This window comes from Barbus barbus (genome assembly GCF_936440315.1).
Source record: "Barbus barbus genome assembly, chromosome: 4".
Classification (NCBI taxonomy): domain Eukaryota; kingdom Metazoa; phylum Chordata; class Actinopteri; order Cypriniformes; family Cyprinidae; genus Barbus; species Barbus barbus.
In genome coordinates, this window is record NC_136732.1 from 2,501 (window position 1) to 265,000 (window position 262,500).

Below are 262,500 nucleotides of genomic sequence, written 5' to 3' on the forward strand. Positions count from 1 at the left end.
TGCTCTGAATGAGGATGACGTCAGAAGCCGCCGCCCTCTGTGACAGCGTAACAGAGAGGCGGACACAGACAGTCATTTGCTCACTTGCACTCGAGATAGCAGTTACTCTAGCTTACATCTGATACATTCTAGCCTGACGACGTTACAGCAATAGCCTGAAGAAGAAGTTGTATACTTCGAAACGTCGCGATTTGCAATTAACGTCGTTATTTCGAAGAATCCATTCACTTTGTAACAAAGAAACACTGTAATGGCGAGAGTAGGAGAGAGATACAGACAAACACCGAGGCTGCGCGTGAGATTCGCGTCTTTTCCATCTGACGAAGAACCGCGTTACACCTCAAGAAACCCAACAGCACGTCTACGTGCTACTAGCCCACGTCGGGAGGGATGGAGGGAGAGAGGGGAATCCTTTTTCCGCGACGAGAATAACCGTCCACGTCTCTCGTACGACGCTAATCATAAACAAACAGCCCGTGTACGGGCTCACCGACATGACCGCTGGAATAATGACGATTATCAAATTGATTATCGTTATTATGATCCAAATAATTACACCACTCAGAAAAACAAATGGTCTTATGAAAATGACACAATTCCACGAGGCAGAGAAACTCGTAGGACAAACTCAAGGGGGGAAATAAGGGAAAACAGATATTTTCCAAACAAACAGATCGATTATTTTCCTGACAACCGAGAGTTTGTAAATTCTAAATACAAAAGACAACAAACATACAGAGAGGCTTTAGACGATAGAAAAATCAGATCTTTGCCCAGACAAAATTCACACGCACCACTCTCTTATGACCATTTTGAAGATGATTTTCCAAAAAGAAAACCCAAGAGAAAAAACAAGAAGAGGGTGCGCAGTCGATTCATGATGGAAGAGAGAGGAGGAGAATTCTATGGGGAGGATGAAATCGAATGTGACTCGTATGTTCAAGAAGAAGAAGATGAGAGACGCAATTTACAATCTGCCCGTCCCCATACATATAGTCAAAGAGACACACATATCGAATCCTCCCACTCCTCTTCCAACAGGGGACATAACACAATCTCGGATGCTTACCAAGCTGGCAGAGACATCAGAACCGAACAACCACCCGAGAGAGTGGAAAGACAAAGGGATAGAGTTTACCGTCCGTTCCCCAAGAAAAGACAGAAAGATAGGGGGGGACCTCAGAGATATTTTCAAGAACAAACTAACGTTAAATCAAATTACACTCCAGCTTCACCCAGGTTGAGGACGGCCATGAAACTTATGTATGATTTGATAAGGCTGGTCCATCACCTAGAGAAGGTCACAACCAAAGTAACTAACAACAGTCCAGTGACCTTCAAAAGACTGACTAAATTGTTGACCAATTCCATTAAACCAGCAATGCCTAACGACACGGTGAAAAAGTTGTTAGAGGACAATGCACAAAAATGGTCAACAAATGCTCAGGTCATTTTGGAGGAACACTACGAGAAACTGATTGATAGTACGCTGGTGGAACTAAAAGAGCGTACAGACCAAGCCCATTGGTTCCAAGCCTTTCAGACGGCCACCAATTGGGCCACAAAGAACTTTGGGAGGAGAATTAACTCTGAAGTTTTTGAGAGAGCCGAGGCTCTATTCACGGCAGAGACTTGTAACGAGTACGATAGAAAACAACAGGAGAAAGATCAGAGACAAGCTACCAAAATAGAACCTCCCAAAGCTCTCTTGGTCGAACCAGACATGCACACACACGCACCTTTGGTTGTCAGACCCAAAAAAGATACTTCTCACATACATGTAGAGGTACAGACATCACCTAGAAGGTGGGAGGATGTAAGAACTCCATCCAGTCCCCCACCTAATAGGTCTGACTGGTCGTTTGATCAGGAGTTTCCCCCTCTGGTGCCCAAACCGGGCATACAGCCCACCCCAGCCTTACCTCAAAGATCTCCACTGCAACGTGCAAGACGCAGAATTCTTGCAGAGGAGATTGATGTGGATCAGGAACCTCAAGATCTGGCCACAGACATGGCCACAGAGGTTACTGATACACAAGAGGTTACGAAAAGGACATTTACGGAGGATTTTAACGAGGAACAGCTGAAACGTTATAAGGAGATTACTGACATTTTGGTTCAGGAAGGAATTTTGAAAAGAGACGAAAAAATTGTCGTTTCAGAAGAACCAAAACGTACACATACTGAGGCTGGTCCGAGCACGTCTAACGTTGTTCCCAGCACATCTAAGGTTGAAGAGACTAAAAAGTCACTCCCTTCTTCTTCTTCTTCTTCTTCTTCTTCTTCTAGAATTCAGAGCCTTCCTCTTTTTTCTTCTGATGATTCTCTGGACTATCAAATTTCTGAGTATTCTGTTAGCTCTTTAGCACGTATCACACCCACAAAGGTGGTGGAAAAGGAAGAGGGACAGAAGATTGTTATGCGACCCATAGAAGAGGAACGCACAACCCAATCACTGCAGATAGAACAAACACCTCAGAAGCAAATCACAATAATAGCTCCACCGACACCAAAATCGGTCGGCAGACCATACCGTCACATAAACACAGACCGTAAACAAATTGACTGGAGCTTGAACCTAAAGAAAAGGTATGTGATAATCGGGGATTCTAACGTTTCCAGGATCCCGGCCTTCAACATCTCTGATCTTCAAATAGACAGCTTCCCGGGCGCGAAGTTCCAACACGCGGGCAATCTCATAGAAAAAGCCACAATCGCGATGGAACCGGAAGTGTTGTTGTTGTCGTTTGGATTAAATAACCGATCTCAGAGATGTTTTACTTCAACGAACAAAGAGATACAGAGGGCTTACAGAGTAGCCAGAACCCGATTACCGCATACCGAGATCGTAGTTCCGATGATCAATTATTGTGACTTGCTTCCGATTGATGAACAAAGATACCTTGAGGACATAAACAAGTACATCAAGGACAGTCTCAACTTTCTCCAATTGTTGCCCGTTGCCCAGTTTCAGGTCGAAAGCGATAACTTGCACTGGACAGCTGCAACGGGCAGATACATGTTAGAACATTGGGTTCGGTCGCTAAACTTGCCGACGCCGTCAACCCAATAGGTAGTCAAGAAAAACTTATCGTTAATTTGTCCCCGCTCGTCTTGACAACTGGACAGCGGGCGATCTTGAAGAAAGGCCTTTCCTTTGTTATGGTCCCCGATAACGTCAAAACACAAAAATTAGAATTATTGCAGAGCCTACAGGCCTATCATAGGCGTATTAAATTAGACGCCTTTTTTGAAGGCAAAAAAAGTGAGAAAAAAAGAACTCCTTTTACTCATAATTCTGATTGGACACCTGCCTTGTCTAGTTTGCCACCCCAGGTGGTTTCTCTAATTAGAGCAGATCGGTATGCGTATCAACACCTGAATTGGGGCCTTCTAGAAAGACAGAATTTGAGTAAAAGTGAGAGAAAAGCAATTCATGAACTTAAAAACAATTGTGACATCGTTATCAAACCAGCTGACAAGGGTAATGCAGTCGTCATCATGAGTAAAACAGATTATCTTTGGGAAGGAAAAAGGCAACTTTCTGTGACAGAGCACTATTGCTCTCTCACAGAACCAATTTATCCAAAAACCATACTGGAAGTACGAGAAATTTTAAATGAGATGTATGAGAAAAAGATAATTAGTGGGAAACAGAGAGATTACTTGTCTGGTTCTGGTACACCGAGACCAAGAAGATTTTATTTGTTACCAAAAATACACAAAGAACCAGAAAAGTGGAGTACACCACATAAAATACCTCCTGGGAGGCCTATCGTGTCGGATTGCGACAGTGAGACTTATTTTACAGCAGAATATATTGAGTATTTCCTTAGTCCCATTTCGCAACGTCATGGTAGTTACCTAAAAGACACCTATGATTTTATCTCTAAAACAAAAAATCTTATTCTCCCATCTAATTCATTTCTCTTCACCATGGACATCGACAGTTTGTACACCAATATAGAGACCGGAGTCGGTATGGCTGCCGTGAGAGATTGCATGAACAAATATCCTGACGTGAAAAGACCAGATGATTTTATTTTAAAACTACTAGAAATTAATTTGACTAAAAACGATTTTGAATTTGGCTCTAAATTTTATTTACAAACTAAGGGGACGGCCATGGGCAAGAAGTTCGCCCCTTCTTACGCCAATATCTATATGGCCCATTGGGAACAAACTGCGGTGTCCTCTTTTCATCTCCAGCCCTTCTCGTATTTTAGATTTTTGGATGACATCTGGGGCATCTGGACATACGGTAAGGAGGAGTTTATTGAATTTGCTGATCATCTGAACCGTCATCAAAAATCCATCAGGATAAAATACGAAATTGATGAAAATTCAGTTAATTTTCTTGATGTCATCACCTACAAAGGACCCAAATTTGAAATGACCAATCAGTTGGACTACAAAGTGTATTTTAAGCCCACAGACACTCACTCATTATTACACAGAGCCAGTTACCACCCTAAGCATACTTTTAAAGGAATTCTTAAATCACAGCTTCTTCGCTTTCATAGAATATGCTCACAAACATCTGAGTTTAAGATTGCTGTAGGAATCCTCTTTAAAGCTTTGAAGAAGCGAGGGTACTCGAGAAGCTATTTGAGGAGTGTGCTTAGGGCCTTCACTAACTTTGTGACTAATCCAACCAAGGAAACACAGATTAGAAACAAAATCATACCATTAGTTTCCTTCTATTCACAACCAAGTACTCAATTAAATAGAGCAACCAAGGAAAATTTCACCAAATTCATGGAACCAACTAAATTTCTGACCAAACATAGACCGATAGCGGCTTACAAACGAAACAAGAACTTATTGGATACCTTGGTTTCTAGTAAAATCACAACATCCTGTAAAGTGAGTAAATCTGGGGTTTATAAGCACTTTGTGGGCAAAAGAATGGTCCAGAATAAAACCAACAAACAACTCTTCCAAGTGCAGAGAAACATGTCAGCACATGTCTCAAACTGTGTCTATCTCATATCTTGTTCCAAATGCCACAAACAATATGTGGGGCAGACAAAGAACCAATTGTTACTTAGAATCTATCAGCATTCGTATAACATTCGTAATAAAATTGAAAAGAGACGATATGTAGTTAGACATTTTTTAATACATGGCCTAGATGCCCTCAGAGTTTCAGGATTGGAGTCGAACCCCTTTTGGACGCTCTCGGAGAGGCTCAGGGCGGAGAGGGTCTGGATTAAAAAATTGGACTCTCTCTACCCCAGAGGCCTCAACGAAGCGTAACCTTACTGTCCATCTTTCTATTTTAATCATTTTTATGGTTATTTTTCTTCCAAGTCTGCTTTTTCCTTTTTTTTCTTTTGGTCAGTGTGTTGGAGACCTTAGGGTCTGTGTCTCTTATCTTTAAAATCACACAATAATGATAAGAATTCTTATGGAGTTCAGGTGTGTCTGCTGGCATGACCCAGCAGGCCCCAAGTAACACCCTGATTATTAATCGTGTACCCATTCTCCTCCTAAACCTTAAGTCCATACATTTTATGCATGTAACCCATCACACCTGACACCTAAAGACACCCTATTTTATGGTGTACACCCCCATACACCTAACACCTAAAGCCACTGGAATTGACGAAACTTATCATCCCAAATCTTACACCTAGATTTAGTGGACCTAATGGATTCACCCACCCCAAACCTGACACCTAGAGTTGGTAGACCTAATGAATTCACCCACCTCAAACCTTACACCTAGAGATGGTAGACCTAATGAATTCACCCACCTCAAACCTTACACCTAGAGATGGTAGACCTTGGGCGAATACCCCTGGCAGGAGAACACCTGATTGGGGTGCACCTGGTTGGCGTGCACCTTGATTTTGCAGCCCTTGGGTGGTGGGCCCTCGGCGTCCCAGCCCTGACACGGTGAACCCTTGGTGTTGTGGCCCTGTTTTGCTAATTACATTGATTTTGTACATTTAATTAACTCAAGAAAAAGTATTCTGTTTAGTAACAACAATTTCAGTCTTTAAAATATAATACAGGGGTCAAAAGGTCATGGGGTAGATAGAGATGCACAATATAACGTTTTACCACTTGATGGACATGTGGGGACTTGTGAGAGTTAATAGAATATATTACTTAATCATGATTGCTTAAATTGCACTAATAAATATATTACTGATTTTTTATCATGATGGTTTTAAAATACATAAATATACATATACACAATATTAAAACAACATCAGACCAATAAATATACACCTGTTTGGAGGAGATACAGGACACAGACTCTATGAGACAACATTTAGAACAATGGGAACAAATAAAACATGTGGAGGTGCTGTTGGAGGGGGTTCTTTTTTGGAGTTGGGACTGAAGCGGGCCTTTGAAATGTGTGCCAGTGCCTAACCGAGATCAGACCTGTTCTGATTTCTGGATTCTTAGATACCTAACTCAAGCCAGAGCCACGTCTTGGCACTTCAGGACCACTTTGAGAAGGATTTCTTAACATCAGCAATCTTCTACAGTATTTAACTCCACATTCATACTGACTATTATAATTTAATACACAGAAGACATTGAATAACACCACATTGAAACATCAGTGAATTGAAATACTCTTAAATATGCCTTAAACTTAAATATTCATTCACTTTTTGTCTGTTTTAAGGCATATTTGTTATAAGATCATGATTTCACGATGGATTTTCAACTATTTATATTTATTTATAATGGACAGACAAGGATTGATTGATTTGCATATGCTGTGACGCAGCAAGAAATTCTAGGACACTTTTTAGTGTTTTCCAAAAGGGAAACTTTGTTGGTTCGACGCCAAATGCACTTCAAAAAATTCTTATATTTGTTATCTTACAATATTTGGAAGTCTGGAGTGTTTTGATGAAGGAGCTCGCGAGTTATTTACAAACAAACATTACTTTGGCGTCAAAAACACGATAAACAAAATCCTACAGGGTTAGGAAAGGATGGGGGGACAGATAAAAGTCTTTGAGAAACAATGGGAGGATTGTTTGACCCAAAGCTGATCATTTTCATGTTTTATTTGCGAGTTTTCTTCATTAAATTGACTGTATATGTGCTCTGAATGAGGATGACGTCAGAAGCCGCCGCCCTCTGTGACAGCGTAACAGAGAGGCGGACACAGACAGTCATTTGCTCACTTGCACTCGAGATAGCAGTTACTCTAGCTTACATCTGATACATTCTAGCCTGACGACGTTACAGCAATAGCCTGAAGAAGAAGTTGTATACTTCGAAACGTCGCGATTTGCAATTAACGTCGTTATTTCGAAGAATCCATTCACTTTGTAACAAAGAAACACTGTAATGGCGAGAGTAGGAGAGAGATACAGACAAACACCGAGGCTGCGCGTGAGATTCGCGTCTTTTCCATCTGACGAAGAACCGCGTTACACCTCAAGAAACCCAACAGCACGTCTACGTGCTACTAGCCCACGTCGGGAGGGATGGAGGGAGAGAGGGGAATCCTTTTTCCGCGACGAGAATAACCGTCCACGTCTCTCGTACGACGCTAATCATAAACAAACAGCCCGTGTACGGGCTCACCGACATGACCGCTGGAATAATGACGATTATCAAATTGATTATCGTTATTATGATCCAAATAATTACACCACTCAGAAAAACAAATGGTCTTATGAAAATGACACAATTCCACGAGGCAGAGAAACTCGTAGGACAAACTCAAGGGGGGAAATAAGGGAAAACAGATATTTTCCAAACAAACAGATCGATTATTTTCCTGACAACCGAGAGTTTGTAAATTCTAAATACAAAAGACAACAAACATACAGAGAGGCTTTAGACGATAGAAAAATCAGATCTTTGCCCAGACAAAATTCACACGCACCACTCTCTTATGACCATTTTGAAGATGATTTTCCAAAAAGAAAACCCAAGAGAAAAAACAAGAAGAGGGTGCGCAGTCGATTCATGATGGAAGAGAGAGGAGGAGAATTCTATGGGGAGGATGAAATCGAATGTGACTCGTATGTTCAAGAAGAAGAAGATGAGAGACGCAATTTACAATCTGCCCGTCCCCATACATATAGTCAAAGAGACACACATATCGAATCCTCCCACTCCTCTTCCAACAGGGGACATAACACAATCTCGGATGCTTACCAAGCTGGCAGAGACATCAGAACCGAACAACCACCCGAGAGAGTGGAAAGACAAAGGGATAGAGTTTACCGTCCGTTCCCCAAGAAAAGACAGAAAGATAGGGGGGGACCTCAGAGATATTTTCAAGAACAAACTAACGTTAAATCAAATTACACTCCAGCTTCACCCAGGTTGAGGACGGCCATGAAACTTATGTATGATTTGATAAGGCTGGTCCATCACCTAGAGAAGGTCACAACCAAAGTAACTAACAACAGTCCAGTGACCTTCAAAAGACTGACTAAATTGTTGACCAATTCCATTAAACCAGCAATGCCTAACGACACGGTGAAAAAGTTGTTAGAGGACAATGCACAAAAATGGTCAACAAATGCTCAGGTCATTTTGGAGGAACACTACGAGAAACTGATTGATAGTACGCTGGTGGAACTAAAAGAGCGTACAGACCAAGCCCATTGGTTCCAAGCCTTTCAGACGGCCACCAATTGGGCCACAAAGAACTTTGGGAGGAGAATTAACTCTGAAGTTTTTGAGAGAGCCGAGGCTCTATTCACGGCAGAGACTTGTAACGAGTACGATAGAAAACAACAGGAGAAAGATCAGAGACAAGCTACCAAAATAGAACCTCCCAAAGCTCTCTTGGTCGAACCAGACATGCACACACACGCACCTTTGGTTGTCAGACCCAAAAAAGATACTTCTCACATACATGTAGAGGTACAGACATCACCTAGAAGGTGGGAGGATGTAAGAACTCCATCCAGTCCCCCACCTAATAGGTCTGACTGGTCGTTTGATCAGGAGTTTCCCCCTCTGGTGCCCAAACCGGGCATACAGCCCACCCCAGCCTTACCTCAAAGATCTCCACTGCAACGTGCAAGACGCAGAATTCTTGCAGAGGAGATTGATGTGGATCAGGAACCTCAAGATCTGGCCACAGACATGGCCACAGAGGTTACTGATACACAAGAGGTTACGAAAAGGACATTTACGGAGGATTTTAACGAGGAACAGCTGAAACGTTATAAGGAGATTACTGACATTTTGGTTCAGGAAGGAATTTTGAAAAGAGACGAAAAAATTGTCGTTTCAGAAGAACCAAAACGTACACATACTGAGGCTGGTCCGAGCACGTCTAACGTTGTTCCCAGCACATCTAAGGTTGAAGAGACTAAAAAGTCACTCCCTTCTTCTTCTTCTTCTTCTTCTTCTTCTTCTAGAATTCAGAGCCTTCCTCTTTTTTCTTCTGATGATTCTCTGGACTATCAAATTTCTGAGTATTCTGTTAGCTCTTTAGCACGTATCACACCCACAAAGGTGGTGGAAAAGGAAGAGGGACAGAAGATTGTTATGCGACCCATAGAAGAGGAACGCACAACCCAATCACTGCAGATAGAACAAACACCTCAGAAGCAAATCACAATAATAGCTCCACCGACACCAAAATCGGTCGGCAGACCATACCGTCACATAAACACAGACCGTAAACAAATTGACTGGAGCTTGAACCTAAAGAAAAGGTATGTGATAATCGGGGATTCTAACGTTTCCAGGATCCCGGCCTTCAACATCTCTGATCTTCAAATAGACAGCTTCCCGGGCGCGAAGTTCCAACACGCGGGCAATCTCATAGAAAAAGCCACAATCGCGATGGAACCGGAAGTGTTGTTGTTGTCGTTTGGATTAAATAACCGATCTCAGAGATGTTTTACTTCAACGAACAAAGAGATACAGAGGGCTTACAGAGTAGCCAGAACCCGATTACCGCATACCGAGATCGTAGTTCCGATGATCAATTATTGTGACTTGCTTCCGATTGATGAACAAAGATACCTTGAGGACATAAACAAGTACATCAAGGACAGTCTCAACTTTCTCCAATTGTTGCCCGTTGCCCAGTTTCAGGTCGAAAGCGATAACTTGCACTGGACAGCTGCAACGGGCAGATACATGTTAGAACATTGGGTTCGGTCGCTAAACTTGCCGACGCCGTCAACCCAATAGGTAGTCAAGAAAAACTTATCGTTAATTTGTCCCCGCTCGTCTTGACAACTGGACAGCGGGCGATCTTGAAGAAAGGCCTTTCCTTTGTTATGGTCCCCGATAACGTCAAAACACAAAAATTAGAATTATTGCAGAGCCTACAGGCCTATCATAGGCGTATTAAATTAGACGCCTTTTTTGAAGGCAAAAAAAGTGAGAAAAAAAGAACTCCTTTTACTCATAATTCTGATTGGACACCTGCCTTGTCTAGTTTGCCACCCCAGGTGGTTTCTCTAATTAGAGCAGATCGGTATGCGTATCAACACCTGAATTGGGGCCTTCTAGAAAGACAGAATTTGAGTAAAAGTGAGAGAAAAGCAATTCATGAACTTAAAAACAATTGTGACATCGTTATCAAACCAGCTGACAAGGGTAATGCAGTCGTCATCATGAGTAAAACAGATTATCTTTGGGAAGGAAAAAGGCAACTTTCTGTGACAGAGCACTATTGCTCTCTCACAGAACCAATTTATCCAAAAACCATACTGGAAGTACGAGAAATTTTAAATGAGATGTATGAGAAAAAGATAATTAGTGGGAAACAGAGAGATTACTTGTCTGGTTCTGGTACACCGAGACCAAGAAGATTTTATTTGTTACCAAAAATACACAAAGAACCAGAAAAGTGGAGTACACCACATAAAATACCTCCTGGGAGGCCTATCGTGTCGGATTGCGACAGTGAGACTTATTTTACAGCAGAATATATTGAGTATTTCCTTAGTCCCATTTCGCAACGTCATGGTAGTTACCTAAAAGACACCTATGATTTTATCTCTAAAACAAAAAATCTTATTCTCCCATCTAATTCATTTCTCTTCACCATGGACATCGACAGTTTGTACACCAATATAGAGACCGGAGTCGGTATGGCTGCCGTGAGAGATTGCATGAACAAATATCCTGACGTGAAAAGACCAGATGATTTTATTTTAAAACTACTAGAAATTAATTTGACTAAAAACGATTTTGAATTTGGCTCTAAATTTTATTTACAAACTAAGGGGACGGCCATGGGCAAGAAGTTCGCCCCTTCTTACGCCAATATCTATATGGCCCATTGGGAACAAACTGCGGTGTCCTCTTTTCATCTCCAGCCCTTCTCGTATTTTAGATTTTTGGATGACATCTGGGGCATCTGGACATACGGTAAGGAGGAGTTTATTGAATTTGCTGATCATCTGAACCGTCATCAAAAATCCATCAGGATAAAATACGAAATTGATGAAAATTCAGTTAATTTTCTTGATGTCATCACCTACAAAGGACCCAAATTTGAAATGACCAATCAGTTGGACTACAAAGTGTATTTTAAGCCCACAGACACTCACTCATTATTACACAGAGCCAGTTACCACCCTAAGCATACTTTTAAAGGAATTCTTAAATCACAGCTTCTTCGCTTTCATAGAATATGCTCACAAACATCTGAGTTTAAGATTGCTGTAGGAATCCTCTTTAAAGCTTTGAAGAAGCGAGGGTACTCGAGAAGCTATTTGAGGAGTGTGCTTAGGGCCTTCACTAACTTTGTGACTAATCCAACCAAGGAAACACAGATTAGAAACAAAATCATACCATTAGTTTCCTTCTATTCACAACCAAGTACTCAATTAAATAGAGCAACCAAGGAAAATTTCACCAAATTCATGGAACCAACTAAATTTCTGACCAAACATAGACCGATAGCGGCTTACAAACGAAACAAGAACTTATTGGATACCTTGGTTTCTAGTAAAATCACAACATCCTGTAAAGTGAGTAAATCTGGGGTTTATAAGCACTTTGTGGGCAAAAGAATGGTCCAGAATAAAACCAACAAACAACTCTTCCAAGTGCAGAGAAACATGTCAGCACATGTCTCAAACTGTGTCTATCTCATATCTTGTTCCAAATGCCACAAACAATATGTGGGGCAGACAAAGAACCAATTGTTACTTAGAATCTATCAGCATTCGTATAACATTCGTAATAAAATTGAAAAGAGACGATATGTAGTTAGACATTTTTTAATACATGGCCTAGATGCCCTCAGAGTTTCAGGATTGGAGTCGAACCCCTTTTGGACGCTCTCGGAGAGGCTCAGGGCGGAGAGGGTCTGGATTAAAAAATTGGACTCTCTCTACCCCAGAGGCCTCAACGAAGCGTAACCTTACTGTCCATCTTTCTATTTTAATCATTTTTATGGTTATTTTTCTTCCAAGTCTGCTTTTTCCTTTTTTTTCTTTTGGTCAGTGTGTTGGAGACCTTAGGGTCTGTGTCTCTTATCTTTAAAATCACACAATAATGATAAGAATTCTTATGGAGTTCAGGTGTGTCTGCTGGCATGACCCAGCAGGCCCCAAGTAACACCCTGATTATTAATCGTGTACCCATTCTCCTCCTAAACCTTAAGTCCATACATTTTATGCATGTAACCCATCACACCTGACACCTAAAGACACCCTATTTTATGGTGTACACCCCCATACACCTAACACCTAAAGCCACTGGAATTGACGAAACTTATCATCCCAAATCTTACACCTAGATTTAGTGGACCTAATGGATTCACCCACCCCAAACCTGACACCTAGAGTTGGTAGACCTAATGAATTCACCCACCTCAAACCTTACACCTAGAGATGGTAGACCTAATGAATTCACCCACCTCAAACCTTACACCTAGAGATGGTAGACCTTGGGCGAATACCCCTGGCAGGAGAACACCTGATTGGGGTGCACCTGGTTGGCGTGCACCTTGATTTTGCAGCCCTTGGGTGGTGGGCCCTCGGCGTCCCAGCCCTGACACGGTGAACCCTTGGTGTTGTGGCCCTGTTTTGCTAATTACATTGATTTTGTACATTTAATTAACTCAAGAAAAAGTATTCTGTTTAGTAACAACAATTTCAGTCTTTAAAATATAATACAGGGGTCAAAAGGTCATGGGGTAGATAGAGATGCACAATATAACGTTTTACCACTTGATGGACATGTGGGGACTTGTGAGAGTTAATAGAATATATTACTTAATCATGATTGCTTAAATTGCACTAATAAATATATTACTGATTTTTTATCATGATGGTTTTAAAATACATAAATATACATATACACAATATTAAAACAACATCAGACCAATAAATATACACCTGTTTGGAGGAGATACAGGACACAGACTCTATGAGACAACATTTAGAACAATGGGAACAAATAAAACATGTGGAGGTGCTGTTGGAGGGGGTTCTTTTTTGGAGTTGGGACTGAAGCGGGCCTTTGAAATGTGTGCCAGTGCCTAACCGAGATCAGACCTGTTCTGATTTCTGGATTCTTAGATACCTAACCCTAACCCTAACCCTAACCCTAACCCTAACCCTAACCTAACCTAACCCTAACCTTTTATGGTGTACACCCCCATACACCTAACACCTAAAGCCACTGGAATTGACGAAACTTATCATCCCAAATCTTACACCTAGATTTAGTGGACCTAATGGATTCACCCACCCCAAACCTGACACCTAGAGTTGGTAGACCTAATGAATTCACCCACCTCAAACCTGACACCTAGAGTTGGTAGACCTAATGAATTCACCCACCTCAAACCTTACACCTAGAGATGGTAGACCTAATGAATTCACCCACCTCAAACCTTACACCTAGAGATGGTAGACCTTGGGCGAATACCCCTGGCAGGAGAACACCTGATTGGGGTGCACCTGGTTGGCGTGCACCTTGATTTTGCAGCCCTTGGGTGGTGGGCCCTCGGCGTCCCAGCCCTGACACGGTGAACCCTTGGTGTTGTGGCCCTGTTTTGCTAATTACATTGATTTTGTACATTTAATTAACTCAAGAAAAAGTATTCTGTTTAGTAACAACAATTTCAGTCTTTAAAATATAATACAGGGGTCAAAAGGTCATGGGGTAGATAGAGATGCACAATATAACGTTTTACCACTTGATGGACATGTGGGGACTTGTGAGAGTTAATAGAATATATTACTTAATCATGATTGCTTAAATTGCACTAATAAATATATTACTGATTTTTTATCATGATGGTTTTAAATACATAAATATACATATACACAATATTAAAACAACATCAGACCAATAAATATACACCTGTTTGGAGGAGATACAGGACACAGACTCTATGAGACAACATTTAGAACAATGGGAACAAATAAAACATGTGGAGGTGCTGTTGGAGGGGGTTCTTTTTTGGAGTTGGGACTGAAGCGGGCCTTTGAAATGTGTGCCAGTGCCTAACCGAGATCAGACCTGTTCTGATTTCTGGATTCTTAGATACCTAACCCTAACCCTAACCCTAACCCTAACCCAACCATGATCGGACTCTGGTCTGATCATTGGATTTTTTACTTCCTAACCAAAGCCAGTGCCTGCAGCTATGGACCTCTCCTTGGTGACCGGGGACTCTGAGGACATTTTCTGGGGATGCAAAAATATTAAATACACTTAAAAGAGTAAGAACAACAGCTTAAAACAGCTTATTTATTTTTGAAACACAATATACGTGATATTGAGTGATTTGGTGTGTGTGTGTGTGTGGGGACACGCCCACTTAGAAACAGCACATGGCTGCTGTGAAGTATTCCAGCCATTTTGTGTCCAGAGCTCGCCTGAAGAAGGACTAGCAGAGTCCGAAACGTTGCGCAAAGGCCTGGACGTCCACATTTAGGCCTCCGTCATGAGAATGGGTGACGTAGAGAGCCAAACAAAAATTATTTCCTTCGTCTATACCGATGAAGTGGTACGCTCACTGCTTTTTCTTTGCGGAAACGTGCACAACAGCACACACACTGAACCTAACCGACACAAATCGCTGTGCAAACCTAGGTAACATAACCACTAGTTCTCTGAGCCCTATTTGGGATTTTTTGCATCAACGGAAATATGTTTTTGGATCACTGGAAGCCGAGGAGTGGCGGCCGGTGATGTACAGAGCCCGTGCACAACCATGATCGGACTCTGGTCTGATCATTGGATTTTTTACTTCCTAACCAAAGCCAGTGCCTGCAGCTATGGACCTCTCCTTGGTGACCGGGGACTCTGAGGACATTTTCTGGGGATGCAAAAATATTAAATACACTTAAAAGAGTAAGAACAACAGCTTAAAACAGCTTATTTATTTTTGAAACACAATATACGTGATATTGAGTGATTTGGTGTGTGTGTGTGTGTGGGGACACGCCCACTTAGAAACAGCACATGGCTGCTGTGAAGTATTCCAGCCATTTTGTGTCCAGAGCTCGCCTGAAGAAGGACTAGCAGAGTCCGAAACGTTGCGCAAAGGCCTGGACGTCCACATTTAGGCCTCCGTCATGAGAATGGGTGACGTAGAGAGCCAAACAAAAATTATTTCCTTCGTCTATACCGATGAAGTGGTACGCTCACTGCTTTTTCTTTGCGGAAACGTGCACAACAGCACACACACTGAACCTAACCGACACAAATCGCTGTGCAAACCTAGGTAACATAACCACTAGTTCTCTGAGCCCTATTTGGGATTTTTTGCATCAACGGAAATATGTTTTTGGATCACTGGAAGCCGAGGAGTGGCGGCCGGTGATGTACAGAGCCCGTGCACAACCATGATCGGACTCTGGTCTGATCATTGGATTTTTTACTTCCTAACCAAAGCCAGTGCCTGCAGCTATGGACCTCTCCTTGGTGACCGGGGACTCTGAGGACATTTTCTGGGGATGCAAAAATATTAAATACACTTAAAAGAGTAAGAACAACAGCTTAAAACAGCTTATTTATTTTTGAAACACAATATACGTGATATTGAGTGATTTGGTGTGTGTGTGTGTGTGGGGACACGCCCACTTAGAAACAGCACATGGCTGCTGTGAAGTATTCCAGCCATTTTGTGTCCAGAGCTCGCCTGAAGAAGGACTAGCAGAGTCCGAAACGTTGCGCAAAGGCCTGGACGTCCACATTTAGGCCTCCGTCATGAGAATGGGTGACGTAGAGAGCCAAACAAAAATTATTTCCTTCGTCTATACCGATGAAGTGGTACGCTCACTGCTTTTTCTTTGCGGAAACGTGCACAACAGCACACACACTGAACCTAACCGACACAAATCGCTGTGCAAACCTAGGTAACATAACCACTAGTTCTCTGAGCCCTATTTGGGATTTTTTGCATCAACGGAAATATGTTTTTGGATCACTGGAAGCCGAGGAGTGGCGGCCGGTGATGTACAGAGCCCGTGCACAACCATGATCGGACTCTGGTCTGATCATTGGATTTTTTACTTCCTAACCAAAGCCAGTGCCTGCAGCTATGGACCTCTCCTTGGTGACCGGGGACTCTGAGGACATTTTCTGGGGATGCAAAAATATTAAATACACTTAAAAGAGTAAGAACAACAGCTTAAAACAGCTTATTTATTTTTGAAACACAATATACGTGATATTGAGTGATTTGGTGTGTGTGTGTGTGTGTGGGGACACGCCCACTTAGAAACAGCACATGGCTGCTGTGAAGTATTCCAGCCATTTTGTGTCCAGAGCTCGCCTGAAGAAGGACTAGCAGAGTCCGAAACGTTGCGCAAAGGCCTGGACGTCCACATTTAGGCCTCCGTCATGAGAATGGGTGACGTAGAGAGCCAAACAAAAATTATTTCCTTCGTCTATACCGATGAAGTGGTACGCTCACTGCTTTTTCTTTGCGGAAACGTGCACAACAGCACACAAACTGAACCTAACCGACACAAATCGCTGTGCAAACCTAGGTAACATAACCACTAGTTCTCTGAGCCCTATTTGGGATTTTTTGCATCAACGGAAATATGTTTTTGGATCACTGGAAGCCGAGGAGTGGCGGCCGGTGATGTACAGAGCCCGTGCACAACCATGATCGGACTCTGGTCTGATCATTGGATTTTTTACTTCCTAACCTAACCCTTTGGAGATTTTTAATTCCTAACCCTAACCCTAACCCTAACCATGATTGGACTCTGGTCTGATCATTGGATTTTTTACTTCCTAACCTGGTTGGCGTGCACCTTCATTTTGCAGCCCTTGGGTGGTGGGCCCTCGGCGTCCCAGCCCTGGCACGGTGAACCCTTGGTGTTGTGGCCCTGTTTTGCTAATTACATTGATTTTGTACATTTAATTAACTCAAGAAAAAGTATTCTGTTTAGTAACAACAATTTCAGTCTTTAAAATATAATATAGCGGTCAAAAGGTCATGGGGTAGATAGAGATGTACAATATAACGTTTTACCACTTGATGGACGTGGGGACTTGTGAGAGTTAATAGAATATATTACTTAATTATGATTGCTTAAATTGCATTAATAAATATATTACTGATTTTTTATCATGATAGTTTTAAATACATAAATATATACATACACACAATATTAAAACAACATCAGACCAATAAATATACACCTGTTTGGAGGAGATACAGGACACAGACTCTATGAGACAACATTTAGAACAATGGGAACAAATAAAACATGTGGAGGTGCTGTTGGAGGGGGTTCTTTTTTGGAGTTGGGACTGAAGCGGGCCTTTGAAATGTGTGCCAGTGCCTAACCGAGATCAGACCCGTTCTGATTTCTGGATTCTTAGATACCTAACCCTAACCCTAACCCATTGGAGCAAAACCAGGACTGGAATCCGAGGACGACCGGATTCTGCGGTATCCTGGATTGGAGCAAAACCCGGACCGGATTCCGAGGAAAACCGGATTCTGCGGTCTCCTGGATTGGAGCAAAACCCGGACCGGATTCCGAGAACGAACGGATTCAGCGGTATCCTGGATTGGAGCAAAACCCGGACCGGATTCTCAGGTCGACCGGATTCTGCGGTATCCTGGACTGGAGCAAAACCAGGACCGGAATCCGAGGACGACCGGATTCTGCAGTATCCTGGATTGGAGCAAAACCCGGACCGGATTCCGAGGAAAACCGGATTCTGCGGTCTCCTGGATTGGAGCAAAACCCGGACCGGATTCCGAGGACAAACGGATTCTGCGGTATCCTGGATTGGAGCAAAACCCGGACCGGATTCTCAGGACGACCGGCTTCTGCGGTATCCTCGATTGGAGCAAAACCCGGACCGGATTCTGAGGACGACCGGAATTGGACTTTGTTTTTTTTTTTTTTTTTTAAGCCTTAACCCTGTTTCAAATGTACATTTTCATAAATCGTTGTCATAAACCATATATTTCAGATGGAAATTGTTTTAAAAAATCATGTGTTTCAGATGAACATTTTCATGTATCATGTATTTCAGATGGAATTTTTTTTTAAAATCATATATTTTAGATGGACATTTTCAAAAATCATGTATTTCAGATGGATTTTTTTTTTAAATCATGTGTTTCAGATGGACATTTTCATAAATCATGTGTTTCAGATGGACATTTTCAAAAATCATGTACTGGACCAAAACCCAGACCGGATTCTGAGGACTACTGGATTCTGCGGTCTCCTGGATTGGAGCAAGACCCGGACCGGATTCCGAGGACGACCGGATTCTTCGGTCTCCTGGATTGGAGCAAAACCAGGACCGGAATCCGAGGACGACCGGATTCTGCGGTATCCTGGATTGGAGCAAAACCCGGACCGGATTCCGAGGAAAACCGGATTCTGCGGTCTCCTGGATTGGAGCAAAACCCGGACCGGATTCCGAGAACGAACGGATTCAGCGGTATCCTGGATTGGAGCAAAACCCGGACCGGATTCTCAGGTCGACCGGATTCTGCGGTATCCTGGATTGGAGCAAAACCAGGACCGGAATCCGAGGACGACCGGATTCTGCGGTATCCTGGATTGGAGCAAAACCCGGACCGGATTCCGAGGAAAAGAGGATTCTGCGGTATCCTGGATTGGAGCAAAACCCGGACCGGATTCTGAGGATGACCGGAATTGGACTTTTTTTTTTTTTTTTTTTAAGACCTAACCCTGTTTCAGATGAACATTTTCATAAATCGTTGTCATAAACCATATATTTTAGATGGAAATTGTTTTCAAAAATCATGTGTTTCAGATGGATATTTTCATGAATCGTATTTCAGATGGAATTTTTTTTTTAAATCAAGTGTTTTAGATGGACACTTTCATAAATCATGTATTTCAGATTGAATTTTTTTTAAATCATGTGTTTTAGATGGACACTTTCATAAATCATGTATTTCACATTGGAAATTGTTTTAAAAAATCATGTGTTTCAGATGGACATTTTCATAAATCATGTACTGGAGCAAAACCCAGACCGGATTCTGAGGACTACCGGATTCTGCGGTCTCCTGGATTGGAGCAAGACCCGGACCGGATTCCGAGGACGACCGGATTCTTCGGTCTCCTGGATTGGAGCAAAACCAGGACCGGAATCCGAGGACGACCGGATTCTGCGGTATCCTGGATTGGAGCAAAACCCGGACCGGATTCTCAGGTCGACCGGATTCTGCGGTCTCCTGGATTGGAGCAAAACCAGGACCGGAATCCGAGGACGACCGGATTCTGCGGTATCCTGGATTGGAGCAAAACCCAGACCGGATTCCGAGGAAAACCGGATTCTGCGGTCTCCTGGATTGGAGCAAAACCCGGACCGGATTCCGAGAACGAACGGATTCAGCGGTATCCTGGATTGGAGCAAAACCCGGACCGGATTCTCAGGTCGACCGGATTCTGCGGTATCCTGGATTGGAGCAAAACCAGGACCGGAATCCGAGGACGACCGGATTCTGCGGTATCCTGGATTGGAGCAAAACCCGGACCGGATTCCGAGGAAAACCGGATTCTGCGGTCTCCTGGATTGGAGCAAAACCCGGACCGGATTCCGAGAACGAACGGATTCAGCGGTATCCTGGATTGGAGCAAAACCCGGACCGGATTCTCAGGTCGACCGGATTCTGCGGTATCCTGGATTGGAGCAAAACCAGGACCGGAATCCGAGGACGACCGGATTCTGCGGTATCCTGGATTGGAGCAAAACCCGGACCGGATTCCGAGGAAAAGAGGATTCTGCGGTATCCTGGATTGGAGCAAAACCCGGACCGGATTCTGAGGACGACCGGAATTGGACTTTTTTTTTTTTTTTTTTTTAAGACCTAACCCTGTTTCAGATGAACATTTTCATAAATCGTTGTCATAAACCATATATTTTAGATGGAAATTGTTTTCAAAAATCATGTGTTTCAGATGGACATTTTCATGAATCGTATTTCAGATGGAATTTTTTTTTTAAATCAAGTGTTTTAGATGGACATTTTCATAAATCATGTATTTCAGATGGAATTTTTTTTTAAATCATGTGTTTTAGATGGACACTTTCATAAATCATGTATTTCACATTGGAAATTGTTTTAAAAAATCATGTGTTTCAGATGGACATTTTCATAAATCATGTACTGGAGCAAAACCCAGACCGGATTCTGAGGACTACCGGATTCTGCGGTCTCCTGGATTGGAGCAAGACCCGGACCGGATTCCGAGGACGACCGGATTCTTCGGTCTCCTGGATTGGAGCAAAACCAGGACCGGAATCCGAGGACGACCGGATTCTGCGGTATCCTGGATTGGAGCAAATCCGGACCGGATTCTCAGGTCGACCGGATTCTGCGGTATCCTGGATTGGAGCAAAACCCAGACCGGATTCCGAGGAAAACCGGATTTTGCGGTATCCTGGATTGGAGCAAAACCCGGACCGGATTATCAGGACGACCGGATTCTGCGGTATCCTGGATTGGAGCAAAACCCGGACCGGATTCTGAGGACGACCGGAATTGGACTTTTTTTTTTTTTTTTTTAAGACCTAACCCTGTTTCAGATGAACTTTTTCATAAATCGTTGTCATAAACCATATATTTCAGATGGAAATTGTTTTCAAAAACCATGTGTTTCAGATGGACATTTTCATGAATCCTATTTCAGATGGAATTTTTTTTTTAAATCAAGTGTTTTAGATGGACATTTTCATAAATCATGTATTTCAGATGGACTTTTTTTTTTAAATCATGTGTTTCAGATGGACACTTTCATAAATCATGTATTTCACATTGGAAATTGTTTTAAAAAATCATGTGTTTCAGATGGACATTTTCATAAATCGTTTATTGGAGCAAAACCTGGACCGGATTCTCAGGACGACCAAATTCTTCAGTCTCCTGGATTGGAGCAAAACCCGGACCGAATTCTGAGCACGACCGGATTCTGCAGTCTCCTGGATTGGAGCAAAACCCGGACCGGATTCCGAGGACGACCGGATTCTGTGGTCTCCTGGATTGGAGCAAAACCCGGACCGGATTCCGAGGACGACCGGATTCTGCGGTCTCCTGGATTGGAGCAAAACCCGGACCGGAATCTGATGACGACCGGATTCTGCGGTATCCTGGATTGGAGCAAAACCCGGACCGGAATCCGAGGACGACTGGATTCTGCGGTATCCTGGATTGGAGCAAAACCCGGACCGGAATCTGAGGACTAAAATGAAGTGTAACTCAGCAAATACTTAACACAGAGACATGAGAGTTATCTCTATAGAAAGCTTGAAGTGTCTTCTTTCACATGAAGTAAGTCATATCGAAAACAAATATTCTGTGATGAAGTAATCCGTATGAAACCAACACGATGTTCAGTCTGTCCCGTCTAACTCATTATTTCTAATGAGATCCCGCCCCCTCGTGTTCACATGTAAATAACCACGTGACGCACTTGGAGACGTCAAACACAAACACGGAGACTGTTCATCGCTGATATACTGTTAGTTTCTGGAAGAAGACGCGCTGAGTAAAGGCTGCTGATCGATCTAATGAGTAAGTAATGTTTATGTTTTGCATTAGTTAACTGTTATTGTGACATAACCTTGAACACATTACTAGTTGGGTTGTTCCCAAATTACAACACGATGAATGCTACGCATCTAAGAATGTTTAGACCATGTTTATTATTAATAATCTGTTCACAAATATATTTTAATAGTGTGCTAAACGATAACAATTAGTTATCTGATATAAAATATCCTTTTTTATATTTTTTATATTACGAAGTACATCCTTTTATAGTACAAATCATGCTTGAGTTTATGACTGCAGAATCATATCTTCTATACTATAAAATCATACATGATGTTCAGGATGGCTATATGACTACAAAATCATAGTTGGGTTTTCCCCAAACTATAATTCCTGACTAAAATGTTTGAAATCCAGTAAAACATTTTGAATATGATGGGCAATTCATTATATTTAAATTTCATGCTTTTTATAAAACAATAAAAGTAATATGAGAGTACATTGTAACATGATGAATGCTACGAGTCTAAGTATGTTTACAATATGTTTATTATTAATAGCCTACTCTGTTCAACAATAGATTTTAATAGCGTGCTAAACAATAATAATTTGTTTCTCAAAAATAAAATGTCTCTTTTTTTACGATAATACAAAGCATGAATGAGTCTATGACTACAAAACCTATATAAATATATATATATATATATATATATATATATATATAGATGCTCCTGATATAAACATGCTCACAAATGTTTTTTCTCTTTTTTTGGTTGTTAGTATGTTATTGAATCAGACGCCTGCACCACAGATGATGAATCCTGCTGACTTTCAGTCTCTTCCAACTGTTTTCCTCTGAGAGCGCTGCAGCAACATCAGAAGTTATCATGAATATCAGGTATGATTTATCTGTTTCACTTGTTGAACAGAATCTGTTGCAGGAACGAGTCAAAGTCTGTTCACATCTCTGTGGTTAGATCAGTGTGCACAATAATGTGTCTTTGACCTTCATTATGTATGTTTTGATTATACTGTATTGTAAATAAAATACAAATCATTTTAAAAACCCATTTTTTCAGTCTCCTCACTCTGTCTTACCTGCCTCAGTCACAGTCACACTGATGGCCCATTAGCAGCTTTAGGGGAGGGCCCTTTGTCTCTCAGGTGAGAATCACTTAATATTCAAGCCCATTACCACTCCCTCACATATTGTCTTTAAATCACAAAACATGTCTTTAAAATTTTAAATCAATATATTGTTTTCTGTGAATGAGTAAGCAGAATGATTTTCACATAATTGTGAAGTAAATATTCTAGCCTACAAGATTCGGTTCTCAAAAGTCTTGTGAACAATTGTTCTGTATGTTTTTTATGGTCTTATTTCAGTGACTTCAAAATTTTAGTTTTTCACTAACCACGCATAAACGTTGTTTTCTCAAAAACACAATCATGTACATAAATGCTGCTAACATATTATTGTAGCCCTGCTTGTGCTGTTTACAGTGTTATTAGACTTTAGCCATTTATATTTTTATAAGCAACTGAAAAAAGCACAAATGTCAGGGCATGTCGAAAGTTCTCCAGGCCCCCAAAACACCCTCAGGGCCCAGAGGGTTAACTAATAACAGGAAACAAGAACAGGAAGAACCAAATAAGGGCAAAAGGGAACTAGACAGAAACAGACACTGGCGCTGCTCCTTTTCTGTGACTAAGTAGAAACATCTGGGAAAAAACAAAATCTCATTCATATGCCTGTTATAAACTTCTGTCAAATAGTTTTTATTTCATAGTTTTTTTGTCTCTGAGTGTCTTTAAAGGGAAACTTTCAAAAAAATAATTTAAATTATGAAATGCTTTCGAATTGTTTAATTACGGACGCTAAATATATTAAGATTTATTATGCATTTATAGATGAAACAGTAATGGATGGTTGAAGATGATGAGTGAAATTCAAACAGGGTTTATTAAAGAACACAATTATACTCATAGTAGCGCAATAGTGTGGTAGAACACAATCAAGACCAGACAACTGAAGTGAGCTTGCAGAGAAACTGAAATACAGACCAAACAAATGATATGGGTAACACATGAGCTGATTAAATTAATTACCATAAAACTAAAGAGTAGCTGGAAAACTGATCAAAGGAAAACATGTGACTGAAGATTACCAATAGAAGTCCATGAAGACCAAAGTAATAGTCCATGATGAAAATAAACTGTGACATAGATATTGTTTTTTGGATTAGATGTGGGTTTACCAATGGTGATTTGAATGTGAAAAACAAAGAAACACTCTATAATACACACATATTAATTTCAACAGTTATTCATTCACACAGAACATTTGATACAGAATAAAACTGTTATGTAGGTTTACTAATTACTCAAACAAGCAAAGTACAGTAGTACAGGCAACTATATCAATGTCCACCTTTCACTATTGAAGAACATACCAAAAACACAAACATCACTTGAATGCTGACTTATATATAGTTTAAGTATGAAGCTTATGAAAGAAGAACAAACTACTACATTTTGAAACCACACTTAAAGATCAATAAATGCTGACAGAACATTCAAACATGTTGAAAGATTTAACAGTATGAGTCTTTTTAAAGATGTTAATATCAGATTGAAGTTTCTTCCTCTGTTACGGTGTACTGACCTTCAGCAGATGAAACTGTGAAATACACAAATTATTGCTTCCATGAATGACCATTATCTGTTGAAAATACTGATCTATATAATATAAAGAGACAAACAGTAATGGCATGTCTATTAGTGAGGGAATATGTGAAGCGAGTGAGAGAGAGAGAGAGAGAGAGAGAGAGAGAGAAAGAGAGAGATCAGACATAAGTTTTACCTCTCACTCTGTAACATTTGAAAAGCAGCACGGCTGTCGCTAGCAGACACAGAGAAGCTAGCAGAAAAAGGAGGATGTTGAATACAGAAATCAGACCTTTATGTGACACTGAAAAACAGAAACACAACACATTATTAAGCAAAATTACGGAGCTCTGAAGGGCTTTCTCAAAGTTTCTCAAGCAACCCCAAATTTTGTGAGTGATTATAAAAGCTCTGAAATATTTTCCCTCTCATCTTCATTCCCTTTCAGAGCTCCATATTAAAGGGATAGTTTTTTTTTCTCATTTATTTTCTGCCAAAATATACCCTCATGTTGTTCAGACCTGTATAAATTTCTTTCTCATGTGTAACACAAAAGATATTTTGAAGATTTTTTTTCACAAAAACATTTTATATATATATATATATATTTATTTATTTTTCAAATAGCTTTTTTTTAATGTTCCACAGGAGGAAAGAAAGGGGAAAAAACGTTTTGACCATATATGAGCACAATCATATTCATTCCTTTCAGCTTAATAAAAAAAAAAATAATAATAATAAATCAATCATGAAATGTCAGATTTTGACAGGAAAGTGGCTAACGTTTCATCTGACTTCATTCTTATGCTATAGCTAAAGCACTCATTTCATTGAATTATGTTGTTTAAGGTGTTGATTTCACTGTATTTCAGTATATTTTGCATGTGATTTGATAGTTATTTTTTCCTTCATGCGAGTTACATGAAAAAATGAACAACAACGTCAATAACTGGTTGTGCTCTAGCAGAATAAGAGCCAGAGACTCATATATAATAATGGTGTGGCATGTCTCATCAGATGCTCATGAATAAAATCAAATCATCTCACAGTTATAGACGCCAGTGACTGTGATCCAGCTGTGGGGTGACTGTTCTCTCTCTCTTTTACAGTAGTAGAAACCCTCATTTGACTTTGAGACAGCACTGATGCTGAACTCTCCTGTCGTCTTATTCTGGACCAGTGATCCGTCTTTATAGAAATCAGTGCTGAGGTTCGAGGAATTTGTGGATCGATGTAAACAGTGTAGAGTCAAAGCCTCTCCTTCAATCACAGGATCAACAGAACTCACCAGAATCACAGCACCATCTACAAACACAGTAAATAAATCAACAGATGTTAGTGATGATACAGGCTGGTTAAATTATTATTAAGATCTGGATGACAAAATGTTCACTACCCTTAATCTGAGAAATTGATAATTTTACACAGCAAGAATGCTTTATGAAATATGATGCACTGATCAAAAATTATATTTATGTTACAAAAGGTTTACATTTCAAATAAATGTTCTTTAAACTTTCTATTCACCAAAGAAGAAAAAAAACTATCAGGTTTTCCACAGAAATCTGAAGCAGCACAACTGTTTTCAAGACTGACAATAATCATAAATGTTTCTTGAGCAGCAAATCAGCACATTAGAATAATTTCTGAAGGATCACTGAAGACTGGAGTAATAATGCTGAAAATTCAGCTTTGATCACATGAATAAATGACACTTTATTAAATATTCACACAGAAAAGACTTATTTCAAAGTGCTATAATATTTGACTGTTTTACCATATCTTTTATCAAATAAATGCAGCCTTGGTAAACAAACATCTTTCCAAAACATTCAGATATTTTTAGTTCCCTTTCGAGAGAACTCACACTGCGTCGTCATGGAGGCGCTTTGGGAATGCCTCTGCGTTATTGCGTCTGAAGCATGCGTGTCAAATCCATCAATGGCGAAGCAGAATGTCACGGGTGGGCTGACATAGGGAAGCAGGAAGCATAAAAGTGCAAACGGAATAGCCAGCTTTAACTTATGTGCCTCAGCAAGTGCTCTGTGTTCATCTGTCTGTCTTATTTAGTGTTGTCTGTCTATATAAGCACACTTATAAATACATTATAACGGCAAGCAAGCAGTCACTTAGACCATGTGTTCCACCCTGTCCATGCTTCCTTACGGGCAGGGATACACATGATCTATGCGTTGTTTGTTTGGAAGCGTGGCATATTCGCGCAGCTCTCAAGGGAGCTGACTGCGAGCATTTCAAAAGACTACCGCTATGCATGCTCTGCTCCCGCCTGTTGCTTTTTGAGGAGGGTGATCAGGCTCATGTTCCTTGCAGCTCTGGTCCTGCATTTGCATTTGGAAAGAAGTCCTGACACCATTTGTGTCAGATTCTGAGAGTAGACCATTCCGCGAGGAAACGGACCACACCTCTTATTACGATGCCCGTTTCTCTTTGGTTGCCCTCAGGAAGCCATTCTGCCAACCCCGCCACCTTTGGTGTTTCGGGGCACAGCAGATTCCAACGAGTTTATGTCTCAGACACAAAACGCAAAAGTTATGTGTCTGAGACGGTCCCTTAAAATTCCCTGAAAGGGGTTTCCAAAGCAGCCGGTTCTTTCGCTTCCTGCCAAACCACTTCAGGGCGCCAACTTGACTTCTCGTACAACAACAGAGGCCAGTCTCGAGAGACTTGTTCCCTTAGTAAACTTTCTGGCAGTGTGGAAACTTCTGCCAAATGTTTTTCAATAGGTCCTACAGACAGTAGAATGGGGCTACAGAATACAGATTGGTTCTCCTCTGCCTTGGTTCAATGGGGTTCTTCCCAAAGTGGTGGACCCCAAGCAGGCTCTGGTGATGGAACAAGAAATAAAAACTCTTTTGGGCAAGGAGGCCATAGAACGAGTTCCTCTATTATTCACAGAGTCTGGTTTCTACATCCAGCACTTCATTGTTCCCAAAAGGGATGGGGTTGCGTCTTATTTTAGATCTGCATGAGTTAAATCGCTTGGTCAAGACGTGCAAGTTCAAAATGCTGACTTTAAAGCAAATTGTGACTCAAATCAGATGTGAGGACTGGTTTGTCACGATACATCTAAAAGACATATACTTCCATGTCTCATTCTTCCACAACACAGGAAGTTCCTGAGGTTCTCTTTTAGGGGCGAAGCGTATCATTATCGAGTTCTTCCTTTCAGTCTAGCTTTATCACCCCGCACATTTACGAAATGTGTGGATACAGCCCTAGCACCTCTGCAACTTCAGGGCATTCATATCCTCAATTATATAGACTATTGGCTAATATTAACTCGTTCGCAACAGTTGGTGGTTCGGTATCGAGATGTCATCCTCACACATATGAAAGAACTGGGGTTAAGATTAAATTCAGAATCAGAATGGGCTTTTATTACCAGGTATGGAATACAATTCCTTGCACATACAAGGAATTTGTTTTAGTGTCATAAGCTACCAGTTCACAGAGACAACAACGACACACAGACAATAAAAATAAGAAGAGAATAAAAAAATACACATGTAAATATAAATAAACAAAAAAATAATAATAATTGAAACATACATGATTGTATGTACAGTTGTGTAATATATGATAGAATGGGATAGAACAGAAGGCGATACAAGAATGGAGGTGGTAGCAAATAAATATTAGGTTATTGCACATTGTTATTGAATAATGGGGGAGGGGGGACATTTAACTGTTCATAAGTTGGATTGCCTGGGGGAACAAACTGTTCTTGTGCCTGCCTGTCCTAGTAATTGGGGCTCTGTAGCACCGGCCAGATGGCAAAAGTTCAAAAAGGGGATGACTTGGATGTAAGGGATCCAGAGTGATTTTCTGAGCCCTTTTCCTCACTCTGGAAGTATACAGTTCATGGGTGGGCAGGGGGGCACTTAAAAGTGGACTTATTATTCCAAGAAGAGTGTTCTTTCTCCAGCACAGAGAACCACTTTTCTAGGTGTTGTTTGGGATTCGATGGCGATGCACTTGATTCTCACCAGTGTAAACAAGATAAAGCTAAGCCAGTCACTCACTGTGAAACAGTTTCAGAGACTGTTGGGTTTGATGGCAGCTGTGTCCAACGTGATTTTGTTTAGCCTGCTGTACATGAGACCATTGCAGTGGTGGCTCAAAATCAAAGGGATTTCCCCGAGGGGAACCAAGTACCGCATGATCAAGGTCACATGCAGATGTATCTGCGCCTTGTCAATGTGGAAAAAAACCTTGCTTCTTTTCCTATGTTATCCTATGTTGGGAGCCACCTGTCGTTGCAAGACATTAATGACAGACCCTTCTCCATGGGCTGGAGAGCGGTCCTGGAGGGACCTTGAGAGACTCAAGGTCTGTGGAGGGGCCATCATCTTCCTTGGCACATAAATTGCCTCGAGATGATGGTTGTCTTTCTAGCATTTCCTTCCAGATCTAAGGGGCCATCATGTGCTTATCTGGACAAACAACACATCGGTGGTCTCTTATATAAACCACCAGGGGTGTCTGCGGTCGCAGATACACCCCTGCTTGTAGCCCCATTCTGGCTGGCCTGAGTATGGTTTTCAGAAGGTTTATCTGTGGCTCCTTCCCTCAGAGAAATTTCTGACCCTCAAAACTGTTTTTCTTCTAGCCATTATGTCTCTTAAGACAGTTTGAGACCTTCAGGCCCTCTTGGTATCCCCTATGTGCCTTTAGTTTGTTCCAGGAATGGTCAAATCATTTTTATACCCCAGACCGTGTTATGTGTCTTAGGTGCGCACTAATGTGCCACAGCCTATAATCTTCCAGGCTTTCTGTCCTCCTCTATTTCAGGATCAAGACTAGGAGAAGCCGTTGAGGAAATCTGATCAGTTATTTGTTTTGGATCTCCTAATAGAGGTTCTCCAGTGTCCAAGCAAACTCTCAGCAAGTGTATAGTTGAGGCTATTTCAGAATCAGAAATAGCTTTATTGCCAAGTGTGTTCACACACACAAGGAATTTGTCTTGGTGTTAGGAGCTTCCGGTACAGAAAGTACAAACAGTGCAAACATACATAAAGTTAAGGTAATAAAACACTAATATTAAAGAGAATATACAATAAATTATAAATACAGTAGTAATAAAAATATACAGAAAAAGGAAAAATGTCCAGACAAAATTGTGAATGTGCATATGTGCTAAATACCGAAGAAGGTTTGTTGAGTTGTATACAAATGTCCAGTACTGAGGTGTGTTATGTGTTGTTCAGGTGGGATATGGCCTGGGGGTAAAAAAACTGTTCTTGTGTCTGGCTGTTTTGGTACACAGTGCTCTGTTGCGTCGGCCAGAGGGCAACAGTTCAAAGAGAGAGTGGGCTGGGTGTGAGGGGTCCAGAGTGACTTTCTTAGCCCTTTTGCTCACTCTGGAGGTGTAAAGTTCTTGGAGGCTAGGCAGAGGGGCACCGATAATCCTCTAAGCAGTCTTGACTGTCCGTTGTAGTGTCTTAATGTCTGATTTGGTAGCTGAACCAAACCATCTATAATCATCTATAAACAGTTATAGATGAACACAGGACAGACTCAATGATGGTAGAGTAAAACTCTTTCAGCAGCTCCTGTGGTAGGTTGAACTTCCTCAGCTGGCAGAGGAAATACAGCCTCTGCTGGGCATTTTCCACAATAGAGTCAATAAAATTGTCCCACTTTAGGTCCTGAGAGATGTTGGTACCCAGGAATCTGAATGACTCTACTGCAGTCAGAGTGCTGTTCATGATGGTGAGTGGGGGGAGTGCAGGGGGTTTCTCCTGAAGTCTACGACAATCTCCACTGTTTTGAGCATGTTGAGCTCCAGGTTGTTAAGACTGCACCAGACAGCCAGCTGCTCAACCTCCTGTCTGTAAGCAGACTCGTCTCTGTCCTGGATGAGCCCAATGACTGTTGTGTCATCTGCAAACTTCAGGAGCTTGACAGAGGGGTTCTTTGAAGTGCAGTCGTTCGTGTAGAGGAAGAAGAGCAGTGGGCAGAGAACACATCCCTGAGGGGCACCAGTGCTGATTGTGATAGTCCTGGATGTGAGTTTGCCAAGCCTCACTAGCTGCTGCCAGTCGGTCAGGAAACTGGTGATCCACTGACAAATGGAGGTGGGCACAGAGAGCTGTGTCAGTTTGTCTGAGAGAAGGTCAGGCATGATGGTACTGATGCCGAACTGAAGTCCACAAAAAAGATCCTTGCATAATTCCTAGTTTTGTCGAGGTGTTGCAGGATGTAATGCAGTCCCATGTTGACTGCATCATCCACAGACTTTGTTTTTTAGACAAACTGAAGAGGATCCAGCAAGGGACCAGTGATGTCCTTCAGGTAAGCCAGGACCAGTCACTCAAATGACTTCATGACCACAGACGTGAGAGCGACAGGACTGTAGTCGTTAAGTCCAGTGATTTTGGGCTTTTTGGGGACGGGAAATATGGTGACGGATTTGAAGCAGCAGGGAACTTCACACAGCTCTAGTGATCTGTTGAAGATCTGTGTAAAGACGGGGGACAGTTGGTCAGCACAGTCTTTTAAACAAGCAGGTGAAACAGAATCTGGGCCTGAAGCTTTCATAAATTTCTGCTTCCTGAAGACCTGGTTGTCATCCTCTACACAGACCTTAAGCGCAGGTTGAGTGGTGGGGGAGGGAGGGAAGTTGCCGGGGGGGTAGGTGAGTGTGTGAAGTGCAGATCAGAGCTGGTGTTGGGTGTCAGTCTGGCCTTTTCAAATCGACACTAAAACACATTGAGATCGTCAGCCAGTTGTTGATTCTCCACAGACTGTGGGGGTGGTGTCTTGTACATGGTGATGTTCCACAGACCAGTCCATACTGACGCCAGGTTGTTTGTTGAAAGTTCTTTTCTCAACTTCTCAGAGTAGTTATTTTTAGCCACTCTGATCTCCTTTGTTAGTCTGTCCCTGGCCTGGTTTTACAAGATTTTATCCCCACTTATGTAAGCGTCATTTTTGGTGTGACAAAGCTGTTTGAGTTTCCCTGTGAACTACGGTTTATCATTATTGAATGATAAGAATGTCCTGGTGGGGATGCTTATGAGATGCTGATTTCACTTGATTATGAGGACTCTGGTCAGCCCTCTACTTTGGCTGTCAGAGCACATTCTACTAGGAGGATGGTGGCCTCTAAGGTTTTACTCTCTGGGGTTTCCCTTTAAGATGTATGTGAGGCAGCAGGATGGTCCTCACCCCTCACTTTTGTGAGACAGGTACTTGTAAGTATGGTGGTTTGGGCATATCATTCTCAAAGCATCTCTATGACAATGTAGCTCGAAAGGGAACATCTCAGGTTATGTCTGCAACCTCAGTTCCCTGAGAATAGAAAAAGAATCTGCTTCTCCCTGCCTTACTTCCCGACTCCATGTGAGTGACTTGCTTCATCCTATCAGAAGCTAAAGCTGGCTATTCCAGATGTGCTTTTATGCTTCCTAGTCCCTATGTCCCCCTGCCTGTGATGTTCTGATTCGCCATTGATGGATTTGACATATGTGCTTCATACGCAATCATGCAGAGGCATTCCCAAAGCATCTTATTGAGGATGCAGCATCTCATTCCCTTTTCAGGGAACCAGGCTTACAGACATAACCCAAGTCGTTAGTCTAATACATCATCACATTACTGAGTTCTGAAATATACTACTTTTAAAATCTCGAACAGATGGTTATTTATTATGTTTTATAGTTTTAAGCGTGATTGGACTCACCATGTACAGTGATGTTTCGAGGATGACGTTTCTCTCCAGATTCAGACTGACACCAGTACACTCCAGTGTCAGATGTGCTGAGAGAGTCAATTACACACACAGATCCTGTTCGTTTTAAACAAGTTTCTGTATAGTTGTCTGTGTATTTTCTCACTGTCCATCCAGCAGAGTCACTCTGATCCTCACAGTTTAGAGAGAGAGATTCTGATGAGAAGTGTTGACTTCTGCTGGGATTGAGGACCAGAGACACTGAAGCAGAAACTCCTGAAAAGAAGAGAATATTATTCAAAATTGACAGCAGAGAGACGTGGAAAATATGAAAATATGGATGAGCACAAACATAAATCCTCACCAGTGACCCACAGTGGTTGTGTGCTGCTGTTGCCTGTGTAATAGGCCACTCGTCCTCTCTCTGCTCTGCACATATAAACTCCTGTGTGCTGTAGAGCAGCAGGGCCGAGAGTGTAAGATCCTCCAGCTCCTCTGCTGCTGTCTGACAGATAGTTATGATCTCTGAACCAGCTGAATGTCCAGCCAGTAGAGGAGCCTGAAACCTCACAGATCAGAGTCGCTGATTCTCCTTCAGTCAGCCATGGCCGTGGAGACACTCGCACTGCGGCCTGAGCTTCAGCTGAACAAAACATCATGCGTTACAGAGCCGTAGAGAAACTGACGGAGAAGCGGATCAAAAACAAACTCACCTGAAACAGTCAGTGTAACAGCATCACTTCGCTGAGTGCTTTGAGTGTTTATCTGTCCTGAACAGGTGTAATTACCACTGTGAAAGTCATCAACACTGCTGATATTCAACACTTGTGTTGAGATTTTGTTGCTGGTTCCATTTATTTCCCATCTGTATGTCCACTCAGTGTCTCCTCCCCACATTATATCACACCTGAGAGTAACTTTTTCTCCTTTAAAAACATTTTTATCTGGTCGTACCGTCACAACAGGTTTAGGACTCTCTGTACAAAGACAGATTATTGCATTTAGAGATTTAGAAATTCTGTAGATATCGTCTCTGATCTGTATGTTGAATCACATATTACATTCACTCTCACCTGTAACATTTACCCACAGTGCATCACTGTAGTTTCTGTAATAGACTGGGTCTCCACGTCCAGCTCTACACCAATACTGGCCTCCATCAGACACTGAATCAATCTTCAGTCTGTAGGAGTTTGTATCTGTCTTCTCTGGCTCATGGTTCAATGTGTGTTTGTACCAGTAAAAATCCCAGTATCCAGTGGACGGATCCATGTGACAAGTCAAAGTCATTGTGTTTCCTGTTAGTGCAGCTCCTGCAGGATCTGCTCTAAGGTCTGGCTTCAGCTTTAGACCTGCAGGAGAACAAGAACAGAGTCAGATCCTTAAGAGTCAGATCTCACCTGTGTTAGACAAATCTAGGGTTGCAACTAGCAATTATTTTGCTAATTGATTCGTTGGCAGATTATTTTTTCCAACTTTATATTGTGTCGCTAATACCCGTGTACTTACATAGTAACTAGATGTGTACGTAGAATGTAACCACAGTGTAAGTACATATTGGTACATAGTATCTACAGCTGTAATATTTCTGTAACTACACATGTAGTAACCTCCAGAATGGTATGTGTAAGTACAAATGTGTAACAGGACATTGGTAACAACAGTTTTTTCACTTCACTAAGTACTTGTGTAACAGTAATTATATAACTACATTTTGTAACAACAATATGTATAAGAGTAATTGGAACAATTTGATCCAGGGGTGGAGATGGGTAGGTTTAGGGGTGGAAATGGGATCCAGTGGGTGGAAACAGGTAGGTTTAGGGATATGTAAATTGGGAGGAGTTGGATCTTGAGTTGGATCACTGTAATAACAGTGTACTTACATGGTAACTCCTCAGGAACTGTCCACTTAATATAAAGTGCAACATTCTGGACACCAACCACAATTTATATGTAAAGCCTAACTTACTGGCCACTGCTGTGTAACATCAGAGTAATTACATGGTAAATCCATAGGAATTGTTTACTTAATATAAACTGTAACACTTTCTTTACCAAAAAGTGCTGTTAGTCCTGTTACATATTTGTACTTGCACATACCATTCAGTTGGTTATTACATATATGTAATTACACAAACATTAGAGCTGTAGATTATATGTACTAATGTGTACTTACACTATGGTTACATACTATGTACACATCTAGTTACTATGTAAGTACACATGTTTAGGGACACAAAGTGGGAGCGATTATTTTTTATTAATTGGATTTTTTTTTTTAAATCACAATTTTCTCTTCTTTTTTCTTCTTTTTCTTTTCTTTCAAGCCTTTCATAACAGCTTGCATTCTTGCTGTTATTGTTTACTTTTTGACTGTAATTGGGTACCTGAAAAAAAAAAATTCTATTTTTTTCTGCCTTTCTTTCATAGATATCAACAATTATATTATAACATTAGAAATGGCCTACTACTTTTACCAAAGAGCTTACACATATTGGAGGACTAACCAATAAAGAAACCTAAAAAATTATTTTGGTAATCTCCAGACTCTTGGAGATTGATGGAATGTTTAGCCTTTCATTGTCTTGCTTTCTGTGTTTCCTGGTTTCCATGTTTTGATCCTGGACTTTTTTCTTGTTTTTGATAGTTTGCTGCCTGCCCAGACCATCGCCTGTTTATCTGTTTATCTAGATTACTCATTTGTCTTGTCTCTACTGTTGTTGTTTGCTGATATGTTTACCCTGCCTGCTTTGACTACGCTCTCTGAAATAAAGCTTGCACGTGGATCTCCACTTTGTCGTCACGACTCCTCCCTTGTTAAACACACACGTTCACTTTGATCACAGTCATGTCTTACTGTCGTTTCTTTATCCTGTAAAAGGGAGCAATGAAGCTTCTGAGATTTATGTTCAGACAATTACACACTGCTGTCCCTTTACAGTCCTTATTTTCATAAAATACTTGCATTACATGTTGACTTTTAAGCTTGAATTTAGCATTCAACATCAGGCCCATATTCACAAAACATTTCATCTTACCACTAAGAGTTTTTCTAAATAGCTGTAAAAGTTTTTAGCTAAGAGTTTTCTCTTAAGACCTATTCACAAAGCTGCTGAGACAAATTTGTATTTAAGAATAGAGAGAAGTCTTAAACTAAGAGTAAGGGCGGGGTTGACATCGTTGCTATGGATGATGTCAGCATGCTCACTAACTATGCACACCATGATGGGCTAATAGTGTCTGTCAGAGATTTTTTCATAGAAATATTGTAGAGCACAATATTATGTTGCCATATTCAAACAAAGATTTAAAAAGAAAATTTTTTAATTGCCATATGCAAATAAAGATTTTAAAATGCAGGCTAAGTGCAAGCTAAGTGTCACTAATAAAAGAAGTATATGTTCATCTTATTGTCAGGCTCTTACTGTCACAGTGCACACAGCAGGGAGGATCAAGGAACACGGAGACGAGGACATAACTCAAATAATAGACTTTACTGGAGACAGGACAAGACATGGCAAGGCAAGGCAAGGCAGACATCAAACACCCGGGAGTAACGAGTAGACCTGACAAAAGCTAACTTAACAGACAGGACTATAAATACACTGGATAATCAGACAATTAAACAAACACGGCTAGAACAGAATAAACTACTAATCACAAGACAAGGACAGGAAACAAACCAAATATGGGCATGAAACACTGGGAGCACGTGGAAACACAACACACACGCAACAGAGGTCTGACACTTACATGTAAACTTCTCATAAACAGTTAGTGAATATGCATATGAAGAGCCTTTTAATTAATAGAGTAGAATAATCATGGCTTATATTAAGACATGCAAACATAAAAGAAAACCAAAGTGGACTCAAGAACAGCTGTTACTTTTTGTCTAACTTGTTAATGAAAACAAGGATATAATCAAAGGAAAATATGGAGTTGGAATAACCTCCAAAACCAAAGGCGATATGTTTTTAAAAGCTCATTATGTATTACGTCAAATGTTTCTAAAATGTTTCTGTCCCGAGGCAGATTGCTGGCAACATTCATTTTAGGATAGTTTGTGGTGTAGTCTTATAGTGACTTAGGAGTCCTCTTCACTGCTCCTAAAGTTTCACAGATTTAGTAGCTAGCTTTAGTGCTAAAACACTTTGTGAAATACTCTTAGAGCAAAAATTTAGGAGTCCTAAATTCAGGACTGACATGCCCATTATTTGTAAGATTTTCTCCTAAATTGGTGAGTTATGAGCTACTTTTAGCCTTAAGATATTTTGAGAATACAGGCCCAGATATTTAAGCAAAATTAAAGCTTTTATGCTTATATTAATAGTCTCCCTCTCCTCTGTGTTCTGACTAATTCTGTAAAGATTTTAACTTAAAGCAGACTGTCAAGATATGTCTTTATGCAAAAATGAAAATGCTCATTTAAGATCTAAGATGGCGCCGCAGATGGCAAGTACAGTGCTTTGCTCTTCAGTGTTTGTACTGTTTTTGTTTGTTTTTTCGTATATTTGTTCCTCAAACACAATCAGTTTTACCAGGGATGACCTGCCGAACGTTTGGCAGAACACACCACAAAATCTTTTATTGGATTTTGATTATTTGGATGTTTTGCTGGAAATTGTTGTTGGCGGAGCTGTAGCTCTGGTCAAACGCTTCAGGATGCGTAGAGGGGAGGAAGCGAGCTGGATCGCTTGCAAAGCTTCGTCTGCACGGATTTAGAATGGCGTTGCCTAGCATCCATCTAGTGAATCTCCACTCTCTACCCAACTAAACGGACAAACTCCTTCTACTCTCCCCGGACAAACAAGGATTTTTCTAACTCTGCTGCTCTGTGTTTCACGGAAACCTGGCTGAATGGCGAAATACCGGACAACATGCTACATCTGGCTAACTTCCAGCTGATCAGAGCAGATCGCGACGCAGAATCAACGGGGAAATCACACGGCGGGACATGCTTTTACATCAATGAGAGGTGGTGTACAAATATAACTGTGTTAACCTGTTAACCTTCACCCCCATTTGGGGCCTCGCAGGTGAAAATAACCTACCTAAATTAAAATGGTAACAGTTTGTGACAAAGTGTGCTTACACAAACAAATTAGGTATCTTTGGAAAGAAGACACTCTGGGCTTTACTATCCATCATCCAGAGTTGATAATGCTCAAAAAGAAAAATGTTATAGGCACTGACGTGCCTTGAAAAATATTTTTCCACACTGAATGTTTTTTTATTTCATATACAAATACATGAAATAAGTCCTGGAGCAATCCAGAAAAGTAATGGATCGAAAGCCACATGTCTCATGAGTTCATATTTCAAATTTGAAGAAGATACCATGAAAAATGAGATTCCTGCAAAATTCTTTCTGAAACTATTTATAGTCCCCCCACCCCCCTGTTTGAGGAAAAATAACCACCAAATGGATTGCAGAATTATACAAGCTATTTTAGTCATTATACATGTTCCTGCATAGTTTTTCAATTATAAAATAATAGACAGATTTATTTGAGCACTAAAAAATACAAAAATAATAATTTGAGTAATAAAAAGGAAAAAAAATAGAAAAAGAATGCTTTGTATATAGTATGTATACTGAAGTATTCTGATTGCCAGACATGAAGTGATATTGCCAGACATGGTCATAGAGTCAGTAATCGCACGCTGATGTGCTTCCATTCAGATGATAATCATACAGATGGGCCATATAATCAATAATAGCTGATCAATGAATCACAATGATAGCCGTCATAGAGTCGGTAATAAACACGCTGATGTCCGTCCATACAGATTATAATCATGCAGACACGGCCACATTCCCCACACAATACACACACACACATAAAAAATGTAGAAGAAAAAAAAAAAAAAACTGTTGAAAAACTGTTTTTTTATGGATAAAGCAGATCGCTAAGTTACGCCCGTACAAGTTACAGCGCCATAGCCCGCGTCAGAGCTGGCAGGAGGGAGCGCCAAATTCAAATAATCTATATTCTGCTTTTCTGAGACTTTTTTTTCCGTGGACGGTCTCATTCTGTTTGTAAAACTGTATGCTACAACACAGTGTTGTTTTTTTACTACCAAGACGTTGTTTTTGAGCGTAATTTATTCCATAACGGATGCGAACAATAACTCTCCCGAAGAAATGAAACGTAAACAAAGGAATATTAATCCTTATTACAACGTTATTGTTTCGCTGGACTAAAAGTGCTCGCTGGATGTTGTTCTGTGGACCCTTACCTCTCTAACTAAACTGGGATTTCAGCAGTGGACGCGTTTGTGGCTCGTTATTACAATGATAAAGGTACGTACTGCTTTTACTCTGCGTGTTTGGATGTGTACTGCTTACACAAATGTAGCAAATACATTCCTTATAAGCTTTCCATCGAAAAACAGCGATCTGTCGTCGATGCTTGAGGCTTAGACCCTCAGAATGATATATAGTTTGTCAAGATTAACTTTGTCCCGTTTAATTTATTCTATTAGAAAACAATGACACATGCAAACAAAGAGCGTTCAGTGCGACGTCGCTCTGGTGAACGTTAACAGGTTAAAGAAGATGTGCTGTTCATATCTAGAAATGCTCTTCATTAACTGCAAGCCGTTCTATTCGCAGTGGGAGTTCTGCTCGTTCATTCTCATGAGAGTCTACATTCCTCCGCAAGCGCACGTGAGCTCAGCTTTACAGAAACTCGCTGATCTGATCACAGACACAGAACAAAAACACCCAGACTCTGTTTTAATCATTCTCGGGGGCTTTAATAAAGCAAATCTCTCCCGCAAACTGCCAAAATACAGACAGCACATCACATGTCCCACCAGAGACACTAATATACTGGATCACTGTTACACAGCAATAAAGGATGCATATCACTCTATCCCACGAGCAGTATATACATATACCGACCTACAGGCAGAAACTTAAATCTGCAAAACCTGTATTAAGAACTATTAAAAGATGGACTAATGAAACAGAGTGGGATTTACAAGCCCGTTTCACTCTCACTGATTGGTCTGTTTTTGAAGCTCGTGCCACCGATCTGGATGAGCTCACAGAGACTGTAACATTTTATATCAGTTTCTATGAGGATATGTGCATTCCTACCAAGACTTAACTTACTACAATGACAAGCCATGGTTCACTGCAAAACTTAGATAGCTCCATCGGGCCAAAGAAGATGCTTACAGAAAGGGGGATATAGTATTGTGTAAATAGGCCAAATACACACTGGAAAAGGAGATCAGAGTGGCAAAGAGGAATTATTCTGGCAAGCTAAGGAACAAATTATCTTCCAGTGATTCTGCTTCAATGTGGAAAAGTATGAAAAATATCACCAGTTACAAGACACCATCCCCCAGCACTTTGGAGAATCAACAACTGGCAGATGACCTGAACAAGTTCTACTGTAGGTTTGAAAAGACACCCACACCCGCCCTGAACACCTCTCCACACAACCATTCACACCTCCAGCAAGCCCCTCTCCCCCACACCTACAATTCAGATCAGTGAAGATGACGTGTGCAAGGTCTTCAGAAAGAACAAATGAAGGAAAGCACCAGGCCCAGACTGTGTGTCACCATCCTGCCTAAAAATCTGTGCTGACTAGCTGGCCCCCATCTTCACACAGATCTTCAACAGATCACTGGAGCTGTGCGAAGTGCCCTCATGCTTCAAACGCTCCACCATCATCCCTGTCCCAAAGAAACCCCAAATTACTGGACTTAATGACTACAGATCTGTGGCTCTAACGTCTGTGGCCATGAAATCATTTGAAAGACTGGTTTTGGGTTATCAGAAGGACATCACTGGTCCCTTACTGGATCCCCTGCAGTTTGCCTACAGAGCAAGCAGGTCTGTGGATGATGCAGTCAACATGGGACTGCAATTCGTCCTGAAGCATCTGGACAGACCAGGGACTTATGTGAGAATCCTGTTTGTGGACTTCAGCTCCGCTTTTAAGACCATCATCACGGAAACCCTTCAGAATAAATGGTCCCAGCTCTCCGTCCCGACCTCTGTCTGTCAGTGGATCAACAGCTTCCTGACAGACAGACAGCAGTTAGTAAAGCTTGGTAAATTCACATCCAGCACTCGTACCATCAGCACTGGAACTCCTCAGGGCTGCGTACTCTCCCCATTGCTCTTCTCCCTCTACACCAACGACTGCACCCCTAAAGACCCCTCTGTTGAGCTCCTGAAGTTTGCGGACGACACCACACTGATCGGCCTCATCCAGGACAGTGACGAGTCTGCTTACAGACAGGAGGACTGCTGTCTGGTGCAGTCTTAACAACCTGGAGTGTAACACGCTCAAAACTGTGGAGATGATCATGGACTTCAGGAGAAACCCCCCTGCTCTCCCCCCACTCACCATCATGAACAGCACTGTGACTGCAGTGGAGTCATTCAGATTCCTGGGCACCACCATCTCCCAGGACCTGAAGTGGGATATTCACATAGACTCCATTGTCAGAAAGGCCCAACAGAGGTTGTACTTTCTTCGCCAGCTGAGGTAGTTCAACCTGCCACAGGAGCTACTGAAACAGTTCTACTCCGCCATCACTGAATCCATCCTCTGCACTTCAATAACTGTCTGGTTCAGCTCAGCTATTAAATCTGACCTCAGAAGACTATGGAGGGTAGTCCGTACCTCTGAGTGAATCATTGGTACAACCCTCCCTACTCTCCAAGAGCTGTACTTATCCGGAGTGAGCAAGGGCTGGTAAAATCACTCTGGACCCCTCACATCCAGCACACTCCCTCTTTGAACTGTTACCGTCTGGTCGACGCTACAGAGCTCTGAGCACCAGAACGACCAGACACAGGAACAGTTTCTTCCCTCAGGCAATCAATCTCATGAACACTCTACAATAAACGTGGAACACACAACTATAATACATTATCAATTCACCACACTCACTTATTTTATTTTTATTTTCTCATTTCTAATTTGCACATACTTGACCTGTACATAAATAGCTGTCTATATTATATATTGCGTTTTTGCTGCTTTGTACATTGCCTATTTGGATATTTGGATATTATTCTTCTATTATCTGTGTCCTGTCCTGTTGTTGTTTTTCTGTTGCACTGTGGAGCTTCTGTCACTACAACAAATTCCCTGTATGTGTAAACATACTTGGTCAATAAAGCTCATTCTGATTCTGATTTATTCATAGGGTGGGGGAGGTGAAAGGTGGTTTGGCCAGTTTACCATGCGACACAAACGACCCCCTCTCATTAACAATTGTGAGGTTAGTTCTTGCAATTTCAAGGGTTGTGAAAGTCGTAGGGGGTTGGGGGACCCCAAACTATGAATGCACCTAAATGAAAATTCTTGGCCGAAGCCGAACAAAATAAAAAAAAGGCAGAACACTGTTTTTCACACTTTTTTCCCCATGTATTTTGCCATTTTTCACCATTGCATCAATTAAACACCCATTGCTTTTTATTGATTTGTCTTGCTTTTCAAATAAAAAAATCAATTACACAATAATTGAAAAATATTTACTTAACACTGAACATTTTTTAACATTATACCAACAAAGGACAATTAAACCTAAAATTAAGAAGTTATATATACACGCTACTGTCACAAACTCGTTGCGAACGACACCCGAGCCCGAGCCCATGCAGGTGGGCGTGACCCATCTCACGTCCCAGATCACTTCTGTATTTTCTTTAATATATTGATCTCTGTTACCACTAAATCTAGATATGTCTCTGTCAGAGAGAGATGCATTAATGAGAACACTAGTGAACTATTTATATAGGCAATATCTCTATCACCAAGTATTTCAGTCACCACAGGTTTGGGTCTCTCTGTCTTAATACACACATGAGTAAATATTGAAACAGCATCACAGCAGAGTCCTGCACGTGGGCGGGTACTCTACGGGTGACCTGCTATATTTGATGTAAAGGATAGAATAATATTTACGGGTGCGGTGCTGGTGCGGGTCAGATGTGCGGTAGGCACGGGTTGACTGTGGGTCCAATAGCTATTTAGACTCAAGACAGCTGCATTTAAATGGCCCTGTCCTTATTTGTGTTCACACTCTGTCTGAAGTACTTCATCCGATTGACAGCTATAGTGATTATATTAAAGGGAGCACACTTTGCCCACTTTATGTATTTAATATATTCACAATTTGAGTTTGAATCACTTTTTTCATTCTACTAAAAAATAGGACCAGCGGCCAGGTAAACACTGCTGAGTTTTAGAAGAGACAACTGGTCTACATACTGTAATGCAATTTGGCAGAGGATGCAGATTTTGTTTTTTTACCGTACTGTAATGGTAGCAATTTGCAATATTGGTGCAACAATATGCATTAACTCATGCCTAATGGACAGATAATCACAATTTAATGTATGACTCATCGAGAACTGAACCATTTACAGTATTACTGATTAATGCCTCAGCTATGAGTGAACATTGCATATGATTAATATTTTAAGTAAACAATAAATTGTTAATTAAATGTGTCATATTGTATGATTTACCTAATAACATTATATTAACTAATAACGTAAGTTTGTATGTTAATAACTGCAGTGGTCAAAGCAATGCACTTCAACTTCCAGTTGTCTGCTTTTAATTTATCATTAGCTAATGATTTGCAAAGGTATCATTATGTTATGACTTTACCTGTTGAGGCACATGACTGTTAATTAATTGTTTAGTAAATATGCCACTGTGGCTATGGTTTTTGAATTATTTTTAAATCAGCTAGCGGTCCTGTGCCTCATCAAATAAAGTCATAACATAATGGTACCTTTGCAAATTATTAGCTGATGATTAATTAAAGCAACCAACTGGATGTTGAAGTGCACAGCTTTGACCATTGTGGTAATTAACACATTAATTTAAACTGTTAGTTAATTCTTTATGTTATTAAGGAATTAATACATGAAGAATCATTTAATAAATTGACAGTATACTGCATTGTATTGCATACTAACTTCATATTGAAATTCTCTGATATTTGAATGTCTCATTTACTTATGTAATTAATGAACATTGCATATGATTAATATATTTAAGTAAACAATAAATTGTTAATTTACTAATTTAATTACATACCTAACCGACACCTTAACTTTCAGTTGGTCATTACCAGTGTTAATTTCGTCGACGAAGACTAAAAATATTCGTCAACGAACCTTATTTCTGTGACTAAGACGAGACGTTGACGAGCTAAAACTAATATCTGATGATAAAAACTATGATGAAATGTATGCTGCGTCTTCGTTAACAAGACGAGACGGGACTAAAATATTATTTGAAGACTACTGGACATTCAAAATATATCCTATAAGCTAAGTTAACTGTCTTGTCTTTCAAAATGTGCGTCTCTGTCATTAGATAAGGGGCGTAGGCATATCTAGTCTCAGCATGACAGCCGCAGTGGATTGATAGGTAACCAAAACGCGAACTAGCAATCTGAAACAATGGCATCAGCACCCGAAGGTTTAGGGACTGGGTGACCAGATGTCCTGTTTTTTCCCGGGAGTCACAATTCATTGTTGATTAACTTGAAGTTAGTGAAGGTGGGATAGGCGGAATCACGCTGATAAAAGTGCTCTCTCTCGCACATTGCTCCACTTCTTCAGTACTCATACAGCGTGCGATCAGTTCTCCATTCTCAGCGCTCAAATACACACACAGCAGTCCAAATGTCTATCGTGTAGGTGTCAGAGTATCTCACGTAAATATAGTCGATTATGGCTTAAGTGAGCATAAACAGGTGGGTAAAAACTGAATGTGTTAGTATTACATGCATACCTTCCATCTTAAATAGACAGCATTCCTAATTATCTGTGTCATCAATGTTAACCAACAAAAGATGTTAAATAAATGTACACTTGTTAAGTAAACCTACTGTTGTCACGGTATATTAATCTACTGCCTCCTTCATGTCTCGTGTATCATTGTCTGTGTCTGTGTATTGTGTGCGAGTGGGCGTGTCCCTCGCTCCGTGATCAGCGCGCCAGCTGATCTCAATTCCCGCACCAGCTGCTGCCAATTCACTCAGCTATAAAGCCTCACTAATACTTCTCTCCCTTGTCAGATCGTTGAATGTTCCTGGATGTGTTGGATGTGCCCCAGTCAGTGTTTCTTCGTGTACCTTTGTCTTCCTGTTCGTGTTCGAGTGTGTCAGAAGTCTTCGTCCCACCCGGATCATCACCTGCACTGGATTCATCCCCGACACTCTTCACCAGCACGCTGTTCATCTGGTCCCTGTGCCACCATCCCATCCGAGAGACTGTTGTCTGTATTGTGCTGTGTTATCTGACTATTAAATATATACTCACCTGCATCTTTGCTTCCGCCTCAGTTCCGTGACAGAACGATCTGACCAGAGAATGCAGCCTAGGACCTTCGCCAACGAACAGAGCAGGGTGGCGTTCGTGCTCACCCTTCTGACTGGGAGAGCAGCACTATGGGGAACGGCGGTGTGGGAGAACCAGGATCCATGCTGTACCTCGTTTCAGACACTCTCCGCCGAGATGAAAAGAGTTTTTGACCGCGCGGCCGCGGGAAAGGAGGCGGCCCGGATCCTCGTGGATCTTAGACAAGGGGAGAGATCGGTAGCGGATTACTCCATCGAGTTCCGGACCTTGGCGGCAGAGTGTCAGTGGAACGAGGAGGCGCAGTGGGATATGTTCCTGCATGGGCTGGCTGACCGCGTCCAGAGGGAGATTTATATTCTGGATTTACCCACCACCCTGAATGGACTGATCGAACTGGCTCTTCGGGTGGACTCCCGACTCTCGCGAGTTGAACGGCGGAGCTTACCTACTCGATTTACGGAGGAAACGCCGACACTCAGAGCCAGTGACAGGGACGCGGTCAGCCCCGTCTACGATCCCGAGCCCATGCAGGTCGGGCGAGCTCGGCTGTCTTGGGAGGAGAAGGAGAGGCGGAGGTCCCAGGGCCTTTGCCTTTACTGTGTGCTTGTCCGTCTGTTTCTGTTTCCACCTTGCAGGAGGAGGCAGGGGATTTGTCTAACGTGCCCACGGAGTATCTAGACCTGAAGGAGGTGTTCAGTAAGTCTCGTGCTGCTTCTCTCCCTCCACATCGTCCCTATGACTGTGCCATAGAGTTATTGCCAGGTACGTCTCCGCCTAAGGGCAAATTATATTCACTTTCTGTTCCAGAGAGAGAGGTTATGGAGAAATATATTTCTGATTCTCTAGCAGCGGGGTTCATCCGGCCCTCCTCTTCTCCCGCGGGGGCGGGGTTCTTTTTTGTGGGGAAGAAGGACGGATCACTGCGACCTTGCATTGACTACCGAGGGTTGAACAGCATCACGGTAAAGAATACCTATCCTTTGCCGCTGATGTCTTCAGCTTTCGAGAGGTTGCAGGGAGCGTCGATCTTCACTAAATTGGACTTACGGAACGCTTATCATTTGGTCCGCATCAGGAGGGGGGACGAATGGAAGACTGCTTTTAACACCCCCAGGGGGCACTTTGAATACTTGGTCATGCCCTTCGGGCTGTCCAACTCCCCGGCAGTCTTCCAGGCACTCGTCAACGACGTGCTGCGAGATATGGTCGATCAATTCATATATGTTTACCTGGATGACATATTGATTTTTTCTTCTTCTCTCCAGGAGCACGTGCAGCACGTTCGACGAGTGCTTCAGAGGCTGTTAGAGAATGGGCTTTTTGTCAAGGCGGAGAAATGCGCTTTTCATGCACAGTCGGTTCCTTTCCTAGGGTACATTGTGTCGTCTGAGGGAGTGCGCATGGATCCTGACAAGGTTAAGGCTGTGGTGGATTGGCCAAGCCCAGACTCCCGCAAGGCCCTGCAGAGGTTTCTGGGGTTCGCCAATTTTTACCGGCGGTTTATTCGCAATTTCAGCCAACTAGCCTCTCCTCTGACCGCCTTGACCTCCCCCAGAACTACGTTCAGGTGGTCAAACGCAGCTGAGGCTGCGTTTGCCAAACTGAAGGACTGCTTTGTTTCAGCCCCCATCTTAATTACCCCTGATCCATCACGTCAGTTCGTGGTGGAGGTCGATGCGTCAGAGGTGGGGGTAGGTGCAGTGCTATCCCAGCGCTCTCCGGCAGACGACAGAATGCATCCATGCGCGTTTTTGTCCCACCGTTTGTCCCCTGCCGAGAGTAATTATGACATTGGTAACAGAGAGTTGTTGGCAGTCAAGCTAGCATTGGAAGAATGGCGCCACTGGTTGGAAGGGTCGGGGGTACCTTTCATCGTATGGACCGATCACAAGAATTTAGAATACATGAAAACTGCCAAAAGATTGAACTCTAGGCAGGCTCGGTGGGCACTTTTTTTCAGACGTTTTGACTTCACTCTCTCGTACCGCCCGGGCTCCAAGAACATCAAGCCCGATTCTTTATCACGCATTTTTGACCGTTCCGATCGCCCGTCTACTCCCGAGTGTATTTTTCCGGAGACCCTTATCATCTCCGCACTCACATGGGAGGTCGAATCGAAGGTCAAGACGGCCTTGCAAGGGGTAACACCTCCGGTCGGTTGCCCACCGAACCGGTTATTTGTGCCAGAGGGATTACGGTCCGACGTTATTCAGTGGGGTCATTGTTCCAGTGTGGCTTGTCATCCAGGAGTCAGTCGCACTACATCTTTAGTCAAGCAACGATTTTGGTGGCCAATTATGGCTCGCGATGTTCACAGTTTTGTTTTGGCTTGCTCAGTTTGTGCCACTGGTAAGACTTCCAATAGACCCCCAGATGGGCTCCTTCAACCGCTGCCGGTCCCTTCGAGACCCTGGTCCCATATCGCTCTAGATTTTGTCACCGCCCTCCCACCCTCTCAGGGTAACATGGTAGTTTTGACCGTGGTGGACCGATTCTCGAAGGCGGCCCACTTTATTCCCTTGCCCAAATTACCCTCAGCCAAGGAGACAGCGGTAACAGTCGTTGACCACGTCTTTCGGTTACATGGCCTCCCGACGGACGTGGTTTCCGACAGAGGTCCCCAATTTGTGTCCAAATTTTGGCGAGAGTTTTGTAAATTGCTGGGTGCTACTGTTAGTCTGTCCTCAGGGTTTCATCCCCAGAGCAATGGTCAAACTGAGAGAGCCAACCAGGATTTGGAGAGAACGTTGCGGTGTCTGGTCTCCAAAAATCCTTCCTCATGGAGCCAGCAACTGTCCATGGTGGAGTACGCCCACAATTCGTTGCCAGTGTCATCTACGGGCCTATCTCCGTTTGAAGGTAGTATAGGTTACCAGCCACCAATTTTTCCTAGTCTGGAATCCGAGGTCGCGGTCCCCTCCGCTCACGCCTTTGTCCAGAGGTGTCATCGCACTTGGACTAGAGCCCGCGAGACTCTACTCCAAGTGGGAGCGCGCACCAAGGCCAAGGCCGATCGCCACCGGTCTAGACCTCCCGTATACGTCGTCGGTTCCAAAGTGTGGCTTTCTACCAAGAACATTCCTCTCCGCTCCGTTTCTAATAAACTTGCTCCCAAATTCATTGGCCCGTTTGCTGTCACTAAAATCATTAGTCCGGTGGCAGTTCGCCTCAATCTTCCTCCAGTGTACAGGAGAATTCATCCCGTCTTCCATGTGTCCAAAATTAAACCCGTTTTTTATTCCCGCATTAATCCGCCAGCCCCGGTTCCCCCACCGCCACGACTCGTAGAAGGGGAACCTGCTTATTCGGTCGATCGTATTCTGGACTCTAGGCGGAGGGGACGCGGATTCCAGTACTTGGTGGACTGGGAAGGTTACGGTCCGGAGGAGAGAAGTTGGGTGCCTGCTAGAGACATTCTGGATCACTCCCTTATCGATGATTACAATCGACAGGTAAGGGAGTCTGGGCACGCCAGGAGGCGTTCCTAGGAGGGAGGGTACTGTCACGGTATATTAATCTACTGCCTCCTTCATGTCTTGTGTATCATTGTCTGTGTCTGTGTATTGTGTGCGAGTGGGCGTGTCCCTCGCTCCGTGATCAGCGCGCCAGCTGATCTCAATTCCCGCACCAGCTGCTGCCAATTCACTCAGCTATAAAGCCTCACTAATACTTCTCTCCCTTGTCAGATCGTTGAATGTTCCTGGATGTGTTGGAGGTGCCCCAGTCAGTGTTTCTTCGTGTACCTTTGTCTTCCTGTTCGTGTTCGAGTGTGTCAGAAGTCTTCGTCCCACCCGGATCATCACCTGCACTGGATTCATCCCCGACACTCTTCACCAGCACGCTGTTCATCTGGTCCCTGCGCCACCATACCATCCGAGAGACTGTTGTCTGTATTGTGCTGTGTTATCTGACTATTAAATATATACTCACCTGCATCTTTGCTTCCGCCTCAGTTCCATGACAACTGTATCTGAAAAATGAGTTTAATTTGTATCTCTACCAAAAAAAAAAAAATTTATTCCCGTTTTTCCAAATTGAGTCCTTAATTCAAATTTCTCCTAAGCTTAATTGATTTGGTCTAAAGAGAGAAGAATAGATGACTATTTTTGTTTGAATACTACAGTGGTGTGAAAAAGTGTTGGTCCCCGTCCTGATTTTTTTTTTTGCATGTTTGTCACACTTTAATATTTCAGATCATCAAACAAATTTAAATATTAATCAAAGATAACACAAGTAAACACAACATGCAGTTTTTGAATGAAGTTTTTTATTATGAAGGGAAAACAAAATCCAAACCCACATGGCCCTGTGTGAAAAAGTGCTTGCCCCCTAAACCTAATAACTGGCTGGGCCACTCTTAGCAGCAACAACTGCAGTAAAGTGTTTGCGATAAATTGCAATGAGTCTGTTACAGCGCTGTGGAGGAATTTTGGCCCACTCATCTTGGCAGAATTGTTGTAATTCAGCCACATTGGAGGGTTTTCGAGCATGAACCACCTTTTTAAGGTCATGTCACAGCATCTCAATAGGATTCAGGTCAGGACTTTGACTAGGCCACTCCAAAGTCTTCATTTTGTTTTTCTTCAGCCATTCAGAGGTGGATTTGCTGGTGTGTTTTGGATCATTGTGCTGCTACAGAACCCAAGTTCGTTTCAGCTTGAGGTCAAGAACAGATGGCCGGACATTGTCCTTCAGGATTTTTTGGTAGACAGCTAAATTCATGGTTCCATTTATCACAGCAAGTCTTCCAGGTCCTGAAGCAGCAAAACAGCCCCAGACCATCACACTACCACCACCATAGTTTACTGTTGGTATGATGTTCTTTTTCTGAAATGCTGTGTTACTTTTACGTCAAATGTAATGGGACACACATCTTCCAAAAAGTCTTGGGGATCATCAAGATGTTTTCTGGCAAAACTTTCGTCTTTAAACTCTGCCATGCAGGCCATTTTTGCCCAGTCTCTTTCTTATGGTGGAGTCATGAACACTGACCTTAACTGAGGCAAGTGAGGCCTGCAGTTATTTAGATGTTGTTGTGGGGTCTTTTGTGACCTCTTGGATGAGTCGTCGCTGCGCTCTTGGGGTAATTTTGGTCAGCCGGCCACTACTGGGAAGGTTCACCACTGTTCCATGTTTTCGCCATTTGTGGATAATGGCTCTCACTGTGGTTCCCTGGAGTCCCAAAGCTTTATAAATGGCTTTTTAACTTTTTCCAGACTGATAGATCTCAATTACTTTCTTTCTCATTTGTTCCTGAATTTCTTTGGATCTCAACATGATGTGTAGCTTTTGAGGATCTTTTGATCTACTTCACTTTGTCAGGCAGGACCTATTTAAGTGATTTCTTGATTGCGAACAGGTGTGGCAGTAATCAGGCCTGGGTGTGGCTAGAGAAACTGAACTCAGGTGTGATAAACCACAGTTATGTTTTAAAGGTGGGGGGGCAAACACTTTTTCACACGGGGCCATGTGGGTTTGAATTTTGTTTTCCCTTCATAAAAAAAACCCTTAATTTAAAACTGCATGTTGTGTTTACTTGTGTTATCTTTGATTAATATTTAAATTTGTTTGATGATCTGAAACGTTAAAGTGTGACAAACATGCAAAAAAAAAAAAATCAGGAAGGGGACAACACTTTTTAACACCACTGCTACATATAATATAGCTACGAAAATAAATGTTGGTAACTGCAGTTTGACTAAAAGTAATGACTAAAAGTTGACAAAAATGCAATGACTTTTCGTCGAGTAAAACTAGACTAGAACTATGAAAGACTCAAATTACTTAAAATGTGACTAAGACTATTAAGGATTTTCATCTCAAGATAAAGACTAAGACTAAATCAAAAATGCCTGCCAAAATTAACACTGGTCACTACTACATCAACTCAGGTGAACCGACTGATTGGGATCCCTACCAAAGCTCCACTGATGCTGCCCCTTCCAGCACCCTTCGTAAGTCTCCAGATCCCTCCTTGCCTAAGGCAAGATGATGGGACAGGGCTTAAGCAGAGCAAGTATAATGCTGCTGTTCCACATGACCCAATCAGTGAGCCATCACCCCCCATTTGGGGCCTCACAGGTGAAAATAACATACCTAAATTAAAATGGTAACAGTTCCTGACAAAGTGTGCTACACAAACAAATTAGGTATCTTTGGAAAGAAGACACTCTAGGCTTTACTATCCATCATCTAGAGTTGATAATGCTCAAAAAGATAAAAAGTTATAGACACTGACGTGCCTTGAAAACTGTTTTTCCACACTGAATGTTTTTTTATTTCATATGCAAATACATGAAATAATTCCTGGAGCAATCCAGAAAATTAATGGATTGAAAGCAACATGTCTCATGAGTTTATATTGCAAATTTAGACGATACCATGAAAAATTAGAATCCTGCAATATTTTATCTGAAAATATTTATAGTCCCCCCAGCCCCCTGTTTGAGGAAAAATAACCACCAAATGTATTGCAGAATTATACAAACTATTTTAGTCATTATACATATTCTTGCATAGTTTTTCAATTATAGAATAATAGACAGAATTTTAGACATCATATAAGTGATTTATTTGAGCACTAAAAATACAAAAATAATTGAGTAATAAAAAATAAATAAAAAAAATGCTTTGTATATAGTATGTATACTGAAGTATATATTCTGATTGCCAGACATAAACTGATATTGGCAGACATGGTCATACAGTCAGTAATCACACGCTGATGTGTGTCCATACAGATGATAATCAAACAGATGGGCCATATAATAAATAATAGCTGATCATTGAATCACAATGATAGCCGTCATAGAGTCTGTAATAAACACATTGATGTGCGTCCATACAGATGATAATCATGCAGATACGGCCACATTCCCCACACACACATATAAAAAATGTTGAAGAAAAAAAAGAAAGTTTTTTATGGAAAAAGCAGATCGCTAAGTTACGCCCCTCAGATGACAGCTGCGTCACAGTGTGCATCACGCGCTGTCTGGAGAGAGCACCAAATTCAAATAAACTATATTCTGCTTAACTATATCGGGGACGGATGCATTCGAAAATGCATTTCTGTGTAAAAATTTTGGATGGCAGCTTGTGAATCGCTTGTTTCAAAACTCGCAGATCCAAGATTGGCCATAACCCACCACCTTTCTTGGGTACAATGAGGTATGGGCTGTAAAACCCTGTTTCGTCTTGACTGGAGGGACCGGCTCTATTGCGTCCTGTGCCAGTAGGACTGCAATCACCGCCCTCAGCACATGAGCATCGCCAATCTTCACAGAAGTAAACTGGATGCCTGTGTGACACCTCTGAATTGCAGTGGGTTCCATTCGAGCTCTACCCCAGGGATTTTCAACCTTTTAGGACATGCGCCCCCCCAAGTTTGTCTAATTTCACTCGCGCCCCCCCAACACCAACCCCCCCCGCGCGAGCCCAAAGTGCGCGAACATCATTCACATATTGTTTGCTGCATTTCCAGTGCGTAGCATTAAGAAACATACACATATAACCAGCTTACCTGATTCAGTGTGATGGCTGAGCCCGTTTCTGAGATAACAACATGCCAATGGTTGGATTTCTGACATGACTAACCGTAAATTATTTTACACCATTCTCACTGTCGCCTAACAGCGGGAGTCTGATTGCCCCCTAGCGGATGGCTAAAGATTTGAAAGCTCGTATTCGTAAATCTTCAAGGCAATGTCTCTGAATTAATTGATGCTCGCTCCCCCCTTGGACAGGTGCTGGCGCCCCCCACAGGTTGAAAACCCCTGCTCTACCCTGTCGGTGGCCCGGCCGAGCATAACCATCATCTCTGTGGCAAACTCGGAAAACACTACCGTTCCCAACGCAGCCGAATCCTCATCCCTAGATAGAGAGGTTTCACTCTCCAATGCAGCGATGTTCATCTGTACATCCGATGGTGCCCAAAAGGATATGACTGGTATACATCCCGTGGATGGTCCAACACGTTCCTTCAGCTGCTATGTTTGCTTCTATGCACCGGAGGGATGAGGGTACCTAGGGGGTTGGTTCCCCAAAAGAGAAGAACTCACCATAATCCTCAAGTCCACCAGGCATTTGCCCACAGCCTTTGTCTGAGTTTGGAGAGGATGATACATACAGGGAAGCGACACTGGGGCTCCACGCCTTTGGAGGAATTGGAGTCGTGAATACAGCATCAAGATGGTCATCTTCCCACAATGGCTACATGACTCATCCATGAACGCAATATCAGCGGGCTTGATGCCCAGGCACATGAGACAATAATTGCCCAGGAGCAGGAAACCAACAGATCCAGAAACACACAGCTGGAAAGACATCTTTAAAAAGATGCAGTGTCACAATCGTGTTGTTCTTTTAAGGGATGTGCTAACGCACACAAGCTGTCGCACTGTCACACCAACACAAACAGGAAAAGCTCTTTCTGTCACTCTCCAAAGCAGGCAGGAACAACACACTGCTCAGCTCTGAAGCGAAAAGCAAAATGCGATGTACCTGCTGCTCATTATATACTGGAGCTGTGGGGCGGGGCAGCAGATGCAAAAATCACATCCCAATGTGAATTGGCTCTTTCTAGTTTCATTTAAAGTAGATTTGCTCTCTGCCGAAATCCCTATCAGTCGGTTCACCTGACTTGACATATTAGTGACCGACTGAAAGAGAACTTTTCTTTTCTAGTGAAGTAGCGTGCATTTGTTGGGGTTTGTGTGTAATATGAGGCCAAATACAATAAGTTTTTGACTAAAATATTTTTATTTGAAATTTGAGGTTTGTGTAAGTTGGCGTGTAGTTTTAAGAAAGTTTTTATGAGAAAAGAGTGAATTATTTCATGAATTGGATGTTAGCAAGATTTAACACACATTTGATTGACAGTTAAACCATGCTGCTATTTTTTGTGTTGTTGTTAATATTGCAGATATTTCAGCAGTTTGCTTCATGCATTCAGTTTAACAGCATTAAGAAAAGATGACACACTTATGATACTGAGCTGAGGACATGCATTTTAGACTCTTACATTATATTCATGCTCTGTCCATACATGAAATGCATGTCTCCAAAGGAATTCAGTTTTCTGGCGTATTTAACTGATCAGGTAATTTCACTGTTATGTCGAATTTCACAGATAATAAAACGCATAATTTAAAAACAACCAGAGTCATATATCTTGAAATTTACAAATAAAAATTTATATAATGAGTAGGATACTTTCTACGACACCCCCACCCCAGCACCTGTCATGTATGCTGAGTTTTAAGATATGATCTCAAGTTCAAGTATAATTTGAACTGTTTTGAACAAAAACACACCTGTGTGAATGGCCCCTTAGCAAGTTAGAGAGAGTTAAACAGGATTAAAGTGGAATGACTACTGCAAAATGTCTTTGTATATATATGATCATATTTGTAGAGTGAGTTTAGGAGGACAAAGATGTTCAACTCACCTCTCACAATGAGAGAAACAGCAGAGCTTGATTTTGATGAGTTTGGTCTTCCATCTCTCTTTCCTCCACAAAAGTACAGATCCCCATCCTCTTTAATTAGTTCTCTAATAGTGAGGGTGTCTCTGTTTACAGTGTGACGCTCAGATGTCTGTAATATTGTATGGTTCAAAGAGCCTTTATACCACTCATATCGCCAGTCACTGTATGTCTCCATCTTACACGTCAGATTGACTGTTTCGCCAGAGAATACAGGATTTCCTGGTGTCATAGTCAATGTAGGTCTGGGTAAATCTAAAAAAAAGACAAAAATATGAAGTTTCAATGAAAAAACTAAATTATATTAAATAAGAATTACATTCTTTCAGTCTAAAGAATTATACTTTGTAAATATTTTACAACACATTAATTTATGCCATATTTATTCTATTATTCTGTTGTACTGTCATTAGTTTTGTCATGTCAGTTGTTGTAGAGTGGCTCTGGCTCCATATATCCTCAGACAAACACCTCTGACTTGCCATAGAAAGCAGAATGAAGCCCCTGGTGAAGGAGAGCTGAAGATCTCCAACTACAAGTTCACATGAGGTGCAAATTAATCAACTTCAGCAGACTATCTGAAGACTTCATTGACTCATTTAACATCATTATCTGTAAGTCACGTAATTTTCGCTGACATCAGTACAAAACTCATCAGTATTGAACCCTCTTGCTCAAGTTATTTTCTATTCTCACTAACGTCAGTCAGTGGATATCATCTGTAACCACAGTGACAGTGACTACAGTAAATACCAAAGAAGAGTGAATTGCAAAAAAAAGACTCACCTGATACAGTCAGTGTAACTTCATCACTGATGTCTGATTTCTGTGAGTCTAAAGACTCAAAAAAATTAAAAAAATCCATCATTATCCCTGTGCCAAAGAACAATAAACCCTCTTGCCTGAATGACTATCGCCCAGTTGCCCTCACATCTATAGTCATGAAGGTTTTTGAGAGACTTGTAAAGAGCCACATCTGCTCCTCCATCCCTGATACTCTGGACCCTCTTCAGTTTGCCTATCGCCCAAACAGATCCACGGACGATGCCATTTCTCACGTTCTCCACTCTTCCCTCACACACTTGGACAGCAACAATGGGAATTATGTAAGGCTGCTATTCATTGACTATAGCTCAGCTTTCAACACTATAGTCCCCATCAAGCTGGCATCTAAACTCACTGACCTCGGCCTAAACTCCTCACTCTGTGACTGGATTCAAGACTTCCTCACCGGCAGACCTCAAGTGGTGAAAGTTGGCCAGTTCACCTCAAACTCCATCACTCTGAACATAGGAGCCCCACAGGGCTGTGTCCTGAGTCCCCTGCTCTACTCTCTCTACACGCATGACTGCGTGTCCTCTCACAGCTCCACATCCATTGTTAAATTCGCTGATGATACTGTGGTTCTGGGCCTCATCTCCAACAACGATGAGACCGCATACTTGGATGAGGTAGAGAGACTCACATCATGGTGCCAGGACAACTGTCTCTCACTGAATGTGGGGAAAACTAAAGAACTGATCATGGACTTTAGGAAGAGACAGCAGCAGCCCTACTCTCCTCTCAGGATCAGTGGGACCCCTGTGGAGAGGGTGAGTAGCTTCAAGTACCTCGGCGTAAACATCTCCGAGAACCTGACTTGGACTACACACATCCAATCACAGGTTAAGAAAGCCAGGCAAAGACTGTACCATCTGCGACAGCTGAGGAAATTCAGGGTCTCACCAGCAATCCTGAAAACTTTCTATTCAGGGACCATAGAAAGTGTATTGACTCAGTGCATCTCAGTGTGGTATGGAAACAGCTCCAATCAGGACTGCAAAGCACTACAGAGAGTTGTGCGCTTAGCTGAGCGCATCTCAGGGTCTGCTCTCCCCTCTCTGCAGGACATCTACCTCAAACGCTGCAAAAGTAGAGCTGTTAAAATCTTCAAGGACTCTAATCACCCTGGTAACTGTCTATTCACTTTGCTTCCATCTGGTAAGCGCTTCCGTAGCCTGATGGCAAAAACTGAGAGACTTAGGAGGAGTTTCTTCCCCCAGGCCATCAGGCTCCTAAACTCTAACTCTGTGTCATAATATCACTTGACTCCATGTAATATCACCATATCAACAAGTTATTCAGTCATAATTTTTTCTCCATGTAAATATCATATATCAATAAGCTATTCATAATTTTTCTCTACCTCATATTGCTGCTATTCAAATACCCTGTACAACTTTTTGCACATTATTTTTTGCACATTCCTCTCATTACTATTTGTCAACAACATACTGACCTGCACATTTATATTTATATTTTTTATCCTATCTTATCTTATTTTATCTTATCTTTTATTTTATGTTTGTACTTCTTCTTAATATTTGTATACTTTATAATTGCACTGTCCTTGGAGCGGACCTGACCTACATTTCACTGCTGGTTATACTCTGTATAATTGTGTATGTGACAAATAAAACTCTTGAATCTTGAATCTTGAATCTTGATCTCTCTCCTCTACAGCTGTATTTACCACTGTAAGACACGTCGTCAGTTGTGAAACTCAACTCTGCTGCTGCTGTAGTTCTGTATGGATTGTGAGTGTTTCCATCTTTAAACCAGCTGTATGTCCACTGAATGCTTCTTCCTCCTTGTATGTCACACATAAGAGTAACTTTCTCTTCTCTGAACACAGCCTGATCTGGCTTCACCTTCACCAAAGGTTTGGGTCTCTCTGTATTAATACACACAAGTAAATATTGAAACAGCATCACAGCAGAGTCCTGTGAGGGCGGGTACTCTACGGGTGACCTGCTATATTTGATATAAAGGATGGAATAATATTTACGGGTGCGGTGCTGGTGCGGGTCAGATGTGCGGTAGGCACGGGTTGACTGTGGGTCCACTGTGGGTCCAATTTCGACTCAAGACAGCTGCATTTAAATGGCCCTGTCCTTATTTGTGTTCACGCTCTGTCTGAAGGACTTCAACTGATTGACAGCTATAGTGATTATATTATTAACTCGTCGTTATCTTTAGGTCACGTCCCAAAACCATTCAAGCTGGCGGTTATTAAGCCTCTTATTAACCTGTTAACCTTCACCCCCATTTGGGGCCTCGCAGGTGAAAATAACCTACCTAAATTAAAATGGTAACAGTTTGTGACAAAGTGTGCTTACACAAACAAATTAGGTATCTTTGGAAAGAAGAGACTCTGGGCTTTACTATCTATCATCCAGAGTTGATAATGCTCAAAAAGATAAAAAGTTATAGGCACTGACGTGCCTTGAAAAATATTTTTTATAATTTTTTATATTTTATATATATTTTTTATTTCATATACAAATACATGAAATAAGTCCTGGAGCAATCCAGAAAAGTAATGGATCGAAAGCCATGTGTCTCATGAGTTCATATTTCAAATTTGAAGAAGATACCATGAAAAATGAGATTCCTGCAATATTTTTTCTGAAACTATTTATAGTTCCCCCACCCCCCTGTTTGAGGAAAAATAACCACCAAATGGATTGCAGAATTATACAAGCTATTTTAGTCATTATACATGTTCCTGCATAGTTTTTCAATTATAAAATAATAGACAGATTTATTTGAGCACTAAAAAATACAAAAATAATTATTTGAGTAATAAAAAAAGAAAAAAAAATAGAAAAAAAATGCTTTGTATATAGTATGTATACTGAAGTATTCTGATTGCCAGACATGAAGTGATATTGCCAGACATGGTCATAGAGTCAGTAATCACACGCTGATGTGCTTCCATTCAGATGATAATCAAACAGATGGGCCATATAATCAATAATAGCTGATCAATGAATCACAATGATAGCTGTCATAGAGTCGGTAATAAACACGCTGATGTCCGTCCATACATATTATAATCATGCAGACACGGCCACATTCCCCACACAATACACACACACACATATAAAAAATGTAGAAGAAAAAAAAAAAAAGTTTTTTATGGATAAAGCAGATCGCTAAGTTACGCCCCGCTCAGATGACAGTTGCGTCACAGAAGCGTCACTGCCGGCAGGAGGGAGCGCCAAATTCAAATAATCTATATTCCGCTTTTCTGAGACTTTTTTTTCCGTGGACGGTCTCATTATGTTTGTAAAACCGTATGCTGCAACACCGTGTTGTTTTTTTTACCACCAAGACGCTGTTTTTGAGCGTAATTTATTCCATAACGGACGCGAACAATAACTCTCTGAAGAAATGAAATGTAAACAAAGGAATATTCATCCTTATTACAACGTTATTGTTTCGCTGGACTAAAAGTGCTCGCTGGGATGTTGTTCTGTGGACCCTTACCTCTCTAACTAAACTGGGATTTCAGCAGTGGACGCGTTTGTGGCTCGTTATTACAATGATAAAGGTACGTACGGCTTTTTTACTCTGCGTGTTTGGATGTGTACTGCTTACACAAATGTAGCAAATTTGTGCAACTCATTCCTTATAAGCTTTCCATCGAAAAACAGCGATCTGTCGTCGATGCTTGAGGCTTAGACCCTCAGAATGATATATAGTTTGTCAAGATTAACTTTGTCCCGTTTCATTTATTCTATTAGAAAACAATGACACATGCAAACAAAGAGCGTTCAGTGCGACATCGCTCTGGTGAACGGTAACAGGTTAAGAAACCACAACTATTCTAATGAACTGGCAAATTACAGACCCATTTCAAATCTTCCATTTATGTCTAAAATGTTTGAAAAAGTTGTGTCTGCTCAATTGTGCTCCTTCTTGCAAAAAAATTATCTCTATGAAGAATTTCAGTCAGGTTTCAGGCCTCACCGTAGTACAGAAACTGCACTTGTTAAAATTACAAATTACTTACTTCTTGCTTCAGATCAAGGCTGCATCTCATTGCTAGTATTACTTGATCTTAGTGCTGCGTTCGACACTATAGACCATGATATACTCATAGATCGATTACAAAACTATACTGGTATTCAAGGGCAGGGTTTAAGATGGTTTAGATCCTACCTGTCCAATCGCTACCACTTTGTTCATTTGAATGGAGAGTCATCACAATTATCACTAGTAAAGTATGGAGTACCACAAGGATCTGTCCTAGGTCCTCTGCTATTTTCAATATACTGTACATGTTGCCTCTTGGTAATATTATTAGAAAATACGGGATTAGTTTTCATTGTTATGCTGATGATACTCAACTATATATCTCAACAAGACCAGATGAAACTTCTAAACTATCTAAGCTAATAGATTGTGTAGAAAATGTAAAAGATTGGATGACCAATAATTTCCTCCTATTAAATTCAGATAAGACAGAGATATTACTTATTGGACCAAAAAACAGTACACAGAATCTCTTGGATTACAATTTGCAACTAGACGGATGCACCGTCACATCCTCAAAAGTCAAAAATCTGGGGGTTATATTAGACATCAACTTGTCCTTTGAAAATCATATTTCCCATATTACAAAGACAGCATTCTTCCATCTTAGAAACACTGCCAAGCTTTGTTTCTGATGCAGAAAAGCTAGTTCATGCATTCATGACCTCTAGACTGGACTATTGTAATGCACTGCTAGGTGGTTGTCCTGCATCTTCAATAAACAAGCTACAGATAGTCCAAAATGCAGCGGCTAGAGTTTACCAGGTCAAGAAAATATGATCATATTACCCCAATTTTACAGTCTCTGGACTGGCTACCTATTCAGTTCCGTATCATTTACAAAATATTATTACTTGCCTATAAGGCCTTAAATGGTTTAGCTCCTGCGTACCTAACTTGTCTTCTACCACGCTACAATCCAACCCGCTCCCTAAGGTCGCAAAACTCTGGACTTTTGGTAGTACCTAGGATAGCAAAGTCCACTAAAGGAGGTAGAGCTTTTTCACATTTGGCTCCCAAACTCTGGAATAGCTTTCCTGATAACGTTCGAGGTTCAGACACACTCTCTCTGTTTAAATCTAGATTAAGACACATCTCTTTAGCCACGCATTCACATAATGCATTTTATAATCTTGTTGTCACGGTGCACACAGCAGGGAGGATCAAGGACACGCAGAGACGAGGACGTAAACTCAAATAACATCTTTACTGGAGACAGGGCAGGACAAGGCAAGGCAGACATCAAACATCGGGGAGTAACGAGTAGACCAGGCGACATTACACTGAACAGACAGAACTATAAATACACAGGTAAATAAACGAACACGGCTAGACAAGGATAAACTACTAATGACATGAGACAAGGACAGGAAACAAACCAAATATGGGCATGAAACACAGGGAGCACGTGGAAACACAAGACACACACAACAGAGGTCTGACATAACTCCCCCCTCCCTAAACAGTTCCATCAGGGAGGGGGGGTGGGCGCTATGGAGGGGAAGTTATGTCAGACACAGAAACATACACTTGAGGGGGCCTCCAGCGCAAAACAGACAGCCGAAGGCCATGGTGGAGCAGGGAGCTCAGGAGGCCATGGCAGGTGGTCTTCATGGCCGTGGCCGGCCACTCCAGCCTGGAACCCTTCCCCCAAAATTTCCCTGGGGCAGCTCGGGGGTATCAGGGTGTCCGGGACCAAACATACTGGCAAAAGTTAAAAAGACCTTGGTCACTGGTCAATACGGCGGCAGCCGGCTCACACTACAACAATGGTGTCAGCCGGCTGGTTGACCATCTCAGTGGCGGGGACCGGTGGGCTGGAGGAAGCCCCTACCGGGGATGGGCCGAGTGACCGTGGACGGCGGGTTGACCTTCCCCGTGAAACCGCGAACTAGAGGGGCCTCGGCCGGTGGCGTGATACCCCGCGAACAGCGGGGTCCGTGAGCCGCGGACGGAGGCGTGATACCCCGCGAACGGTGGCGTGATCTCCCGCGAACGGCGGGGACGGTGAGCCGCGAACGGCGGGGTCGGCGAGCCGCAAGCGGCGGCGTGATCTCAAGCGAATGGCAGGGTCGGAGAGCCACGGATGGCGGCGTGATCTCCCACGAACGGCAGGGTCGTGAGCCGCGGACGACGGCGTCATACCCCGCAAACAGCGGGCATGAGTCAGCAGCGATCCGGCGGGCATGACTCAGCGGCGATCCGGCGGGCTTGAGTCAGCGGCGCTCCGGCGGGCTTGAGTCAGCGGCGCTCCGGCGGGCATTGAGTCAGCGGCGCTCTGGCGGGCATTGAGTCAGCGGCGATCCAGCGGGCTTGACTCCCGCGAACGGCGGCATGACTTGGGGGAGCCGCGGACGGTGGGTGGGCTTTCCCCACGGACCGCGGCGTAATCTCCCGCGAACAGCGGGCAAAACACGGGAACAAAATAAACACACTAGAAAACTGGACAAAACAAAACGAAGTGAAAGGACGACGCTTACTGTACTGGTCAGGTCTTTTGTCACGATGCACACAGCAGGGAGGATCAAGGACACGCAGAGACGAGGACGTAAGCTCAAATAACATCTTTACTGGAGACGGGGCAGGACAAGGCAAGGCAGACATCAAACACCGGAGAGTAACGAGTAGACCAGGCGACAATACACTGAACAGACAGAACTATAAATACACAGGTAAATAAACGAACACGGCTGAACAAGGATAAACTACTAATGACATGAGACAAGGACAGGAAACAAACCAAATGTGGGCATAAAACACCGGGAGCCTTTTATTTTCAGAGGTCTGAAACTTGTACTGCAGTTATATCTGATCAAATGTTCATTATTATTATTCTTTAGCTTGGGTTGAACAAATCATTTTTGCTTAGATGGAACAGCAGCTACGCTAATTATGTCTCTGTTTGTTTCTCTGTTTCTGCCACGGAATTAACATCCCGTGGTAACTAGGAATGAAAAAGCTTCAGTCTCGATCCAACCCTTAAATTATCTGAGATGACCGAACACCTGAGGAAAGATGATGCCAACCCCTCAGAGGACTTCGGAGGATGCCAATGCTCAGACAACATACAGAATTACCAAATTTTGCCATAAGTTAAACATATTAAGGTTCTGCAATATATAAATATATTGTGGAAATCTAAATTCCTGTAGAGCTGCTTTGCAACGATTTGTATCTTAAAAAGCGCTATACAAATAAACTTGAATTTAATTGAATTATATTAAAGGGAGAACACTTTGCCCACTTTATGTATTAAATATGTTCACGATTTGAGTTTGAATCACTGTTTTCATTCAACTAAAAAGAGGACCAGCAGCCAGGAAAACACTGCTGAGTTTCAGAAGAGACAACTGGTCTACTTACTGTAATGCAATTTGGCAGAGGATGCAGATTTTTATTTTTTTCCTTTACTGTACTGTACTGTAATGGTAACAATTTACAATACTGGTGCAATAATATGCATTAACTCATGCTTAATGGACAGATCACAATTTAATGTTTAATCACAATTTAATGTATGACTCATCGAGAACGGAACCATTTACAGTATTACTGATTAATCTTCTGGGGTCTGAGGGTGTTTTGGGGGCCTGGAGAACTTTCGACATGCCCTGACATTTCTGCTTCTTTCTGTTGCTTATAAAAATATAAATGGCTAAAGTCTAATAAAACTGTAAACAGCACAAACTGTGCTACAATAATATGTTAGCAGCATTTATGTACATGATTGTGTGTTCGAGAAACAACGTTTATGCGTGGTTAGTGAAAAACTAAAATGTTGAAGTCACTGAAATAAGACCATAAAACACATACAGAACAATTGTTCACAAGACTTTTGAGAACTGGATCTTGTAGCCTAGAATTTTTGCTTCAAAATTATGTGAAAATCATCTTGTTTATTTGCTCACAGAAAACAATACATTGATTTAAATTTTTAAAGACATGTTTTGTGATTGAATGCCAATATGCGAGGGAGTGGTAATGTCCTTGAATATTAAGGGATTTTCACCTGAGAGACAAAGGGCCCTCCCCTAAAGGCTACTAATGGGCCATCAGTGTGACTGTGACTTTGAGGCAGGTAAGAGAGAATGTGAGGAGATTGAAAAAATGGGTTTTTTAAATTATTTGTATTTTATTTACAACACAGTATAATAAAAAAAATCATAATGAAGGTCAAAGACACATTATTGTGCACACTGATCTAACCACAGAGATGTGAACAGACTTTGACTCATTCCTGCAACATATTCTGTTCAACAAGTGAAATAAATAAATCAAACCTGATATTTACATGTTATTTAAGTATTTCTGCTACTTTCCATGGATTCAAGAAGAAAAAAATATTATCAGTAGTCAAGGATCTTGTTTTACCATAGAATATCAGTGTAGTTGAATATCTGATGTTGGTGCAGCGCTCTCAGAGGAAAACAGCTGGAAGAGATTGAAAGTCAGCAGGAGTCATCATCTGTGGTGCAGGTGTCTGATTCAATAAGATACAAACAACCAAAAGAAAAGAAAAAACATTTGTGAGCATGTTTATATCAGGAGCATCTGTATATATATATACGTTTTGTAGCCATAGACTCATTCATGCTTTGTATTATCTTAAAAAAAAAAGACATTTTATTTTTGAGAAACTAATTATTATTGTTTAGCACGCTATTAAAATCTATTTTTGAACAGAGTAGGCTATTAATAATAAACATATTGTAAACATACTTAGACTCGTAGCATTCATCATGTTACAATGTACTCTCATATTACTTTTATTGTTTTATATGGAGCATGAAAACATACTTGCGCCGTAAGAAATTTAAATTCAATGAATTGCCCATCATATTCAAAATGTTTTACTGGATTTCAAACATTTTAGTCAGGAATTACAGTTTGGGGAAAACCCAACTATGATTTTGTAGTCATATAGCCACCCTGAACATCATGTATGATTTTATACTATAGAAGATATGATTCTGCAGTCATAGACTCACGCTGTCACAAATTCAGCCTCTGTGGCACACGCATGCTTTGTACTATAAAAGGATGTACTTCGTACTATAAAAAATATATTTTATATCTGAGAACTAATTGTTATCGTTTAGCACGCTATTCAAATATATTTGTGAACAGATTATTAATAATAAACATGGTCTAAACTTTCTTAGATGCGTAGCATTCATCGTGTTGTAGTTTGGGAAAAACCCAACTAGTAATGTGTTCAAGTTTATGTCACAATAACACGTTAACTTATGCAAAACATAAAAATTCCTTACTCATCAGATCGATCTTCTCTACTTGATGAACTCTTGTTCTTATTTTGAGGGAAATCCAGCCTTTACTCAGCGCGTCTTCTTCCAGAAACGAACAGTATTGCAGCGATGAACTTTTCACTCCTGACTCTTTCTTTATGTTGGGCGTCTCCAAGCGAGTCACGTGGTGATTTACATGTGAACACGAGGGGGCAGGATCCCATTAAAAATAATGAGCTAGACTGGACAGACTGAACATCGTGATGGTTTCATACGGATTACTTCATCACAGAATACTTGTATTCGATATGACTTACTTCATTTGAAAGTAGATACTTCAAGCTTTCTATAGAGATAACTCTCATGTCTCTGTGTTGAGTATTTGCTGAGTTACACTTCATTTTAGTGACACGTTTCTGAAAACAGTTCACGGAGAAGACAGAGAGCGCACCCTGTTTGTTTTCTTTATTCTTCAAAAGCACAAAGTTTAGTTGTTATTATGAGTGTATACAAATAAAAATAGACCCCTTACAGATTCGAATGGTGTATTGCTCTTATCTGAACGATCAAAAATGGCAGAATAATTCAAGCTCATTTCTGCCTTATCAGGAAAATCTGCCCCAAAACGCGTATACGCATTTGTCGGCCCCAGAGGGTTAATGCCTCAGCTATGAATGAACATTGCATATGATTAAGTAAACAATAAATTGTTAATTAAATGTGTAAATGTATGAATTACCTAATACCATATTATATTAACTAATTATGTACGCTCATATGTTAATAACTGCAGTGGTCAAAGCTATGCACTTCAACTTCCAGTTGTCTGCTTTTAATTAATCATTAGCGAATGATTTGCAAAGGTATCATTATGTTATGACTTTACCTGTTGAGGCACATGACTGTTAATTAATTGTTTAGTAAACATGCCATTGTGGCTATGGTTTTTGTATTAATTTTAAATCAGCTAGTGGTCCTGTGCCTCATCAAGTAAAGTCATAACATAATGGTACCTTTGCAAATTGTTAGCTGATGATTAATTAACCCATTGGGGTCAGTTGTATCGCCGGCGATACGAACTCGGTTTTTTTAAGATAAGTGCAAAAGACACTAAAAATACTCTGTTGATTTTGATCACACAAATAAGTGTTATACATCAATCGAAACTGTTAAGTGTCTACTTTTTTTTTTGAGTACACTCACGATTACAACAAAACTTTGAGGTTTTGGGGAAAAAAGAAAACAAACAGGGTGCGCTCTCTGTCTTCTCCATCTCCGCGATCTGTTTATAGTAACGCGTCACTAAAATGAAGTGTAACTCAGCAAATACTCAACACAGAAACATGAGTTATATCTATAGAAAGCCTAAAGTGTCTGCTTTCAACTGAAGTAAGTGTTGTCGAAAACAAATGTTCTGTGATAAAGTAATCCATATGAAACCGACACGATGTTCAGTCTGTCCAGTCTAACTCATTATTTCTAATGAGATCCCGCCCCCTCGTGTTCACATGTAAATAACCACGTGACCCGCGCGCGCCTGGAGATGTCCAACAACAAACAGTCATGAGACTCTGTTCATCTCTGCTACTGTTCATTTCTGGAAGAAGTCGCGAGTAAAAGCTGGATTTACCTCAGAATAAGAGGAGAGTTCATCCAGAAGACATCGATCGATCTGATGAGTAAGGTAATGCTTGTTTTTTGCGTTAGTTAGCATGTTATTGTGACAAACCTGAATGCGTTTAGTTGGGTTTTTCCCAAACGACAACATGATGAATGCTACGCATCTAAGAATTGTTTAATGTTTAATGTTCACAAATAGATTTAATATCGTGCTAAACAATAACAATTAGTTTCTCAGATATAAAATATCCTTTTTTTAATGGTACAAAGTACATCCTTTTGTAGTTCACTGCATACATGAGTCTATGGCTGCAGAATCATAACAGCTTCTATAAAATCATGCATACTAGACTATATGACTGCAAAATCATAGTTGTTTTTCTCCCAAACTGTAATTCCAGACTACAGTGTTTGAATATGATGGACAATTCATTGTATTTAAATTTCTTACGGCACGAGTATGTTTTCATGCTCTATATAAAACAATAAAAGTAATATGAGAGTACATTGTAACATGATGAATGCTACGAGTCTAAGTATGTTTACAATATGTTTATTATTAATAGCCTACTCAGTTCAAAAATAGTTTTTAATAACGTACTAAACAATAATAATTATTTTCTCAGATATAAAATGTATTTTTTTGTGTACGATAGTACAAAGCATGCATGAGTCTATGCTCACAAATGTTTTTTTTTTTTTGGTTGTTTGTATTTTATTGAATCGGGTACCTGAACCACAGATGAATCCTGATGACTTTCTTCGAGATGTTTTCCTCTGAGAGCGCTGTACCAACATCAGATGGTCAACTACACTGATATTCTATGGTAAAACAAGATCCTTGACTACTGATAATGTTTTTTTCTTCTTGAATCCATGGAAATATGTAAATGTCAGGTAATTGTTTCACTTGTTGAACAGAATCTGTTGCAGGAATGACTCAAATCTGTTCACATCTCTGTGGTTAGATCAGTGTGCACAATAATGTGTCTTTGACCTTCATTATGTATGTTTTGATTATACTGTGTTGTAAATAAAATACAAATAATAAAAAAAAACATTTTTTCAGTCTCCTCACACTCTCTTACCTGCCTCAGTCACAGTCACAGTGATGGCCCATTTGCAGCCTTTAGGGGAGGGCCCTTTGTCTCTCAGGTGAGAATCACTTAATATTCAAGGCTATTACCACCAGTGTTAATTTTGGCAGGCATTTTTGATTTAGTCTTAGTCTTTATCTTGAGACGAAAATGCTTAATAGTCTTAATCACATTTTAGTCATTTGAGTCTATCATAGTTTTAGTCTAGTTTTAGTCGACGAAAAGTCATTGCATTTTTGTCAACTTTTAGTCATTACTTTTAGTCTAACTGCAGTTACCAACATTTATTTTGGTAGCTATTTTATATGTAGTATTCTAACAAAAATAGTCATCAATACTTCTCTCTTTAGACCAAAACAATTAAGCTTAGTTATGAGAAATTTGAATCAAGGATTGAATTTGGAAAAACTGGAATAAATTTTCATTTTTTTGGTAGAAATATAAATTAAACTCATTTTTCAGATACAGTAGGTTTACTTAAGTATACATTTATTTAACATCTTTTGTTGGTTAACATTTATGACAGATAATTAGGAATGCTGTCCATTTAAGACGGAAGGTATGTATGTAATAGCCTACTGACATACATTCAGTTTTCACCCACCTGTTTAACCTGTTAACCTTCACCCCCATTTGGGGCCTCGCAGGTGAAAGAAGTGAAAGAAGACACTCTGGGCTTTACTATCTATCATCCAGAGTTGATAATGCTCCAAAAGATAAAAAGTTATAGACACTGACGTGCCTTGAAAAATGTTTTTCCACACTGAATGTTTTTTTATTTCATATACAAATACATGATATAAGTCCTGGAGCAATCCAGAAAAGTAATGGATCGAAAGCCACATGTCTCATGAGTTCATATTTCAAATTTGAAGAAGATACCATGAAAAATGAGATTCCTGCAATATTTTTTCTGAAACTATTTATAGTCCCCCCACCCCCCTGTTTGAGGAAAAATAACCACCAAATGGATTGCAGAATTATACAAGCTATTTTAGTCATTATACATGTTCCTGCATAGTTTTTCAATTATAAAATAATAGACAGATTTATTTGAGCACAAAAAAATACAAAAATAATTATTTGAGTAATAAAAAAGGAAAAAAAATAGAAAAAAATGCTTTGTATATAGTATGTATACTGAAGTATTCTGATTGCCAGACATGAAGTGATATTGGCAGACATGGTCATAGAGTCAGTAATCACACGCTGATGTGCTTCCATTCAGATGATAATCAAACAGATGGGCCATATAATCAATAATAGCTGATCAATGAATCACAATGATAGTCGTCATAGAGTCGGTAATAAACACGCTGATGTCCGTCCATACATATTATAATCATGCAGATACGGCCACATTCGCCACACAATACACACACACACATATAAAAAATGTAGAAGAAAAAAAAACAGTTTTTTATGGATAAAGCAGATCGCTAAGTTACGCCCCCCGCTCAGATGACAGCGTCACACGCTGACTGGAGGGTGCGCCAAATTCAAATAATCTATATTTCGCTTTTCTGAGACTTTTTTTTCCGTGGACGGTCTCATTCTGTTTGTAAAACTGTATGCTACAGAACCGTGTTGTTTTCTTACCACCAAGACGCTGTTTTTGAGCGTAATTTATTCCATAACGGACGCGAACAATAACTCTCCCGAAGAAATGAAACGTAAACAAAGGAATATTCATCCTTATTACAACGTTATTGTTTCGCTGGACTAAAAGTGCTCGCTGGGATGTTGTTCTGTGGACCCTTACCTCTCTAACTAAACTGGGATTTCAGCAGTGGACGCGTTTGTGGCTCGTTATTACAGAGATAAAGGTATGTACTGCTTTTTTACTCTGCGTGTCTGGATGTGTACTGCTTACACAAATGTAGCAAATACATGCTTTCCATCGAAAAACAGCGACCTGTATTCGATGCTTGAGGCTTAGACCCTCAGAATGATATATAGTTTGTCAAGATTAACTTTGTCCCGTTTCATTTATTCTATTAGAAAACAATGACACATGCAAACAAAGAGCGTTCAGTGCGACGTCGCTCTGGTGAACGTTAACAGGTTAAGCTCACTTAAACCATAACGGACTGTATTTACACGAGATGCTCTACATGATAGACATTTTGGACTGCTGTGTGTGTATTTGAGCACTGAGAACTGATCGCACGCTGTACTATGAGAACTGAAGAAGTGGAGCGTGCACGAGAGAGAGCACTTCTTTCAGCGCGTTTCCGCCTATCGCACCTTCACTAACTTTAAGTTAATCGACAATGAATTGTGACTCCCGGGAAAAACGGGACGTCTGGTCACCCACTCCCTAACCCTTCGGTTGCTGAGGCCATTGTTTCAGAATCAGAATCAGAATCAGAATGAGCTTTATTGGCCAAGTATGTTTACACATACAAGGAATTTGTTATAGTGACAGAAGCTCCACAGTGCAACAGAAGGACAGTAACAGGACAGGACACAGGTAATGAAACAAAATAACAGGAAATAGCCAATGACCAATGTACAAAGCAGCAAAAAAAAAAAAAAAAATACACAATATATAATATATAATATAGGCGACTATGTATGTACAGGTCAAGTATGTGCAAATTAGAAATGAGAAAATAAAATAAAATAAGTGAGTGTGGTGAATGGATAATGTATTAGTTGTGTGTTCTACGTTTATTTATTGAGTGTTCATGAGATGTATTGACTGAGGGAAGAAACTGTTCCTGTGTCTGGTCGTTCTGGTGCTCAGAGCTCTGTAGCGTCGACCAGATGGTAACAGTTCAAAGAGGTTGTGTGCTGGATGTGAGGGGTCCAGAGTGATTTTACCAGCCCTTTTGCTCACTCTGGATAAGTACAGTTCTTGGAGAGTGGGGAGGGTTGTACCAATGATTCGCTCAGCAGTCCGGGCTACCCTCCGTAGTCTTCTGAGGTCAGATTTGGTAGCTGAGCTGAACCAGACAGTTATTGAGGTGTAGAGGATAGATTCAATGATGGCAGAGTAGAACTGTTTCAGTAAGTCCTGTGGCAGGTTGAACTTCCTCAGCTGGCGAAGAAAGTACAACCTCTGCTGGGCCTTCCTGACAATGGAGTCAATGTGAATATCCCACTTCAGGTCCTGAGAGATGGTGGTGCCCAGGAATCTGAATGACTCTACTGAAGTCACGGTGCTGTTCATGATGGTGAGTGGGGGGAGAGCAGGGGGGTTTCTCCTGAAGTCCACGATCATCTCCACCGTTTTGAGCGTGTTAAGCTCCAGGTTGTTGAGACTGCACCAGACAGCCAGCTCCTTAACCTCCTGTCTGTAAGCAGACTCGTCACCGTCCTGGATGAGGCCGATCAGTGTGGTGTCGTCTGCGAACTTCAGGAGCTTGACAGAGGGGTCTTTAGATGTGCAGTCGTTGGTGTAGAGGGAGAAGAGCAGTGGGGAGAGTACGCAGCCCTGAGGAGCTCCAGTGCTGATGGTTCGAGTGCTGGATGTGAATTTGCCAAGCTTTACTAACTGCTGTCTGTCTGTCAGGAAGCTGTTGATCCACTGGCAGACGGAGGTGGGGACGGAGAGCTGAGTTAGTTTATTTTGAAGGGTTTCCGGGATAATGGTGTTAAAAGCAGAGCTGAAGTCCACAAACAGGATCCTCACATAAGTCCCTGGTCTGTCCAGATGCTGCAGGATGAAGTGCAGTCCCATGTTGACTGCATCATCCACAGACCTGTTTGCTCTGTAGGCTAACTGCAGGGGGTCAAGTAAGGGTCCAGTGATGTCCTTCAGATGAGCCAGAACCAGTCTTTCGAATGATTTCATGGCTACAGACGTTAGTGCCACAGGTCTGTAGTCATTAAGTCCAGTAATTTTGTGTTTCTTTGGGACGGGGATGATGGTGGAGCGTTTGAAGCATGAGGGGACTTCACACAGCTCCAGTGATCTATTGAAGATCTGTGTGAAGATGGGGGCCAGCTGCTCAGCACAGATTTTTAGGCAGGCTGGTGACACACCATCTGGACCAGGTGCTTTCCTTCTTTTGTTCTTCCTGAAGACCTGGCACACATCATCTTCGCTGATTTGAATTGTAGGTGTGGGGGAGAGAGGGGTTGCTGGAGGTGTGAATGGTTGTGTGGAGGGGTGTTCTGGGCGGGTGTGGGGTGATCGTTCAAAACGACAAAAGAACTCGTTTAAGTCGTCTGCCAGGTGTTGATTCTCCAGAGTGCTGGGGGGTGGTGTTTTGTAGCTGGTGATGTCCTTTAATCCTAGCCACACTGAAGCCGGATCGCTGGAAGAGAATTTGTTCCTGAGCTTGTCAGAATAATTCCTCTTTGCCACTCTGATCTCCTTTTCCAGTGTGTATTTGGCCTGTTTGTACAAGACTTTATCCCCCTTTCTGTGAGCATCTTCTTTGGCCTGACGGAGCTGTCTGAGTTTGGCAGTGAACCATGGTTTGTCATTGTTGTAGAATAGATGAGTCCTGGTAGGAATGCACATGTCCTCACAGAAACTGATATAAGATGTTACAGTCTCTGTGAGCTCGTCCAGATCATTTGCCGCAGCTTCAAAAACAGACCAATCAGTCAGGTCGAAACAGGCTTGTAAATCCCGCTCTGTTTCGTTAGTCCATCTTTTAACAGATCTTAATACAGGCTTCGTAGACTTAAGTTTCTGCCTGTAGGATGGAATAAGATGAACCAAACAGTGATCAGAGAGTCCTAAAGCTGCTCGTGGAACCGAGTGATATGCGTCCTTTATTGTTGTGTAACAGCGATCCAATATATTACTGTCTCTGGTGGGACATGTAACATGCTGTCTGTATTTTGGCAGTTCACGGGAGAGATTTGCTTTATTAAAGTCCCCGAGAATGATTAAAACAGAGTCCGGGTGTTGTTGTTCACTCTCTGTGATCAGATCAGCGAGTTTCTGTAGAGTTGTGCTCACGTGCGCTTGCGGTGGAATGTAAACACTCACGAGAATGAACGAGCAGAACTCCCGCGGCGAATAGAACGGCTTGCAGTTAATGAAGAGCGTTTCTAGATCTAAACAGCACATCTTCTTTAATCACTAGTTCGCGTTTTGGTAGGCTATCCGTCCACTGCGGCTGCCATACTGAGACTAGATATGCAAACGCCCCTTATCCAATGACAGAGACGCACATTTTGAAAGACAAGACAGTTAACTTAGCCTATAGGATGTATTTTGAATGTCCGGTAGTCATCAAATAACATTTTAGTCCCGTGTCGTCTTGTTAACGAAGACGTCATAAATTTCGTCATAGTTTTTATCATCAGATATTAGTTTTAGCTCGTCTTAGTCACAGAAAAAAGGTTCGTCGATGAATATTTTTCGTCGTCGTCTTCGTCAACGAAATTAACACTGATTACCACTCCCTCGCATATTGGCTTTCGATCACAAAACATGTCTTTAAAAATTTAAATCAATATCTTGTTTTCTGTGAATGAGTAAGCTGAATGATTTTCACATAATTGTGAAGTAAATATTCTAGCCTAGAAGACTGATTACACAAAAGTCTTATTCAGGACGATTTAGTGTGGCTTTTATGGCCTTATTTCAGCTACATTTTTTCCCCCAAAGCTTACTAACCACGCATAATATTTTTTTTCTAACAAATGCAAACATGTACATCCACCTTGGTCACATATTATTGTAGCATAGTTTGTGCTGAATACGAAAAAAATACATGTTGGTCAATAGTATAAGTAGCTGAAATAAGCACAAATATCAGGGCATGTCAACACATTGGATTCAATTTGGATTCAATTTATTGTCATTGCACATGTAGGTACAAGGCAACGAAATGCAATAAAGAAGAGAATACAGCACAACATGAGGAAAGAGAGGAGAAAAAAATAGTCCTCACACTACGCTCCTGAACGAGAGTGCAGTGTGAGAACAGACAAAAACCTCAGCATAGAGCACAGTCAACACAGGAACATAACTTGCATAGTAATCCAATTCAGACGAAAACAGCCATCCGGCCTGCAGCCATTACAGCGCGAACACAGACCCGTTGTCAACTGACGGGATGAAGCGACGAAGGCGTGGGGATGGGGGTAGGGAGGTGAATATCTGTATGTGTGTATGTGTAAGTTCGTGTGCCTAGAGATCCGCCACGCTGGCACTCCAGACAAGTTGTCTCAGTCCGCAGATTGTATTGCCATGGAAACGACCTTGGCCGGAACCCAAACGCTCGACAATCACAAGGTGTTTGTTGAGGGGGGAGGGAAGAAAGAGCGTCTCTCTGCAGTATTCATCCGGGGAGTTAGATTCCAGAACAACCTTGCCAAGCTGTCTGTTGTTTTGGGAAGCTGAAAGAGATAAGATTGTTTGGTCTTTGGGCGAAAAGCTGCCTTTTAATTTCACATCTTATTCTCATTGTCCATTCTGATCTCCTTGTCCATCAATTTTCCTTTCCAAAGCCGAGAGCTTATCCGTGATCGAATCCATATTGCGGTTAATAGTCTCTGCTTCAGAGTTGACCGCTGCCAACTGCTTCAATCATGACGGGCAGCCTTGTGAGGTTTTGGACAGCTTTTCCCGTCTCCTGAATTCTCCGATAACAGGGTAACACCTAATCCAAACAGCAGAAACCCAGTTATCATGGTTCCGAATAGGTAGATGTCTTCAATGTCCTCCACGGAAAGAGCCGCCAGACACACGACCCGCCACCTCTCCCATGCGTCCATCGTGTAGCCAGCTGCGAAAGTCCCAGCAGGACACTTGGGTTCTCCCGATCCCAAGATGGTGTCAATTGCATTAAGAGACCAGTTGATCAGATCCATAATTTCGGTTTTGTAGAATATTGCGGAGAAAGTCTCTTCAGTGTCAGACAAGGACAAGACAGGACAGAGCAAGCAGGGGTGATAAGGGCAGGGAGGGAAGAAAAATGCGACCGCCTTCGATGAGAGCCAAACGAGTCACGAGAACACATCTCAAGGGCCCCAAAATTACCTCAGACCCCAGAGGGTTAAAGCAACCAACTGGATTTTAAAGTGTACAGCTTTGACCATTGTGGTAATTAACACATGAATTTAAACTATGTCAGTCCTGCGTCTTGATTTCCCCTCCTCTCGTGTCTCTATTTTGATCTTCCTCGTTCCTGTGATTATTAGTTAATTAGTCCTGAGCCCTATGTGATTAGTCCTAACCTGTTTCTGTTCATTTCCTAGTGTTTTTAAGCCCTGTGTTTCCCAGCCCCTGTGTCCAGTCTGATCGTCATCTATGTTCGTCTCTCCCCAAGCTCCTCGTCTTTATGTTGGATTTAAATAAAGAAGTCATATTTGAATCTCCACGTCTCCACGCTCCCTTGTTTCCCGAGAGGGATCTGACAAACTATTAGTTAATTATTTGTTATTAAGGAATTAATACATGAAGAAGCATTTAATAAATTGACAGTATACTGTATTGTATTGCATACCAACTTCATATTGAAATTCTCTGATATTTGAATGTCTCATTTATTTATGTAATTAAAGAACATTGCATATGATTAATAGATTTAAGCAAACAATAAATTATTAATGTACTCATTTACTTATATACGTAACCAACACCTTAACTTTCAATCAGTCACTACCAGTGTTAATTTCGTTGACGAAGATGAAAAATATTCATCAACGAACCTTTTTTCTGTGACTAAGACGAGAGCGTTGATGAGCTAAAACTAATATCTGATGATAAAAACTATAACGAAATTTATGCCGCGTCTTCGTTAACAAAATGAGACGCGACTAAAATGTTATTTGAAGACTACCGGACATTCAAAATACATCCTATAGGCTAAGTTAACTGTCTTGTCTTTCAAAATGTCATTTGATAAGGGGCTTTTGCATATCTCGTCTCAGTATGGCAGCCGCAGTGGATGGATAGGTAACCAAAACACGAACTTGCGATCTGAAACAATGTTATCAGCACCCGAAGGTTTAGGAACTGGGTGACCAGATGTCCCATTTTTTCCCAGGAGTCACAATTCGTTGTTGATTAACTTAAAGTTAGCGAAGGCAGGATAGGCGCGATGGCGCAGATAAAAGTGCTCTCTCTCGCACATGCTCCACTTTTTCAGTTCTCATACAGGGTGCGATCAGTTCTCAGTTCTTAGCACTCAAATACACACACAGCAGTCCAGCTGTCTATCGTGTAGAGTCAGTGTATCTCACGTAAATACATTTACAGTCGATTATGGCTTAAGTGAGCCTAAACACTTAATGTACACTTAATGTATAAATGTACACTTGTTAAGTAAACCTACTGTATTTGAAAAATTAGTTTAATTTGTATCTCTACCAAAAAATGAAAATTTATTCCTATTTTTCCAAATTCAGTCCTTGATTCAAATTTCTCATAAGCTTAATTGATTTGGTCTAAAGAGAGAAGAATTGATGACTACTTTTGTTTGAATACTACATATAATATAGCTACGAATAAATATTAATAAATGTTGGTAACTGCAGTTTGACAAAGTAATGACTAAAAGTTGACAAAAATGCAATGACTTTTCGTCGAGTAAAACTCGACTAGAAATATGAAAGACTCAAATGACTAAAATGTGACTAAGACTAAGCATTTTCGTCTCAAGATAAAGACTAAGACTACATCAAAAATGCCTGCCAAAATTAACACTGGTCACTACTACATCAAGTCAGGTGAACCGACTGATTGGGATCCCTACCAAAGCTCCACTGATACTGTCCCTTCCAGCACCCTGCATAAGTCTCCAGATCCCTCCTTGCCTAAGGCAAGATGATGGGACAGGGCTTAAGCAGAACAAGTCTAATGGTGCTGTTCCACATGACCCAAATCGGCGAGACTTAAATAACAAGCGTAGCTTTTCCACGGAACAGGGGGCACTGCAGAAGCCACTACCTGTCACAAATGGAATATAGAATCCAGTAACAAGTGAAGTAACGAGTTTATTTGCAACAATGAATTACAAGGTTCGGTGAATAGCTGAAGGTCTCAAGTGATGAGCAGGTCTCAGAGGCATGGGAACTGCGAGGCACTGACTCGACCCCAGGCAACCGGAATCCGAGGCAGGAAAACAAGTAGGAGACAGAGAACTGGAGAGAAACACACCGGCATGAGCAAACAACGATCTGACAACGTGCGAAGAAAATGCGAGACAGATAAAGGCAGCGGATAACGCACAACAGGTGCGACCGCGCTGATTAGCTCATCAGCACCGAGGTTGCCGGAGCAACGCTGACAAGCAATCAGAAAGTGACGCACGAACACACAAAGAATGAACACATGTCAAGAATGACACAAAGAGTGACACTACCTTCCCGAAGGAGGTTTGTGGAAAATACGCACATGGACTCCGTGGGTGTATGCATATGGAAATCTCTGGGGTGGCTTTTATAGACTCACCTGGCAGAGATGACAAGGTGAGCTCTGTCAAGGAAAGACACTGGGTTTCTAAATAGAAGCTATCCATGGAAAAGTCACATATGGGATCGCCTCAGGGTCACTATATAGGGAGACCCAGCCTAACCCTAGTACTCAAGGATTCAAAGGGATAAAGGCCTCTGCCACATCCAGCAGCCAAGGGTAATGGAGGAACTCAACAGGGTTTGCCTGTAGGAACTCTCTGGAGAATAAAATTGCATGTATAGAATAGCGCAGCAAGCCGACACTGAGCCGGGGCCTCTTGGTGTTTCTACCAGTTTGAGGTGGAAACACAGGAGGATTCCGGCTCTACATGTAGCCTATAGAATCTAGCAAACGTGTTCGAAGACGCCCAGCCTGCAGCTCTACAAATATCTGGGGAAGTCGTGGCCTAATGGTTAGAGAGTCAGACTCGTAATCCAAAGGTTGCGGGTTCGAGTCTCGGGCCGGCCGGGATTGTAGGTGGGGGGAGTGAATGTCCAGCGCTCTCTCCACCCTCAATACCACGACTGAGGTGCCCTTGAGCAAGGCACCGAACCCCTAACTGCTCCCTGGGCGCCGCAGCATAAATGGCTGCCCACTGCTCCGGGTGTGTGTTCACGGTGTGTGTGTGTTCACTGCGGTGTGTGTGCACTATGGATGGGTTAAATGCAGAGCACAAATTCCGAGTATGGGTCACCATACTTGGCCGTATGTCACTTCACTTCAGTTCACTTCATCTGTCAGCAAGGTGCCATATGCCAGTGGCCAGGAAGATGCAACACCTCCAGTAGAGTGAGATCATAACCTGAGCGGACAGGGTACGCCCTGGGCTTCGTAAGCCAATGCGATGGCATCCACTATCCAGTGGGCCATCCTCTGCTTGAAGACAGCATTTCCTTTCTGCTGGCCTCCGTAACAAACAAAGAGCTGGTATTTCACAAAGCGTTTTAGCACTAAAACTAGCTCCTAAATCTGTGAAAGGTTAGGAGTAGTTAAGAGGACTCCTAAGTCACTAAATCCAAGCCACAGACTATTCCTAAAATGGCTGTTTCTGGCAATCTGCCTCTGAACATAGACATTTTAGAAACATTTGATGATAATGACCTTTTAAAAAGTTATCAACTCTGGTTTTGGAGGTTTTCCTTTAATTAAATCCTTGTTTTCATTAACCAGTTGGACAAGAAGTAACAGTTCTTCTCGTGTCTAGTTTTTTTTTTTTTTTTTTTACATTTGTACTTATTACTATCAGCCACAAATTTTCTACTCTGTTAATTAAAAGGCTTTTTATATGCATATCCGCTAATTGTTTTTGAGAATCATACATGTAAGAGGCTGACAATTAGATACATATATTCTTGTTTAATTAGTGACACGTATCCTGCATTTTAAAACTTTATTTTGAATACGGCAACATAATTTTGCGCTCTACAATATTTCCATGAGTTAATCTCTGACAGAGACTATTAGCCAATCATTGTGAGCATAGTTAGTAAACATGCTGATATCACCCATTGAAACGAGGTCAGCCCTACCCATACTCTTGGCTTAAGCCTTGTCTCTATTCCTTAGTACAAGATTGTCTCGGCAGCTTTGTTAATAGGTTTTAAGAGAAAACTCTTAACTAAAAACTTTTACTGTTATTTAGGAGAACTCTTAGTGGTAAGATAAAATGTTTTATGAATGAGAAGAACCTCACTCGATTAACAGGTTCCACTTCAAAGCATAAGCCCGTTCTTATAGACGGTGCACGTGCTGAAGTGATGGTGTTAAGTACCTCTTGGGGTAAGTCACCTAGAATATCCGTGTCCACAAGGTGCCCCGTCTCTGAGTCGGAAGATCCTTCCTCAGAGGAATGCGCCAGGGAGGGCCTGTAGCGAGGAGCATGAATTCTAGGAAACCGGTAAGTTTAAGCTCACTGAAGGAAACACATTTGCGAGGGTCCTGAGGCCAATTGTGTGCCAGTGCATCTGTGCACTTTTCCCAGTTGACCCAAAGCCCCAACACAAAGCCCCATGTCCCTGTATTCGCATAAATCTCGAGACTGTGCTAGTATCAGCCAGTCGTCAAAATAGTTGAGGATGCGAATGCCGTGTGTTCTCTCAGAGGAACAAGGGCTGCCTCTCCAACTTTTGTGAAGACGCGAGACGAGAGGGACAGCCCGAAGGACAACCTTTGAATGCAAACCTCAGGAATGGCCTGTTGTCACGGAAGAATCCAGACCTGAAAGTATGCGTCCTTCAGGTCGATTGCGGCAAACCAATATAGTGGACGGATGCATTCGAAAATGCATTTCTGGTAAAAATTTTGGACGGCAGCTTGTGAATAGCTTGTTTCAAAACTTGCAGATCCAAGATTGGCCATAACCCACCACATTTCTTGGGTACAATGAGGTATGGGCTGTAAAACCCTGTCTTCATCTTGACTGGAGGGACCAGCTCTATTGCGTCCTGTGCCAGTAGGACTATGCCATAGCGTGCAGGGCAGAGGTAAGGCAGGTGCTGTAAGCTCCATCAGTCAGACTGGAGGAGTCCTTACATGTCCGGGAGGGGAGTGACAAGTTAGCCCAGCAGGTGGCAGCGGACTTTGGACACATTTGCACCATGACAGACTTCTCCACCGGTGGGATGCCGTCATATCCCTTAGCCGCCCCACCATCGAAGACGATGAGGGGGGAGGACATTAGGTTGGTATTGGGCAGTAAAAGGTGCCATCCATGACTTAGTGAGCTCCTCATGCACCTCTGGGAAGAAAGGAACTGGGGCAGGATGCTGAGAACCAGCGCAAGCCTCCCTGAGAAACCTATCGTCCAACCTTGAGGGCTCGGGACAAGGTGGAGGGTTCCACTCGAGCCCTACCCTGTCGGTGGCCCGGCCGAGCATAACCATCATCTCTGTGACAAACTCGGAAAACTCTACCGTTCTCATGCAGCCGAATCCGAATCCCTAGATAGAGAGGTTTCACTCTCCAATGCAGAGATGGTCATCTGTACATCCGATGGTGCCCAAAAGGATACGACTGGTACACATCCCATGGATGGTCCAACACGTTCCTTCAGCTGCTATGCTTACTTCTATGCGCCGGAGGGATGAGGGTACCTAGGGGGTTGGTTACCCAAAAGAGAAGAACTCATCATAATCCTTAAGTCCACCAGGCATTTGCCCACAGCCTTTGTCTGAGTTTGGAGAGGATGATACATACAGGGAAGCGACACTGGGGCTCCACGCCTTTGGAGGAATTGGAGTCGCGAATACAGCATCAAGATGGTCATCTTCCCACAATAGCTACATGACTCATCCACGAACGCAATCTGGCTTGATGCCCAGGCATGTAAGACAATAATCGCCCAGGAGCAGGAAACCAACAGATCCAAGAACGCATGAGCGGAATGACATCTTTAAAAAGATGCAGTGTCACAATCGTGTTGTTCTTTTAAGGGGAAAAAGCTCTTTTATTATGTGCTGACGCACACAGCCTGTCGCAACGTCGCACCAACACAAACAGGAAAAGCTCTTTCTGTCACTCTCCAAAACAGGCAGGAACAACACACTGCTCAGCTCTGAAGCGAAAAGCAAAGATGCGATGCACCTGCTGCTCATTATATACCCGAGCTGTGGGGCGGGGCAGCAGATGCAAATATCGCATGCCAATGTGCATTGGCTCTTTCTAGTTTCACTTAAGGTAGATTTGCTCTCTGCCGAAATCCCTATCAGTTGGTTCACCTGACTTGACGTATTAGTGACCGACTGAAAGATAACTTTTCTTTTCTAGTGAAGTAGCGTGCATTTGTTGGGGTTTGTGTGCAATATGAGGCCAAATACAATAAGTTTTTGACTAAAATATTTGAATGTGAAGTTTAAGGTTTGTGTAAGCTGGTGTGTAGTTTTAAGAAAGTGTTTATGAGAAAAGAGTGAATTGTTTCATCAATTGGGTGTTAGCAATCAAGAGAACCTGTAATAAATTTAGATTTAACACACATACGGTTGACAGATAAACCATGCTCCTAATTTTAGTGTTGTTGTTAATATTGCAGATATTTCAGCAGTTTGCTTCATGCATTCAGTTTAACAGCATTAAGAAAAGATGACACACTTATGATACTGAGCTGAGGACATGCATTTTAGACACTTACATTATATTCATGCTCTGTCCATACATGAAATGCATGTCTCCAAAGGAATTCAGTTTTCTGGCGTATTTAACTGATCAGGTAATTTCACTGTTATGTCCCATTTCACAGATAATAAAACGCATAATTTAAAAACAACCAGTCATATTTCTTGAAATTTACATATAAACATGTATATAATGAGTAGGTTACTTTCTATGACACCCCCACCCCAGCACCTGTCATGTATGCTGAGTTTTAAGATATGATCTCAAGTTCAAGTATAATTTGAACTGTTTTGAACAAAAACACACCTGTGTGAATGGCCCCTTAGCAAGTTAAAGGACAGAGTTAAAAAGGATTAAATTGGAATGACTACTGCAAAATGTCTTTGTGGATATATGATCATATTTGTAGAGTGAGTTTAGGAGGACAAAGATGTTCAACTCACCTCTCACAATGAGAGAAACAGCAGAGCTTGATTTTGATGAGTTTGGTCTTCCATCTCTCTTTCCTCCACAAAAGTACAGATCCCCATCCTCTTTAATTAGTTCTCTAATAGTGAGGGTATCTCTGTTTACAGTGTGACGCTCAGATGTCTGTAATATTGTATGGTTTATAGAGCCTTTATACCACTCATATCGCCAGTCACTGTATGTCTCCATCTTACACGTCAGATTGACTGTTTCGCCAGAGAATACAGGATTTCCTGGTGTCATAGTCAATGTAGGTCTGGGTAAATCTATAAAAAAAAAGACGAAAATATAAAGTTTCAGTGAAAAAACAAAATGATATTAAATAAGAATTACATTCTTTCGGTCTAAAGAATTATACTTTGTAAATATTTTACAACACATTAATTTATGCCATATTTATTATATTGTTCTGTTGTACTGTCATTAGTTTTGTCATGTCAGTTGTTGTAGAGTGGCTCTGGCTCCATGATATCCTCAGACAAACACCTCTGACTTGCCATAGAAAGCAGAATGAAGCCCCTGGTGAAGGAGAGCTGAAGATCTCCAACTACAAGCTCACATGAAGTGCAAACGAATCAACCTCAGCAGACTATCTGAAGACTTCATTGACTCATTTAACATCATTATCTGTAAGTCACGTCATTCTCTCTGACTTCAGTACAAAACTCATCAGTATTGAACTCTCTTGCTCAAGTTCTTTTCTATTCTGATGAAAGTCAATGGATATCATCTGTAACCACAGTGACAGTGACTACAGTAAATACCAAAGAAGAGTGAATTGCAAAAAAAAAAACAAAAAAAACACTCACCTGATACAGTCAGTGTAACTTCATTACTGATGTCTGATTTCTGTGAGTCTGATCTGTCTCCTCTACAGCTGTATTTACCACTGTAAGACACGTCGTCAGCTGTGAAACTCAACTCTGCTGCTGCTGTAGTTCTGTATGGATTGTGAGTGTTTCCATCTTTAAACCAGCTGTATGTCCACTGAATGCTTCTTCCTCCTTGTATGTCACACGTGAGAGTAACTTTCTCTTCTCTGAACACAGCCTGATCTGGCTTCACCTTCACCACAGGTTTGGGTCTCTCTGTATTAATACACACATGAGTAAATATTGAAACAGCATCACAGCAGAGTCCTGCACGTGGGCGGGTACTCTACGGGTGTCAGTCCTTGTCTTGTGTTTCCCTTCCTCTCGTGTCCCTATTTGGCCATCCTCGTCCCTTTAATTAGTAGTTAATGTGTCCCCAGCCCTGCATGTGATTGCCCCACACCTGTTTCTGTTCTTCCTTGATAATTTCCCAGTGTTTATAATCCCTGTGTTTCCTAGCCCCTGTGTCCGGTCTTAAACGTCATTGATGTTCGTCTCTCCCCAAGCTCCTCGTCTCATTGTGTGTATGTCTCTCCAATAAATGTGCTTATTGGAACTCCTACGTCTCCTCGCTCCTTGTGTCCCGAGAGGGAACGTGACAGAAGACCGGACCTACAAAGTAAGCGGCGCTCCTTTTCCCCCGTTTTGTTTTCCGTTTTGGAAAGTTTTTTGTTTGCTCCTTTTTTCCCGCTCCCTCCATGGCGATGGAGTTCGCCGCCCGCCTCCGCGCCCTGATACTCCGCGAGCTTCCCTTCGTGGAGTACGCAGAGGAGTTCTGCGGGCTCGCGCAGAGTTCGGATCTGCACGACGCGGCCATCCTCCACCTGTTCCGGCTCGGAGCCTGTTACAACTACCCCATGGACCTCCCAGACACCACAGGATTGACCTGGAGGGTAGGAATATACCGGTGTCTGGGAGACTTCCGGGTCCGAGTCGGAGCTAGCCCGCCGTCGTCCGCGGCTCTCCCGAGCCCGCCGCCGCTCGCGCTTCCAGAGCGCCCCCGCGAACTCGCGCTTCCAGAGCGCCCTCCAGTGCCTGCTCCTCGCAGGTGGACTCCTGCGTCCCCGCTGGTCCCGCCCAGCTCTCCTGCGTCCCCGCTGGTCCCGCCCAGCTCTCTTGCGTCTCAGCTGGTCCCGTCCAGCTCAGCTCTTCCCGAGCGCCCCCAAGTGTCCGCGCTTCCAGAGCGCCCTCCAGTGCCGGCTCCACGCACGTGCCCTCCAGTGCCGGCTCCACGCACGTGCCCTCCAGTGCCGGCTCCACGCACGTGCCCTCCAGTGCCGGCTCCACGCACGTGCCCTCCCGTGCCGGCTCCATCCAGCCCTCCTGAGTTCCCGCTGGTTCCTCCCAGCCGTCCTGAAGTCCCGCTGGTTCCGCCCAGCCGTCCTGAAGTCCCGCTGGTTCCGCCCAGCCGTCCTGAAGTCCCGCTGGTTCCGCCCAGCCGTCCTGAAGTCCCGCTGGTTCCGCCCAGCCCTCCTGAGTTCCCGCTGGTTCCGTCCAGCCCTCCTGAGTTCCCGCTGGTTCCGTCCAGCCCTCCTGAGTTCCCGCTGGTTCCGTCCAGCCCTCCTGAGTTCCCGCTGGTTCCGTCCAGCCCTCCTGAGTTCCCGCTGGTTCCGTCCAGCCCTCCTGAGTTCCCGCTGGTTCCGTCCAGCCCCGCGCTGCAAGAGCGCCCCCAAGTGTCCGCGCTTCCCGAGTGCCCCCACGTGCCGGCTCCACGCACGTGCCCTCCTGAGTTCCCGCTGGTTCCGTCCAGCCCTCCTGAGTTCCCGCTGGTTCCGTCCAGCCCTCCTGAGTTCCCGCTGGTTCCGTCCAGCCCTCCTGAGTTCCCGCTGGTTCCGTCCAGCCCTCCTGAGTTCCCGCTGGTTCCGTCCAGCCCTCCTGAGTTCCCGCTGGTTCCGTCCAGCCCTCCTGAGTTCCCGCTGGTTCCGTCCAGCCCCGCGCTGCAAGAGCGCCCGACAGAGTCCGCGCTGCAAGAGCGCCCGACAGAGTCCGCGCTGCAAGAGCGCCCGACAGAGTCCGCGCTGCAAGAGCGCCCGACAGAGTCCGCGCTGCAAGAGCGCCCGACAGAGTCCGCGCTGCAAGAGCGCCCGACAGAGTCCGCGCTGCAAGAGCGCCCGACAGAGTCCGCGCTGCAAGAGCGCCCGACAGAGTCCGCGCTGCAAGAGCGCCCGACAGAGCCCGCTCCTCTGTGGCTCCCAGGGGGGAGCTTCCCCAAGAAAATTTTGGGGGGGGGTAAGAGGGTCACAGCCTGTGTGGCCGGGCCAAGGGCCAAGGCCACAGAACCCCTTGGGCCCGAAAAAAATAGGCCGTGGCCTCCCGAGTCCCCTGACCCGCCCTGGCCTCCCGAGTCTCCAGATCCGCCCTGGCCTCCCGAGTCTCCAGATCCGCCCTGGCCTCCCGAGTCTCCAGATCCGCCATGGCCTCCCGAGTCTCCTGACCCGCCATGGCCTCCCGAGTCCCCTGACCCGCCATGGCCCCTGGAACGGGCACCGCCCTGGAGGCCTCCAGAGCGCCCACCCCCCCTCCCCATTGGATGGTGTTAGGCGTGAGGACACGCCTTCCGGAGGGGGGCGTAATGTCAGTCCTTGTCTTGTGTTTCCCTTCCTCTCGTGTCCCTATTTGGCCATCCTCGTCCCTTTAATTAGTATTTAATGTGTCCCCAGCCCTGCATGTGATTGCCCCACACCTGTTTCTGTTCTTCCTTGATAATTTCCCAGTGTTTATAATCCCTGTGTTTCCTAGCCCCTGTGTCCGGTCTTAAACGTCATTGATGTTCGTCTCTCCCCAAGCTCCTCGTCTCATTGTGTGTATGTCTCTCCAATAAATGTGCTTATTGGAACTCCTACGTCTCCTCGCTCCTTGTGTCCCGAGAGGGAACGTGACAACGGGTGACCTGCTATATTTGATGTAAAGGATGGAATAATATTTACGGGTGCGGTGCTGGTGCGGGTCAGATGTGCGGTAGGCACGGGTTGACTGTGGGTCCAATAGCTATTTCGACTCAAGACAGCTGCATTTAAATGGCCCTGTCCTTATTTGTGTTCACGCTCTGTCTGAAGGACTTCATCTGATTGACAGCTATAGTGATTATATTAAAGGAAGCACACTTTGCCCACTTTATGTATTTAATATATTCACAATTTGAGTTTGAATCACTTTTTTAATTCTACTAAAAATAGGACCAGCGGCCAGGTAAACACTGCTGAGTTTCAGAAGAGACAACTGGTCTACATACTGTAATGGCAAAGAAAATTTGCTATTTTTTTTTTTACTGTACTGTAATGGTAATAATTTGCAATACTGGTGCAATAATATGCATTAACTCATGCTTAAATGGACAGATAATCGCAATTTAATGTTTGACTCATCGAGAACTGAACCATTTACAGTATTAGTGTTTAATGCCTCAGCTATGAATGAACATTGCATATGATTAATAATTTAAGTAAACAATAAATTGTTAATTAAATGTGTCAATGTATGAATTCCCTAATAACATTATATTAATATTATATTAACTAATAATGTAAGTCCGTATGTTAATAACTGCAGTGGTCAAAGCTATGCACTTCAGCTTCCAGTTGTCTGCTTTTAATTAATCATTAGCGAATGATTTGCAAAGGTATCATTATGTTATGACTCTAACTGTTGAGGCACATGACTGTTAATTAATTGTTTAGTAAATATGCCATTGTGGCTATGGTTTTTGAATTATTTTTAAATCAGCTAGCGGTCCTGTTCCTCATCAGGTAAAGTCATAACATAATGGTACCTTTGCAAATCATTAGCTGGAGGATTAATTAAAGCAAACTACTGGAAGTTGAAGTGCACAGCTTTGACCATTGTGGTAATTAACACATTAATTTAAACTGTTAGTTAATTCTATATGTTATAAAGGAATTAATCCATGAGGTATCATTTAATAAATTGACAGTGTCACGGAACGCCGTGGAAAGATGAGCCTAGGTCCAAGTGCAGGTAAGGCTCCTTTAATTCAACACAAAAGGCCAACACGGCACAAAACAAAACAGAAAAGGACTGGGATACAAAAACGGCAATGAGGTGCGTGTATCCCAGCCCAGAGCAAACACAAGAAACCCGCCAAATATAATTAACAAATACATGAAATAACAATAACGAACCCAGGCAGAGTGGTGAGAGAGGGGAAACTATATAGTCCGACAAATGGAGAACAGCTGGGAGTGTGATGAGTGTGACAGATGTGTGTAATGGTGCGTGTGATGTGGCAGGTGTATGTGACTAGGTGAGGTGAGTCCGGGAGGAAGGGAGATGGTGACCTCTGGTGGCGATAAATGTTGGTAAGATGGCGCCGCGTATGGCTGCTGTGGTGTGGAACGCTCCCGTACTTTTGTTGTTTTTGTTTGTTTGTTCTGTGTTTAGTCATTCTCTTACTGTCAGTTTTACCAGAGACGAACTACTGGACATAAGGCAACACACACCGGACAATTTTTTTCCGGTTTTTGATTATTCAGACGCTTTGTTGGATGTTTTTTTTTTACATTTATTCATTTAGCTGACGCTTTTATCCAAAGCGACTTACAATTGCTATATATGTCAGAGGTCGCACGCCTCTCGAGCAACTAGGGGTTAAGTGTCTTGCTCAGGGACACATTGGTGTCTCACAGTGGATTCGAACCCGGGTCTCTCACACCAAAGGCATGTGTCTTATCCACTGCGCCATCACCACCCCATTTTGGTCGGAGGGGCAGCGGTCCTAGTCAAACGCGCGCTCAGACGGAAAAGAGGGAAGCGCACCGGCGCGCTGGTTAAACTCCGCGAACGCGGCTTCCGAACTGCGCTCCCAAGCATTCATCTAGCGAATCTCCGATCCCTTCCTAACAAAATGGATGAACTACTTCTCCTCACCCACACAAATAAGGACTTTTCAAACTCTGCTGCATTGTGCGTCACTGAAACCTGGCTGAGTGAAAACATCCCGGATAACATGCTTCATTTGCCGGGATATCAGCTGTTCAGATCAGACCGCATCACTGAGCTAACGGGGAAAACGAGAGGTGGTGGACTATGTTTCTACATAAATGAAGGTTGGTGTTCAGATGTAACAACTCTGAAGAAGATGTGTTCTCCTAATTTGGAGGCCTTCTTCATAAACTGTAAGCCGTTCTATTCACCCCGAGAGTTTTCCTCCTTCATTCTCGTGAATGTGTACGTGCCTCCGGACGCGTGCGTGAGCGCCGCGATGCAACAGCTGGCCGAACAAATATCTGAAACAGAGCAAAGGTACCCGGACTCTTTTTTAATCATTCTTGGAGATTTTAATAAAGCAAATCTCTCCCGCGATCTGCCAAAATACAGACAGCACGTTACATGTCCCACCAGAGACAGTAATATATTGGATCATTGTTACACATTAATTAAAGATGCATATCACTCTGTCCCACGGGCAGCTCTGGGGCTCTCTGATCACTGTTTGGTTCATCTCATACCGACCTATAGGCAAAAACTCAAATCTTCTAAGCCTGTATTAAGAACTGTTAAGAGATGGACTAATGAAGCAGAGCAAGATTTAAAAGCTTGTTTTGACCTCACTGATTGGAGTGTTTTTGAAGCCGCTGCCACCGATCTGGATGAACTCACAGAGACTGTAACATCATATATCAGTTTCTGTGAGGATATATGCATCCCCACCAGGACATTCTTATCATTCAATAATGATAAACCGTGTTTTACTGGGAAACTCAAACAGCTTCGTCAGGCCAAAGAGGACGCTTACAGAAGTGGGGATAAAATCTTGTATAACCAGGCCAGGAACAGACTAACAAAGGAGATCAGAGTGGCTAAAAAGAACTACTCTGAGAAGTTGAAAAAATAACTTTCAGCCAACGATCCGGTGTCGGTATGGACTGGTCTGAGGAACATCACCATGTACAAGACACCACCCCCACAGTCTGTGGAGAATCAACAACGGGCTGACGATCTCAATGTGTTTTACTGCAGATTTGAAAAGGCCAGACTGACACCCAGCACCCGCTCTGATCTGCACTTCACATATTCACCCCCCCCCCCCCCCGCAACCCCCCTTACTCCATCCCCCACCATTCTACCTGCGTTTAAAGTCTGCGTAGAGGATGTGAACCGGGTCTTCAGAAAACAGAAATCTAGGAAAGCTTCAGGACCAGACGGTATTTCACCTGCCTGTCTAAAAGTCTGTGCTGACCAATTGGCCCCCATCTTTACACAAATCTTCAACAGATCTCTGGAGCTGTGTGAAGTTCCCTGCTGCTTCAAACGCTCCACCATCATTCCCGTCCCCAAAAAGCCCAAAATCACTGGACTTAATGACTACAGACCTGTCACACTCACGTCTGTGTTCATGAAGTCACTTGAGAGACTGGTCCTGGCCTACCTGAAGGACATCACTAGACCCTTGCTGGATCCTCTTCAGTTTGCCTATAGAGCAAACAGGTCTGTGGATGACGCTGTCAATATGGGACTGCATTACATCCTGCAACACCTAGACAAACCTGGGAATTATGCAAGGATCTTATTTGTGGACTTCAGCTCGGCCTTCAATACCATCATACCTGACCTTCTCTCAGACAAACTGAGACAGCTATCTGTGCCCTCCTCCATCTGTCAGTGGATCACCAGCTTCCTGACAGACAGGCAGCAGCTAGTGAGGCTGGGCAAACTTACATCCAGGACTCTCACCATCAGCACTGGCGCCCCTCAGGGTTGCGTTCTCTCTCCACTGCTCTTCTCCCTCTATACGAATGACTGCACATCAAAGGACCCCTCTGTCAAGCTCCTGAAGTTTGCGGACGACACTACAGTCATAGGCCTCATCAAGGACGGTGACGAGTCTGCTTACAGACAGGAAGTTGAGCAGCTGGCTGTCTGGTGCAGTCTTAACAACCTGGAGCTGAACACGCTCAAAACTGTGGAGATGATAGTGGACTTCAGGAGAAACCCCCCTGCTCTCCCCCCACTCACCATCATGAACAGCACTGTGACTTCAGTAGAGTCATTCAGATTCCTGGGAACCACCATCTCCCAGGACCTGAAGTGGGACAATCACATTGACTCTATTGCGAAAAAGGCCCAGCAGAGGCTGTATTTCCTCCGCCAGCTAAGGAAGTTCAACCTGCCTCAGGAGCTGCTGAAACAGTTCTACTCTGCAATCATCGAGTCTGTCCTATGTTCTTCTATAACTGTTTGGTTTGGTTCAGCTACCAAAACAGACATCAGTGCATTATCGGTGCCCCTCTGCATTATCGGTGCCCCTCTGCCTAGCCTCCAAGAACTTTACACCTCCAGAGTGAGGAAAAGGGCTAAGAAAGTCACTCTGGACCCCTCACACCCAGCTCACTCTCTCTTTGTACTGTTGCCCTCTGGCCGGCGCTACAGATCACTGAGCACCAGAACAGCCAGACACAAGAACAGTTTTTCCCCCAGGCCGTATCCCACCTGAACAACACATAACACACCCCGGTACTGTACATCTGTAAATAACTCATCAAACCTTCATCTGTACATAGGACACATGCACATTCACAGTTCTGTCTATGGTCATGTCTCTTTTCTGTATATTTTTATTACTATTGTTATTCTTAATTATTGTATATTCTCTTCATTAGTGTTCTTTATCACCTTAATTATATGTTGTCTGCACTATGTTTGTACTTTCTGTACTGGAAGCTCATAACACCAAGACAAATTCCTTGTGTGTGCAAACACACTTGGCAATAAAGCTCTTTCTGATTCTGATTCTGATTCTGACAGGGAGAAGCGCAGGGCCCGGACTCGTGACATGACCCCTCCCTTAAGGAACGGCTTCCAGACGTTCCACCAAAACCCCCAAAAGTCCGGAGGGAGGTGGAACCGGGGGAGGGATGGTGGGCCAGGCCCGTGTAGCGGAGGGGGACCTGGGGCCTGAGGCAGCGCCGGCGGGATGGAGACCCAGGGCAGAACCAGCGGCCTCCACAGCGGTGTGTGTGGAGCTGCCACCCTGGAGCGGGCAATGGTGGGCTCCACCGCTTCGGGGGGCACATCAGGGAGGGGAACATCAGCGGACACCGCCGCCATCTCGGGAACTTCGTGAGCGAGCACAGCTGTCTCGGGAGGAACGTGAGCGAGCATAGCTGTCTCGGGAGCTTCGTGAGCGAGCACAGCTGTCTCGGGAGGAACGTGAGTGAACACCGCTGTCTCGGGAGCTTTGTGAGCGAGCACAGCTGTCTCGGGAGCTTCGTGAGCGAGCACAGCTGTCTCGGGAGCTTCGTGAGCGAGCACAGCTGTCTCGGGAGGAAAGTGAGCGAGCACAGCTGTCTCGGGAGGAATGTGAGCGAGCACCGCTGTCTCGGGAGCTTCGTGAGCGAACACTGCTCTCTCGGGGGCTTCGTGGGGGAGCACAGCTGTCTCCGGAGGAACATGAGCGAGCACAGCTGTCTCGGGAGAAACGTGAGCGGCCAACGCCGCTCGCACCGACATCAGCGAGGGTTCCCGCACGCTGCGCATCAGACCAGGACGCTCCGGAAGCGGGCGCGAGGCACTGGGCGCGGCCGCCGCCGTCCCCCGGATCGCCGCCTCGGGAGAACCGTGAACGGACTCCGCAGCTAACTCCAACCTGAAGGCTGAGCCGCTCACCTGCAGAGCCAGGTTAATGTAGTCCTCCAGCGACTCCCCGGGTCCCAGTAAGGTACCAGGGACTTGAAGGGCTCAGCCAGGCCTCCCCAGAAGAAGACCATGAGGCAGGTCTTCTCCGTCGCCGACTGACGAGCTCCTCTAATGAAGTCCCTGGCATAATCCTCCATGCTCTGGTCTCCCTGGCGGATGTGGAGGAACCTCCCTGCTGGACCCATCCTTGCTGGGTTCGTTCTGTCACGGAACGCTAAGAGGAGCGCCGTGGAAAGATGAGTCTGGGTCCAAGTGCAGGTAAGGCTCCTTTAATTCAACACAAAAGGCCAACACAGCACAAAACAAAACAGAAAAGGACTGGGATACAAAAACGGCAATGAGGTGCATGTATCCCAGCCCAGAGCAAACACTAGAAACCCGCCAAATACAATTAACAAATACATGAAATAACAATAACGAACCCAGGCAGAGTGGTGAGAGAGGGGAAACTATATATTCCGACAAATGGAGAACAGCTGGGAGTGTGATGAGTGTGACAGGTGTGTGTAATGGTGCATGTGATGTGGCAGGTGTATGTGACTAGGTGAGGTGAGTCTGGGAGGAAGGGAGATGGTGACCTCTGGTGGCGACAGGGAGAAGCGCAGGGCCCGGACTCGTGACAGACAGTATACTGTATTGTATTGCATACCAACATCACATTGAAATTCTCTGATATTTGAACATTTCATTTACTTATGTAATTAATGAACATTGCATATGATTAATAGATTTAAGTAAACAATAATTTGTTAATTTACTCATTTACTTACATACGTAACCGACACCTTAACTTTCAGTCGTCACTACAACATCAAGTCAGGTTAACCAACTGATTGGGATCCCTACCAAAGCAGGTTTGTGTAAAATACGCATATGGACTCCATGGGTGTATGCATATGGAAATCTCTGGGGTGGCTTTTATAGACTTTATAGACTATGTTTTTTGAGGTGAAAACACAGGAGGATTCCGGCTCTACATTTAGGCTATAGAATCTAGCAAATGTGTTCAAAGACGCCCAGCCTGCAGCTCTACAAATATCTGTCAGCGAGGTGCCATATGCCAGTGGCCAGGAAGATGCAACACCTCCAGTAGAGTGAGCGGACAGGGCATGCCTTGAGCTTTGTAAGCCAATGTGATGGCATCCACTATCCAGTGGGCCATCCTCTGCTTGAAGACAGCCTTTCCTTTCTGCAGGCCTCCATAACAGATAAAGAGCTAATATTTCACAAAGCGTTTTAACACTAAAATTAGCTCCTAAATCTGTGAAAGTTTAGGAGAAGTTAAGAGGACTCCTAAGTCACTAAAATGGTTCCTGAAATGGATGTTTCCGGTAATCTGCCTCTGAACATTGACATTTCTGTCAGGACCACTATCATCAAAATGATAGATACTTAATATAAAGTTTTGGTTTGGAGGTATGGTTCTGTTCTGGGTAAAAAAACTCCCTGTCCATCCATGCAGCCTGTCATGAATGAGCAGGGAGAGCAGCAATAATAACCCCCCCAACACAAACGATAGGCCAGAACCGACTCAACCCACAACTGATGGCATTCTGAAAGAAGCATAACCTTCTGAAATAGCAGAGATTGGGGCAGTAGCCCCTTACAGGAGAAAGCAGCGAAGGGGTTCTCTTCTTTATAAGCAGCTAAGAAGAGCAGCAAGCCCCTTTAATGTACTACCTGAATACAGAAAACGTACTTAAATTGGCAGCCTAATCTGCAGCAAACACAGCGTACTGCAGCCATATGAGTGAGCAATAAACGGTTCAGAGAGATTGCAGATTCTACCTAAAAGCTTCAGCATCCATTTAAAAACTCTATAAAAACAGCATATAACAGCTCAAATCAACTCATCACGGGCCGCGTCTGAGTCAAAGTCACTGATGGCCCATTAGCAGCTTTAGGGGAGGGCCCTTTGTCTCTCAGGTGAGAATCACTTAATATTCAAGGCCATTACCACTCCCTCGCATATTGGCTTTCGATCACAAAACATGTCTTTAAAAATTTAAATCAATATATTGTTTTCTGTGAATGAGTAAGCAGAATGATTTTCACATAATTGTTAAGTAAATATTCTAGCCTACAAGACTGATTACTCAAAAGTCTTATTCAGGACTATGTAATGTGGGTTTTATGGCCTTATTTCAGCTAAAAAAAAATTCCCAAAACTTACTAACCACGCATAATATTTTTTTTTCTAAAAAATGCAAACATGTACATCCATCTTAGTCACATATTATTGTAGCACAGTTTGTGCTGAATACAAAAAAAATACATGTTGGTCAAATGCCTTTAACTGAAAATCTTTTTTTTTTTTTATCTTTTCATTTTACATTATTGACACACTACTTTCCTTTTTTGATATTGTGCAGTTGCTTTGACAATTTACATTGTTAAAAGCGCTATATAAATAAAGGTGACGTGACTTGACACTTATTCATTTACAATTTTAATTAAAACAATAAATAAACAATAATCTCCCAGCCAGAAGAGAACTGGCCCCCCGACTGAGCCTGGTTTCTCCCAAGGTTTTTTCCTCCATTCTGTCACAGAGGGAGTTTTGGTTCCTTGCCACTGTCGCCTCTGGCTTGCTCAGTTGGGGACACTTAATTTCTAGTGATTGTCAATGTGATTTCGCAGAAACTATTTAAACTAAACTGATCTAGACAATGACATCTCTGAATTCAATAATGAAATGCCTTAACTGAAAATAGAGTGTTTAATCTTATTTTTATACATTACTGACACTCTGTCCTCCAATTTGATACTGTTGAGTGCTTGACACAATCTGTATTGTTAAAAGCGCTATATAAATAAAGGTGACTTGACTTGACTGTAATCCTCAAGTCCACCAGGCATTCGCCCACAGCCTTTGCCTGGGTTTGGCAAGGACGATACATACAGGGAAGCGACACTGGGGCTCCACCCCTTTGGAGGAATTGGAGTCGCGAACGCCAAATCAAGATGGTCATCTTTCCACAATAGCTACATGACTCATCCACGAACGCAATCTGGCTTGATGCCCAGGCATGTAAGACAATAATCGCCCAGGAGCAGGAAACCAACAGATCCAAAAACGCATGAGCGGAATGACATCTTTAAAAAGATGCAGTGTCACAATCGTGTTGTTCTTTTAAGGGGAAAAAGCTCTTTTATTATGTGCTGACGCACACAGGCTGTCGCAACGTCGCACCAACACAAACAGGAAAAGCTCTTTCTGTCACTCTCCAAAACAGGCAGGAACAACACACTGCTCAGCTCTGAAGCGAAAAGCAAAGATGCGATGCACCTGCTGCTCATTATATACCCGAGCTGTGGGGCGGGGCAGCAGATGCAAATATCGCATGCCAATGTGCATTGGCTCTTTCTAGTTTCACTTAAGGTAGATTTGCTCTCTGCCGAAATCCCTATCAGTTGGTTCACCTGACTTGACGTATTAGTGACCGACTGAAAGAGAACTTTTCTTTTCTAGTGAAGTAGCGTGCATTTGTTGGGGTTTGTGTGTAATATGAGGCCAAATACAATAAGTTTTTGACTAAAATATTTGAATGTGAAGTTTAAGGTTTGTGTAAGCTGGTGTGTAGTTTTAAGAAAGTGTTTATGAGAAAAGAGTGAATTGTTTCATCAATTGGGTGTTAGCAATCAAGAGAACCTGTAATAAATTTAGATTTAACACACATACGGTTGACAGATAAACCATGCTCCTAATTTTAGTGTTGTTGTTAATATTGCAGATATTTCCGCAGTTTGCTTCATGCATTCAGTTTAACAGCATTAAGAAAAGATGACACACTTATGATACTGAGCTGAGGACATGCATTTTAGACACTTACATTATATTCATGCTCTGTCCATACATGAAATGCATGTCTCCAAAGGAATTCAGTTTTCTGGCATATTTAACTGATCAGGTAATTTCACTGTTATGTCCCATTTCACAGATAATAAAACGCATAATTTAAAAACAACCAGTCATATTTCTTGAAATTTACATATAAACATGTATATAATGAGTAGGTTACTTTCTATGACACCCCCACCCCAGCACCTGTCATGTATGCTGAGTTTTAAGATATGATCTCAAGTTCAAGTATAATTTGAACTGTTTTGAACAAAAACACACCTGTCTGAATGGCCCCTTAGCAAGTTAAAGGACAGAGTTAAACAGGATTAAAGTGGAATGACTACTGCAAAATGTCTTTGTGGATATATGATCATATTTGTAGAGTGAGTTTAGGAGGACAAAGATGTTCAACTCACCTCTCACAATGAGAGAAACAGCAGAGCTTGATTTTGATGAGTTTGGTCTTCCATCTCTCTTTCCTCCACAAAAGTACAGATCCCCATCCTCTTTAATTAGTTCTCTAATAGTGAGGGTGTCTCGGTTTACAGTGTGACGCTCAGATGTCTGTAATATTGTATGGTTTATAGAGCCTTTATACCACTCATATCGCCAGTCACTGTATGTCTCCATCTTACACGTCAGATTGACTGTTTCGCCAGAGAATACAGGATTTCCTGGTGTCATAGTCAATGTAGGTCTGGGTAAATCTATAAAAAAAAAGACGAAAATATAAAGTTTCAATGAAAAAACAAAATGATATTAAATAAGAATTACATTCTTTCGGTCTAAAGAATTATACTTTGTAAATATTTTACAACACATTAATTTATGCCATATTTATTATATTGTTCTGTTGTACTGTCATTAGTTTTGTCATGTTAGTTGTTGTAGAGTGGCTCTGGCTCCATGATATCCTCAGACAAACACCTCTGACTTGCCATAGAAAGCAGAATGAAGCCCCTGGTGAAGGAGAGCTGAAGATCTCCAACTACAAGCTCACATGAAGTGCAAATGAATCAACCTCAGAAGACTATCTGAAGACTTCATTGACTCATTTAACATCATTATCTGTAAGTCACGTCATTCTCTCTGACTTCAGTACAAAACTCATCAGTATTGAACTCTCTTGCTCAAGTTCTTTTCTATTCTGATGAAAGTCAATGGATATCATCTGTAACCACAGTGACTACAGTACATACCAAAGAAGAGTGAATTGCAAAAAAAACCACAAAAAAAAACACTCACCTGATACAGTCAGTGTAACTTCATTACTGATGTCTGATTTCTGTGAGTCTGATCTGTCTCCTCTACAGCTGTATTTACCACTGTAAGACACGTCGTCAGCTGTGAAACTCAACTCTGCTGCTGCTGTAGTTCTGTATGGATTGTGAGTGTTTCCATCTTTAAACCAGCTGTATGTCCACTGAATGCTTCTTCCTCCTTGTATGTCACACGTGAGAGTAACTTTCTCTTCTCTGAACACAGCCTGATCTGGCTTCACCTTCACCACAGGTTTGGGTCTCTCTGTATTAATACACACATGAGTAAATATTGAAACAGCATCACAGCAGAGTCCTGCACGTGGGCGGGTACTCTACGGGTGACCTGCTATATTTGATGTAAAGGATGGAATAATATTTACGGGTGCGGTGCTGGTGCGGGTCAGATGTGCGGTAGGCACGGGTTGACTGTGGGTCCAATAGCTATTTCGACTCAAGACAGCTGCATTTAAATGGCCCTGTCCTTATTTGTGTTCACGCTCTGTCTGAAGGACTTCATCTGATTGACAGCTATAGTGATTATATTAAAGGAAGCACACTTTGCCCACTTTATGTATTTAATATATTCACAATTTGAGTTTGAATCACTTTTTTAATTCTACTAAAAATAGGACCAGCGGCCAGGTAAACACTGCTGAGTTTCAGAAGAGACAACTGGTCTACATACTGTAATGCAATTTGGCAAAGAAAATTTGCTTTTTTTTTTACTGTATGGTAATGGTAACAATTTGCAATACTGGTGCAATAATTAGATTAGATTAGATTAGATTCAACTTTATTGTCATTGCACATGTAAGGTACAGGGCAACGAAATGCAGTTAGCATCTAACCAGAAGTGCAATAAGCAGAGGTACAGGATATACAGTGTCTACAATAGTTACATATGTACAGAATATACAGATAAGGCAGTAGTACTATGGACATAATTTACAAATTTTTAAATACTATCAGTATGATATACAGATGGGTGATATGAACATACTATACAGATGGATTGTACAGTAAATGTATGTACACTATGAGCAAAAACTATGAATATAATTACAAATGGATATGAATAAGCTATACATTAAGATATATAAATACTAGTGCAATGAACACTGAAAGTGCATAGAAATAAAAATTTCCAGTGCATAGTACTCAGTGTGTGGATGTTTTTTTGTTTTTGTTTTTTAACCGATTTTAATGATGGGGAGGGGTGAAGAGTTTGTGGTGGTGTGTGAGGGGGGTATCACTGGGCAGAGTTTAGTAGGGAAACAGCTGTAGGGAAAAAGCTGTTCCTGAGTCTGCTTGTCCTTGATCGGAGGCTCCTGAAGCGCCTCCCAGAGGGCAGTAATTTAAACAGTCTATGGTCAGGGTGAGAGGAGTCCTTAAGAATGCCGCGAGCTCGACGTAAACAGCGTTTTCTCTGGACGTCCTCAATGGCAGGAAGTGGTTTCCCTGTGATGCGTTGGGCGGTTTTTACCACCCTCTGCAGTGCCTTGCGGTCAGCAACTGTGCAGTTCCCATACCAGACTGTGATGCAGTTGGTCAGGATGCTTTCAATTGCACACCGGTAGAAGTTCCGCTGGATGATTGGAGACAGGTGGTTCTTCTTCAGTGTCCTAAGGAAGAAGAGGCGTTGGTGAGCCTTCTTGACTAGGCTGGATGTGTTGGTGGTCCAGGTCAGGTCCTCCGAGATGTGGGTTCCCAGGAACTTGAAGCTGGAGACACGTTCAACAACCATCCCGTTAATGTGGATGGGGTCATGCGTTCCACTTTTCTTCTTCCTGAAGTCCACAATAAGTTCCTTTGTCTTGCTGGTGTTGAGGAGCAGGTTATTGTCAGCGCACCATGCAGCCAGGTGCTGTACCTCCTCCCTGTAGGCAGTCTCATCGTTGTCTCTGATGAGGCCAATCACTGTGGTGTCGTCAGCAAACTTGATGATGGAGTTGGATCCATGCACAGGCCTGCAGTCATGGGTGTAGAGGGAGTAGAGGAATGGGCTCAGCACACAGCCCTGTGGTACGCCGGTGTTGAGTGTGATGGTGGTGGAGCAGGTGTGGCCTGACCTAACATGCTGAGGTCTGTTGGTCAGAAAGTCCATAATCCAGCTACAGAGGGAGGTGTTAACACCCAAGTCTCCAAGTTTAGTGATCAGCTTGGAGGGAATGACGGTGTTGAATGCTGAGCTGAAATCAACAAACAAAATCCGTGCATAAGTGTTGTTATTATCCAGGTGTGTGAGTACCGAGTGCAGTACTGTGCATACTGCATCCTCAGTGCTCCTATTGCTACGGTAGGCAAATTGGTGTGGGTCCAGTGTGGGTGGGAGGCAGTTCTTGAGGTGTGCCAGGACCAGTCGCTCAAAGCACTTCATTACAATGGGTGTGAGTGCTACGGGGCGGTAGTCATTCAGGCACGTCGGGGAGGAGTGTTTCGGCACTGGCACAATGGATGTGGCCTTAAGGCATGTTGGCACAGTTGCTTGGGTGAGGGACAGGTTGAAAATGTCTGTGAAGACCTCTGCGAGCTGCTCTGCACATATCCTGAGCACACGTCCAGGAATGCCGTCAGGGCCAGCGGCCTTGCATGCATTGATCCGGCTCAATGCTGTGCAGACATCTGTTGAGGTGAGTTTGAGGGTCTGATGGTCTCCTGAGAGTGTGATCTTGGTGGCTGTCTCCTTGTTGTTATTCTCAAAGCGAGCATAAAAGTCATTTAGCTCATCAAGGAAGGAGACGTCTGTGACCGTTGGAGTGGAGTTGCATGGTTTGTAGTCACTGATGACCTGGATGCCCTGCCACATGCGCCGGGGGTCAGAGTTGGAAAAATGCTCCTCTACCTTTAGCTTGTAGCAGTGCTTGGCCTTCTTGATGCCCCTCTTCAGGTTAGCCCTGGATATGCTGTAGGCCTGAGCGTCATCTGATCTGAAAGCAGTGTTGCGGGCTTTCAGCAGGAGCCGCACTTCCTTGTTCATCCATGGCTTCTGATTAGGGTACGTTGTGATCTGTTTCTCTGTTGTAACACTGTCAATGGAGGTATTGATGTAATCCAGTACAGAGGTGGTATAGATGTCAATGTCCGTGTGAGAGCCACTGGCAGCCTGGGAAGCAAACATACTCCAGTCCGTTTGTTGAAATTTGTCCTGAAGTACAGACTCTGCTCCCATTGGCCACACTTTGATGGTCTTCACTGATGGCTTCACACGGTTGATGAGGGGTGAATACTTGGGGGTGAGAAACAAAGAAAGGTGATCAGACTGTCCGAGGTGGGGGAGGGGAGTCGCGATGTAAGCTCCAGCTATGTTTGTGTAAACATGATCCAAAGTTTTTTCTCCTCTAGTGTGGCAGGAGACATGCTGATGGAATTTGGGGAGCACTGTCTTTAGGTTGGAGTGATTAAAATCACCCGCAACAATAAATGCAGCTTCCGGGTGTACAGTCTGTTGTTTACTAATGGCCGCATGCAGTTCGTTCATAGCAAGCTTGGCATTAGCATCCGGGGGAATATAGGCTGCAGTTATGATGGTGGAAGTGAACTCCCGCGGCAGATAGAAAGGTCTACACTTGACCATGAGAAACTCTAGGTTAGGTGAGCAGTGTTTTCCAACAATGTCAGAGTTCGTACACCAAGCTTTGTTCACATAAATGCACAATCCTCCGCCTCTGGTCTTGCCGGAGTCATCTGCCGTTCTATCTGCTCGGAGCGTGTAGCGTCCGGTTAGATCAATAGCATTATTGGGTATGTCGCTATGTAGCCATGTTTCAGTGAAAACCATGACATTGCAGTCCAAAAGTTTCTTACTATGGGTGATGCGAAGTCGTATTTCATCCATTTTGTTCACCAATGACCGCACATTAGCGAGGAAAATGCTGGGTAAAGAGAGCCGGTGCGGTGTTAGCTTTAGCTTAGCTCTTAGTCCTCCGCGCTTCCCCCGCCTTTGTTTACGATCTCGGCGCCGCCTGTGAGCACTTCCGCCCGGCCGAGCAGAGTGCGTTGCCTCGGGTGTTCTGGAGATCTCCGGGATGAGTCGATGATTGGTTATAAAACTGTTGGAAAAGTGCAGACCGATATCCAAAAGCTCCTGTCGGGTGTATGATGTTAAGGCAAAGCTGTTCAGTGAGAACAGACCCGAGATGAGCAGGAAAAATACTGCAAAATTGCAAAAACTGGAGAGACGCTGAGCCTCGCGATGTGTTCGCGCCGCCATCTTGGTCAATATCAATATAATATGCATTAACTCATGCTTAAATGGCCAGATAATCGCAATTTAATGTTTGACTCATCGAGAACTGAACCATTTACAGTATTAGTTTTTAATGCCTCAGCTATGAATGAACATTGCATATGATTAATAATTTAAGTAAACAATAAATTGTTAATTAAATGTGTCAATGTATGAATTCCCTAATAACATTATATTAATATTATATTAACTAATAATGTAAGTTCGTATGTTAATAACTGCAGTGGTCAAAGCTATGCACTTCAGCTTCCAGTTGTCTGCTTTTAATTAATCATTAGCGAATGATTTGCAAAGGTATCATTATGTTATGACTCTAACTGTTGAGGCACATGACTGTTAATTAATTGTTTAGTAAATATGCCATTGTGGCTATGGTTTTTGAATTATTTTTAAATCAGCTAGCGGTCCTGTGCCTCATCAGGTAAAGTCATAACATAATGGTACCTTTGCAAATCATTAGCTGGAGGATTAATTAAAGCAAACTACTGGAAGTTGAAGTGCACAGCTTTGACCATTGCGGTAATTAACACATTAATTTAACCTGTTAGTTAATTCTATATGTTATAAAGGAATTAATCCATGAGGTATCATTTAATAAATTGACAGTGTCACGGAACGCCGTGGAAAGATGAGTCTGGGTCCAAGTGCAGGTAAGGCTCCTTTAATTCAACACAGAAGGCCAACACGGCACAAAACAAAACAGAAAAGGACTGGGATACAAAAACGGCAATGAGGTGCGTGTATCCCAGCCCAGAGCAAATGTCTCCGGAGGAAGACATTTGACAGCTTCGTGAGCGAGCACAGCTGTCTCGGGAGGAAAGTGAGCGAGCACAGCTGTCTCGGGAGGAATGTGAGTGAGCACCGCTGTCTCGGGAGCTTCGTGAGCGAACACCGCTCTCTCGGGGGCTTCGTGGGGGAGCACAGCTGTCTCCGGAGGAACGTGAGCGAGCACAGCTGTCTCGGGAGGAATGTGAGCGAGCACCGCTGTCTCGGGAGCTTCGTGAGTGGACACCGCTCTCTCGTGGGCTTCTTGAGCGAACACCGCTCTCTCGGGAGCCTCGTGAGCGAGCACAGCTGTCTCGGGGGCTTCGTGAGCGAACACCGCTCTCTCGGGAGCCTCGTGAGCGAACACCGCTCTCTCGGGAGCCTCGTGAGCGAACACCGCTCTCTCGGGGGCTTCGTGGGGGAGCACAGCTGTCTCCGGAGGAACGTGAGCGAGCACAGCTGTCTCGGGAGGAACGTGAGCGGCCAACGCTGCTCGCACCGACATCAGCGAGGGTTCCCGCACGCTGCGTATCAGACCAGGACGCTCCGGAAGCGGGCGCGAGGCACTGGGAGCGCGGCCGCCGCCGTCCCCCGGATCGCCGCCTCGGGAGAACCGTGAACGGACTCCGCAGCTAACTCCAACCTGAAGGCTGAGCCGCTCACCTGCAGAGCCAGGTTAATGTAGTCCTCCAGCGACTCCCCGGGGTCCCAGTAAGGTACCAGGGACTTGAAGGGCTCAGCCAGGCCTCCCCAGAAGAAGACCATGAGGCAGGTCTTCTCCGTCGCCGACTGACGAGCTCCTCTAATGAAGTCCCTGGCATAATCCTCCATGCTCTGGTCTCCCTGGCGGATGTGGAGGAACCTCCCTGCTGGACCCATCCTTGCTGGGTTCGTTCTGTCATGGAACGCTAAGAGGAGCGCCGTGGAAAGATGAGTCTGGGTCCAAGTGCAGGTAAGGCTCCTTTAATTCAACACAAAAGGCCAACACAGCACAAAACAAAACAGAAAAGGACTGGGATACAAAAACGGCAATGAGGTGCATGTATCCCAGCCCAGAGCAAACACTAGAAACCCGCCAAATACAATTAACAAATACATGAAATAACAATAACGAACCCAGGCAGAGTGGTGAGAGAGGGGAAACTATATATTCCGACAAATGGAGAACAGCTGGGAGTGTGATGAGTGTGACAGGTGTGTGTAATGGTGCGTGTGATGTGGCAGGTGTATGTGACTAGGTGAGGTGAGTCCGGGAGGAAGGGAGATGGTGACCTCTGGTGGCGACAGGGAGAAGCACAGGGCCCGGACTCGTGACAGACAGTATACTGTATTGTATTGCATACCAACATCACATTGAAATTCTCTGATATTTGAACGTTTCATTTACTTATGTAATTAATGAACATTGCATATGATTAATAGATTTAAGTAAACAATAATTTGTTAATTTACTCCTTTACTTACATACGTAACCGACACCTTAACTTTCAGTCGTCACTACAACATCAAGTCAGGTTAACCAACTGATTGGGATCCCTACCAAAGCACCACTGATGCTGCCCCTTCCAGCACCCTGCGTAAGTCTCCAGATCCCTTCTTGCCTAAGGCAAGATGATGGGACAGGGCTTAAGCAGAGGAAGTCTAATGCTGCTGTTCCACATGACCCAATCGGCGAGACTTAAATAACAAGCGTGGCTTTTCCACGGAACAGGGGGCACTGCAGAAGCCACTACCTTCCCGAAGGAGGTTTGTGTAAAATACGCATATGGACTCCATGGGTGTATGCATATGGAAATCTCTGGGGTGGCTTTTATAGACTTTATAGACTATGTTTTTTGAGGTGAAAACACAGGAGGATTCCGGCTCTACATTTAGGCTATAGAATCTAGCAAATGTGTTCAAAGACGCCCAGCCTGCAGCTCTACAAATATCTGTCAGCGAGGTGCCATATGCCAGTGGCCAGGAAGATGCAACACCTCCAGTAGAGTGAGCGGACAGGGCATGCCTTGAGCTTTGTAAGCCAATGTGATGGCATCCACTATCCAGTGGGCCATCCTCTGCTTGAAGACAGCCTTTCCTTTCTGCTGGCCTCCATAACAGACAAAGAGCTAATATTTCACAAAGCGTTTTAACACTAAAATTAGCTCCTAAATCTGTGAAAGTTTAGGAGAAGTTAAGAGGACTCCTAAGTCACTAAAATGGTTCCTGAAATGGATGTTTCCGGTAATCTGCCTCTGAACATAGACATTTCTGTCAGGACCACTATCATCAAAATGATAGATACTTAATATAAAGTTTTGGTTTGGAGGTATGGTTCTGTTCTGGGTAAAAAAACTCCCTGTCCATCCATGCAGCCTGTCATGAATGAGCAGGGAGAGCAGCAATAATAACCCCCCCCAACACAAACGATAGGCCAGAACCGACTCAACCCACAACTGATGGCATTCTGAAAGAAGCATAACCTTCTGAAATAGCAGAGATTGGGGCAGTAGCCCCTTACAGGAGAAAGCAGCGAAGGGGTTCTCTTCTTTATAAGCAGCTAAGAAGAGCAGCAAGCCCCTTTAATGTACTACCTGAATACAGAAAACGCACTTAAATTGGCAGCCTAATCTGCAGCAAACACAGCGTACTGCAGCCATATGAGTGAGCAATAAACGGTTCAGAGAGATTGCAGATTCTACCTAAAAGCTTCAGCATCCATTTAAAAACTCTATAAAAACAGCATATAACAGCTCAAATCAACTCATCACGGGCCGCGTCTGAGTCAAAGTCACTGATGGCCCATTAGCAGCTTTAGGGGAGGGCCCTTTGTCTCTCAGGTGAGAATCACTTAATATTCAAGGCCATTACCACTCCCTCGCATATTGGCTTTCGATCACAAAACATGTCTTTAAAAATTTAAATCAATATATTGTTTTCTGTGAATGAGTAAGCAGAATGATTTTCACATAATTGTTAAGTAAATATTCTAGCCTACAAGACTGATTACTCAAAAGTCTTATTCAGGACTATGTAATGTGGGTTTTATGGCCTTATTTCAGCTAAAAAAAATTCCCAAAACTTACTAACCACGCATAATATTTTTTTTTCTAAAAAATGCAAACATGTACATCCATCTTAGTCACATATTATTGTAGCACAGTTTGTGCTGAATACAAAAAAAATACATGTTGGTCAAATGCCTTTAACTGAAAATCTTTTTTTTTTTTTTATCTTTTCATTTTACATTATTGACACACTACTTTCCTTTTTTGATATTGTGCAGTTGCTTTGACAATTTACATTGTTAAAAGCGCTATATAAATAAAGGTGACGTGACTTGACACTTATTCATTTACAATTTTAATTAAAACAATAAATAAACAATAATCTCCCAGCCAGAGGAGAACTGGCCCCTCGACTGAGCCTGGTTTCTCCCAAGGTTTTTTCCTCCATTCTGTCACAGAGGGAGTTTTGGTTCCTTGCCACTGTCGCCTCTGGCTTGCTCAGTTGGGGACACTTAATTTCTAGTGATTGTCAATGTGATTTCGCAGATACTATTTAAACTAAACTGATCTAGACAATGACATCTCTGAATTCAATAATGAAATGCCTTAACTGAAAATAGAGTGTTTAATCTTATTTTTATACATTACTGACACTCTGTCCTCCAATTTGATACTGTTGAGTGCTTGACACAATCTGTATTGTTAAAAGCGCTATATAAATAAAGGTGACTTGACTTGACTGTAATCCTCAAGTCCACCAGGCATTCGCCCACAGCCTTTGCCTGGGTTTGGCAAGGACGATACATACAGGGAAGCGACACTGGGGCTCCACCCCTTTGGAGGAATTGGAGTCGCGAACGCCAAATCAAGATGGTCATCTTTCCACAATAGCTACATGACTCATCCACGAACGCAATCTGGCTTGATGCCCAGGCATGTAAGACAATAATCGCCCAGGAGCAGGAAACCAACAGATCCAAAAACGCATGAGCGGAATGACATCTTTAAAAAGATGCAGTGTCACAATCGTGTTGTTCTTTTAAGGGGAAAAAGCTCTTTTATTATGTGCTGACGCACACAGGCTGTCGCAACGTCGCACCAACACAAACAGGAAAAGCTCTTTCTGTCACTCTCCAAAACAGGCAGGAACAACACACTGCTCAGCTCTGAAGCGAAAAGCAAAGATGCGATGCACCTGCTGCTCATTATATACCCGAGCTGTGGGGCGGGGCAGCAGATGCAAATATCGCATGCCAATGTGCATTGGCTCTTTCTAGTTTCACTTAAGGTAGATTTGCTCTCTGCCGAAATCCCTATCAGTTGGTTCACCTGACTTGACGTATTAGTGACCGACTGAAAGAGAACTTTTCTTTTCTAGTGAAGTAGCGTGCATTTGTTGGGGTTTGTGTGTAATATGAGGCCAAATACAATAAGTTTTTGACTAAAATATTTGAATGTGAAGTTTAAGGTTTGTGTAAGCTGGTGTGTAGTTTTAAGAAAGTGTTTATGAGAAAAGAGTGAATTGTTTCATCAATTGGGTGTTAGCAATCAAGAGAACCTGTAATAAATTTAGATTTAACACACATACGGTTGACAGATAAACCATGCTCCTAATTTTAGTGTTGTTGTTAATATTGCAGATATTTCCGCAGTTTGCTTCATGCATTCAGTTTAACAGCATTAAGAAAAGATGACACACTTATGATACTGAGCTGAGGACATGCATTTTAGACACTTACATTATATTCATGCTCTGTCCATACATGAAATGCATGTCTCCAAAGGAATTCAGTTTTCTGGCGTATTTAACTGATCAGGTAATTTCACTGTTATGTCCCATTTCACAGATAATAAAACGCATAATTTAAAAACAACCAGTCATATTTATATATTTATATATTATATTTGTATATAATGAGTAGGTTACTTTCTATGACACCCCCACCCCAGCACCTGTCATGTATGCTGAGTTTTAAGATATGATCTCAAGTTCAAGTATAATTTGAACTGTTTTGAACAAAAACACACCTGTGTGAATGGCCCCTTAGCAGGTTAAAGGACAGAGTTAAACAGGATTAAAGTGGAATGACTACTGCAAAATGTCTTTGTGGATATATGATCATATTTGTAGAGTGAGTTTAGGAGGACAAAGATGTTCAACTCACCTCTCACAATGAGAGAAACAGCAGAGCTTGATTTTGATGAGTTTGGTCTTCCATCTCTCTTTCCTCCACAAAAGTACAGATCCCCATCCTCTTTAATTAGTTCTCTAATAGTGAGGGTGTCTCGGTTTACAGTGTGACGCTCAGATGTCTGTAATATTGTATGGTTTATAGAGCCTTTATACCACTCATATCGCCAGTCACTGTATGTCTCCATCTTACACGTCAGATTGACTGTTTCGCCAGAGAATACAGGATTTCCTGGTGTCATAGTCAATGTAGGTCTGGGTAAATCTATAAAAAAAAAAAGACGAAAATATAAAGTTTCAATGAAAAAACAAAATGATATTAAATAAGAATTACATTCTTTCGGTCTAAAGAATTATACTTTGTAAATATTTTACAACACATTAATTTATGCCATATTTATTATATTGTTCTGTTGTACTGTCATTAGTTTTGTCATGTTAGTTGTTGTAGAGTGGCTCTGGCTCCATGATATCCTCAGACAAACACCTCTGACTTGCCATAGAAAGCAGAATGAAGCCCCTGGTGAAGGAGAGCTGAAGATCTCCAACTACAAGCTCACATGAAGTGCAAATGAATCAACCTCAGAAGACTATCTGAAGACTTCATTGACTCATTTAACATCATTATCTGTAAGTCACGTCATTCTCTCTGACTTCAGTACAAAACTCATCAGTATTGAACTCTCTTGCTCAAGTTCTTTTCTATTCTGATGAAAGTCAATGGATATCATCTGTAACCACAGTGACAGTGACTACAGTAAATACCAAAGAAGAGTGAATTGCAAAAAAAAACAACAAAAAAAACACTCACCTGATACAGTCAGTGTAACTTCATTACTGATGTCTGATTTCTGTGAGTCTGATCTGTCTCCTCTACAGCTGTATTTACCACTGTAAGACACGTCGTCAGCTGTGAAACTCAACTCTGCTGCTGCTGTAGTTCTGTATGGATTGTGAGTGTTTCCATCTTTAAACCAGCTGTATGTCCACTGGATGCTTCTTCCTCCTTGTATGTCACACGTGAGAGTAACTTTCTCTTCTCTGAACACAGCCTGATCTGGCTTCACCTTCACCACAGGTTTGGGTCTCTCTGTATTAATACACACATGAGTAAATATTGAAACAGCATCACAGCAGAGTCCTGCACGTGGGCGGGTACTCTACGGGTGACCTGCTATATTTGATGTAAAGGATGGAATAATATTTACGGGTGCGGTGCTGGTGCGGGTCAGATGTGCGGTAGGCACGGGTTGACTGTGGGTCCAATAGCTATTTCGACTCAAGACAGCTGCATTTAAATGGCCCTGTCCTTATTTGTGTTCACGCTCTGTCTGAAGGACTTCATCTGATTGACAGCTATAGTGATTATATTAAAGGAAGCACACTTTGCCCACTTTATGTATTTAATATATTCACAATTTGAGTTTGAATCACTTTTTTAATTCTACTAAAAATAGGACCAGCGGCCAGGTAAACACTGCTGAGTTTCAGAAGAGACAACTGGTCTACATACTGTAATGCAATTTGGCAAAGAAAATTTGCTTTTTTTTTTACTGTATGGTAATGGTAACAATTTGCAATACTGGTGCAATAATATGCATTAACTCATGCTTAAATGGCCAGATAATCGCAATTTAATGTTTGACTCATCGAGAACTGAACCATTTACAGTATTAGTGTTTAATGCCTCAGCTATGAATGAACATTGCATATGATTAATAATTTAAGTAAACAATAAATTGTTAATTAAATGTGTCAATGTATGAATTCCCTAATAACATTATATTAATATTATATTAACTAATAATGTAAGTTCGTATGTTAATAACTGCAGTGGTCAAAGCTATGCACTTCAGCTTCCAGTTGTCTGCTTTTAATTAATCATTAGCGAATGATTTGCAAAGGTATCATTATGTTATGACTCTAACTGTTGAGGCACATGACTGTTAATTAATTGTTTAGTAAATATGCCATTGTGGCTATGGTTTTTGAATTATTTTTAAATCAGCTAGCGGTCCTGTGCCTCATCAGGTAAAGTCATAACATAATGGTACCTTTGCAAATCATTAGCTGGAGGATTAATTAAAGCAAACTACTGGAAGTTGAAGTGCACAGCTTTGACCATTGCGGTAACATTAATTTAACCTGTTAGTTAATTCTATATGTTATAAAGGAATTAATCCATGAGGTATCATTTAATAAATTGACAGTGTCACGGAACGCCGTGGAAAGATGAGTCTGGGTCCAAGTGCAGGTAAGGCTCCTTTAATTCAACACAGAAGGCCAACACGGCACAAAACAAAACAGAAAAGGACTGGGATACAAAAACGGCAATGAGGTGCGTGTATCCCAGCCCAGAGCAAATGTCTCCGGAGGAAGACATTTGACAGCTTCGTGAGCGAGCACAGCTGTCTCGGGAGGAAAGTGAGCGAGCACAGCTGTCTCGGGAGGAATGTGAGCGAGCACCGCTGTCTCGGGAGCTTCGTGAGCGAACACCGCTCTCTCGGGGGCTTCGTGGGGGAGCACAGCTGTCTCCGGAGGAACGTGAGCGAGCACAGCTGTCTCGGGAGGAATGTGAGCGAGCACCGCTGTCTCGGGAGCTTCGTGAGTGGACACCGCTCTCTCGTGGGCTTCGTGAGCGAACACCGCTCTCTCGGGAGCCTCGTGAGCGAGCACAGCTGTCTCGGGGGCTTCGTGAGCGAACACCGCTCTCTCGGGAGCCTCGTGAGCGAGCACAGCTGTCTCGGGGGCTTCGTGAGCGAACACCGCTCTCTCGGGAGCCTCGTGAGCGAACACCGCTCTCTCGGGAGCCTCGTGAGCGAACACCGCTCTCTCGGGGGCTTCGTGGGGGAGCACAGCTGTCTCCGGAGGAACGTGAGCGAGCACAGCTGTCTCGGGAGGAACGTGAGCGGCCAACGCCGCTCGCACCGACATCAGCGAGGGTTCCCGCACGCTGCGCATCAGACCAGGACGCTCCGGAAGCGGGCGCGAGGCACTTGGAGCGCGGCCGCCGCCGTCCCCCGGATCGCCGCCTCGGGAGAACCGTGAACGGACTCCGCAGCTAACTCCAACCTGAAGGCTGAGCCGCTCACCTGCAGAGCCAGGTTAATGTAGTCCTCCAGCGACTCCCCGGGGTCCCAGTAATGTACCAGGGACTTGAAGGGCTCAGCCAGGCCTCCCCAGAAGAAGACCATGAGGCAGGTCTTCTCCGTCGCCGACTGACGAGCTCCTCTAATGAAGTCCCTGGCATAATCCTCCATGCTCTGGTCTCCCTGGCGGATGTGGAGGAACCTCCCTGCTGGACCCATCCTTGCTGGGTTCGTTCTGTCACGGAACGCTAAGAGGAGCGCCGTGGAAAGATGAGTCTGGGTCCAAGTGCAGGTAAGGCTCCTTTAATTCAACACAAAAGGCCAACACAGCACAAAACAAAACAGAAAAGGACTGGGATACAAAAACGGCAATGAGGTGCATGTATCCCAGCCCAGAGCAAACACTAGAAACCCGCCAAATACAATTAACAAATACATGAAATAACAATAACGAACCCAGGCAGAGTGGTGAGAGAGGGGAAACTATATATTCCGACAAATGGAGAACAGCTGGGAGTGTGATGAGTGTGACAGGTGTGTGTAATGGTGCGTGTGATGTGGCAGGTGTATGTGACTAGGTGAGGTGAGTCTGGGAGGAAGGGAGATGGTGACCTCTGGTAGCGACAGGGAGAAGCACAGGGCCCGGACTCGTGACAGACAGTATACTGTATTGTATTGCATACCAACATCACATTGCAATTCTCTGATATTTGAACGTTTCATTTACTTATGTAATTAATGAACATTGCATATGATTAATAGATTTAAGTAAACAATAATTTGTTAATTTACTCCTTTACTTACATACGTAACCGACACCTTAACTTTCAGTCGTCACTACAACATCAAGTCAGGTTAACCAACTGATTGGGATCCCTACCAAAGCACCACTGATGCTGCCCCTTCCAGCACCCTGCGTAAGTCTCCAGATCCCTTCTTGCCTAAGGCAAGATGATGGGACAGGGCTTAAGCAGAGGAAGTCTAATGCTGCTGTTCCACATGACCCAATCGGCGAGACTTAAATAACAAGCGTGGCTTTTCCACGGAACAGGGGGCACTGCAGAAGCCACTACCTTCCCGAAGGAGGTTTGTGAAAAATACGCATATGGACTCCATGGGTGTATGCATATGGAAATCTCTGGGGTGGCTTTTATAGACTTTATAGACTATGTTTTTTGAGGTGAAAACACAGGAGGATTCCGGCTCTACATTTAGGCTATAGAATCTAGCAAATGTGTTCAAAGACGCCCAGCCTGCAGCTCTACAAATATCTGTCAGCGAGGTGCCATATGCCAGTGGCCAGGAAGATGCAACACCTCCAGTAGAGTGAGCGGACAGGGCATGCCTTGAGCTTTGTAAGCCAATGTGATGGCATCCACTATCCAGTGGGCCATCCTCTGCTTGAAGACAGCCTTTCCTTTCTGCTGGCCTCCATAACAGACAAAGAGCTAATATTTCACAAAGCGTTTTAACACTAAAATTAGCTCCTAAATCTGTGAAAGTTTAGGAGAAGTTAAGAGGACTCCTAAGTCACTAAAACCAAGCCACAAACTATTCCTGAAATGGATGTTTCCGGTAATCTGCCTCTGAACATAGACATTTCTGTCGGGACCACTATCATCAAAATGATAGATACTCAGTATAAAGTTTTGGTTTGGAGGTATGGTTCTGTTCTGGGTAAAAAAACTCCCTGTCCATCCATGCAGCCTGTCATGAATGAGCAGGGAGAGCAGCAATAATAACCCCCCCAACACAAACGATAGGCCAGAACCGACTCAAACCACAACTGATGGCATTCTGAAAGAAGCATAACCTTCTGAAATAGCAGAGATTGGGGCAGTAGCCCCTTACAGGAGAAGGCAGCGAAGGGGTTCTCTTCTTTATAAGCAGCTAAGAAGAGCAGCAAGCCCCTTTAATGTACTACCTGAATACAGAAAACGCACTAAAAATTGGCAGCCTAATCTGCAGCAAACACAGCGTACTGCAGCCATATGAGTGAGCAATAAACGGTTCAGAGAGATTGCAGATTCTACCTGGCCTAAAAGCTTCAGCATCCATTTAAAAACTCTATAAAAACAGCATATAACAGCTCAAATCAACTCATCAGTTTACAGGTGTGTCGTCTCCCACTGACATTGTGCTCTTTGTGTTACGTGTCCTCAATCTGACAACCACGTGTAGAGCCCTGCATTTCGGCCCGGGACCGACAGGCCCCGACTTTTTTACACCTCTAGGGCCGGGCTTCTGGCCAATTTTCACGTCATAGTTCAGAAGCGGGCCATGCCTTGGGCCTGTTTTGGGTTTCTCCTTATTTTTATATTGTAGACATCCATCGATTAGTGATTAAAAAAATTGCAGCGCTGGGGGAAACAACACGAGACCGTGCTGCCGTGACTGAGAGCAGCTCGATGGTGTTTAGTGTCCAGCAGGTGCGCAAGTGACTTCAGCGCAGCTGAATACTTCTGCGTTCAAATGCACGCAATAGGCTAAAGCTTGCTGCAAAACCCCAGCAAACATAACCATGAATGTGTCTGCGGGAAATAGTAAGGGGATATTTGAATTATTTACTAATAAACTAATGTTTTCTGAGTCTGTGTCTCAAGGATGAAGTTGCTGATCCTGACTCGCCGTCTCCTCATTAGACGCGCCTTTAGAGAGAAATGCATCTTTATTGATTATGATTAAAATTATAATGAAAGAGTTTTTGTTTTCGATTTTTTTATTTTGTTAAGTAATAATTTAAAGCTTTCTATAGATATATTTATCATGTCTGTGAGGCATGTATTCGCTCAGCTTTGGTTCTCCTGTTCAAGACGGCAGAAAGCGCATCATGTTTGTTTTCTTTGTTTTATAAAAGAACTACCTTTTGTTGGTATTGTGAATGCACAGAAATACAAATAGACCCTTTACAGGTCCGAATGATGTATTACCCTTTATCAAAAAAAAAAAAAAAAGACGGCTTAGGCTATTTTAATTTGTTTCCACTGAAAACAATGCAAGTGTTTGTGCTGGTGTCTCCATGTCCTGCAGAGCGCGCTGTGCACATTATAGTATTATTATAGCGCAGGTTTAACGCTTAAACATTTTTATATACTTGAACTGTTTTGGTATATCTATAGATTTTATTTTAGGCAAGTCGTGATGATATGAGAAGGCTAAATTGATCAAACGTAGGCTATGATCAGCTCATGCAGCTGGCCGCTTGGTCGTTACTTTAAAAAAACAAAAACTTATAGGCTATTTAATTAACAAAAATGCTCCAAACGTTTCTAAATTAACTTATTAAAAAAACGAAACGAAATATAAGTTTGCCATTACACACAAAACTGAACTATTTTAATAGCTGAAACAGTAGTATAAACTGTTTTAGGAGAAGGGGGAAAAAAAGACGGGCTCGGGTCGGTAATTCTGATAAGCTGTCGGACGTGGGCCGGGCTAGGGCCTGAGCGTCTCGGGCCAGGGTCGGGCTAGGGCCTAAATTTGAGGCCCGTGCAGGGCTCTAACCACGTGAGCGAAGACAAAAATCCTTACCAATACACGCAATAGCTTTGCAACAAGCATGTTGCTTGCTTAATCACAGCATGTTGCAGTAGTCAGAGAAACTTAAGGAAATAGCGGTGCCAATAACTAGATGAATCAAAAAAGTCAAACAGGCGTGCACATCCCAACCACCCAGATCGGGCTCAGGTGCAGGACAACTAAGGAACTTGAACAAAGAAAAAGGAGAGAAGTCCGCACACTGAAAATAGCTGCTCCAAATGAATTTATTAACAGTAACATTTCGACCCTCAGGCCTTCATCAGGCTCAATACCCATGTGGAGTAAAATCAGCTTTAAATAGCAACAGGTAATCACCTTAATTAGGTCCACACAAAAAAAAAAAACATGTGACAAATAATACAAGTCATGTGACAAAAAAAACAAAAACCCAAAACAAAACAAAAATTCACATACAGCTTAACTAATAATCAACGACAAATTAAGTATTAGTTCAACCACTATAAAAAAGGCTTGATATCAAAATCCTCATTCAACCCTGATGGTGATAAAGTATTTAAGGTATAAATCCAAAAACATTCCCTCTGTAATAATTTCTTCTCGTAATCACCTCCTCTTGAGGGTTTAATTACCTTCTCTATACCGATATATTGTAAAACACTGACGTTATGGCCTACTTGTCTGAAATTAAACGCTATAGGACTACGCATATCTCCAGTTCTAATATTCCTGCAATGTTCGCAGATGCGAGTACGTAATTGTCTTGTCGTTTTACCAATATATGCAAGACCACAAGGGCAACAAATTAAATAGATCATATGAGTAGAAGCACAGGTAATAGTACCACGTATCGAAATATTGCGGCCAGTGTGTGGATGACTGAAGAAATTGCACTTATGTGTAAAGGCACACTGGACGCAATTGACACACCTGTAATTGCCTGGAGGAAGAGCTGGAATACGTTGTTTTTTTACGTGAAGGAAATTCAGATTTCACAAGCAAGTCACAAAGATTATTTTGAGGTTACACGTTATTTTGATAGTCCACTTTAGACATTCTACTAACTATAAGTAACTTTGTAAATACATGTCAACTACATGCCAACTAATTCTCATTAATTTGCAACTACATGTCTACTAACTCTCAGAGTAGACTGTTACGGTAGGTTTAGGGTTAGTAGAATAAGTTGATATATACTTGCAAAGTTTCTCATAGTCAGTATGTTGTATGTTGTGGAGCCATCAAAATAATGTGTTAGAAGATATTAAGCAGACAGTATACTAATACTCTAATGACTGCTAGTTGACATGTAGTTGCAAAGTTACTTACTGTTAGTAGAATGTCTAAAGTGGACTATCGAAATAAAGTGTTACCTATTTTGACGTTTAAAACCCAATTTTGGGTCATTTTTAAAAATACCTGATAATTTAGGATCACTTGAAATAATATGCCAATGCTTATTTAAGACTCTTGAAACTCCGCACCTAATGCTGAGTACTTAATAATACAAATAGGAGCATTAGAAAATTGTGTTTTATTATTATGTTTTGTTCGTAAGCACTGTATCCGAGATGTCTCATTTACTTTCTTCTTAGCATTATCGATCCATTCTTTACGGTAGCCACGATTCAAAAATCTTTTAGTTAAGTCATTAGATTGTTGAAAGTAAGATTCAACTGTGCTACAAACTCTACGTACATGCTTAAATTGACTGATAGGCAAACTCTTAATTAAAGGTCTAGGATGGAAACTATCGCTTCTTAAAATAATATTGCAATACGTTGGTTTTCGATACAGATCGGTATGGAGTTTCCCATCACATATGTATACACTAACATCAAGAAAACTGATGCTTACTGGATCGCATTCCATTGTAAAATTCACATGCTCAGCCCTTGAGTTAAGATAATTCAAAAACGTCAACATGTCTGTAGGTGTAGCCTTAGTAATCATAAAAATGTAATCAATATACCGTTTGTAAAGAAAAATCTTTGGAAAAAAAAATTGACTCATTTAAAATAGTCATTTTCAAAAACTCCCATATACAAACAAGCATAATTAGGTGCCATTTTACTACCCATTGTGGTGCCCTTCACTTGTAAATAAAAATCATCCTGAAAGCGAAAACAAATTGTTAGTCAAGACAATACTTGCTAAATCCAGTAAGCATTCTGTACTAGGTTTTACATCCACAGATCCTTGTGTTAAAAAGTATTCTAAAGCAAGTAAACCTTCAGTATGAAGAATGTTGGTATATAAACTCTGAACATAAAAAGTAGCAAGAAGCACATCATCAAAAGCAAAATCAACACCATATACAGATTCAATAAAATCCATAGTCTCTTACATAAGATGATAACATGGGTACAAATTATTTGATATAAAAATCCACATAAGAAGAAATGTTCTCAGTAAGACTACCAATACCGCTCACGATAGGACAACCTTTCAAAGGGGTATCTAGTCCTTTATGAACTTTGGGCAATGTATACTGTATATAATAGGTGTAATTGGAAAACCTACTTTAAGAAATTCATATTCATTTTTACTGAATTCACCGTTTTCAAAGTGTGACAATCACTTGGAATGAATACACGTTTTAAATTTATTAGTGGGATCAGCAGGTAAGAATTCATAAAAAACATGATCATCCAACTGTCTGCGAATTTCTTTTTCATAATCTGAAGCTCGTTGAAGTACAATAGCTCCACCCTTATCTGCAGGACGCACTACCACCGTATTGTCTTTACTAAGATCAAGTAAAGCATCCCTCTCAATTTTCGACAAATTGTTATAGACTTTATATTGCCTCTTATTCGTACATCTTTTTTTTTACATCTAATTCCACAAGTCTACAATAAGTGTCTAATGACTAATTTCTATTCTTAGATGGAATAAAGGTAGATTTCCTTTTAAAAGGAAGATGAGCCATAGACTGTTGAAGAGTAACACCCTGTGTGGTAACGGGCGGAACATCATTAGATGCGGACAACTGTTCACTTGTACCAAAGAACTCCCAAAGTCTCAATGTTCTAAAGAATTTGTGAAAGTCAATCATAGTGTCAAAATCATTAGTTTCAGTAGTAGGAATAAAGGAAAGTCTCTTGCTCAGAGCAGTAACACAAGGTTTTGAGAGTGACTTATCTGAAAAGTTCATTAATACATCCCCTGGTTGCTCCTTGTCATCCGTGGAGGTAGAGAAAGGCCTTTTCCGCTTGCCCCTTCTACATCTCTTCTTGATCGATTTACCCTTCGATCCATTCCATAACTGTCAGGCTGAGTACGGCCTAAAAAAGTGGAACCATTTCGCCGTCATCCAACAGGATCGGAGTCAGAATCACATGAGGTTGAAGAAGCCCAAGTTCTGTTATCACCAGGTTGTCTGTGCCTGCGAAAACCAGAGGTAGCAGCCCTACTGCGATGGAACGTATTAGACTCAGGTTTTCCATCCTTCCAAAAATATACCTTTCCATGTTGATAGTCACCATTGTCTCTTTCAAACTTTGTACGTTTAATAGCTCTGATCTCTTTAGACAACTCCGTTCGTCTAGATGAGCCATAAGAAGGAAGCATATTTTGAGAACAATCAGATGACCTAAACAACAGCAAAACATTAGCTTCTTGCTGTTGCAAATTTAACCAAGTACCAGCACTTGCAGTAACAACCAATAGTTTAAAGCAACAAGCAGGTTTAGCAACAAACATGATACTGAGCACTAGATAAGCCCTAAAAGCAAGCAAAATCCCAATACCCTAACGGCTTTAAAGCAGAGACCTTCTAAAATAGAATAGACAGGGGCAGCATGCCCTTTAAGAAGAAGAGAAGCAGCGAAGAGGTGCTCTTCTTTAATAAGCAGCTGAGAAGAGCAGCATGCCCCTTTAATGCAGTACAGCATATGGTCAATACCCGAAGTTTAGGCAACACCATGTTCCCCTTATCCAGATAATCGTTAGCATTAATAACCTTTGGCAGCAAAATCTACATATTGCCCGTGTAGTAACTTTATTACTATTATTTTAATTTTAGCTTTTAAGGAATCACTCTTAAGATTCTATATTTATATGATTAATTGATATTAATCAGAATGTCCAACTTATACCTTGTTAACGATACCTTATTAACGACTTGTCCAGCAAGCATTAAAATCAGCACGTTATTTCTTAACAATTTTGTTTATCTTATTCGTGGCCAACGATAAAACAAACCAAATAGTTATCAAATTCATGAGCGTAGGTAACGCGATCTTTGGCAAATAATTTCAGACTTGAAAAATCACATAGCAAAAGACATGAGATTTCTTAATAGAATCAAAGTTTATTTCACTACTCCAACACAATACTCCGCTAAACAACACAAAACAAAAAACAAAACAGAAGACTTAAACATCCACACATACAGGCAATGAGTTGTTTGGATCTGAAGAGAGTTCTAGGTTCTAATGCTCGTTTTAAGAATTCTCTTCTTCAACCTGAGGGAAATCATACGCATGTAACTCTTTTATCTTTACTCTTAATAGATAAATACAACCAATTTCAGCTGAATTAGAAAATATTGTTTTACTTGCTTTCAGTTGAGTTCAGTTCCTTCCCGGTTCAGGAAAGTCCGTGCGTGGATTGGCTGCTTGGGAGGTCGTCGTCACGAGCATACTCTTCAGTGGTTCGTTGGCTTCGTTCTGACTTGATGACGCTCCCAGGAAGTTGGTTTCAGTTTCTGAGGCTTAGATGTTAAAGTTTCTCTGGAATTCAACTGAGTCTTGATCGCTGTTCAATGCTCGGCCGTGATGTTAGTGGCATAAAGCGCTTAGCAGCGCGACCAGCGCGTGAGCAAGCAGAGAGAGACGAGTGAGTTGAGTTTCCGCCTGAGCCTGACTTCCTTAAAAACACTTGGGTGTCTGTCTTTAACGGGCCGATTTGGGATCCGCCCACGGGCGACTGAGCCAATCGGATTCTTCCTGTGGGGCGTTTGATCCAATCATAAGTGTTTCTGTAGGCCGGAGCTCCGCCCCACAAGGCTCAGTTTCCGTGCGTGAATCCTTTGTCGCATTATTCCATAACATGAAAAGCATATCCTAGCAGATTCCTATAAGTGTCCTAATTTATACATTATGATGGGAAAAGACAATTTTCATCCATACCAGATTATTGCTGATGAAATCAGCTCTCGTTCAACATCAAACATTAGATATTTGCATAACCAAAGTACATATATCAATTGTATCCATTACGCGGTTAAGCCATAGATGAAACAATCCTTAATTCTAAATAATCACACCAAGCTTATAAATGACATGAAAACAACCTTAATATATTGTATATATTGTTTTGGAGTATATTGCTTCAATAGCAGAAACTAGTATAATTTGTCCCTTTTAAAATACTTGAGCAAAGCATTGCGTCTCTTTGTCTGTTAATTCTTTGTCTTTGTCATTCCAAATGACAAGGTCTTGTCCTGTTTCTGGTTGAATTATGCTTAAGTGATAAGAAACAAACATGGAGTCCTGTTTTAAATAAATTCCAGATTTTTCCACACATATGCCCCTTTGTTTTGGGAGCAGAGCAGGATGCTTGAGCGCAGTGCTGGTCGATAATTAACTTTAGGACCACAGATAGTGAAAGTATTTTTTTTCTTCCGGAATGTTGGCATCCTGTTAACAGACCTGTGTATGTGTTCTTGTTTTCGACCAAGCTCTACACCCGTTAGTATCAGGCACATTACAGGTACACTAATTAAAGCAACAGCATATCACTACCTTAAATCACAGCGTTTTGGAAATAAAGGTAGGATAAGTTTAATGAAACAGATTTCACAATACTAGATGAGTCTTAAGCAGCAAGCCCATTTCATGTCAGACAGCCTTAAACAACAGATTAAAAATAAGTTTAACTGGGTAATGTTACCAGCGTGTCAAAATACAACCAATGAGCCTAAAGCAACAGCATGCCTAGCAAACAAACATGCTACTGAACAACTGCCTTAAGCAACGAGCAATATTTGATGATAGCATAATTGTCAACATAGCATAAGGCAATGAGAATGAAAAAAGAACTTAGCTTAGCTTCGTGAAGACATTCAGAGATGAATAAAGGGTTAAATGTTCAGTTGTTACGTAGATGCTTTAACCCTCCTTGATATCTTTGCTTCTTAAAGCAAGGAAAGCAGATCTTGTGTAAAGTGTTGTTGATGCAGACACATTAGCACAACTTCAGCGAATTGAGGGCATTGCAGGCAAAGAGTCTACACCAATGATATATCGTTGTGAGAAGCAGTGCTTGCTCAGGTCACTTCCGAGTCTATCAGCTTATCAATCACAGTGAATTTGCATTCAAGTTCACGAACTTGAATCTGGTGAGAACTCTGTGAGAAACAAACCCATGAACATTCCTGAATGAAAGCTTTCCCATAGAGATGGAATTTGCTGTCTAATTTGCTCCTGAGCAAGTGGGAAAAGCTGCTGATTAATACTGAATAGAGCTTATATAGGAATGCCGGGATAGGTGTCATATTTCTATAGGTAGATGCGATCAGCTGAGAATCAGCTGATGCAAGCTTGACTCACGTGACCTGTCAGAACTAACGCTAATGCTCAATTTTTAGAAACATTTGAGGATAATGACCTTTTAAAATGGTAAAGTTTTCCTTTGATTAAATCCTTGTTTTCATTAAGCAGTTGGACAAGAAGTAACAGTTCTTTTCGTGTCCAGTTTTTTGGAGGTTTTTTTACGTTTGTATTTATCACTGTCAGCCATGAATTTTCTACTCTGTTAATTAAAAGGCTTTTTATATGCATATCCGCTAATTGTTTTTGAGAAGCGTACATGTAAGAGTCTTACAATTAGGTAAATATATTCTTGTTTAATTAGTGAGACGTATCCTGCATTTTAAAATCTTTATTTTTAAGTTTATTTATATAGCACATTTCATACATAATGGTAATTCAAAGTGCTTTACATAAAAGGAAGTAAATAATCATAAAAAATAATCACAACAGTAAAACCAGAAATTAAATTTTTTTTTAAATGATTTAAAATTTGATTTAAAATGCATTTTATGTATAATCATTTTTATTTCTAACTGTTCTAAATTCAGTGCAGTCAGTTCGGACATAGCACAGTGCTCATTCAACAAATGCACAGCTAAATAGATTAGTTTTGAGTCTGGATTTAAATGTGGCTAATGTTTTAGCACATCTGATCTCTTCTGAAAGCTGGTTCCAACTGCGGGCGACATAATAGCTAAAAGCGGACTCCCCTTGTTTTATGTGAACCCTTGGTATTTCTAACTGACTCGATCCTAATGATCTGAGTGGTCTGTTAGGTTTATATTCAGTGAGCATATCTGCAACGTATTCAGGTCCTATGCCATTGAGTGACTTATAAATGAGTAAAAGTACTTTAAAATCAATCCTAAATGTAACTGGAAGCCAGTGTAAGGACCTGAGGACTGGTGTGATATGCTCAGATTTTCTGGTTCTAGTCAGAATCCTGGCAGCAGCGTTCTGGATGAGCTGCAGCTGTCTAATGGTCTTCTTTGGAAGGCCGGTGAGGAGACCATTACAATAATCCACCCTGCTGGTGATAAAGGCATGAACAAATTTCTCCAAATCTTGACTGGAAACAAAACATCTAATTCTTGCAATGTTTTTGAGATGATAGTATGCTGATTTAATTACTGCTTTGACATGACTACTGAAACCAAGGTCTGTCTCCAGAATCACACCAAGATTCTTGACTTGATTTTTAGTTGTTTGACCCCTAGAGTCAAGGTATGCATTCGCCTTGAGAACTTCACCTTTGTTTCCAACTGCAATGACTTCAGTTTTCTCCTTGTTTAACTGAAGAATGTTCTGGCACATCCAACTGTTAATTTCATCAATGCATTGGCAGAGGGAGTCAATGGGGCTGTAGTCATTTGGAGATAAGGCTAGGCTAATCTGGGTATCATCAGCATAGCTGTGATAGGCAATTTGGTTCTTTCTCATTATTTGACTTAGTGGGAGCATATACAGACTAAACAAGAGCGGTGCAAGAATTGAGCCTTGCCAGAATTAAAGCGAATATCATTTATTATCTTAATGAGTGCTGTCTCTGTGCTGTGCTGTGATGTGCTCGGAAACCAGATTGAAAATTGTCCAGGTATCCATTTGAGTTTAAGCAGTTGTTCAGCTGATTAAAAACTACCATTTCAATAATCTTACCTATGAAAGGAAGATTTGATATTGGTCTATAGTTGCTCAACATAGTGTTATCAAGATTGCACTTTTTCAGAAGGAGCTTAACAACTGCAGTTTTCAGGGAGTTTGGAAAAGTCCCAGAAAGAAGTGAGGCGTTCACCACTTCTAAGAGATCTGCTTCTAATCAGTTAAGGACACTTTTGAAAAAAAGATGTGGGAAGTGTGTCAAGATAGCAGAATGACGATTTGAGGTGCTGTACTATTTCTTCCAAAATGTTGCTATCAATTGCTTCAAAAACAGGCATAGTCATAGGTAAGATAAAATGTTTTGTGAATACAGGCCTTGATCCCTGAAGGGAGTGGTAGGAACCTTTGGCCATAGGCGGGATGGGGTTGTAGAGTTAAATAGGCATCAGCAGGCCTGAACTCTAGGCATGATTCGTCAAACAAAAATGCCTGCAGGTCCCCTACCCTCTTGATGGAGGTCAATACAGTTAGGAGCAAAGTTTTCAAAGAAACAAACTTCAGCTCTACCGACTGCAAGGGCTTGAACAGGACTCTCTGAAATGATCTCAGCATCACAGTCAAGTCCCAAGAGGATATGGAGGGAGGCTGAGGAGGACTTAACAGTCTTGTCCCCCTAAGGAACCTGACGACCAGATTGTGCTTACTTATCGACCTGCCTTCTATGAGGTCATGATAGGCGGATAATGCAGCCACATATACTTTCAGGGTGAATGGAGAAAGTCTTCGCTCCAACCCTTGCTGCAGGAAGGAAAGCATTTACGGTGCCATCAATGACCTAGTGAGCTCCTCGTGCACCACTGGGAAGAAAGGAACTGGGGCAGGATGCTGAGAACCAGCGCAAGCCTCCCTGAGAAACCTATTGTCCAACCTCGATGGCTCGGGACATGGTGGAGGGTTTCACTCGAGACCTACCCTGTCGGTGGCCTGGCTGAGCATAACCATCATCTCTGGGGCAAACTCGGACAACACTACCCTTCCAAAAGGGGGCAACGCAGTTCAATCCTCATCCGTAGATTCAAGATTCAAGATTCAAGATTCAAGAGTTTTATTCGTCACATACACAATTATACAGAGTATAACCAGCAGTGAAATGTAGGTCAGGTCCGCTCCAAGGACAGTGCAATTATAAAGTATACAAATATTAAGAGAAGAAAAGTAGAAAAAAATAAAAAAAATAAAATAAAATAAAAAGAATAAAATAAAAAGATAGATAAAAAATATAAATATAAATGTGCAGGTCAGTATGTTGTTGACTTAAATAGTACTAAGAGGAATGTGCAAAATAATGTGCAAAAAAGTTGTACAGGGTATATAATAGCAGCAATATGAGGTAGAGAAAAATTATGAATAGCTTATTGATATGGTGATATTTACATGGAGTCAAGTGATGTTATGACACAGAGTTAGAGTTTAGGAGCCTGATGGCCTGGGGGAAGAAGCTCCTCCTAAGTCTCTCAGTTTTTGCCATCAGGCTACGGAAGCGCTTACCAGATGGAAGCAAAGTGAATAGCTGGTTACCAGGGTGATTTGAGTCCTTGATTATTTTGACAGCTCTATTTTTGCAGCGTTTGAGGTAGATGTCCTGCAGAGAGGGGAGAGCAGACCCTGAGATGCGCTCAGCTAAGCGCACAACTCTCTGTAGTGCTTTGCAGTCCTGATTGGAGCTGTTTCCATACCACACTGAGATGCACTGAGTCAATACACTTTCTATGGTCCCTGAATAGAAAGTTTTCAGGATTGCTGGTGAGACCCTGAATTTCCTCAGCTGTCGCAGATGGTACAGTCTTTGCCTGGCTTTCTTTACCTGAGTTTGGATGTGTGTAGTCCAAGTCAGGTTCTCGGAGATGTTTACACCGAGGTACTTGAAGCTACTCACCCTCTCCACAGGGGTCCCACTGATCATAAGAGGTGTGTAGGGCTGCTGCTGTCTCTTCCTGAAGTCCATGATCAGCTCTTTAGTTTTGCTCACATTCAGAGAGAGACAGTTGTCCTGGCACCATGATGTGAGTCTCTCTACCTCGTCCAAGTATGCGGTCTCATCGTTGTTGGAGATGAGGCCCAGAACCACAGTATCATCAGCGAATTTGACAATAGATGTGGAGCTGTGAGAGGACACGCAGTCATGCGTGTAGAGAGAGTAGAGCAGGGGACTCAGGACACAGCCCTGTGGGGCTCCTATGTTCAGAGTGATGGAGTTTGAGGTGAACTGGCCAACTTTCACCACTTGAGGTCTGCCGGTGAGGAAGTCTTGAATCCAGTCACAGAGTGAGGAGTTTAGGCCGAGGTCTGTGAGTTTAGATGCCAGCTTGATGGGGACTATAGTGTTGAAAGCTGAGCTATAGTAAATGAATAGCAGCCTTACATAATTTCCATTGTTGCTATCCAAGTGTGTGAGGGAAGAGTGGAGAACGTGAGAAATGGCATCGTCCGTGGATCTGTTTGGGCGATAGGCAAACTGAAGAGGGTCCAGAGTATCAGGGATGGAGGAGCAAATGTGGCTCTTTACAAGTCTCTCAAAAACCTTCATGACTATAGATGTGAGGGCAACTGGGCGATAGTCATTCAGGCAAGAGGGTTTATTGTTCTTTGGCACAGGGATAATGATGGATTTTTTGAATGAGGTGGGAACCACGGCGGTAGCAAGGGACTCATTAAAGATAGAAGTGAACAAACCAGCGAGCTGATCGGCGCAGGACCTCAGAACACGGCCGGTTATCCCATCAGGTCCGGCTGCTTTCCTGACGTTCACTCTCTTTAGCGCCCTCCGAACCTCATCCTCTGACACGGTGATTACAGGATCATCGCTGCTCTGCCTGTTGCTTCCAGACGCGCTGGTCGGCAGAAACGCGCCACCGCCGGTGCCATCGAAGCGGCCGTAGAAGATGTTTAACTCGTCGGCCAGCAACGGATCTGCTCTCACCTCCGCGGAGGATTTGTTTCCGAAGTCACAGATGGTCCTCAGTCCCTGCCACATCCGTCGAGAGTCGTTGAGCTGGAAATGAGACTCAATTCTCTCTCTGTATCTGTGTTTGGCGGCTCTTACTGCGCGTCGGAGAGCATAGCACGATGCTTTGTACTCGCTCGTATTCCCAGACAGAAGAGCCTCATTGTAAGCGGCGGTGCGTGTGTTAACCGCGGCACGGATTGTTCTGTCCACCCACGGTTTCTGATTGGAGAATGTCCTTATCGTTATTGTTTCTGTAGCTTGCTCGGTTAGCGTGTTTACGAAGCTTAATGCTACATCCGTGAACTCGCTGACGTCAGAAGAACTCGCCCGGAACATGTCCCAGTCGACGTCATCAAGCGCCGCCTGCAGCATAGTCTCTGAGTGGGAGGACCAGCGCGTCACTACTCTCTGCACCGGAGGTTCCTGAACGAGCCTTTGTTTGTATCTCGGTGTTAGAAAGATGGCGGCATGATCCGATTTGCCAAAAGCCGGTAGTGAGCGGGCTTTGTAGGCATCCTTGAACTGAGTGTAGCAATGATCCAGTGTGTTTGGTCCTCTAGTTGGACAGGATAGAGAGGTTTCACTCTCCAATGCAGCGATGGTCATCTGTACATCCGACGGTGCCCAAAAGAACAGACTGGTACACATCCCGTGGATGGTCCAGCATGTTCCTTCAGCTAATATGCTTGCTTCTGTGCGCCGTAGGGATGAGGGTACCTAGCGGGTTGATCCTAAGAAAAGATCTTGTATCTTATACCTGATACAATAATGTAACGTAATTGTCTCGAATGAAGACGCAATATTTTATTGAATCAAAAAAATTAGCAGAAATATCTAATTATATGAACAGCAAAAAACTAGCAAGCTTAAGGCCTAACAATTATAATTAGACGGGGGAAAATAAGATAAGGATGGTGAAACTGCGGTAAACAAATTCAAACAGAAAGAGTGCACAAAGTCATGGAAACTTAAAAATTGTTCTGGTTTCAAAGCTTAATGCTATGAAAAACTTTGTGGTTTATATCTCACAACGACGTGAGGAAACCTAGAACAGTAGCACCGTTAAACATGTAGGTAGATGAAAAATGTTAAATATAAACTAGAATGCAGCTCTGATGTGACTTATCTCAGTAATAAAGTCGCATTTGCTATTATTGGAATTTATGACGTGTTAAAACGCGTCGGTATACTGCAGATGAGGACAAAAACTGCTTTTCATAAAAAGAAGAAGAAAATACTGAGACATCTGTTTTCTGGGGTCTGGCTTAAAAGACAGACGTCGAAAACGTGGGTATCACAGCATTGGTGTGGACAAAATAAAAAAGACATGAATCGTCCCACCTTTCACTTAAAATGACATAGCAACTGTAAGTAAGACGCATCAACTGTAAGAGACATACGCAAAAGAAACGCGTATCTGCGTATGTACTGTGAAATGCGTAGCTTCAAGCGTAGTAGTTAGAAAAGTTTGAAGTGAAATAGTTGTATGTAGGTAACAGAAAGACACAAAAGCCCGCTTTTGTCTTGTGAACGCTCACATCGTAGACAGACCAGAAAGATGTCCTAAAAGAAATATAATTTGTTTAGTCTTAAGCAGTGTCATGTAGAAGGACTTTCATTTAATTGTTGTTGTATTTCTTTTGAGAATTTAACCCTGTTAACCCTAATTACAGAATAATGCAATATCGGAAAACTATCAGACAAATCTGAACTTAAAACACAGGATTTCATTTTTTCACTTAGAGAATTTGTTAAAATTTTCTTTACCTCTTGCAGGTTTATGACTGAATAAGAGGATAACAACAACTAGAATAAAGAATATAGCTAAAATCTGCATTAAGGGTCTCAAATGTCTCGGAACCGGTATGTTATTGTGGCGAAGAATAATAATTTTGTCCTCCCTCCCGAAACATTACATAAGAGGAATGTATTGAAATGGTAGTTTAACAAGTTTGAAATGTTTTAATGTTCCTGTTTAACTGTATTATATTCAGCATGCTGTAAATAAAGCGGTTAAATAAGCTCATAGTAGGCTATTATTTCAGTTAATTCCGTAATAACAAACGTACTTCAGTGCGTACTTCAGTGGTTCTTTGTGCGATTTCATAATAAAAGCATCTAAATTGTTAACAGATTATTATCTTTACATTAAAACTTAATAAAAACATTAAGTAACAAGTTAATATGTTATCCGTCCTTTTACACACATTTGGTGCACTATTGATTTTAAGAGCATATGATTTATCGTTCGTGCAGATTATATTTTAAAGTTGTTAAGCCAAATCAATGAGTTTATAAGACCGGTTTTATTCTTTCTACAGACTTATACTTCAGACATGTAGAACACATCCGCGTTTATGTGTAGGCTACTCAATATCGGACAGATCGTGACTCGTATCCGACATGAAGGATCGGTGAATGAAACCACGACCCCAAACATGCGAATCGATTCTTTCCCACAGTTCGGTTCAGTGAACTGGTTCAAAGAACCAATTCATTGTCTCCTTAAGTCATCTCGCTGTGATGCCGGTATACATTTCTTTTCTAACAACTCAGGGTCGTTTTATATCAGTGAAACATTTTTTTCACATTTTTTACTTTATTTTAATGTTTCACTGATATAAAACGACCCTGAGTTGTTAGAAAAGAAATGTATACCGGCATCACAGCGAGATGACTTAAGGAGACAATGAATTGGTTCTTTGAACCAGTTCACTGAACCGAACTGTGGGAAAGAATCGATTCGCAGAAATTAATCGGGCTTTGCATCGCTAACAGAGATCACAAAAAGGGTTTGTATCATCACAACACAGAAGGTGCGTATACTTCACAAAAAGTGTGGAAATGCGTTTCTTTTTATATATGGCATCTGAGTGCGCGTATGATCAAAAGTCCAACGATTTAGAGCGCTGTCACCTACGAGCATTTTGGGATAGGGATCCCCGACGGCCATGTTTGTAGTCTGAGGTGTATGCTGAGTATTGTAGTTCCCTGACCTGAAAGGCAGCAACGTTTGAATGAGGTATTAGTTACATGCGTTCGATTTAACATCTTTGTAAAAACAAAACCAAAAAGAATTGTTAAAACGTATTTAGCCTTAACAAATATATATACTGTATATATATATATATATATATATATATATGTATAGATATATAGATATAGAAGAATACGATATACTTGATATTTATATGTTGAAATGGAGCACCCGTTGTTGCGTTATTTTGTGAAATAGCATTAGGATTTGGTTGTGTGTTCTTATATTTTTCTAGTTTCATCATAAACTATAAGCAAGGCCTTGTTATAATATGTTGAACATCTGATAAGTTGGTCGATCACACATCCGGAGTTTACAGCTGAATGATAAAACAAAGTTAAGAATGTTGTTGGCAATTTGCTGCTGTCTGTGAAAGCTGTGTGCATGTGTGTGGGTGTGCGTGACATAATTTGAATAAAAAATGTGAATTGTGTCATCTGCTATCTGAGCAAGATGACTAAATCCAGTGGAGTAATAAAAATATAATTTACAAATCCATGTTTAACAAACTTTCACAATTATTTATGAAACCGATTTTCTGAATTCTATCTGTATTATAAAAATTTTCTTGTCTTGCTATACTCTCTTTCTTAGTGAATTTGTCTCTTGAATGTACGAAAGGTTATGGATTAAATTTATCGATACTCTTTACAAGAGTGCGGAAATTTTAACATGTTCATGAATGTGCAGCTTTCAGTGCAATAGTTTGATTTTTTCAGTTGTAATAGTTTTAAGGTTAAAACAGCAAGACTTTGCGTTGATGCTTCACGTGTTCGCACATCGTGGACAGACACAAAGCTGCACTAAAATAAATATCTCAAAGAGAAAAGACTGTTACTTAATATCTTGATTTTCATTTATTCCTATTATGATGACAGCTGTCTTCACCTAAAAACATACACAATCCAACAAACAAATTGTGAACGGTCATCTGAAATCTTGATATGACTAAAACTAGTGGTGTAAGAAAAATGTAATTTACAAAAGATTGTTATTCTTAGAATCTGTTGGCATGGAAAAATACTCATAAATGTTTTAGCACAGCTATTTACGCACATAGTATGAGAACTGTACATTGTATCACTTGCCATAGAAAATTCATTCTGACGTGCCTTGAAAAATATTTTTCCACACTGAATGTTTTTTTATTTCATATACAAATACATGAAATAAGTCCTGGAGCAACCCAGAAAAGTAATGGATTGAAAGCCACATGTCTCATGAGATATTTCAAATTTGAAGAAGATACAATGAAAAATGAGATTCCTGCAATATTTTTTCTGAAACTATTTATAGTCCCCCCACCCCGTTTCAGGAAAAATAACCACCAAATGGATTGCAGAATTATGCAAACTATTTTAGTCATTATACATATTCCTGCATAGTTTTTCAACTATAAAATAATAGACAGATTTATTTGAGCACTAAAAAATGCAAAAATAATTATTTGAGTAATAAAAAGGGAAAAAAATAGAACAAAAATGCTTTGTATATAGTATGTATACTGAAGTATTCTGATTGCCAGACATGAACTGATATTGGCAGACATGGTCAGTAATCACACGCTGATGTGCGTCCATACAGATGATAATCATACAGATGGGCCATATAATCAATAATAGCTGATCATTGAATCACAATGATAGCCGTCATAGAGTCGGTAATAAACACGCTGATGTCCGTCCATACAGATGATAATCATGCAGATACGACCACATTCCCCACACACACATATAAAAAATGTAGAAGAAAAAAAAAACTGTTTTTTATGTAAAAAGCAGATCGCTAAGTTACGCCCCGCCCCACTCAGATGACAGCTGCGTCACAGCGTGCGTCACGGCTGGCAGGAGAGAGCTCCAAATTCAAATAAACTATATTCCGCTTTTCTGAGACTTTTTTTCCGTGGACGGTCTCATTCTATTTGTAAAACTGTATGCTACAGCACCCTGTTGTTTTTTTTACCACCAAGACGCTGTTTTTGAGCATAATTTATTCCATAACGGACGCGAACAATAACTCTCCCAAAGAAATGAAATGTAAACAAAGGAATATTCATCCTTATTACAACGTTATTGTTTCGCTGGACTAAAAGTGCTCGCTGGGAAGTTGTTCTGTGGACCCTTAACTCTCTAACTAAACTGGGATTTCAGCAGTGGTGTTTGTGGCTCGTTATTACAATGATAATGGTACGTACTGCTTTTTTATTCTGCATGTTTTGATGTGTACTGCTTACACAAATGTAGCAAATACATTCCTTATAAGCTTTCCATCGAAAAACAGCGATCTATCGTCGATGCTTGAGGCTTAGACCTTCAGAATGATATATAGTTTGTCAAGATTAATGATATTCTTTCACGTTAAATTCATTCATAAACATTAAACTAGTGGGGAAAAAACCGCTTCAGTGCGCCATCGCTCTGGTAAACGTTAACAGGTTAATAAAAACTTCCCTTTATTCCATTTAACACAATTTCACCATTTAAAGTTTAAACCACATAACATTGGCCCCACACATTGTCATAAATTCCTTAAGATCACTGGGGTGGATGAAACAGATGGCCACTTAGACAGGTGGGGGTGTACAAACAGGTGTCCAGTTATGGGTGGGGGGATGGAATTTTATGAGGGGCAATAAATCAATTTTTGGAGACAAGGTGCCCTACTTTCTCTCTGATGCCAGGAAAATGGTACTTGCTTGACTGCATTGTGCCAAGCGTAAAGTTTGGTGGAGGGGGGATCATGGTGTGAGGTTGTTTTTCAGGGGTTCGGCTTGGCCCCTTTGTTCCAGTGAAAGGAACACTTAATTCTTCAGAATACAAAGACATTTTAGACAATTTCATGCTCCCAAGTTTGTTTGAACAGTTTGGGGATTGCCCTTTTCTGTTCCAACATGACTGCACACCAGTGCACAAAACAAGGTCCATAAAGACATGGATGAGCGAGCTTGGTGTGGAGGAACTTGACTGGCCTATACAGAGTCCTGACCTCAACCCAATAAAACACTTTTGGGATGAATTAGAGCGGAAACTGTAAACCAAGCTTTCTCGTCCAACATCAGTGCCTGACCTAACAAATACGCTTCTAGAAGAATGGTCAAAAACTCCCATAAACACACTGCTAAACCCTATCTATCTATCTATCTATCTATCTATCTATCTATCTATCTATCTATCTATCTATCTATCTATCTATCTATCTATCTATCTATCTATCTATCTATCTATCTATCAGTAGTAACTAGGTCCGGATTATATGTCCAAATATTTGATGGATGGTCCCTCAGGGGTTAACCTTTGACTTTAAGGATTAACCTCTAATCTCTTGTCATGAAATAGGAAATTGTTTAAATTGGCCTTTAAATGTTCACCAGATGCATTATGACGTGTGTTTGTACCATATACCTAGAGTACCGTAATTAACCTGTGACCTCTATCATGAAATAGGAGATTTTTTTAATTGTCCTTAAATGACCACCAGATGAGCTATACCATTTGTTTGTAACATTTATCTGGAGTACCGTAATTAACCTGTGACCTGAATGGGTGAAACATGAGATTTGTTTAAACCGGCCTTGTCAAAATTGAAGATTTCAAAGTGTATTTTGAATTTAATGTCCAGGACAGCTGCGGACCACGTGTGCTCGGTATCAGGCAGAGCTGCATCGTAGGGGTTTTGGTCAGTCTACATGGATGTGAGAAAAGAAATATTGATTTAAGAACAATATAAACAAATAAGTAAAAGTATAAACAATTTTAAGAGATAAAAGCATATTGTCTATATATCTCTCGCAAGTTCAAGTTCAAGTTGCTTTACTGGTATGGATATTTGTGTAACAGTACTGCCGTTGCATTTTAAATGTGTAAAATACAGAATATAATTACACCGTCAAAGCAAAAAAGAAGGAGTCAGTAAATGAGTAATAAATGAGAGAAAAGGTACAATAAAAATAACACACACACACACACACGCACGTTTGTTTTATACTGACCTAATAATATTTTCTATCCACTAAACCACTGAGGGAGGAGATACAGACCAGAGGTTGAGCTAGTCAATTCACTTTTTTCTAAGTGAATGTTTTTAATGAGCTATTTAATATATATTTTATTAGTGTAGCAATACAGCTTTAAAGTTCAAATAAACAGTGTTCCCTACTACTTCCGTCCTATGGTAGAAATTTTCTTACTGAACTTAAGTATAATTTGTATTAATTAGGTTTATTCCAGTTCTAGACTTGAGATTGTTTAATTCCTAGTAAATATAAGGCCAAAACATGATATTACAAAAGAATCATGTTGACAAATATGGTTGTTGCAGTGTTTTTAAGAAATAGGGGAAGCCGCAACTCCAAACGGATCCTCACACACACACACACACACACACAATGACGTCATTCAGAAAGGTTAACAGTCCAGGCCAGGTCATTTATTGTGCATTTTATACTTTTTAATCTAGCTTGAATAAAAGGTTACCAAATGTATCTTATAAGATTTAATTTTATTATTTCTACAAAGGTTCACACTACTTTTATCAGTCTAATAAATATGCGCTCAATACACGATGAAACGAGAATCATGCTACCAAATAAGTTTAGCACAACGTCTTTAAGAAATGGATGGTTGTTTTTTTTTGTTTTTTAAATACAACTAAACCAGATAACAGATTTTAAATACATTTCAAATGATTTTCCCAGAGGTTTTTATCATCTAGTGAAATTGCTCATATCTTCTGAGTTTCAGGCATGGTGCAAACACGCGATGCAAGGATCCAGATGAAGCTTCTTAACTGAACAAATAAAACATATTTTACATTCATTCAACATATTTTATTTATTATTGATCACGAGCACCACGGTTTCATGCATTTTTAAAGGCTTTTCTAATGCCTTAGATCCATCAGAATCCAGATTTTCAGCATCCAACATAAAATTAAAGAGTTGTATCAGCCAAGCTTGTTTCAACTTTTTTTTTCAGGTTATTATTTTTGACTCAAATAAATAGCTATTGAATAAACCTTGTGGTCCATGCTTTTCCCCTACGGACCCCCAAAGATAATATCCAAACAAGATCTATGTGGGCACAGCTGTAAATTCAAGAGGTCTAGTTACTCAGAAAGTGTCAAGTCAAGTCAAGTCTGCTTTATTGTCAATTCTTCCACATGTACAGCACATACATACAGAGAATTGAAATTGCGTTACTCTCAGACCCTTGGTGCATACAGTTAACATTAAACACTGACAGTAGACGTTCTAATACAGATAAGTACAGTTTAAACATATGTACATACAACTATACAAATATACAAATGAGGACATTGTAAAAAAATAAAGAAAGAGATAAAGTGGCATAAGGCACATGGCAGATAGAGTGCAAACCAGTTAAATAAAACAAAACTGTGCAGATATATGTGTATATGTATAGAGTGTATATATATATATATATATAGTGCAAGAGGAGCTTATCAGTCTGGGGACATTTTAGAAAAATAAAAAAGATAAATAAATTGGCATAAGGCACAAGGCAGATAGTGTAACAGGGCTGACGAGACGTGAGACGTGCGGATCAATGTGCAAAGCTTTATTATAAAACATGGTCATACAGGCAGGGTCGGGAGACAGCAAACAGGTATGGCAGAGGCAAGACAGAGCAATCCGTGGAACAAGCGAGGGTCGACGATCGGCGTACAGAATCCAGAAAGGGCAAGGCAGAGAGAATAATCCAGGAACACGGGCAGGAATCAAGACACGGGAAAACTAACTATGGAAACAGGGACACGCTTTGTAAGGTAGACTAGGCTAACAATACTCGGCTCTGAGCAAGAGCAAGGCCCAGGCTTATATGGTGTGTGTGATGGTGATTGTGAGATGGGCAGTGCAATCAGGGTAATGAGAGATTGGTGCCAGCTGTGTGTCGTCAGTGCAATGCATGATGGGAAATGGAGTCCAATGTGCTGTGTAGTGTGAAAGTCCATGTGGTGAACGGGTGACCTCTGGTGGTGAATGAGTGGAAGTGCATGGCCAGGATTCGTGACATAGCCCCTCCCCAAGGAGCGGCTTCCAGACGCTCCTAAATAATCCAGGAGGGCGGTGGAGCGGAGGCGGAACAGGGGGAGGGACGGAGGGCCAGGTCCTTGAGGAAGTGGGAAGACCGGGGATTGGGGCAGAGCAGGACATCCAACCGGAACCGGAGACCAGGACAGAGCAAGAGCCCACCAAGGCGGAGTAGACGGAGCGGGAACCCACCAGGGCGGAGCAGACGACCACCAGACCCGAGCAGAAGACCACCACGGCAGGGCAGAGGACCACCAGACCTGAGCAGAAGACCCTAGCCAGGAAGCAGACTAGGCAGGAAACCACGGCAGGGTCTGAGATCTGGGGGAAACAGAGACAGACAACACAGGGAGAGCAGAGACAGACAATACAGGGAGAGCATTCATGATCACAGAGGGCGTGGCAGGGCAGGACGAGGATTCATAGACGGTGTTTTTAGCCGTGACAGGACAGGGCGAGGGTACACAGACGGCTTCTTTAGCCGTGACAGGACAGGGCGAGTGCTCACAGACGGCCTCTTTAGCCGTGACAGGACAGGGCGAGGGTTCACAGACGGCCTCTTTAGCCGTGACAGGACAGGGCGAGAGCTCACAGATGGCCTCCTTAGCCGTGACAGGACAGGGCGTGAGCTCACAGACGGCCTCTTTAGCCGTGACAGGACAGGGCGAGAGCTCACATATGGCCTCTTTAGCCGTGACAGGACAGGGCGTGAGCTCAGGAACGGCCCCCATGGCCGTGACAGGGCAGACAGTGAGTTCAGGAACGGCCTCCATGGCCGTGACAGGGCAGACAGTGAGTTCGGGAATGGCCTCCATGGCCGTGACAGGGCAAACAGGGAGTCCGGGAACAGCCTCCTTGGCTGTGACGGGGCAGACAGTGAGTTGAGGAGTAGGTGCCACCACTTCGGGAGGTTCTGCAGCGGAAGCCGCCACCTCTGGAGGCACTGGAGCAGACTCGTGGACAGGAGCGGCCTCAGGAGCACAGTGTGCAGCCCACACACTCAAAATGGCTACCGCCATAACGGGAAGCACTGAGGTCAGGGGAACAGTCTCTGTAACAGCCAGGGTTGAGGCCCTGGGAATGCCAGCTACTCGCACCGACATCAGTGGTGGGTCCATCACACTGGATATCAGAACTCGAAGGACTGACCTTGAATCTGTGGTAACAGCCTCTGGCAGTTCGGCTGAGGCGTGAGCAGACTCTGGCTGAGGAGCTGAGGCGTGAGCAGACTCTGGCTGAGGCGTGAGCAGACTCTGGCTTGACGTGAGCAGACTCTGGCTTGACGTGAGCAGACTCTGGCTTGACGTGAGCAGACTCTGGCTTGACGTGAGCAGACTCTGGCTTGACGTGAGCAGACTCTGGCTTGACGTGAGCAGACTCTAGCTGAGGAGCTGAGTCGTGGTGTGACTCGTGACGATCAACTGTGGCCTGGCTTGACTCGTGACGATCAACTGTGGCCTGGCTTGACTCGTGACGATCAACTGTGGCCTGGCTTGACTCGTGACGATCAACTGTGGCCTGGCTTGACTCGTGACGATCAACTGTGGCCTGGCTTGACTCGTGACGATCAACTGTGGCCTGGCTTGACTCGTGACGATCAACTGTGGCCTGGCTTGACTCGTGACGATCAACTGTGGCCTGGCTTGACTCGTGACGATCAACTGTGGCCTGGCTTGACTCGTGACGATCAACTGTGGCTTGGCTTGACTCGTGACGATCAACTGTGGCTTGGCTTGACTCGTGACGATCAACTGTGGCTTGGCTTGACTCGTGACGATCAACTGTGGCTTGGCTTGACTCGTGACGATCAACTGTGGCTGCCATCTTGTAAATGGGCTCTGCTGCGGCCTCCATTTTAGTCACAGACGAGGTGTTGCATTCCTCTTCCACGAAACCCACAGTGAACGAAGATTCAGCACACAGTAAAGCATAGTCCATGTAATCCTTCAGGCTGCAGTTAAATTTTCCCTCAGGTAGCCAAGACTTAATGGCCTCATTTACACCGAGGCGGAAAATGTTTTTTAAAACGGTCTCGTCAAACGGGATCCCGTTTGATAACTCACAGAATTGTGAGACGTACTCCTCGATGGGTGAATTCCCTTGTCGAAGGTCGAGCAGCTGGTCGAATAGATCCATACCTGGCCAGGGTTCTTTAGAAAAGCTGCTGGATCCTTGTTTGGCCGAGTATTCTGTAACAGGGCTGACGAGACGTGAGACGTGCGGATCCATGTGCAAAGCTTTATTATAAAACATGGTCATACAGGCAGGGTCGGGAGACAGCAAACAGGTATGGCAGAGGCAAGACAGAGCAATCCGTGGAACAAGCGAGGGTCGACGATCGGCGTACAGAATCCAGAAAGGGCAAGGCAGAGAGAATAATCCAGGAACACGGGCAGGAATCAAGACACGGGAAAACTAACTATGGAAACAGGGAAACGCTTTGTAAGGTAGACTAGGCTAACAATACTCGGCTCTGAGCAAGAGCAAGGCCCAGGCTTATATGGTGTGTGTGATGGTGATTGTGAGATGGGCAGTGCAATCAGGGTAATGAGAGATTGGTGCCAGCTGTGTGTCGTCAGTGCAATGCATGATGGGAAATGGAGTCCAATGTGCTGTGTAGTGTGAAAGTCTATGTGGTGAACGGGTGACCTCTGGTGGTGAATGAGTGGAAGTGCATGGCCAGGATTCGTGACAGATAGAGTGCAGACCAGTTAAATAAAACAAAACTGTGCAGATATATGTGTATATGTATAGAGTGTATATATACAGTGCAAGAGGAGCTTATCAGTCTGAGGACATTTGTAGAAAAAAAAAGAGATAAATAAAGTGGCATAAGGCACAAGGCAGAATAGATAGAGTGCAAACCAGTTAAATAAAACAAAACTGTGCAGATATATGTGTAGTGCAAGAAGAGCTTATCAGTCTGTTAAAGTGACAAGAGAACAGTCTTTTATCAGACCATCCGAAGAAGTAGTTTGCAGTCAATGCTGGATGAGGTAGTGATCAGGCCAATGCTGCACAAGTGACAGGTGCTGGTCACAGTTTTTAAGTGGGGGGGGTGGAAGGGCCCTGGGGATGTGGGGAGCTGGGGGGGGGGGGGGTCGTAGTGTCAGTGTTCAGTGTTGCATGGGGTAAAAAACGGGAGGGGGTCAAGGATGGGAGGCAGTTCAGCTTCCTGACAGCCTGATGTATGAAGATGTCCTTCAGTCTGCTGGTCCTCGCCTGGAGACTCTGCAGTCTCCTCCCTGATGGCAGCAGACTGAAGAAGCTGTGTGTCGGGTGGGTGGGGTCACCTGCAATGCGGAGGGCTTTGAGGGTGAGACGGGTGCTGTAGATGTCCTGGAGAGAGGGGAGAGAGACACCAACTATCTTCTCAGCTGCTCTCACTATGCGTTGAAGTGACTTGCGGCAGGATGCGTTGCAAGCGCCATACCACACAGTGATGCAGCTAGTCAGGATGCTCTCGATGGTGCCTCTGTAGAAGGTGCACATGATGGGGGTCGGGGCTCTGGCTCTTCTAAGTTTGCGGAGGAAGTAGAGACGCTGCTGTGCTTTCTTGGCCAGTGCTACAGTGTTTTTAGTCCAGGAGAGGTCCTCTGTGTGTGTACTCTCCTGAAGTCAACAACAATCTCCTTCATCTTCTCCACATTCAGAGAGAGATTGTTGTCACTGCACCACCCGGCCAGGCAGCTCACCTCGCTCCTGTAGTTTGTCTCATCTCTGTTGCTAATGAGACCCACCACAGTCGGGTCATCTGCAAACTTAATGAAAAGGTTGGAGTTGTGTGACGGTGTGCAGTCGTGGGTCAGCAGAGTGAAGAGGAGGGGGCTCAGCACACATCCTTGGGGGGCCCCAGAGTTCAGTGCGATAGTGCTGGATGTGTTAGTGCCGACCCGTACTGCCTGAGGTCTCCCGGTCAGGAAGTCCAACAGCCAGTTGCACAGAGAGGTGTTGAACCCCAGCTGGACCAGTTTGTGAGTGAGCTATTGAGGGATGATTTTGTTGAATGCTAAACTGAAGTCTATGAATAGCATCCTGACATATGAGTCTTTTTTGTCCAGATGTGTGAGGGCTGGGTGGAGGGCAGTGGCGATGGCATCATCGGTCGAACGGTTGGACCTATATGCAAACTGGAAGGGGTCCAGGGAGGGGGGGGGTAGACTTGATGTGGTGTATGACTAGCCGTTCAAAGCACTTCGTGAGAATAGGAGTGAGTGCTATTGGACGGTAGTCCTTGAAGCAGGATGGAGATGACTTCTTCGGGACTGGAATGATGGTGGTAGCTTTGAAGCATGTGGGGACAACGGCCTGATTTAACGAGATGTTGAAAATGTCTGTGAAGACATCTGTGAGTTCCACTGCACAGTCTCTCAGTACACGCCCAGGAATGTTGTCAGGACCCGGAGCTTTGCGTGAATTGATCCTGCTGAGGGATCTCCTCACACTGTCCGGGGACAGCGTCATCACCTGGTCACTGGGAGGAGGTGGAGTCTTCTGTGCAGTGGTGCTGTTTTGTGCCTCAAAGCGAGCAAAGAAGGCATTCTGCTCGTTTAGCAGGGGGATGGTGCTGTCACAGGTCTGTGGTGGGGGCTTGTAGTCCGTAATGGTCTGTATCCCCTGCCAAAGGTTCTGAGTGTCTCTGCTGTCGCTGAAACGATGGGCTATCCTCCTGGAGTACTGTCTCTTAGCCTCTCTGATGCCGTGGGAAAGGTTGGCCCTAGCTGTCTTCAGGCCCTCCTCATCTCCAGCTCTAAAGGCAGCGTTCCGAGCCTTCAGAAGTCTGTAGACCTCCCCTGTCATCCACGGCTTCTGGTTGGCCCGGACAGTGATGGACTTTGTGACCGTTACATCATCAATGCACTTGGTGATGTAGGCAGTGACAGACTCTGAGTACTCTTGGAGGTCTGTAGTGTTGTTGTGTGTTGCAGCCTGTTTAAACATATTCCAGTCAGTGGTGTCAAAACAGTCTTGAAGTGCCTCTGACGACCCTTCCGGCCACACTTGTATCTGTTTGTGAACTGGTTTGGTGACTTTAACGAGCGGTCTGTATGCAGGCATTAGCATGACAGTGATGTGGTCTGAGGCTCCAAGGTGGGGGAGGGGGAGGGCCTTGTAAGCTCCTCTCTGGGTGGTGTAAACAAAGTCTGCCAAATGACTAAATGTAAATGTAAACAAAGTCCAGGATATTTTTTCCCCTTGTTGGAAAGTCTATGTGTTGGTGTATTTTTGGGAACACACTCTTTAAGTCTGCATGGTTGAAATCCCCAGCCAAGATGAGAAAAGCATCTGGGTGGGCTGTCTGCTGCTCACTGGTGTGCTGGTACAGATCATTTAGTGCCTCACTCCTGTTGTTGTTGTTGGAGCTGGGAGGGATGTATACAGCAACGAGCAGTATGGCTGTATATTCCCTCGGTAGATAGAACGGCCGGCACATAATAATCATAAACTCCACCAAGGGTGAGCAGTGTTTGCAGATCACAACAGCGTCGCGTCACCATGCATCATTGATGTAAACACAAAGCCCGCCGCCGCGGATCTTACCTCCCTCGACGAGGGCTCTGTCAGCTCGATAGCATGTTAGCTGGTCGAGCTGTATGGTGCAGTCCGGTACGCTGTTGTTAAGCCATGTTTCCGTAAACACAAAAACACAAGAGTCTCTTACAGTCCTCTGAGTAGAGCGAAGTAGTCGGATGTAGTCCAGTTTATTGTCCAAAGAGCGTACATTCGCCAGTACGATGGTGGGGATAGCTGGCTTGTGTGGGTTGGCCGCTAGCCTAGCTCGGATACCTCCGCGCTTACCCCTCTTCTGCTTCCTCTCACGCCGCTTGTAGCGCCTCCGCTGTGGGCGAGATGCAGTAGTGGGGGTCGGTGGTGGAGTAGGCTTTCGGAGTAGACCGAGGTCCCGCAGTTCTTCGGCGTGCGCTGAGTTTAACTCTAAAAATGTGATTCTGCCAACATCGAGCAGAAACTCACGACTGTATGCGCACTTGAAGACAGGTAGATGTGATGAAGATGTACAAAAACATTGCGACTTGCAAGACAAAAAACATGAAAACACCGTTCCGTCGGGAGAGAGAGAAGCCGCTGCGTCTGTGCGCGCCACCATGTTGTTGATTTTTTAAAGAATCCACTTAAAGAAAGTGTTTTGCATATTGCATACAGAATACAGAAAAGCCACTTTTGATCTATTGTGACTGGAATTTTACTGCCAGTAAAGTCATAATGTCAGGATTATGGACAATGCTGTTCACATTTGTTTGTTGAACTGAATATATCTTTAGGCAAGGTCACTTCTCTGTGAGCTGTCAGTGTTTAGTGTTTATAGAAATAAATGAAAATTAAGACAATTTCTACTTGAGATTGTTTGACTAAATTGATATTTTTTTTGTGCAAGTATCCATCTCTACAATTAACTGTCAACACATAAAGTAAGTCTTGCTGTTTTACACTATTACAGCTGAAACACATCTCACCATTGTTAATTTAAGGGAGAGGTGGGATGATTGAGACCGTTTTAATCAGTCGTTGTGTTTTAGGTTTGATCCAGGAAGCAGGTACAACTGCAACTGCATGTTGTCATGGTTGTCCTAATAACCTGTTCTTTTTTAAGAAAACATGCAGTAAGCAGTTTTTAACATATCTTTATCTCTTAATTTTTCACAATTGTAAATGTTTAGTTTAAATGTTAGTTTTTAGTCAGTTACAAAACCATCAGGCATGAAGCTCATATGTATTTTCAAATAATTATGATAGAGTTACACTTTCTGGGTAGTTGGATACCTGTAAGCGGTGAAAACTTGACAGAAAATGCGACAGAGCCGAGAGTGTTACTCAAATACTCCGCTGCGTTATCTTTTAATAAAATATTGCATTGAATGTCACTTAGACAAATTCTGTAACTGTGTTTCATAAATACGTTGAAATTAATATAAACGTACAAATCTTTATAATATAGCCTAACGACTCAAAAGATTGACCCCTGGTAAATATGCTTAAAATCGCTAGATATCTTGACTTTATTTGTGTGTTTAACAGCGCTACTGTTCTAGGCCCCGTCATACCGTTGTGACAAGTTTTTCATTGCGTTACACTATGAAACCAGAACTGTTTTATATGTTTCCATGACTTTGCTCGTTCCTTCTGTTTCAATTTGTTTAGCACAATTTCACCATTCTTTTCTTATTTTCCAATCTAATTGTAATTGCTAGGCCTCGTGGTTTGTTTCCTAGTTTTGCTGTCATGTTAACAATTTCTTTATTCGTATGCAGCAATATTTCTGTGAATTTGCTTAATTTAATAAAAAATTGCTTTAAACCTCATCTTCATTTGAGACATTTACGTTATATTATTTTATTATCCTAGTTAATATCAGATATAAGATACAAGATCATTTCTTAATAATTATTTTCCGTCCACATTCTATTCCATCTACTTGTTTTCTTTTTATTCAATTGATAAAAAAAAATTATATTTGTAAAATTGCTCATTTGTAAGTCGCTTTGGCAAACAGGCAAAATCATTAATATAGGAACAAATAGCCTAGAAAGAAACAAATAATGCATTACCTTTATCATTTTACATCTAAACAAAAGCATTCATATAGCCTACGAAAAACAAATTATCAAATGTAAAAATCACTTCCATGTGTTCATTACAAATGTTAAAACTATGATTATTAAAACTATAAAAGCAGTTAAATGAAGTGCTTTGAGTGATTCCCTCTTTTCTTTCAGGCTATTGATATAACATTGAGACAGATGGCCCTGCCTACTGTAATGCACGAATCATATAAAGTTACACATCAGATGTTTTTCCCCATCAGTTCCCCAAGCGATCACTTTATTGTTTGCGGGAATACTGAAATACTGTAATTCTGTGTATTTATCGGGATTGTGCACCGTCAGAAGCACCGTTATGCGCGCTCTTCAGATGACAGTCAGCGCAAGAAGCGAACAGAGAAAAGTTAATCTTCTCAGAAAATATACAATTAAAGATACTTTTAGATATTTGATTACTAATTGGAGCATAGAGATCGCTAAACGAGGGCTTAATGAACAAATTTTTGTGAAAACCTCAAATTCGACGAAAATCTAAAATTTTCCCTTTTTTTATTTTTATTTTTTGCCTGTAGTTTAAAATATCCTGTGCGCATTTACATGATTTACATTCATATGACATCATTAAACCACGGCGAAGTACTACATTGTCAAATTTTATTGATGTACAGAACGTGATGCCTCAGAAAATCTGATCTGCCTGTTTACATGACAGTCGCATTGGCACATATCCGATTTATATCTGATTTATTTCCACATATGAATGAGGCCTGAAACCGATCTTGCTATATCCGAGTGCATGCGTTTTTTTCCTGTTTACACCGTCATAGAACAGATCCGATCTGTGTCACATATGAGCCAAAAATCAGAATTGGGTCACATTTAACTGACAGTGTAAACGGGGCTTAAGTGACATTCAATGCAATATTTCATTAAAAGATAATGCAGAGGAGTGTTTGAGTAACACTCTTGGCTCTGTTACATTTTCTGTCAAGTTTTCACCGCTTACAGGTATCCAACTACCCGGAACCTGTAACGCTATCATAATTATTTAAAAATACATATAAGCTTCATGCCTGATGTTTTTGTAACTGACTAAAAACGAATATTTAGGCTAAACATTTACAATTGTGAAAAATTAAGAGATAAAGATATGTTAAAAACTGCTTACCACATGTTTTCTTAAAGAAGAACAGGTTATTAGGACAACCATGACAACGCACAGTTGAAATTGTACCTGCTTCCTGGATCAAACCTAAAACACAACGACTGAATAAAGTTTCAATCACCCCACCTCTTGCTTAAATTAACTTCTTATCAACAATGGTTTATTAATTGAAGTCGTGTTTAGAGAAGAAAATAGTGTTTCCACATCTTCAACTTGTAATGTGTAACTTTAAGTGCTTTAAATGTAATAAATGTACATGTAACAGAAAAACAGTAAGACTCTATTGTAAAAAAATACATTTTATATCTGAGATACTAATTATTGTTTAGTACATTATTAAAATCTATTTGTGAACAGAGTATTAATAATAAACGGTCTAATCATTCTTAAGATGCGTAGCATTCATCATGTTGTCGTTTAGGAAAAACCCAACTAGTAATGTGTTCAAGTTTATGTCACAATAACAAAGGAATTACCATCCATATTACAACGTTATTGTTTCGTTGGAATAAAAGTGCTCTATGGGATGTTGTTCTTTGGACCCTTGCATTTCTAACTAAAACAGGATTTTAGCATTGGATGCGTTTGTGACTCGTTAAGACAAATCTGGTGTGTACTGCATTTTTATTATGCATGTTTTGATGTGTACTGCTTACACACATTTAGCAAATACATTCCTTATAAGTTTTCAATCGAAAAACAGCAATCTATCATCAAAGCTTGAGGCTTAGACCTTTAAAATTATATATAGTTTGTCAAGATTAACGTTGTCCCGTTTCATTTAAACAATGACATTTAAACATTGTTACATTAAACATTTAACAGTAAACATTAAACATTTAAACAATGACACGTGCAAACAAAAAAGCGTTCAGTGCGCCGGCATCCTGGTGCGGGTTAACAGGTTTTAACTAATGCAAAAAAGAAACATTACTTACTCGTCAGATTGATCTTCTCTTCTGGGTGAAATATTGTTCTTTTGAGGGAAATCCAGCCTTTACTCAGCGCGTCTTCTTCCAGAAACGAATAGTAGCCGTGATGAACAATCTCTTCACTCTTTGTTTGCCGCCTCCACGTGGTTATTTACATATGAACACGAAGGGGCGGGATTGCATTAGAGATAATGAGTTAAACGGGAAAGACTGAACATTGTGTTGGTTTCATATGGATTACTTCATCACAGAATACTTGTTTTTGATATGAATTTAAAAGGAGACACTTCAAGCTTTCTATAGATATGACTCTCATGTCTCTGTGTTGAGTATTTGCTGAGTTACAGTTCATTTTATTGACACGTTTCTAAATGCAGTTCGCGGAGACGGAGAAGACAAAGAGCACACCCTGTTTGATTTCTTTATTTTATAAAATTACAAAGTTGTTTTGTTATTATGAGTGTATACAAATAAAAGTAGATGCTTTACAGATTTGATTGATGTATTATACTCTTATCTGTGCAATTAAAACTCACAGAGTAATTTAAGTTCCTTTTAGGGGCTTTCAAAAAAATGCACCAAAACACGCCAATGCGTTTGTCGACCCCAGAGGGTAAACCTTCAATGACAGATTTGCTTCAAGTCTTTCCTATTTGTTGTTACAGCTTGACAATAACGACAGGGAAGTGAGCCTTCTGGAGAAGGATGCTACGGAGGCCACATCCTGACCAAAGGGAGGTAACATGTGGAGACACTGATATGGACTGACCCATGGGGCAGTACTACATACGGAATGGACTCTGAGGCAGATCCTACCTAAAAGTAGGGAGGCGAGCCACCAGCAGGGTCAGACAGAATGTTCTGTCAATGTGAAGACATGGGTTTACCGAGAGGGAAACCTTACCGTGTGAGAATACACATATGGGATTACCCGAAGGGAATCAAGCCATATAGACACCTAGCCCAGTACAGGGGCTGACCAGAGACCCTTGGTGGGAACCTTGGGCACGTATCCAGGCCGGGGTCTCAGGACAACGTGAGAGCAGTCTGGTCCGAATACAAGGGACTCTTCGCTCACCGAAAATGCTTGGAGGTCCCCAATCCTCTTGATGGAAGTGAGCGTGGTCAGGAGCGCTGTCTTAGCAGACAGGAACTTCAGCTCAACTGAGTCCAGCGGCTCAAAGGGACCCCTCTGAAGTCCAGTGACGATAGAGAGATCCCAGGAGGGCACCAAGGGTGGCCTAGGAGGATTTAACCTTCTTGCACCCCTCTTGCATCCCACTGGGGGAAGCGCAAACTTGCATAAAACCCAAGGTCAGCTGCGCGCCAGCCCCGAGACTGCCTGCCCATTGCATGTAGTGAACCAGCCCGCACTGGAGGCATACATTGCGACAACGACATGCCGAGATATTTGTTCTAAGGGTACTTCGACCCGTAGAAAGACAAGGTCCATCCAGGGGCTGAAAGAGCGGCAATGCGTTGGCGTGACGGTCACACGAACTGTACCGCGGCAACATGCCCATCTCAGGACTTGGGAGAGTAACCTGTGCTGAAGTGGTCCCATATGAAGCAGTCCGAGCGGCGAGACTGCCATATGCCACAGGAGCCTCTGAAAGTTTTTCAGTGGTACCACCATCCTGCCTCTGAAAGAACTCAGGCAGGTGAGCATGGACTGGGCATGCTCGTTGGTGAGACGCACTACCACACTCACCTAGTTTAACTCCATACCGAGAAAAGAGTGTCTCTGCATGGGGGAGAGCTTGCTCTTTTCCCAGTTGACTTGAAGCTCCAAATGGCTAAGGTGCCAGAGCACCAGGTCCCTGTGATCGCACAACTGTTCTCGCACGTGGGCCATGCTCAAGACAGTTGAGGATCCTAATGCCCACTTTCCGTAACGGGGCAAGGGCGCCCTCCGTGACTTACGTAAAAGACACAAGGGGACAGGGAGAGCCCGAAGGGGAGGACCCTGTACTGCCATGCCCAACCCTCGAACACAACCCATAAGAACGGCCTGCGTCGAGGGCGAATCGAGACATGAAAGTAAGCATCCTTCAGGTCAACCACTGAAAATCAATCCTGCGGCTGGATGCATCAGATGATGCGCTTCTGCGTCAACATCTTGAATGGGAGCTTGAGAAGGGCCCGATTCGCAGATCCAGGATTGGCCGAAGGCCATCACCTTTCTTAGGTATGATGAAGTAAGGGTTGTAAAACCCCTGCCTCATCTCGGCTGGCGGGACCGGCTCGATTGCATCCTTTGCGAGTAGGACAGCAATCTCCTCGCACAAGACAAGTGTGTCTCGGACTGCCACCAAAGTCTCGAGAGCGCCACTGAGCTTGGGAGGTCACCTGGCAAACTGAATCGCATAGTCGAGTCGGATTGTGCGAATGAGCCAGCAGGACGGGTTGGGCAGCGCAAGCCACGCCCCCCAAACTCTGTGCAAGTAGGTACCAAAGGGACAATTGAGATACAGCGTTGCAGTGGAGGGGAGCAGAGCTGGATGGTACAGAAGCTGTCGCGTTCTGACACATCCCTGCTGAACTCCCCAGGTCCCCGGGGGGACTGGCCAGAGATACGTGGAGAGGCATCGTGTCTCCCAACCGCAATCTCTGGCTGCTGGCAAGAGGGGGCGCGCAGGCGAGAGTGAGGAGGCAGTGCATCACACAGTCAGCCCACGAGCCTGAAAACCCGGGAAAAAAAGGGAAATTGCTCTTTCTTTGACAATGTGGTTACCGCTGTCATTTAACAGAATTAAATGATTTTCCCCCTGCCCTCCTTCGGAGGAAGGAGCAGTGCTGTTCTTGCCATATCCTGAGATCGAGCAGCTTCCCACATCTGCGGGTTGCCCGTGTCAGAGAGGCAAGAGGCTCAACGCGCCAGCCTAGGTGATGATTCAGCACGGGGCGGAGCAACTATGGAGGGCACCCACGGCGACCAGCAGACTGGGGCTTACCCTGCGGCGGAGCGGTGGCAGATGGTGCATCACGCCAGGGCAAGATGTGTTGGATGGCCTCGGTCTGCTTCCATACTGCCGAGAACTGGTGGGCACACTCCTCGACAGCGTCGTCGAGCAGTCCAGCCTGGGAAACGAGAGCGTCGAGAAAGCGCACTTTGTCGACATCGCACTTCTCAACAATGCTGCACTTGGACCACAAGTGTGGACATCGCCTTCTCGAGGGACTGCGCTGTGACTTCCATTGACTGCAGGGCGAGGTCAGTTGCCGAGCGCAATTCCTGCTTCAACCTCGGGTTGGTACTACCCTCATGCATTTTAATGCCTTGGCTTGGTGTACACGCAGGATAGCCATGGCATGCAGAGCAGACGTGGCTTGGCTCGCAGCGCTGTAAGCTTTGGCCGAGAGAGCGGCCAACAGCTTATAGGCTTTGGACGAGAGATGAGGACGATTCCTCTAAGTGGCGGCGTTTTGCAGGCACAGGTGCACTGCAACCGCACTCTCCACCTGGGGAATGTCAACGTACCCCCTAGCCGCCCCGCCATTGAGGGTAGCGAGGATGGGGGAGGCAGACAAGCTGCTTCTGGCTGTAAAAAGGGTCCATCCACAACTTCATCCTCCTGCACTTCTGGGAAGAAAGGAACCAGGACAGGGCGTGGTCGTGAGAGCCACGGCCCATGCCGAGGAGCCAATCATCTCGCCCAGGAAAGAACGGCTAACAACTCTGGGTCCAATTTGGCAGCAGCCACGACACCCGAAGGGGGCAGCCACGCCGAATCTTCATCCTCAGAGCACGATTGCCCATCCCCCGATGCCACGATTGACATCTAATCCTCTATCGGCGCACCAAATGAAACGCTGGGGACGCCGTAAAACAGCACAGGAGAATAACTGGGGAGCCGCACAGAACAGCTGCTGAGGGAGGAGCCAATTTAGTGCGGAGCACATCCGTGAACTCCGCAAAACCGCTGATTTGTCTCTCCGCGCCGCCAGGGAGACCATCAAGGCGATCTTTGGCAGCCATGGTGGTGGCGGAGAGGCATCTTTGGTTGACCCTGTCGGATTTAAAGAAGAACCGCGACAGGGCCTTCCTTCTGGATGCCCCACTTTGCATTCTGGTTCCAGCGGTTTCTCCCTCACTGCTCTCTAGCTCACGGGGCTGCTGGGCGAGAGCAGCCCCTGCCGTGTGCTGGCCCCTCGTATAGGCAAGCTTGCCCCCGCGGGAGCGGGTCGGGGCGGTAAGAAGGGTGCGCGGTCAAGGAACTCCCAGCCAAGCTGGCGAAGAGGTCTTCGGCCAAAAAGCCTTTATGTGAGTGGGATCAGGGCTTATGAGGGTAGCCTCCACTGCTGCACACACAGCGATAACTGTGCTCCCCCAGCGCCCTCAGGAGATCATTCTGCCAACCCTGCCACCTATGGTGCTTCAGGGCGCAGCGATCTCCAGCGAGCGCATATCTCAGTCTCTTCTGCCCGGTATCGTAGCGGAGCTGAGATGCTCGCCACCCCTTCGGGGGTCTCTGGAGCAGGGCACCGCTCCAGGTTACACCGGAGGCCAGTCTCGAGAGACTGGTTCCCTTAGTAGACTATTTTGCAGCGTGGATACTACTGCCAAATGTTTCTCGATGGGTCCTGCGCACTGTAGAGAGAGGCTACAGAATCCAGTTTGATTCTCGTCCGCCTGAATTCAATGGGGTGAATTCCACGTTAGTGGGCCCCGAGCAGGCTTTGGTAATGGAACAAGAGGTAGATACACTCTCTTAAGGAAGGAAGCCATTGAGGTGGGTCCTCCTTACGAAGAGAGTCCGGGTTCTACAGCCGGTACTTCATAGTTCCAAGGAGGAGGATTGCATGGAGGATTGCATCCCATTTTAGATCTGCATCAAGTGAACCGCTCAGTCTGCAAGACTGAAGTTCAAGATGCTCAGGTAAGTATCTCAGATCAAGTCCGAGGACTGGTTTGACATGTAGATCTAAAAGACGCATACTTCCATGTCTCCATCCTTCCCACTCACAGGAAGTTCCTGAGGTTTGCTTTTGGGGGCAAAACTTACCAATATCGGGTACTTCCCTTCGGCCTAGCACTCTCACCCCACACTTTTACGAGTGTGTGGGCGCTGTTTCATTTGTTTCATCCGCTGTGGCTACGGCGGCGTCCACATATTCAATTACATCGACTATTGGTTGATTCTCGCTCAATCAGAGCGGAGGGCGGCTCAACATTGTGTTGTTCTCACTCACTTAAAAGTGTTGGGGTTAAGACTGAATCCCAAGGAAAGTGTGCTTTCTCCATTACAGAGAACCACTTATCTGGGGGTGGTGGGGATTCGACCACGGTGCAGGCACGTATGTCTCCTGCTCAGATTGAGTCAATCCTCACGAAAGTCAGGAGGGTGAAAGAAGACTAGTCACTCACTGTCAAGCAGTTTCAGATACTGCTGGGTCTGGTGGCAGCTGCGTCCAACATGATACCTATTGGCCTGCTGTACATGAGACCCCTACACTGGTTGATTGATTGATTAACTTTATTAATCCCAAAGGGAAATTCACGTCACAGCAGCTCATCACAAAAAATAAATAAAAAGGAAAAAATACTTCATAATACAATATTTTATACAGCCCCCTCGTTTCAAGCATCATAATACACTCTACACTATATTATAAATACAATTTAAAATAATCCATCAGTCATCTAATATGACATCGATTATATAAGCTAATGACTGTTGGTAAAAATTACCTTTTATATCGTTCTTTCTGGCATCGGGGCTGAATTAATCTTGAGCTAAAAGTTGAACTGTTCCATGAAGAGGATGACAACCTTGTTTCATTATACTGACCAGTTTATCAGTCATTCTATCCTGTGCAATCACATCAATAGTGGGCAACACGCAACCTACAACAGAACCTGCCTTTTTTATCAGCTTATTGAGTTTATTCTTCTCCTTCTCTAGCAATCCCCCTCCCCAGCAGGTGACAGCATACAAGATCACAGATGACACCACAGAATCATAAAAAGGTGGTGGCTCAAGACCAAGGGGTTCTCCCCGAGGGGAAACCTGCTTCGCATGATCAAGGTCAAGTGGCGGTGCCTACGTGCCTTGGACATGTGGAGATAACCTTGCTTCTTGTCCCAGGGCCTGGTGTTGGGAGCTCCTTGTTGCCGCGTAACGCTAGCGATGGACGCATCCCTCACCGGTTGGGGAGCGGTCATGAGTGGCCACCCTGCCCACGGTCGGTGGAGAGGTCATCATCTCGCCTGGCACATCAACAGGCTCGAAATGCTGGCCGTGTTTCAGGCTCTGAAATACTTTCTCCCAGACCTAAGAGGTTGCCATGTGTTAGTTCGCACCGACAACACATCGGTGGTCTCTTATAGCAACCACCAAGGAGGTCTGCGGTTCGCGCCCCCTGTACAGGCTGGCGCACCAGATCCTTGTGTGGGCTATGATGCTGAGCTCTCCTGGTTGGTCGAGCTGGCATTGCTCCCCTCAACTTTGAGGGTCACCTTTGAGCATGCCGCTCCCTTCTGAGCGTCTGAGTTCCCTCTTGTAATGCCTGATCAATATACACACACATCTAGGTTCAACACATTCCTGATGCAAGGATGGATCAAAGCTCGCATTCCAGCTCAGGAAATTCACGTTTTGTCATTTCGAAAGAAAACAGAACTCCCCCTTTCTCTTTGCCTAAACTTTATTGGCGCCATACTCCCTTGACTTCATGCAGTAAATCCAAAGACATTTACGACCTAGCAACTATCAGTACATTCCTGAGAATGCGCGCCGTTTCTCTGCAGCGCCCCCCAAAACAGACAAAGGAATTCAACTGGACCATGTGCTAGTGAAACAAAGAGAGCCACACCCTGAAGGATTTTGTTTTAAAGAACAAAGTTAAACAAAATATACTCGAGAAAAGAAACAATATATATACCATACCTTTATAAACTTATATATTAAAGGATGTTTTGTTTGTGACATTTATAAGCTGTTGCATTATTTTTAATCCATGGTAAATCCAGAATGTATAAGTTACCTGATTACTAGATGTTTAGCTCACCTGCTATTTGTGTCGTTTAGAATTTGAGGATCTGTTTATCAATGTATGTAACCCAGTAATATCCTCTGTGGTCACGTGTATTTTTGGTGCATATCAAAATATAAGTGTTTGGTTTCTTTATAAAGCTAACCTTATGAAGAATATTATGGTTGAATGAAAATGATCCGCTTTATCAACCCGTGGTTACAATAACGGATAGAAACTTGCTTGCAATAAGTTGTTTTATGTGATGAATAACTGACCAGATAATGTATGCAAAACACGCAGCTACGCAGGGCGGGGCTCTGCCCATAAAGACTCTTTCGATTGGACTACGCGCCAAAAGGGGCGGACCTAAATCAGCTCGCTTAAAACGGATGCACGCCCATGAAGTTCGCGGAGTTGGAGTTTGAAAACAACAGGAGGACAGCCACGCCTCGCTCGTCTCTCGTTCTGCTCACGCTGCAAAGCGCTTCTGGCCTCTAAACATCACGGCGAAGGCATTGCACAGCGATCTAAGTTAAACTTCTAAGAGCTGACAAAGACTTCCTGAAGCTTCAGAACGAGACAACCAACCACTGAAGAGTGCGCTAGTCACACGACCGACCGAACAGCCAATCCGAACGCGGCCCGCAAAGAACTGAATTCACCAAAGGAAAGAGTCTCTTTGAACTGGAGAAAGCCTGAACTGAGTTCGATCAAAACAACTGAAAGACCAAGTAAGGCAAATCTCTTTATTGACTGAAACCGGGATATCTCTCCGCTGAGGGTAAAGATAAAATACTTCTTTGTCTATGAGTTTCCTCAGGTTGAAAAGCTAGCATTAAAACCTAAGTCTCTCTCTTCAGATACAAACAACTCGCTCCCATTTGTGTGTATGTTAAATTGTCTGTTAATAATGTGTTAGAGTAGTGAATAAAACCTTGACTTTATTAAGAAATCTTTTGTCTGTGTTATGTGATTTAACATGTCGTAACTATTTGCCAATAGATCGCGTTTACCTATACGCTCTTGAGCTAACTAAGCTAACTCAATTTAACTATTTGATTTATTTTAATCGTTGGCCACGAATGAAATAAACAACGTGTTAAAAAATAACTTGCTGTTATTAATGCTTGCTGGACAAGTCGTTAACAAGGCATAAGTTGTACATTATGATTGATAACAATTAATCATATGAAGATCAACTCTTAAGAGTGATTCCCTAAAAGCTAAATAATAATAATAAATATATATATGTAGGATTCATTCCCTACAGTATTAATGGTGGAGGATTTTCAGCTGGCATTAGTTTGATTTGAAAAATTCATAACATATTAAAAAAGTTGTGTTTTTCTATTTTTAACCGGAAAGAAATAGAGACACAGAGAGTCAAAGTTGGTTTCACTATTCTGTACTTACTTGTGGCAATGTGTTTGTGGAATGAAAGTGCAATGTGTATTTGTGTTGTTTAGAGATATAAGCTTAAAACTGCAGTAAGATTAAAAGATGTCCGTGAGACATGTAAGTCGCTCAGCGCAGAAAAGGAAAGGAGAGAATCTAAGCGTGTTCCTTGTTCTCCCCTCATAAGGCCTTGTTCATAGTGTTGATGGGAAGTGCGTGTCCCACTATTCGATTAACCTATGATTAATGAATCTCCCTTGGCATTAAACATTAACGTAGCTACTTAATATTTTCTGCCACTTGTAAATTCACTAAGGAAGTGAAGTCAGCGCGCGCCACTCAGAAGGAGTGGCCAGATCGCGTCTGTGAGGGAGTATTTTATGGGATCTGATTTTGATAGTGTGATAAAATTATCCACTGTGTTTTGTTTCCTGTGAAGTCACGTGAAGTGATACAGAGAATCGGCCCGCCGTGGTCAAACTATTAGATTGATAATTAATCTGTGGGTTAATTTGATTCGGTCTAAATAAATTGAGATTGCAGTGCTAGAAAGAAACTAATCTAAAACAGTGCTGTTTGGCTGTTGAAACCTGAATCCTGAAACTAGGGGCGTCATGGTAACGGCCTGAACCGGAGGTAGTCAGAAGACTTGCCCGGAAAGGTTCTAGTGCGCACGCGCAGCCGCGAGCGCCATTTTGAAGCTATTGTAAACAAATAGCATAGCATTTGAAGCTAGTAGGTAGCATTAAAGCTTAGCCGAGCTGGTAGCATTGAAGGCTAGCGATTAGCACCTAGCATTTTGTGGGTTTGAATGCAGTGTGCTATGCAGTGTGTGTGTGTGTAAACGGTTAACTCTTTCACTGCTGAACCCTAACTCACTTCACGTGTTCACTTCTGAATGTTCACGTCATTCCTCTCTCTTTTGTGCATTACTCATGCTATCTCTTCTCCCTTTTGAAAAGATTTTAACAAATACAGATGTCGATAAACTATTGTTAATTCTATAGGAATAGTTATATTCCAAAGCAGTAAATTCTATAGGAATAGAGGCATTTGGTTAGGATTGTTCCTCCCTTTGAGGTTAGACACAGTTAATATCAGACCTTAACTTCATTCACCTTGATAAAAGGATAATTAATTCAATTGTAAGTGTGCTCATGATTTTGGGATAATCAGTGGATGAATCGCTATGAAATATTTGAAACTGATAATTTAATTTCATCCCAGATTTGAAATTAAACTCATTTGAAAATAATTTCAGCTCCGGATTCCATATAGACTGATTGAGATAATTATGTGTGCTCTGATAATTTAACAATAACATTAAGATCGTAGTTATTAACTATCAATGTGTTTGATTTTCAGGCCCTGAAAAATTTAAAATTTCCTTTTATAAATTGAGATTAATTTGTTCTGAAGGTTCTGATGACACAAGGAATTAGTAACCTGTCAGATTTAGGGATGTGGAAGTTGTAAATTATTTTCATAATTAATTACGAATTGGAAAATTCTAATTAATTTAATTAATTACAGTTCCTGTTTCATATTGGTTTCAGTTGCAATTGTGCTTGTAATTTTAATGACAAACCTCATTAAGATCTTGATACTTAACTGCAACTAGGAAGACTATTATAATATTTTAATATTATAATCAAATATATATCCCTCTAAAAATTAATCTGAATCGATCCTATCAATGTTAATGATGACATCATGAAAAATTTAATTAGGAATCTCTATTTATAATTTGAAATTCTAAATTCAAATGGCAATTAAGTTTGTTCTGTCTACCTTATTCTCAATCCTTTAGTTACTTAATTAACACGAGAGTTAATTTTAAATATACTTTTGCTTAGATCAAATAAGAACTTAGACTTCTAATTAGCCAAACCCTTAGGTGTATCGACTCAACAGCACCACCGTGTGGCCATACTTGTTATTAATCTTGATATTGGGAGTAAATTCTAAAGCTCATTTTTCTCTTTTCTCTCTGTCACTATCTTCTGATTTGACTACTGCTACTAGTTGCTGGGATTTTGCCTGAGGGAAATCATAGACAGAACTATAAAGCTATCAAGCAGGTATTTGGAAACTTGAGAACGGCATTTCAAATTGTTTTCATTTTTACCTTCCTCTTTGTGAAATCCTACCCCACTAGGCTGAAGCAGGTCAACGAAAAGGTAGGCGTCAGCGAGATTTCCAACACACACGAGGAACACGCTAACAGGCGTTGCGGTGTCAATCTTGCCATTACGGGACCAGGGCTGTGACTGTTATTATTTTCTTCCACCCCGGAGAAAAATATTAGCAATCGCAGACTTACAAAAAAAAAAAAAAAAAAAAAAGGGAAAATCTAATATCAGAAAGATATATTTTGTTTTAGTCCCTCTCCCTCATTTTGGCTTAGCTTAACCTTCACCCTTGAAAAAAAAAAAAGAGAGAAGGGCTTTCTTTTACAGAAAACGGTGCAGCATTCGATTATCACCCTGTTCCTCGCTCTGTCGGGATTCTTCATTTTCTTTATCTGTTCTCTAGCTGTTCTACCTGTGTGTGTGTGTGTGTGTGTGTGTGTGTGTGTGTGTGTGTGTGTTCAATTTCTCCCACAGAGGCAGCGAATTAGAAGCACACACCCCCCCCCCCAGAGGATCACAGTCACAGAGAACCACACTAGTACACACTCAACACTAGTACACACTCAACACTAGTACACACTCAACAGTGCATATCTACACTCCTTTGTTTGTGATTTGTTTTGTTTGGTTTCTTTTGTTTTGGTTTGTTTTGTTTTTCTCTTCAAGGTCTGTGTCAGTTGCGGTTGGAAAACTTCCCTCACCCGTCAGAACATGTCTCGCGCAACGGAACATGTCGGTCACTGGGAGGATCTGGAAACATGGCTAAGTGCTGCAACCGACAGCCTCCTGCCTAAAGCCGCTGAAACACTGAAACACCAGACACAAGACCAGCTAGATGAAAACATCACAAGTCTCATGGCACAAGACCCAAGTCAAAGCTACAGTCACAAAGAATTAGCCAAGATTACCGGCTCCTTAAGTCACACACTCATCGCGACCCTCAAGTTGAGCGACAAGAACGCTGCACAGCTCCAGCAGGAGTTGACACGCGCACAACGGCGCATCGAGCAGCTACAACTGGAAGCTCAGGAACGACGGGAAAAACCCGATGAGGTGAACCAAGGCGCTGAGGAGGAAATCAAAAGGCTAAAAGAAACCCTAGCAGCTACTAACAAAGAAATGCAACAAGTCAAGGCAGACTACGCTGATCGGTCCGAAAAGCTACAGTACGCGGAACAGCTGCTGGCGAAAGCAAAGGCCGACTTCAGGGACAAGAACGGCAGAATCAAAGCCCTTGAAGCTCACCTGTATGAGTCAAGAAACGAGGTTAGCCGTCTAACATATCAGCTAGACTATGTCAAAGAAGAAGCTGATAGTTTCCAAGAGGAACTCAAGCATGCTTATGAACTGCGCCGTGAGCCATCAAGGACACGAGACGCACCGACCTCACCCCTGCCAAGCAGGACTGGGTCACCTGTTCCTGGACTGACACGTGAGAAAAGGATGGAGGGCGTGGAACGGAAACCTTCACCACCCGCCTCTAGAGAACTTTACCTCACTCTACCTCAGCCAAAAGAATCTGCGGCAGCCAGCCACAGATCATCGCACGGCTTGGACCTAAAGGACCTCGACAAGCTCGCCAGGAATATTGGCAAATTCACTCCAAGTGTGCCAAACAGCCAAAATGTCCAAGCGTATCTCCAAGACATCGATTTCCATCTGGAAATGCGACCTAACGTTACGGACAAAGATAGACTCTATTTGCTCCGAACAACATCCAGCTCTGAAGTTCGCAGCTTCCTGGACAGGCAGCCTGCTTACACAAAGACTGATTACCAACTGCTCCGAGAAGCCCTCATTAAAGAGTTCTCCGACCCTGAGTCCGATCAAGGCCTAGTGGCTGCCCTGGAGACAAGACAAGGACGTCACGAACCTCCTCAAGCCTACTACAGCCGACTCAGACGAGCATACTTTGGAACTCGTAACGAACCTGACATGGAAGACGAACTAAACTTCAAAACTCTCTTCCTAAGGAACCTTCACCCCGGCGTAAGCCACCATCTTGGCGTTCTCGCATGTCCACGAACAATGACTGTTCAACAGTTGCGAGACTTGGCGCAGAAAGCCTACGGCAAACAGAAAATGGCCTCGGAAAAGAGCGGCAAAAGCCCAGCAGTTCTTGACTTCAACACTAACAGTCAAGGCCTGGCTCTAGAGGGCGCCCAACGCCAAGACAGTGCCAAGCCGCCACCCAGAGAGTGGAATGCACCCTCGTCCAACAAAGAACGAGACTCCCACGCCAGTACCAGATCTAAACAGAGGTATGAACGCTGGGATGGACCGCGTGGACGTCAACGCTCACCTGGACGGCATTGGGAAAAGACATGGGACCAGCCAAGGCCTCATGAGAGTCAATGGGAAAGATCGTGGAACCAGCCAAGCTCGTTTGGAAACTCAAGAGAAAAAAACTCATGGGAATCCAACGGAAACGCCAAGGGAAAACGACAAAGTCACCCTGGAGCGACTAGCCCACGGAATCGACGAAAGAATTCACAACGATTCCAAGCTGACCGAGCTCAAACTGAATCCACGCAAGAACAAAAGTCACCACCGTGTTTCGACTCACAAAAACTGATGGAAATGATGATGAAAGAATTCTTCCAACGGAAAGAGGAAGATCGGAGATGGGAAAAGAAAGAGAAACCAGATTCAGCCTGACTAGCGGCCGGACGAGAAGGCAGCGACCAGCTGGCCCAACCAGCCATGGAGAACAGCACTCCTTCATCTCACTCTCAGAGAACTGCAATCACAATAACTTCAGATGGACACAAAACCCCATCTGAAAACCCAGCAACAGAGTTAGACATTAACTCAACACTCAAACCTCTAGATCACGGCAGCGTCCAGCAAACACCTGCTGATGAAACCACTCAAGTTCCTGAAAGTGCTGTCTTGGTCGTCTGCCACTCCTCCGAAGAACACCACATCAGCCCTGATATCCTAACCGTTTCCTCCCAAAATCCAGTCCCTCAACTCCTAGGCGATCTCATTGAGAAAGGTATAGCGAAAAAGTTTTACCTCTCCATCATCATTGAACGACACATCAGAGTCGAAGCCCTTCTTGACACGGGAGCCGACATCACTCTAATGTCCACCGAGCTCCTCGAAAAGGTCCAAAAAAGAACAAAGGGGACTAACAGAACTCTCAGACTCCACAGATGTGAGCTGGACCTCCAAGCATATTCCCACACGGGCCTCCAACTGAAACATGTGGCCCCAATCCACCTAACGGTTGGATCAATGGATCTCGTCCATCCAATATACGTCTCACCACTCAAGACGTATCCACTTCTCATTGGGAAAGATCTGCTTAATCGCTTCGAACCGCTGATAGACTTCAAGCACCTAAAGATGTGGACACAAGTCCGCGAGCCTCTGCCCTGCCAGTCATTAGACTCCAACGAGTCGCAGTGTCAAGTCACAGACACCACCCTCAATCCAGCGACTGATGATGCAGTAGCAAAGCCTGTACCTGGATCAAGCACAAGCAACAAAGACCAGGACCCACTCCTATGCTCACTGCAAGAGCCTGAATCAAACACAGGCCCCCATCGAGTCATGACTGTAATAGATATTCAAGGCACATCAGTGTCCGACGCAGCACTAGCCCTGTGGGCAGAGAACTCAGCCATCAGCCTGAAGCTATTCAGCACAGTGAAGCAAAGACATCAGAGCCTACCACATGGCGCTAAGCACAGCCGCTTCCCTCTCAGCCCCTGGGCAACAACCATGGCCACCTCCAAGATCATCTGCGCTCTGGACATACGATGGAACAACAGACAGCTGAGTCACTACTTCCTCGTCATTCCAGATCTACCGCACGACATCTATATTGGAGCGGATATCATGGTCCGGCTCAATGCTTACATTGACACTGTGAACGACGTCATATGGGCTCCTCTGTCACACCAACTGACAACTGCAGTCAACCTCAAGAACCTCCAATCTGGTCAAACCATGCCCGATGCATGCGCTATGATCACGGAGCAAGAAGCCATAATACCTGCCTACAGCAAGAGTGTCAGCGTCCGCCTCAACATGCGACCTGGCCAAACTCTCAACAGTAAGCTAAGCTTCTTCCAACCTTCCAGGACCTGCCTGAAACTGGGACTGACCCTGGAAGCCACACCTCTCATCGAAGTGTCATCTCGTGCTGTGTATGTGTTATTCAACAACTGTACGGCCCAAGACATCCACGTTCCCAAAGCCAATCACCTGGGATGGCTCATCAGCCAGACATTCCATGACTTTGAACTGATGGTACCTGTCATAGGCCCTATACCAGCACATCTAATGCCAGACGAACACGAATACGACGACACCGTAATGTTCACAAAACCTCATGGAACCATTGCCATCACTTCCATTCTGCCGGTGTCCAGAGAAAGCGTCTGTCGATCAGAACTAACAGATGACACTCATCTCGCTGTCTATGCTGTCTCAACACAGCCTGCAACGGAATCACCTCCACAGGTGAACACCGGGGTCCAACGCCCCTCAAATGACTTAACTGCAGAAGAACCCTACACCGGGTTCAACGCACAAATTCAGCAGATCCTGAGTGAGGCGGATGCCCTTCACAACGAAGTGGATCGCCAAGGACTCAAAGGCATTCTGCACAAATACCGAGACTCTTTCGCAAAGGATTCTCTGGATTGTGGACTGACCAACATCCACACTGTGCGCATCCCGACAAACCCGAATGCGCCACCCACATTTGTGCGACAATACAAGATTCCAATAGCGTCATATGAGCCAGTGCAAGAAATTGTTGACTCCATGCTGGAAAAGGGGGTCATCCGGCCCTGCAACAGCACATACTCTGCCCCGATATGGCCAGTCCTAAAACCTAACGGCAAATGGCGGCCCACCATCGACTATCGCAAGTTGAATCAACAAGTACCACTGTCACGATGGCCTATGACCCAATTGGATCAAGAAATCCCAAAGATCAAAGGCTCGACGATCCTGTCAACACTGGACGTCGCCTCCGGGTTCTGGACGATCCCTGTCCACCCCGATGACCAACACAAGTTAGCATTCACCTTTGGCAATCGACAGTACACCTTCACACGGTGCCCCTTCGGCTATGCCAACTCACCAGCTGAATTCAACACCTTTCTAAACAAAGCATGCCCTGACGCCAGAGCTAGAGGCAACCTCGTTTACGAAGATGTTTTGATGCAAAGCTCAAGTGTGGAAGACCACTTCAAGGAAATTGATCACGTCCTAAACCAGCTGACAACGGCAGGAGCCAAAATCGCTCTTCACAAAGGACAGTGGTGCAAAACCAAGGTGAACTATGTCGGACTGCTTGTCGGAAGAAACGGCATCGAGCCACAGTCTAACCGCACTCAAGCCATCCAAAGCATAAAAGCGCCGACTAACATCTCTGAACTGCGGAGCTTTCTGGGAGTGTGCAATTACTCGCGACAGTTCATCGAAGACTACGCTGACATTGCCCGACCACTAACCTCCCTCCTGAAAAAGGATGAAACCTTCGTCTGGACGGAAGCCCAGGACACCGCGATGAGCCAGCTCAAACAGCGCCTGTGCTCTGCCCCGTGTCTAGCTTACCCAGACCCCGGAAAAGAATTCTACTTGGATGCTGGATTCTCCAATCATTGCCTCAGCGCAGGCCTATACCAGCTCCATGACAAAGACAAGCGAGTGGTCGCTTATGCCAGCAAAACGCTGCTTTCCCCAGAATGCAAGTACTCAGACTGCGAAAAAGCTTTACTTTGCACTGTATGGGCTATCCAGCGTTTCTCGAATTACATCGGTGCACAGAAAGTCATCATCGAGACTTGTCACCAACCTGTCACCTTCCTCAACAGTCAACGCATCAGAGATGGCGTGGTGACCAACGCACGCATAGCTACCTGGCTAATGACACTCCAAGGACGGGATGTGGAGGCACGGTACGCCCAAAACTACAAATCATCATTGGGCAACGGGCTAGCAGCCTGCCAAAACTGTTCAACGGACGCGCTGCACAAACCAGCGGAACCCAAAGAACCACCACAACCTCAAATGACGAATCACAGGTACTTCGAGGAGAATGTGTGTGAAGGAATGCCCACAGCATATGTCGATGGCTGCTCCTACAACCACAAGGGCAACTTACAAGCTGGAGCGGGAGTGGTCTGGCTCAACAACGACCCTTGCCCACCGCAACAATTCAACTTAGGCCCTCGCTCATCACAATATGCTGAAATAGCAGCCATCCTCATTACACTGCAAATGGCCGCATCCCACAACATCAAAGAATTCCTCATCTGTACCGATTCAAACTACGCCCGTCTCAGCTTCACCTGCCATTTAGCTGGATGGAAACAGAATGGATTCAAGACAGCTAACAACAAATCTGTCAAGCACCAGGAACTCTTCCAAGCAAGCGATGCCATTGTCACTGAACACGACATTATCGTGTATTGGAAAAAGGTTCGAGGTCATTCACGTCAACCAGGACAAGACAAAGACTTCAATGACCAAGCCGATGCCCTCGCCAAAGCAGGAGCATTACACGGAGAGTCCTGGACATTTCAATCCCTCCCACCCAACCCAACGGTGGCAGCCATAACCCGCCGCCAGCACGCCACTGGCGTTCATACCCCCGCCTCCTCCCTCGTTACCCTATCACCTCAGTTCGCTACTGACGATCTGCTCACCCTCCAAACAGCGGATCCCACTCTGCGAACCATTGCGGCTCACATAGCCGATCCATTATCTCATCCTATTTCCACTTCCGACCTAACTGCTTCCTCTGAGCTCCGCACGCTCCACTCAATCAAGCACATGCTGCATCTGAGAGACGGTGTTCTCACATATGTCCCTGAGCCTCTCACTGCGCCAAAGCTCGTAGTGCCTCACGGCCAAAGGGGGATTTTGCTGACACACGCACACGATGCACCATGCGCTGGACACCACGGTGCCAAGGCCACATACGAAACCCTCAAGCAAGTAGCATACTGGCCCGGCATGCAGCAGGACGTAGCGGAATACGTAAAAGGATGCCTGGTGTGTTGCCAGTTCCAACCGGCAAACCCAAACCACCGAGCCCCACTGCAAAGAAAGGGAATGACCTTCCCATGGTCGGACCTCCAAATAGACTGGGTAGGACCCCTGCCACGGTCAACACGGGGTAACAAATACTTCCTCACCGTGGTCTGCGAATTCACAAAGTGGATAGAATGTCTCCCAGCTCCCAACGATACAGCAGAAACAACAGCCTGCCTGTTAATGAACCACATCTTCTCAAGATTTGGACTGCCTTTAAGGGTCAACTCTGACCGTGGAACCCACTTCACCGCTGCAATCATGCAGGAAGTGTGGAAACTCCTGGGCATACAGGCCAAGCTCCACATAAGTTTCCAACCAATGTCCTCAGGGCAAGTCGAACGTGGTAACCGAACAGTGGTCAGCATGTTAAAGAAGTATGTGTCCGCTAATCAAAAGGATTGGGATATCAAACTTCCACTGGTATTGATGGCCGCTCGAGCCACCCCTCACCGGTCCACCGGAGTACCCCCGTTCACATTGATGACAGGGAGAAACATGACGCTACCGCTGCATCTGCTGTACCAACCCGGTGACCTGAACCTTGTCACTGCCTACACCACTCACCAGTACCTGGAAGAGTTGCATCAACACCTGAGAGCGACTTTCGCCTTCGCGCAACAGCAACTGCAGCGAAGCGCAGAAGGTCGTAAAGCCTACTACGACCAAAAGGCCTCTCACCATGAGCTCAGTGTCGGAGACAAAGTGTGGTACTACCGCTTTGCCCAACCAAAGCAGAACACTTCCCATCGCCTGGCAAAGAAGTTCTTACCTCGCTGGACGGGACTCCATGAGATAGTAGACAAGCTCTCACCTGTCGCCTACCGAATCAAAATCAGCCAAGGGCGCAACGAGCCAATACTTCGATGGGTCCATCGAAACCAGATAAAGAGGCGCCAGAGCTCCAGCCGACTGGCAAAGGGGGAAGATCAAGCCCACTGACACAGACCGACACCCATACGCTCTACATCACACTAACATAATTTCTGTTGTCTAGGAAACATATAGCGACCTCGCTTAAACATAACACATACACTCTCTCCTCAGCTGCACTACTAGGGCCAACCTCTAGTAGAGAGGAGTTACTCCACACATGTGACACTCGTTTGCGGCCTCACCTCATTCGGTGTCCTTGTGTCTCTTTGTGTATCTCTTTTGTTTGTTGTGTCTCTTTTATGTTTTTCCCATTTTCCGTTTCTCAATCCAATCTCTCTTCTCCTCTAGTCCCCTCATCAGGAAACTCCCTTTACAAATTCCTTACACCCAGGTCCCGAAATTGAGATTGACTCCCTTTAATAAGTCGTTGTAACTCGTTGCGAGAACCGTGGTCAACCGATCCAAGTGACCGGGCCATTCTCCTCAGTTTAACCATTATCGACGCTAATAACATTTACCGGCTCAAAGATGTAGTGAATGTGGGATTTTGGCAAGGGAACACCTATGTCAAAATCCACACTCCTGAAATCGTTGCGTATCACGATAACAACGAACAGTTGTATCTGGCCCCAAACCTAAAGATGTGTACGCCCACGAAGGACATTCACTTCCTTTGCCCGAGTAAGTCTTTTATCCGCGATAATACTGAGGGCATCTGCGGCCTAGAATCCATAAGGTCCGACACTAGCTGCCCCGCCGAAGCGACACCACGTTCTCAAGTTGAGGTAACGCAAGCCGAAATTATCGGAAACCGATGGCTGGTCAACACCCCAGCGCGAACGGCTACCCTCACATACGATCAACACGACACCGCCACCCGCATTATCCTACCTAACCAAACTCTATGGATCACGGTCCCTAAGGGCTCGATCCTCCATATTGACGATTTGGCGTTGTACCACCTTACCGACGACGAGTATCAGGCTGAAATCGAAATCTCACCTTTCTTCAAACAGCACTCCTTCAACCTTGATCCAGAATTGGAAGAAAGGATCAGGGAGGAAGGAACACAACTGATTGATTTAACTCCCGTCGATACAGCTTTAGAAGCTATCGCTCGCCTTCCGCCCGCTGGCGCGTCGATTAGTCGGTCTTGGTCTGCCGCTGACACAGCGCTTTGCATCTCTACTATTGTAGGATATGTTGTGACTTTGACCCTGGCCTTCCTCCTACACAAACGAGTGAACGCCGTTCAAGAGTCTTGCAACAAATGCACGTCAGGCGTCCCGCGCATTTTCCGACGTGACAAAACTGACCAAGAACCCGAACCGGAGAACTCACTTAACCTGATTGAGATCACGCCTGTACCGCCTCGTCGAACCCCGGACAACTAAACCAATCAAAATAACCACACTTCTAGTAATCCAGTTGTCTTCTCAAGTTTCTAACCTGTACATTCCAAAATTACCCTGCACCAGGATTCAGTCAGTGATGGAGATGTTGTTTGTGCCTTGTGTGTGCCTGTTCTCCCTGATTCTCGTTCCAGTGCCCGCCGACGTCCACAAACGGGGACCTCACCGAGCAAAGGGGGAATATGTAATGCCTGATCAATATACACACACATCTAGGTTCAACACATTCCTGATGCAAGGATGGATCAAAGCTCGCATTCCAGCTCAGGAAATTCACGTTTTGTCATTTCGAAAGAAAACAGAACTCCCCCTTTCTCTTTGCCTAAACTTTATTGGCGCCATACTCCCTTGACTTCATGCAGTAAATCCAAAGACATTTACGACCTAGCAACTATCAGTACATTCCTGAGAATGCGCGCCGTTTCTCTGCAGCGCCCCCCAAAACAGACAAAGGAATTCAACTGGACCATGTGCTAGTGAAACAAAGAGAGCCACACCCTGAAGGATTTTGTTTTAAAGAACAAAGTTAAACAAAATATACTCGAGAAAAGAAACAATATATATACCATACCTTTATAAACTTATATATTAAAGGATGTTTTGTTTGTGACATTTATAAGCTGTTGCATTATTTTTAATCCATGGTAAATCCAGAATGTATAAGTTACCTGATTACTAGATGTTTAGCTCACCTGCTATTTGTGTCGTTTAGAATTTGAGGATCTGTTTATCAATGTATGTAACCCAGTAATATCCTCTGTGGTCACGTGTATTTTTGGTGCATATCAAAATATAAGTGTTTGGTTTCTTTATAAAGCTAACCTTATGAAGAATATTATGGTTGAATGAAAATGATCCGCTTTATCAACCCGTGGTTACAATAACGGATAGAAACTTGCTTGCAATAAGTTGTTTTATGTGATGAATAACTGACCAGATAATGTATGCAAAACACGCAGCTACGCAGGGCGGGGCTCTGCCCATAAAGACTCTTTCGATTGGACTACGCGCCAAAAGGGGCGGACCTAAATCAGCTCGCTTAAAACGGATGCACGCCCATGAAGTTCGCGGAGTTGGAGTTTGAAAACAACAGGAGGACAGCCACGCCTCGCTCGTCTCTCGTTCTGCTCACGCTGCAAAGCGCTTCTGGCCTCTAAACATCACGGCGAAGGCATTGCACAGCGATCTAAGTTAAACTTCTAAGAGCTGACAAAGACTTCCTGAAGCTTCAGAACGAGACAACCAACCACTGAAGAGTGCGCTAGTCACACGACCGACCGAACAGCCAATCCGAACGCGGCCCGCAAAGAACTGAATTCACCAAAGGAAAGAGTCTCTTTGAACTGGAGAAAGCCTGAACTGAGTTCGATCAAAACAACTGAAAGACCAAGTAAGGCAAATCTCTTTATTGACTGAAACCGGGATATCTCTCCGCTGAGGGTAAAGATAAAATACTTCTTTGTCTATGAGTTTCCTCAGGTTGAAAAGCTAGCATTAAAACCTAAGTCTCTCTCTTCAGATACAAACAACTCGCTCCCATTTGTGTGTATGTTAAATTGTCTGTTAATAATGTGTTAGAGTAGTGAATAAAACCTTGACTTTATTAAGAAATCTTTTGTCTGTGTTATGTGATTTAACATGTCGTAACTATTTGCCAATAGATCGCGTTTACCTATACGCTCTTGAGCTAACTAAGCTAACTCAATTTAACTATTTGATTTATTTTAATCGTTGGCCACGAATGAAATAAACAACGTGTTAAAAAATAACTTGCTGTTATTAATGCTTGCTGGACAAGTCGTTAACAAGGCATAAGTTGTACATTATGATTGATAACAATTAATCATATGAAGATCAACTCTTAAGAGTGATTCCCTAAAAGCTAAATAATAATAATAAATATATATATGTAGGATTCATTCCCTACACTCTCATGCTGAGAGTTAAGTGCTCCGCTCTCCAGAGCTCTGCCTTGGTAGAGCTAGTGTAAGACACTGTTAATAATCCTACATATATTTATTTTATTTATTTAGCTTTTAGGGAATCACTCTTAACCTGTTAGCCTTCACCAGAGCGACCTCGCACTGAACGCTCTTTGTTTGCATGTGTCATTGTTTTCTAATAGAATAAATGAAACGGGACAAAGTTAATCTTGACAAACTATAAATCATTCTGAGGGTCTAAGCCTCAAGCATCGACGACAGATCGCTGTTTTCGATGGAAAGCTTATAAGGAATGAGTGGCACAAATTTGCTACATTTGTGTAAGCAGTACACATCCAAACACGCAGAGTAAAAAAGCCGTACGTACCTTTATCATTGTAATAACGAGCCACAAACGCGTCCACTGCTGAAATCCCAGTTTAGTTAGAGAGGTAAGGGTCCACAGAAAAAAATCCCAGCGAGCACTTTTAGTCCAGCGAAACAATAACGTTGTAATAAGGATGAATATTCCTTTGTTTATGTTTCATTTCTTCAGAGAGTTATTGTTCGCGTCCGTTATGGAATAAATTACGCTCAAAAACAGCGTCTTGGTGGTAAAAAAACAAAACGATGTTGTAGAATACGGTCTTACAAACATAATGAGACCGTCTACGGAAAAAAAAGTCTCAGAAAAGCGGAATATAGATTATTTGAATTTGGCGCTCCCTCCTGCCGGCAGTGACGCTTCTGTGACGCACGCTGTCATCTGAGCGGGGCATAACTTAGCGATCTGCTTTATCCATAAAAAACTGTTTTTTTTTTTCTACATTTTTTATATGTGTGTGTGTGTATTGTGTGGGGAATGTGGCCGTGTCTGCATGATTATAATATGTATGGACGCACATCAGCGTGTTTATTAGCGACTCTATGACGGCTATCATTGTGATTCATTGATCAGCTATTATTGATTATATGGCCCATCTGTTTGATTATAATCTGAATGGAAGCACATCAGCGTGTGTTTACTGACTCTATGACCATGTCTGGCAATATCACTTCACGTCTGGCAGTGATATTTATCATTGTAATAACGAATAACGAAGAATACTTCAGTATACATACTATATACAAAGCATTTTTTTTCTATTTTTTTTCCTTTTTTATTACTCAAATAATTATTTTTGTATTTTTTAGTGCTCAAATAAATCTGTCTATTATTTTATAATTGAAAAACTATGCAGGAACATGTATAATGACTAAAATAGCTTGTATAATTCTGTAATCCATTTGGTGGTTATTTTTCCTCAAACAGGGGGGAGGGGGGGACTATAAATAGTTTCAGAAAAAATATTGCAGGAATCTCATTTTTCATGGTATCTTCTTCAAATTTGAAATATGAACTGATGAGACACATGGCTTTCGATCCATTACTTTTCTGGATTGCTCCAGGACTTATTTCATGTATTTGTATATGAAATAAAAAAACATTCAGTGTGGAAAAATATTTTTCAAGGCACGTCAGTGTCTATAACTTTTTATCTTTTTGAGCATTATCAACTCTGGATGATAGATAGTAAAGCCCAGAGTCTCTTCTTTCCAAAGATACCTAATTTGTTTGTGTAAGCACACTTTGTCACAAACTGTTACCATTTTAATTCAGGTAGGTTATTTTCACCTGCGAGGCCCTAAATGGGGTTGAAGGTTAACAGGTTAAGAGTTGATCTTCATATGATTAATTGATATTAATCAGAATGTCCAACTTATGCCTTGTTAACGACTTGTCCAGCAAGCATTAATCTCAGCAAGTTATTTCTTAACGCTTTGTTTATTTAATTCGTGGCCAACGATTAAAATAACCAAATAGTTAACCTAGTTCTCAGACTCATGAGCATAGGTAAAACGCGATCTTTTTGGCAACTAATTACGACATGTAAAATCCATAGCACAGACAAGAGATTTCTTAATAAAGTCAAAGTTTTATTCACTAACTCTAATACACTACTGACTAGACAACATAAAACAGACGATTTAACATACACACAGATGGGAGCGAGTTGTTTTATATCTGAAGAGAGAGACTTAGGGTTTTAATGCCCGTTTTAACCTGAGGAGACTCATAGACAGAATTATTCTATATTTAAACAACAACAGAGAGGTATCCCGGTTTCAGTCAGTAAAGAGATTTTGCCTTACTTTGTCTTTTGCTTTCGGTTCAAAGAGTTCAGGCTTTCTTCGGTTCAAAGAGTGTTTTCTTCAGGTGATTTCCGTCCTTTGCTCTGGTAGAAACGGATCGCGTATGGATTGGCTGCTCGGTAGGTCGTGTGACGCGGTTACTCTTCAGTGATTGGAGGATCTCGTTCTGACGTGATGAAGCTTTCAGGAAGTCTATTCAGGTCTTAGAAGTTTAACTTTGATCGCTGTGCAATGCCTTCGCCGTGATGTTAGAGGCCAGAAGCGCTTTGCAGCGTGAGCAGAACGAGAGACTCGCGAGGCGTGTGTGGCCTCCTGTAGTTTTCAACTCCAACCAAAACTTTCGGTTGTGCATCTGGTTTTAACGGGCCGATTTGGGATCCGCCTTTTGGGCGCGTGGTCCAATCGCAAGTGTTTCTGTGGGCGGAGCCCCGCCCTGCGTAGATGTGTGTCCTGCATACATTATCTTTTGCAGTTATTCATCACACTTCCTTCTGCTGACAAGCTTTATGGAGATGCAAGATCCAAGATGGCTGCCTAATCACGTCTTGTTGTTTTGTCTTTTCTTGTTTTAAATTAATTTTGGCGTTCTGTGCATTTTTGAGTCTCACTTTGGTAGTGGTGAATTTGCAGAGATGTTCAGCGCACCTTAGATCTATTTTATTTTATGAAATTTACTTTTTATAAGCACTGTATCCACCATGCAATTAAACTCAAAGCTCTCCAACTTTACCTGAGTCTGCCCACAGCCTGACGGAAATACTGTTTTCTACAACGGATCAGCACCAATTTAGGCATGTCTGCTCGGGTTGGCAATTCTACTCTTGATCCGAGTTTTATTGCTGTTTTCTGGATGTAACTCTGGACTGGGACTGAGAGTTCAGTGTTCTGTTGGCGTTGTGGTGCTTTAGTGGACTCTGTGGGAATTTCTCGTGGATCGTGTTGTCGATTATCACCAGCCACTGGGACCTGGCCGGTTGATTTCATCGAGTCGGACGTGCGCGCACTGCGCGGTGGATTTCGGTGTGCATCTGGAGATTAACGATTTTACTCTGACTTTTGTGGCTGCATGTGGACTGTGGCTTGACAATGATGTTTATAACTTCTGATCGAGTGGCTTTGTTGGCTTTACTCCTTTTGATATCCAACCTGGAAAACTTCAGCTACAGGTATGACTCGCATCATGATACCTCTACAGTCCTAAAAGGGATAAATTGGACAGATGTTGGAGTAACTTTATACACAAACACTCATGTTTTTAGGGACTGTCGACTGAGGTTGTTATTTTCGAACTTTGTGTATGAGGACTCTGTAAAGTCTGTTCATGCAGGAAAGAAAATCAGCGTTGTCAACCACTCTACATGTTTGATTCCATCTGTTAGTAATGAAAGTAAAACAGTTAGACGACGGAGTTTTATAATTCTCATGTTGTTGATATCTGGTAATGTTTTATCAAATCCCGGACCTTATAATGACAATACCTCAGTTTTTAATGTTCCTACTGATTTTAAATCTAGATCAGGTTTGGGTTTTATTCATATTAATGTGAGAAGTTTGCTTCCTAAGTTGGACATGGTGCGTATCTGGGTAAAAAATACCAATGCTGACGTTATAGTATTATCTGAAACGTGGCTTAATAAATCCGTTCCGGACAAAGCTATTGGTATTGATGGCTATATTGTCCATAGGGCCGATAGGCCAAAAAGAGGAGGGGGGGTAGCAATTTATGTCAAGGATAGGTTTGAAGCTACCGTATTACTTTCCGAATCAGTGGTTAAACAATATGAGTTACTAGCTTTAAATATCATTGTCTCTAAAACTATACATCTCACCGTAGTTGGTTGCTACAGACCTCCTTCAGCTAATAATGACGCCATTTCATCTCTGATGCACACAGTGACATTGTTGGATTACAAGGAGCTTCTTCTTCTGGGTGATTTTAATGTGAATTGGTTGCAGTCAGCTTCTGATGGTCTTAAATTAATTTGTGATACTCTTAACCTTTCTCAGCTAGTTGAGACACCGACTAGACCAAATTTGAAGGATTATAAAAAGTCAACATTACTTGATCTTATTTTTACAAATGTTCCACATAAATATTCATTGGCCTCAGTATATGCAAATGATGTTAGTGACCATTGTGTTGTTGCCACAGCTAGAGATACAAAATTACCTAAACAGAAATCACGTATTATTACAAAAAGGTGTTTGAAATATTTTAATGAGCAATGTTTTCTTCAAGACCTTGCTACTTATGATTGGGAAAGGATCTTCCTCATTCCCGATGTCGAGTTTGCTTGGCAATATTTTTATGATGGTCTTACATCGGTTCTTAATAGACATGCACCATTGAAGAAATTTAGAGTTAAAGGCAAGGATAATCCTTGGTTTTCTGCAGCATTGTCTATTCTTATACGTGAGCGGGATGCTGCTTGGGCAAAAGCCAGGCAATCTGATTCAGATTCTGATTGGATTTGTTTCAGACAGCTTCGAAATAAATGTACAGTCGCCATTAGAAAAGCTAAAGCAGATTATTTTATTGCAAATACAACGACAAATTTAAATAATCCTAAACAATTTTGGCAGAATATAAAGTATATAGCAGGGAACAAAAAATCATCTGATTTCCCTTCACGTATAACTATGGATTCTATTATCATATCTGATAAAGAGCAAATACTTAACCATTTTAATAAGCATTTTATTGACTCTGGGTCTTTATTTGAGTCACATAATTTTTGGTCCTCAAATAATGAGTTTGTTAGTGCAGAAACTATTCCTAAAAAGGAGTTCACTTTTGTACACATCAAGAGTTCTGATGTCCATAAAGCACTTAAATCGCTTGATACAAATAAATCACCAGGTCCTGATTGTGTGGAAACTATCTATTTGAAAATGGCAGCTGATATTATTTCGACCCCTTTAACTTATCTTTTTAATCTTTCAATAGATACTGGTGTTATTCCGGAAATCTGGAAATCAGCTTTTGTTGTTCCTTTATTAAAAGGGGGAGACCCTACTATATTAGATAATTATAGGCCAATCTCAAAGCTTTGTGTCCTATCAAAAATTTTAGAAAGTTTTATTAGTGATCAAGTGACTTGTTATTTGAATTTACACAAAGTTTTATCGAGTAATCAATCTGGGTTTCGTAAAAAACATAGTACCACAACAGCCGTTCTGAAAGTTTTGAATGACATTGTGGGATTAGTTGATAAAGGTGATTACTGCGCTTCCCTTTTTATTGATTTATCAAAGGCTTTCGACACAGTGGATCACGAGATACTGCTGCATAGATTAAGGAGTGTTGGCTTATCAAATCATGTTATTTTCTGGTTTAAAAATTATTTAAGTAATAGAACTCAATGTGTTCAGGCTGAGGGTAAAAACTCAGGACTATTGGAGATTGTTAAAGGTGTTCCCCAAGGATCCGTGTTGGGGCCTCTTTTATTTACTATCTACATTAACAGTATTGATCATGATAATCAAGATGTTCATTTTCACTTTTATGCAGATGATACTGTTATGTATTGTGGTGCACCTTCGAAACAGCAAGCCTTGCTTAAACTTCAAGCAGCTTTTGATGTTATTCAGTCTCGGCTTCAAACACTAAAACTTGTTCTGAATGTAGATAAAACTAAAATCATGTTATTCTCAAGCTCGAAAAAGACAGTAGACACTTTCATTCCTCTCCAGACTTTGCAAGGTAATGTGATTGAGTTAGTGAAAGAATATAAATATCTTGGCATCACTATCGATGATAAATTATCTTTTGAGTCTCACATAACTAATTTAAAGAAAAAATTAAAAATAAAGCTTGGGTTCTATTTTAGAAACAAGTTTTGCTTTTCTTTTAATGTAAGAAAGAGGTTAATTTCTGCTACTTTCTTGCCGGTACTCGATTATGGTGATGTGGTGTATCAATTTGCTTCCTCTCAACTTCTCTCTTCTTTGGATGCTGTTTATCACAGTGCTTTGAGATTTATATCAGATTGTAAACCTTTAACTCATCACTGCATATTGTATAATAGAGTATCCTTGCCATCTTTGTCTATTAGAAGGAAAATTCATTATTACCTAATAATTTATAAAACTATTCTGGGGTTGTTGCCTTTGTATCTAGGTTGTCTAATTCAAAAGAAAAGTGTTGGGAAATATTCCCTCCGGTCTGATAACTGTTTTACTCTTTCTGTTCCATTTGTGAGAACTGAACTGGGGAAAAGGGCTTTTATGTACGCAGCTCCTTTTGAATGGAACTTACTCCAAACGAAATTGAAATTACAAACTTTGGTGCCTATGGAACATTTTAAATCTATTATTCGGTCACTCGAAGAAGACTCATTGATCTGTACTTATTTTTAACTGTTTAATTTGTGTATTTGTTGTTTTAATCTGTAAGTCGTGACTGTAACTGCTGTCCATTCTTGGCCAGGACTCTCCTGTGAAAGAGATTTTTAATCTCAGAGAGATTTTCCTGGTTAAATAAAGGTCAAAAAAAAAAAAAAAAAAAATGCTGATTTCATTTTCCAGGAGGACTTAGCACCTGCCCACACTGCCAAAGGTACCAAAAGCTGGTTCAATTACCATGGTGTTACTGTGCTTGATTGGCCAGCAAACTCGCCTGACCTGAACCCCATAGAGAATATATGGGGTATTGTCAAGAGGAAGATGAGAGACACCAGACCCAACAATGCAGATGACCTGAAGGCCGCTATCAAAGCAACCTGGGTTTCCATACCACCTCAGCAGTGCCACAAACTGATCACCTCCATGTCACGCCAAATTGAGGCAGTAATTAAAGCAAAAGGAGCCGCTACCAAGTATTGAGTACATATACAGTAAATTAACATACTTTCCAGAGGGACAACAATTCACTAAAAATTTTTGTTTTTTTATTGGTCTTATGAAGTATTCTAATTTGTAGAGAATTGGCGGGTTTTTGTTAAATGTGAGCCTAAATCATCACAATTAAAAGAACCAAAGACTTAAACTACTTCAGTCTGTGTGCATTGAATTTATTTAATACACAATTTAAATAAAAGAGTTTCACAATTTGAGATGAATTACTGAAATAAATGAACTTTTCCACTACATTCTAATTTATTGAGATGTACCTGTAAATGGTAATTTTCTTAGTTATTGAATTACATAGGGGTTTTGCTCTCATAAAATGTGAATATATTTTGTGTCTGTATCCTTTTTAAGAGTGTGGAACTTTGTTTAGCTTTTTAGCTTCTTGTAGCTTTGAGCGCAATGTGAGGTGTTTCAGCTGTAATAGTGTAAAACAGCAAGACTTACTTTATGTGTTGACGGTTCATTGTGCAGATGGATAATTGCACTAAAAGAAATATCAATTTAGTCAAACAATCTCAAGTAGAAATTTTCTTAATTTTCATTTATTTCTATAAATCACAGAGATGAGACCTCGCCTAAAGACATAGAATCAGAATCAGAATGAGCTTTATTGGTAACAGAAGCTCCACAGTGCAACAGAGAGACAGCAACAGGACAGAACACAGATAATAAAGAATACAAATATCCAAATAGGCAATATACAAAACAGAAAAAACACAATATATAATATAGACAATTATGTGTTTACAGGTCTGATATGTGCAGTGGGGTTTCTCCTGAAGTCCACAATCATCTCCACAGTTTTGAGTGTGTTCAGCTCCAGGTTGTTAAAATTGCACCATACAGCCAGCTCCTTAGCCTCCTGTCTGTAAGCAGACTCGTCACCATCCTGAATGAGGCTGATCAGTGTGGTGTCGTCTGAAAACTTCAGGAGCTTGACAGAGGGGTCTTTAGATGTGCAGTTGTTGGTGTAGAGGGAGAAGAGCAGTGGGGAGAGAACACAGCCCTGTGGAGCTCCAGTGCTGATGGTACGAGTGCTGGATGTGGATTTACCAAGCTTTACTAACTGCTGTCTGTCTGTCAGGAAGCTGGTGATCCACTGACAGACGGAGGTGGGGACGGAGAGCTGAGACAGTTTATTCTGTCCGTGATGATGGTGTTAAAAGCGGAGCTGAAGTCCACAAACAGGATCCTCTCATAAGTCCCTTGTCTGTCCAGATGTTGCAGGATGAAGTGCAGTCCCATGTTGACTGCATCATCCACAGACCTGTTTTCTTTGTAGGCAAACTGCAGGGGGTCCAGTAAGGGTCCAGTGATGTCCTTCAGATAAGCCAAAACCAGTCTTTCAAATGATTTCATGGCCACAGACGTTAGAGCCACAGGTCTGTAGTCATTAAGTCCAGTAATTTTGGGTTTCTTTGGGACGGGGAAGATGGTGGAGCGTTTGAAGCATGAGGGGACTTTGCACAGCTCCAGTGATCTGTTGAAGATCTGTGTGAAGATGGGGGCCAGCTGATCAGCACAGGTTTTTAGGCAGGTTGGTGACACACCGTCTGGGCCTGGTGCTTTCCTTCTTTTGTTCTTTCTGAAGACCTGGCACACGTCATCTTCACTGATTTGAATTGTAGGTGTGGGGGAGAGGGGGGTTGCTGGAGGTGTTAATGGTTGTGTGGAGAGGTGTTCAGGGCGGGTGTGGGTTGTTTTTTCAAACCTACAGTAAAAGTCCTTTAAATCGTCTGCCAGTTGTTGATTCTCCAGAGCACTGGGGGATGGTGACTTGTAACTGGTGATATCCTTCAAACCTTTCCAGACTGAAGCAGGATCACTGGAAGAGAATTTGTTCCTTATCTTGTCAGAATAATTCCTCTTTGCCACTCTTATCTCCTTTTCCAGGGTGTATTTGGCCTGTTTATACAAGACTTTATCCCCCTTTCTGTAAGCATCTTCTTTGGCCTGACGGAGCTGAGTTTTGCAGTGAACCATGGTTTGTCATTGTTGTAGGTTAAATGAGTCTCTGTGAGCTCGTCCAGATCGGTGGCAGCATTTTCAAAAACAGTCCAATCAGTGAGAGAGAAACAGACTTGTAAATCCCGCTCTGTCTCATTAGTCCATCTTTTAACAGTTCTTAATACAGGTTTTGCAGATTTAAGTTTCTGCCTATAGGATGGAATAAGACGAACCAAACAGTGATCAGAGAATCTTAAAGCTGCTTGTGGAACAAAGTGATATGCGTCCTTTGTTGTTGTGTAACAGTGATCCAATATATTACTGTCTCTGGTGGGACATGTGATGTGCTGTCTGTATTTTGACAGTTCACGGGAGAGATTTGCTTTAGTAAAAAGCCCGAGAATGATTAAAACAGAGTCTGGGTGTTGTTGCTCACTCTCTGTGATCATATCAGCGAGTTTCTGTAAGCTGTGATCACGTGCACTTGCGGTGGAATGTAAATACTCACGAGAATGAACGAGCAGAACTCCCGCTGCGAATAGAACGGCTTGCAGTTAATGAAGAGCGTTTCTAGATCTGAACAGCACATCTTCTTTAACACTGTTAAATCTGTACACCACCTCTCATTGATGTAAAAGCATGTCCCGCCGCCGCGCGATTTCCCTGTTGATTCCGCATCCCGATCTGCTCTGATCAGCTGGAAATTAGGCAGATGTAGTACGCTGTCCGGTATGTCGCCATTTAGCCAGGTTTCCGTGAAACACAGAGCAGCAGAGTTCGAAAAATCCTTGTTTGTCCGGGAGGGCAGAAGGAGTTTGTCCGTTTTGTTGGGCAGAGAGCGGAGATTCGCCAGATGGATGCTTGGCAACAGCATTCGAAATCACGAGCGTGCCGGCTTGCTTCCCCTGTCTGCGCGTCCTCCTGAAGCGTTTGACCAGAGCTATGGCTCCGCCAGCTACAATGTCCAGCAAAACGTCTGAGTAGTCAAAATCCGGTAAAAGATTTTGTGGTGTGTTCTGCCGAATGTTCAGCAGGTCATGCCTGGTAAAACTGATCGTATTTGAGTAACAAAAAACAGGAAAAACAAACAAAAACTGTACAAACACTGAAGTGCAATGCACAGTAGCTGCCATGTGTGGCGCCATCTCGAATCAACCTCGAATCAATCATATTCAGTTCAACAAACAAATGTGAACAGCATTGTCCATAATCCTAACATTATGACTTACTGGCAGTAAAATGCCAGTCACAATAGATCAAAAGCAGCTTTTCTGTATTCTGTATGCAATATCCCTGATAGCACACATACATCTCCTAGACGTCTATTTGATGTCTGCATTTACATCTGCAAGACGTATTATTTAGGATGTTTGCTCATCTGCAATATGTCTAGGACGTTTCCTTTTAGATGTCAAATAGACGTCTATTAGATGTCTTTAAGATGTTTATTATTTAGAATGTATGTAAAACTGACATCTGAAAGACGTCTGCCAGACGTTTGTAGACAGCAGATGCTTTCCAGATCAAGAGATCTTTAACAGACATCTTGCAGACGTACGTGTGCTATCTGGGATGATTTTCTATGTGTTTAAGTGACATGTTTATTTTTATATTGAGTGTTATATGTAGTCGCATATTTTCATAAATAACCATCTTTAAATTAGAGATAAGTTCATTTTATACAACTGCTTGAATGGTGTGCTTGTGCATGTGCCACTAGTCTACCTCCCCCGACTGTCTCCCATTTCACTCCTGTGAAAAGTTCTCTGCACTCAGAGATTTTCTAATTCAGCTTAAACTATTTGCATCCTTTCATTTGAGGTACGGTTAACAGTGCAAAGACACGTTTTCTCATCCTCTCTGACAAATATAAGACAATTTTCATTAAGCTCAATTTTAATTTTATTTTATTGATTCATTCACTAAGCTAAGATTTTAAATCCTTTATTTTCTTTATAATACTGAGTAAACAACCATCGGAATGTGTGTGGGATTGTTTAGCTATAGTTGGGAGGACCAGATGTCCCCATAAGGATAGTAAAACCTGAAATTTTTTATATTGTGAGGACCTTTGGCTGGTCCTCACAAGGGAAATACTAAAATACTATTAAACTTATCAACTTATTTTACTATTAAAAATACTTAATGAAGTTTATTTAAAAATGTAACAATGCTAACATGTTTCTGTGATGGTTTTGGTTTAGTGGATAGAAAATATTGTTAGGTCAGTATAAAACAATAGAAGTCTATGAAAGTCCTCGCAAGTATAGCAAAACAAACGTGCGTGCGTGTGTGTGTGTGAGAGAGAGAGAGAGTTATTTTTATTTTTCTCTCATTTATTACAAATTTTTTGACTCTTTTTTTTTTTTTTACTTTGACGGTGTAATTATATTCTGTATTTTACACATTTAAAATACAACGGCAGTACTGTAACACAAATGTCCATACCAATAAAGCAACTTGAACTTGCGAGAGATATATAGACAATATGCTTTTATCTCTTAAAATTGTTTATACTTTTACTTATTTTTTTTATATTGTCCTTAAACCAATATTTATTTTCTCACATCAATGTAGACTGACCAAAACCCCTGCAATGCAGCACTGCCTGAAACCGAGCACACATGGTCCGCAGCTGTCCCGGACATTAAGTTCAAAACACACTTTGAAATCTTCAATTTTGACAAGGCCGGTTTAAACAAATCTCATGTTTCACCCATTCAGGTCATGGGTTAATTACGGTACTCCAGATATATGTTACAAATAAATGGCATAGCACATCTGGTGGTCATTTAAGGACAATTTAAACAATCTCCTATTTCATGACGGAGGTCAAAGGTTAATTATGGTACTCTAGGTATACGTTACAAACACATGTCATAATGCATCTGGTGAACATTTAAAGGCCAATTTAAACAATCTCCTATTTCATGACAGACTTTACATGAGCTGGATATATTACAAACAGATGTCAAAAAGAGGTGATCATTAAAAGGTCAAAGGTTAACCCCTGAGGGACCATCCATAAAATATTTTGACATATAATCCGGACCTAGTTACTACTTCTAACAATTGCAGATGCCAATATTAGTTACAATCAGTTGCAAAATTTTGCATAGGAAATATTACCCGTACTACTGCCGGTCACAAGATCCATTTCTGAAATTACAGCCTTCCAGTTCTTTTGCTCGGGGAAATCTACAATCAAAGTCTCTCCCTGAATATCTGTGGAATTTAAAAAGAAATTATCTAAATCATTATAAATTCCTCAAATATGTGTACTTTATTTTTACACTGTGATACACAGTGAGTCTACACAAAATGTTTAATTTCTTTCATTTTAGTGGAAATCCCAACGTCTTGAATATGTATACCTAAAATTAGTGAAAAAATTAAGGCAGTCAGTACTCCTACCCTTAACAACTCCGATGCTTTTGTGAGTGACTGATCCCCATTTGTATCTTGGAGTAACAACAGACGGCTTCACATAGACTTTATCTCCAATCTTAATTTTGGACTCCGGACTTGAAGATCCTGAAATGAAAACAGTGTTACGAAGGTCTGAGAGGAGATTTAAGAGCTGCAACTTAAATGGTCACCCTGTAATGATACTTTCAACATTATACTGCCAAAAGTACTGAGACACCCCTCCAAATCATTGAATTCAAGTATTCCAATCACTTCGATGGCCACAGGTGTATAAAATCAAGCACCTACAGTAGACTTTTCAGAGTGCTTCTACAAACATTTGTTAAAGAATGGGTCACTCTCAGGAGCTCAGTGAATTCAAGCATGGAACTGTGATAGGTTGCCACCTGTGTAATAAGTACTTTTGTGAAATTTACTCACTACTAAATATTCCATCGTTAACTGTTAGTGATATTATAACAAAGTGTAAGAAATAGGGAACAATAGCAACTCAGCCACGAAGTGGTAGGCCATGTAAAATCACTGAGCGGGGTCAGCGCATACTGAGGCGCAGAAGTCATAAACTTTCTGCAGTCAATAGCTACAGACCTCCAAACTTCATGTGGCCTTCACATAAGCTCAAGAATGGTGCATAGAGAGCTTCATGGAATGGGTATCCATGGCCGAACAGCTGCATCCAAGCCTTACATCACCAAGTGCAAGGCAAAGAGTGGGATGCATTGGTGTAAAACACGCCACCACTGGACTCTAGAGCAGTGAAGACGTGTTCTCTGGAGTGACCGATCGCGCCTCTCTGTCTGGCAATCCTTACAATTGCAGATGCCAATATTAGATACAATCAGTTGCAAAATTTTGCATAGGAAAGATTACCCGTACTATTGCTGGTCACAAGATCCATTTCTGAAATTACAGCCTTCCAGTTCTTTTGCTCGGGGAAATCTACAATCAAAGTCTCTCCCTGAATATCTGTGGAATTTAAAAAGAAATTATCTAAATCATTATAAATTCCTCAAATATGTGTACTTTATTTTTACACTGTGATAAACAGTGAGCCTACACAATTTTTTTTATGTCTTTCATTTTAGTGAAAATCACAACGTCTTGAATATATATACCTAAAATTTGTGAAAAAATTAAGGCAGTCAGTACTCCTACCTTTAACAACTCCGATGCTTTTGTGAGTGACTGATCCCCATTGGTATCTTGGAGTAACAACAGACGGCTTCACATAGACTTTGTTTCCAATCTTAATTTTGGACTCCGGACTTGAAGATCCTGAAATGTAAAGAGTGTTACGAAGGTCTGAGAGGAGATTTAAGAGCTGCAACTTAAATGGTCACCCTGTAATGATACTTTCAACATTATATTGCCAAAAGTACTGGCACACCCCTCCAAATCATTGAATTGAAGTATTCCAATCACTTCGATGGCCACAGGTGTATAAAATCAAGCACCTACAGTAGACATTTCAGAGTGCTTCTAAAAACATTTGTAAAAGAATGGGTCATTCTCAGGAGCTCAGTGAATTCAAGCATGGAAATGTGATAGGTTACCACCTGTGTAATAAGTTATTTCGTGAAATTTACTCACTACTAAATATTCCACCGTTAACTGTTAGTGATATTATAACAAAGTGTAAGCAATAGGGAACTATAGCCACTCAGCCACGAAGTGGTAGGCCATGTAAAGTCACTGAGCGGGGTCAGCGCATACTGAGGCGCAGAAGTCATCAACTTTCTGCAGTCAATAGCTACAGACCTCCAAACTTCATGTGGCCTTCAGATGAGATCAAGAACGGTGCACAGAGAGCTTCATGGAATGGGTATCCATGGCCAAACAGCTGCATCCAAGCCTTACATCACCAAGTGCAAGGCAAAGAGTGGGATGCAGTGGTGTAAAACACACCACCACTGGACTCTAGAGCAGTGAAGACGTGTTCTCTGGAGTGACCGATCGCGCCTCTCTGTCTGGCAATCCTTACAATTGCAGATGCCAATATTAGATACAATCAGTTGCAAAATTTTGCATAGGAAAGATTACCCGTACTACTGCCGGTCACAAGATCCATTTCTGAAATTACAGCCTTCCAGTTCTTTTGCTCAGGGAAATCTACAATCAAAGTCTCTCCCTGAATATCTGTGGAATTTAAAAAGAAATGATCTAAATCATTATAAATTCCTCAAATATGTGTACTTTATTTTTACACTGTGATACACAGTGAGTCTACACAAAATGTTAAATTTCTTTCATTTTAGTGAAAATCCCAATGTCTTGAATATGTATACCTAAAATTTGTGAAAAAATTAAGGCAGTCAGTACTCCTACCTTTAACAACTCCGATGCTTTTGTGAGTGACTGATCCCCATTGGTATCTTGGAGTAACAACAGACGGCTTCACATAGACTTTGTCTCCAATCTTAATTTTGGACTCCGGACTTGAAGATCCTGAAATGTAAAGAGTGTTATGAAGGTCTGAGAGGAGATTTAAGAGCTGCGACTTAAATGGTCACCCCGTAATGATACTTTCAACATTATATTGCAAAAAGTACTAGGACACCCCTCCAAATCATTGAATTCAAGTATTCCAATCACTTCGATGGCCACAGGTGTGTAAAATCAAGCACCTACAGTAGACATTTCAGAGTGCTTCTACAAACATTTGTAAAAGAATGGGTCACTCTCAGGAGCTCAGAGAATTCAAGCATGGAAATGTGATAGGTTACCACCTGTGTAATAAGTTATTTCGTGAAATTTACTCACTACTAAATATTCCACCGTTAACTGTTAGTGATATTATAACAAAGTGTAAGCAATAGGGAACTATAGCCACTCAGCCACGAAGTGGTAGGCCATGTAAAGTCACTGAGCGGGGTCAGCGCATACTGAGGCGCAGAAGTCATCAACTTTCTGCAGTCAATAGCTACAGACCTCCAAACTTCATGTGGCCTTCAGATGAGATCAAGAACGGTGCACAGAGAGCTTCATGGAATGGGTATCCATGGCCAAACAGCTGCATCCAAGCCTTACATCACCAAGTGCAAGGCAAAGAGTGGGATGCAGTGGTGTAAAACATGCCACCACTGGACTCTAGAGCAGTGAAGACGTGTTCTCTGGAGTGACCGATCGCGCCTCTTTGTCTGGCAATCCTTACAATTGCAGATGCCAATATTAGATACAATCAGTTGCAAAATTGTGCATAGGAAAGATTACCCGTACTACTGCCGGTCACAAGATCCATTTCTGAAATTACAGCCTTCCAGTTCTTTTGCTCGGGGAAATCTACAATCAAAGTCTCACCCTGAATATCTGTGGAATTTAAAAAGAAATGATCTAAATCATTATAAATTCCTCAAATATGTGTACTTTATTTTTACACTGTGATACACAGTGAGTCTACACAAAATGTTTAATTTCTTTCATTTTAGTGAAAATCCCAATGTCTTGAATATGTATACCTAAAATTTGTGAAAAAATTAAGGCAGACAGTACTCCTACCTTTAACAACTCCGATGCTTTTGTGAGTGACTGATCCCCATTGGTATCTTGGAGTAACAACAGACGGCTTCACATAGACTTTGTCTCCAATCTTAATTTTGGACTCCGGACTTGAAGATCCTGAAATGTAAAGAGTGTTATGAAGGTCTGAGAGGAGATTTAAGAGCTGCGACTTAAATGGTCACCCCGTAATGATACTTTCAACATTATATTGCAAAAAGTACTGGGACACCCCTCCAAATCATTGAATTCAAGTATTCCAATCACTTCGATGGCCACAGGTGTAAAATCAAGCACCTACAGTAGACATTTCAGAGTGCTTCTACAAACATTTGTAAAAGAATGGGTCACTCTCAGGAGCTCCGAGAATTCAAGCATGGAAATGTGATAGGTTACCACCTGTGTAATAAGTTATTTCGTGAAATTTACTCACTACTAAATATTCCACCGTTAACTGTTAGGGATATTATAACAAAGTGTAAGCAATAGGGAACTATAGCCACTCAGCCACGAAGTGGTAGGCCATGTAAAGTCACTGAGCGGGGTCAGCGCATACTGAGGCGCAGAAGTCATCAACTTTCTGCAGTCAATAGCTACAGACCTCCAAACTTCATGTGGCCTTCAGATGAGATCAAGAACGGTGCACAGAGAGCTTCATGGAATGGGTATCCATGGCCAAACAGCTGCATCCAAGCCTTACATCACCAAGTGCAAGGCAAAGAGTGGGATGCAGTGGTGTAAAACATGCCACCACTGGACTCTAGAGCAGTGAAGACGTGTTCTCTGGAGTGACCGATCGCGCCTCTCGGTCTGGCAATCCTTACAATTGCAGATGCCAATATTAGATACAATCAGTTGCAAAATTTTGCATAGGAAAGATTACCCGTACTACTGCCGGTCACAAGATCCATTTCTGAAATTACAGCCTTCCAGTTCTTTTGCTCAGGGAAATCTACAATCAAAGTCTCTCCCTGAATATCTGTGGAATTTAAAAAGAAATGATCTAAATCATTATAAATTCCTCAACTATGTGTACTTTATTTTTTACACTGTGATACACAGTGAGTCTACACAAAATTTTTTATTTCTTTCATTTTAGTGAAAATCACAACGTCTTGATTATGCATGCCTAAAATTAGTGATTAAATTAAGGCAGTCAGTGCTTCTACCTTGAACAACTCCAATGCTTTTGTTTGTGACTGATCCCCATTGGTATCTTGGAGTAACAACAGACGGCTTCACACAGACTTTGTCTCCAATCTTAATTTTGGACTCCGGACTTGAAGATCCTGAAATGTAAAGAGTGTTACGAAGGTCTGAGAAGAGATTTAAAAGCTCCAACTTAAATGTCATAGACACCTTATAATGATACTTTCTCCACAATATTGCCAAAAGTACTGGGACACCCCTCCAAATCACTGAATTCAGATATTCTAGTGATGATTCAGATACTCTTTGATGGCCACAGGTGTATAAAATCAAGCACCTACAGTAGACATGCAGAGTGCTTCTACAAACATTTGTGAAATAATGTGTAGCTTCGCTTTTCTGTTGAATCTCTATCTTACTTTCACTCTCTGTTGTTTAAAGTGATAATATATAACTTATTTCCCACCATATTTCTGGTATTATCTATCAAACTAATCTAAGTAACTTCGCTTTTTAAAACCACGAGTGCAGTGCATTAGCATTCGTTAGCCGGTTAGCTCAAGGGTCTGCAACTTTCAATGTCAAAAGAGCCATTTTGGCCCCTTTCCCACCGAATAAATTTCATGTGGAGCCACAAAATATTTGATGCCCAAATAAAGATAACACGGCATATAGCTAAAGTTTTATATTCAGTTATGTTACAGGGTATGCAGGGAAGTAGCAATCATTTCAGAAGTGAGGGGGACAGAAATGTCAAATGTAGTAATAATAATAATAATATTTATGTATGTATGCATAATTGACCAAAAAAACATCTCTTACTTTTAATTGGCTAAGAAATAAAATACACTGCTGGACAATAACCAATAATTTGTCTTCTATAATATTTTTGATAAATATTTGACTAATATCAGTTTTATGGTTATGATTGTACAATCAGTATATATACTACAAACACATTTTTTCATTTTTATCAGAGAATAAGACAGAAAATATATTTTATAGCTTCTGTACTGTAATTAATACTGTCAATTACCATTGTATCATTCATATTCATATCATTCATATATTATCTGGGGAAGACTTGAAAAACACATATCGTCTTCACGTTTCATCTGTTAAGTTTTATGCTTGTTATTCAGCTTAGATACAGTGATAGCAGGATGCCTGTCAAAAGTTATTATTACTTCTATGATATTATTACTATGATTTTTTCTTCTCCATTTTGAACTTTCTGCGCGAAAGCCCCCCCCCCCGGCTTTGAGTATGAATGAAACATACAGCCGTGTTCAGCGCTCCGTGAAGTTCACATCGTTTTGGATACGAATAAAAGGTATCCAAAACGACATGACTATCATTTCTCTTTTAATTTAAATCTAGATTTATTCACATTGCCTCTTGAAAACCTCTACTTTAACACACTTGACCGAGAAAAAGTACAGGGGAAGAGTTTAGGTTGTATTAAAAGTGGGGGGGGGGGGGGATACCTCCGCCGCATACACCCATACAGGGAGCCACCGCAAAGATATGAAAGAGCCGCATGTGGCTCGGAGCCGCGGGTTGCGAGCCCTGGGTTAGCTTGTCACTCGCTGTTCCATTCGCCTTTCTAATCACGCCTATTATTGTTTTCTCTTGTTTTCGCGCCATTTTTCACAAGTTAATCAAACAACAGTGGTAAGTGGTAAATCAGAATCTGTCATCAATCACGGTGAGTAATGGCTTCTTCTCCTGCTATTGTTGTTTGCATTGTTTGCTACATGTACAATTTGTCTCTCTCTGTAGGCGACGAGGGATTCACATGTGATAAATGCAGGGATATAGTTAGGCTGACAGAGAAGATTTTAGAACTAGAGACACGCATCCAAACTTTAGTTGAGAATAGTAAGAATGTGAGGGCTGTAGATACTCCTTTAAATGCAACTAGCTCAGTGAGTCCTGTATATTGTTCAGTTCCGGTAGAGCCCGTGCAGCAGGGCAACTGGGTGAATGTGAAGCGGCCTAGTCAAGGGTCAAAACACCGCTCTTCCATTCAAATCATAACATCAAACAGGTTCCCCCCACTCAGTGAAACAGCCACTGAGAAACTTGATAAAAGAGCTCTAGTTATAGGCGATTCTATTGTATCGAACCTGAAAATAGAGACACCAGCCACCATAGTCCATTGTTTACCTCGGAGCCAGAGCGCCTGACATCTTGGCAAATTTAAAAGTGCTGGCTAATGCTAAAAGTAAATTCATTAAGATTGTTATTCAGGTTGGCGCTAATGATGTTTGACTTCGCCAGTCTGAGATCATTAAAAATAATGTTAAAGAGGTGTGTGAACTTGCAAATACGATGTCAGACTAACATACGATGTTAGGGGGCCTGTGTGGTGCCCTGGTGGCCCGTATACAGTAGCCAGTACAAACATCACAGGGAATTTATCATTAACACTTGTTTCTCTATATAATGTTGTATGAAGCACTATTACTCCAAATGAGGGGAAGTCGTGGCCTAATGGTTAGAGAGTTGGACTTGTGATCCAAAGGTTGCGGGTTCGAGTCTCCGGCCGGCAGGGATTGTAGGTGGGGGGAGTGAATGTCCAGCGCTCTCTCCACCCTCAATACCACGACTGAGGTGCCCTTGAGCAAGGCACCGAACCCCCAACTGCTCCCCGGGCGCTGCAGCATAAAATGGCTGCCCACTGCTCTGGGTGTATGTTCACGGTGTGTGTGTGTGTTCACTGCTGTGTGTGCACGTTGGATGGGTTAAATGCAGAGCATGAATTCCGAGTATGGGAGACGGTGTTCATCCCTCCTGGGGTGGTGCCGCACTTCTCTCTAGAAATATGGCACATAGTTTTAGAGTTCGTACTTGACTAACTGAGGACCAGGTTAGAAAGCAGACAGACTGGTTAAACGGACCGTCTGCTAGCGACTCACGTCACAGATATGAGTTAATTCTCAGCACATAGTAGGGATGGGTACCAAAACTCGGTATTAAATCGGTCTCAGGGCTAAATTATGAAAGACCGGAGTATCGATAAGCTCTGACGTTATCGGTACTTCTGTCGGTATTGGAGAAATTAAGAAAACACACATACATTTATTGTTGCTCTCTCTCTCTCTCTCTCTCTCTCTCTCTCTCTATATATATATATATATATATATATATATATATATATATATGTCGCCAGCTGTTTTTATGTGCAATAATATTCAAACATTTGTCTATGATGCATTTCTGCTATGCGCAATTCAGAAGCCAGATCGCGCTCACGCGGAGGAGCTTCAGCACACGCAACATGAAAGTCCTGTTTAATTATGATAGAAGAGAGAACCAACTATTCAAACATCTGCTCACACTTTAGGCCTGTGGCTGTTATATTAAGCTAAGTATTTTTTTTTTTTTTTTTCGATTTTGGCTTCCAAGGATTATAGCCGCATTTCTTCTAGCACAACTCCCTTCCCTTCATAGCGGCGCGAATTCGTTCCTCCGAACCAAAACTTAACATCTGAATCAGCTCAATCAGTGATGCCAACACCTGTAGATTTGTTTTCCTCCAGCTGCACTCCATTTTCCAGGCTGCTCTCTTTAGGGTTCGAGTGTGATCATTATACCACGGTGTCAGACTGTTTTCTTTGGTCTTCCTTAAGCGTAAAAGAGAAACTATGTCTAAAGTGCTAGAAAAGAGAGAGTCCATGGTTTCTGTTACATCATCAAGTTTTTCTGCGCTGTTGGATATGCTGAGGAATAGAGCTAAATCAGGAAGATTACTTACAAAGCAGTCTTTTGTGGTAGAAGTGATGATTCTACCATACTTGTAACAAGGAGTAGAATTTACAGTTTTAGCTATATGGAGTTTACACAAGACTAGATAATTATCTGAGATATCATCGCTTTGCTGCAGAATTTCAACACTACTAACATCAATTCCATGTGACAGTATTAAATCTAGAGTATGATTTCGACAATGAGTAGGTCCTGAAACGTGTTGTGTAACCCCAATAGAGTTCAGAATGTCTATGAATGCTGATCTTAATTCATCATGTTTTTTTATTATCAACATGGATATTAAAATCGCAGACAATTAAGACTTTATCTGCAGCCAGTACTAGCTCAGATAGAAAATCAGCAAATTCTTTAATAAAGTCTGTATGGTGCCCTGGTGGCCTGTATACAGTAGCCAGTACAAACATCACAGGGGATTTATCACTAACACGTGTTTCTCTAGATAATGTTATACGCAGCACCATAACTTCAAATGAGTTATACTTAAAGCCTGCCCTCTGAGAAATACTGAGAATATTGCTATAAATTGTAACAACACCTCCCCCTTTACGTTTTGGACGTGGCTCATTTTTATAGCAGTAATCTTGGGGGGTGGACTCATTTAAAGTAATGTATTCATCTGGTTTTAGCCATGTTTCTGTCAAACAAGCAAATCTAGGTTATGATCTTTGATCAAATCATTTACAAAAAGTGCTTTTGTAGAAAGGGACCTGATATTCAGTAAGCCAAGTTTTATCAATTGATTCTCTGTATTGTACACATTTTTTATTTGTTGAACATCAATTCAATTGTTACTCTTAATTTGGTTTGGATGTTTTCTGTATTTTCTAGTTCGGGGAACAGACAGTCTCTATAGTGTGATATCTGGGTGAAAGAGTCTCTATGTGCTGAGAATTAACTGACTTCTGTGACATGAGGCGGCTAGCAGACGGTCGGTTTAGCCAGGCTGTCTGCTTCCTGACCTGGGCCCCATTTAGTCAAGTACGTACTCTAAGACTATGTGCCATTTTTCTAGAGAGAAGAGCGGCACCACTCCAGGAGGGATGAACACCATCTCTTTTCAACAGGTCAGGTATGCCCCAAAAACTTGTCCAATTGTCTATAAAACCTATGTTATTCTGCTAGCACCACTTAGACATCCAGCCATTGAGTGACAGCAGTCTGCTATGAATCTCGTCACCCCGGTAAGCAGGAAGGGAACCAGAGCATATTACAGAGTCTGACATTGTACTTTCAAGTCCAGACACCTATTTAACATTATATTTAGTGATCTCCGACTGGCGAAGTCGAACATCATTAGCACCGACGTGTATAACAATCTTACTGAATTTATGTTTAGCATTAGACAGCACTTTTAAATTTGTTAAGATGTCAGACGCTCTGGCTCCTGGTAAACAATGGACTATGGTGGCTGGTGTCTCTATTTTCACATTCCATACAACAGAATCGCCAATAACTATACGTGTCTCTAGTTCTAAAATCTTCTCTGTCAGCCTAACTATATCCCTGCATTTATCACATCTGAATCACTCATCGCCGACAGCGAGAGATAAACTATACATGTGACATGAAGTGCAAATAACTAGAGAAGGAGAAGCCGTTACTCACCGTGATAGAGGAATGATTTATTTACCACTGTTGTTTGATGAGCTCATGAGTTCAAACAGAGCGAGAGAGAGATGAAAAAGAGCGAGAAAAAAGAAAACAATAATAGGCGCGAATAGAAACGCGAGTGGAAATCCGAATGAATGGCACACGCGTTGTACTTGCGTTTTTAGATTAAAAGCGAACAAATTAATCAGATTAGTTTGATAGATAATATCAGAAATATGGAGGGAATTAAGTTATATTTTATCACTTTAAACAACAGAGAGTGATAGTAAAATTGAACAAAAAGCTAAGCTACATGGAGCTACAATCGCAAATCTCTCACCAAACCTCTCAGCAGAACAGCAGACAGGAGCAATAAAGGTGACTTGACTTGACTTGAAAGAATGGGTCACTCTCATGAGCTCAGTGAATTCAAGCATGGTACTGTGATAGGTTGCCACCTGTGTAATAAGTTCTTCATGAAATTTGCTCACTTCTAAATATTCCACTGTCAACTGTTAGTGGTATTATAACAGTGTAAGCAATTGGGAACAACTGCAATTCTATGGCGTTATTTTAATGACAAATGTTGAGAGCGCATTATTGTAGTGCAAATGCAGGGCCGGCCCAAGCCTTTATGGGGCCCTAAGCAGAAATTTTTTTGGGGGCCCCTCGGTGCTACCAATATGACTGGTTATTTTCAAAGCTTGATTATTCACACACTAATCTAACACATCCATTATCAGTTTTTTTCCCTTTCAGTTGTTCACTCCGAGTCATGTCGGTGACCGACGAATTGGGGATCTCGCTTAGAGAGACCAATCCACTTTGAGTGTAAACTAAACGAGCCAATGCACATTGGCATGCGATGATTGCATCCAGCTGCCACTGATCACAGCATGAATAGAAGTAGGCAGCAAGTGCAGCGCATATTCAGCTCAGATACACGCTGCTCTCAGCCTGAGGGAGTGCCCACACTTAAAACATGTCTCTCTCCTCACAAAACTGTGTCCTGTCTGTGCACTCGCAAATCTCTCTGTGCTCATGTGCAGACATTAATTATTTTCGCACCTGAATTAAATGTTGTCAAAAGTTATCATTATGCACTTTTGCAAAAGTAGGCCTAGTCTCAAAACAGATTTGTTCAGGGCCTTTCCTTGATTTTTTTTATGGTTGTATTTCTGTTTTAATATAATAACTGATTATTGTGCTTTGCTTTAGTAATTCATCTCTTTTATGTTTGTATTTTGTTCTTTTCTGCGAATCCATATATGCATCTCTCTGTAAAGTACTTTGTAAACACTGTTTTAAAAGGTTCTATATAAATAAAGCTTTAAGCAATTAGACCTCCATGACTGACTGATGAAAATACTATGTAAAATCTAATTGGCTGGGAGGAAACTGAACCTGGAATTCGTTCGACAATCAAAGATGGATCTTTACTTTCTTTCCAGTTTAATAATGTTTAGCAATGTTAATGAAATGCACAGGTGTCAAAAGTATTCACATTCATTACTCAAGTAGATACTAGGGTTTAAAAAGACTTCTGTAGAAGTTGAAGTATCAACTCAAGTTTTTTACTCAAGTAAAAGTGTAAAAGTACTGGTTTCAAAACTTCTTAAAGTATAAAAGTAAAAGTAATGGAAGGAAAAAAAATGCCATTAAGGACAAAAGCTTAGGCCGCGGCACAGGGGCCTATTGTGCACTACCCCACCTCCTCAAAAAAACATTTTTCTAAAGGCCATAATGACTATAATGTTATATTAAAATGTTAATGTTGAAAAATGTGGGATGCACTAGGCTACCTGTTTCAGCCGGATATGTGCCCACTGAAAATGAACGCATTTTAGTACAATGCAAATACATTAAAAAACCATATATGTGTACTACTGAGCATTAACGTGTTTCATGGAGCAGAAGATATGATGACTAGTTGCCTGTAAGTATTGTAATGGTGCAAAAAGTCAGACTTCAGAGGCATGTCATCAATAATCTTTATTGGAATGTAAATGTACATCCAAGCTTAGCTGCAGGAATCTGTGAGGGCAACGGACGAAGAGAAAGCACCCGTTTGATAAATGAGCCAGTAGTGGAGAAATAATAACTTTTAAGAAATCTTTTTTGAGTGTGACGTGATTTATGTCATGTGCAGGTGCGATGGATCGCGTACAAACCAATAGGGTGTCGGAATGGTATAGATTTATATTCTCATCCAACCACAATTCACTCTATCCGGATGGCGCGATTTATCTGGATAGGTTTTTATTTTATTTTTATTTTTTTTGAGCGATGAGCAAGGGCGATGCTAGGATTTTCATTTTAGGGGGGCTCAGCCCCCAATGATGGTATAATAATAAAAAATAAATATTTAAAAAAATGTATTAATAGGGTAGGATGGTATACTAAACTTATTGCAGTATTCCACTGTATTGCATAGATGGGTATAACATCCGAGTACAAGCCAAATACAAGTCTACCTGATCTCACACACACACACACCTATTTACTGTACAAACCAAAAATGTTACTGTTTGCATTACTAGTACAAATATTTTTCTATGCTCAAGTACAAACAGAAAATTGTAAACATAAAACATCATATCACTTTAAACTTACACTGACTATCCATATTAGCAATATAAACAACACAGCTATAAGGCTGGACAATGGATTAAACTATGTGGGTGCTGTGATTAACTTTTAAAAGTAAAAAAAAAAAAAAAAACAGCAAAACTGAAGCAGTCTGTGAGAAGGACACACAATGTTTCAATCTCTGTCAATCACTCTGATATGCAATTAAAATGAGTGCACTGACTGAGTGCTGTCTGTCACTGTCTTTAATCACTTCTATGCATAACTGTATGGTAGTTAATGCCACATGCACTGTAATATTAAGTTCTATATTGAAAGCTAAATTTTCAAATGAAAATAGCAATAACGTGATCGTTTTATAAAGTATGCGTATAATGTGTTAAGGGCTTTGAGTGGTGAATGCAGCGAAAACTTTACAGAAGATTGGAAACCGATTTCTCTCCCATGAGTTTTTGTAAACTGTATTTAAGACAAAGAACTGCACAGATGTAGATATTATAACAATCTATCGATAAACACACACCTTGTCCTCTCCTCTGCGCCACCGCAGTCTGTGGATTGAAGAACGCGCAGAAAGATGGGGAGGAGACGAAGTCTGATGCCGTTTGAAATTTAAAGGGGAAGAATCGCAAGATTTTTAGGGGGAAATTTAGGGGTGCTAAAACCCCCCTAAAAATGGCCTAGCAACGCCCATGACGATGACAAGCCGGAATGAAAACGAGCCGAAATGAAATAGGAGTAAAGAGGCTATTTTTAAAATGTAAAGAGTAGAAAGTACAGATAATTGCGTGAAAATGTAAGGAGTAGAAGTAAAAAGTTGGCTGAAAAATAATTACTCCAGTAAAGTATAGATACCCAAAATTTCTACTTAAGTAAGGTAATGAAGTATTTGTACTTCGTTACTTGACACCTCTGATGAAATGTAGACTGTAGTGAGTGGGGCGGGGCCGAGAGCCGTGGGAGCGGAGCGAGGCCGGTGGAGTTAATGATAATAAGTGACATCTGTGCCACTCACCGGTCTCGAATCCCACGGAGGAGCTCCGGAAGGATGAAAGGAGGAGTGACGACAGTGGAAGATGGGAGAGGACCAGGCCTGGACTTTATTTTGTGTTTTGTATGCGGCAGTCGTCCGTGAGGGGCTGCCGCTTTACTTTTGTGTTTGTTTATTTTTGTTATTAAATTCTTTAAATGTTTGCCGGTTCCTGCCTCCTTCTTCCCATTCTCCGAACTGCATTACATAGCCTAAATTAGACATGAATAGGAATTGAGTGCTTGGATGATTTGTACATACTCTATAACCTCTGCCCAATTGGTTGGTCTCATAGTCATTTCTAAACAATTTATTTAACAATTTCATTATTTAAACATACATATTACATCAACATATTATAGCCTATGGCTCTAAAGACTTCAAGATCAACATTATCATAATAGGCCTATGTCCGATACCTCAACTGAATTTAAAATCATTGCAATAAATTCTCAGTTGCTGTGATGGCAATAATATAAGTAACAAATCTTATCAAATCATAGATGCAAATGCAAAAATATATGTAATTAAATGTAAGATAACCTAGGTTCACAATAAATGTTCTGATAGCATTTTTTTTTTCTAAATCCAGTGTTTGTTTTCAGCTCTGATATATATATATATATATATATATCAATGTATGTGCAAGCTTTTATTAATAGACATGGTCAAAAACATATGCAGGGTCGAACAAATGGCAAACAGGTATATTGAGGGCAAGACAGATGAGTACTCAAGTAAACGGGCGTGGTCTTCGATCGGCGAACAATATCCAGAGGGCTTGACACGAGCAATGGTCCAGGCAGGGGCAAACAGAGTCCAAATTTAAGCAAGGGTTAATCCAAGATACAAGGCAGAAGATCAGGAACCAGACAACAAGGCAACATGAAAAGACTAGACTTAAACTAAAATAAGAAATGGAAACTAGGAATGGCTCCTTAAAGCAGCTAACACTAGGAGAGTGCTAAATGCTAAACAATACTCGGCAGAGAGGAAGAGGAAGTCCATGGTTTAAGTAGGGTGTGTGATTGTGTGATAATTATCACGTCTGAGTGTGTGATTGAGACAGATGTGTACTTAGTGCAATGAATGATGGGAAATGCAGTCCAGGGTAATATATGACAGTCTGTGTGGTGTGAGTCAATTTGATGGAAGAGTGACTTCTGGTGGCGAGCGAATAAAAGTCCATGGACCTGTTTCATTACAGAGCCACCCCCCCCAGAAACCAGGTAAGCAGACAGTTCAAAGGCAGATTCAACAGCTACATTTGTACAGACAGACTGTTCAAATTCAGATGCATTGACTGAAACTGGACTGATAGACCATTCAAACTCAGTCTCATTGATCGAAGCAGGACAGACAAGTGGCTCAAAACTAGACTTCTTGACTGAAACAGGATAGATAGACAGTTCATTATCAAATGTATTGGCTGGAACAGGACTAACAGATAGCTCAAAATCTGGGGCATAGACAGAGACTGAAGCAGATAGTTCATTGACAGAAACTGGCAAGACAGACAGTTCAAAAACAGACTCATTGAGGAAAACTGGACTGACAGACATTTCAAAATCAGGCTCTTTGGTCGAAACGGGACAGATATAGTGCGCATTTATAGTTTCTGAGTTCATGACAGGCAGGGTTAAGAGTTCACGAACGGCCCTTAGAGGCGCAACACAACAGTCAGGAAGTTCACCCATAGCCTCCTCAGTTGTGAATGATGGGACCGGTAATTCACAACCAGCCTCCTCGGCTGACTCGGGGCAGAACAACAGTTCATAGGCAGTGACATGGGCAAAGGAAGGTTCATTAATGGCCTCTGTGTCCAGTTCAAAGCAAGGCAAGAGTTCACAGATGGCCTCCATAGCTGTGACAGGGCAGGACAAGGATTCACAGACAACCTCCATAGCCATGACAGGGCAGGACGAGGATTCATAGAAGGTTACCACTGACAACTCTGACGGTTCTGCAGCAGACACCGCCACCTCTGGAGGTTCGACAGTGGTAACATCAGGAAACAGGTAGAGTTCATTAACAAGACAGGTACAGTGCTCATCTACGGTTCCTTCGACCGTGATATCATGGGCTGGACATGAATTGCTGGGCACTACCACCATACAAGGAGCCGAAATGAGCAACGCCGCCTCGGGAGGCTCTGCAGCATGCGCCGCCACCTCTGGAGAAGCTTCAGCGGGTGCCATCGCCCGGGGCAGTTCCCGAAGTGGTGTACGCAGCCCAAATGCAACACAACGTGATCCCCATCATGGGAAGCGCTTCGGGCAGGGGAATTAGAGCAGGAATAGGAGGGTTAAAGTGAGCTGGTTTGGGGATACCAGCTGCACGTGCAGACACCAGTGGTGCATCCCTCACACTGGATACAAGACTAGGATACTGAAGGACTGACCTTGAATATCTGGGTGTGACAGACAGAACGTGACAAGATTCTGGCTGATCAGCTGTGACGTGAAAAGACTCTGGATGGTCAGCGATGACGTGAAGAGACTCTGGAAGGTCAGCGGAGACGTGATGAGACTCTGGAAGGTCAGCGGAGACGTGAAGAGATTCTGGATGGTCAGTGGTGATGTGAAGAGACTCTGGAAGATCAGCGGTGACGTGACTTGACTCAGAAACAGCAACTGTGACTTGACCTGATTCATGACGATCAACTGTGACTTGACTTGATTTATGAATGGCTGTAATATCGTAACCGGTTGTTGTGATGGCCATTTTGTGAGTGCGCTCTGGTGCCGCCACCATTTCAGTCATAGATGCGGTGTCGTGGTGTGAATAGTGAGGCAACAGTCAACAAAGCAAAGTCCAAAAATCAACTCAGTGATGAGCGCAGACCCTCGCGTCTAAGCTGAGATCGCAGAGGCTGATTAATGCCATCACAAAAGATCTCAATCAAGATAATGTCTGGTAAATCAGAATAACGAGCGATGGCTAAAAACGCTCTAATATGGTTCCCTTTCGAGGGAACTTTGAACTGCGTCCTCTATGGGTCGCTATGGGGAACGCCTCGGCATGACCGGTGTCTTGAAGCATATATCTAATCACGACAATAACATTGGCCGGCAACAGCCTATGACGTTACTACCGGGGCAGCCACAGTATAAAGGGGAGCCGGGAAAATACATCATTCTCTTCTTCGTTTTCACTGACGACTAGGAGTGCATGTTCTCTCGCACAGAGGCTTTGTTCTGATACCCGCAGTTTCACACGGCTCGCGGGTTGTGTGTGTGTGGTGAAGAGCAAGCGCGTTCAGCTCTCGAGGGAGTTAAATGCGCTCATGTGCTCATCATGATGCATTCGCGGGACTACTAGAGGGAAGGTGAGTGCTTCACTTTTTACCCAAATTGTAATACCTGTGTCTGCATGAGTGTGCTCGCCTCTCGCTGGAATAGCGACGCATTCGCGGCGGCGGCTCCGTTCTCGCTTGATTCCGGAGGTAATCTAGCGTGTGGGCGGAGCATGTTTAGCTCCTGTGGGAACTGAATACATGCTGCGCGTTGCGAGTGCGGTGAGGATTATCTGCCCATTGCCCGCGATTTACGGTTCATGGGCAGAACAGGGAAAGGACCTGACGGGACATCTTCCCTATCAGTAATTTCCCTATCAGTAAGGAATTACGATGTGGGTATCTGTCTGCAGTTATTGGACAGATGATTTATAACATGTTCTAACCACATTATACTGCACTCCGGGAGCCCTCTCGATCCTGTGGATATGGTCTCACCTGTCAGTACTAGATCCAGCCTGGATGATGGCCTACATCTTCGGCCTCATGCTTGCTGGATCACGCAGCCAAGTCGCTAGGCTTCTGCGGGAGCCTCCTTGGCCTTCAGGTCCCAGTATAGAGCTGCAAGCCAGGACTTGCGGGTCCTCCATTCAGGCTGAGCCTTTTTTGAGGATTATTGCTTCAAGATTCAAGATTCAAGATTTTTATTTGTCACATACACAATTATACAGAGTATAACCAGCAGTGAAATGTAGGTCATGTCCGCTCCAAGGACAGTGCACTTATATAGAATACAAATATTTAAGAAAAAGAAAAGTAGAAAAAAAATAAAAATAAAATAAAATATAAAAAATATAAATATAAATGTGCAGGTCAGTATGTTGTTGACTTAAATAGTAATAAAGAGGAATGTGCAAAACATTTGTACAGGGTATGTAAATAGCAGCCATATGAGGTAGAGAAAAATTATGAATAGCTTATTGATATGGTGATATTTACATGGAGTCAAGTGATGTTATGACACAGAGTTAGAGTTTAGGAGCCTGATGGGCTGGGGGAAGAAGCTCCTCCTAAGTCTCTCAGTTTTTGCCATCAGGCTACGGAAGCGCTTGCCAGATGGAAGCAAAGTGAATAGACGGTTACCAGGGTAATTTGAGTCCTTGATGATTTTGACAGCTCTATTTTTGCAGCGTTTGAGGTAGATGTCCTGCAGAGAGGGGAGAGCAGACCCTGAGATGCGCTCAGCTAAGCGCACTACTCTCTGTAGTGCTTTGCAGTAGAAAGTTTTCAGGATTGCTGGTGAGACCCTGAATTTCCTCAGCTGTCGCAGATGGTACAGTCTTTGCCTGGCTTTCTTAACCTGTGTTTGGATGTGTGTAGTCCAAGTCAGGTTCTCGGAGATGTTTACACCGAGGTACTTGAAGCTACTCACCCTCTCCACAGGGGTCCCACTGATCATAAGAGGAGTGTAGGACCGCTGCTGTCTCTTCCTAAAGTCCATGATCAGCTCTTTAGTTTTGCTCACATTCAGAGAGAGACAGTTGTCCTGGCACCATGATGTGAGTCTCCCCACCTCGTCCAAGTATGCGGTCTCATCGTTGTTGGAGATGAGGCCCAGAACCACAGTATCATCAGCGAATTTGATAATGGATGAGGAGCTATGAGAGGGGAGAGTAGAGAGAGTAGAGCAGGGGACTCAGGACACAGCCCTGTAGGGCTCCTACGTTCAGAGTGATAGAGTTTGAGGTGAACTGGCCAACTTTCACCACTTGAGGTCTGCTAGTGAGGAAGTCTTGAATCCAGTCACAGAGTGAGGAGTTTAGGCCGAGGTCTGTGAGTTTAGAATTTAGCTTGATGGGGATTATAGTGTTGAAAGCTGAGCTATAGTCAATGAATAGCAGCCTTACATAATTCCCATTGTTGCTGTCCAAGTGTGTGAGGGAAGAGTGGAGGACGTGAGAGATGGCATCGTCAGTGGATCTATTTGGGCGATAGGCAAACTGAAGAGGGTCCAAAGTATCAGGGATGGAGGAGCAGATGTGGCTCTTTACAAGTCAAAAGCCGGTAGTGAACAGGCTTTGTAGGTATTCTTGAACTGAGTGTAGCAATGATCCAGTGTATTTGGTCCTCTAGTTGGACAGGATACGTGTTGATGAAAGTTCGGCATGACCTGCCTGAGGCTGGCTTTGTTAAAGTCTCCCGCGATGATAAAGGCAGCGTCAGGATGTTTGTTAATGTAGCTGCTGAGCACATTGTGAAGTTTAGACAAAGCCAAGCTGCTGTCTGCCTGTGGTGGAATGTACATAGTGAATGAGTGAAGTGACATTCAGCCAAGTATGGTGACCCATACGCGGAATTCGTGCTCTGCATTTAACCCATCCAACGTGCACCCACACACAGCAGTGAACACACACACACCGTGAACATACACCCGGAGCAGTGGGCAGCCATTTTATGCTGCAGCACCTGGGGAGCAGTTGGGGGTTCGGTGCCTTGCTCAAGGGCACCTCAGTCATGGTATCGAGGGTGGAGAGAGTGCTGTACATTCACTCCCCCCACCTACAATCCCTGCCGGCCCGAGACTCGAACCCGCAACCTTAGGCCACGACTTCCCCGCAGTGACAATGATCGATGAAAACTCCCGGGGCAAATAAAATGGACGGCAAATAATGGAAAGATGTTCCAGATGAGGCGAACAGAAACGCGACAGAATGGAGATATTCCTGGGATCACACCATTTCTTGTTAATCATGAAACATACTCCTCCACCCCTGGATTTACTGGCCTCTGCTCTTCTGTCCATCCGAAAAACAAAAGTTATCACTAGGCATTACAGCAGTGTCCAGGACGAAAACCACGTTTCGGACAAACAAAGGATGTTACAGTCCCTTATGTCCCGTTGGAAACTAATCCTGGCTCTAAGATCATCCATCTTATTCTCCAAGGAATGGACATTTGCGAGCAAAATGGTCGGAAGAGGAGGACTATGAACCCTTTTCCTGAGTCTATCTCGAATCCTAGCGCGTTTCCCGCGGCGTTTCTTGATCCTACGCCTTGGGGGGTTATTGTTTATCTCCACGTTCCAAAGAATCTCCAGAGGCCACTCTGGATTCGTGGCTAAAGTGTCCTGGAACAGGTTAGTGTAGCGGTTTCCAATGTCCAAAAGTGTTTCTATGTTTTAGGTGATCAGTGCCGACGTGAAATGTGTAAAAAGAGAAAGTTAAAAGTAAGTAAAAAAGTAAATAAAAACACAATCTTAGCGGATCGACCTGAACGGCGTCCGAACTCAGCGGCGCCATCTTGAAAAAAGATGTGCTCCCTGACCTGCTTGCTGGGTGTTTGCTTCGAGTAGCTGTCCCGGCCAGGATGCGCTACTCGTGTCTCGCATTGAGAGGCTTCCTGAGATTTGAATCACACTGTCCTTACGGTCGAACCAGTGAATCGCCCCTCCGTGGAGTGGTCTTGAGTACACTGCTTTCCCAGAGTTACGAGTGAGAGGTGTTTCTGCGGAAACCCTTCCTGAGTGCTTTAGCTCTGAGGAGCAATAGCTCTTCAGACACGTATGGTTTTTGGCTAACCCGTTGGTCTATGCTCTCTATCAAGATGGAGAGCGTAGGACTACGTTCGCCTACTAACAGATGACAGTCTCCCTTTGGGTGCTGCTGGACTGTCCTTTTATTCTGGCACTGCCTTCTGGTCGAGCTAGGGTGTGTTCCCCTCATTGCGAGAGCTAGCTATGCACCTCCTGTTCCCACTTTGTGTCGTAGGGACTGGCTCAGCCCGAGGACAGAGAGCGCTGCTCGGAACATGGCAGTGCTCCAAAACCTCAGTGCGGGAGGTTCTTTATGAGCTCTGTGGCAGTGACACCAGGAGGTTGGCCGCTTGCTGCCTCCCTGTTGAGTTACCTTCTTGGTCAGGCCTGGCAATGCTCTCCTCACCTAGAGGTTACTTTTGAGCTTGTCACTCCCGGTCGAGGGTCTGAGGACTCCTCTCACTAGGTCCTGTTCCCCCTGGAGCTCCGTTGAGCAGCAACTTCAGGTTGATAGGCTCCTCTCTGCCTCCCTGTCAGGTTGCTGTCCTTGTTGGTTGAGCTCAGCAGTGCTCCCCTCACCCTAGAGGGTTACCTACGAGCACGCCGCTCCCAAAACTGAGCATCTGAGTCCCTCTCCTATTTTGAGAGTTAGGCCTCCGCTCTCTAGAGCTCCAGTTAGCAGTCATGCCAGGTTGTTGGGCCACCTTCTGCCTCCCAGGTAGGCTGTTTTTTGGTTGAACTAGCATTGCTCCCCTCACCATAGAGGGTTACCTATGAGCATGCCGCAGAGAGTTAGGTTCTCCGCTCCCCGGAGCGCTGTGATTCAGTGGCCTCAGGTTGTTAGGCCCCTCTTTGCCTCCCTGTTAGGTTGCTCTCCTTGTTGTTTGAGCTAGCATTGCTCCCCTCACTATAGAGGGTCACCTATTAGCATGCCGCTCCCTTCTGAAGCATCTGAGTTCCATCTCATTCTGAGAGTCTGATTCTCCGCTCCCCGGAGCTCTGTGATTCATTGTTGGTCGAGCTAGCAGTGCTCCCATCACTATAGAGGGTCATCTATGAGCATGCTGCTCCTTCCTGAGCGTCTGAGTTCTCTCTCATTCTGAGAGTTAGGTTCTCCGCTCCCCGGAGCTCTGTGATTCAGCGGCCTCAGGTTGTTAGGCCTCTCTATGCCTCCCTGTTAGGTCGCTCTGCTTGTTGGTCGAGCTAGCATTGCTTCCCTCACCATAGAGGGTCACCTATGAGCATGCTGCTCCCTTCTGAACATCTGAGTTTCGCTCTCATCCTGAGAATTGAATTCTCTGCTCTGTGGGATCCACCATGCAGTCATGCCATTGGGTCAGGACCGCCCTTCCCCTTAGGCTGATCTCATGGTGTGTCCGGCAGTGCCCCCTCACTCCGAGGGTCTCTTACGAGCACGCTAACCCTTCCTGACTGTCTGAGTTCCCTCTCATACTGAGAATTGAGTTCTCCACTCCCCAGAGCTCTGTGAGTCAGCAACGTCAGGTTGTTAGGCCTCTCTCTGCCTCCCTGTTAAGTTGCTCTCCTTGTTGGTCGAGCTAGCATTGCTCCCCTCAACTTAGAGGGTCACCTATGAGCATGCTAGTGTTGTCACGATACTGGAATTTCTAACTTCGATACGATACCTTGAAAAATATCGATACTCGATACCATTTTCGATACCACGGTGAAAAAAACTGCCACAATATTAAGGGGGTAATTTTTTTTAATTTAAAGATAAATGTAACAAGTCGAGAACATGCGGTATATTTTACATGAACAAAAAAAATGTCTTGAGGTACTGCATTTGTTGATTTATTTATTAATCTTTTATTAATCTTAGTTAAATGTTAATTGAAACTAACGTTTACTAATACATGTACTAATTAAAATCCAAAGTTCTATTTGTTGATATTCTCATTTGCTTCATAACCAAAATATTTCCAGATATAGGGCCCTATGAAATCCGTTTTATTTTTCCCCAAATTCCGTTTAATTTTTTTCTACATTAAATGTTTTCCATTTAAATTTTTCTGGATTCCATTTTTTTAAAGTTTGAATTTTTCTGGACTCTTTTTTTTTTTTTTTTTAATGGTCAAATTAAATGCTATTAATCTAAAAGCATGTCTAATTCATTAAAATCATGAAAATTATACAATTTAACATTTAATTTATTAAAAGTGTAACAAAAATGACACGCTTAGGGTCGTATTAAATGTTTTATTTTTTTTCTCACCTTATGCTTTATTGTTACCAAATTCTGTGTTTTAGCATGTCTATTAGGCTATTTGAATGCATACAAACAATTTTTATTTATTCTTACAGTAGCCTTATGAAATGTGTTTTCCCCCTCGGAAATTCTGTGTTGTGTATTTAAATTTTACTGGATATCAGATGAAGGCATAAAACAATTTTAATTCATTTATATTTGAATTAATGAAAATTAAACATTTACATTTTTGGCAAATGAAGGGGATTTACTATTAAAATTAAAATATTTTGTGATTATTTCTTTAAAATAATTAACAGTAGTAGTAAGTAGTAGTATTATGTACATTCTACTAAATAATAGTAATATAGCCTATTTCTGGCACACGGTCTTTAATAGGCTAAGTTAACCCGGACTTTTATTTTGACGGGTTGCCGTGAATACTTCTAAAGTTCTGTGTGTGTGTGATATGATGCTAGTTTTACTCAAATTAAATGGTAAAATGCTCGTAAAGTGGCTTTCAGATCAGTTCTGGAGATATTGTTGATGTATTTATGTACTCATTGAGACGGCAGACGCTGAAATCACCGCGAGCGCCACATTAGTAAACACAACCGCACGTGCAGCACATTCACACAGAGACGCGCAGAACATGCAGGATTCATATTTAAATCGACTTTTGCAGCTTAATATTTACATATACTAGTCCATATCGCGATTTGATTTAAGTGTAATGACCTACTTTTGATTAATTCATCCAAACTTTGACAAATTCCGTGACATTCCGCGTTAAACTGTAAATTCCGTGTTTATGACTGGATTCCGTGCGCATTCTCTGCATCGCGGCGATCATAGATCCCTACAGATAGCGCTCCTGCTGTGTTCTTTAACAACCAGAGCAGTCATCTTTCTATTCGCTTCACTTTTGCTATTTAACCAGAGCGAAGGAGACGAGTGCGGTCACGTGTGGTGCTTGTCCACGCGCCTTTGGAGAGAAGTGAAAGTGACAGCTCGGCTAGTATCGGTGTATCGATACTTCGGGAAATTAATATTGGTACCGTTCAGATATTTCAGTATCGATATTTATCGAAATATCGATATTTTTGACAACACTAGAGCATGCCGATCCCTTCTGAGTGTCTGAGTTCCCTCTCCAGAGCTCTTCCTTGGTAGAGGTAGCATTGCTCCCCTCACCCTCACCTATGAGAATGCTGCTCCCTCCCGAGCTCTCCTTGTAGGTCGAGCTGGCATTGCTCCCCTCAACTTAGAGGGTCACCTATGAGCATGCCGCTCCCCTCAGCATAGAGGGTCACCTATGAGCATGCTGCTCCCTCCAGAGCATCTGAAAAGACAGTGTTTACAAATGTAAAGTGTTTTATGGGCTTTTTAAAATCCTGTACGGTATGGGTTATGCGCTGCGGCTTCGTACCCATTCTTTGAGTCGGTCAGGCCCTGGTTTCACCTTGAAGGAATCTCTTCTTTTGATTCCAAGCCTTTGAGCTCTACCCTGGGTCCAGGAGGCCCGGCCCCTAACAGGTAAGTTCTGGGGTATGCAGCTCAGGCCTTTGGCCGAAGGGGATTATGTCACTGACAGCCGTCGTACCATCCCAGGGGCAACTCCCTTAGCCGGGTAGAGCTGGTACTTAGTGCTTGCCTTTTGTGCTTGGCTCACACTCCCCTCAGCATGGTGGCATGGGTATTCCGTTCCCCATAGAGACCCCTAGAGGATGCAGTTCGAAGTTTCCTCGAAAGGGAACGTCTCAGGTTACGTATGTAACCATGGTTCCCTGAGAGTAGGGAACGAGACACTGCGTCCTCTAGGTTCGGTGGCATGCTTCGGACACAAGCTTCAGACGAAGAAGTGAATGACGTATTTTCCCCGGCGCCCCTTTATACTGTGGTCGCGCCGGTAGTAACGTCAAAAACCACTGTTTTTGTCATGATTAGATATATGCTTCAATCCAAGTACACAATAAATATATGACTACGTGAACTTTAAGAATTATATGCCTTTTTTTTGTGTTTAGATAAATCGTTCAGATTTGACCAAACTGTTGAACTAGGTTATTTACAAATCATCCAAGCACCCAATTAATTTCTAATATTTGATTATTATGACTAAGTAGTATTAAATTGTAAAGAAATTACAGATCCATCTTTGAAATCTGATTGGTTGATAAGCTTTGACAACGTTTAATTCAGGTGCGAAAAAGAAATAATGTCTAGCACATGTGCACAGAGAGATTCATGAGTTCACAGACAGTACACAGTTTTGTGAGGGGAGAGACATGTTTTAAGTGCGCGCAATCTCTCTGGGCAAGAGCAGCATGTATCTAAACGTGTGTGTCCGGTTTTGTGCGAGAGCAAAGGAAATCTGCGTGTAAGCAGAGAGATTCACGCTCACGCATTCTATTAATGTGCTTTCATGCTATAATAATGCACTCTTGACATTTGTCATTAAAATAACACCATACAATTCAGCCACGAAGTGGTAGGCCACGTAAAATCACTGAGCGGGGCTAGCGCATACTGAGGCACAGAAGTCGTCAACTTTCTGCAGTCAAAAACTACAGACCTCCAAACTTCGTGTGGTCTTCAGATGAGCTCAAGAACAGTGCATAGAGAGATTCATGGAATGAGTATCCATGACCGAGCAGCTGCATCCAAACCTTACATCACCAAGTGCAAGGCAAAGAGTGGGATGCAGTGGTGTAAAACACATCACCACTGGACTCTAAAGCAGTGAAGAGGTGTTCTCTGGAGTGACTGATTGCGCCTCTCTGTCTATGCCAATATTAGATACAACCAGTTGCAAAATTTTGTATAGGAAAGATTACCTGTACTACTGTCGGTCACAAGTTCCATTTCTGAAATTACAGCATTCCAGTTCTTTTGCTCTGGGAAATCTACAATCAAAGTCTCTCCCTGAATATCTGTGGAATTTTAAAAAGAAATGGTCAAAATCTTTATAAATTCCTCAAAAATATGTACTTTATTTTTAAACTGTGATACACAGTGAGTCTACACAAAATTTTTCATTTTATTTTATTGAAAATCACAACGTCTTGATTATGCATGCCTAAAATTAGTGATTAAATGAAGGCAGTCAGTGCTCCTACCTTTAACAACGCCAATGCTTTTGTGCGTGACTGATCCCCATTGGTATCTTGGAGTAACAACAGACGGCTTCACACGGACTTTGTCTCCAATCTTAATTTTGGACTCCGGACTTGAAGATCCTGAAATGTAAAGAGTGTTACAAAGGTCTTAGAGGAGATTTAAGAGCTGCAAGTTAAATGTCATGGACACCCTAAAATGATACTTTTTACATTATATTGCTGAAAGTATTGGGACACCCCTCCAAATCACTGAATTCAGGTATTCCAATCACGTCAATCACTACAGGTGTATAAAATCAAGCACCTACAGTAGACATGTAGAGTGCTTCTACAAACATTTGTGAAAGAATGGGTCACTCTCAGGAGCTCAGTGAATTCAAGCATGGTACTGTGATAGGTTGCCACCTTTGTAATAAGTTATTTCGTGACATTTACTCACTAATAAATATTCAACAGTCAACTGTTAATGGTATTATAACAAAGTGTAAGCAATTGGGAACAACACTCAACAGCAGGATAAGCGCATACTAAGGCACAGAAGTCGTCAATTTTCTGCAGTCAATAGCTACAGACCTCCAAACTTCATGTGGCCTTCAGATGAGCTCAAGAACAGTGCATAGAGAGCTTCATAGAATGGGTTTCCATGGCTGAACAGCTGCATCCAAGCCCTACATCACCAAGTGCAAGGCAAAGAGTGGGATGCAATGGTGTAAAACACACCACCACTGGACTCTAGAGCAGTGAAGACATGTTCTCTGGAGTGACAAATTGCACTTCTTTGTCTGTCAATCCGATGGACAAGTCTGGGTTTGGTGGTTTCCAGGAGAACAGTACTTGCCTGTTTGCAATGTGCCAAGTGTAAAGTTTGGTGTATTATCAACTGGCCAGAATTTTGTGATCGCAAAAGTTATAAAGGACTATAATGTTTTAAGAGCTCACTCACGTACTCGGAGGCTATAGGTAATTAGCAATAACTAGGTTATTACATGAAGAGGTTTTTGGTTGAATAATTAAGACTAATCTTATAATAATCTTTTTCTTTTTTTCTCATAATTAAATAAAAGGAAATTGCTAGTCATCCAATTTTTTTATATCAGCTATGCATTCCGTTAATTTTGTGAATTTGTAGATTTCATCAGGAAATGAGATATAGAGCTAAGTATCATCTGCATAACAGTGAACAGTGCACAACTAACTCCATGCTTCCTCGTGATATCTCCCAATGGTAGCATATACAGGGTGAAAAGCAACGGTCATAGTACTGAGCCTTGTGGTACTCCATACTGAACTTGTGATCTGGTTTTGGGATGTTTCATGTTCTTGTGTTCGTGTCTTTCATTTTGTACTTAAAGGGCACCTATTATGCCCCTTTTTACAATATGTAATATGAGTCTCAGATGTCCCCAGAATGTGTCTGTGACATTTCAGCTCAAAATACCCCACAGATCATTTATTATATTATTTTGAAAATGCCCATTTTTAGTAGAAACAGTTACACGCTGTATTAGAGCATGTCTCTTTAAATGAAAATGAGCTTCTGCTCCCCGCCCTCTTTTCCAGAATAGATTAGTGCCTATATATCACGTAACTTCTAAAAAAAAAAAAAAAAAAAATTTTGATTTTGATTATCATGTCTATCCGTCTATCGATAGCACGCTATAGAAAGTCGCTGCACACGGCATGTGAGTACTAAGTTCTCTTTCACACAAGAGTTTATGTTAAAAACACACACAAGTTGGTTATGTTTGTGTAGGTAAACATCTGGGAAATAAATCTTATGTTTATATTAGATCTTTGTATTAAGCTCCGGCGAGCAAACCTTCACTTCAAGGTACTATTGTTTGCGTGTTCCAGGCTAAAGACCTTCTGCACCTACTCCAGGGCCACATCTGTGTTTTCCAGATTTTAGGACCCTTTGGTGCTCCAGGAGATCAGAATCCTCCAGCACATAGTGTTCAAGGCTATTGAAACGGATTCCTGCTCCTTTTCCCCACTGCATTGTTACCAGCACAACCAGTGGATGAAGTCACCGCCACCGGACTGCTCACTTGACCACAAAGAATGTAACTATCACCTATCGTAACCTCTTCCAGAGAACTTGGCATTGTTGTGTATTAGCAGTATATGATTTTCTGATTTACATTTAGATATTTATATAGCTGATTGCAGTTGATAACAAATTATCTTTTCCCGTATTTGTTTGATGCATAATAAGGTTCTTCACCTTATTTCTTTCAGAGTACCAACAGTTTATCTTTCCAGATAATGTAGCTCTGACATAGCAACACCCAACATAATCACCTGCATTTTATGCATCTTATGCACTTTATTTCTATTTCATTTATGGTATTCATTTAGTAGTTGTTGATTGCTCTTATCTATCTTTTGTTAATAAAATCTATTTTATTACACTTGTGTCGTCGTTGTGTTGATGATACAGAAAAAGGTTCTACAAGTTAGATATCCCACCAATCTTTCTTATGTGATGTACTCTTAACCACACCTTAAGTGACACATGATCCAATTATCAATGTCATTGGTGACGTGAGTACACATTACTACACTATTTGTTATACTATATGTTGGCCAAAGCAAAATTCACTACACTATTATCCATAAAATAGATAAATAGTGAGAATAATAATAATAAAATAGATCAAATAGAAACTGTGCATGATAAAATATGAATGACATGGGTTTAAGCCCTGCTCATGAGGGTCAAAAACACACACACACACACACACACACACATATATATATATATATATATATATATATATACATATATATGTTTTCACTAACAAATATACACAAGGTCTCCATTCACAGGTGACAGCATCTCTATCACTGAGGCAATGTTTCACTCCACCAAAGAGGACCAGTTGGGGTGCAGTTGTGATCTCAGTAAAGTATCTTATGATCAACAGATCAGAAGATGTGAACAAATTAATAGTTCAGTTTAGCAGAAGAATCATTTTGTGTGATTTTATTAGATTAAATCAAACTAGAGTGTTGATATAGATCTCAAAACTGCCAGTTAATCTGACAGTATTTCAGGTACATGCAAATCGAAAAGAGGAAAATCTCTTAATGCTGTAGACCAGTGGTTCTCAAAGTGTGGTGCGCATACCACTAGTGGTAAGTGAGCTTCCTGTAGTGGTACGCAGAGGAATCTCTGAATTAAATATAAATTAGGCCACGTGTCCACCAAAGTGTTTTTTCCCCCGAGTGTCACGAATCTGGTCCCTGCTCTTCCGGACAATCACCACCAGATGTCACTCACTCACCACATTGACTCTCACACCACACTTCTCTGGACTGCAATACCCACAATCCATTGCACTGACGACACGCAGCTGATTACACTGATCACACAGCTGAATTCACTGATCACCCCATCACACACACTATTTAACCTGGGACTTGCTCTAGCTCAGGGCCGAGTATTGTTAGCGTATATCACTCCCCAAGCGATAGCAACTCTACAGAGCCATCATCCTAGTCCTAGTCTTGCCTTGTTTTCCTGCCGTGTCTGACCCTGCCCGTGTTTCCTGGATTAACCCTTCGCCTTGCCGTTTGGACTCTGTTTGCTCCCCGTTTGGATTATTGCTTCGACTCTGGATTATCTCTCTGCCTTGCCCCTTTGGATACTGTTCGCTCATCGTTGACCCACGCTTGCTCCACGGATTGCTCTGTCTTGCCCTTGCCATACCTGTTTGCCGATGTCTGACCCTGCCTGTTTCTGACCATGTTTTTTAATAAAGCCTTGCATATGGATCCGCATGTCTCACGTCTCGTCAGCCCCGTAACAGAATACTCGGCCTCACAAGGATCCAGCGGCTTTTCAAGAGGACATTGGCCAGGTATGGACTGTGCACGACTGTTATTAACCCTCGAGCAGGGCTCGCGACCGCTCGAGGACTATATTCAGGAGTACTTAGACCTCGCCTATTTTTCTGATCTGCCGGACTACGCACTTATTGATTTTTTTTGTGAAGGTATTAATCAGCCGCTCCGGTCAAGGTTAATCCGCGAGGGTCCCCGTTCATCTCTCAGTCAATTTATGGACTATGCTTTACTGTGTGTGGGCTCCTCTTTTACTGTGGGTGTCGCGGAGGAACGCGACACCTCACTCACTCACAAAATGGCGGCAGCAACAGCACCCCTTCACGTCATGCCTGCCAAGCCAGAGTCTGCTCACGTCATGCCTGCCAAGCCAGATTCTGCTCACGTCGTCGCTGTCAAGCCAGAGTCTGCTCACGTCGTCGCTGTCAAGCCAGAGTCTGCTCACGTCGTCGCTGTCAAGCCAGAGTCTGCTCACGTCGTCGCTGTCAAGCCAGAGTCTGCTCACGTCGTCGCTGTCAAGCCAGAGTCTGCTCACGTCGTCGCTGTCAAGCCAGAGTCTGCTCACGTCGTCGCTGTCAAGCCAGAGTCTGCTCACGTCGTCGCTGTCAAGCCAGAGTCTGTTACCACAGATTCAAGGTCAGTCCTTCGAGTTATGATATCCAGTGTGTTGGACCCACCACTGATGTCGGTGCGAGTAGCTGGCATTCCCAGGGCCTCAACCTTGGCTGTTACAGAGACTGTTCCCCTGACCTCAGTGCTTCCCGTTATGGCGGTTGCCATTTTGAGTGTGTGGGCTGCACACTGTGCTCCTGAGGCCTCTCCTATCCATGAGTGTACTGCTGAGGCCTCTCCTGTCCACGAGTCTGCTCCAGTGCCTCCAGAGGTGGCGGCTTCCGCTGCAGAACCTCCCGAAGTGGTGGCACCTACTCCTGACCTCATGGTCTGCCCTGTCACGGCCATGGGAGACCGTTTCTGAACTCACTGTCTGCCCTGTCACGGTCATGAAGGCCGCCCCTGAACTCACTGTCTGTCCTGTCACGGCCAAAGAGGCCGTCTGTGAGCTCACGCCCTGTTCTGTCACGGCCAAAGAGGCCGTCTGTGAGCTCTCGCCCTGTCCTGTCACGGCTAAAGAGGCCGTCCGTGAGCTCTCGCCCTGTCCTGCCACAGCCATAGAGACCGTCCATGAACTCTCGACCTGCTCGGTCACGGCTCCTGTGACCATGAAGACTCTCCCAGTGTTGTCTGTCTCTGCTCTCCCTGTGTTGTCTGTCTCTGTTTCCCCCAGATCTCAGACTCTGCCATGGTTTCCTGCCCAGTCTGCTTCCTGGCTAGGGTCTTCTGCCCGGGTCTGGTGGTCGTCTGCCCCGCCATGGTGGTCTTCTGCTCGGGTCTGGTGGTCATCTGCTCCGCCGTGGTGGTCTTCTGCTCGGGTCTGGTGGTCATCTGCTCCGCCGTGGTGGTCTTCTGCTCGGGTCTGGTGGTCGTCTGCTCCGCCGTGGGGGTCTTCTGCTCGGGTCTGGTGGTCGTCTGCTCCGCCGTGGTGGTCTTCTACTCCGGTCTGGTGGTCATCTACTCCGCCCTGGTGGGCTCCTGGTCCGTCTGCTCCGCCCTGGTGGGCTCTTGCTCTGTCCTGGTCTCCGGTTCCGCCGGGGTGTCCTGTTCTGCCTCAGTCCCCGGTCTTCCCACTTCCTCACAGACCTGGCCCTCCGTCCCTCCCCCTGTTCCGCCTCCGCTCCACCGCCCTCCTGGATTATTTGGAAGCGTCTGGAAGCCGCTCCTTGGGGGGGGGCTATGTCACGAATCTGGTCCATGCTCTTCCGGACAATCACCACCAGATGTCACTCACTCACCACATTGACTCTCACACCACACTTCTCTGGACTGCAATACCCACAATCCATTGCACTGATGACACGCAGCTGATTACACTGATCACACAGCTGAATTCACTGATCACCCCATCACACACACTATTTAACCTGGGACTTGCTCTAGCTCAGGGCCGAGTATTGTTAGCGTATATCACTCCCCAAGCGATAGCAACTCTACAGAGCCATCATCCTAGTCCTAGTCTTGCCTTGTTTTCCTGCCGTGTCTGACCCTGCCCGTGTTTCCTGGATTAACCCTTCGCCTTGCCGTTTGGACTCTGTTTGCTCCCCGTTTGGATTATTGCTTCGACTCTGGATTATCTCTCTGCCTTGCCCCTTTGGATACTGTTCGCTCATCGTTGACCCACGCTTGCTCCACGGATTGCTCTGTCTTGCCCTTGCCATACCTGTTTGCCGATGTCTGACCCTGCCTGTTTCTGACCATGTTTTTTAATAAAGCCTTGCATATGGATCCGCATGTCTCACGTCTCGTCAGCCCCGTAACACCGAGGCTAGCAAATTTTTTTAATTGTTTTAAATGGGAGCATCTTTGTCATGCTGAGCACTTGGGCGTTTTTTTTCTTGGCACCGAGAGTTGAAGAATGTTCATTTTTTGGGTAAAACTTAGCGCTCATCACTGTCACTTTTTAGTCAGCTAGCCAATCACAGTGGAGGAGGGGCGGGACTAATACCGTCACACCCTGCTATAACTACGACTGAACAACAATGGAGAAGTTAATATTGCTTGTCTCCGAGTATTTATGTCTTTACCAGATGGAATTGCCGGAGTACCATAATATTGTTATGAAAAATATTGCTTGGAGAAACATTTCATTCGTGATCTGTCTGCCATATTACTTCAGTGGATATTCCATATCATAGCAACCACAGCATCTCAACTGAAAAAAGCAAAAATACGCTGCCCTCTCAAACGCTCACAGCTGGGCGTTTTCAGCTGGCTTTGGTGGACACGTGGCCTGATTGTTGTTACTTGCAGCTACACATACAGCCTGTGTTCATTTTTATTTTTAATTAAGTATTTTTTGAATTTAGAAGTTAAATAAAAACTGTATTTTAATGTTGATCATAATGGTGGTACTTGGAAAGCCACATATTTTCTGAGGTGGTACTTGGTGTAAAAAGTTTGAGAACAACTGCTGTAGACAATAAGCTCTGTCACTAAGTACATTATTGTAAAATAGTAAAAATAGCAATGAATAGGATAAATTAGAATAAAGATAAGAAATAATCTAGGGACTATTGTTCAAGAAACTTGAGTTTTAAAGTCCTAACAGACATCACAACCTGCAAATTGGCATAAAAGAACAACAACAGCACTGAACAGCTTTCTAATTTGCAGTGTCATAACAGATTTGATCATCTTAACTCTGGCAATAGCATGATAGAGAGATATTTAAAGCGCTCGTGTCAAGGATTGAGAAATCAAGTTTTTCCTTATCTATTAACATATAAGAGGTCATTGGACTATAAAAACATTTCCAGAACTCAAAACTTCCTTGTTAGCCAAAAACAGCTTTTATTGAATTCAAGCTGACAAAGCAACTTGTTTCTGAAGTGATTTTACTAATAAGTTAGCTTCTGCATGATTATAAGTGCACCTCAGGAAATGCAGTTAATGTCCCCTTTAAAGATTTAATGGCATGTCAGCAGCTAAGGCTGTTCTCATGGCAAAAGTTAGTTTTAAAATTTGATGTTCGTATATGTGATGATTTTGATAATTTTTCTGGTTTTGTTGGATTTTCTCACAAGAAAGAAAAAAGGAAGTAGAAAAAAGGAAGAAGAAGGGAAAAAGGAAAGTGCTTGTCTTGCCTGTTCATCGTGAACACTTGTCTAACATTGACCAGCACTATTACGAGTTAAACTGGTTCTGAAAATATGCTGAATACACTACTAAGAAATATGCACCTAACAAAGATCATGTTTGTGCACATGCATCTTTCTCTATCATATACCCATATCCACTGTTCCCTGAGCCAGTGGAAAACGATGAATTGAGAAAGTATTCTATCTTGTATTGCTGGGACAGGATCTGAATGTTGCAGACAAATTTACTTGACAAGAACTGTACTACACTGTGAAAATATGACCGCAATAGCTCCCACTTATTCTAAAATTGAAGGGAAGAAGAAGGTCTGGACCAAAACTGGACAACAATTCAAAGTGTGCTATTGATCACAAAAAGGATCTGTGAATTAGCATTTAGGTTATTAGTCTTACACCAGGCAGCAATCCTGCTCCATTTCATCTGTGCATTCTGATTAATTGTTGTTAGTGGTACAGCACTACTGGTGTCATGAGTTTATTTGATGATATTTAGGGGACTGTATTCTTACGCAGCATTCATCCCTCCCCTGCTTAAAACTGAGAAATTTTATAATATATGAAGAAATTATGACATTGTTTACCTTGAGTGTTTCCAGAGTGACTGAATAACAGCATCAGCACTAATCAAAGAAAGAGAGAGATAATTTAGAATTTCAAACCTCTATTAAATACAAAACTCTACAAAAAAAAAAAATTACAAAACACTTCATTACATTATCCCATATCTCAGAAAAGACAATACATTATTATCAACATAACACAAGTTTCCTATACTCCAAATGTCCTCAAAATTGTCCACCTTCTTCACAGATAGATAAAAAGTAAAGTCATGCCTTATTCTTGCTTTTATGAGCCCTTTAAAAAAACTTTAAAGAGAGAGAGAGATACTGCAATGAAGCATTTATTATATATATAAAAAAATGCCATTGAATGCAAAAATATGAATATTTGATTTTAGTTTAATTTTTTAATGACTTCATTTTACATGGCCATACGAATAGTCTAAAAGATTACTGATTGTTGGGTGTTTAATAGAGATTTAGCACAAACTAGACGAACTTGAGGTCCGCTGCACTCCTGCAATGCACCACCACTGTTCAGTAAAGTGAAATAGGCAAAAGTGATATGTTCAGTAAAGTGAAATAGGCAAAAGTGATATTTGTGCAAATGTTGTCACTGTAACCAAAAACTTTGGATAAACAAGTTTTTTTTCAACATCATTTAGTGCATTATTTAAAATAACCACATCAGCCAATATGTTGTCCCTTCCTAACTGAGCCACACAAGCTCAGTTTCTAAAATATTTTAAAGCTCTTCTGGCTAGACTTCCAGTATGTGCAAACAAATCTCTACAAATGATACAGTACACAGCAGCATCACTGGTTTTAATGTGTCCATGTTACCTCTCTTTATCTCTATTCATGGCTAATGGATGCTGTTGGCATCAAGTTGATGCTTTTCTACTGAACAGCCATGGGTTCTGCATCCGCTTACAAATTTGCATGCAATCTAGGAGCCTGGGCTCAGTGAGTGAGGAGCAGATCATCACAGAATGGCATCAGTCACTTTCCTGAACAATGTTCCTCTCTGGTGGAATAATCTCCCCAACCCTACCTGACCCCTACATCTAAATCAATCCCCTATAATCCCTTATATTCAGTAAAATATTAAAATATTGGGTAAAACTTACTGTGAAGTCTGCATTTGTAATGCATTATAAGGCTATTCTTAATACTCTATAATGCATGCATAGTGTATTATAAACAACATTATAACATGTTGCGTCAACTGATAAATATTCATAACAATGGTTATAATACATTATAAAAACAGTATTGATGCATTACACACACACACACATACATACATATAAGGATTATATATGCATTATACGCTTTCCTTCCCTGTTCTGGCATGTACTCTTCTAGACAATGTTTAATACTTCTAGTAATTGCTACAAGATTGTTTAGGCCTGTTCCTCATTTGTAAGTTGCCTTAAAGAATCTGCTGAATGAATAAATGTAAATGTAAATATAAAATTAAAAGGGTGGTGGTGGCGCAGTGGATAAGACACATGCCTTTGGTGTGAGAGACCCGGGTTCGAATCCACTGTGAGACACCAATGTGTCCCTGAGCAAGACACTTAACCCCCTAGTTGCTCCAGAGGCGTGTGACCTCTGACATATATAGCAATTGTAAGTCGCTTTGGATAAAAGCGTCAGCTAAATGAATAAATGTAAATGTAAAATCAAATAAACTACTCACAGAAGATGTGGGAGAGTGCACTGGACCCCATATTGCCATAATGCTATGTGTTCAAAACCAGATACTTCCTTTTATTTAACCAGTCATTTCATACTTAAAGGAAGAGGGAGGGTCTAGATGGACAAAGTATCCTTATTGAGAGAGATATTACAGTACATTCATTTTAGTACATTCATGTTCGGTGCCTTGATCAAGGGTCTCACCCCAGTCGTGGTTTTGAGGGTGAAGAGAGCGCTGGATATTCACTCCCCCCAACTACAATCCCTGCAGGACCTGAGACTTAAACCTGCAACCTTTGGGTTACAAGTCCGACTCTCTATCCATTAGGCCACGACTGCCCCAACTCTTTACTGAACACTGCATGCAAACAAACACATTAAGCCAGGGGTGTCTAAACTACGGCCCGCTATCACTCCTGTGGCGGCCCGCGAAGGATTTTTAAAAAAATGATACGAATCTGCAGAGGTGGGCAAACTATGGCCGTTTTCATCCAGCCCGTGAGGCAATTGTTCCAATATGCAATATCAGTAAAATCCAATAGATGGCGCTGTAGCCTGTATTGCAGTATATAACCCCTGATTTACACTGTCCCGCCGCTCCGAAGCGGCCACCGGAGCTGATCGGGCCCACTCCAGTTGATCCGCGGCATGTTTCAGAAGCGGCTCTCCGCGCGGCTTCGCCAAAGATAGGCGCCTAGTCTATTTTTGACGGACACCGTGTTCAAGTCCCACAGAAAATACAAAATAAAAAGTCAAAATAGCTATATACACTACAAAACTGGCACCATTGTAAATAAGTTACGTTTTAAAAATGTGAAAGTGTTCATTTATTTTGAAAAATGCCTTGTATTGGAACTGTATTAAAAATGCTTAAAAGACTTTCCAGTATCAGAACAAATGCCAGCGTTATCCTGTTATCCTCCTGCTCACGGGTGCTGTAATTTTGTGGGGAAAACATGGAAATAATTTGTAGTTTTATCTTGCAAAGATATGCTTTCTTCTTTTTCCCACACACATTTCTATGAAAATGGATATAGTACTGTTTTTCTGGATTATAAATTGCGTTTTTTCATCTGAAATGTGCTGCGATTTCCAAGGCGATCAAGGTCAAGTGCAAAGCGCGCACATTAGGATTGGTGATGAATGAGAAAAGGCAAGTGAGTTTGTTTTGAGTTTGTATTGTGCATTTTCCAGCAACAATGCTGCTAGTTTCAGATTCGCTTTAAATATTTAGGCTGGGCGATTATAATATATGTTTATGGTGAATGCCACTATAATTTATGTTTGTTTTTTTACTTATGTTTTCGTTCTTTTTTTCTGTTCTGAACACTGCTAAATTTACAGGATTGTTTGTGGAGTGTAGGGAATATAAATACGTTTCTAATGTTTGTAAATGTGTCGTTTATTTTACATTATTTCTGAATGAAATTATAAAATGTGTCTTATATATTAATTGATTTGTACACCGATGCAACTTATCTGTGTGTCATAAAGTGCTCATAAAAATAGGTAGAGATGGTACAAGAATAGAACTGCCATGTAGGTACAAGTATACATAGTACAGTAGTAAGTGAGTGTCAATTTAGATTTTTTTTTTTTAATAAATCAAAGCTTCATATTATGCGGCCCGTCACTTAATGTGGAAAACTTGATGTGGCCATCGAATGAAAAAGTTTGCCCACCCCTGCATTAAGCATATCCCCTAGACTTAATTGACTATATCTGTATTACAGCTACACTGAATATTAACAAAGATACAAAACAGTATATTCAGTTAATTAGTTTTCCAATTAGATTTTTTTTCCTGTCTTCTTTTTTTTTTTTTTTAGAAAAACACAACAGGACAACCCCTCATTAACTGAACACGAACAGCATGAACATGTAGAATATATGCATCCCCAGATAGCAGCATATTGTTGGCCCAGATCCATCCCACATTTGGCACATGAGGAATGATGATCTGGCTCACATGTAGCGTGGAATGATGGCACTTGGGCAGACCGCTCCTGTTTTCCAGATCTGGGCCAAAAGCAGGCCATAGCAATGCCACATGTCAGCCAAGAGCAATGAAATAAACCTCATCCGAGTCACAAAATCTGTATACTAAATATGGAGTCATCTCAGCCTTAATAAGCCCATTAACAAGCAGAATCACTAAAGGAAAGAAGAGAACAGAAAAAAGAGACGAACCGAAACACAACAACAACCAACTGCAGCCACAGTCTTAGATGAATTCAGCTGAAGATAGGCAAGGCAAGGCAAGTTTATTTAGCACATTTCATACACAATGGTAATTCAAAGTGCTTTACATAAAAGGAAGTAAAATAATCATTAAAAAATAATAATAATCACAATAATAAAACCAGAAATTTAAAAACGTTTAAAAATGATTTAAAAAATGTATTTAAAACTCATTTAAAACAGATAAGAATAGAAAGAGATTAGACATAAAGTATAGTGCAGTCAGTTGGGACATAGCACAGTTCTCATTCAACAAATGCACAGCTAAACAGATGGGTTTTGAGTCTGAATTTAAATGTGGCTAATGTTTTAGCACATCTGATCTCTTCTGGAAGCTGGTTCCAACTGCGGGCGGCATAATAGCTAAAAGCAGACTCCCCTTGTTTTGTGTGAACCCTTGGTATTTCTAAATGACTCGATCCTAATGATCTGAGTGGTCTGTTAGGTTTATATTCAGTGAGCATATCTGCCATGTATTTGGGTCGTAGGCCATTGATTGATTTATAAATGAGTAAAAGTACTTTAAAATCAATCCTGAATGTAACTGGAAGCCAGTGTAAGGACCTGAGGACTGGTGTGATATGCTCAGATTTTCTGATTCTAGTTAGAATCCTGAGAGTTCTGGATGAGCTGCAGCTATCTAATGGTCTTCTTTGGAAGGCGGGTGAGGAGACCATTACAATAATCCACCCTGCTGGTGATTAAGGCATGAACAAGTTTCTCCAAGCCTTGACTGGAAACAAAACATCTAATTCTTGCAATGTTTTTGAGATGATAGTATGCAGAATTAGATTTGACATGACTACTGAAACTAAGGTCTGTCTCCAGAATCACCCCAAGATTTTTGCCTTGATTTTTAGTTGTTTGACCCCTAGAGTGAAGGTATGCATTCACCTTGAGAACTTCATCTTTGTTTCCAAATGCAATGACTTCAGTTTTAACCTTGTTTAACTGAAGAAAGTTCTGTCACATCCAACTGTTTCATCAATGCATTGGCAGAGGGAGTCAATGGGGCTATAGTCGTTTGGAGATAAGGCTAGGTAAATCTGGGTATCATCACCATAGCTGTGATAGGCAATTTGGTTATTTCTCATTATTTGACTTAGAGGGAGCATATACAAGCTAAACAAGAGCGGTGCAAGAATTGAGCCTTGTGGGATTCTGCATGTCATGGACATCCACTTAGACTTATGCTCTCCTATACTCACATAATAACCTCTCCCTTCTAAGTATGATCTGAACAATTTGAGTACCATCCCAGAATGCCCGACACAGTTCTCCAGTCTCTCTAGAAGTATGTTATGATCGACAGTGTCAAACGCAGCACTTAGATCTAGTAGTACCAGCACTGATATTTTGTCGGAATCAGAATTAAAGTGAATATCATTTATTATCTTAATGAGGGCTGTCTCTGTGCTGTGATGTGCTCAGAAACCAGATTGAAAATTGTGCAGGTATCTATTTGAGTTTAGGTAGTTGTTCAACTGATTAAAACCCAGCTTTTCAATAATCTTACCTATGAAATGAAGATTTGATATTGGTCTATACTTACTCAACATTGTGTTATCAAGATTGTGCTTTTTCAGAAGGGGCTTAACAACTGCAGTTTTCAGGGAGTTTGGAAAGTCCCAGAAAGAAGTGAAGCATTCACCACTTCTAAGAGATCTGCTTCTAAACTGTTTAGCACAATTTTGAAAAAATGTGGGAAGTGAGTCAAGATAGCAGGTTGACAATTTGAGATGCTGTACTATTTCTTTCAAAATTTTGCTATCAGTTGCTTCAAAAACAGACATAGTCACTTCTTTTTGAAATTGAGGTCAAATCTGTGCGACCTCTGCATAACTTGAAGATGTGCCAATCTCCTTTCTGCTATTATTGATCTTCTCAGAAAAGAAGGAAGCAAACTCATTGCATTTGCTGTCGGAGAGCATTTCACTGGGAATCTGACTTGGGGGGGTTTGTTAGTCTCTCAACAGTTGCAAAAAGAGTGCGAGTGTTGTTTAAGTTACTGTTTATGAGGTTTGAGAAGAAGGTCTGTCTAGCTGTGGCTAGTTCCACATTGAAAATATGAAGGCTGTCTTTATAGATGCTATAGTGAATTTCGAGTTTCGTCTTCCACCACATCCGCTCAGTTTTTCTGCATTGTCTTTTCATAGTCTAAACTGCTGTTGATTTTCTCCAAGGTGATTTCTGTCTGCCAGTCTTCTTGCTGACCTTTACCGGAGCAATATCATCAATAACATTCTTTTTTTTTTTTTTTTTTTTTGTTTGTATAACATATCTTTATTAAGTTTTTTGCATATTTTTCAAAAGCAAAACCATACAGCATCTTACCCCACAACATACCCAGACAGGTTATATAAAAAAATAATAAAAAAAAAATAAATAAAATAAATGGAATGGAAGGGCAAATGGTATTTTTCCAGCAAAGGGCAATGGAACGTCTTGCTTGTAATAGACACAAATCCACCAACTTTCTTTCCTTATTGGGCAAAGAGAAATCATCTTCATACATACTCAATACACACAATATAGGGTTTAGAGGTATTGGAGAGGAAGTAAATTGAGAAACGTATTGGGTCACCGCTACCCAAAACTTCTGCACTTCCTCACATTCCCAAATACAATGGTAAAATGTACCTTGATATTTATTGCATTTGAAACACAGATCCGGGATATTAGGGTTACATTTATTTAATTTTACTGGAGTTATATAAGTTCTCATTACCCAATTATATTGTAAGAGTCTCAACCGAGAGTTCAAAGTCTGTGTTTGTGCATTTAAACAAATTGTATTCCAATCATCTAATGAAATATCCATATTTAGATCCTGTATCCATGCTTGTCTTTTATTTTCAGAGCTTTCTTTATGATTTCCTCTTAATATGTTATATAACTGGGTAATCCGCCCTTTACTGTAGCAATCTTGCAATGTAAATGTTTCCAATATTGACATTGGGGGGAGTTGTGTAGACTTCCCCAAACGTGTAAAAATAAAACTTCTGAGTTGCAAATATTTAAAAAAGTGTTTTTGAGGTATGTGAAATTTCTCTACAAGATTGTCAAATGACATTAATATATTGTCTTCATATAAATCTTTCAATCTAATCACGCCCTTATTCATCCATAATTTGAACCCCATGTCCTTTGTAGCTGGGCTGAAATTATCATTTCCCCAGATAGGAGAGAAACGGGAAAGCACTGGGAGGTCTCCCAGATGTTTATGGGCTTCGCTCCATATTACAATGGTATTTTTTACAAATGGATTATCTGTCCTTTTTTTTAGTTCTTTAAGCGACGCTGAATATAAGAAGCTGTCAAGTGTCAAGCCTTTTGCGGCCAATTTTTCAACATGTAACCAAGACATATCAGCTTCATTAGCGAACCAGAACAATGCAGCCCTCAACTGTGCAGCCCAATAATACCATAAGAAGTTAGGTAGTTGAAGCCCACCCCTTTCATAGGGCAGATATAGTAAAGAAAGTCTCAGTCTTGGCTTCCTGTTGTTCCAAATAAAATTGGAGAGAGGTTTTCTTATTCTTAGAAAAAATGTTGGTGGAGGGGGAAGAGGTATTGATTGAAAAACATATAAAAATTTCGGAAGTACATTCATCTTAATCACGTTTATTCTTCCCATCAAAGAGAGAGGCAGTGTCATCCATCTAGTCGTATCTTCAGATAATTTAGCCAACAAAGGTTCATAATTAGATGAACTGAGGAGGCTTATTTTAGGGGTTATTTTAATTCCTAGATAATCAAAACCATTTAGAGCATTTACAAATGGGTGGTTCACTTTAGGATTCAATCTCTCTTGTTCATTGAGAAACATTAATGCAGATTTATCTTTATTTACTTTAAATCCAGAAAAATTGCCAAACAGGCCAATAAGCTTTAAGAGGGAGGGGATAGATTTTCCAAGTTTTGATAAAAATACGATGGCATCATCAGCGTAAAGGGAAATGTGATGTTCTACAGCTTTTGTAAAAATACCGTGAATGGTAGGGTGTGATCTTATTGCTATTGCCAGAGGCTCCATAGCTAGTACAAAAAGTAGAGGAGAAAGTGGAGAGCCTTGCCTAGTACCCCGATTAAGTTTAAATGAAGGTGAGATTAGACTGTTAGTAAGTACATTTGCGGAAGAATCAAGCAAAAGTACTTCCATCCATCTACGGAAAGTGACACCAAATCCAAATCTTGCAAGCACCTCTATTAAGTAAGGCCATTCCAGTCTGTCGAATGCCTTTTCGGCATCGAGTGATAGAATGGCCGTATCAGGGGCTTCATCTCCCGCATGCACTAGATTAAGCACTCTCCTAACATTATGAAACCCTTGACGGTTTTTAATAAAGCCGTTTTGATCTACATGTATCAATTGAGGTAGAACCCTCTCGAGTCTCATTGCCAATGCTTTAGCGATAATTTTGGCATCTGCATTTAAAAGCGAGATTGGCCTAAATGAACCACACTCCACAGCTGACTTTCCTGGCTTTAAAATAAGAGTGATGAGGGCACATCTCATCGAAGGAGGGAGAAGACCTTGATGAAGAGCCTCCACATACGTTTCCAATAAAGGAGATATTAATTTCTCTTTAAATTCCTTATAAATGTCAATTGGCAGCCCATCCGGACCCGCTGCTTTACCACCCCTCATATTAAGAATGGCACCAGATACCTCTTCCAATTCCAGTTCCCTATCGAGCTCAAATCGTGTTTCTTCAGTGATAGAGGGAAAATCCAACCCATCTAAAAAGTTATTTTGGTTAGAGAGGCTTGTAGGAGATTCAGATTTATATAGATTTTTATAAAATGAGACAAAAGTGTCATTAATCTCAACAGGATCTGTTGTAATTACCCCTTTTTCATTCCTAATTTCATTAATGGATCTTTCTGAAGTTAATTTCTTAAGCTGCCAAGCTAACAATCTGGTGGGTTTTTCGCCCTGATCATAATAAGTTTGTTTCAATCTTAATATACTATTTTCAGCTTTTAATGTGGAAAGTTCCTCATATTCCGCTTTAAGGGCTAATAATTTTTGTTTAAGTTGTTTGGATTTATCTATATTTATTAATATCTCTATATCTCTGATTTCCGTGTCCAAATTAATCATCTTTTGTTTAAATTTGTTAAATTTAGAGCTAGTATACCCAATCATTTGGCCCCTAATAAATGCCTTAAAGGCTTCCCATCTAATTGTCGCAGAAGTCTGATCAGTATTTGTAGCAAAGTACAAGTCTATTTGTTCACCCACAAATTTAATAAAGTCCGGATTCTGCAGCCAATTAGGGTGCAGGCGCCATCTAGGGGAATCTTTTGTTAATTTTAAATCTATATAAAATAATGAAGTGGGAGAATGATCTGACAAGACAGCACTATCATATATACAGCTGTCTATATTCGGAAGTAAAGAAGTTGGAATTAAGAAATAATCTATTCGTGAAGAGGTTTTAGACAATGATGAAAAACATGAATATTCCTTTTTTGATGGATTTAGCGTTCTCCAGGGGTCACATAGATTTAATTCTTTCATAAACTGTTTAATTTTTTTCCTGCTTCGAGGGTGAGAGCTATCTAGTCCCGAAGAGCGGTCAAGCAGCGGGTCCAAAGTGCAATTAAAGTCACCTGCCATTATAACCATACCTGGAAGAGAGGCTACCAGTATAAAAAGATTTTCAAAAAACGTTGGGTTATCTTCATTTGGGGCATAAATATTAACGAGATTAATAACTTTACTCATATAGGTTCCCTGTACTATCAAAAATCTACCGGCCTTGTCTGTAATACTATTATTTACTAAAAAGGGTGCGGACTTATGAATCAACAACATAACCCCCCTAGAGTGAGAAGAATAGCATGAAGCCAAAACTTGACCTGGCCATCTTCTTTGTACCTTCAATAACTCCTCTTTGAGTAGATGAGTCTCCTGTAAAAATACTATTGAAGATTCCAGTTGTTTAATCCTTGTCATAACTTGTTTAAGCTTAACCATTCTAATCATCCCCCTAACATTCCAAGAGGTGAACTTCAACTTGTTTTGTGAGATTTTCTTTAACTTAGACTCGATTGTACAACATTATATACATCTCTGTTAATCAAATAATATTTTGATGTGGAAGTTAACCAAGATATCTGCTCGATTACGGTGTAGTTATTAAAAAAACAAGACCAAAATAATAACCCAAAAACCTGCCATGAACAAATTACCATAGCTGTCCACCCGAACAAGACAGCCTGGCCCCCCCTCCCCACATTAACATCTTGGGATATAGTTATGTCCCAACACTGATCCAATATCAAAAAGGGAGCAGTTAAGTAAAACTAAGCGTATTGGAATTGTGTGGAACTCCCGGCATCCTTCTATGGATATATGGACATTCACCTCAGAAAGGTCTTACAAATTATATAGCTGGACTCTTCAAAGAGAATAGACATTTACAATGTGACTATAGTTTTCTTATTCACTATCACGTTGGCTACTGTCAATACGGGACAGTGAGAATAACCACATTATACCCAGCCGAAAACAAGGAGTAGGCCTATGTATATCAAAAATGAAAAATAGTCATTATGGCTGGGCATTTTTAAACTGAAAAATGGACAAACTTCCCTTTAAGTTTTTTATGTTTCGACTGCCTTCTGTATTCCCTGAAGAAACTTTTCGGCCTCAGATGGGTCTTCAAACTCACGGGTCTGTCCATCAACTGTCAGACGTAGTTTGGCTGGGTAAACTAGTCCATAGTTAATGTTCAAGGATCGCAATCGCTGTTTAACACCGTCGAAACGTCTCCTCTGACGCAGCAACTCCGCAGATAAATCCGGGAAAATCTTGACCTCTTGTTCCCCATACATAATTCTGCCTTTAGACCTAGCAGCACGCATCACTCGGTCTTTATCTTGAAAGTTCAGAAATTTCATGATCAGCACTCTTGGAGATGATCGATTGGATTGTGGCCTACCAGGTAGCCTGTGCGCTCTCTCTAAAATAGGCGGAGATGGGAAGGTTTCGGGACCCAGCGATTCAAAAAACCATTTTTCCAGGAAGGCAACTGCATCTGGATTCTCCACTTTTTCGGGAAGATTAACCAACCTGAGGTTCGATCTTCGCGAACGGTTTTCAAGATCGTCAATCTTGCGTGTAAGAAAAGCAATGTGCTTAGTTGCTTCTTCCATCTTGCTTTTTTCCGAATTAACCGCGTCTTCTACGTTGCTAATGCGTTCTTCGGCCATATCCATGCGCCCGGAAAAGTCTCTTATATCCTTTTTGACCTCTTGTATCGCGTTCAGAACTCCATCTAGCTTTGTGGCGAAATCACTTCTCATTAGATCAAGTTTTTGAATTATATCCAACTTTTGGGAAGCGCTGACATTGGTTGTCCCTCCCTGAAGTGTGCTGCGTATGGTATCTGATGAGCTAGTGCTACTAGCATCCTCTTCAGCGTCAAGTTCCCGGGCTGGAGAAGAGTCCAGTTTTGGCTTATCTTTCCGTTTTTTTGACGGCATCTTGATTCTCAGATCATCACGAAGAGTTAATAAACCAAATTCAAATCGTGTCGGTGAATAAACAGGATAGATTACAGGATTTTAAACGAACAATGCCAGGAGCTCACAGAAAAGCGTGCGCCCAGTTCGGAGTCATAACCACGCCCCTCATCAATAACATTCTTAACTTTTGAGTTAAATGAATCCAGGAGAAGATCGACAGAGTCTGCAGAAATGCTCGGTGTTAAAGATATAGCCTTCATAAACAGCGCACTAGTGTTCTCGTTAATGCATCTCTTACTGATAGAGCCAGATCTAGATTCAGTGGTAACAGAGATCAATATATCAAAGAAAATACAGAAGTGATCAGATAGTGCTACATCCAATACATAACAATGGATCAAATGTTTAGACTTCTACTGATGAGTAAATCTAGAGTGTCTCCACGATTATGTGTGGGTCCATGCACATGCTGAATCAGGTCAAAAGTGTTTAAAACAGTTATATTTTTTTTGTAGTTTTGATTTCTACAATATCTATTTGAATATTAAAATCCCCTGCAATAGCAAAACAGTCAAACTCTGAGGAAATCATTGATAACAGTTCTGTGAAATCTTCAACAAAGGCTGGAGAGTATTTTGGAGGCCTGTAAATAATGATAAACATAATGCGTATAATATATAATAATAGTATAATAAAGAGTTTGTACGCTCAGATTTGATCGTAGAGTGTGCGTACACTTAAATCCACACCAGTACTCATATTTATAAAAACTGTCTTTGACATGGAAAAGTGCTTAGCGTCACGTCAGGGTCTGAGCAGATGTATGCACTCTTTCTTGTTCAAGTACTGCAGTTTTTATTAAATGTAAGCTGTTCTTACAGCTCACTGCTCTAAATTAAAGAATTTGGATGATGACTGGCGATCTTTTACATGTTAATGATGACATTAATTAAGAGTCGTTTACAAGGCAGATTGCTGAAACCATTCATTTGCGCTCAAGTTCAAGATCATTTGTGATACATAGATTTCACATCTGAAAGCGAAGCGAACTTGCGTTTTCTGTACGTGCGTTCATTTTATGAATCACCCGTACGCATATTTAAGAGATATTTCCCAGGCAGAGGTGTAAAAAGTACTCAAAAATTTTACTCAAGTGAAAGTACAAGTATCTGTCCAAAAACATACTTGAGTAAAACTAAAAAAAGTACAACTTTAAATTGTACTGAAGTATTAAAAAAAGGTAGAAGTACTTTTTTTCTAATAGATATACAGAAGTTTTGTTAAAGGGAGAAAACGAAACAAAATGCACAGGTCAAACATATCCATCTAGTGCAACAACAACATTTAAAATGCAGAACAGTGGAACACACACACATACAGGGAAAGGGATTAAAATCAATCTCTATCCTTTCCACCCTCATGCCATCCTATATATATATATATAACTTTCATTTATCAGATGAACACAAACTAAGAGTTTTATAAAAAAAAAAGAATTTTTAAATCTCTCTTTGTATCATGCAAGTGCATGGGCCATCTAAAAATTAATCAGTGTCTTCTTAAGTGAAACAATGAAAACAAAAAATACTAATACCAATATTTTAAACTTGACTGTCATGTTCACTTTGTGTGGTTTGTAAAGTGGTCCTATCCCCTTGCATTATACAGATTAAAAAGTTTTTCTTGTGTTCATGTGAGGAAAGAAAGTCATAAACATCTGGGACGACATGGGGGTGAGAATTTTCATTTTTGGGTGAACTATTCCTTTGAATAGCAAGATGTGATGCAGAGGCCAGAAACCTATTACAGACAGAATACAAGAATGTGTTGCATTAATGAGGAGAGTCATAGAATTAAAACATACAACATTTTATGTTTGGAAAGGCCACTTTTTAGTGTTGTTTATTCAATATCACTGTCTAAAACCGGGATGGGGAACAATGATCCTGGAGGGCCGGTGTCCCTGCAGAGTTTAGCTTTATAGAGTTATGCTTCCTCAGATTTGATGGTGAACATTTGAAACCAGACATTGACCTGATGAAAGTCACAACTGAAGTAGAAATGTGTGTGACTGATGTGTAAAAACAATGATCATTGGTTCTCACGTCAAGTACGCACATTTGAACTTCTGTTTACCATATTTATTGTGCATAAGATACTATAAAAATGTAATGTACTTTTTAAGCTGTAATAAAACTGTTTACTGATTTTTTTCTCCAGAAATGTAATAAAGTAAAAGTACAAGTAACCAGTTTAAACTGTACTTGGATAAAGTACAAATACCCCAAAATAATACTTAAGTAAAGTGATCAAATAAAATTAAGTATCAAGATCAAAGATCAAATCAAGTATTTTACACCTCTGGTCCCAGGAATGTGCACAGCAAAATCTCAGGTGTCAAATTAACACCACTCGTTGTCTATATGGCCCCACACTACAGAGTGTGAAAATTAACAATGAAGTGGTGTTAAAATCAATGAGGTAATTAAGAGATTCATTGAGTGATGATTGGCCATTATTGAACACACCTGATGTTAACAAGCAGAATCACCAAAGAAGAAAATCACAAGATATAATCACAACTATAACTCACCATTATAGCGGTCAGTGTTTACTTTAATAGGGCTCTTGACCCTTGATGTTTTAATATTTCATTTTGTTTGGTTGTTATAGCAATATTCTAGCAGCCAGACAAGCAAAGAGCAAAAACGATTGGGTGTTTATGATTATATTTGTTCTGCACCTGAGCCCGATCTGGGTGATTGGGATGTGCACGCCTGTTTGACATTTATGATTATATTTTGACATAATCTGTAGTGACCTGCGTAACCGAGTTAGGTTTTCTTTGTTGTTTACGTCAACACTGTGAACAACATTAGATCTGGCATTTTCAGTGTAATCAGACAAATATTTTGATCAGTTATTTTGATCAAAAACTTAAGAATTGTCTTTAATTTAGACACAGACATCAAGACATGTTTATCTGAATATGCTGTTTGTCACCATTGTTGAGATTCATACGCTGATTCTTGACGTCTGTGTGTGCCTAAAAGAAAGACTTTTCTGAAGTGTTTTTTGTTTGTTTTGGCATCCGAACAGCTTATAGATTAATATTTATAGAAAATACTGATTTTTTTCACTATGGAATCACAAAGCTGTTGTAATCAAAAAAGGAAATTGAACTCAAACGTTAAGCTCTAAATTAGTTCAGTTATTCAGGCCAAAAAATTATTATGTTAGAACACCACCACCTGATGACTTTTGCTCTTTGTCTGGCTGTTATAATTCAATTATAGCAGCCAAACAAAATGTAAAAAGTCAAGGGTCAAGAGCCCAACTAAAGTAAACACTGATCACTATAATGGTGACTTAAAAACTTGTGATTTTCTTCTTTGGTGATTCTACTTGTTAACATCAGGTGTTTTCAATAATGGTCAATTATCACTCAATGAATCCCTTAATTACCTAATTAACTTCAACACTGCTTCAGCGTTACTTTTTTCACTCAAGGCCAAGAATAAGAGGGTGGTTAGGTGACTGGATGACGTAAAACTAAATGGTCTCGTGTGCAAGGTTCCAAGTTGCATTTTGATTTTCTCAGTGAGGCGGCAAATCCTTCCCTCACCGAGTGGTCAGCCGTCTAGCGCCTCCACTGCCAAGGAGGAGTGACAATGGGTTAGTTTCAGATGGTGTTGTTGAACAAAGTCAGCAGATACGAAATTCCCAGCCGCCCCTGAGTCTAAAAGTGCCGTCGTTTGAATTACTGTGGTCTGGGTGGTTAAAGTGACTGGCAATTTGAGACTAGAGGTTAAGGAATTGGTATTAACATTCGTACTCACCGATCTTGGGCTGGTAGCCGGACGAACTGGGCATGTTGCTGGGCATGTCCGGGTAAGATGAGATCAGAATTCGGGCGACAGTTCCCTCTGGTGGCGAGAAGAAGGTAATGCCGGAGTTCCGTTCGTAACATTAGAGAGGAGTACTTTGTACTTTTACTTCTGTACCATTTTGACACCAGTACTTTTACTTATATTTGCATTTACATTTACATTTAGTCATTTGGCAGACGCTTTTATCCAAAGCGACTTACAATTGGGGAATACAAAAAGCGATTAATCTTGAAGAGGCAATCAGACAGAGGAAGTGCTCGTAACACCAAGTCTCAGTCATTGTTCAAATAAGTACAAGCTAGTAGGTGGAGAGAAATATAGAGGGAAAGTTTTTTTTTTTTTTTTGAGTTTAGGATGAAGTCAAGTACTGCCGAAAGAGATGAGTTTTCAGTTGTTGCTTGAAGGTTGCCAGGGATCCGGCGTTCCGGATAGGGGTGGGAAGATTATTCCACCAGCCAGGAATGGTGAACGAAAATGTTGCACTGGCCACTGGTAGCCAGTGCAAGGAGATGAAGAGAGGTGTAACATGCGCTCTTTTGGGCTCGTTGAAGATCAGTCGTGCCGCTGCATTCTGAATCATTTGTAGAGGTTTGATTGTGTTTGATGGCAGACCAGCCAGAAGAGCATTGCCGTAGTCCAGTCTAGAAACAACAAGGTCCTGGACAAGAAGTTGCGCAGCATGCTCTGTCAGAAAGGGCCTGATCTTTCTGATGTTGTGTAGTGCAAATCTGCAGGAACGAGCAGTCTTTGCAATGTGCTCTTTGAAGGTCAGCTGGTCATCAAAGATTACACCAAGATTTCTGACCGAAGTTGATGGGGTAATCATTGATGAGCCGAACTGAATCGTGAAGTCATGCCGTAGAGTCGGAGTGGCAGGGAAGACCAGAAGTTCCGTCTTTGCCAGGTTGAGCTGTAGGTGATGTTCTTTCATCCACGCCGAGATGTCCGCCAGGCAGCCTGAGATCCGTGCAGCTACCGTTGGGTCATCTGGTTGAAAAGAGAGATAGAGCTGTGTGTCATCGGCGTAGCAATGATAGGAGAAGCCATATGCATGTATGATGGGACCCAGCGATGTAGTATATGTGGAGAAGAGGAGGGGTCCAAGAACCGATCCCTGAGGAACTCCAGTGACCAGTTGATGTGGTTTGGATACCTCCCCTCCCCAGGTCACCCTGAAGGATCTACCGGTGAGATAGGATTCAAACCAGCGAAATGGAATCCCAGTGATGCCCAGTGATGAGAGGGTAGACAGGAGAATCTGATGATTGACAGTGTCAAAAGCAGCAGAGAGATCCAGCAGAATGAGGAGGGACGATTTGGAATCAGCCTTTGCAGTTCACAGGGCTTCAGTGATTGAGAGTAGCGCAGTCTCTGTTGAATAGCCACTCCTGAAACCTGACTGTTTAGCATCCAGCTTGTTGTACTGTGAAAGAAACCACGAGAGCTGGTTGAAGACAACTCGTTCGAGTGTTTTCCCTATGAATGGAAGGAGAGAGACAGGTCTGTAGTTATTTAAAAGAGAAGCATTTAATGTAGGTTTTTTGATCAGTGGGGTTACCCGAGCCTGCTTGAATGCTGTGGGGAAGATGCCTGTGAGGAGAGATGTGTTGATAATGTGTGTGAGTGCCGGTAAGAGTGTGGGAGAGATTGTTTGGAGAAGGTGTGAGGGGATCGGGTCGAGAGGACATGTTGTAGGATGGCTAGAGAGGAGAAGTTTGGATACTTCTGCCTCGGTGAGGGGACAGAAGGAGAAGATGGGAGCTAGAGCGGTGGATGTGGTTGATTGGAGGTTCTGTGGGGTTGAGAACTGGTTGCTGATTGTTCTAGTTTTGTCTGTGAAAAAAGAGGCAAAGTCATCAGCGGTTATCAAAGTGGTGGGAGGTGGAGGAGGGGGACAGAGGAGAGAATTAAATGTTCTGAAGAGATTACGTATGTCTGGAGCGCTAGTGATCTTGTTGTGGAAATGTGAGGATTTGGCAGTGTGGACTTCAGTAGAGAAAGATGAAAGCAAAGACTGATACCTACTCAGGTCCGACGGATCGTTTGATTTGCGCCATTTTCTCTCTGCCGCTCTGAGTTTGGTCCAATTCTCTCGAAGAACATCGGATAACCAGGGGTTAGAAGGAGCAGCCCGTGCTGGCCTAGAGGAGAGAGGACAGATGTCGTCTAGACAAGAGGTTAAAGTAGAGCATAAAGTGTCAGTGGCTGCATTTACATCCAGAGAAGAGAAATGGGTAGGCGAGGGAAGAGAGGAGGATACTACAGAGGAAAGAAGGGAGCGTAGGTTGCGTCTGAAAGTAACCGGTAAGGGAGATGGTGGCACCTGGGTAGCAAAATGTAAAGTAAATGTAATGAAGAAATGGTCAGAGATATGGAGTGGTTGTACCAGAATGTTATCTGTAGAACAATTGCGTGTGTAAATTAAGTCGAGTTGGTTACCTGATTTGTGCGTGCTAGTAGTGGTGAGGCGTTTGAGATCAAATGAAGCTAGGAGTGACTGGAAGTCTGTAGCATAAGGCCTGTCTAGGTGAATGTTGAAATCGCCGAAGACTAAGAGTGGAGTGCCATCCTCCATGAAAGACGACAGCAGTCCGTCCAGCTCGTCTAGGAAGGTTGGTGGTATTTGGCCCGGCGGACGATAGATTACCACAATCTGGAGTCTTATAGGAGCTGTCACAGTAACAGCATGCGATTCAAATGAGTTGAGATTGCCTAGGGGAGAGTGGGTAGAGTATTTCCAATTGTTAGAAATGAGCAAACCAGTGCCCCCACCCCGGCCAACTTGCCTAGGGGTGTGAGAGAAAGAGAAATTGTGAGAGAGAGCAGCTGGGGTTGCCGTGTCTTCTGGACGGATCCAGGTCTCAGTCAAGCCCAGGATGCTGAGTGTGGAATGTAAGGAAAATGCAGAAATGAAGTCGGCTTTGTTGACAGCTGACTGGCAATTCCAAAGACCTACAGAGAAAGAAAGAGGTGCAGTGGAAGATGTAGAGATAGTGCGCAGGTTAGCAGGGTTACGTGACCTTCTGCGTGTATTTTTAGAGCGAGGTAGAGAGAGAACCAGAATGATTTGGAAACACATGATAGAGGATAGGAAAGCGTGAGGGAAGAGGGAAAGATACTTAAGTGTGCGCTCGGTGTCGTTGCTCGGTCAAAGTCGCGCAGGAAAAAGTCGTCTGTCTTTACACTCGTTGGTCTTCACACGAGGAGGCTGAACGCTTCTGCTGAGAACGAGCCTGTGTGATTGAATTGAGTATTTTTTTAGCAATGTAACAGTACTTTCTGTTACGGGGCGAACAAGACGTGAGGCGTGCAGATCCATGTGCAAGCTTTTATTTATAAACATGGTCAATTCACAGACAGGGTCAGACAACAGCAGACAGGTATGGCATTGGCAAGACACAGAGTAATCCTAGGGCAAGCGTGGGTCGACGATCGGCGAACAATATCCAATAGGGCAAGGCAGAGAAATAATCCAGGTACACAAGCAATAATCCGAACGAGTTGCAAACAGAGTCCAAACGGTTAGGCAAAGGGGTAAATCCAGGAAACAGGCAAGACTAGAACAACTGAGAGGGCTCTGTAGAGTAGCTATCACTAGGATATACGCTATACAATACTCGGCAGTGACAGAGAGGAAGTCCAAGGCTTATAAAGTGTGTGTGTGATTGGGTGATAGTTCTCAGCTGTGAGTGTGATTAGTGTAATCAGCTGTGTGTGTGTCGTCAGTGCAATGGATGATGGGAAATGGAGTCCAATGTGCTGTGTAGTGTGAAAGTCCATGTGGTGAGCGGGTGACCTCTGGTGGTGAACAAATGGAAGTTCATGGCCAGGATTCGTAATACTTGTACTTAAGTACAAATTTTCCGTACTCATTCCATCCCTGGAGAGGAGATGAAGCAGTTACTGACTAAACTCTTAAACATTCTCTGTATCCAAGTTTTAAACCCCAGTTAAGTTAAATAATAAGCAGAAATGCTGACCATCTAACAACCAGGGGTGTGTTTCCCAAAAGCACTGTTAGCCAACTATCGTCATAATTCTGTTGTTATTAGCATAACTGAACGAGTCTGTGTTACTAAACCCAGTTAGCCCTGGTGCTTACAGGAAGATTTGTCTGCAAGTTTACTGTTTAAATGCACAGCTACCTGACAAATATTTGGACCATAAACTCTCTAACTTTTGAACTCAGATAGTGGTATTCTCTACTTTTATTTCTATTTTTAATTTTTTTAACGTATTTCTGTTCTTCTACATCAATCATACCGGTATCAAAGAAATCACCTGTGTCCTGTCTAAATGACTACCGTCCCATAGCACTGACTCCAATCATGATGAAGTGCTTTGAGATGCTTAGTCATGCACAAAATCAAAAACAGCCTCCCCAACACACTTGACCCGCTCCAGTTTGCATACTGTCCAAACCGCTCTACGGACGATGCAATTTCCTCCACCCTCCACCTGGCTCTTACCCACCTAGAAAATAAAGACTCCTATGTTAGAATGCTGTTCATTGACTTCTGCTCGGCATTCAACAAAATAATCCCACAACAGCTCATAAATAAACTAAACCTGCTGGGCCTTAACAATTCCCTGTGTAATTGGATCCTGGACTTTCTAACCGGAAGACCTCAGTCAGTCCGTGTTGGCCACAACACCTCGAGCACTACCAAACTGAGCACAGGTGCCCCACAAGGCTGTGTGCTCAGCCAGCTGTTCTTCACACTGCTGACCCACGACTGCACTGCCAAGTTCAGCTCCAACCACATCATCAAGTTTGCTGATGACACAACAGTGGTAGGTCTCATCAGCAACAATGATGAAACGCACTACAGAGAGGAAGTGGCACAGCTGGCTGAATGGTGTGGCACTAACAATCTGTCCCTCAATGTGGAGAAGACAAAGGAGGTTGTGATGGGCTTCAGAAGAAACTCCGTTGACCACTGACCATCGACAGCTCGACTGTGGAGAGAGTCAGCAGCACTAAATTCCTGGGGGTGCACATCACAGAGGATCTCACCTGGACCACCAACACCATGTCACTCTCCAAAAAGCCACAACAGCGCCTACACTTTCTGCGCCGACTGAAAAGAGCAAGTCTCCCTCCACCCATCCTCACCACATTCTACAGGGGCACCATTGAGAGTGTGCTGACCAGCTGCATCACTGTCTGGTATGGGAACTGTAGTGCTGCTGACCGCAAGACCCTCCAGCGGACAGTGAAGACATCTGAAAAGATCATTGGTGCCCCTCTCCCCTCCATCCAGGACATTTTCCTTACACAATGCTCCAGAAAAACCAACAGCATCGTGAAGGACCCCACCCATCCCTCCCACAGTCTCTTCCAGCTCCTACCATCAGGAAGACGGTACCGGAGCATCAGACCCCGCTCCGCCAGACTGCCCAACAGCTTTTTCCCCCAGGCTGTGAGAGCCCTGAACTCACACCGCTCCCCCTCTGAAACCCCATGCAAACCCCTACCTCCTGAAACATGGAGATTTTAGTTTGTATAGGGTAAATACTTATATATAGTATACTTATAGTTAAAATCTGTCAGTAGGTTAGTTGTGTATAGGTTTATAGTGTTTTTTACTTCATTGTTGTATGTCTGTATTTATGTAGCACCGTGGTCCAGCGAGGCACGACATTTCGTTCCACTGTATGTCCCCACATGTAGCGGAATGACAATAAAGCTCAACTTGACTTGACTTGACTTGATATTTGACATTTGTAAAACTGATTCACTCATGATATTTTTGATGTATATACTGACCAAAGTAAGATCAGTTATTTCACAGTGATGCTACAGCTGCCATTATCAGACCACAGTCACATAGTGACATAGAACATGATAGACTCATTTCTCTTGACTACATTTAGTGAAGAGAAGTATCAACTGAGCAACTGAACAGTTAACTAAAATCTTTTCTACAGTGGTCCTCAAAAGCCCTCAGAAAAAGAAAAAAATTACATATGGAAAAAAGAAATGGCTAAAGATGCTTGGTTCAATAAAGAATGCCAAAAACTAAAAAAAATGCGATCATTATCAAATAAAAAACACAGAGACCCAGCAAACCAACAAATATTTCTCTCTATGGCCTATCGTGACCTTTCTCAACCAGAGACTATTAAACGTTCCTCAGGCTAAATTGAAATCAAGAGGCTACCGAGCCTTTGCTGTTACTGTTCTGAAACTCTGGAACAACCTACTATTAGATCTATTAGATCTGCCTCTACACTGAATGAGTTTGCAGCCGAACTCAAAACCCATCTTTTTTCTCTGGCTTTTAACTGTAGTTAATTGGGTAACCCTTTACGGTAAGGGTACACAAATTACCATGGATTCATGCATAAATTCATGCATGAATGATGCGTTACTTCATGCATTAATATCTCATGAATTATCAGGAACTAACAAGAATTCAAAGTATTTCTATCATGACTTCATGGATGAACAACACATTAATTAAAACATTAACTAAGATGGGTACATCACCATGATTTATGATTTATTACGCATGATCATGATGTTTTCTTTGTTAAAAAAAAAGGCATTTACCATCCACTGTGGATAAATCTTTTGGTAAAAAATACTTTTGAAAAAAATACATTTCTTGTGTGTTTATTAATCAAGTTATTGATCAGTATTTAACCTCCTAGATTATTTGATGATTGACTTGGTTCCATACTGAAGTCTATTCTGTTCATAAGGTCACAGTGCCATGATTAGGTGCCATGACCTCCCATCTACATGAGCAACAGTGATTGGGACAACTGTGTTATTTATGTGTTCTGCTGTTTTATGATATTGTTTGCAACTTGCTTACTGAGCAATTTAACTGGTATTTGCATAATAGATATTAAATAATCCTGCGTTGTTCTGTATTTTTACACTCTAAAAAGAGACAAGCATAGTGTGTGTGTAATGAACCATGCTGAATGCTGATAAGTCTCTTGCCAGAGCTAGGCCACCTTGAACAGAAGATATGTTTTGTCTGTGTATGTGTGTGTTGGCATCTTTTCCTGAGTAAGTGGAGAAGTTCGTCATTGGATGCTTTTTGTTCGCATCTCTGACTCCTGGTCTTCATTCAACACCTGGTCCTCGGGTTTTAACTGTGAATTCTAGAACAGGCTAGAACAGTATGTAAATTAATGTGAGAACTAATGTTTTTCATTAATTATGTGTTTTCAATCACGTTCATGTCATCCTCATATAGCCTGCAGTAAATGGACAGACCCCAACATTGGCCAATCACAGCACATAACTTGTAAATTCTGTTGGCATCCAAATACAGTACTCATCATTAACTAAGCATTAGCTTCTCATGACTTTATCATGTGTGTGGCCCCTCAACTAAAGTGGTGACTTGGTCCTTTTAAATATGGATAAACGGTGTGTTATTAATGATGGCATAATTGTGAAATGACATGAATATGAATACGAACATGAAAGTTTAAGCTTTTGCACACAATGCACTGTCGACACAAAAAGACTTTGATCTCAACTTTCTGCTTTATTCTTGAACAGCAACCCAGTTCTTAACAGTTAAATCAACAGAAATGCACTGTAAAAAATAAAAAGTTGAGTTAACTTAAATTAAGGTCATTTGCTGCAAAGCAATTTTGAGTTTACTCAACTTCCGTAGTTAAAGTTATGCCAAATCATTGTAGAAAGTTGATTGAAACTGCTAGTTTAAGTTAGGTATACCTTCTTCAGTAAGCGCATCTAACTAGTCATCATGAGTTTGTTTAAAGTTAAAAAGGGAGTTGAGTGAACTTTAAGAAACGAGTAGGGAGAACTACAGACCTGAAGTTCAGTAAACTCAAAAAAAGCTTTGCAGCAAATTACCTTAATTTTTTAAGTTGGTTCAACTTAATTTTCTTCTTTTAGTTTACAGCTGTAAATCTTGCATTCAAACTTCTTCCACAGATAATTGTATGGCCTTCATTTTAAAAATCAAAGACAGATTGCAAACCATACTGTAAACACAATTTAAAGAAGACTGTAATTTTCACAGAAAAATATTTATTTGACAATTCTGCCAAGCGACACATTTTCTGTCAGCATGCAATGCAAAAATTGGACTCAGATATAGTTCTATTCCACTCATCAAAATAATAAAAAAAATATATACAAAATAACATTTAAATAAAATGAAAGGCAAAAAAGAGAGGCAAAAATCTTAATTCTTTAAATCTTGTGATGCCTTTAAAGTGCTGGAGCAACAAAATTGTTCTCAAAGTGCCAGAGTAACAATCTTAAAATGCTGCAGCAATAAACATGACTTCAGAGTTTCAACATGCACTAGGGCAGTCAAGTATTACAACTGTTAAAAGAAAACCTGAAAGTCATAAAACCTTACATTAAAACTCAAAACTGTCTTTGGCATATGTTGTACTGTTATACAGCTACTGAACAAACAGGAACAAATCAGTACTTGCACCTTTCATTAGCCATATGAACTGCAGCTACTTAAACTTTAACTATTTGTTTTTGAAGGACTGGACTCTTGCAGAGCACTGGGGGTCAAGGTAAATAAACACTTTCATTGCACATTATCCAGCAGAACTTGCTCCTCTAGAACTACAGACAGGCAATTTATATTTGGGTTTGAATGGATGGTGGCAATGTCATCTTCAACGACAGTTAAGACCCCCATCTTCATCCCTTTTGTGCAAGTGTCTTCTGGGTCTGTGTCCTGCAGTAAAAAGCAGCATAAAGACAGAATCAAAACCCCATTTTTAATTGAGTGAATTCTGCTGGACCACAAAGAGCTTTTTATATTGTTTGAGATAGGTCACCCAAAAATCACACATGCCGTAATTTTCCATTGTGTTTTTTTTGGATATAACACTTTAATTTGTGCTGTGAGACACATCACACAGAAGGATGCGACTAGGATTATTCAATAAATAATTTTTTGCCAACACTTTGTCTCCTCCATTCTACTCTTTCCCCTGCCGTTTGGCTTATAGAACAGTTAGCAGATTAGTTTCGGACACCAGACAAAAGCATATGCTGATAACAGACTGATAACACACACTTACCAGGTAAGACTTCAGGAAGTTTCCAGACTTTTCCCTCATAAACAAAGGTAGACCTTTGAGAGCTGTAGCTTTCCTTTGAGCAACCACATCAGAAGCCTGAAAGACACAGAAAAAGTTATATGCATGTTATATTCAACCAAAAGCTTAGGGCTTACCTTTAACGGGCCACTATTATGCTCATTCACAGGTTACAAATTTTACAATATATTTACATGATTTGACACTAAGTAATTACTTAAATTGCTAAATAATTACTTGATCAAGTTGGTCTAGGAGAGTCTTCATTTCATCTCCATAGGCTCCACCACGTGATCGGTACAACATGATCATCTTTGATGCGTATTCATCCAAAGAAGACAAAAAATCACTCTTCAGGTTGGATTATGTAATTCTGTAAAACTCGGCACAGACCTTAAAACACACACACACATACACAGTGAACAGTAAGAATTAAGACTACACAAGTTAATTAATCTTTAAATAAATAAATAATCTCAAATACATAAACTCACCTGATCTTCCAAAAACAATGCTGGCCATTGTTTTAGGACATCAGCCACAAGAGGTTCTTCATCAACTATCTCCTTCCTTCTCAGAGAGAATGTCAGTTCCATTTTGGAGTCAACAATTGCCATGTTGAAATGTTTCTTCTTCCTTTCCTGCTGTAGTGCATCTTTTTCCTTCTGTAAGGAACAATCTGTCTGCCCTACTGGGTTGTCTGGGAGAAAGTTTCTTGCATCTCTTTGCTTTCTTTAAACATCTAGAGTCATTGTTCACTCTTTTTGGTTCACAGCGACTTTAGAGCGACTTGCCGTTCATAGTTTCTGATGGTAGTTCCCAACCTTATATTTGATGCTCATAGTGCAGCTGTGATAACCTGTTCCTGAGCCTGGGTCCTTCAGACATAGATACTTTCCAATCAGTGCAGCAGACACAGACTCCAACTCTTGTTTGTTTGGTTAAGCTTTGAATGAAAAAATTGCTTGAGCAAGTAATTTCTCTTGGTACTGTGAGCACTGTTCCATCTTCTTTAAAATTCCCTTTCTCAAGCCGCAACTCAACATCATAAGAGAACTTGGGAATCGGGAAAGTGAGAATTTTCACGCTGTCTCACAGACACAAAGGGGAAACTCTGGTTTGAGCTATCAGATGGGGAGGACATACTGGCAGTGTCTAAAGAAGAAATTGAGGTCTCTGGTTCTGATTCTTCAGGTACTTTCTGGAGTATCTTCAGCACTGCTCTTTCTGGTGGAAGCTCTGTTATATTGATCAAGTTACAGAGTTCATTTCCAAACCCAGGATCCTCAAACTGAATCAGAAATTCATCCTTGATTTCAAGCCTTTCTTGAAGAATTGTTTTCAAGTGTTCAACCGAAGTGAGATTTTCCAAAATATCCAGCCTCCTAATATTATCAGGGGTCAACACAACACGGAGCTGCATATTCTGTAAAACATAATTCTGATTAAAAATAAATCAAGTACATTAAGTATATGGGAAAGCTTAATATGTGGTAACATGTAAAATGACTTAAAGGGGGTAGTTCAAAAATGAAAACTTTCATAATTTTCTAAGACTTGCCAAGTCACGCCATTCCAAATCTGTGTTACTTTCTAATGCAGAAGAAACAAAATAAGATTTTTTTAGAATGAATATCACTGTCTGTCTTTTCAACACAACAGCAGTGTATACTGACTTGCTTAAAGGCTTAGAGGTTCCAAAGACATGTCATGGAAGGGATAGTTCACCAAAAATGAAAATCTGTCATTAATTACTCACCCTCATGTCGTTCCAAACCCGTAAAACCTTTGTTCGTCTTTGGAACACAAATTAAGATTTTTTTTTTATTAAATCCGAGAGCTCTCCGACCCTGCATAGACAGCAAGTGTCCTACCACGTTCAAGGTCCAGAAAGGTACCAAGAACATTGACAAAATAGTCCATGTGACATCAGTGGCTCAACTGTAATTTTATGAAGCTACGAGAATACTTTGTGTGCAAAAAATCTAAAATACCTTTATTCGAGATTTCTTCTCCTCCGCGTCACCCTTAGTGCCATTTTGGAGAGTATCAACAAAAAGTATTGTGTTTCAAAGACGAACAGAGGTCTTAGTGACATCAGTAACATTTGACTGCAGATTCTGCATAGATCTCCCGACTCTTCCGACCCTGTCTCTTCATTGCTTTCCAAATGTTCAGTTCGCAATGTAACAGAAGAGCTAAAATCTTCAAAACCTTGAGATTTATGCTTCCGAGATACGTGGCTACTAAAAGTTGAAAGGACATTGGTTGTCAGCTCACAATCTTTAAAAGGACAATTGACTGTGTCATGCCTCCTCAAATGATTTCTGATATGGTTTAAAAACTGGGATGGCTGACAAACATCTTTGAAATCACATAACTCACATGAAAAATGAAAGTGGTCAGTAACTTCAGCAGTGTGTTTGTGCGATCTTGTCAAGTGTTTTTAACGCACCTACAGTTTTAAAAGTGCAGACGCTGTCAGTATACAAACAAGGATGCTGCCAGGATCGCCCTCGATAGTGCCGAAGCCTGTAGTGTTTCAAGAGGACCTCTCTGCTGCTGTGGGAAAATTTGCAAAGCTTACACTGCATTCCAAACCTATGAAAAAAAAAAAAAACAGTTTGACGTGCAGTGTTACATTCCAACTAAATTGACATTAATTGTTTAAAACACAACATAAATATTACATACAACTTAACTAAATGGTGCTAAGAAGAGCTATGCTCTCTATATAAAAAAAAAAAAAAAAAAAAAACCTAAGCTCCAGAAATACTAGACATTTGCTGATAATTCAACATTATATATTTTTTGATGTTTTAGACTGGATTTATGTAAAGCACGTTATGTTGTACATCTAAGATCAGAAACAACCACACGGTTAACAAGGTTAAGAATAACTTAAATGTAAAATGCTGTTTTCCCCCTCTATTTAACACTACTAACCTACAATAGTGATGACTTTCCTTGTTGCTTGTGTAACGTTATTCACTCAGGAAGATTAATCTGAGCGTGGCTGGATGAACAATAATCATGTTTTTTGCATTAACGTTAGCCACAACTGATTTGCAGAAATCAAAACGCGGTGAACTGACCAGCTGGCAGAGGATTCTGTTTGGTCTTCCTCTAACGCAAATCAAGCAAAGGTTTATATATATATATATATATATATATATATATATATATGTATATATATATATATATATATATATATATATATATATATATATATATATATATAAATAATTAGCATGTGTAATTCGCATTAAGCGTATGTCTGTGGCCTTCAAATGAAGATCGCTAAATAGCTGTCTGAGCTCATTGGAAAATATCATTATATTGCTTAGAATAGTCTTTCCAAAACACAATGTTACATTTTACATTAAGCATTTGTGTAATTTATTTAAGTTATTTTCGATAAGAAAACTTACATGAAGCAGAACACTTCCAGCCTCTTCTAAATGTAGTTGATGAGGGGAAACCCCGCGGAAACAGACTGCGCATGCACAATGACCGGAACTGAACGCTCCAATGAAGAAATCAAAATCTTACGTTTGCCCAACTTAATTGGTTATTTTCATTAGACAAATAGTAGTAAACATGCAGTTAATTCTTTTTTATAAGTAAACTCAACACTGTGCTCAAAAAGTTGTCCACCTAACTTATCATTTTAAACTGAGTTAACAATTTGCAAGTTGGATTTTTTACAGTGTGCCTGGGAAGAGCTGAGAAGGAATTCAGTATATATACCAAGATTCAAGATTCAAGAGTTTTTATTCGTCACATACACAATTATACAGAGTATAACCAGCAGTGAAATGTAGGTCAGGTCCGCTCCAAGGACAGTGCAATTATATAGAATACAAATATTAAGAAGAAGAAAAGTAGAAAAAATAAAATAAAATAATAAAATAAAAGATAAGATAAAAATATAAATATAAATGTGCAGGTCAGTATGTTGTTGACTTAAATAGTACTAAGAGGAATGTGCAAAAATAATGTGCAAAAAGTTGTACAGGGTATTTGAATAGCAGCAATATGAGGTAGAGAAAAATTATGAATAGCTTATTTGATATATGATATTTACATGGAGAACAATTATGAATAGCTTATTGATATGGTGATATTTACATGGAGTCAAGTGATGTTATGACACAGAGTTAGAGTTTAGGAACCTGATGGCCTGGGGGAAGAAGCTCCTCCTAAGTCTCTCAGTTTTTGCCATCAGGCTACGGAAGCGCTTACCAGATGGAAGCAAAGTGAATAGACAGTTACCAGGGTGATTTGAGTCCTTGAAGATTTTAACAGCTCTATTTTTGCAGCGTTTGAGGTAGATGTCCTGCAGAGAGGGGAGAGCAGACCCTGAGATGCGCTCAGCTAAGCGCACAACTCTCTGTAGTGCTTTGCAGTCCTGATTGGAGCTGCTTCCATACCACACTGAGATGCACTGAGTCAATACACTTTCTATGGTCCCTGAACCTTTAGTGCCTTTATCTGAAAACACTTGAAAAAAGGTTTCACAAACAGCTTGGTCTTTTATAAAAGGTAAGGAGCCACCTTTTAATGTAACAAGATACTAATGTGGACTCCTCATGAAATATTTAATGCTGACCTAAAATAAAATAAACAAATAAATGGCACAAACACATGGCATACAGAACATATACAAACTTGCTTAGTTATTGTAAATATCCAGTAAGGATCCATTATTTTTTTTCTTTAAGATAGCTGAAGTTGTGTTCTGTATTTGGATGCCAACAGAATTTACAAGTTATGTGCTGTGATTGGCCAATGTTGGGGTCTGGTCACCACTTTAGTTGAGGGGCCACACACATGATGAAGTCATGAGAAGCTAATGCTTAGTTAATGATGAGTACTGTATTTGGATGCCTACAGAATTTACAAGCTATGTGCTGTGATTGGCCAATGTTGGGGTCTGTCCATTTACTGCAGGCTATATGAGGATGACATGAACGTGATTGAAAACACATAATTAATGAAAAACATTAGTTCTCACATTAATTTACATACTGTTCTAGCCTGTATGCATGCATGAGTTAAGTAGTCTTACATGCACAAAATAATGCTGTTTCTATGCATTGTAAGGGAATTGACAGTTAAAACCCGAGGACCAGGTGTTGAATGAAGACCAGGAATCAGAGATGCGAACAAAAAGCATCCGATGACGAACTTCTCCACTTACTCAGGAAAAGATGCCGACACAGACAACACATATCTTCTGTTCAAGGTGGCCTAGCTCTGGCAAGAGACTTATCAGCATGCTCATATAGATGGGAGGTCACCCTGACCTAATCATGGCACTGCGACCCTATGAACAGAATAGACTTCAGTATGGAACCAAGTCAATCATCAAATAATCTAGGAGGTTAAATACTGATACAATACAATAACTTGATTAATAAACAATACAATAACTTGATTAACAAACACACAAGAAATAATGAAATAATATTATTGTGAAGGGTATGGTAGATCGGCATCCACTCCTTCAGCATGAATTCATGATGATTCATGTAGCAAAAGTATAGATTTATCCACAGTGGATAGTAAATGTCTTTTTTTTTTTTTTTTACAAAGAAAACATCATGATCATGCGTAATAAATCATAAATCATGGTGATGTACCCATCTTAGTTAATGTCTTAATTAATGTGTTGTTCATCCATGAAGTCATGATAGAAATACTTTGAATTCTTGTTAGTTCCTGATAATTCATGAGATATTAATGCATGAAGTATCGCATGATTCATGCATGAATTTATGCATGAATTCATGGTAATTTGTGTACCCTTACCGTAACGTGTTACCTTTAATTGTGTTGTGTTAGCTCTGTTCTGTGCTGTAATTTATGTCGTTCTGAGTGCTAATGTTGTTGACATTTGATTGATTGTATAGCACCTTGGTCAACAATCGTTGTTTTTACGGGTGCTATATAAATAAACTTGAGTTTAAAGAGGCTACCGAGCCTTTGCTGTTACCGTTCTGAAACTCTGGAACAACCTACTATTAGATCTATTAGATCTGCCTCTACACTCTTGAATCTTGAATCTTGAACACTGAATGAGTTTACAGCCAAACTCAAAACCCATCTTTTTTCCTGAACTTCTCTCTATTTCTCTCTATGGCCTATCGTGACCTTAGATCTGCCTCTACACTGAATGAGTTTACAGCCAAACTCAAAACCCATCTTTTTTCGTGACCTTTCTCTCTGTTTCTCTCTATGGCCTATCGTGACGTTTCTCTCTGTTTCTCTCTATGGCCTATCGTGACCTTTCTCTCTATTTCTCTCTATGGCCTATCATGGTCTTTCTGTCTATTTCTCTCTATGGCCTATTGTGACCTTTCTCTCTATTTCTCTCTATGGCCTATTGTTGCCCTCTCCCCAGCTAGAAATTTTTGGTTCTAAAAATCTTCTGATAATATTACCAGGCCAATGTTCTAATAATGTTCTCCTAAAAGGTGAGATAACTTTTTTTTTTTAAACATTCTAAACATATTTAGTGAACACATTGTTAGAACATTGTTCTTTATCATTCTACAAAAAGTTTTTTTACAGGAAGTTTATTTTTGGTTCCTACAATGTTCTTCTGATTGTTAAGATAACATTTCTTAAAACATTATAAAAATGTTTTGTGATGATCTTCTATAAAAGTTTATAAATACTAGTGTTAGGACATTATACTTTAACATTCTTATAAAGTTTTCAGCTGGTAGTTTTAAGTTCACAAACTGTTTCAGTTATATTATTTTTGGAACATTGTCAACTCAACTTAACTCAAGTTTATTTATATAGCACCTGTAAAAACAACGATTGTTGACCAAGGTGATATACAATCAATCAAATATCAACAACATTAGCACCCAGAACAACATAAATTACAGCACAGAACAGAGCTAACACAACACAATTAACTACAGTTAAAAGCCAGAGAAAAAAGATGGGTTTTGAGTTCGGCTGCAAACTCATTCAGTGTAGAGGCAGATCTAATAGATCTAATAGTAGGTTGTTCCAGAGTTTCAGAACAGTAACAAAGGCTCGGTAGCCTCTTGATTTCAATTTAGCCTGAGGAACGTTTAATGGTCTCTGGTTGGAAGACCTAAGAGACCTTCCAGGATTGTGAGCAGATAATAAATCAGACAGATACAGGAGTTATCCCATTCAGAGCTTTAAAAACCAGCAGCAGGAATTGGGAATTGGGAGCCAATGCAAAGATATTAATACTGGGGTAATGTGCTCTCATTTACGCACACCAGTAAGGAGCCTAGCAGCAGCATTTTGTACCATTTGCAGTCGATTAAGAGACACTTGATTAATAACCATATAAAGGGAGTTGCAGGAATCGAGCCTCGTTAAAATAAAAGCATGAATGACCCTTTCAAAGTACATCGAAATCAATGGATTCACTTTAGCTAAGACTCTGAGATGGAAAAAAAACTGCTTTTGACGATTGTATTAATCTGTTTTCATCTAAAATTTAAGAGCACTATCAAAATTCTTCGCTACTGGTTTCACACAGGAAGACAAATTGTCAAGATTTAAGCCTGGGGAACTAGCAACATCTTATGATTCAAAAACTTTAATCTCAGTTTTGCCTTCATTAAGGTGAAGAAAGTTTAGGGACATCCAGGCCTTAACATCAACTAGACACACCAGCAGAGCTTTGTTATTAGATTCCAGGGGCAAATAGATATGGGTATCATTTGCGTAACAATTAAAGGTACGTAACAATGTTTCCTAAAAATCGACCCCAAGGGAAGCATGTACAAAGAGAACAAGATTGGAGCGAGTCATGTCATGACTTGCATATGAGTTGAATTATAGTGAGGGAGAGTTACGCATGGTCATCAGCCTCATTCACTCGCCCCAGCCCACCTGAGTCCAGTGGCAAGACAAAGTCAAGACGGCTGGAGATGAGTAAGGATTGTAACACCGAGTTGAAATGTTAAACAGCCTGGATGGGAAAACTGTGTGGTGCTAATAATGCACGGGAGATGAGAAGATGGCGTGTTTTCCCAGAGTTTAATAAAGCACCTCAAGCACCAACACACTCGTCCGCATACATGAGGAATGAGTGAGGAAAAATGTACATAAGCATCCAACTCTGGCCACAAACAGAAATGAATCAAATTAAATAAAGATAGACAGAAAATAAAGATGTCGGTAGAGCAGGATAATCTCTTCAACTTTTTATATAGTACAGACAGACGCTATGCACATGCGCAGTTGTCAATCTGCCACAAAACTACCGTAAATGCTCTAGTGGCCGTTACAGGATGCAGTGGACAGCCAGCAGTGTCCTTCATGTCTCACTGTGCCCTGATCGCACTCCACAGCACTTTGCTGGAACCACCTTTCTGATCATTGAACCAATTTAGTGGTTACTTCCGCTCAGTCTGCCGGAGAAGTCTTTGCATACATGGGTAAACAAGCCCCAATTCACTGGGAGATTGACGCTCGTCGGCTACCCTCACCTAGCTTAGCCTGCCAGTCGAAACGGTGTACTGGGTGTGGCCGATGTTGCATGCAAACAGCTACTTGGAGCCATAGCTGAGAACTGAGTGCAAGGGGGGACCAAAGCGGACGAACCACCCGGAGGTGCAACTGTTCGCCCGTCAGAGGTACTACCCCTCACTAACACCCTATCAGAATCAGAATGAATCAGAATCAGAATCAGAATGAGCTTTATTGGCCAAGTATGTTTACACATACAAGGAATTTGTTGTAGTGACAGAAGCTCCACAGTGCAACAGAAAGACAGTAACAGGACAGGACACAGGTAATGAAACAAAATAACAGGAAATAGCCAATAACCACTGTACAAAGCAGCAAAAAAAAAATAAAAATACACAATATATAATATATAATATAGGCGACTATGTATGTACAGGTCAAGAATGTGCAAATTAGAAATAAGAAAATAAAAATAAAATAAGTGAGTGTGGTGAATGGATAATGTATTAGTTGTGTGTTCTACATTTATTTATTGAGTGTTCATGAGATGTATTGACTGAGGGAAGAAACTGTTCCTGTGTCTGGTCGTTCTGGTGCTCAGAGCTCTGTAGCGTCGACCAGATGGTAAAAGTTCAAAGAGGTTGTGTGCTGGATGTGAGGGGTCCAGAGTGATTTTACCAGCCTTTTTGCTCACTCTGGAAAAGTACAGTTCTTGGAGAGTGGGGAGGGTTGTACCAATGATTCGCTCAGCAGTCCGGACTACCCTCCGTAGTCTTCTGAGGTCAGATTTGGTAGCTGAGCTGAACCAGACAGTTATTGAGGTGCAGAGGATGGATTCAATGATGGCAGAGTAGAACTGTTTCAGTAAGTCCTGTGGCAGGTTGAACTTCCTCAGCTGGCGAAGAAAGTACAACCTCTGCTGGGCCTTCCTGACGATGGAGTCAATGTGAATATCCCACTTCAGGTCCTGAGAGATGGTGGTGCCCAGGAATCTGAATGACTCCACTGCAGTCACAGTGCTGTTCATGATGGTGAGTGGGGGGAGAGCAGGGGGGTTTCTCCTGAAGTCCACGATCATCTCCACAGTTTTGAGTGTGTTAAGCTCCAGGTTGTTGAGACTGCACCAGACAGCCAGCTCCTTAACCTCCTGTCTGTAAGCAGACTCATCACCGTCCTGGATGAGGCCGATCAGTGTGGTGTCGTCTGCGAACTTCAGGAGCTTGACAGAGGGGTCTTTAGATGTGCAGTCGTTGGTGTAGAGGGGGAAGAGCAGTGGGGAGAGAACACAGCCCTGAGGAGCTCCAGTGCTGATGGTACGGGTGCTGGATGTGAATTTGCCAAGCTTTACTAACTGCTGTCTGTCTGTCAGGAAGCTGTTGATCCACTGGCAGACGGAGGTGGGGACGGAGAGCTGAGTTAGTTTATTTTGAAGGGTTTCCGGGATAATGGTGTTAAAAGCAGAGCTGAAGTCCACAAACAGGATCCTCACATAAGTCCCTGGTCTGTCCAGATGCTGCAGGATGAAGTGCAGTCCCATGTTGACTGCATCATCCACAGACCTGTTTGCTCTGTAGGCAAACTGCAGGGGGTCCAGTAAGGGTCCAGTGATGTCCTTCAGATGAGCCAGAACCAGTCTTTCGAATGATTTCATGGCTACAGACGTTAGGGCCACAGGTCTGTAGTCATTAAGTCCAGTAATTTTGTGTTTCTTTGGAACGGGGATGATGGTGGAGCGTTTGAAGCATGAGGGGACTTCACACAGCTCCAGTGATCTATTGAAGATCTGTGTGAAGATGGGGGCCAGCTGCTCAGCACAGATTTTTAGGCAGGCTGGTGACACACCATCTGGACCAGGTGCTTTCCTTCTTTTGATCTTCCTGAAGACCTGGCACACATCGTCTTTGCTGATTTGAATTGTAGGTGTGGGGGAGAGAGGGGTTGCTGGAGGTGTGAATGGTTGTGTGGAGGGGTGTTCTGGGCGGGTGTGGGGTGATCGTTCAAAACGACAAAAGAACTCGTTTAAGTCGTCTGCCAGGTGTTGATTCTCCAGAGTGCTGGGGGGTGGTGTTTTGTAGCTGGTGATGTCCTTCAATCCTAACCACACCGAAGCAGGATCACTGGAAGAGAATTTGTTCCTGAGCTTGTCAGAATAATTCCTTTTTGCCACTCTGATCTCCTTTTCCAGTGTGTATTTGGCCTGTTTGTACAATACTTTATCCCCCTTTCTGTGAGCATCTTCTTTGGCCTGACGGAGCTGTCTGAGTTTGGCAGTGAACCATGGTTTGTCATTGTTGTAGAATAGATGAGTCCTGGTAGGAATGCACATGTCCTCACAGAAACTGATATAAGATGTTACAGTCTCTGTGAGCTCGTCCAGGTCATTTGCCGCAGCTTCAAAAACAGTTCAATCAGTCAGGTCGAAACAGGCTTGTAAATCCCGCTCTGTTTCGTTAGTCCATCTTTTAACAGATCTTAATACAGGCTTCGCAGACTTAAGTTTCTGCCTGTAGGATGGAATAAGATGAACCAAACAGTGATCAGAGAGTCCTAAAGCTGCTCGTGGAACCGAGTGATATGCGTCCTTTATTGTTGTGTAACAGTGATCCAATATATTACTGTCTCTGGTGGGGCATGTGATGTGCTGTCTGTATTTTGGCAGTTCACGGGAGAGATTTGCTTTATTAAAGTCCCCGAGAATGATTAAAACAGAGTCCGGGTGTTGTTGTTCACTCTCTGTGATCAGATCAGCGAGTTTCTGTAGAGCTGTGCTCACGTGCGCTGGCGGTGGAATGTAAACACTCACGAGAATGAACGAGCAGAACTCCCGCGGCGAATAGAATGGTTTGCAGTTAATGAAGAGCGTTTCTAGATCTGAACAGCACATCTTCTTTAACACAGTTACATCTGTACACCACCTCTCATTGATGTAAAAGCATGTCCCGTCGCCGCGCGATTTCCCCATTGATTCTGTGTCCCGATCTGCTCTTATCAGCTGGTAATTAGGCAGATGAATCGCGCTGTCCGGTATGTCGCCATTCAACCAGGTTTCCGTGAAACATAGAGCAGCAGAGTTAGAAAAGTCCTTGTTTGTCCGGGAGAGCAGAAGGAGTTCGTCCGTTTTGTTGGGTAGAGAGCGGAGATTCGACAGATGGATGCTAGGTAACGCCGTTCTAAATCCGCACTAACGAAGTTTCACAAGCGCACCGGCTCGCTTTCCCCGTCTGCGCCTCCTGTAGCGTTTGACCAGAGCTACGGCTCCGCCAACTACAATGTCCAGCAAAACGTCCGAAAAATCAAAAACCGGTAGAAGATTTTGTGGTGTGTTCTGCCGAATGTTCAGCAGATCATCCCTGGTAAAGCTGATCTTATTTGAAAAACAAAAAACAGGAAAAACAAACAAAAACAGTACAAACACTGAGGAGCAATGCACAATAGCTGCCATCAGCGGCGCCATTTTTAGCAGGAGTCCCAGGAGCATATAGAGCTATACACCCAGGAGCGAGAATAGAGCCTTGAGGGACACCGCACCTGAGGGGATCTGAAGTAGCTGCATCTGAAGTAAATTCACCAACACTAATAGAGAACCTTCTATTGTTAAAATAGGATTGAAACCATTTGAGAGCATTACCCTGAATGCCCACCCAGTGCTCCAAACTAGAAATGAGTGGTCAGTTGTATCAAATGCTGCCTTCAGATCTAACAGCACTAACACAGCAGATTTGGCAGCATCAATAGTCAGTAAAATATCATTCAGAACTTTAACCAGTGTGGTTTCTGTGGAATGTTTTTTCCTAAAACCCGATTGGAACACTTCAAAAATATTGTTATTAAAAACTTTTACAGGACAAAATACCTTTAAAAACTACAAAATAAAATAAAACTTCTTGGAAACAACTAAATCGGAAAAAGTGTAAACTTTTGAAATTTAGTGTTTAATCAAAGCCAGAAGATTCAATCAGGTCACGCCCTTCTGGTGCTCCTGCACACCGATTGGCTTTCATCCAGGGATGGTACTTCATTATGACAATAATATTAATTAAAATGAGAATTAGTTATATAAATGTTTATTGTGTTTATTAAGTTTGAAATATGGATATTTATCTTTCAAAAATGCATGGATTCGCTACAGGAGGCCTTTATTCACCCCCCGGAGTTGTGTAAGTGACGTTTTATTACTGATGTGCAGCAAACACCCGTTAAGTCCCATGGAAAGGCTTGGAGGCACCAGGGCAATTTTTTATATAACTCTGATTGTATTTGTCTGAAATAAGGAAGTCACATACTCCTAGGATGTTTGAAGGCGAGTAAAACACAGCCTAATTTTCATTTTTGGGTGAACTAACCCTTTAACTAAGAAATTTTAAGTCAGAAAAAAAGTCAGTGAATTGACTAGTACCTGAACCTTAAAGGGAACTCAACCCTCTTTTTTTGTGATATGCTGTGTCAGTCTAAATTACATTCACAATGGTGTTTTAGGAAGCCAAACAAATTAGAATAATCAGTATCAGAATGAGCTTTATTTCCAGGTATGTTTGCACATACGAGGAATTTGTTTTAGGGACAGTGCGACAGAATGACAGCGACAAGACAAGACACACATAATAAAAATAATAATATACAAAATAGACAATGTGCAACATAGCACAAACACAATATACAAAATAGACAATTTAGTATGTACAGGTATGTTAGGTGCAAATTTGAAATGTAATAATTATGTGTGTTAAATAAATAAATGTATAATAGTGTTGTGTGTTTCATGTTTATTGTTAAGTGTTCAAATGTTCATTAGATGGATTGCCTGAGGGAAGAAACTGTTCCTGTGCCTGACATAATAATAATATTAACAACAATGTGTGTATATATATATATATATATATATATATATATATATATATATATATATATATATATATATTATTTTTTATTTTATTTTTTTACTTAGCTTGACAGTGTAATGTAGTTTGTTGGTTATAACAGCATCTTAATGAAATCCAACTTTACTCTTGACAAATCATGTATCATCTGAAAGATCTAACACTGAAGTTTCCATATTTGATAAGTATTTGCTGAATAGCAGAAGTGACAAAACAAACTTAATTGGTTATACTGGTTACAAAATGCAATATTCAGTTATAATGGAGGATGGGTGTCACCCGCTGGCCTTTCTAGCTATAGCACCTAATCAGAAATGTCACTGGTATTTAATTCTTAGTTGTACATAAACCTCACATCTTGTTTATTGTTTTGTTTTGCTGTCATTTCTATGGTGGATAATTAACCTATATATTTGCTTATTCAATTAAAAAAAACTTTATATAAACATTTCAAACAAGCTTTATTGCATGACATTTTCATTATTTAATGTTTTTTACTTTGTATATAGAATTCACAAATTACTACCATATAAAGTTGACTGTTTAATATGTTCTCATCATTTGTTTTTAGTTCACTTGTATATTACACTGCCAATAATTTTATACATAAATGCAGATTTTAAAAAGAAAAATTCTCCAATCCTCTCTCACAGAAGGATGTTAACCTTCAAATACTTAACACTTACGTAGAACAAAAAAATATCTTTATCTTTTGGTGTATTTGTGTTGGAGTTATGTTTTGAGATATCAGGATTTCGTACTTACCATAAATGAAACCGTAAATCAATCATAATATTTTATTTATAATGTAAACTTTATAATGTAACCCTGTAACCTTGATAAATGATAAAGGGATTTTCTCCCAATTTGTTTTACTATGCACTTTGTTTATATTTTGGTATTACTATCAATGGTTGTTGATAATAAATATATAAAAAAAAAGGAGATTATTGACAGGTGAAGGTACCCACTTCAGCTGGAGACACGATTAAGCCTCTTTTCTCACATTCTTTACCCCGTGGCACTTGTAAACATCCATTATGTATTTTAACAACTGAACACGTTTATTTGGCCACATATGGATGGAATATGCAGGTAATTAGCAGGAAAATTAGCTCAAGTCATTAGTCACTCCTCTCTCTCCTACCAAAACAGCAGCTATTGCACCGCCTGTGTAATTAGGTAATTAGTACAAAAATTCCTAAAATAGGACTATAGAGGAGCATTTTGTTGGTATTACACCTCAGGGATCCTCGATAGAAACCAGTGGGTAGCACACAAAGCATATTACAAATCAGGATCACGACCAAAAGTCCAATAATAATAATAACAATAATAAAAACGAAAGTAGCAAAAACATATCAAAAGAAAAATAAAGAAAAATAGTGGTACTGTGGCTCAGTGGTAGAGTCAAGTCACGTCACCTTTACTTATATAGCGCTTTTTACAATGCAAATTGTGTCAAAGCACTGCACAATATAAAAAAAAAAGGAAAATAAAGTGTCAATAAGTTTGAATAGTGTCTTTGCAATAAGGTCGGCGATATCGCTGGAAATGAAGCGTCCCCAACTAAGCAAGCCAGAGGCGACAGCGGCAAGGAACCAAAACTCCATCGGTGACAGAATAGAGAAAAAAACCCTGGGAGAAACCAGGCTCAGTCGGGGGGGCCAATTCTCCTCTGGCCAAACAAACCAGCAGTTCAGTTCCAAACTGCAGCAAGTCAGGTTGAATGGGCTCAGCTGGTTCCAGTGGTCTTTTCCGATGGCTGTCTAAGTGGCGGGGTCCTCAATGGGGATCTGTCTCTGGCGTTCATCCAGGTGTTTGGCCTCTGCCTACGATCAGGGACACATACGTCATCTCCCGGCGCTGATCCTCCATCTCAGGTGTTCGGTCATCTCAGATCATGTAATGGTTAGATCCAGACTGAAGTTCTGTAATTCCTGGCTACCACGGGATGTTAATCCTGTGGCAGAAACGTAGAGACAAGCAGAGACATGATTAGCGTAGCTGCTGTTCCATCTAAGCAAAAATAAATTGTTCAACCCAAGCTAAAGAATAATAATAATGTACATTTGATCAGATATAACTGCAGTACAAGATTATAAAATGCATTATGTGTATGCTTGGCTAAAGAGATGTGTCTTTAATCTAGATTTAAACAGAGAGAGTGTGTCTGAACCCAGAATGTTATCAGGAAGGCTATTCCAGAGTTTGGGAGCCAAATGTGAAAAAGCTCTACCTCCTTTAGTGGACTTTGCTATCCTAGGTACTACCAAAAGTCCAGAGTTTTGCGACCTTAGAGAGCGGGTTGGATTATAGCATGGTAGAAGACAAGTTAGATACGCAGGTGCTAAACCATTTAGGGCCTTATAGGCAAGTAATAATAATTTGTAAATGATACGGAACTGAATAGGTAGCCAATGCAGAGACTGTAAAATTGGAGTAATATGATCATATTTTCTTGATCTGGTAAGAACTCTAGCCGCTGCATTTTGGACTATCTGTAGCTTGTTTATTGAAGATGCAGGACAACCAGCTAACAGTGCATTACAATAGTCCAGTCTAGAGGTCATGAATGCATGAACTAGCTTTTATGCATCAGAAACAGGTAGCATGCTTCGAAGCTTGGCAATGTTTCTAAGATGGAAGAATGCTGTTTTTGTAACATGGGAAATATGATTTTCAAAGGACAAGGTGCTGTCAAAAATAACACCCAGATTTTTGACTTTAGAGGACGTAACAGTACATCCGTCTAGTTGCAAATTATAATCCACGAGATTCTGTGTACGGTTTTTTGGTCCAATAAGTAATATCTCTGTCTTATCTGAATTTAGTAGGAGGAAATTATTGGTCATCCAATCTTTTACACTTTTTACACAACCTATTAGCTTAGATAGTTGAGAAGTTTCATCTGGTCTTGTTGAGATATATGATTGAGTATCATCAGCATAGCAATGAAAACTTATCCCGTGTTTTCTAATAATATTTCCAAGGGGCAACATGTAAATTGAAAATAGCAGAGGACCTAGGACAGATCCTTGTGGTACTCCATACTTTACTGGTGATAATTGAGATGACTCCCCATTTAAATGAACAAAGTGGTAGCGATCGGACAGGTAGGATCTAAACCATCTTAAAGCCTGTCCTTGAATACCAATATATTTTTGTAATCGATCTATGAGTATATTATGGTCTATAGTGTCAAACGCAGCACTAAGATCAAGTAATACTAGCAATGAGGTGCAGCCTTGATCTGAAGCAAGTAGTAAGTCATTCGTAATTTTAACAAGTGCAGTTTCTGTACTATGATTGGGCCTGAAACCTGATTGAAATTCTTCATAGAGATCATTTTTTTGCAAAAAGGAGCATAATTGAGTAGACACAACTTTTTCTAAAATTTTTGACATAAACGGAAGATTTGAAATGGGTCTGTAATTTGCCAGTTCATTAGAATCTAGTTGTGGTTTCTTAATAAGAGGCTTAATAACCGCCACCTTGAATGGTTTTGGGACGTGACCTAAATATAACGATGAGTTAATAATATTGAGAAGCGGTTTTTCTGCTACGGGTAACAACTCTTTCAGTAATTTAGTAGGTACAGGATCTAATAAACACGTTGTTGGCTTAGATGCACTGATAAGTTTATTTAGCTCTTCCTGTCCTATAGTTGTAAAGCACGGCAGTTTTTCTTTGGGTGCGATGAATGAAGCTGAAATACTAGACGCAGTAGAATCTACATTTGTTATTGTATTTCTGATGTTATCTATTTTATCAGTAAAGAAATTCATAAAGTCATTACTATTAAACTGTGAGGGAATGTTTAGATCGGGTGGCATCTGTTTATTTGTTAATCTAGCCACTGTGCTAAATAAAAACCTTGGATTGTTTTGGTTATTATCTATGAGTTTGCGGATATGCTCTACCCTGGCAGCTTTTAGAGCCTGTCTATAGCTGGACATACTGTTTTTCCACGCAATTCTAAAAACTTCTAATTTAGTTTTTCTCCATTTGCGCTCAAGAATACGAGTTTCCTTCTTGAGAGAATGGGTATAACTGTTGTACCATGGCGCAGTACGTTTTTCTCTAACCTTTTTCAATTTGAGGGGGGCAACAGCTTCTAATGTATTAGAGAAGATAGTGCCCATGTTGCTAGTCATTTCGTCTAGTTCATGCGTATTTATGGGTACACAGAGCAGTTGAGATAAATCAGGCAGGTTATTTGTGAATCTGTCTTTGGTGGCTGGAACAATAGTTCTGCCCAGACGATAACGCGGAGCCATATAACTAATATCAGTAATAGGCAGCATGCACGATACAAGGAAATGATCAGTAACATCGTCACTTTGAGGTACTATATCTGTATCAGTAAGATCAAGTCCATGCGATATAATTAAATCTAGCGTATGATTAAAACAATGAGTGGGCCCGGTGACGTTTTGCTTGACTCCAAAAGAGTTTATTAGGTCAGTAAACGCAAGTCCTAACGCATCATTTGTATTATCAACGTGAATGTTAAAATCTCCGACAATTAGCAGTTTATCAACATTAACTAGTAGATCTGAGAGGAAATCTGCAAATTCTTTTAGGAAATCTGTATATGGCCCTGGCGGTCTATACACAGTAGCCAGAGCAAGAGATAGGAGAGATTTCTTTTGCATATCTAACAGTGTAACATTAAGCAGAAGTATTTCGAATGAGTTAAACCTCCTGTATCCTGTTTTCTGAGTAACATTGAGAATATCACTATATATTGTTGCAACACCGCCGCCACGACCAGTCTGACGGGGCTCATGTTTATAACAGTAGCTTGGTGGAGTAGACTCATTTAGACCAAAATATTCATTTGGTTTAAACCAGGTTTCAGTCAGGCAGAGTACATCAAAATTATTATCTGTGATCATTTCATTTACAATAACTGCTTTGGGTGCGAGTGATCTAATGTTTAAGAGCCCAAGTTTTAAAAATTGTTTTTGTTCATTTATTTTGCGTTTTTCTGGTTTAATCTAGATCCTGCATTTTTCTAGATCCTGCATTGAATTTATATTTTGATCTCGCTATTCGGGGAACAGACACAGTCTGTATAGATTGGACAACGCAATTACTTCTATTTTTTAAGTGGGTAGAACAAAAGTCGTCATAGCAGTTATTTGAGAATTGGCTTACTAGTCAGATGGAGCGTAGCGTCCTGGAGATGTTGTCCGACAGGAGTTCCGCTCCGACTCTGCTGGGGTGCAGGCCATCAGCACGGAAAAGCCTAGGACGCTCCCAGAAAAGATTCCAATTATTTACAAAGAGCAGTTTCTGTTCTTTACACCATGACGATAACCATTCGTTTAAAGCAAAAAGTCTACTGAACCTTTCGTTTCCTTGTCGATACGTGGGAAGCGGTCCTGATACGATGACCGTCGCCGCGGGCGATGTGCTGCGTACCGTCTCGATCAGGCTCCTGTAGTCCCTCTTCAGTGTCTCCGTCTGCCGCAGCTTGATGTCGTTGGCCCCCGCGTGCAGCACGACAGCACCGATGTTCTCGTTGCCCTTCAGGATCGCAGGTATCTGCGCAGAAACATCGAGAACACGTGCACCGGGGAAACAGTGAGTGTGCACTTTACCTTCAGCTGACGTAGCACGGACGTGCCGGACGATGGAGCTTCCCACGACCACAGCATCGCGTTCCGTCTCGCGGAGGGGGGCGAAGCGGTTCCGGGTGGAGATGAAGGACATCTGGGAAGATCGCGTTCTGGGTGCACAGGGTCTGTGCAAAGAAACACACGGAGTAGAGGTGGTGGGGATGTTAGAAGCGTGTACTTTACCTTCAGCTAGCGTAGCACAGACGTGCCGGACAATGGAGTCTCCAACTATCACAACGTCGCGTTCTGTCTCGCGGAGAGGGGCGAATTTGTTCCTTGTGGAGATCTCGAAGACAGGGGGGGGAGAAGTCGTCACCCGAGGCCTGGCTCGCGTCCTCCGCTGCTGCAGCACCCAGGGTCCGTGGTGTCCCGGCGCCGGAGTGAAGGACATCTGGGAAGATCGAGTCCTGGGTGCACAGGGTCTGTGCAGAGAAACACACGGAGTAGAGGTGGTGGGAGTGTTAGCAGCGTGCTGTATACTTACCCCGGACTTGTGAGCGTCAGCCCGGGATGTTTCCAGCACAGCTCTTCGTTCCTTCAGCTGGGCCTTTTTCTCCAGCAGGTCGCGGATCTGTTTCTCCACAGCCTCCAGCTCCAGCTGCACCGAATGCAGCTCAAACGTGTCCTCACCTGCACTCAGAGGTAGACACAAATCCGCCATTTAAGCAAGTAACTTAACAGTGAAACGATAGTAATGAGTGTGAATAGAGGATTTGCAATGTAAGCGAGATTAGCGGCTGCCACGCTGCCGATGCTAACGGGCTATAAGCTAAAAGAAGACTCGAGAATCAGAATAAAACTAGTGATAAACAGGCGCTCTGATCGGATTTGTTATAGAACGCTATAGTGGATATATTCACACGTTATAGAAAAGCCGTTTGAATAAGGCAGTCGAAGCCCCACTGTCGTCATTAAAGCAGGTTCAGTGGCAAACGGTTCAATATAGCGCACTAACTAACAACCCGACCAAACGCGCCAACCCGTTTGACTAAGGCTGTCAAAGCCCCACTGTCGTCGTTAAAGCAGGTTCAGTGGCAAACGGGATCACGGAGGAAAAAAACAAAACGAAAAGGGCAAGGCCCTGTGTGTGTGTGAGTGTGTGATCTCAGTCTGGGTGTGTGCCGGAAGCGGAGCATTGCGTTAACAGCGCAAAAGGTCATGGGTTCAATTCCCAGGAAACACACATATGGATAAAAAATATATAGCCTGAATATACATGTAATATACTTTGGATAAAAGCGTCTGCATAAATGTAAATAAAATACATGCAGAAAATTCACCATAACTCATAATGGAGAAAAAACAACCATGTCCAAATTCTATCACCGTATTTTTTTATAACTAAATAAGTTGGGGTTTGTAGATTTATATTTAATTTTTCATATTGTGAGTACCCATAAGATGAAGTCTTAGTTTTTCTAGGGATATAAGGTCTTTTATCCTAAATAGCCATTCCTTTTATAAGGGAGGGCTATCTCCAACCCATTTTTTCATAATGGTTTTCCTTGCTAGCATCAACAAAGGATGAATAATATCTTTGCATTTTGCTTCCTCCTTTACAGGAACACAGTGTAAACGCATAATAGGTGATGCTTTAACTGTAACTTTATAAACATCTGAAGGGCCCTCACAAATTAAAATCCAAAATCTCAAACCCTTCTTACTGTCACAGTTCGCTGCCGGAAGGAACGCAGCAGTCACAGAGAAGCGTTAACAGTCATTTAATGAACAAACACAGGGATAAATCCACAACAGGAATGAGGAATGACTCACGAACATAACTAGTAGACCTGACAAAGACAGAACTCAAAGGCTGGAACTTAAATGCAAGGGGTAATCAGGGAAACACAGGTGCAGGGAATGAACGAATTAGACTAAACAAGTACAGGAACATGATCAAATAAGGGAACACTGGAACAGAAACAGGGACAAAAATGGTCCATAATTCTGACATATCGCCCCTTCCCAGAAGGTGCTTCCTCGCACCGTAGATACAACAGAGGGAGGGATGGGTGGGAACTTGGGAGGAGGCTCAGGAGGAGGACGGACACCTGGGAGGAGGCTGGCAGACAGAGACCAGGGAGGTGACAAAGGAGGGAGGTGCCAGGGAGGAGACAGGAGGGACCAGGAGCAGGAGGAGCCAGGCGGGACCCAGGCCACAGCCATGATAACGACCCATGGTGTAGCCAACGGAGGGAGGAACCACGGAGGAGGAAGGGCCAATGACTTCAGGGGGCCGACCAATGGCAGGAGAATATATAACATGGAGAGAATATATAAGATTCTGGGCAGGGTAATCATTTTAATTACATTTATCCTTCCTAAGAAGAAAACAGGAAGAGTAGACCAATGTGTCAAATCTTTCTTAACCTGTACTATCAAAAGTTTATATATTTGATGGATATACACGTACATCTCAAAAAATTACAATATAGTGAAAAAGTTAATTTTTTCTTGTAACTTATTTCAAAAAGTGAAAATTTCATATATTTTAGATTCATTACATGTAAAGTAAAACATTTCAAAAGTTTTTTTTGTTGTTGTTTTAATTTTGATGATTAGAGCTTACAGCTCATGAAAGTAAAAAATCCAGTATCTCAAAATATTAGAATGTTTACATTTGAGTTTCAATGAATGACCATCCCTACAGTATAAATTCCGGGTATCTCTTGTTCTTAGCCACAATAATGCAGAATACTGCTGACTTGGCAATGATCCAGAAGACGAACATTGACGCCCTCCACGAAGAGGGTAAGTCACAGAGGGTCATTACTGAAAGATGTGGCTGTTCACAGAGTGCTGTATCAAAGCTAATTAAATTCAAAGTTGACTGGAAATTGGATAGGAAAAGCTGCACAAGCAACAGGGATGACCACAAGCTTGAGAATACTGTCAAGCAAAGCTGATTCAAACACTTGGGAGAGCTTCACAAGGAGTGGACTGAAGCTGGAGTCGGTGCCTCAAGAGTCACCACACTCAGACGTCTTCAGGGCTACCAAGCCACTTTTGAACCAGAGACAACGTCAGAAGTATTTTACCTGGGCTGTGGAGAAAAATAACTGGACTGTTGCTCACACTGCCAAAGATACCAAAAGCTGGTTCAATGACCATGCTGTTACTGTGCTTGATTGGCCAGCAAACTCGCCTGACCTGAACCCCATAGAGAATCTATGGGTTATTGTCAAGAGGAAGATGAGAGTTTGGTTTTTCCCCAAATAGACACCATGCATTTTTTCATTCTGTCGTACATATATTGCTCTAGGTGCCAGGGAGGAGACAGGAGGGACCAGGAGCAGGAGGAGCCAGGCGGGACCCAGGCCACAGCCATGATAACGACCCATGGTGTAGCCAATGGAGGGAGGAACCACGGAGGAGGAAGGGCCAATGACTTCAGGGGGCCGACCAATGGCAGCGGAGCAGGTGCCCGAGGCGGAGACGGAGAGCCGATGAGCCAGGGCGACGGGGAGGATCCAGAGGGCCAAGGCGGCAGATGGCGCCAGCGAAGGTGGGGATCCGGAACGACGTGGTGTAGCTGGAGTGACAGAGGACTGAGGAGGAGCCGAGGGGATGAAGGAGCCTGACGCGCTGGAGGGACGAAGGGACGAGGCGCAGCCGGAGGAGTGGAGTCTCGAGGCGCAGGATGGTCGACGACAGACCAAGGCAGAGCCGGAGGGATGAGGGAGCCCGATGGAGCCAGTGGACTGCCAGGCCACAGCAGAGAGGAGGGAGCTAGGTGCCATGGTGGAGCCGATGGGTCAACGGATACTCCAGCCACAGTGGCGCTGGAGGATGGCAGTCCCGCGGAGCTCGCACCATGCTGATAGTGGGCTGAGGGCGAGCAGAGGGGCTGCCAGATGACAGCAGTGGAGGAGGCAGGAGCGGGCGGGAGGGCAGGCATTTGTGAGCCTCCTGGCTCTAATGGCTGGATGGGGGTACAGGAGCCCTCTCTGGGTTAAACTCAGGAACAAACTCAGGAACAGAAGCCCTCTCTGGACTGAACTCAGGAACAGGAGCCCTCTCTGGGCTAATCTCAGGAACAAAGTCACTATCTGTGTAGGATTAAACAGTCTGAGCATGGAAAAATTATAGAAACTGATATAGTGAAACTGTGTGAGAGTCTGCAAGTTATGATTGACAAACAAGAATATCTCGAAGGTCAATCAAGGAGAAATAATATTGTGATTGATGGAGTTCCTGAATCCACTGGTGAATCCTGGGCAGACTCTGAAGAAAAAGTGAAGGACATTTTCAGGCAAAAACTACAACTACAGAGAGACATGGAGATAGAGCGTGCACACCGAATAGGAAAACCTGAAGCTGCAAGAAATAGACCAAGATCTTTTGTTGTCAAATTTCTGAACTTCAAGGACAAAGTTGCGGTTATGCAAAAAACAATGAAGTTGCTGAACTGCTAAATGAGTATAAAATACACATTCTTGCTATCTCTGAGACTCACCTGGACTCTTCCTTTGATGACACAGAACTATTTATTGAAGGTTACAACATATACAGAAATGACAGAAATGGTTTTGGTGGTGGAGTAGCTTTTTATATTCAAAATCACTTGCCAGTAAAAATAAGAACTGATTTAATGAGTTTTAACATCGAAATATTATGGTTGCAAGTGCATCTACCTCACCGAAAGTCGATACTTTTGTGCTGCTGTTACCGGTCACCAAGTGCCAACTGTGAATATCTTGACACTATCTGTAAAATGCTGGATATAAATACTAATGTAAGTCAGGACATATATTTTATGGGTGACTTAAACATTGACTGGTTCTCTAAAGACTGCCACTTGAAAAATAAATTGTTAACTACTGCAAATGCATGTGGACTTACTCAACTTATAAATAAGCCTACAAGAACATGTTTTAAGAGCGACGGCTCCAGAACATCTACCTGTATAGATCATATTTTCACAAACCGCCCTGAACTGTGTAAAAAGGTACTGTCTATTCCTACTGGTAGCAGTGATCATAATCTGATCATTTCTGTGTTAATAACCAAGCTGAGTGGATCTGGAACCGTAGTCTTATTTAAAAGATCTTATAAATTGTTTAAAAATGATAAGTTTATTGAAGATGTTCAAGCTATATGTTGGTCTGATGTGTTGGCAGCTAGTTATCCAGAAATTGCTCTCTTTAAATTTAACAATTTATTCTTGCCATTGATTGAGAAACATGCGCCTTTAAAGAAGTTTACTGTCAGGAACAACATCACACCTTGGTTGGATGATGAACTGAAAAATTCTATGAAAATAAGAGATCAAATGAAAAGAATAGCAGTTACTACAGGAAATAAATGTGATTGGGACCTATATTGTAAAATTAAAAACTCTGTTACTAAATTTAACAAAAGGAAGAAGAAAATCTATTTTGACAATCATGTTAAAAACATAGGTAATGATAGTAGGAAGTTATGGAATGTTTTAAATCAACTGACTGGTAAGAAAAATAAAATAATTCCATCTTTTCTGGAAACAGGGGATTAATTTATAACTAAGTCAATAGATATTGCAAATTATTTTAATGATTATTTAAATTAGTAAATTAGATAAACTAAGAGAAAATATGTCTAATCTAAGTAATGATATATCTCATCTATTAATAAGAAATGAACTGATGAAAAATAAAAATTCAAGGTTTAAATTAGAAAGTGTAAATATAGATCAAGTAAAGAATCTTTTAAAATCCTGTAAAAACAAACCACCGGGTTTTGACGGTCTTGACAGCAGGCTTCTTAAACTAGCTGCTGACTCTATTGCCCCTGTTCTAACCCACATTATCAACCTCAGTTTTATCTGCTGTACCTGCCCATATGCATGGAAGCAGGCTAAAATAGTTCTTCTACCCAAAGATAAAAAACTGCCTTTCTCTGGTCCCAACAGTCGCCCGATAAGTATATTACCTGTATTGTCTAAAATAATGGAATCTATAGTATATGATCAAATTAACAATTATTTTTATACAAATGATTTATTAACAGATTTTCAGCATGCATATAGAAAAAGTCACTCCACTGCCACTGCACTGACTCACATGTCTGATGATTGGCTTAGAGGGATTGAAAATATAAATATTGTAGGTGCTGTATTTTTAGATTTTTCTGCTGCCTTTGACATCATAGATCACGAACTGTTATTAACAAAATTATCTTGTTATGGTTTTGAGCAGTCAGCAATCACATGGATGTACAGTTATCTGTCAAATAGAACACAGACAGTGTTTTTTAATGGCAGTTTTTCAGGTATCAGAAATATCACATGTGGAGTACCCCAAGGCAGTTGTCTGGGTCCATTATTATTTAATATTTTTACTAATGATTTACCGTACATTTTACATAAGGCTAATATTGTCATGTATGCTGATGATTCAACTATACATATATATCAGCAAGTACACAAATGGAACTAGAAACTGTTTTAAATATAGAATTACAAGATGTAGTAGATTGGATCAAATTAAATAAATTGGCACTAAACGCAGTAAAAACTAACTGTATGATTATAGGTTCTAATTATAACATTAAACAAAATCCTGTAATTAATATTAAAATTAATAACGCAACCATTAAACAAGTGCAATAGTAGACTCTAGATTATCATGGAAAAAATATATTAATAATATTATTGCAAAAATGGGAAGAGGTATATCTATTATGAGAAGACATGCACATTTTTTAACTTCAAATATTATGAATTATGCGATGAAAGTACTAATATTGACATACTTCGACTATTGCCCAGCAGTTTGGTCAAACGCCACTGGTGAAATATATGGATAAATTACAACTTATACAGAATAGAGCTGCTCGTGTAGCACTTAGGTGCAGCTATAGGAGAAATATTATACTAATGCACAAAGATCTTAACTGGTTGCTGGTCAAAGATAGACTGTTGTATTCACTATTAATTTTCATAAGAAACATTTCCATTTCAAAACTGCCTTTTGTTTTGTTCAAGCATCTTTTTTTCAGTGTAGACAATCATCAGTACAGTACCAGACATGCAACTAATGGCAACTTTACCTTACCCATAGCAAGAACAAATGCCGTAAAGAACACTGTTATGTTTAGAGGTATGAAGGAATGGAATAAACTGCCAAAGCATATCATACTTACTAATAATGTCAATAAATTTAAATTATATGTAAAACAGCATTTATCAAAATAACACATTTGACTGTTTATATTTATATATGTGTGTGAATATGTGTGTACATGCACATGTGTGGGTATATTTATATGCGTGTGTATGAATACGTTTTCGTATGTGTATTTTCATGCCCGTATGAGGGTACATATGTACGTTGATATGTGTATATACATGTGTGTACGTAGGTGTATGCATATGTGTGTATGTATTGTTTATATGTATGGACGTGTATATGTGTGTGTGTGGATATATGTATGTGTGTATGTGTTAGTATATTTATGTTTCAAGTATGCATGTTAATATTACATAATGACAGGGTTACATCCCCTTGGTTTGTTTTTATTTGCTTTACTTATTATTGCATTTATTTTTATCTTTTTCATTAATTTTTTTCTGTATTTGTAATTATTTTTTTTGTTTATGTATATATTTTTCTAGGACCCCAGGAAGAATAGCTGCAGCACGGCTGTAGCTAATGGGGATCCTTTCAATAAAACAATAAAACAATAAAACAATGTTCACAGCCTCTTTGGGCTGGACGTGGGAACAGGGGTGACAGAGGGCTCCGTAGAAGGAGGAAGGAGAGAAGGCAGGTCAGCAAACAAGTCAATAAGATCTCTCTCCGCCTTCCGTTCACCCAGCTCTATAAGCAGCTTACCTTCAGCCATGTTGTGGTGGGTGGAGCTCCCCTCCGCGATCTCACTGGCTTTCTCCCTCGTGGTGGGCGTGGTTGCTGGCTTTCGCACCTGTTCTGATGTCACTTGCAGCTCCGGCTTCATGGTGATCCGTTGCTCTGTTGCTCCGTGCGGCGATGGCTCATGCCCTAAATTCAACAACGATGCAATTATGGTGTATCTAGGTGTGAGACTTTAGCAAGATGTGGAAAAAAAATACTCATCTGAATAACACAAGCATGTTTGTTACTTTATTTTATTTGTGTTCATTTATTTTATTAAACTGGATAAATTATTACACCTTTTTATATTTTATGTGTTGTCATGATTTGATAAAAAACAAAGGTTTATTATTGTATGTTTTTTGGCATTTAATTTATTGTATATCTTTTAGATTTGCTTATTGAAAGAACAACAGCAGCAGCAGTATGGTATAACATTTATTTGAAACGTATTTGGTACTTGCTACCTTGTATCTTAACTCTTTAGTTTCATTCTTTTCATGGCTTTGGAAAACTTGCATCTGATGTTTCTCTACGTCACTTTTTGCATAATGCTGGGTCATCGACACCAAGCTTCATTGCAATATCTTTCCAGGAATTAAATGCTTTCTGTGAATATTTAAAGTCTCTCCGCGAGTGTTCGTACAGGTGTAAATGTGTTGCTAGTGACTTGGAGATGTTGTTCTCATGCCTGACCTCTGTTGAATGAGAAACGAACTGGGGGGAAATTTAAAAAAATAAATAATAATAATAATAGTAATAATAATCGCACGTCAAAGAAGGTGGAGTTCCAGAACACGCCCATCAATTGCATAGTCGCCATGGACCAACAGTAGCTCAAAAGTGTTTAGGAGCCAAAACTAATTCCCCCAGAAAGTTCGCTTTGCTTAGCTGTTTCGAACTGCCAGAACGAACTCAAAACAAACGTTGTTTCGGTCCGATTTTGTTCAAAATGACGTCATAGCAGTCCGAGCTTCGATTTCGTTTGAAGTATATTGGGGCCTTAAACTAGGACAGGAACATGAGCAAATAAGGGAACAATGGAACAGAAACGGGGGCAAAACAGGT

The 262,500-nt window shown here is 41.9% G+C and overlaps 1 protein-coding gene across 2 annotated transcripts; it reads right to left on the reverse strand.

The window, feature by feature from the left end:
* Window positions 1-23,881: 23,881 nt before the first annotated feature.
* Window positions 23,882-211,995, reverse strand: LOC306868694 (Fc receptor-like protein 5). Of its 2 annotated transcripts, XM_079414984.1 has the most exons (28): window positions 211,953-211,995; window positions 210,269-210,307; window positions 202,129-202,248; window positions 201,847-201,942; window positions 181,074-181,193; window positions 180,788-180,883; window positions 179,905-180,024; window positions 179,620-179,715; window positions 178,735-178,854; window positions 178,450-178,545; window positions 177,565-177,684; window positions 177,280-177,375; window positions 176,395-176,514; window positions 176,110-176,205; window positions 106,553-106,831; window positions 105,716-106,006; window positions 95,536-95,814; window positions 94,707-94,997; window positions 81,732-82,010; window positions 80,898-81,188; window positions 54,116-54,406; window positions 33,377-33,655; window positions 33,017-33,280; window positions 32,668-32,946; window positions 32,316-32,579; window positions 25,658-25,915; window positions 24,807-24,914; window positions 23,882-24,623 (listed from the first exon to the last, which is right to left on the reverse strand). In XM_079414984.1, the coding sequence occupies exons 1-28, from the start codon at window positions 211,981-211,983 to the stop codon at window positions 24,571-24,573; spliced, it is 4,872 nt and encodes a 1,623-aa protein (XP_079271110.1). In that variant the 5' UTR covers window positions 211,984-211,995; the 3' UTR covers window positions 23,882-24,570. The 2 variants fall into 2 exon arrangements, with proteins under 2 accessions (XP_079271110.1, XP_079271111.1); XM_079414985.1 differs by lacking the exon at window positions 81,732-82,010.
* Between the last annotated feature and the right edge of the window lie 50,505 nt (window positions 211,996-262,500).

Excerpts from the sequence above, each read along its gene's own strand:
- LOC306868694 (XM_079414984.1), bottom strand. The coding sequence starts at position 211,983 with ATGGGGTCCAGTGCACTCTCCCACATCTTCT. Across the intron at positions 210,308-211,952 it reads TGCACTCTCCCACATCTTCT|TGCTGATGCTGTTATTCAGT; the intron begins GTGAGTAGTTTA and ends TTCTTTGATTAG. Across the intron at positions 178,546-178,734 it reads AAGCATCGGAGTTGTTAAAG|ATATTCAGGGAGAGACTTTG; the intron begins GTAGGAGTACTG and ends TAAATTCCACAG.